The sequence below is a fragment of the Pan paniscus genome, chromosome 17, assembly GCF_029289425.2.
Source record: "Pan paniscus chromosome 17, NHGRI_mPanPan1-v2.0_pri, whole genome shotgun sequence".
Lineage (NCBI taxonomy): Eukaryota > Metazoa > Chordata > Mammalia > Primates > Hominidae > Pan > Pan paniscus.
This window is the reverse complement of record NC_073266.2, coordinates 35,144,147-35,419,799: the sequence shown is the minus strand read 5'-3', so window position 1 is coordinate 35,419,799 and position 275,653 is coordinate 35,144,147. Positions and strand designations below refer to the sequence as shown.

Genomic DNA, 275,653 nt, shown 5'->3' with positions numbered 1-275,653 from the left:
CACAAATTTGAATGGAATGTTGGAACTATTGCGAACTGTCCTTAAGAAGATGCTCCCAGGGTACGTCTGGTCTCCTTAAACCTTTCAAAAAAGCACGTTTAAACCCCTCCTTTCTTTCTCCTCAGTTTTTGGGTGTGTGCTCTGCACAATGATCCCTGATAAGGGATGCTCCTTAAACATTAGCGTCAAAAGACACATTTTCAACAAATGTAGTTTAAAGATCTCAATTGCCCTTGCTGTGATGAGAATCGGGCAGCACTTCATTCCATAAAATAGAGTAAGTGTTCCGGAGCTGAGCAGAAGGGGTTGTCTTTATAGACAGGGAAGGGCTGAAGACAGCAGAAGCCAAGAACAAAGGCCAGCATTAGTTTCAAAGCTATTTTTCTTGTAAGGGGGAGACAGGGAGACAGAACAATAGAAAAATAACTGATTAGTTAATATTAGGTCAGTCTGCTTCTTTTTTACATAAGAATTAAAGCAGGGGGAACTCCGTTATCCTGCAGACTGAAGATTTACACTGGCCTGTTTGGGAAATTGGCTGTTATCTCTCTCGTGATTGCGTGGAAGGTCAAATAACAATTTAGTTTGGGTTTGGTGATGTGAAACTGTAGCATGGATGACTCCATTTTAATTTTTAGTCTGGTCTATTGGGGCCTAGTGCAGGAGCTTAGTCTGAAACAACGACCTCCCATGATTTTTTTTTCTTTTTTCTTTTTCTTTTTTTTTTTGAGACAGAGTCTTGCTCTGTCACCCAGGCTGGAGTGCAGTGGCACAATCATGGCTCACTGCAGCCTCCACTTCCCGGGCTCAAGTGATCCTCCCACCTCAGCCTCCCTAATAGCTGAGACTATAGGGATGCACCACCACACCTGAACATAATTTTTATTTAACATCAGGAAAGTGAAATCTTGTTAGGGAAGTGACTCTATTTCAGCAAAAAAGAGTGGTTGTCTCTCACACTTCACTCTTCTTTTTCCTCTTCCAATTTTCTCCTACATGAAAGTTCTTCTAATTCAATAAATTTTTGTTGACAGCACAAAGTTTTTTGTTTTCCTTCTCCTTATTTATCTAAATGGCTTATTAATGTTAGACAAATTTTTCCCAATGTTAGAAAAATTAAGGGGAAGGTGTATGGCTTTGCAGACTATTTTCTACTCTGGTAGAAACAGAATTTCAGTGTTCTCACTAGGAGATTCTTCCGTCATTAAGTAAAAATCCCCAGAAGTGATGAAATAAATGCTCAGTAATTTTAGAGCAGTATGTAGTTATTAAAATTAGCTAATCTAGCCAGGCGTGGTGGCTCACACCTGTAATCCGAGCACTCTGGGAGGGCGATGCGGGCCGACTGCTTTAGCCCAGGAATTCGAGACCAACCTGGGCAAGGTGGTGAGACCTTGTCTCTACAAAAATACAAAAATTAACTAGGTGTGGTGGCTCATGCCTGTAGTTCCAGCTACTCAGGAGGCTGAGGTGGGAGGATTGCTTGAGCCTGGGAGGCAGAGGTTGCAGTGAGCTGAGATTCCACCACTGCACTCTAGTCTGGGTGACAGACCCTTCCTCAAAACAAAACAAAAAAACTTTTATAAGGAGACTACTTTTGAACCCAGGGATGGCCTAGTTTGTGACCACTAACTTCTAGGAGGACAAGAAAGCATCACCACATGTCTCAAAGAATACAGGAAGAAAGAACAAGGACAGATTTTCCAATGTTTCCTCGTTGGAATTTCTGCCGTCCCCAACCCTCCCTCACCCTCAGATAACACATCCCACTCCGGCTCCAACCTCCCCTCAAAACACAACACACACAGTACTGAGACCTTCTGTGTCAGCCCAGGAGGGAAGCAATAAAAGAAAGGCACAAACAGGGGAGTGGCAAGGAGGAGGCTGACAAGGAGGAACCCCAGGCATCTGCATGCAATCGGCAATCAGCCATCAGCTTTAGTAACCCACTGCCCTGTGGACAAGAAACAAGAGCAGTGTGGGGGCGAAGGTAGGGCACTGTGAAGAAAACCTTCCTCATAGCTGATGTTGTCACAGTCAAATAATGACCTTCCTTTCCAAGTTGCACGGGTTCTCAACTTTTGAGAAGTTTTCTGGAATCTTCCTGTGTTCCTGTACCCCAAAACACAGCTCTGTGTGTCTACCGTCTGGAAGCAGATGCGGCCTGGGATGGGAGTTTTTGAAATGACTCCACAAGATTCTAAAGGAAATTCAAACCGGGAAAGTAGAATTTACAATGGAAACAAACAGTCTGTCTCCTGCTTTCAGATTGGAGTCTAAATTTAGATCACCATATAGAAGAGCATGCCGGGGCCTGGAAAGCTTTTCCTGCAGAGCTGACATCTCTTTACCTCTTCCCTTTTTAGCCTCCTAGAGGACATGTTGTTTTGTTTTTATTATTGTTTTGGAGATAGAAGCCTCCTGAAAGCCAGCCCCCCGGCGTCAGAGAGTCTTATCAATGAGTGGCACTCAAAAACCTCCTAATAATGTTCAATAAAACTTTCTTTCATATCACTGTTAGAAAGTGGGATCAGGGACGAGACACAGTGGCTCATGCCTGTAATCCCAGCACTTTGGGAGGCCAAAGCAGGAGGATCACTTGAAGCCAGGAGTTCAAGACTAGCCTGGGCAACAAAGTGAGACCCTATCTCTACAAAAAGTAAAAATAAAAAAGAGGCCGGGCACGGTGGCTCACGCCTGTAATCCCAGCACTTTGGGAGGCCAAGGCGGGCGGATCACAATGTCAGGAGATCAAGACAATCCTGGCCAACATGGTGAAATTCTGTCTCCACTAAAAATACGAAAAATTAGCCGGGTGTCATGGCGGGCACCTGTAGTCCCAGCTACTCGGGAGGCTGAGGCAGGAGAATGGCATGAACCCGGGAGGCGGAGCTTGCAGTGAGCCAAGATCGTGCCACTGCACTCCAGCCTGGATGACAGAGTGAGACTCCGTCTCAAAAAAAAGATAAATAAAATTAAAAAAAAATTTAAAAATTAAAAATAAAAATAAAAACAATAAAAAAGAGGCCAGGCGCGGTTGCTCATACCTGTAATCCCAGCACTTTGGGAGGCTGAGGTGGGCGAATCACCTGAGGTCAGGAGTTCGAAACCAACCTGGCCAGTATGGTGAAACCCTGTCTCTACTAAAAATACAAAAATTAGCCGGGCATGGTGGCGCATGCCTGTAATCTCGGCTACTTGGGAGGCTGAGGCAGGAGAATCGCTTGAACCTGGGAGGCGGAGGTTGCAGTGAGCCAAGATCACGCCACTGCCCTCCAGCCTGGGAGACAGAGCAAGACTCTGTCTCAAAAACAAATAAATAAATAAGAAAGTGGGACCTGAAGGATGTTTGCTTGGTGTAACTGACACAATTGTTAGGAGCCAACTATTTCCAATTTAAAAAGTCGCCTTTGGGCCAGGTGTGGTGGCTCACACCTGTAATCCCAGCACTTTGGGAGGCCAAGGCAGGCAGATCGTTTGAGCCCAGAAGTTTGAGACCAGCCTGGGCAGGATGGCAAAACCCCGTCTCTCAAAAAACAAAAATAAAAATTAGCTGCGCCTATAGTCTCAGCTACTCAGGAGGCTGAAGAGGGAGGATAGCTTGAGCCTGGGAGGTTGAGGCTGCCATGAGCCTTGATCACACCATTGCACTCCAGCCTGGGAGACACAGTGAGCCTTTGAATGCCTGGACCAGTTATATGAGGAAAACCGAGCAACCTGGAGATATTCACAATGGCAGTGCCACCCTATAGTTCCTCTTCAGCCAATGAGCCCCCAAAGGGATTGGTTTGGTGACATGCACCACTCACTCTGATCCTCTCTATTGCCTTCACGCGTCCTCCAATCCTGTCTGTTAACTAGATGCGCTCCCTGCCCCTCACCCAACTTTACTGAAGTTGCTCCCTCCTGCAGTGTTGCCCTGCTCCTTGATTCCACCAATTCTTCCAGGTTCTGTGCAAGTGCTGCCTCTCCTGAAAAGTTTTCCTTCATCTCACCAACTAGACATCATTTTTCCTTTCATTTTATTGAATGGCAAGGCAGCTTGTTTGTATCTGAAATAGATCACATGTGTACCTTGTATACAGGCCCTGCATGTGATTATTTAGGTGTAAATCCAATCTCCCTTTCCAGATTATTAGATACTTGCCTGCCTGATGCATGGCTAATTTGTGTCATTTCCTCAAGAGTATTCAGCCCTGTGTCTTACACTGCAGAACCTCTATAAGCACATGATGCACACATGGATGAATGTGGCCTTACCAGCAAAAACAGATCTACTCAGTGGGTGGACAGCGTCCTACAGCTATGTCCAATGGCAAGAAAGTTGTGTGACAGTGAGCAGTGTCCTGGCCCTGTTTCCAGACAGCTAGAGTCCACGGCGTTTACCTCCACCAACTTCCAACCTTGCTTTCCCTTTCTTCTCTCTCCGTTCCAACCAAACCCATCTCCTCATTACTGTGGGAAAACATCATACTCATTCCCAGGTCTACAGCTTTTATTATGACATTCGGCCGACTTGAAACACTCTACTTCTCTGCTTCTGATTGTCTAATTCTTGCCCTGCCTTCAAGGCTCCGCTTAAAGTCCATCTCCACCAGGAAGCCTTCCTTGAATAGTTTAGTCCTTGATAGCAGTGTGCCATGAAGAAAGGGAATGGATTAAAATACTCTATCTCTGGGTCCTAGTTTCTGCTTAGCTACTTGACCTCTGATTCCTCATTCATAAAATGAGTTCTTGAATTACCTGATCTCCAAAGCCCTCAGTGGTTAATATAGTCTCTAATGCTAATCTCTCCATGCTTGGAACTTCTAGCGCTTATATTGTTGCAACCATTTGCTTGGTACCAAACCTATGCTTATCTGCTTACGTGCATTGTTGTTTATCTTTTTTTTTTTTTTTTTTTTTTTTTGAGACAGAGTCTTGCTCTGTCGCCCAGGCTGGAGTGCAATGGTGCCATCCCGGCTCACTGCAACCTCCACCTCCCAGGTTCAAGTGATTCTCCCTGCCTCAGCCTCCCGAGTAGCTGGGATTACAGGCACCTGCCACCACACCCAGCTAATTTTTGTATTTTTAGTAGAGATGAGGTTTCACCATATTGGTCAGGCTGGTCTCCAACTCCCGTCCTCAGGTGATCTGCCCACCTCAGCCTCCCAAAGTGCTGGGATTACAGGCATGAGCCACTACGTGTCTGGTTCATCCAACTAACTTGTAACTCCCTCAAGGACTAAAAATGTCCTTTAATTATTTGCAGCCCTGTCATTTAGGATAGAAGTTTTGGTAATAAATATTTTTGGTAATGGTGACAATGACTGATAATTATGAATGCTTGTGCCACTTTTCCTAATGCTGCTTTGAGGATGTTGTTGCTGCCACAAACATCCTTTGTATTTCTGGAACGCTGTAAGTAATAGAAGGGTTGTCTGCTGACATAGGCAGTGGTTAAAACCATGGAATCCATCCCTTGTTTGCTTGTGACTTTGTGTCTTAGTGTAACTCCTTTAAAACTCAGTTTATAAAGGCTGGGAACGGTGGCTTATGCCTGTAATCCCAGCACTTTGGGAGGCCAAGGTGGGTGGATCACATGAGATCAGGAGTTCGAGACCAGCCTGGCCAACGTGGCAAAACCCCATCTCTACTACAAATACAAAAAATTAGCCAGACGTGGTTGTGCATGCCTGTAGTCCCAGCTGCTGGGGAGGCTGAGGCAGGAGAATTGCTTGAGCCTGGGAGGTGGAGGTTTGCAGTGAGCTGAGATTGTGCCACTGCACTCCAGCCTGGGCGACAGAGGAAGACTCCATCTCAAAAAAAAAAAAAAAAAAAAAAGAAAGAAAGAAACAACAACAACAAAACCCTCAGTTTTTTCTTTGTTTGTTTGAGATGGAGTCTTGCAGTGTCATCCAGGCTGGAGTGCAATGGCGCGATCTCAGCTCACTGCGATCTCTGCCTTCCACCTGGTTTCATGCGATTCTCCTACCTCAGCCTCCCAAGTAGCTGGGATTACAGGCGTACACCACCACACCTGGCTAATTTTTTGTATTTTTAGTAGAGACGGAGTGTCACTATGTTAGCCAGACTGGTCTTGAACTCCTGACCTCATGATCTGCCCGCCTCGGCCTCCCAAAGTGCTGGGATTACAGGCGTGAGCCACCGCATCTGGTCAAAAACCTCAGTTTTTAAATTTGATTTTTACATGGAAAGATGTCCCAATGTTGGCAGGTACTACTGACTGGCAAACCTGATCTTCAGTCTAACTCCCTCCTCCCTTATCTACCTCTACCTTACGGGCTATAAAAAGTAGAATGTGGCCAGGCGCAGTGGCTCACACCTGCAATCCCAGCACTTTGGGAGGCCGAGGCAGGCGGATCATGAGGTCAGGAGTTCAAGACCATCCTGGCCAACATGGTGAAACCCCATCTCTACTAAAAATACAAAAATTAGCAGGGCATGGTGGTGTGCGCCTGTAGTCCCAGCTATTCGGGAGGCTGAGGCAGGAGAATCACTTGAACTTGGGAGGCAGAGGTTGCAGTGAGCCGAGATCGCACCACTGCACCCCAGCCTGGGCAACACAGTGAGACTCCATCTCAGGAAAAAAAAAAAAAAAGGAGAATGTGTGTTCCAGCTTCTCTTGCAGACAGAATTGTCAGTGTGGTTCAGTTATCACCAGTAAGACATAAATGAAGTCTGAGGTATTGTTCCTTCTCCTCTGTGTATTCTTTTATTCTGCCTGTAACACACATGCAATGGCTAGAGCTGTAGCAGCTATCTTGTAACTGTAAGGGGATAAGCAGAAAACAAAAACCAACATTTTAAGGCTGGAGGGGCAGAAATATGGAGGGATCCTGAGTCCATGACAGCATCATTGAGCAGCTCATCTAGCCTTGGACTGTACACCTTGGAAGTCCTTGCTATATGAGAAAAAATCCTCCCATTTACCATTGATTTAAGCTACTGTCATTGAGGTCTTCTATTACTTGCAGCTGAGTGCATCTCTAATGAGTACCTCATTTCATAGTCTGGTTATGAGGGTAAATGAGATTAATGTAAATCTCTTAGAATCTCCCAGAGTAAGTCCTCAACAGAAGGTTACTGTTATTATTGAAAGAATGCCTCCACTGGCCGGGTGCAGTGGCTCACGCCTGTAATCCCAGCACTTTGGGAGGCCGAGGCGGGCAGATCACAAGGTCAGGAGATCAAGACCATCCTGGCTAACATGGTGAAACCCCGTCTCTACTAAAAATACAAAAAAAAAATTAGCCAGGCATGGTGGCGGGCGCCGGTAGTCCCAGCTACTTGGGAGGCTGAGGAGGAGAATGGCGTGAACCCGGGAGGCGGAGCTTGCAGTGAGCGAGATCGCACCACTGCACTCCAGCCTGGGCTACACAGCGAGACTCCGTCTCAAAAAAAAAAAAAAAAAAAAAAAGAAAGTATGCCTCCATTACCATCTATTTTCCCCCAGCCCTGGTCCTGTGGCATCTGAGCTTTAAAAGGGAAGAAACACAGGTGCTTACCTGTTTTTTTCATCAACCTATGCATTCCTGAGGAAATACTATCATATTCCAAAGATGCCATCATAGGCAACATCTTTCAAAAAAGCAAGAGAACTAGAGCACTGAGCCAAGGTATTGGTCTCTCCTATCTCCAGTCTTCTCCTCTATGTATACTGGATAAACACAACTCCAACAAAAAGCCTTCCCTGGGGCCTTTCTTTGCCCCTGCACTTATGAAGTTTCCCCCAAGTTAATACCTGAATGCCCTTCCTTGGCTCTTCACAAGCTGCTTTTCTCTCCGTCTTCAAGCCTCAGCTCCCAAGACCCCTCCTCATAGAGACCTTCCCTGGTGACCTTTTCTTTTCTTCTTCTTTTTTTTTAGACAGAGTCTCACTCTGTCGCCCAGGCTGGAGTGCAGTGGCGCGATCTCGACTCACTGCAACTTCCGCCTCCGGGGTTCAAGCGATTCTCCTGCCTCAGCCTCCAGAGTAGCTGGGACTATAGGCACCCGCCACCACGCCCGGCTAATTTTTTGTATTTTTAGTAGAGCGGGGGTTTCACCGTGTTAGATAGTCTCAAACTCCTGATCTCATGATCCACCGGCTTCAGCCTCGCAAAGTGCTGGGATTACAGGCATGAGCCACTGCGCCCAGCCCCTGGTGATCTTTTCTAAGGCTGCTTTCTCCACTATTCTCCATTTCCTTTTATTTTTAAATTTTTCTGTAGAGATGAGGTCTCCCTTTGTTCCCCAGGCTGGAGTGCTGTGGTGCAATCATAGTTCACTGAAGACTCAAACTCCTAGGCACAAGCAATCCCCACCTCAACCCCCAAGTAGCTGGGACTACAGGTACACACCATCATGCATGGCTAATTTTTAAATTTTTTGTAGAGACGGGGTCTTGCCATGTTTATCAGGCTGGTTTTGAACTCCTGGCCTCTAGCAATAAGCCTGCCTCAGCCTCCCAAAATGCTGGGATGACAGGTGTGAGCCATTGCACCCAGCCTACTCTCCCATCTTACCATCCTGCTTATTTTCTCTTGTAATTATCTCATTTATTTGTTTGCTTGTTGCTTGTCTTGCCTTTTAGGCTGCACACTTCATTTGAGCAGGATCTTATCTGTTTTGTTCACCAATACACCTGGGCACATAGCATAGTGCCTGACACTTAGTAAATGCTCAATTAATATTTGTAAATTCTTTTTTTTTTTTCCTTGAGATAGTCTCACTCCGTCACCCAGCCTGGAGCACAGTGATGCAATGTTGGCTCACTGCAACCTCTACCTCCTGGGATCAAGGGATCCTCCCACCTCAGCCTGTGGAGTAGCTGAGACTACAGGCATGTAGTCCCACACCTGGCTAATTTTCGTATTTTTTGCAGAGATGGGATTTTACCATGTTGCCCAGGCTGGTCTCAAACTCCTGAACTCAAGTGATCTGCCCACCTTGGCCTCCCTAAGTGCTGGGATTACAGGTATGAGCACCATCATGCCTAGCCAATATTTGTTAATTCGTTAACCAAACCTGTAAAAGCTCAATGAAGTTTTAGTTCTAGCCTAAAATCTATGCTGGTAAAACAGGATAAATTGGTGGCTTATTGCTCACATGTCAGAAGGCTCTTTTGTTTTATAAAAAGATTCAAGGCAGATTTCAAAAAGAATTAAGCTTCACTTTCAAAAATTCCTTTTATGTTCAGATTTTCAGGAACATGGAAACAGTATTACAGGAAGTGATCTACATCTTATTGCTCCCACATGTGCAGCATTTAATATGTAAAGATTGCTAAAGATGCTATGTCTCCCAAACTGTATGTACTTCTCATTAAATGTTTTTCTGTCTCATTTTATTGGGAAAAGCCATAAAATGGCAAGACAGGTCAATAAACAGCAGTTATAATTCTTTTTTTTTTTTTTTTTTTTTTTGAGACGGAGTCTCGCTCTGTCGCCCAGGCTAGATAGAGTGCAGTGGTGCGATCTCGGCTCACTGCAAGCTCCGCCTTCCGGGTTCATGCCATTCTCCTGCCTCCGAGTAGCTGGGACTACAGGCGCCCGCCACCAAGCCCAGCTAATTTTTTGTATTTTTAGTAGGGGCGGGGTTTCACCATGTTAGCCAGGATGGTCTCGATCTCCTGACCTCGTGATCCGCCCGCCTGGGCCTCCCAAAGTCCTGGGATTACAGGCGTGAGCCACCACGCCTGGCTGATAGTTCTTTTAAGCTTATATCCTAAATCACCTTGGCTTTAGCGAGACACACACATGTGTGGGGGAGTTTCAGTCTATTGTATTTTGTGGCTATGATTTACGATTTGCAAAAATATCAGAGGTTGATGAAGGTGGTAGGGAAAACAAAGCAAAGGTGCCCAGGTATGGATGTGTGTGTTCTGAACAGGATGTATACTAGTGTGTTAAAGTTGGTGGCTGGGTGTGGTGGCTTATACCTGTAATCCCAGCACTTTGCCAGGCTGAGGTGGGAGGATCATTTGGACCCAGGAGTTCAAGACCAGCCTGAGCAACATAGCAATATCCCATCTCCACAAAAAAAAAAAAAAAAAAAAACAGAAAAATTAGCCGGTGTGGTGGCGCATGACTGTGGTCCTGGCTACTTGGGAGGCAAAGGTGGGAGGATTGCTTCAGCCCCAGGAGTCTGAGGCTGCAGAGAGCCGTGATCACACCACTGCACTTCAGCCTGGACAACAGAGTAAGACCCTGTCTCAAAGGAAAAAAAAAAAAAGGAAACTGAATTTATAGAAGCCCTTAAAGAAGGTGAGAACAAAGAATAAGGAATAATACAGTAAGAAATATACAATTTAATTAAGACTAAAAAAGTTGTTAACTATTAAATTTCCAATTAAATAAAAGATTTTATTTAATTAAGTACAAGAAGAAAGATTCCCTAAATGTGCAGAAACTGGAAGTTTGGAATTTGGACACATGATTTAAAAAAATTTTCTTTCTTCTTCTTTTTTTTTTTGAGACAGGATCTCACTCTGTCACCCAGGCTAGAGTATATTGGCACAATCTTGGATCACTGCCCCGGACTCAAGTGATCCTCCCATCTCAGCTTCCTGAGTAGCTGGGATTACAGGCACACACTGCCACACCAGGGTAATTAAAAAAAAAAATTTGTTTTGTAGAGACAAGGTCTTACCATGTTGTCCAGGCTGTTCTCAAACTCCTGGCCTCAAGCAATCTGCCCACCTTGGCCTCCCAAAGTGCTAGGATAACAGGTGTAAGCCACTGCACCCAACCTAAAACGTTTTGTTTTACTTTTATTTTATTTATTTATTTATTTTATTATTATTTTTTTAAGATGGAGTCTTGCTCTGTCGCCCAGGCTGGAGTGCAGTGGTGCCATCTCGGCTCACTGCAAGCTCCACCTCCGGGGTTCACGCCATTCTCCTGCCTCGGCCTCCCAAGTAGCTGGGACTACAGGCGCCCGCCACCACGCCAGGCTAATTTTTTGTATTTTTAGTAGAGATGGGGTTTCACCGTGTTAGCCAGGATGGTCTTGATCTCCTGACCTCGTGATCCGCCTGCCTCGGCCTCCCAAAGTGCTGGGATTACAGGCGTGAGCCACCGTGCCCGGCCTGTTTTATTTTATAATTGTATGAAGAATAAAATAAATTAACGTTTATAATAACATATGGTATAGAAATTCCTAGGAGCTGAACTAAAGCAAACTAAGAAAAAAACAAAAAACAAACAAAAAACTTATAATGAGTATTTGCGAGTTAGGCATATTTTATCTTTTAGTATAAAATACAAATATAATTTTGTATGGATATCTCCAGTTAATTTTCATTCATTGATTACTCCTGACATCACTTAAGTCAGCAGGTTCATTTCCTTTTGAAATATGCTGATGCAGAAAATAGCAACTAACTGAGCCAGTGTTGTGACCAAAGATAGCTAGTCGCAGTGGAGCTAGTTGGGAACAGAGCACAAAGCCCTGACTCACTGTGTAGCCTTTCCTCGTTGTGAAACCTTTCTCCTTCCTGTTTACATTTTCAGTTCAGCCAACATATATTGTGTACCTAGAAGGGGGCTAGATATAGCACAAGGTAGAAACCAATAAGGCCTGGGCTGTTTGGCTTTCCCTCCCAAGACTCATATAGTAGGATCTTCCCTCTAACACAATAAAGGAATTTGGATTTTGTGCAGCTGCGAAAGGACAAATGCCCACTCCAGGGCTAAAACTCCAAGCAGAAGTTATCAAGTGGAGGCAAACATTTTGCTTCTTGGAAGTTGCTCTTTATTAGACTTTGGTGGTAAAGATATGTTAGTTCCAACTACAGATTAAGATGTTTATGGTCTCTTACAACCATATTGTTTAGCATTTCGTGTTTAGACTTTTTGCAAGTAACTTACAGAAGAAATTGATTTTTTTACACAATAGCAAAGAGAATTTGTTCGTTTATTTATTTATTTATTGAGACGGAATCATTCTGTCGCCCAGGCTGGAGTACAGTGGAGTGATCCTGCCTCACTGCAACCTCTGCCTCCTCGGTTTAAGCGATTCTCCTGCCTCAGCCTCCCAAGTAGCTGGAATTACGGGCACCCGCCACCACACTCGGCTATTTTTTGTATTTTTAGTAGAGACGAGGTTTCACCATGTTGGCCAGGCTGGTCTCAAACTCCTGACCTCAGGTGATCCACCCGTCTCGGCCTCCTGAAGTGCTGGGATTACAGGCGTGAGCCACTGTGCCCCGCCTGTTTATTTATTTATTTTTTGAGATAGGATCTCTTCGGCTGGGCGCGGGCTTACGCCTGTAATCCCAGCACTTTGGGGGGCCGAGGCAGGCGGATCACGAGGTCAGCAGATTGAGACCATCCTGGCTAACAGGGTGAAACCCCGTCTCTGCTAAAAATAGAAAAAATTAGACGGGCATCATGGTGGGCGCCTGTAGTCCCAGCTACTCGGGAGGCTGAGGCAGGAGAATGGCGTGAACCCGGGAGGCGGAGCTTGCAGTGAGCCGAGATCGCACCACTGCACTCCAGCCTGGGCGACAATGCGAGACTCCGTGTCAAAAAATAAAAAAGAGAGATAGGATCTCGCTCTATCACCCAGGCTAGAGTGCACTGGGGTGATAATGGCTCTCTGCAGTCTTGACCTCCCAGGCTCAAGCGATCCTCCACCTCAGCCCGCCTCAGCCTCCTGAATAATTGGGACTACAGGCGTACGCCACCATGCTTGGCTAATTTTTAATTTTTTTGTAGAGATGGAGGTCTCACTTTTTTGCCTAAGCTGGTCTCAAACTCCTGGGCTTAAGGGATCCTTTTGCCTTGGCCTCCCAAAGTGCTGGGATTACAGATGTGAGCCACTGCACTCTTCCAAGAGCATTTAAACATACATTAAATCATACTGCTACCCAAAAGATTTCTTCTAAGTATTCAAATTTTCCTAACCTCTAATTTCTGTGGCTTCTCTGAGTGTGGCTGTAATTCACTGGATAATAACAACAAACACATAGGCTTAATAAGTGCTTTACATGTATATTAACTCAATCCTCCCAACGACTGTAAGTGTTAGACTTTATTATTATCTCCATGTTACAGATGAAAAACTAATGCCCTTGAGATCAACTACTTTGCTTAAGGCCACACAGCTCAGAATGGCAATTGGACCCCAGTAGGCCCCAGAGCCTGTATCATCAGCCACCACAATATACAAGCCTAATTAGCTCACGTGAGAAACTTTGCATAATGCCTTTGAAAAATTTAGTTTTTCCCTTACATTGTTTTCTGTTCTGATCTATTCACATGTTTAAGCCAGAAAAACAACGTTATCTCAATCATTAGGAATACAGAACTAGGAAACATTTAATATCTATTATGCAGTATAACCAAAAGAAATCTTGAAAAAAAGCACAAGAGAGGAACCTTTTTTAGGCCTCAGAAGGACTTAGGGAAAGGGAAAATGTCCTTTCCCTTTCAATTATAAAGGTGATGTTTAATTTCTTGGGAGAGGGTAGTCTTGTCATTTTTTTTAGTCATTTTTTTTAAAGAGCAGCTTCTCACCTTTTTTTTTTTTTTTTAGACAGAGTTTCACTCTTGTTGCCCAGGTTGGAGTGCAATGGCGTGACCTCGGCTCACTGCAACCTCCACCTCCCAGATTCAAGTGATTCTCCTGCCTCAGCCTCCCGAACAGCTGGGATTACAGGCATGCGCCACCACCCCTGGCTAATTTTCTATTTTTAGTAGAGACGGAGTTTCTCCATGTAGGTCAGGCTGGTCTCGAACTCCCGACTCCAGGTGATCCACCTGCCTCAGCCTCCCAAAGTGCTGGGATTACAGGCATGAGCCACTGCGCCCAGCCCTTCTCATCTGTTTTTTACAGCTCACAATACTATAAAGAAACAAACTGACATTAAAAAATGAACATGAAAGGATCCACCCAATCTGAATTTAAAAGAAGACAAAAAACATAGGGTTTTTCAAAGGTAAACAGTAACCACATCACTCCTGAGCTTTTATTCCTGCATTATGTAAATCAGAAACTCTAGACAGTCTAATCAAGTCAAATTATGCTCATCACACCCGAAAGCAACCATTCTGAAGTATCTCATTTTTTCTTCTTGCTCTCAATTCTACCTGACATTCATTGTCTGGTGTTTCCTTCCATGTCTGTAAACTCTATTTCTGCACCTTTCCGTATAGTCTCCTTTTATTGCTTGTCATTACAGATCTTTTTCTTACTCTTAATCTTTCACTTAATTTCCCCCCAGGCCTTTGCTACTCAGTTCTTGCTTTATTGAATTTTAGTCATTCATGATGTATTGCATTTTCCCCTGGAGATTCTAGTTTGAGTCATTTGGAAAGATGCTCTTTCTTTAAAACTACCTATTGGGTACCATACTAGCTACTTGGGTGATGGAGTCATTTATACTCCAAACCGCAGCATCACAAAATATACCTCTATAACAAACCTACACAATCCTGCAGTAAAATTTGAAAAAAAGAAAAAAAAAAGTAGGATAGTCTGGAAAATTATCACTGATGAGCTGATTCTTGAATAGAAATATGAAATCATTCAAAATGTTTTAAATTTATCATTTAAAAAATAATTTTGGCTGGGCACAGTGGCTTGTACCTATAATCCCAGCACTTTGGGAGGCTGAAGTGGGAGGATGGCTTGAGCCCAGGAGTTTGAGACCAGCTTGAGCAACATAGGTAGACCCTGTCTTTACAAAAAAATTAAAAATTAGCCAGGTGTGGTGGTGAACGTCTGTAGTCTCAACTACTTGGGAGGCTGAGGCAGGAGGATTGCTTGAGCCTGGGAGGTCGAGGCTGTAATGAGCCATGACTGTGCCACTGCACTCCAGCCTAAGCAACTGAATGAAACTCTATCTCAATAATAATAATAATTGGCAGGCGTGGTGGCTCATGCCTGTAAGCCCAACATTTTGGGAGGCCGAGATGGGTGGCCCACTTGAGGTCAGGAGTTCCAGACCAGCCTGGCCAACATGGTGAGACCCCCCCCGCAGTGTCTACTAAAAAAATACGAAAATTAGCCAGGTGTGATGGCGCATACCCGTAATCCCAGCTACTCAGGAGGCTGGGGCAGTAGAATCACTTGAACGCAGGAGGCAGAGGTTGCAGAGAGCCAATATCGCACCACTGCACACTCCAGCCTAGGCCACAGAGTGAGACCCCGTCTCCAAAAATAATAATAATAATCCTGACAATCATATTTTTATTAAAATGAGTAAGTGGATTAGATGGGGAGAAAAGGTGCTCTTTCTTGATAACTGGCAGACCGAGGTGACCTCTATGTCAGGAGATGATTGTGGCATTGTCCTCACCACTGTTCGCCAGCGATCTTTGTCTCTGCAGGGGCAGCACAGCTGGAATTCTGAAAGAACCTGCTCCTCTAAAACATAGATCCCAGATCTGAGCTTTAAGGGCCTTTGTTAAAATAAAATGTGTTTTTCCAAAGGGATTAGCATTTTACACTAGTAATCCTCTCACTCAGCTTGGAGGGCACAGAGGAAATGCAGCACAAACATGAACATCTTGAGGAGGCTCGTTTTTGGGATGGGTGGGTTGTCGTGGGAGGCGTATCTAAAACAGGTATCAGAACCCGAGGGGCTGGAGATTTGATCAACCAGGAACCAGTATCAGGTGAGTAGGCTCCAGGCAGAATGCACAAAAGGAAAGTGTGGAGTACAAACAGAAGAAGAATGAAGCTGGAACAACTGCTCTGGGGCTCACTTATTAGTTACATATATTGGGAGCTGTTTCTGTGGGAGAGATGGATCCTAACATTCCCCACCTGTCCCGCCACCTCCGTCAAACCTCAGGAAAGCAGCGTAAAACCTGCTTTGTAGAAAGAATATTTCTTCCATAAAGTGAGGCATCCCGTTGCTTTAATTATCCCAATACTCAGAGTGAAAATATGATCTTATATCTTTATTTGCCTAAAACTTAACTCCAGTTGTCACAACAAAGCAAAGTGAAGGAGGAAGTAAGACCCAAAAACATATTTTATAGACAGCTGCCATCTGTCTTGATGAAACTATTAAAGCCTCCTCAAGAACAAGCCTCTTGTCCTGATTCTTATCTTCTGTTCTATCCTCTCCCACTTTTCATCTGTCCCTCGGCTCAAATGACAGTGATTACAGCCATACTAGTAAACTCTGAGGAGAAGGAGACTAATGGGAATTTCCTTTTTCCAAGGCAGCACAATAGAGGAAATCCTTAGGTTTTTTGGGGGGCAGCTGTCATTTCCACCAGCCATCCTAGTCAAGGACATGTGTTCTCTGAATACTCTAGCAGCAGGTCACAGATTCATTGAACAAAGGTGGGTTCCCACCTGTGGGCTCCTGAGCTGTTGGAAAGAAAATAACAATGGTGGAAGTGTTGAGAGACTTGGTTTCATTCTTCCCTCCCTTACATATCACTTGACCCTGATGGCTTGATTGACTTCACCTCCCTTAACATTAGTTTGCTTATCTATAAAATGAGGTCAGTAACCTGAGCACAAACTGCCTCACTGGGGTGACGTATTACTTGATGCACATGAAAGTACTTAGAAATATATTTCATACACAAAATAGTTTCAGTAAATTTTGTAAGGCAACCCCAGTAAGAAAATCCCACAAATAGGAATTCCTGATTTTGTATACTGCAGTGATTTCTGTATTCCAGAGGGGAACAGAGGCCTTTCTTATTTCTTTTTTTTTTTTCTTTTTTTTTGAGATGGAGTCTCGCTCTGTCGCCCAGGCTGGAGTGCAGTGGTGCGATCTCGGCTCACTGCAAGCTCCGCCTCCCGGGTTCACACCATTCTCCTGCCTCAGCCTCCCGAGTAGCTGGGACCACAGGCGCCCGCCACCACGCCCACCTAATTTTTTTGTATTTTTAGTAGAGACAGGGTTTCACCGTGTTAGCCAGGATGGTCTCGATCTCCTGACCTTGTGATCCGCCCACCTCGGCCTACCAAAGTGCTGGGATTACAGGTGTGAGCCACTACGTCTGGCCTCTCATTTCGATAATATGGTTTTTTTGCCCTTTGGAAAATTACCCTTGGAAAAATGAGGCAGGAAGCACAGGGAGGGGGAAAGCCCCTTCCTGAAGGCCTACTATGTGCCACGTGCTCTCCTAGGCACTGTTAAAAATGAATAAACCCCTTTAATCCTGGCAAAATCTCCATGTGGGAGACAGTGTAGTGTCCTTATCCCCACTTTAGAGGAGGACTTGAGGGAAGGGGGTCTAACTTTCCCACAGTGAGAAAGGGGTGGAGGTGAAGCCAATCTGCCTAACCCCAGGATTCTGCCGCTGGACTGTGCTTAACTTGCTTGCTGATCTACTAGGGAAAGGTGATAACAGAGTTACCAGGGGAGCAAAATTTACACACAAAGGACCTATTTATTTTTCCCCAAGTGACCTTTAATTAGTCATGCTTTTAGCACAAGATAACCTTTGATTGCGCGTAGCAAGGTTCATTTTGAATAGGTTCAGCTTAATAACGTCAATACTGCTCCACCTTCATTGAGATATTTAACAAAATATAATCTGAGGCTGGGTGCGGTGGCTCATACCTGAAACCCTAGCCCTTTGGGAGGCTAATGTGGGAGGATCACTTGGGCCCAGGAGTTCAAGACCAGCCTGGGCAACATAGTGGGATCCCTGTCTCTTATAAAAATTTTTTTAAAATTAGCTGGTGTGGGCTTACATTCCTGTAGTCCCAGCTACTTGGGAGGCTGAGGTGGGAGAATCATTTGAGCCCAGGAGGTCAAGGCTGCAGTGAGCCATGTTTTCTCCACTGCACTCTAGCCTGGGCAACAGAGAAAGACACTGTCTCAGAAAAAATGAAAAGATATAATCTGATGTGAGAAATCCTATAGGTGACCTTCTGTTACAGTTGGGAGCTGTGGGTTCAGATTTTTGGTCCTGCCTCATGTCTACTCTATACATTATTTTCTATGCTTATTTTCCTCATTGGCAAGAGCTGGCATTCTTAGGAAATAAAAAGAAGTTACGGCACTATTCACCCTTCTTGGAGAGTTTTTAAATACAGTCAACCCTCCATATCTGTGGGTTCCACATCGGAGGATTCAACCAACCTCGGATTGAAAATATGCAGAAAAAAATATGGATAGTTGCATCCGTACCGAAAAGGTACAGGCTTTTTTCTTGTCATTATTCCTTCAACAATATAATATAACAACAATTTACACAGCATTTACATTGCATAACGAATTATAAGTAATCTAGAGAGGATTTAAAATATACAGAAGCACGGCTCACGCCTGTAATCCCAGCAATTTGGGAGGCCGAGGCAGGTGGATCACCTGAGGTCAGGAGTTTGAGATCAGCTTGGCCAACATGGTGAAACCCCATCTCTACTAAAAATACAAAAATTAGCTGGGTGTGGTGTTGCACACCTGTAATCCCAGCTACTTGGGAGGCTGTGGCAGGAGAGTCACTTGAAACTGGGAGGCGGAGGTTGCAGTGAGCCAAGATCAAGCCACTGCACTCCAGCCTGGGCAACAGAGTAAGACTCTGTCTCAAAAATAAATTAATTAAATCAATCAATAAATAATATATACGGAAGGATGTGCATAGGTTATCTGAAAATACTATGCCCTTTTATATAAGGGACTTGACCATCTGTAGATTTTGGTATCTTTGGGGCAGTCTTGGAACCAATTCCCTGTGGATATGGAGAGACGACTGTATATCTATATCGCAGAGGCAATGGCTTCTGTCCTGCCTTCCCTTACACGGCTGCCATAGCTCTAGTAACTTCCCCTAGATTTTCTCATGCCCCCAAACTAGCATCTTAGAAAGACTTCATTGTGGGAAAATAGTCAGTGAATTCCAGAATTATAGATTTAAATGGTTTGAGGATAAGCAACAAGTCTGGTCTAGTTTCTGCTTGCTGAAAAGGGTAAACTGTGCAGATGGGCCACCCACAGATGGCCCAGATTTGGATTCAGCAGGGAGAAGTATTTACTCAAGATCGTCTGGGCAAGAACTGTATCTGGTGGAATGTAGCCAAGACGTAGGAAAGCTGCACTGAGCACCCTGAGAGGGTGCCCGGAGTGGGCAGGGGATCCATCTGTGAGGACACGGTGGGAAATGCCATGCCAGATTAGGCTGGGCAGCCCCCATGCTGAATACTCTTAGGGGTGCTTATCTCAAGGCCAGCTGAGGGTGGAAGGAATGGAGGCTTGCAGGGGACTGTACTGAGGCTGCGCAGGTAGTTGTAAAATGAACAAGATAGATTGCATAGTGAAATCAAGGGAGGGTGGCAGGAAACAAAAGCAGCAAAAGCAGCAATTCCTATATGCAGCAGGCTTTACGCTCACCATTCATCAACAATCAAGCAAACAAAAACGCCACCAAATACCAATCATGGCACGGTTTGCATTAAGTTCTGTGAGTGTGCATTGAGTGTTTACCCTGTGCAAGACACTGTGCTAGATGCAAAAACAAGTTTAAAAAATCTAATAAAGTAAGCAAATAAAGGGCAGAAAGGCTAACAGCCCCACTGCGGGCAACAAGCCAAGAGGAAGTTTTTGTGCATAGCATTCCCTCAACTGACCTGACTGCCTGGGCCAGAGATGCCCTGTCTTTGTCCTGCGTCTGTCTGGGTTACTCAGTAGGCACTTTCTTCGTGTTTTGCATCTTATACTCAGCTCATTAGTGTATAATAAAATACTTACAGAGAAGCTCCTATGTGACAGGGAGTTGGAAGATATAATGAGGTAAGTGTGTATTGAAACATATCTAGGCATAGAAAAAGTACAGTAAGTCTGGGCATGGTGGCTCATGCTTGTAATCCCAGCACTTTGTAAAGCCTAGGCGGACGGATCTTTTGAGGTCAGGAGCTCAAGACCAGCGTGGCCAACATGGTGAAACCCTGTCTCTACTAAAAACACAAAAATTAGCCGGGCGTGGTGGTGCGTGCCTGTAATCCCAGCTACTCGGGAGGCTGAGGCAGGAGAATTGCTTGAATCCAGGAGGCAGAGGGTGCAGTGAGCCGAGATTGCACCACTAAACTCCAGCCTGGGTGACAGAGTGAGACTCAGTCTCAATTAACAACAACAACAACAAAAAAGATACAGTAAAAAATACGCTATTATAATTTTACGGGACTGCTGTCATATATGTGGTCCATTGTTGACCAAAAGGTCATTATGCAGCACACGACTGTATTTTGTTGTGGATCTGCATCAGTACAGGATGTTTCAGGTCCTGGGCCCTCCCTTTCTACCTTGATCACAGACTACAGGGATGGTCTCAAGATTAGCAGGAGGAAGGTTTGTTTGTCTCATAGACTGTCCAGTCTGAAGAATGTGTGAGGCCTAGGCCCACCAGGGGCCCACAGCTGCTCTGGTGCAGGAGGGCCCGGGACAATGCCTGGTGTCTGCAGGAGGAGGGCAGAGGGGCAGAAAAGGCCCCTGGAAACATAAAGGAAGAAAAGTGGGAGGGAGACCAGAAGTCGATGGAACTTATAGTAAGCATCTGAATGGAAAGAGTTCTGTGTGATCTGTGCGAGTGGCAGGGGGGTTGGATGTGAAAATTAAGACTCATTTCTGTCCTCTCTAGACATAGGGTGTGTTTAAGCTGGGTTACCACTAAGACTGTGTGTTCTCTCAGGTGATTAAGTGATACCCACACAGCCTCCAGATACTGCCAAGCAAAACGTATGGGTAACACGCTTATTTTGCTCCATTGAGACAATTGAGCTTCTCATGTGTGGGGTCCATGTTTCATTCATGATTTCACCCTATACATGTTACCTAGTTTATAGTTCATAGAGATGCTAAATAGATGTTTGTTATTCTTGTTGTATTAGTGTGAGGAACCCACAAGACCTACCTTACAAACTGAATAGAAAATGCCCACAAATAAAGAATAATGTTATTCTAACATGTAAGTCTAGTGCTCATTATTAATGAAATTGGAGTTCAATGAAATACCCACATGGCTTAGAAGAAATAGTTAAAGATGACTCTGTGGAACAGATAAGCAGCAGAGAATAATCAGAATTTGGCTAGGCAACATGGAGGAAAAAGTGATTCCAGGGGCTGGAAAATCATGAGCCAAGTTTATTAAGCATGTTCGTGAGCCAAGGTCATAAAGTTTTGTGTAGAGGAATAACAAAAAATATATTCTACTCACGTCTGCAATCCCAGCACTTTGGGAGGTTGAGATGGGAAGCTCGCCTGAACCCAGAAGTTCAAGATCCACCCTGGCAACATAGAAAGACCCCATCTCTACAAAAAAATTATTTTAATTAATTAATTTATTTATTTTTAGTGTTTATTTATTTATTTTGAGACGAAGTTTTGCTCTTGTTGCCCAGGCTGGAGTGCAATGGCGCAATCTCAGCTCACCGCAACCTTCGCCTCCCTGGTTCAAGCGATTCTCCTGCCTCAGCCTCCTGAGTAGCTGGGATTACAGGCATGCGCCACCACACCCGGATAATTTTGTATTTTTAGTAGAGACGGGGTTTCTCCATGTTGATCAGGCTGGTCTTGAACTCCCGACCTGAGGTGATCCGCCCATCTCGGCCTCCCAAAGTGCTGAGATTATAGGCATGAGCCACCGCGCTCAGCCCAATTAATTTATTTTTATAGAGACGGGGTCTTGCTTTGTTGCCCAGGCTGGTCTCAAACTCCTGTCTTCCAGTGATTCTCCTGCCTTGGCCTCCCAAAGTGTTGAGATTACAGGCGTGAGCCACCGTGCTCAACCCAAAACATTTAAACAGTAGGCAGCTGGGTGATGCTTACCTGTAGTCCCAGCTATTCGGAGGCTGAGGTAGGAGCATTGCTTGAGCTCCGGAGTTGAAGGCTACAATGAGCCATCATGGTGCCACTGCACTGCAGCCTGGGCAACAAACTGAGTCTCTGTCTTTAAAAAAAGTACATCTGGAAGACTGGTCTATTGTGTTCACCTGGATGGAAAGATGGTTTTCTTTCCTGTCATAACCTAGGGTCTGGGCTATTGTGGGAGCCTGGTTTGTGTTTGTTGAGAGAATGAATGAATATATGATTGTCTTATTGAATAATAAATGTATCACCCGTCCTCTTTCATTCCAAAGAACAAGTGACATGGGCCTCTCTCTTCTGCCCCTCCGTCTTTCCTTTTTAAATCTTCTCTGCTTTTCCATCTTTGGATTCATTGCCCTCCGTCCTCTCCCTCCCGTCCCTCTTGCTCTGTTTGGAGTCTAAAGTAGAAGCATAGGAAGTGGGCTAGAAGGCAGCACATCCCAGGGCCGTCTGCGACTTCTCTGCATGCAGAGACGGATGGCAGTCTCTGCAATTACTCCCCATCATTTCCTTCAGCGATGCTCCCAGTCAGACTCCAGGAAGATGCCAGAACTGTTTTTGCCTTACAATACTGCTGGTCTCCAGGCTCAAGCTACTGCACTAACTACATTTTCCAAAGTAGGATAATTTTGTTATCAGAAAAAAATATATATTAGAAAAAGAATGCTGTACCTTCTTGTCTGTTCATGGGCATCATTATTTTCTGGCAAGAATTTCTTTTATATTTTCAAGTAATTTAGTTTGAATCAACTGTTTTTTTTTGTGATGGATGCTATCAGAATAAGTATTGCCAATGAAAAGCTTTATTTGTTAGAGTTAATTAAGTCTTATGGCAGAATTTTGAGGCTGGTTGATGAATACATTTTGTACAGCTAGAGAATAAAATCAAATTGGATGTTTTTCTTCATGATTAAATACACTTACATTTAGTTGGCTTTTCCACAAAAACAGTAAAGCACAAAAAAATCCCAAAATAAACTAAAAATCACACATAATCTCACCCTACAGCCATAACAATTTGGTTTATGCCCCTTTCATCTTTCTTCCTCCACATTTATTTATGTGGTTTTTTTTTTTTAATGTTTTGAGACAGAGTCTTGCTCTATTGCCCAGGCTGGAGTGCAGTGATGCAATCTCTGCCCACCGCAACCTCTACCTCCTAGGTTCAAGTGATTCTCCTTCCTCAGCCTCCCGAGTAGCCGAGATTACAGGTGTGCACCACCATGCCTGGCTAATTTTTTGTATTTTTAGTAGAGACAGGGTTTTGCTATATTGGCCAGGCTTGTCTCAAATTCTCGGCCTCAGTGATCCTCCCTCTCTGGCCTCCCAAAGTTCTGGGATTGCAGGCATGAGCCACTGTGCCTGGCCCATTTGTGTGATTTTAAGTTGAAGAAAAGAAAATAAACTTTCTTTACCAGTTAAGCAATATATCAATTAACATTTTGTCAGCTACATAGCATTTCCTCTGTGGATTACCACAGGTTTTTTGTTTTTTTTTAAATCTCCTATTTTTTAGCATTAACTTTTTAAAAAATAGAGATGAGGTCTCATTCTTTAGCATTGAAATGCTTTGAGTGTGATTTGATGTGTAAATAATATTGTGGTGAACATTCTTATTCAAACATCTTAGTCCATTATCTATTTTCTTATGGTAAAATTATTTAATGCAGAATTTCTGTGTCTAAGGATATATAATTTTAAGATTTTTGTTACATATTTCTGCTTTTTATTCCCTTTTATAAAACTTGCAGTTTTGCTCTACCTTTAGAAAAACAATGTCAGCACAAAGCAAATTGTGAAGGCCCAAACCTTCTCTGCTCTTTATTTTGTATTATTTAATTATTTTTAACAGACAGGATTTAGCTCTGTTGCCCCGGATGGAGTGCAGTGATGCGATCATAGCTCACTATAACCTCAAAATCCGGGGCTCTCCTGGAGGTGGGGGGCATCCCCTGCCCGGCCAGCCGCCCCGTCTGGGAGGTGGGGGGCGCCTCTGCCTGGCCGCCCCGTCTGGGAAGTGAGGAGCCCCTCTGCCCAGCCACCACCCCGTCTGGGAGGTGTACCCAACAGCTCATTGAGAACGGGCCATGATGACGATGGCGGTTTTGTCGAATAGAAAAGGGGGAAATGTGGGGAAAAGAAAGAGAGATCAGATTGTTACTGTGTCTGTGTAGAAAGAAGTAGACATAAGAGACTCCATTTTGTTCTGTACTAAGAAAAATTCTTCTGCCTTGGGATGCTGTTAATCTATAACCTTACCCCCAACCCCGTGCTCTCTGAAACATGTGCTGTGTCCACTCAGGGTTAAATGGATTAAGGGAGGTGCAAGATGTGCTTTGTTAAACAGATGCTTGAAGGCAGCACGCTCGTTAAGAGTCATCACCACTCCCTAATCTCAAGTACCCAGGGACACAAACACTGCGGAAGACGGCAGGGCCCTCTGCCTAGGAAAACCAGAGAACTTTGTTCACTTGTTTATCTGCTGACCTTCCCTCCACTGTTGTCCTATGACCCTGCCAAATCCCCCTCTCCGAGAAACACCCAAGAATGAACAATAAATACTAAAAAAATTAAAAAAAGAAAGAAAGAAAGAAATTTTTAAAATATATATGTATTAGGCCCTGGAAACTGCAAATACTTTCCTGGTCCCATTCATGAAAGGGCTCCACTTTGAAGTCAGTAATGTAATCAAGAAACGAACTAAGTATCTAACAAGATTAGTCTCCAAAATACAACTTTCTAGCACTTAGCGGGCTACTTTGAAACTCTATATAAAATAAATTTACTTCTATAAAGGAAATCTCCATTTGTAAGGACATCCCCCTATACCCAAGCAGCTAGAAATTTTTACAATGGGAAAGACACTGGCTTAAAGTTTACATAACAAACCTTACCTATGTTTAAAGATACTTTTCCTGGCAATCTTATCTTGACTGATTCTTTTTGTTTCAGCAAATAATGGTATATAGATATAAGTTCTATGCCTCTGGGGGTATCAATTTTCACCTAAGAGTAATGTGTGCAATTTAGGGTTACCTAGCTAAACAACTGTTTAGGGCAATGAAATAAGTAATCAAGGAACTGGTAGTCTAAACAGGAAGAGATTATCTGCAAACTGGCAAATGAAGAATCTTATAAAGCTATAAGATCTGTTTCTGTCAAAAAACAAAACAAAACAAAACAAAATCCGGGGCTCAAGTGATCCTCCTGCCTCAGCCTCCAGAGTAGCTGGGGCCATAGGTGCATGCCAACATGCCCAGCTAATTTTAAAATTTTTTGTAGAGATAAGGTCTTGTTTTGTTGTCAGTGCTGGTCTCTTGAACTCCTGGGGTCAAGCAGTCCTCCCGACTTGACCTCCCCAGGTGCTGGGATTACAGGTGCCTTCTCTTCTCTTTATCACATAAAACCTCATTCTCTGGAAGTAATCTGATAAATTAATTCTCACAGAAAGGTGAAGCAGGGAAGATGCTCACTGCGTGAAGTTGGGAGCAGCATCGGTCCTGCCCAGTGCTGTGCATGGGTGACTTGATCGCATGAGACTTTGGGCCGAGAGGGGCTTTATTCATACTCGCTAGCAGAAGGAGTAGATGCAGTGCCCTGTTGGCATAAGTCATAGGAAGTAACTTGATGAAGGGCGAATGGCTTTCTTATTATGCAGTTTCAGCCCACTGAGAGGAAATAAGGGGATATATATTTTGGGTGAGGTAAGGACAATGCACCTTTTTTTTCTATTTCTGGAATCTCATTTCATGGGTTATTAACTACTCTGCCTACTAATAAAGAGAGGTTAGTGGGGAAAATAGTCTTTGAAATCTCAAACTTAAGCATTCCACTGTCTGACCATAATATCCTCTGGCCTGCTTACCCAAAAGCTTAAATTCCAAATATTCCTCTCTCATCGGGACTACCAGTTTATTGAGCATCATTTATCAAATGTTCTTCTCATTCTTCTTACCCAGCCTTAGACTCCAAGGTCCAACACTATAATCACTTCCTTGAGAACCACCCTTGGCCAGACACAGTGACTCATACCTATAATCCCAGCACTTTGGGAGGCCAAGCTGGGCAGATCACTTGAGATCAGGAGTTTAAGACCAGCCTGGCCAACAGGCGAAACCCCATGTCTTCTAAAAAAATACAAAGATTAGCTGGTTTTGGTGACGTGTGCCTGTAGTCCAGCTACTTGGGAGGTTGAGGCACAAGAATTGCTTGAATCCCGGAGGTGGAGGTTGCAACGAGCCAAGATCCTGCCACTGCACTCCAGCCTGGGTGACAGGGCAAGACTCTGTCTCAAAAAAAAAAAAAAAAAAGAACCACCCCGACTTTGTTCCTTTGTTCTCTCTCCATTTGTTTACCTACCTGACACAGCCCCGTCCTTCAGCATAACCACACTTGTGCAAATGAATGTTGCAGATAATTGCACAATGGTGCCACTAATGTGAAACACAGATTTCAAATGGACTCTGGCACTTCCTGGAAACCTCTCACATCCCCCTGCTCTCTAAGATATTTATATCATGCCTTTTCCTCTCTCCACTTACCTCATTTTCCATCTTCCTCTTAATTATTCTATCTCAACTGATGACGTGGCCTCATAATTCCTTAAGAATATGGAAACAGAAAGGAACGTCCTCATCATCTCACCATTAACCACCTGTGTCTGTGCTCATGTTCTTGCCTCCTGTCCTATGAAGGTAGAGGGCAAGGGTCCTCATCCAAGCACAGATGAACCCCCACCTGTCCTCTGAATGTCACCCTTTCTTGTCTCCTGAGATCTGTCTGCATTGTCCCCTCCTCCCTCTTCCTCAGTCAGTCTCATCAGCATCTTCTAATCTATCACCTGTCATCCTAAAGTCCCCCACCCTACACTGAGTTCTCTTCAGCTACCATCTCATTTCTTTACTCCCCAGTCAAAAAAACTACTGGAAATCATTATCTGTGCTCTGTGTCCCATTTTTCCTTTCTTTCTTTCTTTTCTTTTTTTTTTTTTTGAGATGGAGTTTTGCTCTTGTTGCCCAGGCTGGAGTGCAATGGTGCGACCTCGGCTCACTGAAACCTCTGTGTCCCGGGTTCAAGTGATTCTCCTGCCTCAGCCTCCCAAGTAGCTGGGGTTACAGGTGCTCACCACCAAAGCCGGCTAATTTCTGTATTTTTAGTAGAGACAGGGTTTGGCCATGTTGGCCAGACTAGGTTGTGAACTTCTGACCTCAGGCGACCCACTTGCCTCGGCCTCCCAAAGTGCTGAGATTACAGGCGTGAGCCACCACGCCCAGCCTTGTGTCCCATTTTTTTCAACCTCCATTTTCTTTCAAATTCACTCCAAGGCTTCTGTCACAAAAACTAAACTCTATGACAACTTCATCCTTACTGGACACAGCTGACCATTCTATCTGGGGGATACATGCTCTTCTCTTTCACCTCCCTGACACTCCCTGGTCCTTCTTCTGCCTCCCAAGTTTCTTCTTCTCAGTTGTCTTTGCTGGTTCCTGTCCTCTTCTAGAACTCTAAATGTTGGCGTGCACCAGGGCTCTCTTTTCCTTCCTTCCCTCTTTCCAGAAGTGGTCCTGTCTTGGAAACCCATGGATTTCAGGAGCATCTGTAGTCCAGTGACTCTTAAATCTCCATCTCTCCCATGATCTCTCGCCTGAACCACAGACTTACTTATCCAGCTTCTTCCTTGTCATATCCATCTGTAGGTCTAACAGGTGTCTCAAAATTAACATGCCCAATATGTGAGGCTTGATTTTCCTCCAAAACTCTTTCTCCGCATTTTTTCATATCTCAAGTAGTGGTGCCCAGCCCCTTCCAGCCGATAGGCTAAAAGTCTCCAGGTTATCTGTGGCTTTTCCTTCTCTTCCTCGTTCCCTATATCCAGGGCATCAACAGAACTTTACCCTGAAGTTATATCTCGAATCTGTCAGCCTCTCTGCATCTCTACTGCTAGCTTTAGTCTAAGCTGTCCTCAATTTTATTCTGAACAGTGGAAGAGCAACTTGACCGTTTCCCCTTTCATTTTTGTCCTTCTTCAATCCATTCTCCAACTAAGCACCCAGAGTGATCCTTTCTTTTTTTTTTTTTTGAGACGGAATCTCGCTGTCTCCCAGGCTGGAGTGCAGTGGCGCGATCTTGGCTCACTGCAAGCTCCGCCTCCCGGGTTCACGCCATTCTCCTGCCTCAGCCTCCTGGGTAGCTGGGACTACAGGCGCCCACCACCACGCCCGGCTATTTTTTTGTATTTTTAGTAGAGACGGGGTTTCACCATGTTAGCCAGGATGGTCTCGATTTCCTGACCTCGTGATCTGCCCGCCTCGGCCTCCCAAAGTGCTGGGATTACAGGCATGAGCCACCGCGCCTGGCCCAGAGTGATCTTTTAAAAAAGTTATTGAACCCATGTTCCTCGCTTAAAACCCTCCAGTGGATTCCCACTGGATTTAGAATAAAGTCAAAATTCCTTACCTCACTCTACGTGGCCCCACAAGATCTGACCCCTGCTTCCCTTTCTGACCTTGTGCCTACATTCCAGGCATACTGACCAACTTGCTGTTATTCAAACATGTGAAGGGCAGATATGCCCCTGGGCCTTTGCACTTGCTGCGCCCTCTGCCTGGATCATCGTATGTAAACCAGTTCAAGCCTACCATTCATCATCTGTACCATTCATCATCTGTACCATTCATCGTCTCTACCACTCATTGTCAGGTCACGTCTTCACAGCTCTTCACTCTAACATATTCAACACAGTACCCTACTCTCAGTAGGCACTCAAAAAAAAAATTTTTTTTTTTTTGAGACAAGGTTTCCCTCTGTCACCCAGGCTGGAGTGCAGTGGCACGATCTTGGCTCATTGCAACCTCTGCCTCCTGGATTTAAGTGATTCTCCTGCCTCAGCTTCCCAAGTAGCTGGGACTATAGGCACATGCCACCACGTCTGGCTAATTTTTTTTTTTTTTTTTGTATTTTTAGTAGAGACGGGGTTTCATCATGTTGTCCAGGCTGGTCTTGAACTCCTGAACTCAGGTGATCCACCCATCTCCAGCCTCCCAAAGTGCTAGGATTACAAGTGTGAGCCACCTCGCCCAGCCAATACATATTTTTTGAAGAAATAAGTGATGCTGTGCAATGAAGACTGTTTGTTGGTTGACTCATGATTTAATTATTTTCCAGTACAGAATATGTTTGGCTCAGGTATGCTGGCTCACACCTATAATCTCAGCACTTTGAGAAGGCAAGGTGGGAGGATTGCTTGAGGCCAGGAGTGCAAGACCAGCTTGGGGAACATAGCGAGACCCTGTCTTTACAAAAATAAGAAAAGAAAAAATTACTTGGGCATGGAGGTGCATGCTTGTAGTCCCAGCTACTCTGGAGGCTAAGGCAGGAGGATTTCTCAAGCCCAGGAGTTTGAGGCTGCAGTGAGCTATGATTACACCACTGCACTCCAGCCTGGGTGACAGAGAAAAACCCTGACTTATTTTTATTTTTTCTCGAAGTCAGGGAATAAAAACCCTGTCTCAAAAAATAAATAAATAAAAGCATATTCTTGGGCATCTATCCAAAACTGAAGCAGGATTAAAGTTGAGAGGAACAGGAATAGAGTTACAAATAGTATGTTGACATCATTTCATAGCCAGCTGTTTTAAATGCTCCTTTTGAGATAGTTCCTGACACTGTAATAAAATGATAATCTAGCCACCATCCCCTAATCTATCCACCTCCCACGGTTGACAGGGTAGACCTCTGATACCCCTGCCAAAGAAGCACTCTTCTGGCCCATTGAAGTCCAACTTTGTGAAGAGTGGGCAAGAATGAAGGGCAGATTGCTCCCGTACCATCCATTAAATTAAAAAAAATTAATTCATATATTTTTCAGTGTAGGATTTCTATACATTATTTTCCAGTCATTTAGCTTTTTCCCCCTAATAATATACTGTTCCCGCCCTATAGGTTATATTTCTTCCTTCAATATTTTAAACACGATTATTTTTGGGAGCTAAGCTATGAGGATGCAAAGGCATAAGAATGACATAATGGACTTTGGGGACTCCGGAGGAGTCCATGAGTTAACGGATCATTCCCATTCATTAACTCTAGTTCTTGGATGGGAATGATCTCTTTTGTGATTCTTCCTTGTGCTACTTCCTTTCCCAGATGGTTTTAAATTTTTACCTATGAGCTCATCTGTAGTAGGTATTTTCCACCAATTTTCTCTCAGGAGCCACATTCCTCAGGTTGTATAGTTACAAGAAGTTACAGGAGGAGCTGGTCAGCTGGCTGAGGCTTCTCAGGACTGCTTGTCCAGTTAGAATGTTCTGGTCTCAGTTTCACAGATAGGACAATTCTTTGGCTTTATACAGGGAACTCTCCTCACACAGGTTTGTGGCTTCATCTTTTTCTTCTTTTTTTCTTTTTTTTTTGAGATGGAGTCTCACTCTGTCGCCCAGGCTGGAGTGCAGTGGTGCTGTCTCGGCTCACTGCAAGCTCCGCCTCCCGGATTCACGCCATTCTCCTGCCTCAGCCTCCTGAGCAGCTGGGACTACAGGTGCCCGCTACCACACCCGGCTAATTTTTTTTTGTTGTTTTTTTTTAAAATAGAGACAGGATTCCACCGTGTTAGCCAGGATGGTCTCGATCTCCTGACCTTGTGATCCGCCTGCCTTGGCTCCCCAAAGTGCTGGAATTACAGACTTGAGCCACCGCGCCCGGCCAGCTTCATCTTTTAACATGAGTGAACACTATGTATTTGATCTATGATCATTTGATGTATGAACAAGACCCCAGCTCCACACTCCTGAAGTTTGAGTTCCAACACCCTCTTTATCCATTCACTTTTACACTTGCACACTACTTGCACACTATTTTGTTCATTTCTACCCCGAATTTTTTTCATTCAATAGATATTTATCAAATGCTTACTAATGTGCCAGGCATGATTCTAAGCCCTAGACCATCAGCAGTGAAGTAAATAATGTCTTTTCCCTGAACAATTGTACATTCAAGAGGTTTCTCTTTCTCCTTCCATGCTCTAAATGTACTAAAGACAGTCCTGTTATATTTGATCTTGCATGGTTGCGTGTTTGGAGCGTGTGGGTTTGTGGAGGTCCTATGACGGAGGTAGCTCAACCTGCAGTAATACCCAGAGGTCACCCCTCCCTTACATGTGGCCCTGCGAAGTATGCTCCTGGCATATCTTAAAGACTGTGAAAATATTTCTATCCAGAGGCAGCTGGGTATAATTAACTGTTAAGAAAATGAAGTCTGGAGCCGAAATGCCGAGGCTCAAATCCCAGACCACTTACTAGCTGTGTGGTCTTGGACAAAAGGAACCCTCTTGGTTCCTTAGATTCCTCATGTGGAAAAGCAGCCCAATAATAGTATCTCCCCTACATGCTTATAGAAAGGATGCAGTGAGTAAACGGCTTAGGACAGGAGCTGGCACATTGTAAGTACTTATGAATAGAGGCAGCGTAAACATCAATGACCCAGTGCCAATCACAAGGCTCTAGGACTAGTAGGTGTTGGAGAGGTGTTTCTTGTTGCCTTATTTGTTGTATTTGGTTTCTGCTACCTGCACACCTTGTGGGTCAGGACCTGCTGGTGAGATGGCCCATCACAGCAGTCCACCAGCCTTGCTGGGCTGAGTTGTAAGCTGGAGCAAGGTGGGGGGCCCGGAAACCAAACCAAGTTCAAACCAGGAGAATGTCTGAAGCCTCCATGGGGACTGTGTTAGTTTGCTGGTGCTGCCACATAACGAAGGATCACAGACTATGTGGCTTAAGCAACAGACATGTATTACCTTATAGTTCTGGAGCTGGAAGTCTGAGATCAAGATGTTCGTGGGGTTGGCTTCTCCCAGGGCCTCCCTCCTTGGCTTGCACTTGGCCACATTTTCCCTGCTTCTCCACGTGGTCTTCCCTTTGAGTCTGTGTCCTAAACTCCTCACAAGGACAGCAGTCATTTTGGGTTAGAGCTCACTCCAGTGACCTCATTGAAACTCAATTACCTCTTTAAAGACATAACCTCCAAATACAGTCACATATTAAGGTACTGGGGGTTGGGGCTTCAACATATGAATTTTGAAGGACACAATTCAGCCCGTAATAAGGACAGAATGAGTTTGGCCAATGCCTTCTTTGTCTGGGAGTCGATATTGAAGCTCACACCTGTGTATACCTGTCTGCTCTGGGGATGCCTTCATGGTACCGAGGGATTTTTTTTTTTCTTTTTTGGAGATGGAGTTTTGCTCTTGTCTCCCAGGCTGGAGTGTAGTGGCGCGATCTCGGCTCACTGCAACCTCTGCCTCCCAGGTTCAAGCAAGTCTCCTGCCTCAGTCTCTCAAATAACTGGGACTACAGTTGTGTGCACCACACCTGGCTAATTTTTGTATTTTTAGTAGAGATGTGGTTTCACCATGTTGGCCAGGCTGGTCTGGAACTCCTGACCTCAAGTGATCTGCCTACCTTGGCTTCCCAAAGTGCTGGGATTATAGGTGTGAGCCACTGCGCCCAGCCAGCCGAGGGATTTCTTTAACATAAATACTCTTCCCTTCAGTCTTGAAACTGGCTAAAACCCTCCTGCTCATCAAAACACAGATTAAATGCTTCTGTGTCCACAAAACCTTTTCTGATTCCTGTAATCTACCTTCCCCTGTACCCTAACCTCACTGCACAGCAAGCATCGCACTCTCCTTGAACTCAGAGGATAGCATGCTGTCTGTCTCTTCCCTATGAACACGTTGCTTATATTGTGGTTGTTCACATTCTGGTACTGCTAACACATCAGTTAGCAGTAAACATCCTGAGGGCGAATCTCCATCTGATTCATCTTTGTTTTCTCACAGACATTGCTCAGTAAACATTTGTTGAAGGAATAAGTGAATGATAACAATAGCAGCAAAACTGGCATATATTTTACACCTAAAGTCAAGTATCGAGAAGTTCCCCAAATCTATGATCAATACTTGACTAATTTTAAGACATAATGTGCTTAGCAGAATTTTTTCAGCTCCCCAGAGTAAATGCTTCAAGGCCAGGCATAGTGGGGCACACCTGTAATCTCAGCACTTTCAAGGCCAAGGCAGGTGAATCACCTGAGCCCAGGAGTTCGAGATTAATCTGGGCAACACAGCAAAACCCTATCTCTACAAAAAATACAAAAATTAGACAGGTGTGGTGGCCTGCACCTGTAGTCCCAGCTACTTGGGAGGCTGAGTTGGGAGGATCAATTGAGCCCAGGAGTTCAAGGCTGCAGTGAGCCACTGCACTCCAGCCTGGGTGACACAGGGAGACCTTGTCTCAAAATAACAACAACAACACCCCCACCCCACAAAAGAGAAAAACAACAAAAATGTTAATGCTTCAAAAGCCTGCCTTGTGGGGCAGAGGAGGCACGTAACTAATGCATACCTTTATACAGGCCAATGAATACCTCCGGCAAAAGAAAATATCTTGCTCTAAGGGTGTGTAATTTTCAAGGACTCATGCAAGCAGTCCATAGAAGAAGTGAATTGAATTAGAATTTATTTATTTATTTATTTTGCAGTGACTAGCCTAATCTCTACAAAAAGTACTTTAAAGGCTATAAAAGTAAATGCTTTCTGATTTTTTTTCCCTTTTCATTTTAAAGGGAGTTCCCAGAATTTGACTCTTGTTTTGAATGATGTCTTTGTAACAAACTTCCTGTGTTGACAAAGGACACACTGAATTTCTGTTACTGTGGCCACCACAGAAATGAGAGCAGTTCCAATCGTCTCACTGCATTAAGGCCTTTATACAATTTCTTTCAAGTTTTCTAATTTTTATTATGTTTGTAGCTCTATAATATACAACCATAAAACAAGATAATATTACTATAACAATAATATACAACTGTATCTCTATATATCTCTATATAATACACAAATAACACAGTAACAATACTTTACAACAATATCTCTACAGCATACCACTATAATAAACATTTGAAGTGACATGTGGGTTTTTTTTTTTTTTAACTTCCCCTAGCCTTTGGACTTATTTTGCTTTAAATTATTTATCAACAAAGGTCTGAACACTTAATAACCTCTGCCTTATGGTGATACATTTCCTCATTATTTTAGTTTTGTATTATCAAAATAGAGTGAAAATGAGACAAATTGTCTCTGAACCTTAGCTATGCAGACGATCAATCTGCTTCTACTTCATAAAAGTTGTTCAAATGTCACTGACAGGTTCTAGTAGAACCAGGGACATCAAAGTGTCTATTTAAAAGCTAAAGTGATTTCAGCATGACCATATTTTAAAAGGCAAATGAATTTTTTCTATTACTCTAGCTAAAATGGCTTCTCATTATCATTATGTTTTTATATTTTTATGTTTTCTTTGAGAAGGAATCTCGCTCTGTTGCCCAGGCTGGAGTGCAGTGGTGCAATCTCAGCTCACTGCAACCTCCACCTCCTGGATTCAAGCAATTCTCCTGCCTCAGCCTCCCGAGTAGCTGGGATTACAGGCGTGCACCACCACGCCCAGACGATTTTTGTATTTTTAGTAGAGATAAAGTTTCCCCATGTTAGCCAGGCTGGTCTCAAACTCCTGACCTCAGGTGATCCACCCACCTCGGCTTCCCAAAGTGCTGGGATTATAGGCGTGAGCCACGGTGCCTGGCCTATATTTTTACTTACAGCTTTTCTTTTTCTTTGCTGCCTTGTATTTAAAGGCAACAACCTTTTTTTACACAGCGTTAGAAATGCTCAACCACTTTTTGAAATGTTAACCACCATAATGCAGCCCAGATAAGAAACAAAATTAAGAGCCTCAAGAAATACAAAATTGAGAAACATTCCAACTAAAAACGTTTAAACAAAATAGTCTCATTCTTTATAGATACGAAGTTTATGTGTAGAAGCCAATACACATTTCCTGCCTCTTCTCCCTCACTTCCTGGCCGCCGGTGCTACAGAGCAACTGTCCTGCCACACTTGAGTGAGATGGAAAAAACCAATTCTTCACCCCAGTTCACTTCCATGACTTCCGGCAGTGTCTGTTCAGAGGTCAAAGCTGTTGGTGATTTTCCACTTGTGCTGGACATAAATCTGGCAAAAAGGCAGGAATTTTAGGGACAGAGGGCTTTCTACCATGGCAGGTCAGAAGGGCCTGGGGGAACAGGGCCTGACCCACACCAGGTAAATATTTGTTGAATGAATGAATGAATGGAAGAAATGGTATCTTATGGTTTGTCTTTTTTGGAGACAGAGTCTTGCTGTTGCCCTGCCTGGAGAGTGGTGGCACAATCATGGCTCTCTGCAGCCTCGAGCTCCTGGGCTCAAGCATCCACCCATCTCAGCCTCCCAAGTAGCTAGGACTACAGTCATGTGCCACCATGCTCAGCTAATTTATTTTTATTTTTTGTTTTTGGTAGAGACAGGGACTCTCTGTGTTGCCCAGGCTGGTCTCAAATTCCTGGCCTCCTGAAGTGCTGGGATTATAGGTGTGAGCCACCGTGCCCAGGCAATGCCCCGTGTTTTTAATAGAATGACGTAGAGGTAATTGTTTTTTCCTTCTGTTTTGAGATGAAAACAAGGAATTGGTTTCATTTTCATTATTTTTTCATCCGTACTTCAGTGCTGCTGAAACTTTCACCTGAGAGGAGGATTTCAGATTTCTCGATTCTGCCCCCGCAACGAGTTGCTTCTCTTCTTTCTCTGCACAGTCTTCACTTTCATGAAGCCAAATGCCTCCTTGCAATTCAGCTCCTGGTTTTGAGTGTGTAAGGAAGACACACGCTTCTCGTGAAATTCTGGAGAATGTGTCCGGACTGCGTGGGAAGCTTATGAACCAGAGGTGCCTGTACTGACAGAAGCCTGTGAGCAAAGAGGGTTCCGAGAACTGGTTAGCTCTTTCTAGCCGGGAATATTAAGCTGTAAAGAACAAGGAAATGGAGGGAGCATTCACATATGTACTGCAGTTGGCATGGGGGTCTCCTTGGAGGGGCTTCCTGTGGGCAACTATGGGTGCATTCAGTAGGGACATTTAGATAACTAAGATGAGCCCTGGAACAACCAAAATAGAGTCAATGTAATAAAACACTCTCTGATTCTGGGACACGTCCCCTCGTCTCTGAAAGGAAACACTTTGCTTCAGTTTGGCCCAGCAATGTAACACCTTTTCTCCCGGCTTAGAACCAGCTCTTAGCAAGCAGAGTGGGTGGCTTTTGTGTGATACCATGGGCACTAGTAACGCCTCAGGCTGAAGTCCCGGCCTGATAGGTTATGCCCTTAACCTTCTAAAACCAGAAACGAGAGGAAAGAAACCACAGAAGGAAACTGTAGAAACTCAACACCAGGGGAGGGGAGCACTACCTTCATAATTTATTGCAAACAGTGCCTATTTTGTTTCCAAAGTGTTTTAAATTAAACTTAGTTGTGTATCATTTGGAATGTAAATATTCATCCTCAAAAGTGGGTAGCAGGGAGTATGGACTGTCTGAGTAACCACAGTGTGTGTGTCTGAGCTTTGTGACAAGTCTACTATGCCTTCTTGATGCTGGGCTACAATTAAAGCATGTTCTAAAAAAAGTAAAAAATGCACTTAGATGTTAGTAAGTATGAGCTAAGTAATTTTGGAAACTTTTGTGTGCATTTTAGAGATAGAGATTTTCATTTACATATATCAGTTGATTCTTCAGAAGCAATTTAAATAACTTAAGACTGTTTTTTAAACATAATCTTATCTCTAAAGCCCAAGGTAGAGGTCAAAATGCAAATATTTGAGGCTGTGATGTGATGGTCACTATGTATCCAGCTTGTAATCCTCCATATAACTGATGTATTAGTATTTTCTCTAAACATCTTGCTGTGGGTATGTGAAGCAGGCCCACAGAACAGAACTAATGAACACCTGAGACCGTGCCAGTGTGTTCATTTAAAATGCGCTGCACCTTGTTCTGACACACGGTTTGTTGTAGATATTTGATCCTCTTGAGGCTTGCTTTTAAGCTCTGTTAGGGTGGGGCCGGAGGAGTTTTTAACCCAGGATTAATTTCTCACCTTAGTAGTGCCCCACTATGGAGGTGAGAAACTTCTGAGGACTCTACCCGAGGCCCACGTATTACAAAGTCTTTTCTTTCCGGCTGGTGGACATGGACTCCGTTTCCAGCCCGCGTGAGCTCCAAGAATTGCTTGGCCTGAGGCTTTCCAGATTTCTTTCTCCCGTGCATTTGCTGAATAGTACTCAGCCAAAGAGCATGTGCAGCCTCCAGCACCCTGTCTTCGTGCAACTCTCCTCTCTCTATTATTCTTTCTCATACATTTTAGACGACCCCGCCTCATTGAACCTCAGTCTCTGTCCCCTCAATTCAATGAGACTGACTGGCTCCCCCTGCTGGGCTGCGGCCTGAGCACTCTGTCTAGGCAAGAAGCAGCTGGAGCAATCAGAGGTGTCTCATCACTTTTTCCCCTTCTCAGGCATCCTGGGCCTGCACGTCTGCTGGCCAATGCCCTAAACGGTTATTTTTCCATATGTTTTGATATTTTGCCTGTTTTTCTAGTTGTTCATGGTGGGAGGACAATTTCCATAACGGTAATCCTTTGCGGGCAGACAGAGAAGCCCCGTCTAACGTAGTTTTGCATTTGCTTCCCTGAGGCCCCGATCTCGACCATTTTTATGGGAATTCTTGGCTTGAGATTGTTACCATGTGGTGCTGTAAATTTGCACCCCACAAACATGCAGTACTGGTTTGAGGAATCCATTAAATTTTCTTCTATCCAGAACCGCCCCCAGGCAGATGGAAAGCTTCTGTATAGCTTCTCTATGTCAGTTGGTGATATTTTTACTATTCCCATTTTTGTTTTGACTAAGCCACTCTTTGTGCATCTCAGATTTGTGCAGGGATCTTGGTACCAACTCACTACCTTGAACAATCCAGGTCTACATCTCTCATTCTGGCATGTGTATTAAAACTCCAGTCCCAGATCTTAGAGGCTATAACTAGGCAAAAATTAGTATTTCTGCATTATGTAGGCTGTGCATATTTGATTTTCATGTACTTGAAATGTCTTAGCCTAGTGACTAAGTCCAATTTTTTTTTTTTGACAGAGTATCACTCTGTCTTCCAGGCTGGAGTGCAGTGGTACAATCACAGCTCACTGCAGCCTTGACCTCCCAGGCTCAAGCGATCCTCCTGCTTCAGCCTCCTGAGTAGCTGGAACAACAGGCTCGTGCCACCACCCCCAGCTAATTTTGGATTTTTTTGTAGAGATGGGCTTTCACCATGTTCTCCAGGCTAGTCTCAAACTCCTGGGCTCGAGTGATCCTCCTGCCTGGGCTTCCCAAAGTGCTGGGATTACAGGTGTAAGCCACTGCACCCAGCCTCCAGCTTTGTGATTCCAATGTAAAATGTTTAATTGACTGTGATTTTATGTTCATCTTACTAGGTTTATATACAATATGAGAATATTTATGAAAACTCCAAATTTTCTGTATTTATATACTTAGTTTAGTAGATAGTTATTTAAGTTCTTGAGACAGTTTTGTTTAAGTCAGACAATAGTAGTCCTTAAAGTGGACAGAAAATATATTAATTTATAAATAAAGCTTAACAAATTAAAGGGAATTAAGTTATGCTATAAAAAGCAGCCTTAATGTTCTTCAATGGTCAGATTTTTAAATGGAAAAATAATGTTTTAAAGTTGAACTTCAAGAATTTAGGAAGATCTAGGTTTTAAAATGTGTCACTTGACTATATATATATATATATATATTTATTTATTTATTTATTTATTTATTTATTTGAGATGGAGTTTCGCTCTTGTTGCCCAGGCTGGAGTGCAATGGTGAGATCTTAGCTCACCACAACCTCCGCCTCCTGGGTTCAAGCAATTCTCCTGCCTCAGCCTCCTGAGTAGCTGGGATTACAGGCATGTGCCAACACGCCCGGCTAGTTTTGTATTTTTAGTAGAGACGGAGTTTCTCCATGCTGGCCAGGCTGGTCTCAAACTCCCGACCTCAGGTGATCCGCCCACCTCGGTCTCCCAAAGTGCTGGGATTACAGGCGTGGGCCACCGCACCCCAGCCTATATATTAATTTTATAAAACTGAAGTAAACTCTGAATGGTCTTTTCTGTGTTCCAAGTTGATCCTTTAAGTACCACTACTTCACATTTACCAGGTCACAGATTCATACATTTTTATGTGTTACAAAGTACCTTCGGCACCATTAAAGTGATGGATCTATAGTTTCAGTTCTATTTTCCCCTGTAGAAATAGCAGCTTTTTACCTAAGCTATTAAATCTTGCGGTCACTGGTTTAGTTTGGTCATAATAATGGCTGAAATAATTCTTATAGCTGTTTTGTTGAGAAATCTCAGCGTATGGAGCTCCGAACACAAAAGCCATCTCCCCAACTCACTGCTGCTGTGTCCCATGAAGCCCCTCTGCTGGGCGCAGGGGTCTTAGGGCACACTTTGATTTCATACATTTTTGCACAATTTCAGAATTTGGAATACACTGTTTTAAAATTTTGTTTCCACCTGATTCAACACCCGTCTTGCTTTCTCCCCTAGTCTGGGCTCCAGCAGGTGGAAATTAGGGAAGGGGTGGGAGGTGCTGCTTGCAGAAACCTCACCTCTCTGGTACTGGGAGCTCTGTTGCTGGCTTTTTGAGGGGTGTGGTGGGGGCTTTTTGGAGAGTCTTAGGGGCCTCTTGCTTGCACAGCCCTTGGCCCTTGGCATGGGAGGTCTGCCGCCGCTTGAACCTTTCCCACCCCCACCCCCACCCCGCCACCCTCCCATCTTTAGCTCCCCAGCAGGTGTCCACCCACTGGCAGTTTCCTTCTGGGTCAGCTTGTTCAGATGTAGCCCTCTTACTGAGGCAGGCAGAACCGCAGACTGCTCATGGCCAGCCACCTTCCATGGGGTCCGCTTGACCCTTGGGAAGCTCATCTCCTTGCCGTATCTGGGAGTGAGAACACAGCATCTGGCTCCTGCCTGGTGTTCAGTGTCACAGCAGCAGCATCCAGCACTTGTCTGGACAAGTGGATTGGCCACAGTCAGATGAGAAGCAATTTCCAGCCTTAAACTTGTAAAGGAGAGGGTGTGTAGGAGCCCCTGCCAACTGTATAAGGAAATTTCTTGTCTCATCCGCTACCTTTGGCAGGAGAAAGAAGGGGAAAAAATTGTTTTTACGAGATGGTCTTGTTCTGTTGCCCAGGCTGGAGTGCAGTGGCGCCATCATGGCTCATTGCAGGCTTGACCTCCCAGGCTCAAATGATCCTCCCACCTCAGCTTCCCAAGTAGCTGTGACTATAGGTGGGCACCACCACACCCAGCTGATTTTTAAAATTTGTTGTAGAGAGGGGTCTCGCTGTGTTGCCCAGGCTGATCTTGAACTCCTAGACTCAAGCAATCCTCCCGCCTCAGCCTTCCAAAGTGCTGGGATTACAGGTGTGAGATACTGCACCCAACAGAAAAAAACACCATGACGATTTTCCTAGAATGGTGTGTGTTGTGTGTGTGTGTGTGTGTGTGTGTGTGTGTGTGTGGTGCTGGGGTTGGGGAGGACAAAACTTTCTACAACAGCTGCTGCTGGGATGCTGACCCTCAGCAAACCCCTCAGGGAGTGGCAATTTCCACAGCTGGCAGTTCTCTGAGCTCAGAATGAGGCTTCTTATGTACCTTTTATTCTTAGCTGTGGGCCCTTAGTCTCCAATTCTGGCAGGAGGCACCTCACACCATCTTATCACATGTAATTGTCACATTACATTCAATTGCCTTGTGTATCTTATTAATGGAATTGGCTTGATTGTATGGTAAGCCACCAGATGTGCAGTGGCAGTGTAATTTCACACCCCTGAACCTCGTTGAGCTCAAACGACTTATCTGATCATGTTGCAAGGTACTGCTTTCACCAAAAGGAATTTAAATCAGAAGATGTGGCACAAGACGCGTTGAGAAAGAAGCACCAAGAAGCCACCCAACCTAGCAGCAAAACAGCAGGAATTTGAGAAACAGTGTCGGGGAAGAGGACAGATGTGAAAACTGTTTATTCATACAGAGGAGGTTCCAAGCCACAAGGCGCCCGTCGAAAAGCACATCACCTCTGTAACAGCACACGAGACTTGGCCATGGCTTCACAGCTGCAGCAAATCCCAACTCGCCCCACAACACATTCGCCTGCCCTCTGACCATCATTCAATGTCCCTCCAACTTCATTCAAGTCTTCTCCTTAAAACTGTTTCCTAATCTTCATGCTATGAATGGTATTTTCTTAACACATAATTTTGTAGATAAAGAAAAACAATTAAAGTGTCATTAGTTGGTGCTTTTTTATATGAGTGAAAGATCTGACATTATTTTCCCCTCAAGCCAGAAAATAATAGGGAGGAGAAAGCATGAAGACATCTCATCCTTAACCCAAACCATTCACACCCAAGTCACACAGGCCGGCTGGCTCTCCTCGCACCTCCGGTCACTTGGCCTTCTTGCCGCCTTTCAGGGACTCCAAGGCGGCCATCCTCGCCTCCTCCTCTGGGATGAACACGCTGACGGTGAAGTCGCTGGTCTCCGAGCCATACTTGTTCTTCACAACCAGCCCGTATTTGCCCGAGTCAGCGGTGCTCACGCCGTTGATGGTGAAGTACGCGGTCTTCCCAGCCTCGAACTTGAGGTTGCAGTGGTCATCTGAGGCCAGGGCCTTCTCGTTCTTCAACCATGAGACCTCCGGAGGCGGGTCTCCCCACACGTTGCAGGTGAGATTAAGGGCCTGCAAGACAGGTTTTATGGGAGAGAAGAAGATAAATTAGATATAATAGACACACTGTCAACAATCTTGCCGGCTGGTGGCTTGGCATGACCAAAGGGAGGATAAGTAAAAGCCTCCCGGACCAGGGTTTAAAGTAGTTCTGTGTATGCACCTGTGTGAGTTACAGTTTGAAATAACATCTGAGGGGATCTCCCCAAGGCCTTTATACGCTTTCTGGCTTCTGGAATGCTTATTATCAAAAACACACGAAAGAGTTTATGTCTATTCCCCATTTTCACTTTCTCTTTCATAAACATGTAGATGCCTTTTGCTCTATTGTGGCATTTTGGGTTCTGTCTCGGTACAGGAATCTCATTGCTGTAATTGCCACCTGCTCACTTTTGCCTTTCATTTGCATCAAAGAGCCGGGCAGCAGAATCACGGCAGCTGCTTCAGATAATGTTACTGATTTTCAAATTCCACCACCCTTATTTTACTTCTCTCCTCAAACCCCATCCAATCTGCTGCAGTTGCAGTGGTACCCTACCAAAATGTATTCCTAAAGAAAATATTCCCATCTGTGCTGAAACCTTATTCTAAAAGATCGATATTCTAGATATGTATGTAGACACAAGGTCTACAGTTTTACTTTACCTTACTTTTTTTAATTGAAAAAGATTTAGATAATTGTAAATTCACATGTAGTTGTAAGAAATAATAAAGAAATCCATAAGAAATAATAAAGAGATCTGGTATGCTGTCTACCCAGCTTCCCAGTGGTAACATTTTACAAAACTATAGTAGAATGTCATAACCAGTATATTGACATTGATGCGATCCACTGACCTTATTTAGATTTCTCTAATTTTACTGGTGCTTATTTGTGTTTGTGTGTGTTTCATTCTATTCAATTTACAGAATATTTTCATCACCACAAGAACCCCTTGCGTTGTCCTTTTATAACCACACCCACCTCTCTCCTCCAACTTCCAAACTCTGTTCCTAATCTCTGGCAACCACTCATCTGTTTCCCGTTTCTAAAATTTTGTCAGGTCAAAGATATTATATAAATAGAATCATGCACTATATAACCTTTCAGAATAATCTTTGTAACTCAGCATAATTACTTCCAGATTCATCCAAGGTGCTGCATGTATCGATAGTTTATCCCTTGTTATTGCTGACTAGAATGTCATACTATGTTTATGCCCGTAAGGGTCATCTGAGCTTTTTCCAGTTTTAACTATGATGCAGTAAGTTGCTATGAACATTTGTGTACAGGTTTTTATGTGAGCATAAGCTGTCATTTCTCTGGGATAAATGCCCAGGGATACAATTGCTGGAATGTATGATAAATGCATGTTTCATTTTTTTCTTTATATTTTTTTAATTAAAAAAATAGAGAATAGAGATGGGGTCTCATTATGTTGACCAGGCTGGTCTTGAACTCCTGGTCTCAAGCAATCTTCCCATCGTGGCCTCCCAAAGTGCTGAGATTACAGGCATGAGCCACCACACCCAGCCCATGTTTTCTTTTTTTTCCCAGAAATTGCCAAACGGTTTTTCTGAGTGGCTATACAATTTTGGCTTACATTCCCACCAGAATATACAAGTGATTCAGTTTCTCCACAGCCTCCCCACCATTTGTTGTTGTACACCAGCCCACCCAGCTACTATTCTTTATTACAGCAATTCTGATAGGTGTGGTGTGATATTTCATTGTGGTTTTAATGTTCACTTGCCTGGTGGTTAATGATGTTGAATTTACTTCACATTTTAAAATTCCATTCTTGTATTTTTCTCTTACAAAAATCCAGATGTGATAAGGAAAGAACTAGGTCTCACAATGTACAGAGAAAGAACATCTGTCTACATATCTTTCTAAAGGGTCTTACATGATTATTTGTTACCCCTTTTGCAGGTGTATCATTTAAAATTGGATAGATTAAGAAATCTGTTTTTCTCCCATCACTAATTAATATTTCTTACTGAATTATCCTACAAATACATTTCAGTCAAAAAAAGGAGTCCAATTATTATCCTTAAACTTCATGAGCAGATTAGGTATATGCTTTTGGAAACTGTGATTACTTGTAGTTAAAACTTTTAACAAAATGAAACAAAGAGTCCCAAACACCCCCTGACAGTCTAGTGGTTAGGAAAAAAAAATGCGAAAAAGAAAAAACAAAACTCCCAAACACCTTAGGCATCATGGAAAACTCTTATTCACACTTCAGATTTGGGTTCTGCATTACAAAGTACTTTCATATACATTCTCTTTCTTAATTCTCAGTACGACCTAGAGAGTTGTATATTTTTAACCTTATTAGGTGAGGAAAATGGAAAAGAGAGTTGAAGAACAAAAGAATCCCTGCAGTGGCTGAGCTTAAAATCAACCGTGATCATATTTTCCAACCATGAGGAAACGCAGTTGAATGAAACCTACCTCTTGCTAAAGCATTTCCACATGCCTTGCTTTGTTACCCGAATTCCAGTCACCCACTGTATGTCTTCACTGCCCTTTGAAGTGGAAAATTTGTTCCACTACAAATATCTCTACCCCTAGGACTGGTATGTTAAACTTGTTTTAATTTATTTTCCATTTATTTTTTATAGACAGTGTCTCGCTGTGTTGTCCAAGCTGAAGTGAAGTGGTATGGTGTCATGACTCACTGCAGCTTTGACCTCCTGGGCTCAGGCGATCCTCCCATCTCAGCCTCCAGAGTAGCTAAGACTACAGGTGTGCACCACCATACCCAGCTGACTTTTAAAAATTGTTTTTGTAGAGACGGGGTCTCATTATGTTGCCCAGGCTAGTTTGAACTCCTGGGCATAAGCAATCCTCCTGCCTTGGCCTCCCAAAGTGCTGGTTTACAGGCATGAGCCACTGCACCCAGTGGCTGTAAACTTTTTAATGAAACATAAAGATAAAAAAAGCGAATCCAGGTTAGAAATTATGTTGGTTCACTCAGACTGTATCTAGTTAAATGAAAGTAAGGAAGGCCTTATTTGGCATCTTTATCTTACAGGGGCTCTTCGGAAAATGCACAGTACTTGTTGGGGACAAGTTTCAGTGATTTACCTGATGCCAAATTTACAACGTTTAATCTCTTGGAGAGATTATTATAGAAACAGGTTACATCAGTTTAAAATGAAATGGAAAGAAACCAGAGGTGCATGTTCTTTGTGTGTGTGTGTGTGTGTGTGTGTGTGTGTGCGTGCGTGTGTGTGTTTGTATGACAGGGTGTCTGTCACCCGGGCTGGAGTGATCTTGGCTCACTGCAAACTCCGCCTCCTGGGCTCAAGCGGTCCTCCCACTCAGACTCCCGAGTAGCTGGGACTACAGGTGTGCACCACTACATTTGGCTAATTTTTGTATTTTTTGTAGAGATGGGGTTTCGTCGTGTTGCCCAGGCTGGTCTCAAACTCCTGGGCTCAAGTGATCTGCGTGCCTTGGCCTCCCAAAGTGTTGAGATTACAGGCATGAGCCACTGTGCCCGGCCTAGGGGCACATGCTCTCAGGAGCCCCTGGAGTTCTGTCACAGGGGAAAAAAATTATTAAAAAAAGAAAGAAAGAAGCCTGTTTTCAACAGAACTAGAGCCTATAGAAATTTTCATATTCCACTCTGTTGGAGGTAATTTCTTTCTTCAATTTTATTTGTCATAGAGTTAACACAGAACATGTTCAGTTTCTCATAATTTTAAAGGGTGACTCTTCAAAGATACTAAGTGGTCTACATATGTCTATTAGAGACAAACTTTTATCCCGATGCTTGACCTATGAAACGTTAAGATGATTGGAAAACCGACTGGTTTTTTTGAGATGGAGTCTCACTCTGTTGCCTGGGCTGGAGTGCAGTGGCATGATCTTGGCTCACTGTAACCTCCACCTCCCAGGTTCAAGCAACTCTCCTGCCTCAGCCTACCAAATAGCTGGGATTACAGGCACCTGCCACCACACCCAGCTAATTTTTGTATTTTTAATAGAGACGGGGTTTCACCATGTTGGCCAGGCTGGTCTTGAACTGCTGACCTCAGGTGATCCGCCCGCCTCAGCCTCCCAGTGTTGGGATTACAGGCGTGAGCCATCGTGTCTGGCCAGAAAACTGACTGATTTTTAACCTTGTGTTTGGTTACTCTGGTCAAGTATAAGCAGCTATGGAATAAGACGAAGGTGGTGGGCTGTTAAGTGTACCTTAAAAGAAGGAACAAAATCTGGGGTGCTGGAACCCGTTCATAGTGCAGAAGGAGCAGGCACAGGCAGGCTCCATGCTTACCTTCCCCTCCTGGATGGTGACCACGTCTGGGAGACCTCCCAACACCCGGGCACGATCTGCAAGCATAGGCATTTTGGGTTAATCACTGCAGTGGCAAGGCCAGCGGTCATACTCACAAAACCACCCAGGAAGCTACATTTCCAATTTAGTTTCCTTCTCCTGATAGTTCTTTTATACAGTTTTCAACATGCAAAAGAAGAAAATGATCCAGGGATTCAGGATTTTTTTTTTTTTTTTTTTTTTTGAGACAGAGTCTCACTCTGTCACCCAGGCTGGAGTGCAATGGTGGGATCTCGGCTCACTGCAACCTCTGCCCACTAGGTTCAAGCGATTCTCCTGCCTCAGCCTCCTGAGTATCTGGAATTACAGGCCTGTACCACCACGCCTGGCTAATTTTTGTATTCTTAGTAGAGACAGGATTTCACCATGTTGGCCAGGCTGGTCTTGAGCTCCGGACCTCAAGTGATCTGCCCGCCTCTGCCTCCCAAATTGCTGGGATTACAGGTGTGAGCCACCATGCCTGGCTGGATTCAGGATTTTAATCCTTCTTCACCGTCATATTGTGTGTGTGTGTGGGGCGGTGGGGGAGTGCCTGTATCTGTATCTAAAATACCAGTGTGTGATAGCTTTGCCATATCAAGACCCGCTCTATCATTTTCATGGCTATTTTCAGCCCTGACCCTTCTGCAGCTTAGTAGGGCTAAGCTCAAGGAAGTAGAACAGATCTCTATGGACAGCCTCCAAGCGTAGCTTGGCCTCTTTTATGGGTTTCCATATGATGACAAAAGGTTGCATAATGGAAGGGCTATATGCTAGGGAGATTGGAGGCTCATGAAGATGTAAGCTTTTTTTTTTTTTTTTTTTTTTTTTTTTAAGAGACAGGGTCTTATGTTACCCAGGCTGGTCTTGAACTCCTGGGCTCCAGCCATCATCCTGCCTTGGCTTCCCAAAGTGTTAGGATTACAGGCACAAGCCACCAGGCCTGGCCATAAGCTTTCCTTGAAGCCTTCTCTAGAGAGTGTCCCTTTCTTGTCTCTTGGTAGTTCTTGGTAGTGCTGTGCAGGCCACTGTCTATGGCTAGGAGTATAAAGGCCTGCAGGTGAGGGGACGAGGCACAGGATGGGTGCTGGGATCCTGGGTGCCCTCAGCCAAGCTATATGCCCTGGGCATGACTGCCTCAGCCCCTGGAAAGGGCACCTTCCTGTCATTCACTCAAAGGTGTTCTCTCTGGCATGAACACAGCAGCCACCTCCCTCTCATTTTTCGGCCTGCTTCAATTAATGTGTGACTCTTGACTTCCCTGTCTACAATTCCCTTCTCCACTAAGTGAGGCTAAAGCTTTGCTTTTGGTGAAACATGACAGCATTCTACTGCCAATTCCATCATGCCACCTGTAAGCCTAACCCTTCTTCTGGTTTCCTGTGTGACATGCTGTGTGATACTGGGCCAGTCACTTCATCGTGTTGGCCTCAGTCTCCTAATTTGTAGAATGGGGGCCAGGGGTTGCATTAGACCTGGGGATACTATGATTATTTCTGAATAATGCCTTTTAACCAATCGAATGTTGCCTTTTCCGATACTACCTATGGCTTGCCTGGGCATGCCCACATGTGCATTGGGGGAATGGGGGGATCCACCAGGAATTTGCACCTTATGCAGGGGAGGGGCCTGGCCTCTTCAGCTCATCCACGGTAGACCTGGTATTCAATTGTGAGAGGGAAACCTGCTTGGAGAACCCCTCTCTTTGCCGAGAGTTTTCCTTTCGCTTAATAAATTCTGCCTGCCTCACCCTTCAATGTGTCCGCGTGTCTAATTTTTCCTGGCTGTGAGACAAGAACCTGGATTTAGCTGAACTAAGGAGCAAAAATCCTGCATCAATTTGAAGTAAGTGTTCCATGGCTTACAAAAGTTTACAAACATGGAGCTAGAAAAGCTCTAAGGTTGCATCCAGTTCTAAAGAGTTCATGAACTCCTTGCCCACAGAAGAGTTCAAGAATCTGGAAAGACAGAAAACTGCTTGTGGATGTAGGCTTTGCTCAGTACCAAACAAGAACAGCTCTCTCTTGCTCAACACCCCAACTTCCCCCTTGACCTCTGGTGCCCCAGTACCAGCCTCTGTCCCTTACCCCCAGCTGCAGTCCACATACATAGGGCCTGAGCAGGAGGGGGAAAGTGGAGAAGGGAGTGGAGGGGAGCAGTGCAAGTTTCAGGTTCAAAGTTCAAAGTTGCACCCAGAAGCACATGGAGCCCTGTGGGGAAGGATGACTTCCCTTCTTGCTCCTTCTCCCTGTCCCCTTCACATCCAGCTCAGGTGGACTCTACCATTTTAGCCTGTAACAATTTTAAAATTCTGGCTCCCACGCGGACAAAGGAGCTGAATTAGTATTATGGATTAGTCTAGTCAGTGACTCCTAAGATCCTGTAAGACTGAGTTCTTCTAAAAATCTGTGTGTGTGAAACAAACAGCTCACAGAAATACTGCAGTGTGTGTGTTTCTGGGTACATATGCAGACTTGACAGATTGGTGTTGCTTTGCTTGGACTGTGTCTAGTTATATGAAAGTAAGGAAGGCCTTATTTGGTAGCTTTTATCTCGCAGGGGCTCCCAGGAAAATGTACAGTATTTGTTGGGGCCAAGTTACAGTGAATTACTTGATATCAAATTTACAATTTTCTGTTTTCTTTTGTTGTTGTTGTTTTGTTTTGTTTTTGAGACGGAGTCTCGCTCTGTTGCCCAGGCTGGAGTGCAGTGGCGTGACCTTGGCTCACGGGTTCAAGCGATTCTCCTGCCTCAGCCTCCCAAGTAGCTGGGATTACAGGCACCCGCCACTATGCCTGGCTAATTTTTGTATTTTTTAGTAGAGACGGGGTTTTGCCATGTTGGCCAGACTGGTCTTGAACTCCTGACCTCAGGTGATCCGCCCACCTCGGCCTCCCAAAGTGCTAGGATTGCAGGCGTGAGCCACCATGCCTGGCCCTTACAATGTTTCTTGTTGCTTCTTTTCTCCAATATATACATATTTTTATGAAACACTGTACCTGCAAGTGACTAACAACCTACTGTATGATTTGCAGCCAAGAGGTTTCTCAGGATGTCTGGGTTGTAGCTCAAGTCAAGGGTAGGGTCTTTACAATGTAACCTGAGACCTTCTTTTCCTAGATATTCTTACTCAAAAGACTAAAATGAAAACATATGTAGAACACCTAAGATTTAAAAAAGAAAAAAACCACTTCCATTCTCCTCCATCTGTAGTTACAATAGCAAAATAAAATTATCTTTTGAATCTATCCCAGGAGTACTTGTGAAAAGTAAAAAAAAAAGTTTACTTACTTTTCTCGGCAATGGCAGCTTGTCTGTGGTTGAGAGAAACGAACAAACAGACAAAGAAGAATTTTGTGTTAGTGTTACTTCAAAGTAGCTAAACTTGACGACATTTTCATTGCCTCAGAAACATTTTGCTGTTCAATATAACAGTGGGAAGTGCTGCTTCTACTGTACTTTCTGAAATAAAAGGCTCTTTCTAACACTCAGAGGGGCGAGCAGCATGCAAGCTTCCCGGGAAATTAGTGCATGCAAGTGGCGTTTGCTAGGACAAGGGACTTACTTCAACCTCTGGAATTCAGCATAGGCCTCGTCGTATGCTTTAAAAGAAAAAAGAAAAGTTAGAATTTTCTCACCCAGAATTGATGACACACAGGGGCGATTAAAATTCACAACTGGAGATCGCTGTGATCGGTCCAGACATGACTAAACCGACTTTGATTAAGACTGTGCTTATGTGTTCACTCCACAGCTTAATGTACTTAACAAGGCCAGGAAATACTTTGTAGGCACAAAATATGAAATAGTAGATTTTAGAAGCTTTCAACTCAGCAAGAGGGCTTCAGCCCCTCAAACAGAAAGGCAAAGATTAACTCCAACAAAGAAAAAATGGGAATAGAAGTCTGTTTCTTTTCCTTTTTTGAGACAGAGTCTTGCTGTGCCCAGGCTGGAGTGCAGTGGTGCAATCTCGGCTCACTGCAACCTCCACCTGCCAGGTACAAGCGATTCTCCTGCCTCGGCTTCTCAAGTAGCTGGGGCCACTCAAGTAGCATGCGCCACCACACCCAGTTAATTTTTGTGTTTTTAGTAGATACGGGGTTTCACCATTTTGGGCAGGCTGGTCTCAAACTCCTGACCTTAAGTGATCTGCCCGCCTCGGCCTCCCAAAGTGCTGGGATTACAGGCATGAGCCACTGCCCCCAGCCATAAAAGTCTGTTTCAAAGAAAAGCTGGTTGTTGAGTAAACATCCTGAGTGTCAAACAAAAACGAAAACAAAAACTTTGTCTTATTAAACTATCCCAGACATCAGAGCCTCCTAGATAGGCAGTTAACTCTCTTTCTGTTATGCTGTCTGGTCTGTTTGGGCAAAAAAGCACAATGAGTTACTTTAATCACAGAGGGTGCTGGTGCTTGCCTGAAGCAATGTTTCTTATGCCATGATGGAGAGGTGATGAAAGGCAAGTGGGACAAGAAAATGAGATCTATATAGTTCTCAAATAATTTTTTTCTGTGCCTGCAGAGTAAGCCACTTTGATTAAAGATTCAAGCAAAATGGCAGCTTTTTTTTTTTTTTTTTGAGACGGAGTTCTGTCACCAGGCTGGAGTGCAGTGGCGAGATCTCGGCTCACTGCAACCTCCGCCTCCCCAGTTCAAGTGATTCTTCTGCCTCAGCCTCCTGAGTAGCTGGGACTTCAGGCGCCCACCACCATGCCCAGCTAATTTTTGTATTTTTTGTAGAGACGGGGTTTCACCACGTTGGCCAGGATGGTCTCGATCTCCCGACCTCGTGATCCACCCGCTTTGGCCTCCCAAACTGCTGGGATTACAGGTGTGAGCCACAGCTCCCAGCCTTATTTTTTTTTTTTTTTTTTTTTTTCAAGAGACAGGGTCTTGCCGTTGCCCAGGCTGGAGGGCAGTAGTGCAATCATAGCTTGAGGTAGCCTCGAACTCCTGGGCTCACATGATCCTCTTACCTCTGCTTCTCGAGTAGCTGGGACTATAGGTGTGTGCCACCACACCTAGCTATTTTTACATTTTTTTTATTTTGTAGAGACAGGGTCTTGCTGTGTTGTCCAGGCTGGTCTTGAACTCCTGGGCTCAATTGATCCCCCTGCCTCAGTCTCTCAAAATGTTGGGATGACAGCTGTGAGCCACCATGTCTGGCAGGTCGCTTCATTTTGAAATCCCTCTCACTTCATTTTTAATCTCCTCAGTGGTCTAGGAATCATATTTTAAGCCTAGAGAATGCTTAGATAATACTAGTTTATTCCCTCATGTTACAGATGGGAAAAGTAAGTATAAAGCTAGGCTTCAAGTTGCTAGTCCTGATTTTTTCTCATCTGTAAAATGAAGGGTAGACCAGTTAGGCGGACCCAGGCTGAGGTTAGTGCTTCCTCTTGTCCCCACACCACTCTGACAGAGAGGTGGGAATGGCCGAGCCAATCTGTGCTTGGTGGCAGTGGCAATGCTGGTAGGACAATCTACAGCCTTTTCCTTAAAAGGGATTTCAGAGTGGTGTAGTTAAATAAGCTTTGGTGGACCAGAGAGTAAAAATAAAATTTAAAAAAATTAAAAATTTTCCACCCACTGACTGCCTCCCTTTTTCCCTCGTGTTTCACATTGTCAGATGGAGTGTGGAATGAATCCCCTGTCACTGTGCACTTGTGATGCAGGCAAAGTGTGTCCTAGAAAGTCTGCGTCCCTCTGGAGCAGCTGCTCCCATTACTGAAAGGTCCTGCAGCGAGTCTTTCTAGTCGCCGTGAATGGGTGAGGTGAAGACAAGGGGATTCAGCACCAAAAACACTCAAAGCAGGGCTGAAGGGCTACGCTCTAAATGATGAATCTGCTCTCTGAGGTTGAGAAAACCTGAGTTACTGCATATTGAGGTTGTATTTTTTTTTTTTTGAGACAGAGTCTCGTTCTGTAGCCCAGGCTGGAGTACAGTGGCGTGATCTCAAATCACTGCAACCTCCGCCACATGGGTTCAAATGATTCTCCTGCCTCAGCCTCCCAAGAAGCTGGGATTACAGGCATGTGCCACCACAGCCAGCTAATTTTTGTATTTTTAGTAGAGACGGGGTTTCACCATGTTGGCCAGGCTGGTGTCGAACTCCTGACCTCAGGTGATCCACCCGCCTCAGCCTCCCAAAGCGCTAGGATTACAGGCATGAGCCACCATGCCCACCTGAGATTGTATTTTAAAATGAAGTGGAGGAAAAGTTAGTCCACAGTTGTCTTTATTAACTTTAATACAGTATAGACTATTTTATTTTATTTATTTTTTATTTTTTTAGAGACAGAATCTTGCTCTGTTGCCCAGGCTGGAGTGCAGTAGTGTGATCTTGGCTCACAGCAGCCTCAACCTCCAGGGCCCAAGTGATCATCCTAGCTCAGCCTCCTGAGTAGTAGGGATTATAGGCATATGCTACCACACTTGGCTAATTTCTTAAAATTTTATATTTGAAGAGCTGGGGCCTCACTATGTTGCCCAGACTGGTCTTAAATTCCTGGCCTCAAGTGATCCTCCCACCTTGGCCTCCCAAAGTGCTAGGATTAAAGGCCACCATGCCGGCAGACTATTTTATTTTTGTAAGAAAGAATAAGATGAAGAGTATAGTTCTGGGAAAGGGATAAATGGTCCAGTATTTTTTTAAACTTTTTGCTTATAAGTGAGCATTTTTTATATTTATTTATTTTTATAGAGATGGGGTTTCACTATGTTGCTCCAGGCTGGCTGGTCTTGAACTCCTGGGCTCAACTGATTCTCCTGCCTCCCACAGTAGCTGGGACTACAGGTGTGTGCCACTTTACCCAGCTCCATTTTTTTTTTTTTTTTTTAGAGATGAGATTTTACTCTGTTGCCCAGGCTGGTCTTGAACTCCTGACTTCAAGTCATCCTCCTTCCTTGGCCTCTCAAGGTGTTGGGATTACAGGCATAAGCCACCATGCCCAACTCCCTTCATTCCTTTTAAAAGGCTCATTCATCTAGAGTAAATTTGAATCTGCAAAATATCTGTTTACCTTGTCCAGAGAGATCCACTGTCTTCTGATGTCCAGTTTTGCCATCAAAGAGCTCCATGACGTACTTCCCTTTGTCATTCGGGGTGGGCTCATTGATTTGTAGCCAGATCTGCTCTCCAGTGACCCCGGTCTTAACTCTGTCTGAGTACCTAATGGCGGACCCACTGTGAAAATCGAAGAAAACTTCCTTAGCATTTGCTTCCATCCAGGGCTGATCTTTACTTTGTCTCTTATTGAAGCTCTTGCCATAAAGTTTTGTAGGCTTTCAAAAAACAAGGGATCTGCATATGTTATTCTTCTGCTTCAGAAAAATTATGGGCCATGACACACAGAACCGGGATTCCAAGGCCCAAGGTGTGACAGTCTGAATATTTATTTGTTAATAACTCCTCATAGCAGTCTGAGGCCCAGTGCAAATCACAATACTAATACTTCTCAGTGGTATTAATTATCTTTGTTTTTGTTTGGGTTTATTTGTAGGACTAGGGTAATCTATAAAGCTAAAAGGCCAAACTACATACTATTTTACTGCATATTTCATCTAGATAATCTATGGCTATAAATCAGATTCTACAAGCTAGTCCAAAAACACACTTATGGAGGCTCATCTGTGCCTGACATCTATTGACATATGTTGTTAGAAAGCTATTTAAAACAGATAAATATGCACTTGGTAGTAGAGCCAAGAGTGAATGAAAAGCAGAGTTGCCGCCAACACGAATGAGGCACGTTCTCTGTCCCGGGATGTGAGTTTCTCAGAATTCTACAGTAGGTCATGAGCAGACCCATGCAATATATTCTCTGCAAGAGAATATTAGGAAATACAGCCTTTTTTGTGATCTTGGTGTAGAAATACTACAGATATAGACGAACTAAGAGAAAGCTAGGTAGATGTACTTTTAATTATGTTAAAAGAAACTTTATGAAGAAGTTATTAAAACTGAGGAAATGTTTAAAAAGTGGTATACAAAATGACATTAAAAAGTGGTATATAAAATGACGTTATTATAGTAACCATCATGCATAGAAAAAAGGCTAGCAGGAAGTACCCTAAAATGTTCATATTATGGCTGGTAAAACTATGGATACTATTATATTATAGTTTTTTCTAATTTATATTATTATAAATGTATTTTCTGAAACAAGCATGTCTTACGTCTGTTGTAATAAACAAAATGAACTTTGGAAAACATAGAAAACCAAATTTTCTGGCTGGTCACGGTGGCTCACACCTGTAATCCCAGCACTTTGGGAAGCTGAGGCAGGCGGATCACCTGAGGTCAGGAGTTCCAGACCAGCCTGGCCAACATGGTGAAACCCTGTCTCTACTAAAAACACAAATATTAGCTGGGCATGGTGGCATGTGCCTGTAGTCCCAGCTACTCGGGAGGCTGAGGCAGGAGAATCGCTTGAACCCGGGAGGCGGAGGTTGCAATGAACCGAGATCACGCCATTGCACTCCAGCCTGGGTGACAAAGTGAGGCTCCATCTCAAAAAAAAAAAATTTCCTACCTAAAAGCTTTTAGCTTTCTAATATTTAGCATTTTTAATAATATTACATTTTTTAAATAACATTATTTATCTAAAAAGATATTAAAAATAAAGATGCCATAAAATGTAAAGAAATCCATCTGTACCCCACAGATTTTAGCATGAGCAATAGATGTGTCTTAGAGAGTTAAACAGGGCTGGGCGCGGTGGCTCATGCCTGTAATCCCAGTACTTTGGGAGGCCGAGGCAGGTGGATCACGAAGTCAGGAGTTTGAAACCAGCCTGGCCAGCATGGTGAAACCTCGTCTTTACTAAAAATACAAAAATTAGCCAGGCATGGTGGCACACGCTTGTAATCCCAGCTATTTGGGAAGCTGAGGCAGGAGAATTGCTTGACCCTGGAGGCAGAGGTTGCAGTGAGCCGGGATCACGCCACTGCACTCCAGCCTGGGTGACAGAGTGAGACTCCGTCTCAAAAAAAAAAAAGAGAGAGAGAGTTAAACAGAAAGATTGTCCTCTGCTTTGCTATAATAAATCTGTTTTAAATCTTTAATCTCTGGGTAACATGAATAAGGGTACCTTACATCTGTAATGTGCTTCCGATGGAATAGGTACTATTGGTCCTATTTTATATAAGAGAAAACTGAGATTCAGAAAATTAAATGACCTGTCTAAGATCATAAGGCAAGATAGGAACAAAGTGAAGACTAAAATCCATTTCAAGGGTTTTTTTCCCTCTATGCCACATACAGACAGCAAAGACCATCCTTATCCCCGAATGTCATAGGTACACGGAAACACAAGAGACACAATTGGTTGACTAGACCATATAATTAAGATACTTATGCTTTGCTGGCCTAATAGCAATTTCCTCAAAACATACTTTCAGTGTTCTCATTTTTGAACAAGTAATTCTTTTAGAGAAGATATAAAGCTTTTTGATTGATGATTCAATGAATTTTAGTTCTCTCATTCTTCAGACTGATATATTAGAATGTCCTAGATGCCACAGAGGAATTTCCTGGAATCTGATCTATTTTAGCTTATAATTACTTTCCTAAAATGTATTCTGAAAGAAACAGAACAAAGGAATAAGCCCCAAGCATTCTACATTGGAATTTTACTAATTCTCATTTTTATGACTCAGGAAATAATAAATCATAATACTAACGAAAACACTGTTTTATATAACAGTAAAGTCATCTTAAAGAAAACACAAATGGCTGCTTTGTGGGACCTGGCTCTGGCTAACTGTTCAATCTAGCCCAGTGGTCCCCAACCTTTTTGGCACCAGGGACCGGTTTCATGGAAGACAATTTTTCCACAGACCAGGTCGGGGGAGGGTTTGGGGATGACTCAAGCACATAATATTTATCATCAGATTCTTATAAGGAGCGCACAACCTAGATCCCTCGCATGCGCAGTTCACAATAGGGTTCGCACTCCTATGAGAATCTAATGCCGCAGCTGATCTGACAGGAGGCGGAGCTCAGGTGGTCATGCTCGCTCCCTCGCCCACCACTCACCTCCTGTTACACGGCCCAGCTCCTAGTAGGCCACGGACTGGTACCGGTCCATGGCCTGGGGTTTGGGGATCTCTAATCTAGACTTCACACGGCTGGAATCCAGTGGCAGGTAGTACCATGATGAACCGGGCTCTGGAGCCAGGCTGCCTAGGCTCAGCCTTGACCCACCTCTTAGCTGTGTGACCTTAGGTCGGTCACCTCCCCGAGCCCTAGCTCCCTCATCCCTCAAGTGAGGAGCACCTACCATGTAGAATGGTGAATGTGAAATGAATTCACATATGTAAAGGGCTTTGAGCAGTGCCCCCAATATTGTCAATGCCACTGAGGGTACAGCGTAAGGAAACTTATTATCTGCACCCTCCTGGGGATGCCATGTGACCTTCTTCTCAGTGGGGCTCCTAGGAACATTTGCAGTTTGGAACATTTGCATCCTGAAGTTGGACTGAATGTGGCTACATTCCATCGGATTATCTATGCCAGGCCTCCGTTCTCTTTCAGCTCAGGATATTTCAAGGAAACACAGAGGTTAAGAACACTGTCAAGAGTGTAAATGGGAAGCCTGGTTTGATTTGGAAACTGATTTCAGCTCTTGGAATCCCAGAAGTGAACTTGAATAGAGTCCCTGTATAACTGCACAGAGGTTCAAACTCACCTTCCCCAAAGTCACCTTGAGATCTCCAAAGCCTTCTGAGAGTGGACCAGAAACATGCTAATATCTCACTCTGCCAGATGCTATAACAACAACAATAATCTTGGGCACTCGTTGGATTAGGCTTCTTTGGTGAATGCCCATTCATTCATATCATGGGAAATTTGGTGCCTCCTGGTGCACACTGCTTCATTTCTGTTCCAGACCACAGATGTGTTAACCGTGTGTATAGAGAGAAAGGTAAGAATGTGGCTCCAGATGCCTGGCACAGCAGAGAGAGCCCAAGCATGACTGTCTGGAGGTGGAGGCTGCATTATAGAGATGTCTATGAATTATGGTACTTCTTAAATCACAAAGAAAGATGTACTGTAACTATGACTGGCCTCAGCATGTACATGTTGAGGGAAAGAGCTAACCTCACAGTAACAGAATGCCTTGGATGTTTATCTCCTGGGCTCACCAATGTCAGACTTGAGAATTAAGAAGACTCCTTACTTGAGAAGAACAGAAAATTTTTTTCCCTATCCTCCCCTCTTCCAGTGGGGAAAGAATTTCTTTTTCTTTCTTTCTTTTCTTTTTTCTTTTTCTTTTTTTTTTTTTTGAGACAGTGTCTCACTCTGACACCCAGGCTGAAGTACAGTGGTGCAATCTCGGCTCACTGCAACATCCGCCTCCTGGGTTCAAGCAATTCTCATGCCTCAGCCTCCCCAGTAGCTCAGATTACAGGTGTCCGCCACCGCGCCCAGCTCTTTTTTTTTTTTTTTTTTTTTTGTATTTTTAGTATAGACAGGGTTTCACCATGTTGGCCAGGCTGGTCTCGAACTCCTGACCTCAAATGATCCACCTGCCTCGGCCTCCCAAAGTGCTGGGATTACAGGTGTGAGCCGCTGCGCCTGGCAGGGAAAGAATTTCTACACAGCAAGTAAGTTCTCATTTACTTACTTGTGGGACCAGTTAACTTTCAAATCCTCCACATAGTAAGTTACAAAAGAGTACAGTCGGATGCCCTCGGCTGTGCTCTGGATTTTCAGGTCTGTAGCAGACAAAGCTGAAAGAAGAAAATAGCATATTTCATGCATCTGCATGCCCCTCCTGGCAGGAGGATCATAAAGCATTGTTGTGGTGTGAAATGTTTGACTCACCTATTTTTTTGCATACTTCCGTCATCAGTTCCTTAAAGGCTGTGGAGAGAGATTCAGAGCCAAAACTTTAGCATAAAAATTCTCAATGTAAGGTTAAATCTCAAATTCTTAGCTCTCAAAAATTCCCTTTCTGGTTGAAAGGAAATGGAAACAAGGTGAATTTGTTGACCCACTGATGAGTATTCTTTGAGGAAATAGTTCAATTTTATCAGGTTTTAAAAGATCCCTGCTTATTTTGATTTTTTTTCCCTTGAATTCTTTGTAACAATCGCCATATTTACATTCTAGAGAAAGGGCCACAAGAGATTTCTAGGAAGGTTCTTGGCTTTGGGATTCTCTTTCTTCTTAATTCCCAAGAAGCCTTAGTTTACATTAGAGGACATTTTCTTAGCCGTGTCATCGATTCATAATGAATTAACCATGTAGGTCTCCTGGCCTTCATCAGCCTGATAATGCTTTTTGCCAATAAACACATTTAGCCCCACTTCCACCCAAAGTAGGAAGGTGAAATTAGTCAGACTTCTGCCGTTTGTTAGCAATATTGTTTTAAAAATCTTGTTCAGGAACAAAATTGTAAGTTTGGAGGTCCCATGTAGATTTTCATCATCATGATGTATTTGTCCTTAGTAGTCTCTGAAAAATGGAATTTGCTTTCTTGCTGTGCTAAAAACTGCAAGGCTTCACATTTCATATATAAATCTTGCTTGCTACCTTTAGAGTGGACTATTTTTTGTCATGCTTCTCACAGAAGTTTTTGAGCCTGGAACATTTTTATAGAGTTGAAACAAAAATGATTTAAATTGAAAACAGATCCCTTGTGGACTCTGGACTATAAATTCTCTAAGGATCAAAAATACACTTCTGATTTCGAAGATGACTAGAAGTGAGGTATTTTTGAATAAAACAGTTCACTCTGTTGGAATTTCAATTAAGCCAAAATCTGTGGACCAAAAAAATCAGCATGATTTCAATCCTCAGCTCGGCCTCAATCATCATTCTGGTAAGCTGTATGCAGAAACACACAAGACAGACCCCAGCAGTTGGTGGACTGACCTTCATCCACAAGCTTCAGTCTGCTCTTATCTTTTCCTCGGTCATCTTTCAGGATAACTTCATAAATCCCAGCATCTTTCTTGGAAAACTAAGGGGGAATAGATATACCACATTGCACCTTACGTAGCCCCAGGGCATGGTATCTGTGATTTTTTTTTTCTTCTGCTTCTTCTGCTGCTGCTTCTTTTTTTTTTTTTTTTTTTTTTTTTTTTTTGAGACAAGGGTCTCACTCTATCAGCCAGGCTGGAGTGCAGATGTGTGATTATAGCTCACTGTATCCTTGAACGCCTGGCCTCAAGCCTTGACCTACCAAAAGCACTGGGATTACAGGTGTGAGCCACTGCACCTCACCTGCTATCTGCATTTTTAAAGGCCCTTGATTTACAGAATTGCCATCAAAACACTCTTTGAACAAGCATCTAACTTGTGAGTGGTGAACCGTTCACAGATGCAGAGATGCACCTCTCCAAAATAATTTGACCAGCAAGCTAGCAGTCCTGACTTTTTACCTTCCAAGGCTGTAATTGATATGAGGCTTAATGTCCTTACTTTTTACTCTGCCTTCATTTATTAAAAACTAGTGATCACTAGTTTTATAGTGATATATTTAAATGCTGTGCTCTTTTAGACAAGAAGTAGATAAAAATCTGTCCTTAAATGAATACCATGTCTGATGTCTCTGTACTTTTAGGACCACGAGGCTTAAGCACAAATGAAGAATGATCCACTTCACTGCCCATATATGGATAAAAGCAACTCAGAAAAGCAAGAGTTGTGGCATTCAGCTCATACTGGTTTGCTACCTAACAAATCCACACACATCACAAGGTTAGAGAAGCTTTTGTGTTCCTACAGCAGTTGGAAGTAAGCTAATATAAATCCCCTGGTCATGAAAGGAATACAGAATCTAGTCACTGTTTTGGGGTAAGATAGAGGGTAGAGAGCTAATATATTACATTTTACATTTATAATCGCCTACCTCTGTTATAAGCAGGGTACATATACCATCCTTAAAGTCGTGCTTTTCATCCACTGATATCTCCCTCTCATCTTTGTACCACACAATATGAGTCTCCTTCTTAATATTTGCCACCTAGGAGAAAAACCATAATTACTTTTCTTAAAATAAGAAAGTGTACTCTTGTGAAGTTGAATAGCTCTTAATGCAGCAAGATATAAAAGAAAAAGCACTGAACGTGGAGTGAGAAGACACAGATTTCTAAAGGAATGAATTGAAAGCTATTTTAATTGAGAAAAGAGTTTAGAATCAAGTGGACACCAATGAATAAACCTAAATCAATAGCATCTCTATTTCCAGCAGTGAAAATTGACTCTAAAATCATGTGGTAGGAAAGAAAAGAGAGAATAGATACATTCATACTGACATACAAACTTAAATGAAAATAGAAGTCACAAAACCAAAGGGAGAAAAATCCCATCAGATTAAAATACAGGCTGTGTTACAAAAACAAATGGCTTTATTAAAGGAACAGAATGAGTAAGCGCCAATCTATATCTAAAAATTTAATAAAAGATAAATGAAGCATTGCAAATATATGTGGAGGGGAGGCATGCTAAGTAAATTAATTACTTAGCAATTTTGAGGAGACTCACTTAGATACACTAATCTTCTCATCATATCATCTATTTCAAATGGACTAAACAACTGCATATGGTTAAAGGGATCTTGAGTTTCATCTACAATGCTTGAATTTTTTTTACAAAGGAGAATATACTCATGTATTTCTTGTAGAATTCAAATTGTATGAAAAAGTAAAGACTTCCTACAGATCAAGAAAACCATCTCAAAGACCCCACTGAATAATGGGTGAAAACTACATACCATTCCCCAAAGAGAAAATACAACCATAAAACCAACAAAGACAATGTTGTCTCATTATACGTGACAATATACAGGTTTTAAAATGTGAAACAATTTCAGCTAATAAATAAACATAGGAACCACCCTGGCAACTGTAGTGAAACCACTACACACAATCATTCTTTATGACCCTGGAAACTGGTTCCTGAATTGTAGAAAGTGTGTTACCAGCTGACATTGCTTACGATAAAAATGACCTCGATTGGAAAGCTGTGTCTGGACCCAGAGGACTAGAAATGCACTCCGCAGCTTTGGGCTTTGCTGAGTACATTGCTCATGAAATTTGGACACATCCCTTGTGTGGATCCCAGAAGCTCTGTTTAGGCAGTTGTCAGAAAAGATACTAGTTCCTCGGGGCATGAAGTTTTTTTGGGCTTTTTTTTTTTTAAAGCCGTGGTGCCTTCCTGCACCTGCCCAAAGTGGATCTTGTCTCCTTGCATCTGAGCTTTCTGTTGTCCGGGATGGCAAAGGTCATAGCTCCACATGTGGACTCCTGAGGGAGAGGAAGGTCCCAGTGTGCAAGCTAGGGTTCCTCCTACGTTCTTTTTTTTTTTTTTTTTTTTTTTTTGAGACAGAGTCTCACTCTATCACCCAGGCTCCAGCCTGGCATGATCTCGGCTCACTGCAACCTCAGCCTCCCGGGTTCAAGTGATTCTCCTGCCTCAGCCTGCCAACTAGCTGGGACCACAGGTGCCTGCCACCATGCCCAGCTAATTTTTGTATTTTTAGTAGAGACGGGGTTTCACCATGTTGGCCAGGCTGGTCTTGAAGTCCTGACCTCAAGTGATCTGCCTGCTTTGGTCTCCCAAAGTGCTGGGATTACAGGCGTGAGCCACCGCTCCCTGCCCCTCCTACTTTTTATTTATTTATTTATTTATTTATTTATTTATTTATTTTTTGAGTAGACTAGCGCCAAGCAAGACCCACGATACTCCAATGAGTCTGAATGATTCGCTGCGCATACTCCATGAACTGTAATGCGACATGTGAGTGGCTAAATTTACAGGAATTGCCACAGTAATGGAACAAAGAGCTATGCGAAGACAGAGGAAGCGGGAGGCCTTCTAGAGATGACTGAGCTGGGCCTGGGAAAGGATTTTGTCAGAGAAGCTGAAAGAACGTCATTCCAGGCATTGGAACGACAGCATAAGCACGAACTGTGTGAATATTCACAATCCATTTCCAGGCTGCCCTTGGTTGCTCGGAATCTGGGTATGGGGCTGATTGTCCTGAGGAAGGCCATCACAGGACACCAGAGCTCCTCTGCAGAGGGAAACAGCAAGCGCAGAAGGCAAGGGATGTGTGGGCTTTTGAAAAAGGATAGCTTATAGGGAGGGGCCATGCAAATGAAGAAGTGAGTGGGGGACAGCACGACAGAGCAGCTGGGATGAGAGAGAAGGTGAGGGCTTCAGCTGCTGCCAGAGAAAGAGTTTTTCAAGCAGCGTTGCCATTTCCTGTGAGGCTAAAACCTAGAACTGATTTTCCTTATATGTATTTCTGATAGACTGCTGTTTCTTTGAGTTTATCACATCTAGTAGACACTGGGGCACTTGGGTTCTGGCTTTTATCATGACAATTGTGAAATCCAGACCAAATGCCACACCTATGCTTCCACCTGTCCTTGTCAGCCAGCAGGACCTTCACGCTCCAACCTCACCCACCGGTTCCTTACCCAAAACATTTCTGATGACTCAGCTACACACCACATGCTAAAGTACAAACTTGTTTAGAATGCTGTATAGAATTTTTTTTTCCTGAATCTTTCCAAAGTCCTAATAAGACAATTGGTTGTGAGCTGCCAACTCTTTTCCACATGTCTCCCTTGGAGTCAGTGGCACAGCTGGGGAATACCCAGGGGTATTGTTGCACCAGCCTCACAATTTACATAGCAAGGTTCACGAAACGTTGCAGCTGGAGTGATTCTGGAATAGGTCTATGACTTAGAATACAGATTTGGCTTAAAACAAAAACAACGTGAGAGTCTTTGGAGATTACTAATTAGATAAAAGTCTAGGGTGTTACTAACTAGATCATGAGTAGTGACTAGGAATGATCACCTTGCCTTCTCATATTTTATGTCATTTTATTTTAAATCTTTCTTATCAACAAATGGTTACAGTAACATTGAACAGTAAATATGTGTCCCACTTATCATTTTGGCTCAGATGGAAGAGATGAAAAATTGAGCTTCCTCTTCTCTACATTCTATTTTATTTCCCTTGAATCAAATATTAAAAATTTATCTACCTCTTACCTTGCATTTCAATAGTACATTACATTCACCAGTCACTTCCCAGCTCAAATACTCAACAAAGTGAGGACCTATAAAATTTTAATGACATTAGCAATTACTCTATTAATCACAAATGCAAAATCAAAGCTCATACTTAAGTCCTAAGGTGATTTACATCTGAAGTCAGATTTTTAAAATTCTAGATTTAGCTTTTAAATATTTTAATGTCTACATATTTAACAGTAAATATTTTTAATTATTTTAATTTACTAGGCATTATTAACATAATCAATAATATTCATTTTAATTTGTTATGGAAATAACCTTGGAATCTTTTGTACAAAAAAATTAAAAATTTTCTCTTTATCCACTGCCTATTTTTACCTTGTTTCCTGATCCATTCTTGCCGCTGGAATTCAGCTTCTTTCTGGAGCTTTTTGAAAACTACAAATTGAAAAACAAGGAAGTGTGAAATTGAGTTGGGTGGTACAAATGCACATGTCAGCCACTGCACTAAGTGATTTATATTCATTATTGTAACACTCATACATTGTGACAACCCTGCTCATTTTTTATCTTTATAGATGAAGAAATAGGCTTAGGAAGGTTAAATAAATTGTACAAGGTCATAAAGCTAGGAAACAGTGAAATAATATTGGATGTTGCAAATACAGAGATCTGGCCAGCCTTTCCATTGCCTTCGTAACTGCCACATTTTAAATCTGGGTGGTAGTAAGTGAGCAGCTGATTTACTACAATCCAGTTACAATGTATGATTAGTAGATTTGGCAGGCACTACTTTTGCATATTTTTCTTCTCAATTTTAGTAATTTACAGTAAGTACACATGGCAAAACAGTCTCATGGTTTGTTTCTGAGACACATACAGTCTTTGTTGTATTGCAATCTCCCTCACTGGAGAATTTTAGCAATAAACATTTGTTTATATATGAAAGTATTTAAATGCAGTCTTGCCTGTGAGCTAGGGATAAATTTGGTGTTCCTTTAAATTCATTTTCATTTCCATGAAATACAATACCATGTAAAGTATTAACTGAAAACTGTATTTTTTTTTTTTTTTTTTTTGAGACAGGGTCTCACTCTGTCCCCCAGGCTGGAGTGCAGTGGTGCGATCTTGGCTCACTGCAATCTCTGCTTCCCGGGTTCAAATGATTCTCATGCCTCAGCCTCCCAAGTAGCTGGGACTACAGGTGCACACCACCATGCCTGGCTAATTTTTGTATTTTTAATAGAGGCGGGGTTTCACCATGTTGGCCAGGCTGGTCTTAAACTCTTGACCTTAGGTGATCCACCCGCCTCGGCCTCTCAAAGTGCTGGGATTATAGGCATGAGCCACCGCACCCAGCTGAAAATTGTATTTTGAACATTAGAAGTCAATTAAGAAAAAATTCCTACTACCTTTCAAATAACAACTTTTGTGCCATGGGGTATTTAGATTGAAGGGAGTAGCAAAGCCTGCTGGTTAATGTTCCACGGAATTCTTACCATCTCCAACGAGAACAACAGTAGAATGGTTAGTTGCTTTTCCATCTTGAAGCTGGAAAGTGTACGTTCCCTCATCCTCATCCTGTAGCTTTTCCATGAACATTTCAATGATGCCAGTGTTTCGGTCAATATGCATTTTATATTTCTTCAGTGTGAAAAGAAAATGACAGAGAAATCACTGAGGCATATATTTTACTTGGAATGACAACAAGCTTGATGAAATAAAAATAAACCCCAAAGGCTAGATGCAGTGCCTGTTCATGCCTGTAATCCCAGTACTTTGGGAGGTCGAGGTGGGAGGATTACTTGAGGCCAGAAGTTTGAGAACAGCCTGAGCAGCAAAGCGAGACCTTGTCTATATAAAAATAGAAAAATAGGCTAGACACAGTGGCTCACGCCTGTAATCCCAGCACTTTGGGAGGCTGAGGTGGGCAGATCACCTGAGGTCAGGAGTTCGAGACCAGCCTGACCAATATGATGAAACCCCGTCTCTACTAAAAACACAAAAATTAGCCTGGTGTGGTGGGATGCGCCTGTAATCCCAGCTACCTGGGAGGCTGAGACAGGAGAATTGCTTGAACCTAGGTGGCAGAGGTTGCAGTGAGCCGAGATCGCACCATTGCACTCCAGCCTGGGCAACAAGAGCAAAACTCTGTCTAAAAAAAAAAAAAACATTGAAAAATTGGTTGGGCATGGTGGTGTGCACCTTTAATCCCAGCTACTCAGATGGGAGGATCTCTTGAACCCAGGAGGTCAAGGCTACAGTGAGCCATGATTGTGCCACTGCACTCCAGCCTGAGCAACAGAAGGAGACCATGTCTAAAAAAAAAATTAAAACATTAAAAATTAGAATAATAATTTAAATAAAATCTCTTCATAACTGAACAAGTGCTTTATATTCTTATACCCAGGTAAAGGGAAATATTATGTGGAGTTTATGACCTAGACCAGAATAGATTACTAAAAAGTCTGAAATTTAGTTTCTTAAATCTAAATAAAGTTTTGTTACCCCAAGTCACAAAATGTCAAAAAGTTGTCTTTAGACTCTCACATTACCTTCCAGATTACATTATTTATTTATTTATTTAGAGACGGATTCTTGTTCTGTCACCCAGGCTGGAGTGCAGTGGTGCAATCTTGGCTCATTGCAACCTCGGCCTCCCAGGTTCAAGTGATTCTGCTGCCTCAGCCTCCTGAGTAGCTGGGACTACAGGCGTGTGCCACCATACCCAGCTGATTTTTGTATTTTTAGTAGAGACGGAGTTTTACCATGATGGCCAGGCTGGTCTTGAAGTCCTGACCTCAAGTGATCTGCCCACCTCGGCCTCCCAAAGTGCTGGGATTACAGGCATAAGCCACTGCTCCCGGCCTACATTATTTTTAATGAGTAGAATAATGTAAAACTATAGGCAGCAGAGGCAGGTATCTTGCTCATTCATCGCTATCTCCTTGGCATCTTGCACATACATGGTATATAGTAGTCAATTAATAAATATCTGCTGAACTAATACATGAAAAAAATGCTTCTAAATGTGTTTACTCTCTCTTTTTTTCTCTTTTTAGAGATAGGGTCTCGCTCTGGTGCCCAGGCTGGAGTGCAGTGGTGCAATCATAGCTCACTGCAGCCTCGAACTCCTGGACTGAAGCCTCAGGCCTCAGGATCTTGAGGCTAGGACTACAGGCACACACCACTATGCCTCACCAATTTTTAAAAATTTTTTGTAGAGATGAGGTTTCACTATGTTGCCCAAGCTGGTTTCAAACTCTGAGCCTCAAGTAATTCCCCTGCCTTGGCCTCCCAAAGTGCTGGGATTACACGTGTGAGCCACCATGACTGGCCCTATTTGCTCTTAATGAATGGAAATAGCCCTATTAGACTATACTTATTTTATCATATTGTTTAGACAACTTTTTTTTTTTCCCAGAATGTAAAGATAAGTTTTAGTTGCTAGGCATGCAAGCACAAATTCCATGATGGATTTGAATTGGTTAACTTTTGCTATATATAAAATGTCACAGAATGAAGGCTCAGGTCTGGGATGAACTCCGTGATGCAATTCATGCTCCCGAGCCTCCCCTGCAGGAAGTCAGTCTCCAACTGAGACCACGTTTTTGCTTAGCATCCCCCCATCCTATCCTGCTCCCCAACAATAAATCACTTGAACGAGAAACTACTTCAGACTCTCTTTCTAAGAAACTTAAGAGAGCAGCTGCATACCCTCAAGGCAACATGTATGCACACTTGAACATGTGAAGGGGAGTACATCTATATGCACATATGCATGAATGTTCACTCAATGGCTGTGGGGTGATGAGTGAGGCCAACAACACTTTTCCTTCCTCTCCCCTGACCAGGTGGTGATCACAGCACTCGAGGGAACATTTTGAAAGTGGAGAGGAGACGGGTCGCAGTGGACACAGGAGTCAGGAGTGACTTGTTCCGGCCCCACAGCAAGTCACTCTATGCACTGGAAAGGACTATACTGCATACTCTCCTAATATTCATGGTACTCGTTTCCCTCTCACTAACAAGTCCTCAAATGTTTTAAAAATACATCTCAGTGAAAAGGGAAAGGGTTGCTACTAATGGCCACAAACCACACCTCCTCTGCCCTTTCAGTTTCCCATTTACACCCATGATAGCACAGGTCAGTGCCCCTGAACCCCCAGTTCTTCAGTACTACTGGGCACTGGCCTGATCTTGACTTGACTGACATCTGTGGGGAGGACAAATAAAACTTAGATGTTGTAACTCTATCTACAAAAACTATGTTTATGTTAAAAGGGAAGGAAAGAGTATTTTATATATATATAAAATTACCTATGTAAATATGACTCAAACAGACGTACACACAGAGAAGCATAGAAAAAAGTCTAAAAAGGTATATACCAATATGTACATCAAAAAGCCATAAGAAGTGTTACAGCTCTTTTAGAATTTGTCTAGCAGGCTTTCCAGTTTTTGCTGGAAAGACTCCCCACCACCACCACCAAATTCAGAAAAGCCATAAGAATGTGTGATTAGTCCTTTCTGAGTCTTTAATGCTTTTTACAATACGGATGTATTGTGTTTTTAACCAGAAAAGCAATGAAAGGTATTTTTATTGCATTTTTCAGAGCCATTGGGACAAGAGGCCTATTCTTCATATAATGAATCAAGTCCATGCTGGGGTGTCCAGTGTGAGTATGATGTGAATTCAGGGTAGGGTATGGGCTCCTCTGCCTCCCAGGAGAGCCTCTCTATTTTCATGGGTGATCATACATCTTGGTTTGCCTGAGACCGTTTTGGTTTATGACTGTTTATGACTGTTGTCCTTTCATTCTCAAAGTGTCCCAGTTTGCATAATATGATATAGTCAATCTGTATTTTCATTTCACAGTTTTCACTTGTGAGAAGGATTTAAACTCTCCCACTCCACCACCCAGCGGTTTTTATAACAACATATCCACATCCACATAAGGCTTCCTCAGTGTATTCTACAATGATACATTAAAAAGTCTAAACAGTGTAAAACCTACCGGGCCTTCAAAAATTTCCTTCTCGTTAAATATGTAGTTGACTTTGGCATTGCCAGACAGTTTCTCAGCCTGCATCCAAAACCGGACTTGGCCTTTCTCCAAAATTTCAACTGCCAACTCTGATTTAACTGGGACAGCTATGAAAAGTAAAAATAAACACAGTAATGATATTGGTAACCAATTATATTGGTACTCATTTTCCAACAAGTGAAAAAAAAAAAAAAAAAACCACACAATGGAAATGACAATGTAGCACCTGCTTCTTGCAAAGCCCAGAGGCAGTGAGAGTTGCAGGGAAAGGCTTAGATTAAAGACAGAGGGACTCAGCTCTGATGCTGGGACTGTCACTTAGAGCAAGTTGTTCATTCTCTTTGAATCATAGTTGTCTCAACTGTAAAAATGAGGAAGATGAACTTACCTCTAGGGGCATAGGGGCACTTGTAGCTAATATCTGTAACTTTCTACTGTGGCTTTTGGTTGGTGTTTTTTCTTTTTCTTTTTCTTTTTCTTTGCAACAGGTTCTCGCTCTGTTGCCCAGGCTGGAGTGCAGTGGCGTGATCTCGGCTCACTGCAACCTCTGCCTCCTGGGTTCAGGCGATCCTCTTACCTCCGCCTCCTGAGTAGCTCACACAACAGTCACGCACCACCACATTCGGCTAGTTTTTTATTTTTCTTTTATTAGAAAGAGACTCACTATGTTGCCCAGGTGGTCTTGAACTCCTAACCTCAAGTGATCCTCCTTGGCCTCCCAAGGTGTTGGGATTACAGGTGTGAGCCACCTCATCTGGTTGGCATGTGCTGTATTTTAAATTAGAAGCTTCCTAAACTTATGTCAAATGTAAGTTAATATTTCTTTGTATTTATTTTAAAACTACCCTTTTCAAGTTTCAAGGGATGATTTTCTTTGCATTATTCCATATTCACTACCAAGTTCAGTGTGATACATTCATTCCAATGCAGGACTGAGAGGGGGCTCAGATGTCATCTATTGAGGGGGTTTCAAGGTGGAGAGAAGGTGGGCTTTGGAGTCCTACCAAGATCTGGACCAGTTACTCTCCTCCTTTAGACCTTGTGTCCCTCACCTGCTAACATGGATGTGCTATGAAGAGTAAATATAAGGCCGGGCATGGTGGCTCACGCCTGTAATCCTAATACTTGGGGAGGCCGAGGGGGGAAAATCCCTTGAGGTCAGAAGTTCGAGACCAGCCTGGCCAACATGGTGAAACCCCATCTCTACTAAAATTACAAAAATTAGCCAGGCGTGGTGGTGGGCGCCTATATCCCAGCTACTCAAGAGGCAGAGGCAGGAGAACTGCTTGAACCTGGGAGGCGGAGGTTGCAGTGAGCCGAGATCGTGCCACTGCACTCCAGCCTGGGCAACAAAGTGAGACTCTGTCTCAAATGAATAAACAAACAAACAAATGTAAATATAGTAAGAGAACACATTAAGGTACTGTGAATAGTGGTCTGTGTTCAAGAAGGTTGGTTATCTTCCTCCCCTCACTTTACTGATCTCTTTACAAAATCTCAACTGCATCCCAGGAGACAGTGGTACACGTCTGGGTGGTGGAGCTGAGAGCAGGGTCACTCCCTCTCTTCTGTATTCCTCTTGGTCCTCGTTGTCCACATAGTGGTTTTCCAGTGTGAGCAGGATGTCTGAGTGCACCAGGGCAGCAAGGGCAGAGGCTAAGCTTCTCCCTTACAGGATGCTCATGCTTGCTACAACTAAGTCTTGAGGAGAGTAGAAAGCACAATTTCTTCTAAAAATATCTGGAGACCTCATTCTAGGAAACTTACTATGTGAGTGAGGAGGTTACCTAAGAGGCCCAGAGTGATGAGGGAGAAGGAGGAACAGGCCCTCCTGGAAGCCTCCAGCTCCCTTAATGTTCACTGTCCTCCCTGAGTCCTGAGAACATCGTCTGGGGAATGCTGGCCGCCTTGAATGTCCACAGTGGGCACGGAGCAAATGTGGCTGTGCCTATATAGAGATAGCCCACGTCACAGTCAGGGGAGCAGGCTCCAGAGGCAGACCACCTGGGTTTAACCAGCTGTTTGCAAATGATCTAGTTACTTAACCTCTCTGGGCCTCATGTTCTTCCCCTCTAAAATCAAATCGCCACAATACCAACCCTTTTAAGGTCATTGTGGAATTCAAATAATATATCCTGCTTAAATACTCTATAAAGAGCCTGGCATATAATAAATGCTCTATTAATGTTGGCTGTTAATATTTTGTTATCTCTCTCCTCCTCTAGTTGCTTCTACAACACCCTAGAAACACCATTTTTTTTTTTTTGAGATGGAGTCTCACTCTGTCACCTAGGCAATGGCATGATCTCGGCTCACTGCAACCTCCACCTCCCAGGTTCAAGAGATTCTTGTGCCTTAGCCTCTAGAGTAGCTGGGATTACAGGCGAGAGCCACCACACCTGGTTAATTTTTACAACCACTAATTTTAGAATATAATATGTTGACACCTAAGAGGACACACCAACATATCTATATTTATGTATACGTGCTTGTGCTTGCCTCCCCACATATAGTGCATGTATACAAGAGGGGTAACAACCCGTGTCTGCAAATAAAGGGCTATTATGCAGCATGCTGATAATACCAAAGTGTACCCTCCCCCCACCCCCCAAAATACCTTGAATTCTTGGTGTATGGATATATATTCGAATAAGCTATCTTTCCACACTGCAATTTAGTATCAATACTGGCAAGATAGACTAAGTCGATTTCTATTTTTAGCTTTGTACATTTCTATTTTTTTCCATTTACTCAGCTCCAAATTTCCTTAGGCTCTTTTCTCTGGCAGTTAATGTGCCTCAGCGAAATATGTTATTTGTAGGTTTAAGGCACATGTTTAGTGGTTTTCAAAATAATTTTGAAAACAGCTTAAAATAGGAGAATTTACTGTGCCAAAGGATAAAGGAATACTATACTCTTTATTACATTCTCTAAGAAATAAGACAGTTTAAAACTTTACAAAATCTCAAGAAAACGACTTCATCAACATGCCAGCATTTACCAACAGGAAGTGGGTATGAATCAAGAAATTGCATGTGCTACTTTGATCCTACCACCAGACCTCTGAAAATATTCACCTTGTGACCTCATTGGTCTGATAGTGGTAGGGGAAAGAAAAGAGCTGGAGCTTTAGTATTGAAAAATGTTGCTTCCTTGGGTTAACCAAAGCACCCTTGGGTTGGGGGCTCTGATACTTGCATGTCAGAGTTTGTTATTTTGTGATTTTTATATTTATTTTTTGTGACAGATTCTCACTCTGTCACCCAGGCTGAAGTGCAGTGGCATGATCACGGCTCACTGCAGCCTCCAACTGCTGGGCTCAAGTGATCCTCCCGCCTCAGTCTCTCGAGGAGCTGCGGCCACACCTGGCTAATTTTTGTAGTTTTGTAGAGATAGGGTTTCACCATGTTGACCAGGCTGGACTTGAACTCCTGGGCTCAAGTGTTCCTCCCGCCTTGGCTTTCCTAAGTGCTGGGATTACAGGCATGAGCCACCTTGCCCAGCCGCATGGCAGAGTTTTAATCACATTCTCAGGTTCTCTCTACCAAAATGCGACACTGGGTTTCTAATAAAAGGATAACTGAGTTTGCTGCTACCCTCTCTCGTAGCACCAATAATCAGAGTTCTTGGGTTTATGCAAGATAAAATATCTCAGCATAAATGACAATGACATCAGGCAATGCCTACTGCCTGGACTAATTCTCTCTCCAAGGCCATATGAACACTAAACTCCAGGGAGGCCTGGGCATCTTGAGCTCAAAAGTGACACCCCATCTTCTCTCATCTCCACCCTTTAAGCTGAATGTAAATGTTGTTTGGACTAGTTGTTGTCTAGACACTTAATCAATGTTTATTATCTGACTAGATTAGTAGGTGCTGCTGTTTCTCCCCATTTCTGTCAATGTTCGAGAGTAGAAAGTACAACCATCTTATGTAGCTTGGAGACTCCTGCTTTGGGCAGCAGGTTCAGGGATCACTGGTCTGTTTCAATTAATGTTTATATTTTTCCCAAATAGTTCATGGATTCATCAATACCATATTTATTATCTCTTACAGCATTTATTTTATTTTATTTTTATTTATTTTTATTTTTTGAGATGGAGTCTTGCTCTGTCACCCAGGCTGGAATGCAGTGGCACGATCTCGGCTCACTGCAACCTCCGCCTCCCGGGTTCAAGCAATTATCCTGCCTCAGCCTCCTGAGTAGCTGGGATTACAGGCGCCCACCACCACACTCAGCTAATTTTTTGTATTTTTAGTAGAGATGGGGTTTCACTATGTTGGTCAGGCTGGTCTTGAACTCCTGACCTCGTGATCCACCCACCTTGGCCAAGGTGCCGGGATTACAGGTGTGAGCCACCGCACCCCGCATTTCTATATGGGAGGTGCTATAAACCACTGTGATACCCATTCCTGGAAAAGAAACCAAGGCACAGAGAAATAAAAGTGAGCTGCCCAGGCGCACAGCTTGAGTCAAAAGTCCAGAACAAAGAGAGTCCAGGCCAAACACTTTGCAATACACTTCAGTACTTTCCATAAACTTTTTCAAAATTAACCTTTAAAACCTCACTCATGATATTACTTTTCCAGTTTTATGGTGAATAAGCATACAGATGAGAAATGGCTTGCCTAATGCCACATGGTGGCATAGAGGGTTCTTCCCTAGAATTTAGAAGTCTGCGCCCTACAGTCGTGTCTCATGGACACTCCACTCTGCTACTTTGCTGAACAAAGTTGGGTTAGTTTTTGTTTTTAGAGATACGGACTTGCTCTGTTGCCCAGGGTGGAGTGCAGTAGCGTGATCATGGCTCACTGCAGCCTTGAACTCCTGGCCTCAAATGGTCCTCCTGCTCCAGCCTCCCAAACTGCTGGGAGTACAGGTGTGAACCGCTGTGCCCAGCCAAAGTTGGTTTTGAGAACATTACAGCTGAGGCCAATATCACCAGCACTCAGCCTCACTATCAAACAAGTCACTCCTTGCAGATGTAAGAGAAGGTCCGCAATTCATTCTAGAGCAGTGGTGTGTGTTTTTAAATTACAGTCTCCATTGGGGAATTTACTAAAAGTGAAGGATACTCTTCCTAGAAAAATGCACATATATCAATATACAAAGGCTGTTTGTCCATAGTCTGGAATAGGAATATAGTTTTCTGGATTCCTGAAACTCCTTTATTAGTGGAGGATTTATATTTTAAGTATTAAAATTTCTGATTTAAAAAGAATGGCTGTATACTATCACTTTCTACTTGTTTTCTCAAACTCCAGGGTGTAACTTTCTGGATGCTTCACTACCTTGGCCAGTGGGTACTAATGGCAAGAGATCCCCCTATCTGGCCAGTGGAACCTTCCAAGGGTCATTTCTGACTTCCTTCTCTTCTCTTAGTGTCAAGTGTGGAATTTAATCTTTTATGTAGAAGGTGCTTTATTGAAGGGTTGTACATCGTTCAGAGGGATTCTTTTTCTGACGAAGGCATGTTTGCCCAATTTTCCAGGAGTTGAAAATGGTAGGCACTGTCTTTATATTGTCTTTATTTAGAGGTATGATTCTGCTTTTAAGTGCCAATCTTACTTAGGAAAAGATTAGTTTGCATAAAGACATATAAGTGAATATATCCAGAAAATATATATGTGATTCCAACATATGCGGGCAAAAAGTGAAGAACTTAATTACTCAGATGTTACACCTGTGTAGCCTGACACTTCGCCACGTAATGGAGCATGCGATATATTTTCTATGTTAGTATCCTTGGTATCTCTGGAGAACAATGGCAAAGGAAAAGGCATCACTTCTAGAAAGCACATCTGTAGCTACTGATGTGTGTTCCATTATATGTTCTCAAGAGTCTCTCTCTTAATCCCATCAGAGCTGTCATCTGATCTATTCCAAAAGTTGCTGCCTAGTAAGACTGCTAAAATCTGTGAATGTATTGTGGATACTTACTTGGGAACTTGTGTTCATGGCTGAGAGCAAGTAAACGTTTCAATTCTGTAGGGGGAAAAAGAAAGCAGTTAAACCTTAAACTACTAAAATAAAAGTCACTTAAGAATAATTGAGAAATCAAAGCAACATTCGATGTGTGAATGCACTGATTTTAAACTTACCTTCCTCATCTATTAAGTAGCTTGATGCTATTCCATCAGTGTCTGTAACATCGCAAGAGTAAATACCCAAGTCATCCATCCCAAGGTCTTTGAAGGTCATTTTCGTCCTTCGGAACAAAATATTTTTCTTAGAAATGAGGCTGTGTGGGATCTGTGGGCCTGTGTTTCCCCTGAATCTGGGCATTTGTGTATACTACTCCTTTCATCTGGACACCTCCTCTCATCTTGCTGAGCTACAGCCTATGTGTTCTTGGTGTGTCAGATTCAATGTCATTTACTCTGGGAGGACTTTCCTTACCTCCTTCCAGGGGGTGATGGTGACGGGAGAGTGGAACTGGCACAAATCCCACATGCCCAAGCTATGTTGCTTATCAGTGCATATCCTGCAGAAAAATATCCAGCTGATCAGTCCCTGCTGGGAGCCAGACACTTCCCCCGCCAAGGGCAGAACCTGCTGTTGGTAACTCTGGGTGCCTCTCCTATGCCATCTCCTGCTCTTCCCTTTTCTGAACTTATTATAAGCATCTTGAGCTCAAAGCATCTGTATTCTCCTCACTGTGTAATCCCTGTGCCTTCAGAGACAGGAACTGCTTTGTTTACTGTGTCATCCCCAGCACCCTGTACCTTGTCTGGCACATAATATGTGTAATAAGTAAATGAATGGCTCAGTGGCCAAGTTCACTGTGTTTTCTAACTTTGGTAAGCTATATTGCTAGGCAGTGTCTAAGATCAACCAAACATTGAAATGTTAAGCGTATAAACTGGGAGAAAAATTTATCGTTCAATTATCTTTTCTTGGGGCAAACGTGTTTTATGTCAAGAAATTTACAGCATAGTGGCAGAAAAACATCCTTTAATTATATTTGGTATTTCCTTGTCATTCTGCAACAAAATTGCTAGTTTTTTCTTTGATTTCTGAGATACACTGGGCTTCATTGTAATAGAAAAAAGTACTTAGAAATACTGTGCTTTATCAAATACTTTGCTTTATCATATCAATCCAATGTGGTTGACACTATGAAAATATAAAGCTTGGTAAGCTTTTATTATAAAGCAAAGTAAAAAGAACACTCAAAATCTTGGCATTGAAAGGAAATGATAGATCATACAATTCCTCCATTCTCCCCACACTCATTTTATAGAAAAATAAATCCGAGGTTTATGGAAGTTAAATAGCTGCCCAAGGTTATATAGCCAGCTCCTGGTAGAGATGGGCCTAGAGCTTGTTCATCTTATACTTCCACATAGAGCTTTCTTCCCATGTACTACTGTGTCACGCATGAGTGATGATCAAAAAAGCAGAAAAGATTATCCTCAATCCATTTAATTTACCATAACTTGAACCAGCAAGTTCTTCCTAGCCCCCATAAGTATCCTTATCGTTACTTTAAGATTTCAAAATTTCATAGATAATGAGAATCATTATTAAAGCTGATCTTTATGTTAATTGAATGTTTCTAATAGCATAAATGAGATAATAAATAAGAAAGCACTTTAAATGGAATAATGTAAAAAGTATTTCATAAGAGTTGTTAGTATTTATTTTATTAGAGTCAGGGACTCACTATGTTGCCCAGGCTGGTCTTGAACCCCTAGGCTCAAGTGATCTTTCTGCCTCAGCCTCCTGAGTTGCTAGGATTTCAGGTGTGAGCCAGTCTAGGATTTTTTTTTTTTTTTTTTTTGAGACAGAGTCTGGCTCTGTCGCCCAGGCTGGAGTGCGGTGGCGCGATCTCGGCTTGCTGCAAGCTCCGCCTCCCGGGTTCACGCCATTCTCCTGCCTCAGCCTCCCGAGTAGCTGGGACTACAGGCACCCACCACCACGCCCGGCTAATTTTTTTTTGTATTTTTAGCAGAGACGGGGTTTCACCATGTTAGCCAGGATGGTTTCGATCTCCTGACCTCGTGATCCACCTGCCTCGGCCTCCCAAAGTGCTGGGATTAGAGGTGTGAGCCACCCCGCTCGGCCTAGGATGATTATTTTTAAGGTTTAAATTGGTTATTATTTTCTACAATACCAGATATAAAATATAAGTGAGTTCATCCTCTTATTCCAAGCAATTTAAGTGGAAATCAGAGCTCACCTCATTCTCCTACAGTGAAAAGGAAACCCATGATTGTGATTGACATAGTCCTTACTTGTTGCCCTTGCTTTCGACTTCTAATCGTGGAGAGTCCTCAGTGGATACATAATCTTTGGTCCAGGAGAACTCGGACTTTGGAGTCATCTTATCACATTCGAAGTTCAATGAAATGACTCCATCATCATCCACATTTACAACAACCTCTTTGGTTCCTACAAGATCAAAAAGAAGGCACTGATACTTCGTGGAGGAAAGCAACCAAGTAAGAATTTGTTACCTTGAGATTCTTTCCTTTAACCCTAAAGTAGGGCCCTGAGCCTAGGTCAGGGAAAAGCTTCACTACTCATGCAGGTGGACAGTCCTACTCCACAATTCAACTTTTATGCCGTAACATGAAATTAGATGGTTGCACCACATTTCTTAGGTAGAGTCAACACCATGGACAGTATTGTTTGTGATGTGACTGCAGTACAGTTATGGGAGCGGATTGATTGCAATAAGGAAACAAGGCAGCTTTGGGAAAAGGGAAAGTCAATTGATTTTTATCAGACCCTAATTCATGACTTTTGTTTCAATAATATCGACATGCAATCAGTCATCAGGAAAGGGTAGAGATGAAGAACCCAAAAGGAAATTGAATGGGAGAAAGTAGAGAGACTAAGAATCGCCTATATTCACATATTCAAAGTCTTTAAGTCATTTAAGAGTGGAGAAATATATGGATGCCTGCTCTGTGGATCACATAACCATAAATCAATGTAAAGATGCCCCTCTAGATTAGAGTGATAGCAACTGAGAAATGACTATCATTGAACTGCATGGAAATTTAAATGGAAATGAGTTTCAAGAGATTCAGCTCTTTCAGGAATATTGGTTTTTGGATTAAAAAAAATTCAGTTAGTGTTTTGAGTTATTCTATTTTTGAGAGTTATAATAAATTGCACCTGCACCTAATAGAGAATTCAAGGAGAATTTGTACAGCATATGAAACATTCACATCTATGCCTAAATCCAGTTGAAAGGAGTAAAATGCTCTACTCAGATTTATACTCATTCAATTGCCAGTCTAAACTTGGTTTGTTTCAGTACATTAGGAAAAATATATATAAAATATATTACATTTAATCCCAGAAAAGCACAGCTGTATTTTTTTAAAAAGCATAAAAAAACCTTCCAAAAGAATTGAATGTTTTCTGTCTGGATTGTATTATAAGAGGCCAACATCCTGGCCTACCGTCCAATAAAACTTGTTAGTGGAAAAAAAATTGCAAACGTTTTCCCAAGGGAAGGCCAAGAGGAAACCAGTGCCCAAATGGTGCCTGGCAGGATGATCTTGGTTCCTGAGCCTGATAGTTGATCTAACTTGTGTCCGTACAGATGGCAGTGTATGCTTCAACTATAAACTTCCAAAAAGTGATTGTTAGCACATGCAAAGCTTAGAGAAGACTGGTTCTAGAAAATTTTTTAAAATTCCTTTTTCTTAAATGAAGGGCTACTTTCATATTTGGTTACATAAAGTGAAATAACAATCAATTAAAGGCTTAAGTATTCCTTAATTGTACACCATATGTTACTTTTAAAGGGCTATATGTATTCCATTATAAGTTGCAGCCCACATTTTATTTCTATTCCTGATAACACGTGACTAATCTTCACACTCTATTTTCGTATAATAAATGTTGAACAAATGCTCTTATTAAAACTTAAGAAAAGGCTAACACTGAAGAGTATTGAGGTTTAGACTGTATTATAATATACAGTTTGTATGACTGAGTCACAGAAAGAATGTAAACAGAAATTTTTGTATATCTGTATTGTTACGGAGAGAAAAGAAGTGAGGTAATCTTGCTTTTTGCATAATCTCTATTTTGGAAGCATGACAGATTGCTTATATTAATCATTCATTGTTCTATCTGTAATCCCTTTTGAAAAGGAAGTGAATCATCCATATGCTTGTTGTTTATTACATTAGAGGTATGACAAGTGTACAACAAAAATATTGGTTAGGTTAAGAATCGATTGTGAAAGATTTGACTTTTCTGAAAACAAAGTAGCCACAAAACAGAAAGAATATGAACAATTTAATCAGCCTCGCCATTCTCTCAATGCTGTAGATAACTTCTGTAGTGTAACACCTCACCCATTTGGAACACTGCCCAAAACCAAGAAATAAGGAAAATAAGCCTCTAATACCAGTTCTGATGTGACAAAGTCTACACACTAGTATGTTGCACACTCACCAGGGAATTGGAATCTTTTTTTTTTTTTGAGACAGGGTCTCACTCTGTCACCCAGGCTGGAGTACAGTGGTGTGATCTTACCTCGCTGTGGCCTTGGCCTCCCAGGTCATCCTCCCACCTCTGCCTCCCAAGTAGCTGGGATCACAGGTGCATGGCACCACATCCGGCCAATTTTTTTGCATTTTTTGTAGGGACAGGCTTTTGCCATGTTGGCCAGGCTGGTCTCAAACTCCTGAGCTCAAGTGATCCACCCGCCTTGGCCGCCCAAAGTGCTGGGATTAATGAGCCACTGCGCCCAGACTTGGAGTCTTTTTATACTTTGCTTGAGACAATTCTAACAAGTCTACTTGGTTGGTTTCTCTCAGTAGATTAAAAAAAGACAGGGAGGTAAGAAGCTACTATGAGCAGGAGCATTGAGAATAAAGAAAATGACAGCAAGAAAGGAGGGAGAAAAACTAAAAAGCAGGCACAAAAACATTATTTGCTATAGGGGCAGATAGCTTCTCCACCCCATAACAACATTGCTGTATCACAACACTGTGTATTAAATAAAGGTGATACTTACGGCTCTGAGTCACAGAAAAAGGTAAATAAGATTCAGTATACTGCATCCAAGAAGGATGAAAAGCTCTTATTGAATTGCATACTTTATTTTAAAACGATTTTCATCAGAAAGTCTTAAATTAAATTTTAAAGTATTAATGCTTTAGCGGTAAACCCTCAGGCAAATGGAACAAATGATCATCTAAAACAATAATTTGTTCAGGTTTTTGAATGGCCAAATTTGGTCCCAAACCCATGAAACTTGGAGAATAAGAAAATCCTGGCCAGGCATGGTGGCTCATGCCTGTAATCACAGCACTTTAGGAGGCCGTGGCAGGGGGATCACTTGAGGCCAGGAGTTCAAAACCAGCCTGGCCAACAAGGTGAAACCCTGTCTCTATTAAAAATATAAAAATTAGCCAGGCGTGGTGGCGCATGTCTGTAATCCCAGCTACTTGAGAGGCTGAGGCACAAGAATCGCTTGGACCTGAGAGACGGAGGTTGCAGTGAGCTGAGATCACACCACTGCAGTCCAGCCTGGGCAACAGAGCAAGACTCTGTCTCAAAAAAAAGAAAGAAAATCCCGTTTAGTTTTTGTCTCAATTGCCTCAGTTACTGAGCAAAGAATATAGAGCTGAATCACTGAAGTACATTGGTCCTTCATATCTATGGGTTCTGCAACCGTGGATTCAACCAACTGTGGATTGAAAATACTTGGGGGAAAAACAATAAAAGTAACAACACATCAATAAAAACAATGCAAATTAAAAAACAATACAGTATCCCAACTCTTTACATAGCGTTTACATCACATTAGGTATTGTAAGTAAGCTAGAGATGGTTTAAAGTATACAGGAGGATGTCTGTAGACTATGTGCATATGCTATGCCATTTTATGAAGGGTCTTGAGTGTTCCTGGATTTTGGTATCCACAGGGGGTCCTGGAACTGATCCCCCAGGATAAAGAGGGATAACTGTATTCTGAAAAATAAACTTTGTAAAGCATTTCGAGATCTTTTGTGAAAATATGAAATGAAACAAAAGATGTTGCTTATTTGCCTTTTTAAATAAAAGATGTTATTTTTAGGTTCCAAGCCACATCTGTGTTTCAACTTCAACCTATGAGTCTTACATCATTACCTTATAGTTGAGTTGTAACATAAGAAATGGGATCATGTATACTTTTAGAAAAGAATGTGGAAATTTTTTCAAAGTCTTACATTAAAAATTGTAATTTAAAATTAGGTAATTGGCTGGGCTCACTGGCTCACACCTGTAATCCCAGCACTTTGGGAGGCCAAGGTAGCAGGATTGCTTGAGCCCAGGAGTTTGAGACCAGCCTGGGCAACAAAATGAGACTCTGTATCTACAAAAAAAAAATTTAATTAGTGGGATGTGGTGGCTGACACCTGTAGCACCAGCTACTAGGGAAGCTGAGGTAGGAGGATCACTTGAGCCTGGGAGATGGAGGCTGTGGTGAGCAATGATCATGCCACTGCACTCCAGCCTGGGTGACAAAATCAGATCCTGTCGCAAAACAAAAACAAACAAACTTAAGTAATTGCTAGGAGAGAGCCAAAGAGGTAAGGATTAGCTGTAATATCAATCAGTATCTAAGAGTTTCCCTTATCTGTGAAGCTTTTCTTGATTAATTATGTCAAATCAGTATATCATAAGCAATATCTGTAGTGGGTAGAAAAGAGAGGCATGAACATTTCTTCAATTCATGCACATATAATTGCAGGTGCTACTGGTGGATTTATTAAATAAATGAACAATAAAGGAAACAAATAAAAACTATTAAAACTATATTTGGCACTTAAGGTTTAAAAATTTCTTTCTTTTTTTTTTGAGATGAAGTCTCACTCTGTTGCCCAGGCTGGAGTGCAGTGGCACGATCTCGGCTCACTGCAACCTCTGTCTCCTGGGTTCAAGTGATTCTCCTGCCTCAGCCTCCCGAGTAGGTGGGACTACAGGCGTGTGCCACCACGCTGGGCTAATTTTTTGTATTTTTAGTAGAGAGGGGGTTTCACCATGTTAGCCAAGATGGTCTCAATCTCCTGATCTCATGATCCGCCCACCTCGGCCTCCCAAAGTGCTGGGATTACAGGCGTGAGCCACCGCACCCGGCCAGGTTTAAAAATCAAAACTGGCTAAGAGGATTATTTGATTGGATATTCATTTTTCAAAAAGTTGCACTGGTTGTTTAGTTTATTGAGAATAGGGTTAAATTCCACAAATGGCTTATATTTCCCTTACCTATTTACACATGCCAGGGACTGGATTGAGATTTAAAAAAACCATCTTTAAAAGATAAATGCCAGTTTAAGATTATGACATTTATTTTATTGGAACCTGTCTTGTTAAAGCTAAAGTATAACACCAATATTTTGATAAAGAGGTGAGAGGAAACAAAATTACCAATGAAACCACCTTTGCAAAATTATGACATAGTTGACTTCATCCTGTTTCTGACCTCCAAGCTGCCCTTGGTCATTCCTGAGCACAGGCTAAGCTAACTTTGGGAGAAGGTTAGTTTATAGTTTAACTTGAAAGCAAGAATGATAATAGTCCTCTCTGTTCAGGGGCTGAAACCACTAATGGGAGGTTACAAGACAGGTGTAGTTTCTATTATCCCTTACTGCTTAGATGTTATGTGGCCAGAGGTCACAAGATCTGTGAGCTTCCCAGTTGCTCCTATAGATAACATCAGTATTGTAGAACCTAAGATTGTTTTCTTTTAGATGTTTTTAAGACTGACCCCACCCAGACTCCTGACTTGTGACTCAATTTACTTTCCCCATTATAGGCATCTTGGTCTTCTAAGTCACTCTTAAAAAAATGCCCTTACTCAAAGAACCTCTGAGCCTTCAGGGAGACTGATTTGACTGATAACTCTAGGTCTCTCGCTTCAGCTGGCCTCAGGTCAATTAAACTCTCAACTGCAATGCTGCAGTCGCAGTGGATTGATTTTGTCTATGCAGTGGGAAGGGAGAACCTAACGGGTGATTACACTAACAAAGAAAATATTCTAGTGGCAGTGGGTTTCCTACTAAATTTTATACTCAGAATTTGAAGCTGGATCTCCTCCTTGATAAATTTGATGAGGAATTAAATAATTATTTAAATAAGGGTCCTGTACATAGTAGACAAAAAATTCTATTGCAATTTAACAAAAGGTACATGATACTCAAATGGATGATTCTTTTTATAGATGCCCTAGCAAAACCAAAGCCCATGTATTAGCCTATAAAGCAATGACAGCATTTTTTTTTTTTTCGAGATGGAGTCTTGCTCTGTCACCCAGGCTGGAGTGCAGTGGCGTGATCTCAGCTCACTGCAACCTCCACCTCCTGGGTCCAAGCAATTCTGCCTCAGTCTCCCAAGTAGCTGGGATTACAGGTGCGGACCACCACACCCAGCTAATTTTTGTATTTTCAGTAGAAACAGGGTTTCACCATGTTGGCCAGGCTGATCTCGAACTCCTGACCTTGTGATCCGCCTGCCTTGGCCTCCCAAAGTGCTGGGATAATAGGCGTGAGGCACCGTGTCCGGCCAACGACAGCATTTCAGAATTTCTAACATGCCCCAGGCTAACCCACCAGATAGTGCCTTGTGGAGATTAACTTGGTACAATATCACAGAAAAAGCCTGAGAGAAAAGTCTACCTATAACGTCCTCCTCAAATTTTCCTTTTTCTTTTTCCTTTTTTTTGAGATGGAGTCTTGCTCTGTTGCCCAGGCTGGAGGCAGTGACGTGATCTTGGCTCACTGTGACCTCTGCCTCCCAGGTTCAAGTGATTCTCCTGCCTTATCCTCCTGAGAAGCTGGGATTACAGATGCCCGCCACATGCCCAGCTAATTTTTTTTGTATTTTTAGTAGAGATGGGGTTTCATCATGTTGGCCAGGCTGGTCTCGAACCCCTAACCTCAGGTAATCTGCCCGCCTTGGCCTCCCAAAGTGCTGGGATTACAGGCGTGAATCACCGTACCTAGCCAAATTTTCTCTTTAGAATATCCCACAACTTAGCTGAGGTTTTCCAGAGCTGAGCTCCTATCAATTAATTAATGGTTGAACTCTGAGAAATGCCTAAAGAGGCATATTCTCTCAAGTTGATTGAGGGATGTGGTTCTGATAATTAATGGGCAGGAAGCAAGTTTGATGTTCTGCTATCAAAGTAAAGTGGTCTTTGTGGGTATTCTTATCCAGATGAGAGGCCATCCCACTTTCCCACAAAGTTGGGCTGGAAAAGTGGACCAAAATTTGGCATAACTTAGATTTTCTCAGAAACAACCTCTTAACCTGTTCATGAATGTGAAGAACTTAATTAAGATCTCAGGAGGTTTATGTATAGAACATGAGAGAGTTGTTGTTGTTGCCTAAAAAGGATTTAAGAAGAGTTGTCACTAGTCAACTCCTCAACCTATGCGAATCCTTAATACAGACACAGAGATAACTGATTTTAACAGATCTCATTTTACATTACTATTATTATTATTTTTTCTTTCCTATTCTTTTCTAATAGAGACAGGTCCCACTATGTTGCTCAGGGTGGTCTCCAACTCCTGGGCTCAAGTGATCCTCCTATCTGGACTCCCAAAGTGTTGGGATTACAGGGCCAAGACAGCATTCCAATGATCCCTCCAAGGCTTGCCCAGAACTCCTGGTATCCTAATGGGTTCAAGTGTGGCTCAGGACTAAAATGAACTATTTGGAAATTAACTCATTTCATCCCACTTTTCTTTCTCTTCCCCAAAAAAATGATAATAAAGGATAAAATTTAAAAGCTTAAATAAAATCACAGTAAACTGTTCACGTTCCTATACATTTTGTAATCTGATATTTCTTTCTCATATAAAGTGTTTTACATGAGCATGAATATATCACTTTTATAAGCTTTAATTATTTGTTCTCCATGCTGTGGGTGTGCGTGGGGGTGTGCGTGTGTGTGTGGTGATGTTTAAAAAACTGAAGCATGGGACAGAATAGAAGCAGAGGAAAGTGAGTTAATGTAATGGGTCACGTGTAGTACTGAGCTGCCCTGGGTTTCAGATGAGGACTGGCGGCTGACCATTCAGCCTCATGCCCACCTTGGAGCCTCCACCAGACATTTCTTTCCCAGCTCACCCATCATAACCAGGGCAGGCAGTACAAGACGACTGGGGTGAAGTGCACACACTGAGGCTTCAAGACAGCGTCACACTCACTGGCAAACATGCTAGTCATTCATTATTTTTTCATTTAATAAATTAGCTATTATATACCTGGTACTATGTTAGACTCTCAGCACATGTACAGAAAAGACACAGTTCCTATTTTGAGGAGCTATGGTCTAATGTACAGTTCACAAGCCTGTTTTCACACTGGAATTACCCAAATTGCTAAGTAAACGAACAAACAGCAATAAGCCTATGTTCAGGTACCCAGCCTAAGAGATTCTTTTTTTTTTCTTTTTTTCTTTTTTTTTTAGAATATCTGATCTTCTGTCATCATCCCATCAGCCCTAAAGATCCTGATTTAATTGGTCTGGAGTTGAGTCCAGATAGCAGTATTTTCAAAACAGTCCTCGTATGATTCTAATGTACAGGCAAGATTGAAAACTACGGTTCTAGCAGATGAAAGAGATCAGTTAGCAAGCAAATACAAGTGCAGTTTTCTTTTTTAAATTTTCTTTCTTTCTTTTTTTGAGATGGAGTCTCTCACTGTTGCCTGGGATGGAGTGCAATGGCACAATCTCAGCTCACTGCAACCTCTGCCTCCTGGGTTCACGCGATTTTCCTGCCTCAGCCTCCCGAGCAGCTAGGATTACAGGTGCACACCACCACACCCCGCTAATTTTTTTGTATTTTTAGTAGAGATGGGGTTTCACCATCTTGGCCAGGCTGGTCTTGAACTCCTGACCTTGTGATCCACCCGCCTCGGCCTCCCAAAGTGTTGGGATTACAGGCATGAGCCACTATACGTGGCCAGGTGCAGTTCTCCAAATGAGCCAGCTGAGCTCATCTTTTAAAGTTAGTCTGGCTTCCTGTTTTAGAATCCACTTCATGACTCCATCACTTGGCCACTGAGCACACATTTGCCTTCTCATTCCTGCCAGACTCTGGAACCAACCAGTGTTTAGACACTGGGATTGTAATGAGCTCTTGCTTAGTAGGTTATCAACTCAATCTCAACTCATCATTCCTTCTGGTAATGCTTTCTCCTAACCTGCCTTGCTCCTTGTGACCAAGCTAACTTCTATAATCCAGTTTTTGCTTGGGACCCAGCCCATCAACTGATTCTCCTGCCCACTGCTCGGTTTCTCTGGTAAGAATACCTGTGGTCTGTACTGCCAGCTATGGTCCCCTCCAGATCACCCGCCAGGCTTTGGCAGGTCTCTCTCTTGTCTTCCATCTGATCTGGCTCACCTGGCCTTCACCTCCACCCTAGGCCTGATGCAATCAGCCACAGCTACTGTTTTAAAAATATCCAATATCAAGGAGAGACCAGCCTTTTTTATGTGCCAACTCATCCACATTAAGTATGTTTTACTCCATTCTTTTATAGGCTTCTTTAGCTAATGGATTTCTTGGTAAAGCATGACACACTCAGTCCATTATCTGGATTCCTACTCCCAGCACAATTAGACAAGAATACATCCACTTGCAACGTATTCTTTGACTTCAAAGGGAGACCAGTGATCCTATCAACCCCGGAAGATTAAGTTAACTTTTAAAGTGGAATTCAAATTACACTTGAAGTATCTTGTTAGATGTATTTGTGGTTTGCTATTATGAGATAAGCTTTGTTTTCTAACTGAAATTTTAATAATGCATCCCCCCAAAAGTTGTTCTTCTGAAATAGCAATCCAAGTTTCATACCCCAAATCTTGAAGTTGATAACATGCTCCTCTGACATGTATTCTAACATAAAATAAATAAAATGGGTAAAAGTAATATGTTGATATCTAATAGAATGAATACAAAATTTTAGGCTACATATAAAGCTTTCATAGAGACTTATAAAACCTTGCTACCTAGTTTATAGCCTATTCGGCTATAAGAAACCTTTTATGAACAGCTCTCCTAGCTCTCGTCATCCTATGCTGTAAATACTGTCTTTTCCATTAGATTGCAAGCCCAGTGTGCAGTGATGATGTCATATTATTCCTGGGGCCCAAACGGCACCTGACACACAGTAGGAGCTCAAGAAATACATGTGGCAATAACGAGTGTGTTTCTACTGCATATAAAACAGGCTCAGATGTCACGGGGTTTTGGTGCTCTTTCACAGGAAAGCATTTGCACTTTGTGTATCCAGGGTTCTTCTCCAGGCTGCGAGCCAGTGGTTTGTCCATGGGTTAACAGGGGGCTGCTTAGCGTATCAGTGTCGCAGCTGTCTGCAGTTCGAGTCTGGGAATGGAATGGCATGCAAATGACTTTTGATTCCTTAATCCAAGTCAGTGAAACAAAACTCTCACCCAGGGGGTCACCAGCAGATCCTCTTCTGGTGGCAAAATTTCCCTAGTGATGGCTCTGTTAATGTCATGCCCATCACCTGCCTTTCTGAGGCTACAGATGAGAAAATAAGACATTGATTTAAGCTCTTTTAACAATCATATTTGGAACCCATGGCTTCCAGGGTGCTTTTGATGTAGCACTGACTAGATTAAGAGTTCACTTGTGTAGCAATCTATGTTGTTCTGAGAGCAAACTCTGCCCTTGGGTCCTTGGAGATGTCCATTTGGCACCTTTACTATCCACGTAATTGTCAGCTGAAGGGTTTGATTTCTATAGGAATATGTGTTCTGGTGTCTTTGTGTGTTACCTTTTACCTGGTGTATACGTTCCTAGCATTTTTCTGTTTTCTCATGAAGTTTTGCAAAGGTTATTTATACGCAGTGTGGTACTTCTTACAGACACCTACCACGCTTTTGTCTAAGAAGGCCAATTTTGTCAGACCCATGTCCAGAGAGTAGTTCTAAGACTAGCTGAAAACAGGTTATGAAGAAATAGGATGAAAGGGAAAGATATTTTCTCAAAGGGTTCATTTTATATTCTTTTCAAGTAACATGCAGTGAAAGTAGTTTTCTATATTTACATTCTTTTCTCATCAGAAAAATAAATATTACATTCTGTATCTGTTCTTTGTTTATCTCAGCCTGAAAATAGGGACAGATTAAAGCAAAAGTGCTTGTACTGTAATGCCTAACCTTGTTTTTTCACTAACCCTTTTTTAAAATTTTCCCTTTTTGTCTTTTTAATTACCTAGCCTTGTTTCCCATATGAATAGACTCTCCCTTAGCTGGGAAAGCCGGACGAACTCTATCTGGCCCCTTGATTTATGAGACATTAAGGGCTCCTTACCCAACCCCCTTCCTCAAGGAGTTAACCTGTGTAAGCAGATCCTCAGCATTTCAAAGAAGCCCAATTAACTGATAAGGTACTGGAACAAACAATGTATGAAGTTCCCAGGATTTTGCTCAAAAAGATAACAACATAAAGCCTTGAGTCTGTGTCCTGCATAGCATCCATATCTAACTCTTATGAAAGATTTAGAGCTTAAATGCAATAATTCTACAGAAGTAAAAACATGCAAGAATCAAAAAACAAATGGTTACAGAGAAATAAACAATTTAAAAGACAAATGGTTACAAAAAAAGCAACGGGGCTTTTGTAACCATTTGTCTTTTAAATTGTTTATTTCTCTGTAACCATTTGTTTTTTGATTCTTGCATGTTTTTACTTCTGTAGAATTATTGCATTTAAGCTCCCCTCCCCTTCCTTAACCAAGGTATAAAAGTAAATCAAGCCCCTTCCTCGGGGCTGAGAAAATTCTGGAGCATCAAGCCCTCTCTTGGCTGCTGGCTTAAATAAAGGACTCTTAATTCGTCTCAAAGTGTGGTGTTTTCTCTAACTCGCTTGCGTATAACAGTACTAGAATGAATATAAATTTAATATAATTGGGTGATTTTAAAAACTTGTACAGGCCGGGCATGGTGGCTCATGCCTCTAATCCCAGCACTTTGGGAGGCCGAGGCGGGCGGATCATGAGGTCAGGAGATCGAGACCATCCTGGCCAACATAGTGAAACCCCATCTCTACTAAAAATACAAAAAGTAGCCGGGCATGGTGGCGCATGCCTGTAATCCCAGTTACTTGGGAGGCGGAGGCAGGAGAATCCCTTGAACCAGGGAGTTGGAGGTTGCAGTGATCTAAGATTGCACCACAGCACTCTAGCCTGGCGACAGAGCGAGACTCCGTCTCAATAAAATAAAATAAAATAAAATAAATAAAAACTTGTACAAATTTATAGAGTATATATGCAATTCCATTACATGCCCAGATGGCATAGTGGTTAAGTCATGACTTTTAGCATATCCATCACCCCCCAATAATGCACATGGTACCCAGTAAGTAATTTTTCATCATCCACACCACCCTCAGCCCTCACCCTTCCGAGTCTTCAAAGTGATATACTTTATCATCTCTCATTTCCAGTGCTGTTTTCGTTTTTGTTTTGTTTTTTGAGACAGGGTCTCACTCTGTCGCCCATGCTAGAATGCAGCGGTGAAAACACAGCTCCCTGCAGTCTTGACCTCCTAGGTGCAAGTGATCCTCCCACCTCAGCCTCCCAAGTAGCTGGGACTACAGGCACTCACCACCACATCTAGCTAATTTAAAAATTTGGTAGAGGTGGGGTTCTGCCGAGTTGCCCAGGCTGCTCTCGAATTCCTAGGTTCCTCCCGCCTCAGCTGCCCAAAGTGTTGGGATTACAGACATGAGCCACAGTGCCTGGCCTCCAGTGCTTTCCTTTATGTAACTTTAATGAACTGAAATATATGATAACGTTGAAAAATAATACAGGTTAAATGATAAAAGAAATTATTATGTAATGATCTGAAACTCGTTGGACAATGAACACAGTAAACTTTGTTCTCATAAGAAACGGCAAGTCTGTCTTCTCTAGTAATCACGGCATCTTTGAAACTGGGAAATGAGGGCTGCCTCGAATCTATAAACCATTCAGTTGGGACCACTGTTAGTTTAGCCCAGGGGTCCGCAAACTATGGCCTGTGGGCTAAATCTGGCCCATTACCTCTTTTTGCAAGGGCTGCAAGCTAAGAATGGTTTTTATATTTTTAAATAGTTGAAAAAATTGAAAGAAGATTACTATTTCAAAACACAGGAAAATTATACAAGATTGAAATTTTATAATGCATATAACGCATCACATTATATAATACATATAATGTGCATGATAAAGTTTTATTAGAACACAGCCATGCTCATTAGTTTATGTATCCTCAATGGCTTCTTTTGTGTCATGGCAGAGTTAAGAAGTTGTGACAGAGACCACAGGACTGTTGAGTGATAAATATTATCTGGCCCTCCACAGAAAAAGTTTGCTGACCTCTGGTTTAAACATAATAGCTACAATTACATAAATCCTACTTTTGTTTAAGGATTGTGCCCACTAGCTGGGCTGTTCTAGCTTCCCCTATGATTGGGAAAATATTCTTATGAGACTTAATGGCCAGGGTGTAATAGGAATAACATTCCAGGAATGAATGCTTGGAACAGTTGGTCCGGGAAGCTTAACTTGATCAAGAACTTCCGTGTTTTTAGGTATGCATCAGAACAGCCCCTAGACCACTTCAAACCTGGCTCAACCCTGTCCCGAGGTGCCTGTGATGGGACCAATGACTGTCATGTTCTAAGATCATTACTTATCAATTATATTCAGATAGCACACATTGATTGTTTTGAAAATTAGAGGAAAGCACAGAAACGCCGAACCTTAGTTCAGTATCTTACACAGATAGGATTAGTTTTAATGAAAAGGTGAAAGCCCACCTGGACGGGTCTCTGCCACAACAGGGCCAGCAAGGTCAGACGGCTTCCCAACTCCCGCCTGGTTTATGGCTCGAACACGGAACACGTAGCTGACGCCCTCCTTGAGGCCTCGAACCTGGTAGAAGCAGGTGTAGAAGCAATGGGTGTTTGATGAAGCAGTGGCTGTTTTATGTCATTTAAACAGACGGGGCTCTTCCTCTGTAGTAATGATTTAGTGACCTAGCACCAGGGATACAAGACTTGTGGTCTAGATTTGATTCTGTCAAACACTAAGCAGGTGACTTTAGCTGTAGATGGTCTTCTCTCTAGACCATCTGTAGATAGAGAGGAGTTTCCAATATCCATTCTCACTTTGATGTTTCTCCTTTTTAGTTAATTTAGTGGCCACCAACATCAGAAACAGAGACTAGTGTACGTAGGTGTCACATGCGTTAGCCACTGTATTCTTTGGTCAAAAGGACAAAATACAAAGTGCTCATTATAGCATATATGTCGCTTTTCCCCCCAATCCTTTTGAGACATTCCATGAATAATTTCAGATGAAATTCTTGGCAAAAGAGGAGAATTAAAAGCATGAATCATGAACACTTTCCATTTCTTTAAAAGCATGTTAAACTACTAACACCAAAACAAACAATAATTGTTCCTGTAAATTTAATATAGCTATTTCTTACTAAATAGACATGACATTAACACAATTGTGAGTTTGAATAATTTGTGAATAATCAAAGTGTATTAAAATTCTAAATCCTCAAGTTTTTAATAATCAAGATGTGTGCTGAGAATCCACTACATATGTGCCACTAAGCTAGAATTACAAAGAGCTGTAAAAAAAAGCATTTATAATTTATTTTTGTATGACAGTCCCACTTCGTGTATATATACACACATACATATATACACACGTATATATATACACACATGTATATATATACACACACGTATATATATACACACATGTATATACACACACGTATATATATACACACACACATCTATGTGTGTATATGTGTATGTATATATGTATATATATGTGTGTATGTGTATGTGTATATATATATATACACATATGTATTTCTGAGACAGAGTTTCACTCTGTTGCTCAGGCGGAGTACAGTGGCACAATCTCAGCTCACTGTAGCCTGGACCTCCTGGGATCAAGCAATCCTCCTGCCTCAGCCTCTTGAATAGTTGGGACCACAGACATGTGCCAGCACACCAGGCTAACTAAAAACAATTTTTTTTATAGATACGGGATTTCACCATGTTGCCCAGGCTGGTCTCAAATTCCTGGGCTCAAGCAATTGTCCCACCTCAGCCTCCCACAGTGTTGGGATTACGGGAGTGAGCCACCATGCCTGGTTTCCTACTTAATTTTTTGTAACTTTCTTTGGGTTTTGAACAATCTCATTACTATTATCAATACTGTTAATGTTTTATCAGCATTTTTATTTTAAAAACGTGACTTTTAAAAGCTATGTTATGTTTTAAGAAGGAATTTATTACACAGAGGGCATAATTTTTCCCCAAGATGTGATAGAGACCAATATCCAAAATGTGATTTAAATCAAACAATGTTAGAATAAAGTTATTCAGTTATGTGAAGTGTTTGTGACCATGTATTTAAATGAGGCACGTATTAAATTGTTAGGTTTTTAATCTAACTAATTGTATTTGTTTACAGCAGAATGTCACTATTTATGTAGTAATAGCCTTCACTGGCACTAACGGATTTTTGAAATGGATTTTATTCTGTAAATGAACTTTAACTTAGTTATAGGTTAAATGCATAGAGTCTGACATATTTAAATTCTATGTTTAGGAATAATGCCAGGAAACTGTGGATTTCCAGAAGGACACAGAAACATTTCCGTGTAATAAAAATAGAGTAATCGCCAGGTACCTGACACATCTGCACCTGCCACCTAGGTGATGATGTATGGTTGTGAGTCAGATTTCTGCAACATGTACAGGAAGTCTGTTCACATTCCAGTGTCTGGTCCCTGGGGTGACAGGGGCACTCTCTGCTCTTCCATCACCACAGGGGCAATGACCACTGGCCTCAACGGTACCACAAATATGTAATCGAGATAATCGATGCAGATCTATTTTCCCTTTTTTTTTTTTTCAAGACAGCGTCTCGCTCTGTTGCCCAGGCTGGAGTGCAGTGGTGCAATCACAGCTCACTGCAGCTTCCGCCTCCCTGGTTCAAGCAATCCTCCCATCTCAGCCTCCTGAGTAGCTGGGAATACAGGCACATGCCACCATGGTCAGCTAATTTTTTTTTTTTTTTTTAGAGACAGGGTTTTGCCATGTTTCCCATGGTCTTGAACTCCTGGGCTCAAGCGATTTGCCTGCCTTGGCCTCCCAAAGCCCTGGGATTATAGGCATGAGTCACCGTGCCTGGCCTACTTTCTTCTTTGTGCTTCTTATGTTTGAATTTTTCATTTAAATTGTTAGTTTTATCATCAGAAAAATAAAAAAAAGATTATTTTCACTTTATAAAAACTGTTGATAAAATGTAAGAACTCTCCTTATGAAAGTTCACTTCCAGGTTTGTTAGGTATGTATACTTAACCTCAGTCTCTCTTTCTCTCTCTGTCTCTCTCTTAAAACTCCCGTTATTCTTTTTCTTTTTAAAAATGAGTGACATTAACCATTCTTTCACACATTTAAACTCTACTTTTTTTTTCTTTTTGTTTGCTTTTTCACCTTTGTTTTGCTTCACCTGAGTCAGCTCAAACCTCAGGCCCTTGGCATCCTCTACAGTGGCAGACTGAAGACTTGGAAATCTTCATCCCAGCCATATACACCCACCACCATCATCTAGGATGTTCCTGACCTTTATTTTACACTGTACTTTGGGGGTTTCTCGGAATCCAGGGGCCTCTGGACTCATCTTGACAGCAAACAACATCATAGGCTTCAGTCCTTTCTTGAACTTTTCTCTTCCTCATGAAAAGATGACCTGTCTTATTTCTTCAGAGTTTTGCAAGAAGCTGGAGAGCTGATTGGCATGTGCTAAGTTGAGTTAATGGCAAGTTGGGTATAATGGTTTATGGGCTGTAACTCCTGGAGGATATATTTACATAGTTTAGAGTGGCTGGAAATACCCTAACCCTGGAGAGTGGCTGACAGATGGAAGGGACTTAAGTTCATGAGGCAGGTCAGGGAGAGATCTTTTTGGCCAGGTATACTTTGAGTATCTTCCAAAGCCCACCTTATAGGCAATGACCTCTTCTGCCAAAAGATAGGACTGTGCAAACGCAGTGTGTAACTTCCTGAGTGACTGTGGTGAAGTCAGTCACATTTCATTCTAAGTAGTAAGTAATGCAATCATATTCCCTACAGTTTCTGAGGCCCCGCTGGGGCGTCAGGGTCTCCAGGTGCCACTGCTAACACTAGGGGAAAATATTCTTTCAAAATTTCCTTTTGCTACAAATGAGAGATTTGGTGGCTATGGCAGAACAGTCTTTGGCCGACAGAGTTAGGAAATGGTTCAATGAGCACACTCTAGAGGAACCTGAAAGGCAGTGACATGGATAAGGGGGTTGAGTGAACCCGTTCCACTAATCTCTGAAAGTTCATGTGAGAACCGGCTTGAGGGAGGAGGTAACGTGAGACAGGAGTGACTCGAGAGGATCAGTAGTCACAGGCTTCCTGGTGTGAACTTTATAAAAACAGCACCCTCAAATCAACCATCCCCCTAGAAAAAAGAGGAATGAAAAAATCACCTTTTGGGGATGGTAAGCAGTAAGGTTTTAAGACTATGAGTAACAAAAATGTGTAGTGGGTAAGTTGAGGCAAGGAGAGAAAGGAGAGAGGAAGGAGCTGCTGGGTGCATTTCAAAGCTATGCTCAGGAATTCAGGTTAAATATAACCAAACTCTTTCAAGCATCAGAAACTTCTCCCAGCCCCAACCTCTGCCAGTGGAATCTTACCAGGAGCCCAATATATGAAACAGATCAAAGCGGAGATATTCTGTTTTATCTTGCTAACTTTAAAGTTCGTATTAGTAGAGCAGTTAGTAGAGGAAGCTCTAGAACTGAGCATCCTCTTACCTTCAGGTATACGTTTTTAATAGCCGCCTCATTGAGCCCTCGCCACTGGTCTTCTTTGGCCTTGGCCTCCTTCAAGTCCACGAAGTAACCAGTGACCGGAGTCCGCCCGGAGTGGACTGGGGGCTTCCACTGGAGAACCAGTGAGTCTTTCCTGACTTCACTACACTTGAGACTGTGCGGTGGTCCTGAGAGAGAGAGAAGCCAATGAGTAGAAATCATAACATAGAAAACTCGTCTCCACACGTTTAGAACCACTTGTAAGTCTTCAAGCTAATCTAACGCTGATGTTCTTTTTTCAAAATCTAGCAATCCCATGAAAAATAAGTATTCTGTGGTCATTTCACAACGTTTTCATACTGCTCTACATTAGCCCACTGAGTCCCTTTAAGGGTGGCAGGTAGGTAAGGCCACTCTGAGGTGCCTCTCAAAGGGTGGACCCAAAACTTCCCTTCAGGCCATTCTCGGCCTGCATTAGTCTTAAAGACCTTTTATTGGAACAGTTTGATTTAGCTGCAGATTCATATTTTTGATTTTTATTTTTAGACACAGGGTTTTGCCCTGTTACCCAGGCTGGAGTGCAGTGGTGTGATGGAAGCTCACTGTAACCTCGAGCTCCTGGGCTCAAGGGATCCTCTCACCTTAGCCTTCTGAGCAGCTGGACCTACAAGTGTGCACCACCACACCCGGCTAATTTTTTAAAGTTTTTATAGAGATACGGTCTCGCTGTGTTGACCAGGCTGGTCTTGAACTCTTGGGTTCAAGTGGTTCTTCTGCCTCAGCCTCCCAAAGTGTTGGGATTACAGGTGGGAGCCACCATATCTGGCACCCAGTTTCAGATAATTTTTGAGTGACAGCCTAAAATTTCCCCTTAATCTCAAATAGTATAAAGAAAGCAGCTCTATTTGATGGCAGATGAATATAGAGAGTAATAGCTCTTTCAAAGGAAAAAGCATCACTCCCAATTGGAGGAAAATCTTCCCCGTAAAGAGTATGCGCAGCCCACAAATGGGTAAAAACAAACGATAGGTTATGGTTTACAAAATCCTTTTACCAAATTAAATATAATCAATCCTATGGGCCCTGCATCTGCACTAAATACTGCCAGGTACCTTACATTCATTTATCTCCCTCTTCCTTAAGACAACTAACAGAAAGCTCAGAGAAGCCAAGACACTTCATAACCCTCTGCAGGGAGAAAGCCAAAATGTGGCCTGTATGAATGCTATTCACATTCTTGGCAAAGTCCAAACTACTAAGTGATTGCCTGTATCTTTGCATGACCACCAGCTGCTACGCAGGTGAAAAAATTTATTTTTTCCTTTCCTTTTTTTTTTTTTAAATAACAACTGACATCTAGCCAACCAATCAAAATCACCTGAAGTGACTCACAGTAGCCTGAAAGCCAAGTTGTAGAAGGACATACTCTGTTATGCCATGCTTTGGTGTTGTGTAATTGATAGTTCAATATTTGTTTGGCCCTTTACCTTGGCTTCATGGCTACAAATATGCGTCATGCTTGCCTTCCGATGTTTTGTATAAAGCTATATTTAAATATTAATACCAAATACCTCACACGAATGTGGCATGTTCTGTTTTGCAAAGGGCTTTTATAACCATGATCTTGTGTCATCCTGAGAACCCAGGGAGGCATCTAGATTGGGAGCAGTATCCCTGCCCTACAGATGAGGAACTATGCTCTGCTGTTTCCTAGGAGCTCTAGTCTAGGGAAAAGCAGACCTAGTTTCCTACCCTAATTATGCTACTTGTTACCTCTGTGACCCTCTGGGCATCATTTAACCTGAGTGTCAATTTTTTCATCTGTAAAACAGGATGACAAAACATTCTTATTGCTTTCTTCCATAAGGGATTTCTTGAAGTGAGACTTGCTTTACACTACTCAGTAAGTCAAGGATGGGACTGAGAAGCCAGGATGTCAGGAGGGTGGAGGGCTGCCCCCTTCATTTCTTCTCTAAGTTGACAGCGCTCACCTGCAACCTTTCTTTGTCAACTGCATCACTTTTTTTTTAAAGACAGACAGAGCCTCACTCTTATCCAGGCTGGAGCACAGTGGTGTGATCACAGCTCACTGCAGCCTTGACCTCGTGAGCTCAAGCAATCCTCCTGAGTAGCTGGGACTACAGGCATGCACCATCATGCCCAGCTAATTAAAAAACATTTTTTAAGAGATGAGGCCTCACCACGTTGCCCAGCCTGGTCTTGAACCCCTGGGCTCAGGCAATCCCCCTGCCTCAGCCTCCCAAAGCACTGGGATTACAGGAATGAGCCACCGCACCCAGCCAACGACATCACTTTTGATCAAAAAAAATTTCTACAGGCCTGCTAGGAATTTCTTAGTCTCTAGTCGATTGCATTTCACTTTACTCAGGAATTGCAAGAATTTGAAAATAGACCCACTTTTATGCAGGTGGCAGAAAGGACTTAAGAAATACCAACTGGCCTCAAGGAACTGCAAGGAAAGAGCAATGTGTTTGTCTCTCTCTATTTGCTGAAGTCAAGAGAGCACTTGAACTGCTCTTGAGTTTCTCTTGGAATCTTGTTATTCACACCTGACAGAGAAGTTCAGCAAAGGCAACGTGATGGTCTTCAAGGGCAAAGGGTTTCAAACAGAGGAAGCAAGTGGCACCAGGGACATAAAATCACCCACCGCATACCTTACTATTGCTAGTTTAAATCTTAACGGCTTAGTAAATTTGCATTCAATTTTTATTTTATTTTATTTTGTCTTTATAACTCTGTAAGAGTTATAAGCAAGGTAAGTTTCCCCCACCCCCATCCTCGCCCCACTTCCCACTTTCTTCCCTGCCCACCCAACCACTCCCTATGATGACCTCTGAAGAACAGTATTTGCCAGGTTCCAGGAACTTTCTTTTGGCTCAGAGTTTGGAAAATGCATAGAGAGAAAGGGCTGGAAAAGTCAGTGCAGAGAGGCAAGCGGAGAGAGGTCAGCCTTAAACCCTAGACAGGTGTACGAAATCCATCCATGTGATATGATGAAGAGCTGGGAGGAGGGAGAAGGAGAGCCTAAGAAGCCACATAGCTTGGGTATGGAGGGAGAGATTTTGGGGGGCTAATAAATGAGAACCTTCCCAGCAGCATAACAATATATGAGAACAAAGAAGTGCAGGGAGAAGTGTTTGAGAAATTTTGCTGTGGGATATAAATTGGATAACCTTTAAGTGGCCTTTCAGAAGCAAAAGCAAAGGTTGGAATTCCTTTTAAACATTCATTTGCACTCAAGCCGGCTGCCTGTGCTAATCCTACTCCTCGCACAGGCTGAGCGATGAGGGCTCTAGGATTCACTGGGAACACAAGCATAAGGAATTTATACTCAGTTTTACATTGCTACCTATTATTTAATATTATCATTAAAATATTTTAGGTAAACACAAGGGGCCAAGAGAATTCTTTTCCCTTAAGTATTGACCATATAGTACTTTGAATTTCATTCCAGGTTGTAGGTTCTCTTGGAGGAAATTCCGAGGTGCGGTGTGGAGGCAGGTGTCTGTGGTTTACCTGGGACGGCGATGGTCCACTCTTCACATTTGAAGCATTCGCTTACTGCGGAGGGCGCGCCCAGCCCAGCCATGTTCATGGCTGCCACTTGGAACTGATACACCATGTTTTCCTTCAAGTTGCTAATCTGCAACATTGACAACATCACAGATACTGAATGTTCCAGGTTTTTTTTTTTCTACTTGTTGAACATTTTATTTATTTACTTTCCATGTCAGACACACCCTAGGGTGACCCTCAATGAGTCACACCCCTTTTGTAATCTCCTGGGTGTGGATGAAACCGTGACCTCCTTGTAGCCTACAATAGAATGTGGCAAAGGGATTGGGAGATCAAGTCCTGTGATTGTGTCACCCCATATGGCAAAGGAGAAAAGATATTACAGATTAGGGTCCCTAGTCAGCTGATTTGAGGTTAATTAAAAGGGAAATTATCCTGGATGGGCCTGATGTTATCAGGTAAGCACTCTTACAATGGGGTTCGGGCCCCTCCTAAAGAAAAACATGGTGCCAATGGCCTTGAGGAGGTAAATGTCACACTGAGAGCTGCCTACCCACTCACATTTGGAGAAAGGCAGCACCTAGGAGTGGAAGCCTCAGCCCTACATCTGCAAGGAACTGAATTCTGCCAACAACCTGAGTGGGCTTGGAAGAGGAACTCAACATGAATGTGGCCCAGCTGATAACCGGATTGCAGCCCTGTGAGATCCTGAACAGACGACCCTGCGACGCCGTGCGCAGACCCCTGACTCAAGGACACTGTGATACAACAAATGTGCATTGTTTTCAGCCACCGAGTCTGTGGTAATTTGTTATGTAGCAATAGAAAGCTAGGGCATGTACAGGTGAAATTTAAACGAGTTCTAAGCTAGGAATCAAAATGCTCAAGTTCTCATAATGTTTCTGCTCTTTACTGAGTGACCTAATATTTTCTGTATCACTCAGTAGGAATTGGGTTGTTGTGAGGGTAAATATACATGATAAAATAATAAATGTTAAAACATTTACAAAATAGAAGTGATGGAATATATTAGTGTGAAAAACATTTGTAGGAAGCAGCAAACTATAAAATATGTAAAATGTGACCGACAAGAGATGGAAAATACAGTAAGAAAAAAATAACAGACATTTTCAAAAGAGTATCAGATGCAAAAGAAGAGAGAGATTGTAAACTGACAGAAAGTCAGAAGAAATTACACAGAACATGATGTGGAAAGACTCAAAAATGGGAAAGAGAGAAAAGTTGATTAATAGACATGGAAGATAGAATGAGAACATCAAACATATGTTTAATTAGTTTTGGGAGAAGTGCAGAGAGAGAGAAAATGAGGGAGAAACAATATTTTAGGAGATACAGAATTTTCTAGAAAGATCTTCTGAAAAATCCAACCCACAGATGAAAAATCCTCTTCCCCCTAAAATCCCGGGTAGATACATCTTTTTTAAAAACCCGCATCTAGACCTATAGTATTTTAAGTATAGCACACCAAAGATAAAGTGAACATATCAAAAGCTGTCCAAGAAAAAAGGCAAATTACCCTCAAACAAGCAAGCAGACCAAGAGTTGAATGTCAGCGGCAACAATGGGCCAGAAGATGGTGCAATTACATCTTCAAAGCACTTAATTAAAAGCAAATAAAATGGTAAATATATTGGTAAGTTGAATCTATAAAACAATAATCACATTGCTGTTTGGATTTTAAAAAGAATTAAAACACAGACACATACATACACAATAGCATACAAGTTGGGAAAAAGGTAAAGGGGTAAAGTTTTAAGGCCCTTCTGTTTCTGAGACAAGTAAAACAAATGAAATAACTTCAGACTTTAAGTTGCACAGTCACCAAAACCAAAGAAACTCGGAATCTATAACTTTTAAGGTAGAATAGAAGGAAAAATTGAATAATTTTTAAAAACAATTCAAAAATAATCAAAAAAGGACAGAAAATGAAACACAGAACAGGCCAGGTGTGGTGGCTGACGCCTGTAATCCCAGCACTTTGGGAGGCCGAGGCGGGCGGATCACTTGAGGTCAGGAGTTTGAGACCAGCCTGGCCAACATGGTGAAACCCTGTTTCTTCTAAAAATACAAAAATTAGCCAGGCGTGGTGGCACGTGCCTGTAATTCCAGCTACTTGGGAAGCTGAGGCGCGGGAATTGTTTGAACCCAGGAGGCGGAGGTTGCAGTGAGTCAAGATCATGCCACTGTACTCCAGCCTCAGGGACAGAGCGAGACTTTGTCTCAAAAAAAAGAGAAAGAAACACAGAACAGAAAGGACAAATAGAAAGCACAAAATAAGGTATTAGTTGTTGTTGTTTTTTAAGTAATCAGTAATAGCAAACAAATGACAAAGACTGTCAGGGAGGAAAAACACAAAATTTAACTCCGTGCTATTTTTAAGAGACACCTGTAAAGCAGAAAGTTTCAGAAAGATAGAAAGTTAAAGGATGAAAAGTTACATACCATGCAAACATCACCCCACCCCAAAACCCTAGTGTATCTATAGTAATAACAGGCAATATAGACTTTAAGGTAAAATATATTCATAATGGTAAAGAGTCACTTTGTATCCATTTAAAAATATCACTTCAAAATTCATAAGGCAACATTTTAAATGAGTGAAATTTATGATGTGTGAATTATATCTTAATAAAGGGAGACTATCCTGCATTTTTTTCCTTCCTGTACTATCCTTGTCAGATATTAGTATTAAATTAATTCTAGTCTCAGAATAATCTCACTCATGAACATAGAAGCAAAAATCCTACACGATAATTGGCAAACAAAATCCAGGTGATATAAACAGAGTATATATAGTATCCAAGTTGAATTTATTCCAGGAATGCAAGGTAGTTTTAACATTAGACAATTACTAGAATATACCAAATTAAAATAAAAGGGAAAAAATCATATAATCTTCTCAATAGACCCAAAAAATGTTTTTGATAATTTTAATTAACTGTTGGCAAACGGGGAATAGAAGGAAACTTCCTTTAACCGATAATAGATGTCTACAAAACACCTGTAACACACAACACAGTATTTAATGGTGAAATGTTGTAAAATTTCCCTTTAAGATAACTATCAAGCCTAGAATGACCAACATCACCACTTTAAAAAAAAAGAAGAAAATTTGAGACGGTGTCGTGCTGTGTTGCCCAGGCTGGTCTTGAACTCCTGGGTTGAAGCAATCCACCGCCTCAGGCTCCCAAAGTGCTGGGATTACAGGTGTGAGCCACCATGCCCCCAGCACCACCACTTTTATTCAATATAGTGCTAAAGTCACTATGCAGAAAGTAAGGTAAGAAAATGAAGTAAAAGTTATAAAATTTGGAAATGAAGAAGTAAATTGCCACTATTTGCAGATGATATGAATATACATAGACTCCAAAAGAACTTCAAGGTAACATTCAAATTATTTAAAAAATTTAACAAAAGACTACATATAATAATTATATGTGAAATCAATATATAAAAGTTATATTTCTCTTTACTAGCAATAAAAACTGATATAAAAATACACTGAAAATATATCATCTCTATTAATAAATAACAAATGATATACAAACCTCTGTAGAGAATCTTAAAACTTTAATAAGAGGCTTTAAAAAGACCAAAATGAATGAAGAAAAATAACATGTTCATGGATTAGAAGGTTCAATATTTTTTAAATGTCACTTATTCCTTAATTTTTTTATAGATTCAATGCATCCTCAATCAGAATTCTAATGGGTTTAGTTGGGTTGAATGTAAGTTTTTTTATTGTTGTTTTGTTTTGTCTTACTTATTATTATTACTATTTTTTTTTTTGGTAGAACTTGGGACCCTAATACTTAAATTTATATCAAGTGCAAAGGGCTAAGAGTAGCTCTGGAAAAAGAATAAACCAGGAGAACCTGATCTATCAGTCATCAACTTTACTATAAAGCTATAATTTTTTTTTTTTTTTTGAGACAGGGTCTCGCTCTGTCACCAAGCCTGGAGTGCGGTGGTGTGATCTCAGCTCACTGCAACCTCCACCTCCCAGGTTCAAGTGATTCTCATGCCTCATGCCTCAGCCTCCTGAGTAAAAGGTATAAAAGTAGCTGGGATTACACACGAGAGCCACCACTCCTGGCTAATTTTTGTATTTTTAGTAGAGACAGGGTTTCACCATGTTGGCCAGGCTGGTCTCAAACTCCTGGCCTCAAGCGATCCCCCCACCTCGGCCTCCCAAAGTGCTGAGACTACGGGTGTGAACCACCATGCCCGGCCTATAAAGCTATAATATTTAAATCAGTGTGGTAGTCACCCGCTGTTACACAAACAGACCAGTGGAACAGCATGGGAAGCACAAACACAGACTCACGCATATAAGGAAACGATATATGATACAGATACCCCTGCAGAATAGCAGGCAGACGACAAACTTTTCTTTTTTTTTTTCTTTTTTTTTTTTTTGAGACGGAGTCTCACTCTGTCGCCCAGGCTGGAGTGCAGTGGCGTGCGATCTTGGCTCACTGCAAGCTCCGCCTCCCGGGTTCACGCCATTCTCCTGCCTCAGCCTCCTGAGGAGCTGGGACTCCACCACTCCTGGGACTCCCGAGGAGCTGAGTGCCTGCCACCAGGCCCGGCTAATTTTTTTGTATTTTTAGTAGAGACGGGGTTTCACCGTGTTAGCCAGGATGGTCTTGATCTCCTGACCTCATGATCCGCCTGCCTCGGCCTCCCAAAGTGCTGGGATTACAGGCGTGAGCCACCACGCCCGGCCCCAAACTTTTCAATAGATAATGCTGGGACAACTATGTCTCTGTGGGGGGGATTAATTTTGATGCTTAACTCACAGCATATAAAAATATAAAGGTGAATTAATGACAGAAATGTAAGTGGCAAAATAGTATAGCTTTTAGAATATAATCAACTACAGTACCTCCATGATCTTGGAATAGAGAAGGCATTTCACCACAAAGGCACTAAAATCACTAAGGACAAAGCATATGTTAGTAAATATGACTACAATGAATTTGACATTAAAATTAAAGTCAGAGAAGATGTATGCGACTTACAGACCTGCAAAGGATTTCTACTCATAACATGTAAAGAACTTTGCAAGTCAACAAGAATGCATTAGAAAAATGGGCAAAAACCTTGAACAGGTATAAAAGAGGATATCAAAATGGACTGTGTACATAGGAAAGGATGTTCAAACTCATTTGACACTCAGATTGTCACAGCTGAAAATGTGTGAATAGACCAAGTGTTGGCAAGGATGCAGAGTGATGGGAATTCTCACACACTCTTCAGAAGACAGTATGGAATTATCTAGTAAAGTGGAAGATAAACAGACCCCCTGACCCAGCCATTCTACATTTAGGTGATCACCCAGAGAAACTGGTGCACATATGTAGCAGCAGATAGATGTATACAAAAATGTTCATAGCTACTTTGCTTGATGTAGCTAAAAATGCAAAAATACCCAAATAGCAATAAGAATTGAATGAAAGAATATATTGTGATATGACCACATAATGGAATACCATACCATATAGTAATGAAAAAGAATGAGTTATAGCCACATGCACTAACAGGGAAGAATCTTAAAAATACAATTTTGTATAAGCGCAGTGGCTCACGCTTGTAATCCCAGCACTTTGGGAGGCTGAGGTGGGCAGATCACTTGAGGCCAGGAGCGAAACTCCATCTCAAAAAAAAAAAAAAAGCAACTTTGTTTTACGTATTCTCAGCATGTGTGTGATATTTCATAAATTTCAAATGTTAAATCAAAAGAGCATGGTGTTGAGTTGGGGCAGCTGTCATCCCTGGCCTTACCCTGCTCTGAACCCTCGTGGCAGAGGATTCTGTGAGTGTTAAGAGGTGGTAGCTTGGATGTAGCTGATGAAGCTCTAGAGAAGAAAGTCATCAGCAAAGGCAACAGTGAGACTGTTCTGGTTCCCTTATGTGACCTGAGCAGTGGAGGCCCCCATGTAGAGGAGAACACGTGTGAGGCCACCCTTTGTGGCCATCAAGCGACTATAATAAGCACCACTTCACAGTTGGTGAGCTGAGTCTGGCCATCAAGCCCATGTCCCTTCATCCGCTGTAATTTGGACATTGAAAGTTAAAAACCCAGCCGGCCGCGGTGGCTTATGCCTATAATCCCAGCACTTTGGGAGGCTGAGGTGAGCGGATCACTTGAGGCCAGGAGTTTGAGACCAGCCTGGCCAACATGGTGAAACCCTCTACTAAAAATAGAAAAATTAGCTGAGCATGGTGGCTTTCACTTGCAATCCCAGCTACTCAGGAGGCTGAGGCAGGAGAATCACTTTAACCTGGGAGGTGGAGTTTGCAGTGAGTTGAGATCACACTCCTGCACTCCAGCCTGGGGGACAGAGCAAGACTTCATCTCAAAAAAAAAAAAAAAAGAAAGTTAAAAATCCAGAGTGTCATTAAATCCTGGGAATCTTTTTTTTTTTTTTTTCCCTCAACTTGAGGGCTGCAGAAGGATCCTGGGACTCTTGAGGCTAGTGGCATATTAATTGTAGATATTTTGTAAGTTTTGAAAAAAAAATTAGTTTGTACAGTAAGCGCACATTTCATAGTAAATATTCTAGGAATTTATTATGCTTATGTGTATGAATCAGAAAATATAAATCCTGCCTGGTTAGCCAAACTACTTGTATTCACCACAGTATATTTTTCACAAGACTCACGCCACTGCAGACAATGGACTCTGGAGAAATGACGTGACTCTCTTACAAGGTGCTGGGTGTGTGCTTGCCCGGGCGTGCAAGCATAGCGTCATATATAGGACACGCCACACTACAGAAAGTCACGTGCTTACCTTGTATGCCTCCTCACTGACAGCCTTGACATTGGCTTCTCTCCATTTTCCTGGTACCCCATCAATGACCTCGCGATAGTTCACATAATAGCCAGTAATTTCTGCCCCTCCAATCTTATCTGGTTGCTTCCATCCAAGAACCATTGAGTCACGAAAACTTTCAAGACAGGTGATATCACAGGGTGGAGATGGTGGTGCTGTAGCAATATGAATAGCTTGTGAGTAGGCAGAAATGCATTTATGATTCTATATATAAACATTTCCATGCATGCCACATATGAGGGCACTAGATCTTGCAGTATAAAACTAAAATGCGAGGCTGATGATGAACTTGGCATTGAACTTGGTGAATGCAATGGACACAGTAAAAAATACACTACAATTATTATTCCAAAGATAAAATGAACCTGTCCTAGCAAAATGGTACAATACCCTGAAAGAAAATGATTCTTTTCCCCATAAGAAGAAATATTTTTCCCAAGGTATAATTTTTGTTTCTTTATGTGGTTTAGTTTTCATTTGTTCCCTGAGGAAAACGGAATGTGTATATCAATTTCTGCTGCAATTTGCTTATTCAGAATTTCCATATATATATATATATTTTGTTGTTGTTGTTGTTTTTTTTTTTTGAGATGGGGTTTTGCTCTTGTCACCCAGGCTTGAGTGCAATGGCACCATCTTGGCTCAATGCAACTTCCGTCTTCTGGGTTCAAGCAATTCTCCTGCCTCAGCCTCCCAAGTAGTTGGGATTATAGGTGTGCACCACCATGCCCGGCTAATTTTTGTATTATTAGGAGAGACAGGGTTTCACCATGTTGGCTAGGCTGGTCTCGAACTCCTGACCTTAGGTGATCCACCCACCTCAGCCTCCCAAACTGCTGGGATTACAGGTTTGAGTCACCACACCTGGCCCAGAATTTCCATATATTTCTCAAATGGTTAGCCTTTCACCATTCAGGCACACTTACCCTTGTGAGACCTTACAACTACACAGCTCTGTCTGCACACAAGAAAAAAATTTACTCTAGAGCTCAGCTAAATGACAGCTTTAGAAAACATTTTTAAAAAACAGGCACAATCTGCTATGTGACTTTCTCTTAGTGTATAATACTTTTATCACATTATTTTTAATCTGATGTTGGAATATTTTTCATGTGGTACAATACTATACAGCTGTCACCATGTTTATCAGTGCTTAGCTAGAAAAATATTTGGAGGATATTTCAAAAGTCCTCCTTCATTTATGTGGCTTTGCTGATCAGCTTTTCACTCAACTACTGAAATTACAGTTTTCAATGAAGAGAGGGGGTGAAGTGGTGGAAAGAAATACATCTAGATATGCAATAACATCAAAGAGAATTTTCTGAATGTTTATTTGGATTATAGGAGATAAAGAAACTATCTCATTCTTACACAAAAAAAGTATCAGAAGAATGAAGGCTTTTAAAATGAAATACATTTATCTCTTCTCCACTTACCAACCTCCTTTATTCCTCACATTTTAAAAAAGCTTTCTCTCTCTCCCTCTATTTCAGAGCATTGTTGAATATGTGCTCTCAAATGAATATCTCCTCTCGAGTTGAGGGACAAAGAAAGGTGTCATAAAACAGAGGCGGTTATAGAAGTTGGGGTGGGGTAGAAAAAAGAACTGGATGAGAGGCATTTAAAAATTTATCAGCAAATGCGCATCAGTTCATTGTTGTTTGATGGGAAAAACAATGTCTCCTAGGATATATTAGCCACAGGTACCAAATATCCTAATCAGATCATTCTTAGCCTACTGATAAATCATCTTAAATAAATCACTTCTGGGAATGAGGATCATATCTCATACAATATAGCTATATGTGATTATAATTTTAACTTTTAAACTTTTCATGGTAACTCAAAGATATATTTATAGCTGTTTTTTTCTTTTCTTTTTTCATTTCAAAAAGTAGTAGGTAAGTAGCTATTTAGATTATTATTATTTTAGAAATTTTTAATCTTTTTATATATTTTTTTACTTAAAATATTTAATTTTCCAGTGTTGATTTTTCTTGCAAACTATTTAAATTAAATGTGAATAATCGCTTAATAATCTGAGGATCAGCAAGAAGGTAACAACTATGACCCTGGTACGATGTCACTTTCTTTGTGAGATCTTTCTCCTCTACATGTTCCAAACATGACTATTTCAAAGGACCTCACACAGGCTAGCAGTACCAAGTCCTGCTCTCATATCGAATTCTCTTAGCAAAATGAGGCCAGAGGTGTATCTGCCTGACAAACCAAGAAAGGCTCTATAACCAAATTACTTGAAACATTCTAGCATCATTAAGCACCCAAAATGATGTGTACAAGCCAAACCTATAGAAAATTACTTTTCCAAGTCATCAGATGGAAGTACACATTTCAGATGGCTAGCTGAAAACACATACAATAAGAATGGACACTGATGAAAGCAAACATGGATGAAGGATGTGATGTAGACGATGAGAGGTGAGGACATTGATGGAGACGGATGGAACAGCTTCCCTTTCTCAACTCTCACCTCTGTCTGTCTTCTTTTTCAGGGGGTCAGACTTACTTTTCCCCTGAGGAGCCGCTTTCTGTGGTGGCGGGGTAAGCTCTTCCTGAACTGTTTCACTTACTTTACTCACTTCTGTTTGGCCCAGGTTTTGAGAGCTACTGGGTAGTGAAGGTTTGTTAGGTTTGCTGCCAAGCAAAGCATCTTTCTGGAAGGTTGGCGGGGAGGCTTCATGCACGCGCCCCCTGGAGGCGGTTAGTCCACCAGGCTCATCGCTCAGTGCGGGACACACATCTGGAGACACTCCTCCCCCTACAGTTGCCAGACAACAACAGAAACGCATTGAGCCCGGACAGAGTATCAGCTGCTCTTATAGAACAAAGAGAACAACATTAGGACCACAAGCAGAACAAAAACAATCTTGGCTTAAAGAAAATCGCTCACATTTGCAAGAAATATGGAAAGACTACATTTCACACAATATACGCCAAGGAACATTTCAACTTCCCCGTATTCTGGAAAAAGAAGAAACGAGAACAAAGAAGCCAAAGATAGAATAGGAACCATTTCGATTTGCAGAACCCAAAGGGCTTTTAGTATATATAAGGAAAAGCAAATCTTAGACACAAATATTGAGAGATGTAAGCCCTATTATTCAACAGAATGAAAAAAGGACGATAAAGTGCACAAGAGACATAATATTAAAGATCCTGATTTTATAACACCTCGAATTATGTGCAGTACTACAATAGTAATGGTCTGTACCTCTCAACCTCAAAGAGACATGTTTAGAATGGTTCACATTATAAGGAATCTTCCTTCCTTCGTTTTCTTTCTTCTTTTTTTTTTTTTTTTTTTTGGAGTCTCACTCTGTCCCCCAGGCTGGAGTGCACTGGCGCAATCTCGGCTCACTGCAACCTCCACCTTCTGGGTTCAAACAATTCTCGTGCCTCAGCCTCCTAAGTAGCTGGGATTATAGGCATGCACCACCATACCCGGCTAATTTTTGTATTTTCAGTAGAGACAGGGTTTAGCCATGTAGGCCAGGTTGATCTCAAACTCCTGACCTCAAGTGATCCACCCGCCTTAGCCTCCCAAAGTGCTGGGATTACAGGCGTGAGCCACTGTGCCCGATCCCTATGTTATAAGGAATATGAAAAAGCAATATGAGATGCTAACTGAAGACAATCAATATTAAATCAGCTTTTTAAAAAACATGTGTTACTATATAATAAATTTTATTTTATTTATTTCAGACACAGGATCTTGCTTTGTTGTCCAGGGTGGAGTGCAGTGGTGAGATTATAGTTCACTGCAGCCTTGAACTCTTGGACTCAAGTGATCCACGTGCCTCAGCCTTCTGAATAGCTGGGACTACAGACATGCACCACCATGCCTGGCTAATTTTTTTTATTGTTATTTTTAGAAATGGGATTTCACTATGTTGCCCAAGTTGGTCTCAAACTCCTGGACTCAAGCAATCTGCCTGCCTCTCCCTCCCAAAGTGCTGGGATTACAGGTGTAAGCCCCCGTGCTCAGCCCACAAATATTATTTGTATTGTTTCTAACCACCTGGGTCCCTTTTCTACTTTATCCAAGATTGGGAGGTACATCACATACGCACATATAATTACTTTATTACTGGTTTTATTCTGTTGGTTACTTTGCAAGCAAAGATGAAACATATGATTAAGCAATTACTTGTGCCTTGCATGAATTTTAGAGGGGTTTATAAGAAGCATGTTAATGTTCTGTTAGCAAAAACAAGCCAGGCTCTGGCTTAGACCAAATGGCTTTTAGGGACAAGATGATCTGTGTTATGGGTGATATACCACTTCATGGAATTGGAATGGCCCTTCACAGTCCCAGGATGAGCATGAAGTTAGAATGGAGTTTCACACAATGTGAAATATCTGAGGAAACTTGGGTTCGTGAAGATGAAAAGGCTATGGATGCACAGAATCTGGATAAGTGATGAAGGTCTGTAAAATGGCAGCTATGGAAGGTTAGACATCACCTAGAGTCAGAGAAAATGATCATCTAAGGATGCAATCATCCAGCAATATTGGAAGCTAAATAATTTCTGGAGAGGATGGTATCTTCCTTTCTAACAGAAAAATCCATTTTTCCCCCATACAGTTATGCATAAGGAACTTACCAATAGCAGCTTTGACTTCAATAGCTTCTGAATCCTGGGAATATTCACTAAGTCCAGCTGCATTGACTGCTCTGACCCGGAAAATATAACTCTGACCAGTCACTAATCCATGACAAGTAAATCTAAAAGGAAAACAAGTTTAAAAAAATTTTCCTAGGAGGAAGATTAAGGAAGATGATTGTTAGCTTAATGGAGTGGATCTGGCTTTATGAAAACAATTCTTTTTTTTTTTTTTTGTAATTTATTTTGAACAGAAATGGGGTCTTGCTGTGTTTCCCAGGCTAGTCTTGAACTCCTGGCCTCAAGCCATCCTCTCTCCCACCTCAGCCTCCTAAAGTGCTGGGATTACAGTTGTAAGCAGCATGCCCAGCTAATAATTCATTTTTTAAAGGAAGAAAAAGATGTAGAAAGATTCAGGTAATATATATACTTTAGACAAGAAGGTAACTAAGGCACTTTTCTAAACCCACTCTGTCAAAAAATGAGGAGCCCTGGTCTTCCCCAAATGCTCACCAGTAAAATAGGGATAATGATGCTTACATGATAATTTTCATGTAGAGGTTAGTTATAAAGTATATAAAGTACCTATATAGGGCCTGGCATATATGAGGTACTTAATAAATAATAATTAGTATTAAAATTATTAGTATTAATATTATTATATATGTATATAATAATTATATATACATATATAATAATATATATGAGTTATACTCTAAAATTATTATTATATATGTGTGTATATATATATATATGAGTTATACTCTAAAATATATATATATATATATATTTTGAGACGGAGTCTCGCTCTGTTGCCCAGGCTGGAGTGCAGTAGCGCAATCTCAGCTCACTGCAACCTCCAACTCCCAGGTTCAAGCAATTCTCTGCCTCAGCCTCCTGAGTAGCTGGGACTACAGGCACCCACCACCACGCCTGGCTAATTTTTTTGTATTTTTACTAGAGATGGAGTTTCACCATCTTGGCCAGGCTGGTCTTGAACTCCTGACCTCGTGATCCACCCACCTCGGCCTCCCAAAGTTCTGGGATTACAGGCAAGAGCCACCAAGCCCAGCCAACTCATATATATTTTTTAACTTTTCTTTTAGGCTCAGGGATACATGTGAAGGTTTGTTATATTGGTAAACTCGTGTCACAGGGGTTTGTTGACGGATTATTTCATCACCCAGGTATTAAGCCTAATACCCAATTAATAATATGATCAATGACTATTTTAGGTATATAACTATGGCTGTAAGGCATTGGTGGCTCCTTGTCATAGAGGCCTAGTCACTGTCTCGCTGCATGCCAAGGAAGGTACTTAATTGGGAAATTACTATAGAATCTGAAGATAAGGTGAACAATGGATTCTAGAATTACCATTTAGATATGAAGATTCAATAATGAGGTGTGAATCCATGGGAAGTTTCATCCATAAAAACAACCTAACTCTTTTCATAGCTATTATGGCTATAAATAGCTGTTTCATGAATCACTGTAACATTTGAATCCATCCTAAGGACTGCAGCCAGAGGAAATAACAGGTCTGCTAACGAATCTATGACTATTCGCATGTTCAAGTATTTAACAAAGGAGCCATAATCTAGGCCAGTCCTTCGGTCCTTAGAGTCAGCTTGCTTCAGCAAAGATTTATTGAGGTCTCGGTGTTCCAGACACTGAGTTAGGTACTGTGGACAAAAGATGAACAAAAAATGGTGTCTGCCCTCTAGCAGCTCCTGCCTACGCACCACCAGCATTTCTAAATAGTCCCAGGAAAATGCTGGGTAACTCCAAGGAAAAATCAAATACACCAACAGGCTAAATGAATCTCTTGCAAAACATATTGCCTTCCCTAATTAATCATTTATCTCTACTCTCTCACGTTCTGCAAAACCAACTCATTCTATTGGGGTCCTCGGACTGAGAAGTGGTCCAAGCCAGAAGCTGCCGAATGAGTCTATTTGACAATTTCTGGGAGGGCAGCATCCCCCTCTCATATTGGTCTCTGGTCTGGGTGCAGATCAGAATTCACCATCAATGTGCAAAGCTGACTGATAAAATAGTTGAAAGCAAGGAAGAAACCAACCCTCTCCCCATTAGAAACAAATACAAAGAGGCAGCAAATTATTCTGAATGTCTTTGTTTTGGTGTAACTATGTCTGCTTAGCACTGGGTTTAATCATGTTGATGTCCAGAATTTGTAAAATTTCGATACTTTTTTCTCTTCATTTAAAATTCCTGGGTAATTTATGTTAAGTAGAGTATATTATATCCTCAGAATCTAATATCACGTGGCATATTAGATATAAAATCAGAGGGGTAAAAAAGGAAGAAGCAGCAAAAGCACTATGAAATGAACTCTTACAATAGTTGGCATTATGTGTTGCTAAGTGTTTAACATCATAAGTGAACCTTTTTAAAAAAGATGTATTCCATCTAATGTGTTCAATTTTAAATTCATTTAAATATCTAAAGTGTAATTGTTTTGTTTTGCTTGTTTGTTTTTTGAGACAGGGTCTTGCTCTGTTGCCCAGGCCAGAGTACAGTGTTGTGATCATAGCTCACTGCAGCCTTGATCTCCCAGGCTCAAGGAATTCTCCCACTTCAACCTCTTGAGTAGCTGGGACTACAGCACACCACCATGCTGGGCTGATTTTTGTATTTTTTGTAGAGGCAGGTTTTCGCCAGGTTGCCCAGGCTGGTCTCAAACTCCTGGGCTCAAGCAGGTCTCAAACTCCTGGGCTCAAGCAATCCGCCCACCTTGGCCTCCCAAAGTGTTGAGATTACAGGCATGAGCCACCACACCCAGCCTTGTTCTGTTTTGTTTTTTAGAGATGGGGTCTCCCTATGTTGCCCAGGCTGGCAGTGGCTATTTACAGGCCTGGTCATTGTATCCTACAACTTCAAACTCAAGCTGTAGTTGAACTCAAGTTGAACTCAAGCTCAAGGGATCCTCCCTCCTCAGCCTCCTGAGTAGCTAGGACTACAGGCCTGCCACTGCCTTGGCTTATTTAAAGTATAATGTTTTCTTGTTTTTTTTTCAGTTTGTAAAGATAGGGTCTCACTATGTTGGCCAGGTTGGTCTTGAAATCCTGGCTTCAAGCAATCTTCCCACCTCGGCCTCCGAAAGTGCTAGGATTACAGGTGTAAGCCACCACATCCAGCCAAAAAGTAAAATTTTTTAAAAAAATCTCCTCCATTGGATGTCTGTGTGCCGTATGTGTCTATGGCAGCTCCAGAGGCCATTGCCCGCCCTGCACACCCGGTTGAGTTACCGTGAGCCCTTCACGGGGTTGTTGTTACAGGGCTCCCACTTGCCAGAGCCAGCAACGCTCGCCTCTATGTAGTACCCGACCAGCTCTTTGGCATCTTTGGACTCCTCCCACGAAACTACCACTGAGGTGTCTGTGTTTCTGCTTGGGATGATTTTGCCAGGAGCCTTGGGGATATCTGAGAAAGAGGAAAATGGTGATCAAACTCAAGTGGTTTTAAAAATTCATCCTTATCATCTACGCACAAACACACACCTAGGTATTTTACACACTTCGTCATGTCAAAAGAACAGCTGCTTTATTTTACGATTTTTTTTTTTTTGAGACTGAGTCTCGCTCTGTCACCCAGGCTGGAGAGCAGTGGCGGGATCTCGGCTCACTGCAGCCCCCACCTCCTGGGTTCAGGCAATTTTCCCACCTCAGCCTCCTGAGTAGCTGCAATTACCAGGCATGCGCCACAACGCCTGGCTAATTTTTGTATTTTCAGTAGAGATGGGGTTTCACCATGTTGGCCAGGCTGGTCTCAAACTCTTGGACTCAGGTGATCTGCCTGCCTCGGCCTCCCAAAGTGCTCAGATTACAGGTATGAGCCACCACGCCTGGCCTACATTATATTTTTTAAAGCAAAAAATTTTAAAACAGTTAGGGAGCATGGGTAAACTAAATGTCCATGAACTTCAGAAAAAACACATTATCAATATTGTTGAAACTCCCAAAGAAGTTTACTTTTCATAAACAAAAATAATGAATTTTTGTTTAATGTATAGGTTAAGTACAGCCATCGAGTAAATTTATAATATGAAAGAAGGATGTCACCATTTTTACTCCTGGCCAAATATACATATACTAGATCCTTGCTTTGAAATTTTCTCTTGAAGTAAAAGAAGTTTACAGTTGCTTACCAAGTTTGTCCCCTACCACAGTCACCTCCGTTGCCTCTGAGGGCTCACCAACTCCTGCAGAATTAGAACAGCGGACACGGAAACAGTAGGATTTCCCCTCGGCCAAGTCAAACAGAGCAAAGCGGGGAGACTTCACAGGGAGCTCCGTGTTCACTCGCTGCCAGTTTTCTGTTCCTGCCTCACACTGCAGCAAGAACAGGGAAACCCATTGAAAGCACAGCAAACACAAGCGAGAATCCAGGCCAGGCAACTCCAAGTTTCATTCATCTGCAACAAACCACTCCCTGTAATGCAAGCTGGACTGGAGGAGAGATGAGGAGGAAATAGGGGATGAGGCATCTGAAGTTCGTAGGATTCTCTAAATCAAACTTGGCTTTTGATATGGTTTGGCTGTGTCCCTGCCCAAATCTCATCTACAATTGTAGCTCCCATAATTCCCATGTGTGTGGGAGGGACCTGGTGGGAGATAATTGAATCATGGGGGCGGTTTCCCCCATACTGTTCTCGTGGTAGTGAATAAGTCTCATGAGAGCTGATGGTTTTATAAGGAGAAACCTCTTTCACTTGGCTCTTATTCTGTCTCTTCCCTGCCACCGTGTAAGACATGCCTTTCGCCTTCCACCATGATTGTGAGGCCTCCCCAGCCACATGGAACTGTGAGTCCATTAAACCTCTTTTTCTTTATAAATTACCCAGTCTCTCGTATGTTGATCAACAACATGAAAATGGACTAATACAGCGTTGTATTGTTTGAAAAATATGCTACTTTAATATTTCGCTTCCTTTGTTAACTAAATACAATAATCTGCTTACAAAAGTCTTATTTTGAGGATAGTTTGGGGTCAGGTAATTTTCTAATTTTAATTAAATTAAATTAAATTTTATTTTATTTTTGAGACAGGGTCTTACCCTGTCACCTGGGTTGGAGTACAGTGGCACAATCACGGCTCACTGCAGCCTTGACCTCTTTGGGTTCAAGTGATCCTCCCACCTCAGCCTCCCAAGTAGTTGGGACTACAGGCACATGCCACCACACCTGGCTAATTTTTGTATTTTTTTGGTAGAGACAAGGTTTCCCCATGTTGCCTAGGCTGGTCTCGAACTCCTGGGCTCAAGCGATTCACCCACTTCAGCCTCCCACAGGCATGAGCCACTGCACCTGGCCTGCCCATTACCTATTTAAAAGAATTCTTGGTCCTTTTCTTATCACTCTCTGTTTCTTAGCCTGCTTTATTCTTCTTCAATCATGTATCACTATTTGAAATTAAGTTATTTGTTGTCTCCTCCACTGAAGAGCAAATCACATAAGCTCAAGGAGCTTTGTTCACTGCTTTATGACAGAGCATAGAATTCCATCTGGCAAATAGTACATAATCAACTACAGTATTTTTTTTCTTTCTTTTTTCTTTTTTTTTTTTGAGACGGAGTCTCGCTGGGTCGCCCAGGCTGGAGTGCAGTGGCACAATCTCGGCTCACTGCAAGCTCCGCCTCCTGGGTTCACGCCATTCTCCTGCCTCAGCCTCCCGAGTAGCTGGGACTACAGGCGCCCCCCATCACACCTGGCTAATTTTTTGTATTTTTAGTAGAGGGGGGTTTCACCGTGTTAGCAAGGATGGTCTCAATCTCCTGACCTCGTGATCCGCCCACCTCAGCCTCCCAAAGTGCTGGGATTACAGGCGTGAGCCACCATGCCCGGCCCAGTATTTTTTTTCTAAATGACTGAAAGATGAAGATGTTTTTCTACTATATGATCCAGCAATCCCACTGCTGGGTATCTATCCAAAAGAAAGAAAATCAGTATGTCAAGGAGATATCTGTACTCCCATGTTTATTGCTGCACTCACAAAAGCCAAAATATGGAATCAACCCAAGTGCCCATCAGTGGATGAATGGATAAAGAAAATGTGGTAAATATGCACAATGTAATGTTATTCAGCCACAAAAAAGAATGAAGTACTGTCATTTGCAGCAATATGAATATAATTGGAGGTCGCTAAGTGAAATAAGTCAGGCACATAAAGACAAATATCTCATGTTCTCATTCATATATGGGAGCTAAAAAATTTGATCTCATGGAGGTAGAGAGTGGAATGGTGGTTACCAGAGGCTGGGAAGGGTTGGGGGTGGTGGTGAAGAGAGGTTTGTTAGTGGGCACAAAAATACAATTAGAAGAAATAAGTTCTAGTGTTCAATAGCACAGTAGGGTGACTATAGTTATCAGTAATTTATTATATATTTCAAAATACCTAAAAGATAAGATTTGGAATTTTCTCCACAAAAATGACAAATGTTTGAGGTGATGGGTACCCCAATTACTCTGATTTGATCATTACACATTGCAAAGATGTATCAAAATATTCAGTGTACCCTGTAAATATGTGCAATGATTGTGTATCAATAAAAACCAGATTAAAAAAAAATGTTCTCTTTTTCTGCCCAAGTCTTAGAATAATTAATGGGAAAATTAATTTTTAATGAGACTCTATTCTTAAAATTAAAATGATTTAGAGTGACTTGGAAATCCTCGAATGAAGGACGTGGTGTATATTTGAGCTCTGGTAGAAGATACAGTAACAAAACTGTCAGAAGTCTTTGGTAATCCTTATTCCCTCCTATTTTAATTTCCAACTTTGCCCATGGTTGGTAAGAGAAGAAATTTAGAAACTCTTGCCTGATTTCACTACAGAATTTTGTAACGTTTTCAAAAGACTTTTCTGAAGTCCAGATCTCGTGACAGGTTGACCAGCTGTCAGGATGGTACATTTTTGGGACTTTAAGTTTATCAGTCCACCACACAGGATGATCTTCGTTGACTTGACAGACAGGCAACATGGCATGGCATAGAGGAGACAAAGGGATGGGATCTGGTCCCTTTGTGTTAATAACAAGCCACGTGACCTTGGAAAGCCACACGCATGCTCTTGGCCTTGGTTTCGTCTTCTATGAAACGAGCAAATTTGACAAGGTAACCTCTAAAGTTCCTTGCAGTGTTTTTTATGATAACGTTATCTTTTGTGTGTCTGCTGTCTCCTGAGGGACGAAACTCTCTCAGACCTTTAATCTTTTCATTTATGGCTTTGATTTCTTTTAACATATTCCACCCTGGCAAATTCTTAAGCTGTTATCAGTTGTTTATACTCTCATAAAAAAATAGCTGCCTTTCACTGTGCCGAAAACTTTATAAGCCATTATTACTCTTTACTCCTCTCAACTATGCCATGGAGTAGGTATTGTGGAGGTAGTATTGTATGATTGTCAACGTTTTCCAGAGGAGAAGACAAACCTGGGAAGATTGAAAGGTGGCCCAGTGTAATAGTTGGATTTACGCACCTGAACCAGACTGCTGGGGTTCAAATCTCAGTTCTGTGTTTTACCAGCTCTGTGACCTCGGGCAAATTATATACCTTTCTATGCCTCAGTTTCCTCATCTACAAAATAGGCATGATCTGCCAGGCACAGTGGCTCACAACTATAATCCCAGCACTTTAGGAGGCTAACAGGGGAGGATCGCTTGAGCCCAGGAGTTCGAGATCAGCCTGGGCAACATAGGGAGACCCCATCTCTACAAAACACTTAAAAATATACAGGCATGATGAAAACAAAGATATTTACCTCATAGGACTACTCTAAGAATTAAGTGGGTTAACTCATGTAAGGTGCTTAGAACAGTGCAAATCTTGGCTATGTTCGTTCCTGCTGTTAACGAGTGATACAGTCCTTGTCTCTGACACGACCAGATTTTTGATAGGGGAGTGAGAAAAAGAGCTCAAGACGTAAGACACCTGAGGAAAAAGTTTGGGTCTAAAAAGAACACGGTAGGATGGGGAGGCTGGAAGTGCCAAGGACTGATTTATCTGAGTCCCTTGCTATAAACCCTTCAATTTCACCCATTCCAGGGATCAAGGACATGCCGTGAAGAAGAACAAGCACAGCGGTGGCCCAAGAGGCAGCATGCTGGGTGCAGGGCATCCTGGAACAGACGCGGCAGGGACAGGAGCACACAAACCTTTTCCCTTTAGAAAGGTTAGCATATCACAACAGCTACATCAGAAATAATTTTAGCCTCAGCTCAGAACAGTTTGACATTTGGATGGTTCTGCAAATGTACCCCAGGTCCCTGGACGTGCTCTGTGTCCTCAATACCCAACATCCTGGGTGTTCTATGCCCTGTGCAGGCCTCCCTACATAGTACTGTGTTCATAAACGTCCCCTTCTGTTCCATGCCAATAGGTGTGCTGGGGGAAGAATATTTAAATTTTTAATCACAAACTCACAGGTATTTAGGTCGAGGGAAGTTATAGACTTCCACAGAGAAATTAGAGTTTATATGACCAGAGGAAAAGTTCAACTGAAGCCAGAGTTGACTCATCTGCAGAAAACGCCTCCAAATAGTTGTTATGTGCCCTTATTATAGGAAAGACGGTAATTACTGTCACAGAGGTTATTCAGAACCTTCTTCCTGTGGAGTGTTTCAAAGAGATTCAGTGGGGGTGTGTATTAAACACACTAGGAAATGAATTTTGATCCACCACTCTATTTTTGCCATCTATTTTCTTTTAAAAAGCTTAGAATGCAGCCAGGCGTGGTGGGTCATGCCTGTAATCCCAGCACTTTGGGAGGCTGAGGCAGGAGGATTACTTGAGGTCAGGAGTTTGAGATCACCCTGGCTAACATGGTGAAACCCTGTCTCTACTAAAAATACAAAATTTAGCCGGGCGTGGTGGCTCACGCCTGTAATCCCAGCTACTAGGGAGGCTGAGGCAGGAGAATTGCTTAAACCAGGGAGGCAGAGGTTGCAGTGAGCTGAGATTGTGCCATTGCACTCCAGCCTGGGCAACAGAGTGAGACTGTCTCAAAAAAAAAAAAAAGGCTTAGAATGCTACTCAAGTTATATTATATTTGAAGCTGATATCTGGAAAGCATATAAAAATTAAATATTGTTTTTGTAAAACAAGACTCTCTTGGAAGATATCCATATTGCATGTAGAGGAGATAAGGCATTCATTGTTACTGATTTGCTAGGAATAAAAAGGAAGTAAAGAATGCAGCTCAAAGATATTTGCATATTGTCTTTATGTTGTTACCTAATTTGCAGAAGTTTGCATACACCTACATACCTATGAAATGTATTCTCTTGCAATAATTATCAGGGAAGGTGACCTAATAGGTGTTACAAAATTGAATGATCAAAACAGTATTAAGGATAAAAGAGAAAGACCTTTAGGAAAATTAACTGAGCACCATATTTTTATAAAAAAAATTTCTACGATTTTGCTATGAAACTAAAATGTAAAGTAAACGATACCTTTTCATGCTATCACACAATTTTATAAAAATAAAATTTAAAAGTACAAACACTTGTTTCATTTATTGTTCTAAAAAATGGTGCATCACTACCAATAAATGTTCTTACATATGGGCTGAAATAAACTTATTTTCTTTCATTTTCTCAATTATATCCTAATCAGAACCTTTTTAACAAATGGATTTTGAACCTCATTTTAAGCAAATTCTCTTTAAATGTCGTTTTCCAGTAGCAATGATCCTGTTAGCCAAGGACTTCTTACCCCCGCTAAGACCTGTGCCTTGCGTGGCCGGCTCTCCTATTTCTACACTTGTGGCTGAGTCAGTTCTGCCGAAATAATGTTCTGTACAGGTCTTGGCTCTTCTCCATTTGTTGGGCATAAATCCTTATCAGAACTACCCTCAAATACGGATATGTGTTTGATTCACATACCGTTCTCCTTCATTCCACCCATTCTGGGCCTTCATTGCATGCTGTCCTCTCTAATGTTCTAATTCCTGACATAATTGTAAGATATCTGGGAAAGAACTTGCCAATATTTATTGTTTTGTGATCCCTGACCTCATTCCGCTACCTGTACTCAGAGTGGAGCTAGCCAAGTGCAGTGGCATGAGGTTGCTGTCTTCCACACTCCCGGCCATTTGAGAGTATTGCCCCTTCTCCGTTACCCCCTCCCTTCTAGCCTCACGATGTTCATGTCCTACTACAGAAGGAGGAGTGGTAGAGAGATGAAAAGCCATTACCAAAGCAAGGGAGACAGGAAGGTCTCTAGAAAACATTGTCATACAGGCAATCTACCATTTCAGGAACATTTCTCTTCTTGTAGGTGCTATGATATCGGGTCTGGATCTCTTAGGAGTCTATGGGTGAGTCTTGGGGATCCATAAACCCCTTGATTTTCAGGCACAGTTCTGTGTGATATACTTTGTTCTATGGAGACAGTTCACAGTTTGTAACAATCTAGTGAGATCAGGACATGCTCCCTCCTCCTCCCTCACTCCATTGTCCCTGGGAATTTAGCCTCCACTTTTCTAAAGAAATCCTTAGGAGGTAGTATGAGGTCATGTTGATTCTAGAGTCTTACCTTTTCCACAAAGTACATAATGCCCTCATGACCACGCTGGCCAGGGGGCTTCCAGCTGAGCACCACATAGCTCCGGGTGGCCTCAGTGACAGAGAGGTCTGTCGGGGGGCCAGGCACAATACCCTCTGAAAAACAACAAGGAAAAATGAGAAGCACACATTCTGGGTAGCCCAGGATACTCAGAGAGCCAAAGACGCTGCTCTCCTCCTGGAGGAAGAGTTAATTATGTCTCCACAGTTTAAAGAAGTACCTTCTCTCTAAAATTCCCCCAAAACATCATTCATTCATTCATTCTTCAAATGCCATTGAGCAGTTGCTGTTGTTTTGGTTTTTTTTGGAGGGGGGGAAGGGTTTCACTCTATCACCCACGCTGGCATGCAGTGGTGCAATTATGGCTCACTGCAGCCCTGACCTTCTGGGCCCAAGTGATCCTCCCACCTCAGCCTTCCAAACAGCTGGGACCACAGGTGCACACCACCACATAATTCAAAACCTACATAATTAAAAAAAAAATTTTTTTTTTTTTTGTAGAGTTGAGGACTCCCTATGTTGCCCAGGCTGGTCTTGAACTCCTGAGCTGAAGTGATCCTCCTGCCTTGGCCTCCCAAATTGCTGGGATTACAGGCGTGAGCCACTGCAGCCAGCCCCATTGCTCATTTAGAATATAGAGCTAAGGAATCTAGGATACTCTTCTTATCTTTAAATAGTTCTGAGGCCAGGTCAGGAGTGTTAGGGTGAAAGCAAGGACAAACTTCCAGAAGCACCCAGATCCCAGAAGTCCCAGAGCATCTAGAGTTTAGAGCCACATGAACCCTCCACAAGCAGGATTTACCCTGGCTCAGATATGAAAATAAGCAGGGCACAGAATCCTATAAGCAGATAGGCAGGAGCCAAGGTCCCAGTGGAGTTGAGTTTATAGTTTTAGTAAAGTTTAGGACAGTTTTAGTTTACAGTTACAGTAAAGTTGGTCTTATCAGGCAGGGAGGGAGGAGACTGGAAATACATAGACTCCAGAGGTCAAGAAAAATAATGGGGTATAGAAAAAATATTTAAAGAAATAATGATGAAAAATTTCCAAATCTGATGAAAACTACGAACTCACAGATTAGAGAAACTTGCAAACCTTATAAGCACAAGATATATGAAGAAAGCTACACAATGCATATCATAATCAAATGCTGAAAAAACAGTGATAAAGAGAATATATTAAAAGCAGATAGAGAAGACACATTATATATTGAGGAACAAAAATAAGAATAAAAGCAATCATTCTTGTAGTGTAGATCTGCACTATGCTGGACAAAGCTCTTAAAGTACTGAGAGAAAAAACTGTCAACCTAGAATTCTATACTCAGTGAAGATATATTTCAAGAATGAAGGTAAAATAGAGGTTTTTTTTTACATAACAAAAGATAAAATACTTGCACTACAAGAAATGTTCAAGGAAGTGCTTCAGGTGAAAAGAAAGTCATATCAGATGGAAATCTGGATTTATACAAATAAATGAAAAGCAATGGAAATGATAAAAATGTGAGTCAATAAAGCCTTTTTTCTTACATTTTGTATCTCTGAAAGATAATTGACCACAGTCAAAATAATAATATCATATTGTGTAGTTTACAATAAATATGCAAATAAAATGTATGACAATAACAGCACCAAGGCTAAGAGTGGGAAATGGAATAATACTGTTGCAGGACAGGCACGATGGCTCATGCCTGTAATCCAGACACTTTGAGAGGCCAAGGCAGGTGAATCGCTTGAGCTCAGGAGTTTGAGATGAGCCTGGGCAACATGGTGAAAACCCATCTCTACAAAAAATACAAAAATTAGCCAGGTATGGTGGTGTGTACCTATAGCCCCAGCTACTTGGGAGGCTGAGGTGAGAGAATTGCTTGAGCCCAAGAGGTCGAGGCTGCAGTGAGCCATGATCATGCCACTGCACTCCAGCTTGGGCAACAGAGTGAGACCCTGTCTCAAAAAAAAAAAAAAAAAAAAGGCCAGGCAAGGTGGCTCACATCTGTAATCCCAGCACTTTGGGAGGCTGAGGAGGGTGGATCACAAGGTCAGGAGATCAAGACCATCCTGACTAACACAGTGAAACCCCATCTCTACTAAAAATACAAAAAATTAGCCGGGCATTGTGGCGGGCATCTGTAGTCCCAGCTACTCAGGAGCCTGAGGCAGGAGAATAGCATGAACCTGGGAGGCGGAGCTTACAGTGAGCCGAGATTGCAGCACTACACTCCAGACTGGGCGACAGAGCAAGACTCCATCTCAAAAAACAAACAAAAAAAGGCACTGTTGTAAATTCTTACACTACATGTGAAGTAATATAATATTACTGGAAGGTAGACTGTGAAAAGATGTATATTATAAATTCTAAACTACTAAAAAGCAAAATAAAAAATCATAGCCAACAAGAGAATACAGATAAAATGGAATAATAAAAAATAATCCAAAAAAAGTAGAAAAAGAGAAAAAATGAAACAAATAAATGGAATAGATGGAAACCAAATAGCAAGATGATTGATTTAAATCCAACCATATCAATGATCACATGAAATGTAAATGGTTAAAACACCCCAATTAAAAGGCAAAGATTACCAATTTAGATTTTTAAAAAGCAAGACCCAACTATATGCTGCCTATGAGAAACACATTGTATTAATATAAAGGCACACATAGGCTAAGTGTAAAAGGATGGAAATAACATACCATGCTAACACTAATCAAAAGAAAGCTGGAATAGCTATATTAAAAGTAGATTTCCAAGCAAAAAACATTACCATGGGTAAAAGAAGTCGTTATAACAATAAAGTGGTCAATTCATAAGAGGATATAATAATAAAAATGTTAATACATCTAATAACATCCCAAAATACACAAAGAAACTGGTAGAACTGCAAGAAGAAATAGATAAATGCACCATTTGGTTGGCTATTTCATCACTACTCTCTCAATAATTGATAGAACATGTAGATATTAGCAATAGTAAATAATTATGGATCTAAAAGACTTGAGCAATGCTATCAACTAACTTGACCTAATTAATATTTATAAAACTCAACAATAGCAGAATACTATGCTTTTTGGCTGGGTGTGTGGCTAACGCCTGTAATCCCAGCACTTTGGGAGGCTGAGGCAGGCAGGTAACCTGAGGTCAGGAGTTCGAGACCAGCCTGGCCAACATGGTGAAACCCCATCTCTACTAAAAATACAAAAATTAGCCTGGCATGGTGGTATGTGCCTATAATCCCAGCTACTCATGGGGGCTGAAGCAGGAGAATCACTTGAACCTGGGAGACGGAGGTTGCAGTGAGCCAACATTGAGCTGCTGCACTCCAGCCTGGGAAACAGAGTGAGACTCCATCTCAAAAAAAAAAACAAAAAAACAAAAAACAATGCTTTTCAAGCGCACACTAAATATTCACCAAGATAGATCTTTTTCTGGACCATAAAACAAGTTCGAGAAAATCTACAAGGATTCAAATAACACAAAATATGTTCTATTTAATTTTCATAATATAATTAAATTAAAAACAAATAAGAGAAATATACTTGGGAAATCTGCAAATATTTAGTAACTAAATAACATACTCCAAATAATCCATGTATCAAAGAAGGTATCAAAAAATTGGAAAGTATTTTGCACAAAATAAAAATGAAAACACAACAGATCAAAATGTGTGAAATACAGCTAAAGGAGTACTTAGAAAAAAATATTTAGCACTAAATGCATGCGTTATAAAAGAATACTTCAAATTAAGGACCTCAGCTTCTACCTTAAGAAACAAGAAAAAAACCCAGCAAATTAAACTCAAATAAACAGAAAAAAGGAAATAATAAAGATAAGAACAGAAATAAATAAAACTGGAAACAGAAGAAAAATATAGAAAAATCAATGAAACCAAAAGCTGTTTCTTTGGGAACATCAATAAAGTTGATAAACTTCTAGTCAGGTCAGGACAAAGGAAGTAAAACACGAATATTAGGAATGAGAGAGGTGACACCACTACAGATTCTGCAGGTATTAAAAGGATAATAAGAAAATATGAACAACTTTATGAATGAAAAAGTTTCTTGAAAGATGAAAACTATTAACTTTTACTCAAGAAAAAGTAAATAACCTGAATAGTCCTAAATTTATTTTAAAAATTGAATTTGCAGTATAAAAGCTTCCCACAACAAAACAAAACAAACAAACCAAAAAACAAACCTCCAGGCCTAGATGGCTCTGCTGGTAAATTATACTGAATGTTTAATTAAAAAAAATAATAAAAGTTAACACAAGCTCTTTCAAAAAATTAAAATAATGGTAATACTTTCCACTCAGTACCCCAATACCAAAACCAAACCAAGACTTTACTGGGAAAAACCACAGACCAATATCTTTTATGAATATAGACACAAAAATTCCTTTAAAAATTTTTAGCAAATAAACTCCAGCAATGTATAAGAAGGATAACACAGCATAATATAGTGACATTCAACCCAGGACTGTGAGGTTTAGTTTGCGTTATTTATTTTATTTCGGTTTAATAATCTAAAATTAATCAATGTAATTCAACATGTTAATGGAAAAATAAAAATCATACGATCGTCTCAATAGATACAGGAAAAGCATTTGACAAAATCCAACACTTTTTCCTAATATAAACTCTCAGAAAACCAGGAGTAGAAGAAATTTTCCTCAACTTGATAAAGGATAGCTATACAAAACCTACACTTAATGTTAGACTTAATGGTGAAAGACTGAATGCTTTCCCCCTGACATCAGGAAAAGGCAAAGATGACCAGTCTACCACTTCTATTCAACATTGTACTAAAGGTTCTAGATGGAGCAATAAGGAAAGAAAAAGAAATAAAAGGTATCCAGATTGAAAAGGAAGAAGTTAATTTATCTTTACTTATAGATGGCATAATCCTGTAATAGAAAATCCATAATAAATTTCATAAAAAACCCTAATGTTTGTGAGAATTAATAAATTAGTTCAGCAAGGATGCAGGACACAAAATCAATATACAAAAATCAATTGTGTTTCTTTATACTAGCATAAAAACAAATTAAAATAAAAAACAATACCATTTACAGCATCATCAGAAATATTATATAAAAATATTATATATTATATATAAATATATATTATATAAAAATATTATATATTGTATATAATATATATTATATAAAAATATTATATATTGTATATTATATATTATATAAAAATATTATATATTATATATAATATATATTATATAAAAATATATATTATATATAAATATATATATTATATATAAATATATATATATAAAAAGTCAGATACTCTTTTTGTCAGAGTTTGTGCAAAAACAGAAAGGCAGTAAAGAAGGTAACTTATTTTCAATTCAAACAAATCTTATTTTGATCGGAATTGATAAAAGAGGAGCAAACAAATGTATGAGATTAAATCTATAAAAATGTGCAGGACCTGCTCACTAAAACTACTACTAAGGTGAGAGAAATGAAAGCAAAGCTAAATGAATGGAGATACAGGCTATGTTCATAAATCAAAGGACTCAATGCTGTTCAGCTGAAATCCCAGCATGTTTTTTGTAGAAGTTGATAAGCTGATTTTAAAATTTTTATAGAAATGTAAAGACAGAATAGCTGAAACAACTTTGGGGGGAAAAAAACCAACACAAGATTAGAAGACTTATACTGATTTGAAGATGCTAAAATTTATATATGAAAAAATGAAGCTCAGAAAAGCTATAGTAATAAAGACAGTATGGTATTGATGGAAGGGAAAAAAAATTGACCAATAGAGATTCCAGAAATTGATCCACACATATGTAATCAATTGAATTTGACAATGGTGCCAAGACAAATTCGTTGGGTAAAGAACACTCTTTTCAATAGATATTGCTGAAATAATTTAATAGCCATATGCAAGTATGAACGATAGTAATAACTGAGGCCCTTACTTCTTGTAATGTAGAAAAAATTAATTTTAAATGCATCACAGAGTGAAAAGTAAAAACTAATGCTATAACATTTCCAGGGGGAAAAAAACAGGAAAAACACCTGGATTTGACAAAGATGCCCAATGTCACAAAAACTGGCAAATAAACACATGAAAAGATGCTCGACATTATGAGTAGAATGCAAATCAAAGCCACAAAGAAATACCACTATGAACCCACTAGAATGGCTAAAATTGAAAAGACTGGCCACACTAAGTGCTAGTGACAATGCGGGAGCAACTGGAACTCTCACGTAGGGCTGGAGGGGAAGGGAACATGGTACAATCATTTCAGAAAACAGCTGGCAGTTCCTTTAAAAATTAAGCATACACCTACCACAGAACACATCCATTCAACTCCTAGGTATTTACACAAGATATAAATGAAAGCATATGTCCACAGAAACAGTTAAGAATGTTCATAGAAGCTTTCAACAGTGAATGGATAAATACTTTGGAATGAATTGATACACACACCAACGTAGATAAGTCTCAAAATAATTATGCTGAGTAAAGAAAAACAGACAAAAATGAACATGATTCAACTGATCTACAATTGTGGACAATGTAAACTACAGTGGCAGAAAGCAGATCAGTGATGGCTGGAGATGGGGAGACATGAAAAGGAGGAATTATGAATGGGCAGGGGGAAATTTTAGGGGTGACAAATATGTTCATTATTTTGAAAATGGTGATGGTTTCATGGGTATATACATGTGTAAAATTTATCAAATTGTACATGTTACATATTTGCAGTATACCGTATGACAATTACACCTCAAGAAAGCTTTAAAAATAAAATGGGATTCTCTGACATAAGTTATTTACAATCTCCAGATATTTTAGAATGTTCTTACCCAAACTAAGCAATACACACTGCACCCTCCACAACAAAAGGCAAACTGCTTAGCAAAACATCAGCAATAGTATCTGGGGCAACCAGACTTCTTACCTGAAGGTTCTTCTTCAGTAACAATGATCTGTCCAGTCCAGGGTGCTGAGGGGCGACCTGAATAAAGACAAATATAAGATCACAAACGTTTACAAGTGTGCAATTTATCAGCTGCACTGATGAATTGGGAAAGTGGCCAGATTAGTCACAACTGGGTTTGTTACTAATAGACTTATGTGTTTTCCCATGAATGGTATCAATCATGTAGAGGGCACTGTGGGAAGCACAGCCCCGGTCCTCAAGGGACTCATAATCTGCTGGAGCCTAGAATCTGCCTGGACTGGCTGAGTAGATGTTTCTGGAACTGTACTTGCACAAGCTAGGTAAGTAACCTGTGTTCATTTAACTGTTCAATATGAATCTCCTGGAACAGGTAGGCTTGCTCATCCCCTCTGAAGGATAGCATGCATTTGGGAGAAACATTTCCAGAACAATTGTAAGTCCAGTAGTTATTTATTGTCATAATAAGATGAAAGAGGAAAGGGGGTGCTGATCCTGCGGTAAAGCTCAGCAAAGCAAATTTTTCCCATTACATTTTGAAAAACATTATCTCCAAAGGAAATCAGTTGAGATCCTGAGCAAGGAAAATGAATGATAGGGGTACAAAGTTAAAGAAGAAATTCACTTGTATGATCCCATAAACATCAGAAAGACAGAGTGGTTCTACTCTTGCACTAACCAGGGGACTTTTTGTCAGGGTTTGTGAAAAACAGAAAGGCAGTAAAGAAGGTAACTTATTTTTAGTTCAAACAAATCTTATTTTGATTGGAATTGATAAAAGAGGAGCAAACGAAAGTATGAGATGGAATTTGCAAGTTTAGAAAGGAGGGCAGGAAGTTGGAGGGTTGGTGAAAAGTGACTGAAGAGCAATCAAGGAGCCTGATGAGACACGGTTGCCAGGGAAATGGTAACATTATTATTATTATTATTATTTTCAGATGGAGTCTCGCTCTGTCGCCTAGGCTGGAGTGCAGTGGCGCGATCTCGGCTCACTGCAACCTCTGCCTCCTGGGTTCAAATGATTCTCCTGCCTCAGCCTCCCGAGTAGCTGGGATTACAGGTGCCCGCCACCACGCCTGGCTAATTTTTTGTAATTTTTAGTAGAGACGGGGTTTCGCCATGTTGGCCCGGCTGGTCACGAACTCCTGACCTCAGGTGATCCACCCGCCTCGACCTCCCAGAGTGCTGGGATTACAGGTGTGAGCCACCATGCCCAGCCAGTGACATTATTTTATTTAGACTTTTACGATGCCACTACACGTACTGAAGGTAAAGAATAACATTGTGAATGTAGCACAGACCAGCAGTCCTCTACAAAGGTGATTTTGCCCTTTAGGTGACATTTGGTAGTGTCTCCATGACACTGCTGGCATCTAGTGGGTAGAGACAAGGGATGTTGCTCAGCCTCCTGCAATGAACAGGACACCCCTAGCCACCTCCCACAACAACAAAGAATTACTGGCCTAAAATGCCAGTAGGCCCAAGGTTGAGAAGCCTGGCATAAGCCTGAAATGTTACTATCCAATTCTTCTCATAATGTCATTTTACGTTCCCTATTGTTGGAGATGCCATATGGGTTTCCATGAAACAAATACAAGGCATGATTACAGGGCATGATTCATGTACCATGGTTTTGACATTAAGACTTGGAGACTACATATATTAAAAGATTATTATTATTGTTATTATTGAGACAGGGTCTTGCTCTGTTGCCCAGGCTAGAGTGCAATGCTGTAATCACAGCTCACTGCAGCCTTGACCTCCTGGGCTCCAGCGATCCTCCCACCTCAGCCTCCTGAGTAGCTGGGACTTACAGCTGTGTGCTACCATGCCTGGCTTTTTTTTTTTTTTTTCATTTTTTTCATTTTTTTTTTTTTAAAGATGGGGTCTCTCTATGTTGCCCAGGTTGGTCTCAGAACTCCTAGGCTCAAGCAATCCTCCCACCTTAGCCTCCCCAAGTGCTGGGATTACAGGCGTGAGCCACCGCGCCAGGCCTGAAAAAATGATTTTTGACAGTCTAATATGAGAACTCAGACATAGATTAGATATAACGTTGTCTATCTGTTTTTCCTTTGATATAGAGAGACGCACTGTGCTGAGATATTAATGCTCTAAGGGTGGACTCCAAGGTAAAGAAATAGACCTTGAGCCAGAAAGAAAATTATTTTTATTATTTTTGGAATGTATAATAACAGGAATAAAAATGCTCTCCAGCCTCTTTGCTTTCATACTTCATTCCACACACAATGCCTGGAACTCAGTTTAACAACATAAATGTTTCTGAATAAAATAAAATAAAATAAAACCCTTAAGAGAATGGCTAAGGCAATGTTTGCGAAGGATTCTCCCCCTCGGATTTTCTGATGAAAAAAGGATTTCTTGTTCTTGTCTCCCTCTAGTGGAAGGGAGAGAAACAACCTTGCAATGAAGCTGATTCTTGCAGTCATTTTAAAAAGGTTTAGGGAAGGTCCTGAAAAACGAAAAGTGCTTACTTTTAAGTCTAGCTTTCTCAGCTGGATCCAGAGCAGCCACGGGCTCGGAAACTCGAGATGGGAAACCTATTCCCGTTTTATTCACAGCTCGAACTCGGAAGATATAGGAACGACCTTCGATCAATCCAGTGACAGGAAAACGAGCAAACTTCACAGGTGTGTCATTGCACTGCGACCAGCTATCTGTGCCCACCTCACACCTAAAGGAATGAGCGTGATTGACAAAAATATGAAAAGAAGTATGGCTTAATGAATATCTCCAGAGCTGCAGAATCACCCAGTTGTTTCAGATCTTCTCCCTATAAAATATCCAAGTCGGGTGTGGCTCGCTAGCTGGTGAACTGCATGCAGGCACTCCGTTTCATTCAAATGCACTGTGTCTTCTTTACCAAGAGGAAAGAAGCCTCAGGTCCTTCCTGAACTCGCAAAAAGCAGGCATCTGAGGGGCCTTGTGTAGAAAGCAGAGGGGTTTGGGGGTTGCTGGGATAAGCAGATAAATATCTCCAATCTTAGCATTGGAGAAGATCCCCAAACATCTCCCCGGCTGATGCCTTCAATTCTACCATTAGTGACTTCTTTGTCTTCTTTAGGTATTTTCTTTGAAAAACAGAGGCATTATTGAGAAAATTGGCGTCTTAAAACCTAACTATTTGCACTGTAGTTTGGAAAAGAGTTCACCATATTTTCTCACTTCATGGTCATTCCATCCTGTGTAGAGGGTAAGAAGGTTATTGTGAAGATGTTTGTTTCTTTAACAGAAGAGACTGATGACAGGTGGGGAAATGCCCAGTCCTGGCAGGGGCAGATTGAGTGGGTACTTGGAAACACTGATTTCTAATTGAGTGCTTTTACAGCAGTTGGTACCTGGGGATGGAGTGGGTCATTCCCAGCAGACAAATATGACAGCTCATATCATGCTGTTGGCCTGATCAACAAAGCTTTAGGGGTTCAACATGTGATTAAATTTTACAGCATTAGGATTAAGCAGCTCTTACTTTTTTTATGAGCAGAGTGCTGTACTTTTAGTTCATATCATTTCCCCAACATGGGCTCTATGTCCAAAATGTGTAATTCCCAAATGATTCTCAGGGGCGTGGGGGTTGCCAGTGGCAGGACAGAGGTGGCTGGTGTGGGGGGTTTATCTCCCCTCCTCACAATCACCTTCCTCTCTTTGATATGGACAATAGACAATTTCCTTATGTAAAGTGGAATAGACAACTTCCTCACTTTCCTTATGTAAAGTGCTGTCAAATGTGGCTTCAATCCCTGCCTTCCATCATTTCCCCTAATCCTCCTTGGTAGAAATTCTGGAGCTGCTAGGGGTTTGGCGAGGTGGGGCTGTGGCAGAAGCTGATAGGGCCAGGACAATTCTTCAATCTACACCTGTCTCCAGAGATTCTGCCAGGACTCAGCCTCTTCTCTGTGCAGATACTGCTATGGTGACCCAGTGACACTAGAGCATCCTTCCTAACCTCATGTGGGCAGAAAGAAAGGTGGAACTCACTGCTCCTGACACTTTCCGCAGCACGTTGGAGCAGAAAGAACACAAACCTACAGCCAGGCTCACATCTGAATTCTAGTTCTGTTACTTATTACCCGCGTGATCTTAGGTGAGTTAGTGCTTCCTCACTGATATGTGGTCTTGGGCCTCATTTCCTACTTGAAATAATAGCAACGACCTTAAAGGGTGGTTATGGGTTAGTGGTTAATATATGCAAAGTGTTTAGAACAGTGCCATGCACACAGTAAATGCTTAATAAATAATAGCCACAAGGTGGGTATTTTCACTATGACTAAGGCCAGAGGAGAACAAAATGTACTTATTGTCCCTGGCCTTTCACTGGTCAAAGTTTAAAAATCCCCTGGAAATGTGCCAAAGACAATAAAGCACAAAAAAGAATATATCCAAACCTTCACAATTCATCACTACTAAATGATGAAATGTTGTGGAAGCATTAGTTCACATGGATGGTTAAATAGTATATAATTCATTAGAAATATTTCTTACAAATAGTTCTGAGCACAATTGCATGTATTTATGTACTGCGAAGTTCAACATACGCTTGGTGCAAACCCATTGTGCTAATATGACACAGATTATCCATCTCTAGTGATTTCTACAATGAGATTTCATTGCTCAAAAATGAAAAGAGAATTGGAACAATGATCTGAATAGAAACCAAGTCAGAGAACAATGTTATTTAGGCCAAATCTAAATTTGCTGTCTGTATTGTCCAAACTCATGTCATAATTAATGTGTAAAGCCCAGTTACTATAAATATCAGAGCCTCTAAGTTTTGGAGAATATAGACAAGAACTTATAGATAGTGAATAATTTGCTTCTATTGATTTTTTGTTGTTACTTCTTTGTATAACTTGAAAACACACCCTGAGGTAGAAATAAGACTTTGGTAGTATTACCAAAGTAAATATTCTTAAATTATTGACATATTAGGAATATGGACATTATGCTGAATTCCAATGATTTCATTTCCAAGGTGGCCTCTATGAGGTCTACAAATTCATAGCATTCTTGCCAAATTAGTGACATAAGCTGGTAGCCAAATTAAAAAAAATTCATCTTTGGAATTTAGGTAAATATTTAATTCATTTTTGGAACTTTTACCTAAATTCCAAAGAAGAATTTTTTGAATTTGACTACCAGCTCATGTTACTAATTTGGCAAGAATGCTATGAATTCGTAGACCTAATAGAGACCTAACAGAGGCCATCTTGGAAATGAAATATATATATATATATGTATATATATCTACCTACCTATTTACCTAAGTTCCAAAGATGAATTTTGTGACACTATGATATGAGCTGTCACATTTGTCTGCTGGGGAGTGACCCACTCCATCTGCAGGTACTAACTGCTGTAAAAGCACTCAATTAGAAATCAGCGTTTCTAAGTACCTACTCAATACACACACACACACACACACACACACACATATTTATAATGGGTATATATACCCATTTTATATATATATGTAGGTACCATTATATGTATGTGTATATATGCATGTATGTATATGTGTGTGTAGATATATACATACAGAGAGAAAGAGAGAGCGAGAGACTGAGACAGAGACAAATAGAGAAAAAGAAAGATGAAGAGAGATACAGAAATAGAAAGAGGAGGAGAGGAAAGCCAGAAAAGAAAATATTTCCACTAGAAATGATGGGAGAAATCAAGCACGCATCTCTATGACCAAATAACTGTAATTGATGTTAGCCTAAGCACTAACTTATCAATAAAATATCCGAGAATAGGACTCCCTCCATCGACAGCTGGCTGTTTCCAGGAGATGATGATATAATCTTTGTTGGCCTCCAAGCACTTCACATCCAAGGGAGCAGCTGGGGCTCCTTCAATCTCTGCATCAGCATCTGTGGAGACAGAGAAGGATCCCATTAACCCTCTCAGACATGCTGTCAGTCGGCAGGCAGGTCTCAGCGCACACGCTTCTTACCACATCATCACAGTGGCTCAATCTTTGGCCCCAACGCAGCAAGCATCAAATCTTGCTATTTTTTTTTTGAGACGGAGTCTCACTCTGTCACCCAGGCTGGAGGGCAGAGGTGTGATCTCAGCTCACTGCAAGCGCCACCTCCCGGGTTCACGCCATTCTCCTGCCTCAGCCTCCTGAGTAGCTGGGACTACAGGCACCCGCCACCACGCCCAGCTAATTTCTTTTTGTATTTTTGGTAGAGATGGGGTTTCACCGTGTTAGCCAGGATGGTCTTGATCTCCTGACCTTGTGATCCGCCCGCCTCGGCCTCCCAAAGTGCTGGGATCACAGGCGTGAGCCACCGCACCCGGCCAAATCTTGCTATTTGTTGACCAACATAACAATGTGTGTTTTTCACCTTCAGCAGGAAGAACATTGTGTCAGAAAATAGAAAGTGCTCTGAAAAGAACCCATGACCTTTGCCTCATGGTCCTTGCGGCCCAAAATGTTCCAAAAGAAAATTAATATAGAGATGCTGAAGATTGCATTCAGACAAGTCAGTTGTGCCAGAAAGTCTGTTCTCATGACATTGATTGTGCAACGTTGCTAAGAAAAACTAAGAAAGGCTCCCAAGGGAGACAAATACCCCTTCTGGAGGCATCCACAAGAAAATACGAGTCATAGAGCTTTGCCAGTCCCTAGGCAAGACACTACCATTTTGAAAGAGAAAACATTCGTTTTAATCAAATGATTGTTACCAAACTGAAGACACTTAGGAAAAGAACTCCAATGCAATACTCACATCTGAGCTTAGTTTATCTGAGTTTAGTAAAAGTCCGGGATAATACAAGAAACACTACAATCCCTTTTTATGAAATGGGATCCCCTGACCACACGGCCCCTCAGGCACAGCTAAATTAGTGAATCAGGGCTGTTTATAGGAGGGAGAAAAGGGGGAATGAAAATATTCAGTTAGTAACCTTTTAAGTGAGAATAATTAAGACAAGAGGCAGGGTCCCTGGGGGTGGAGGCCCACATTTGCCAATTCCTCCTGGCATTTGACCAACGCTTTCATAAACGGAGTTAGTAGAAGAGGCCGAGACATGCAGGAGCCACTCACTCAAGGGAAAGCACCCACGTCGACCAAACGAACACTTTCTTTCCCTATGATCTACATTCTGTAACTCTTATGAGTTACAAGAACATTTGATAACATAGCAGAAATATTTGTCTACTTCTGCATTTAATAGATTTGCATTATCTGTGAAGAGCTCAGGCCACTTGGGTTTTGAACATTCTGTTTCTTGCTCTGTGAACCAGCAGGAAAGCATCTAGGCAAATATCTCCTGCAGAAGTGCTATAGGAGAATGTAACTAACTCATTGTGCCTAAAACTTAATGCAGAATCTCTGCGTGCCACTCAGTGGGAAATGAGCATTTTGATGAGGAGACACTTCTTTCTTTCTTTTTTTTTTGAGACGGAGTCTCGCTCTGTCTCCCAGGCTGGAGTGCAGTGGCACGATCTCGGCTCACTGCAATCTCCGCCTCCCGGGTTCACGCCATTCTCCTGCCTCAGCCTCCTGAGTAGCTGGGACTACAGGCGTGCACCACCTATGCCCGGCTAATTTTTTTTTGTATTTTTAGTAGAGATGGGGATTCACCGTATTAGCCAGGATGGTCTCGAACTCCTGACCTTGTGATCCGCCCGCCTCGGCCTCCCAAAGTGCTGGGATTACAGGCGTGAGCCACCGCGCCCGGCGAGACACTTCTTTCCTTCCAGGCTTTCAGAGCACTGGATGGCGGAGAGTGGGGCTGCTGATGGCAAAGGCAGAGCAGAGCTGCAGAGGAGGTGGGGATGCTGAGGCTGACATGCTTGGGCTGCAAAAGAGGCATTGCTAGAAAGCCATCAGCTACAAGAGAGATAGCTGGCAACCTCTAGCCATGTCCTTTTGCTAACAGCCTATACCACAACAACCAGGAGCCCCTGCATTGATAGAGCAGAGCTCAGTGAGCTGGGCATCCATGGCATAGATGCACGATGGCAGGAATACGCTGTACTGGAGCCTGGCAGACAGCAGGCATTCAGGGAGCCATTGTTCAGCATTTGTATAGCATTGCTTGGAACTGAGGTGGGCTTGACAATCTTCCAAGTTACTCAGGCATTCATTCTTTCATTCATTCATTCTCTCATTAATTCATTCAGTACTCTTCTAGGTGTTAACTGCAAAAGTTAAAAAATAAGGATCCTAGCTGGGTGCAGTGGGTCACGCCTGTAATCCTAGCACTTTGGGTAGATCACTTGAGCCTAGGAATTCAAGAGCAGCCTGGGCAACATGGTGAGACTCTGTCTCTATGCATTTTTAAAAAAATAGCCAGGTGTGGTAGTGCGGGCGTATGTTTCCAGTTACTTGAGAGGCTGAGGGAAGAGGATTGCTTGAGCCTGGGAGGTAGAGGCTGCAGTAAGCTATGATTGCGCCACTACACTCCAGCCTGGGTGACAGAGCAAGACCTTGTCTCCAAAAATAATAACAATAATAATAATAATCCTTCTTTTTCTCAAGAAGCTACGATATAGTGTGAGAAACAAAACATACTTGGGATGACAAGAGGCAGCTGTGAAGCAAGGAAACATAGTATTTGGCTTCTAGCAGCTGCTACACAGTGTGGGGCCCACAGCACCCTTCAGACAACATTAATCCTCTTCTACGCCTCTGCCCTTCCCTCTCCCAGCCCTCCAAATAGCCAAACTTTTTGTAAGTTTGATTATTAGAGCAAAGATTAGCCTACTACTCTTTATATTTTGACCTCTGACACAGACTATTAATAACTTTTTGCAAAATGTAATTCTATTGTCTTTATTTTAAAAGTATTATATATATTTTATATGAACTATATGATAATCAAAAAATATGTTAAAATCCCTTTTTTACAACCCAGAGATAACTACTATTAACATACTGGCCTAAATCTTTCTAGACTTTTATTCTATATTTATAAACTCAGAAATGATTATTTTTGAAACAAAGTGATTGTACTATATAGTTTCATGTAAGCTGTTTTTTCTTGATATATTTCCATATCAATACATGTGGGTAGACATTGGTTTTCATTGCTGTGTGGTATGTCATCGTTTCATGGAGCATCTATTATACTTTACTCTACAACTTGCATATTGGTGAATATCTATATGTCTTCCAATTTTCCCCCAAACATTTTTTTCACCTCTGTCCCCTTAGTTCTTAGAACTAGAATTGTTGGAAATGTGTGTTTTTGATATTTAATGGCAAAGAGCCTGAGAAAAGTTGAACCAATTTATACTCACCAGCCACTGCAGCAGTGCCTGTTCCTCCATTCCTTTACCCCAGTGGATTTCAAAAAACTTTACATCTTTTCAATATGATAGGAAAAACAATCTCATTTCAATTTTTTTCTTTCTTTCTTTCTTTCTTTTTTTGAGATAGGGTCTCACTCTGTGGCCCAGGCTGGAGTGCAGTGAGGCAATCATAGTTCCCGGTGGCTTTGACCTCCCAGACTCAAGCTCTCCTCCCTCTTCAGCCTCCCAAGTAGCTAGGATTATAGGCATACTCCACTATGCCCAGCTAATTTTTTTATTTTTTGTAGAGACAGGGTCTCACTGTGTTGCCCAGGCTGGTCTTAAACTCCTGGGCTCAAGTGATCCTCCCACCTGGGCCTCCCAAAGTGCTGGGATTACCGGCATAAGCCACTGTGCCCAGCCTCATTTCAATTTTCATTGTTTTGATTGCTAATGAAAATTTTTTCATATACTTATTTGCCATTTTCAATTCTTCTTTCATGACATTTTAATGACATCCTTTATCACTTTATTATTTCTCTGTCTCTTTCTCTCTGCATGAGAGAGAGCGAGAGAAACAGACAGTGTGAAAAAAAAGAAAAGAGAAAGAGAAGGAAAGAATACATCAAAGCCTCAAGGAATATGTAATAAAATGATAACACTGGATACCTGTGGGTGGCAGACTTATGGATGGCTTTACTTTTTATTTGTTAAATTTATATTATCTATTTTTTTCACAATGAACACATATTATCTATGTAATAAAATCTTGGCCAAATGTGTACAGCTCTTTACAATGTGTTTCTGCAGACATATGGTGCTTTATACACTGATCGTTCTGGTGTGGAAGCTGTTTTCTAAGCTGTAAGAATATCAGAGCTCCAAAACAATGCCCTGAAGTGACCTCGTGCAGCTCAATGAATACAAAGTTTTTTTAAAAATAAAATATTATTTAAGCAATGGCAGTTTCTTACAAAGTTAAACACAAATTTACCATATGACCTAGCAATTCCACTTGTAGGTAGATACCCAAGAGAAATGAAGATATAGGCCTATAAATATGAACACACATGATTATAATAACCAAAGAGTGAAAACAATCGCACTGTCCATCAGCGGGTGAACGTATAGGCAAAAGGATGCATATCCATGTATTGGAATGCAATTTAATAGAAAAAGGAACAATATGTCTTACAACATGAATGAACCTCAAAACATGTAAAGCCAAAGAAGGCTGACATAAAAAACCATAGAGATCCAGAAATGTCCAGAAAGACAAATCTATAGAGATAGAAAGTGAATTAGTAGTTGCGGGAGACTAGACTGGCTATGGGAGAGGGAAATAGGGAGGAGAAATCTTTTTGGGGTGATGTAAATTTTCTTTCTTTTCCTTCCTTCCTTCCTTCCTTCCTTCCTTCTCTCCTTCCCTCCTTCCTTCCCTGCCTGCCTGCCTTCTCTCTCTCCCTCTCTTCTTCTCTTTTCTTCTTCTCCTACTTCTTCTTCTTCTCCTTCTCCTCCTCCTCCTTCTTCTTCTCCTCCTCCTCCTTCTTCTTCTTCTCTTCCTCCTCCTCCTCCTTCTTCTTCTCCTCCTCCTCCTCCTTCTTCTTCTCTTCCTCCTCCTCCTCCTTCTCCTCCTTCCTTTCCCTTCCCTTCCTTTCCTTTTCTTCTTCTCTCTCTCTTTTTTTCTTTCTTTTTTTTGAGACAGGATCTCGTTCTGTCACCCAAGCTGGACTGCAGTGGTGCAATCACCAGTCATTGCAGCCTCGACCTCTTGGGCTCAAGCAATCCTTTCACCTCAGCCTCCTGAGTAGCTGGGACTACAGGCATGCACCACACCCAGCTAATTGTTTTCAGTTTTTGTAGAGATGGGGTCTTGCTATGTTGCCCAGGCTGGTCTCACACTCCTGGGCTCCTATCTTGGCCTCCCAAAGTGCTGGGATTACAGGCGTGAGCCATTGTACCTGGTCAACATTTTCTAAAAGTGGAGTGTGGGTAATGGTTGCCCAACTCTGTAAATATACTAAAAAGCACCAAATTGTATACTTAACATGAGTGAACTTTAGGGTATGCAAATTATATCTCAAAAATATGCTTTTAAAAACCTAATATATATCATTTAAAATGCATTTATAAGTGAAATCTTTTTCTAAAGATTGTAAAATTCACAATGCAATTGCTGAAATTTACCTTTCCAATTTTGCCTTTTCCATTTATCTTTTCAATGCTCTCACATCAACCTCTGATAAACTGAGAATCTTTCCATTTCCTTAATTTGTGGATTTGAAAGCTGGCTTAAGTATAAATTTTAAATTGGAACACCTTCGCCCCATCCATAGTTAGTAACGTGGAGTCTGGCCTAAACCTGGCAAAGAGGCACCATTCGGGGTGTGGGCGCTGAGAAATGTTGAGGAACCCTAGACTGGGTCAGGGTTCCTAGAAAAAGTTCATGAAGGAAGGACCATAGCATGACAAAGGTTTTTGGAATAGCCAGCGATGTTCTCTGGCTCTGGTAAAACAACGGAAAGTGGAAGCAAAGACTTAGCTTAGTTCATCCTCATCTAGCCAGGTTGATCCTGGTGATTTGGCTAAATGAACGCACTTGCTATATGCAGTGTGTCGGTTCTCACTGCAATTTCCCCAGAAGGCCAGCTCCTGTCTTCCCTGACGATATAGACTTTTTCATGATGCCTTTGTGGTGGAGAAAGCCTTATATGCTTTTCAGATGTTTAGATATTCAGGTATCTATACCAGTTGCCGGTCTGGGACAGAATTCAGTGGTCATTTTTACTGTTCAATGCTGATGTGGTGTGGCCTGCTAACTGTCCCCAGCAATCATTCTTCCTGCTTCCTTTTAGTACTAGGACCCCTGAGCGTTAGCAGGAAACATGGCTGGCTAACAAGAGACAGTACATGCTAGCTCCCCTCACTGTGAAGTGTCTGCATGTGCTAAGTGTGCACTAAGCAGAAGCGATGAGGGCAATTCGGCCTCTGCCCCTCCACTCCCTTTCTTTCTCCTCCCCATAGGCTGGGATGAGAACCTGGGACAGTACCCCAGGGCACAGTGCAATAACAACATAGAGGGGACCTAGGAAGAGGCATCTGGATCATACCCAACTTTCACATACAGGAGAGAAACAAATCTTTTGTTATTTCATTTCAGCAGCTTAGTCTAGATCCTAATTAAAATCCTGGGTTAGCCACTGGAAGACCTATAACCTAGTTCCACTTCTGCTTCTAATTAACTGAAGATTTTGGTAAATTACTGTACTTTTTTGAACCTCAGTTTCTGCATCATAAAATTAAGGGGTTGTACTAGGATGAGAATTCTAACATTTTTTGAGCCATCGACCCCTTTGACAAGCCGGTAAAGCCTAGAGGTCCTTCTGAGAGTAATGCATTTACACACATAAAATAAAACTCATGTGATTACCAGAAAACCTAAATATATTGAAATACAGTTCTAATCATAGACCTTTTGGAAGTCTGTGGATCCCAGTTGAGTACTCAAAATGTTTATGAGTTTATGACTCTATTTAGTGTAAGAGAGATAAAAATGAGCTAGTCTACCTGCATTGTTTATATTTTAAATTTTCTCTATATTATGATGCTTTAACATCTTAGACACCTTTCTGGCTAAGGAGGGCCTGCCTTCCTGAGGCGAGCCAATTCTTAGGGCCCAGAGGGGAGCATGACTGATATGCAAACTAGCCACTTCAGCCACACCTCCTTTATCTGGCCTGTAGAACCCAGGAAACAATATTGTTCTGCCTTAATCATCCCCGGGGCCAGATACCAGGCAAGTAGGTACCACACCTGTAACTTACAGCCTACTGAAATTATTTGAACTAGCTGATCCTAACTTGTTTACTTGCCCTGCTTTCCCTACCCAAGGAAACTCCAATAAAGGGCTTGGTCTAGGCACTCCTTTGCTCCTCCTGCCCCTTCTGACTCATGACTGACACTGGCACTTTCCCACGTGTCCCAGCTGTTCCTGTTCTAGGACCTGTGAGTATTATAAACATTGTTTTCTTGTGCCTCTCCTGGATCTCTTCTTATGACTGCACCTGACTAATCATGCCATAAAAAAACACAGAACACTACCCTGGTAGCCTAAAAGTGCTAATGGTCTTCCCAAGTGCTAGGATCCCGTGGAGGAATAATATTCCACATGTGCATATCCAATCCATTTAAGACACCACTGAAAAGGCCGGGCGCGGTGGCTCACGCCTGTAATCCCAGCACTTTGGGAGACCGAGACCGGTGGATCACGAGGTCAGGAGATCGAGACATCCTGGCTAACACGGTGAAACCCCATCTCTACTAAAAATACAAAAAAATTAGCCGGGCATGGTGGTGGCCGCCTGTAGTCCCAGCTACTCGGGAGGTTGAGGCAGGAGAATGGTGTGAACCCAGGAGGCGGAGCTTGCAGTGAGCCGAGATCAAGCCACTGCACTCCAGCCTGGGTGACTGAGACTCCCACTCAAAAAAAACAAAAAACAAAAAACCACACACCACTGAAAAAAAGAAAGACTCCTAAAGTCAACAATTTTGGTTTGTCTCAAGAATTAAGCTGAAACCCCTTGCTTCCTAGTTCATCAAAACAGAGGCTATAAAGTTCAGTTATGGGCCAAGGGACCTGAAATGAAATAATAAATTTACTCTCTGAAATACACATTAAAGACTTACACCCAAAATAACAGATCCCTCTTTTGCAGCAGCTTCCTTAAACTGAGATGGCTGGTATCATTAGGATTTAGCATCTCCACTGGAACAGTCATAGGGAACTGTACTAGCGGCTCCCTGAAGACGAAGAAAGTCCTGATATTAATGATGGAAACATGGTCTGGAAAATGGTGACTTTTGAGTTGGTGCCCTCAGGGCTCACCTTTTACACTAGGTCTACTTTTTTTTTTGTTTTTCTTTTGAGACAGGGTCTCACTCTGTCACCCAGGCTGGAGTGCAGTGGCATAATCTCAGCCAACTTGAACTTCTGCCTGCCAGGCCCAAGCCATCCTCCCACTCCAGCCTCCCAAGTAGCTGAGACTACAAGCGCGCACCACCATGCCCAGCTAATTTTTTGTATTTTTTGTAGAGATGGGATTTTACCATGTTGCCCAGGCTGGTCTTGAACTCCTGAGCTCAAGTGATCCACACATCTCAGCTTCCTAAAGTGCTGGGATTACAGGCATGAGCCACCGGGCCTAGGTCTATTTTATTGGAAACGAATATATTCTTATTCAATGTAATCTGCAAGAATTTCCTTTTTCTTTTCTTTCTTTTGTTTTGTTTTGTTTCATTTTGTTTTGTTTTTTGAGACGGGGTCTTGTTCTATCACCCAGGCTGGAGTGCAGTGGTGCAATCACAGCTCACTGCAGCCTTGACTTCTCGGGCTTGAGTGATCCTCCCTCTTCAGCCTCCCAAGTAGCTGGGACCACAGGTGCATGCCGCCATGCCCAGCTAATCAAAAAAAATTTTTTTTTTGTAGAAATGGGTTCTTGCCTACGTTACTAGGCTGGTCTTGAATCCCTGGGTTCAAGAGATCCTCCCACCTTGGCCTCCCAAAGTGCTGGGATTACAGGCGTGAGACATCGCACCCTGCCAGAATTTTGAAATGACTCTTCCATCATTATGAAACACGTTTGAACTGTTTTGTAATCAAAAACTGCTTTGGCTTCAGTGTACTAAATATTGTTAGGTGTTTTGTTTTTTGCTAGGACTTACCTCGAACAAAGACGTAAGCACTATATTGTTCATAATATTCTCCCATCCGTACACGGATTGTATAGAGGCCTTCATCTTCTTTGTTGAGATGGGAAAATGTCAGCGTTGCCCGCTCTCCACTCCAAAGTGTTTGCACCCATTTTGATGGAGAAAGAGGTACTCCTACAAATATTTTAAAAGTAAGCAAATTAACTTATTTTTGTTTTATAACTTCCTTCTTATCTCCCCTCCATTCCTCTCCTTAGCCTTTTCTATAATGAAAGTAATTTAACTACTAGAGGAAGTCTCTAGGACTTTGAGCCATCCTGATATGTTTACATTGGTAAAAATACTGGACCAAAAGTAAGGGGATAAGGGGCAGACACATAATCCGCAGGGGCCTCGTGTAAAATTACATTACAAGGCCCCTTGTTCAAAAAGCAGAGAAAAAGTGCAATTAAAGGTGCTAAAATATGTCTTCTTCCTTTAAAAATATTTTATTACTTATAGTAATGTAATAGGGGTAATACAAGTTGCAAAAAATTGTATTTTGGTGCCATAATTGTATATGCAATCAATAATAATACATTACTAGTAGGAGACCTTGATTGATAATAAGATATTGCTGTCTGCTTTTCTGCAAATTCATTTATTAGTCATCAAAATTTATACTTTTAGCAACTTCATTTTAAATCAATATAATCAAAAGCAACATCAGTAACTATTTATAAATGCAAGCTCATGAATTAATTCCCATAATTTTTTAGAAGGACCTTTCTGCTGATGTAACTGTTACTGAAGCTGTTAAGAAAGTTATATAGGCTATGACAACATTGGGTTAACTTTCTGAGAAACTATTTCAAAATATAAATTTTAGTAATCTAGAACTGATGACTCCAGATTCTAGAACCTAGAATAAAGGGACAATCTAGAATCTAGAATAAAGGGACAATTATTCTAAAAAGATTTAACTCTTCATACAAATCAGTTTCATGTAAATCTCTATTTAATTTTAAGTGTGAATTTATACAGTTTCATTTTAATGCTTTGTCCAATATGGCTTTAACCTGTGGAGGTGATACTACAAGCCGAACATGATTTCATGATTTGTATAAAATTCAGGATGCCTGTTTATGTATTCTATTACTGTATCTTCAATTATAAGTGGTAATTTTAAAACGGTCTTCCTTGTTAATAATAGGCTTATCCAAAGTTTCATATGAAAATGTTCTTTTCCATCAAATGCTACAATCTTTAAATGTAACTTCTAATTCTAAGCCTCAAAACCAGAGATTCAAACCTCCTTGAAGAATTCTAATAACTGCCTTATGTGCTTTATTGAAGTGTCTACATGTACACTTTTATTTTATAATATTTTAGTGACAAAATTTACTGTCCTATTGCCAGCAGTTCCTGTCCCCATGCTCAGGCCAGGAGTTAATATTTGTGCAGATCCCACAGAGCTGAGTTCTGGGGAAGGCCAGGCAATCTGTCCCCACACTGTGTGTCCCTATGCTGCCTCCATGCCGAGCCCCTTCTCTCCTCTGCAGCCATGGGACCCATCACCACTGCTACTGCTGCTGGTGCCACCACCATTGCTAATTCCAGTCTGGCCTTAGGTCCTGGTCTCTTTCATCACCTTGGAATGCCATGGTGCCACAGACTGCCCCAAGTGCTCATGTGCACAACCGAAGACCACACCTGCAGCTTGGTGCTCACACTGCCTACTACCCACTGCCCACTGTGCCCAGGAGCCTGCACCTATATTTGTCTGCACTGCCATTCCCGTATTTCCTCCGATCATGTGCATGTGCCATAGTCCCACTGGACTCCATGTATAAAACACAAGATCAAAGATAAAGTGATTATGAACTTCAAGGGGTGACAGCAGAGCATTAAATGAAGCCCAGATCTCTCGGTCCTGTAAAATGGCACCGTTCACAGGCCCAAAAAGTCAGCTCTGGAGAGGAGCTATATTTCAGTCTGATCTCTTTCTATCTCAAGTCTTTTTTTTTTTTTATTTTTTTTATTTGAGGCGGCATCTCAGTCTGTCATCCAGGCTAGAGTGCAGCGGTGTGATCTCAGCTCATTGCAACCTCCGCCTCCCGGGTTCAAGCGATTATAGTGCCTCAGCCTCCTGAGTAGCTGGGATTACAGGCATGCACCACCACGCCTGGCTAATTCTTTTTTTGTTTCGTTTTGTTTTTTTAGTAGATATGGGGTTTTACCAGGTTGCCCAGGCTGGTCTCAAACTCCAGACCTCAAGTGATCTGCCCACCTCAGCCTCCCAAAGTGCTGGGATCACAGGCCTGAGCCACCGTGCCCAGCTCAGTCTGATCTCTTTCACTAACTAATTATGTAACTTTCAGGGAAATTACTTAACCTCTCCGTGCCTTTGTTTTTTTACCTGAACAAAATGGAGTTTGAATAATAAATAGTCATACAAATAATAGTAATAAAGTACCTTATAGGACAATACCACAAGGCATTATCATTTACTATTTTTTCTTTCATTTTTCTGTATTTTTCCAAAATTTATTTTCTAAAACAACTAAACAGAAAAATTATATGATAATCTTACTAGTACACTACTAAATATGTCTGAAATTTTAAAGTTTTTAAGAGCTTTAAAACATAATCGTCTCTATAAATAAACCTAGAGAAAACTTTAAGATAAATTAAAAGGGATGATGAAAGTCCCTAGGCCTTATTCATTGCTCTCTCCACGACACATCTTCTATTAGCTAGGAGCTAGCATGGGCCTCGCAGATATGTATGTACAGGCAAATTCAATTTCTTAAATTTCAATGCTTTTTTCAATACCTAGGCATAAAGGGAGGCAGACAAGTCAGAGAGGCTTTTTGTCTGTGTTAGACCTAATACAGACAATATAAAAGGAGGCACATGGTAGTGAAAAGATCTCCAGGCTTAGAGTAAACACCAGCAGGTCTGGAGGTCTCCCGTGGCAAGAATTTGACTGTGTGATTTGGGGCAATCCCTTATTCTCTTCAGACAGTTTCTATATCTTGGTCTATTCTATGAGATACTCTAGTATAGAAACTTAGTGTATTTGGACCTGAGATTTATTGTTATTTTATTTTATGTTTTTTGTTTTGTTTTGTTTTGAGATGGAGTCCCGCTCTGTAGCCCAGGCTGGAGTGCAATGGCGCAATCTTGGCTCACTGCAACTTCTGCCTTCTGAGTTCAAGCGATTCCCCTGCCTCAGCCACGCAAGTAGCTGGGACTACAGGTGTGCGCCATCACGCCCGGCTAATTTTTGTATTTTTTGGTAGAGACAGGGTTTCACCATGTTGGCCAGGCTGGTCTCAAACTCCTGACCTCAGGTGATCTGCCCACTTCAGCCTCCCAAAGTGCTGGGATTACAGGTGTGAGCCGCTGTGCCCGGCCTATTGTTATTTTAGAAATAGCATTATTTTTCAAGTCCAATGCTTCAACTCATCAACTTGTTTTGATAGCTTTTTCGTTTTGTTTTGCTTTGACTGGGTTTTATCTGGAGTGTTACTTTAAATATACTTTAACCCAAATGGAGTTTAAAAAGGGGAAATTAAATCCTTATTTCTTTCTCACACCAAACTATCATGGCTCTAGGCCCTTTTGAAGCAAAGTGAGATTGAATTGTGATTTAAAGCCAGAGTCAGAGGAACTGACAATGGAAGGATTTTCTTTCTGTTCTACCAGCCTGTTATAATATGATGTAAAACAAAAGGATCATTTTATCTATTTTTGTGTCCTTCAGGGACATCAGTAGAACTTGGATATATTGCATGCAGAATACACTTATCAAAAATTTCAAAATTATAAAAAGCCTTTAATACGTTAAAACAAAAGTGCCAGAGTCTGAAATTCTTCTGAATGTACTCTTCTGGTTAATTAATAATAGTATCAGGATTTTATTGTTTCCTAAGGTTATGTTTTTTAAAGTTACATACCATTTTTATGGTATAAATAAGTCTATGAGGATGGGTACTTTACCAAATGGATTAACTTACAAAATGAATATACTTTTTTTTTTTTGAGACAGTCTCTCCGTCGCCCAGGCGGAGTGCAATGGCGCCATCTCCACTCACTGCAACCTCTGCCTCCTGGGTTCAAGTGATTCTCCTGCTTCAGCCTCCTGAGTAGCTGGGATTACAGGCGCACACCACCCCGCCTGGCTAATTTTCGTATTTTTAGTAGAGACAGGGTTTCGTCATATTGGCCAATCTGGTCTCAAACTCCTGACCTCAGGTTATCTGCCCATCTCAGCCTCCCAAAGTGCTGAGATTACAGGCATGAGCCACCACGCCCAGCAGAATATACATTCTTTATGATTCTTTCCACATCTTACTTGTTAAAAGGAAAATATCATCTCCACAAATATGAAAGTGTTGCTACTTTGCTACACATGTGAAAACCTTTTAATCGTGTAAAGGTAGTCCCTTCTAACTTCCAGATTCCACCAGCTCCGATAAACAGATCTGCAATCTGGTCTACAACCTTCGAATAAGAACCTAAGTGAGCATTCATTGTAAAGACTCACCATTTCTGTACCACTGGATCTCTGGCTGGAAATGTTTAATTTCAGGAGTGATGACAACACGACAGCCTAGACTCATTGTCTCTCCCTCTCTCCCAAAAGACACATCAAATTTGTCATCAAAGTGGATCTCAAACCTGGATGCATAACCATATGGGGTCACACCAACTGGGTACAAAAATAACAAATATCAGTAATTTTTTTCTTCATCAAAGAGACACAAGCATTTTAATAAGCACAGGCAGAAAGCAGTCACTGCAAAAAAAAAAAAAATGAACAAATGAGCAAATGATTTAACTGGGTCAAAATGAAACCGTATATAAGAAGTATTAAGAACATATGCATATATCATTTGTATGGAAATTCTTACTTCATTGGTTATATAAGCTAAATGCTTATTTTTATTATTGTAATGAATAGAATTTAAAGGGTCAGGTTCAATGTCTTCAATGCAAATTAATACCACATTTAGCCTAGACTTAAATCTTTAGCTGCAACATATGCACTTTGTAATTTTAGATGTTGAGTTAAACTCTACTGCTTGTACTCTTGGGACAAAATAGCCATATCCATTATTCATAAAAATGGCGTTTTTCATCTGACAAGGGATTAATAACCAGAATTTATAAGAAGCTCAAAGTACTCAATAGCAAAAAATTCAAGTAATCCAATTTAAAAATGAGCAAAAGATCTGAATAGACGTTTCTAAAAAGACATACAAATGGCCAAGCGGTATACAGAAAAATGCTCAACATCACTAATCATTGAGAGAAATGCAAATCAAAATGACAATGAGATATCATTTCACCCCAATTAAAACGTATCCAAAAGACAGGCAATAATGCTGACAAAGATGTGGAGAAAAGGAAACCCTCTTACGCTGTTGGTGGGAACGTAAATTAGTACAACCACTATGGAGAACAGTATGGAGGTTCCTCAAAAAAATAAAAAATTTCCATATAATCCAGCAATCCCATTGCTGGGTTTATATCTTAAAGAAAGGAAAACAATATATAGCAGAGACATCTGCACTCCGATGTTTATTGCAGCCCTTTTCACAATAGGCCAGGATGTGAAATTAACCTAAGTGTTCAACCATGGCGGAATGAATAAAGAAAACGTGGTACATATACTCAATGGAATGTTATTCAGCAAAAAAAAAGATTGAAATCCTGTCATTTGCAACAACATAGATGGAACTAGAGGACATTATGTTAAGGGAAGTAAGCCAGGCACAGAAGAACCGATATCATGTGTTCTCACTCAAATGTGAGAGCTAAAAAGAATTGAACCCATGGAGATAGAGAGTAGAATGATGGTTACCAGAGGCTGGGAACTGTAGTGCAAGGGGAAATAAAGAAGGGTTAGTTAATGGGTACAAAAATACAATTAGATGCAAGGAATAAGATCTAGTCTACAGTTAATAATTTATTGCATATTTTCAAACAATGGGAAGAGTAGAATTGAAACGTCCCTAATACAAAGAAATAAGACATGTTTGAGACGATGGATGCTCCAATTACCCTGATTTGATCATTGCACATTGTATGCTTGTATCTAAATATCACATGTACCCCATCAATATGTACAACTACTATGTATCCATAAAAATAAAAATAATTTTAAATTAAATAATTTTAATGTAGTTTTAAAATAAGTTGCTTCAGTTTCTTTAATGATCTGAGTGATAAATATTATAAGAAATGTCCACAGGAGAAAATGGAAAAGTTTAAAATATTCTAACTTTTAAAAATATTATTCTCAGAAATATCTTATTTACAGATTGAGTAAATGCAGCCTGCGTAATCAACTCTCCTAGGCTTTATTTCCTCTTTTCACCAAAGAAAGGACTTGGGAAAGAAACGACTGTTTATTGATGGGTTATTACATGCCAGACACTTTCACATTTGACATATCATCAATTCCTTGCAACAAATCTATGCCGTAGATACTATTTTCTTCCTCTCTTTCAGGTGGGTATATGGAAGTTCACAAAAGTAACACACACCTAATGCCAGAATTTCACAGGTAGCATGTGTGAAATTGAAATTCACACTCATAACTTCTCGACCCCAAAACTTAGGCCCTTTCTCACATCTTTTGTCCCTCTTCCTAAGACTTCTTTCATTACACTTGAAAATGCAAGCTGACATTTATTGAGTTCAACTTTGACCAGGTATTGGTCCAAGCATTTAATACCCCATATTAACAGAAATCCCATAATAATGCTATTAGGTAAGTACCACTAATATCTGCATTTTATAGAAGAAGAAACTGATGCATAGGAAGGCAAAATAACTGACCACATTCCCCTGCAGAGCCAGATTTGCACCGGCTGGCCGTTTCTGTGCTCTTGGCCAATACATTGTACTGTCTTGATTTTGTGTGTTCCCAGGTAACCCTAATCAACAGTGAAATAACCTCTTTAGAAGCACATCTCCCATCTGCCTCACTTTAATGTGTTGATGTTCACTGAGACCAGAGAGAGAAACAACTTGACAGATCTTGCACAGCGCTGGGAGGCTGGGCTGGTTCCAGAGCTGCCTTAGGGGGTAGAGGTGAGGGCTACTGCCAGATGTTCCAGACTCAGCTGGAAAGGCAAGTAGGTCCCCTAGAAACGGACCTAACTTCTAGGTTCTCTTCTGTATCTGAGATTGGACTGCACTGTCTGTGATAACTTTGGGGTTCAGTAGGAGGCACCCCAGTTTAACAACCAGAAGACAACACATCATTTCGTTGTCACGTCCTCAATCTTTCATCACATGTACTTACTATCCTGGGAAAAATGGTTTAGGGCAGGGGTTGGCAAGTCTGTGGGGCAAATCTAGGATGTCTCTTGTTTAGACCATTAAGAATGGTTTTTGCATGTTTTAGTGGTTGAAAAAAATAAAAAGAAGTACAGTATTTTGCGATGTGAAAAGTCACAGGAAATTTAAATTTCAACGTTCATAAAGAAGGTTTTATTGGAACACAGCCATGCTCATTCATTCTCCTACTGTTACGGCTGCTTTTGTGTTACAGAGGCAGAGTTGAGTGGCTGTGACAGAGACCATATGGCCCACAAAGCCTACAATATTTACAGTCTAGTCCTTTACAGAAAATGTTTGGTGACTCCTTGTTTGAAATAATGGTTTAGAATTAAAAAGACCAGGTTACACATCCCTATTCTACCACTCTGTGTTCTTCTCTAAACTGTTTCCTCATTGGCATGGCACAGATAGAAATGTAACTACTTCATAAGCTTCTGGGAAACATTAAATGAATCAATGTGTATAAAAAAGTCTTAGTACATTGTCTGGCAGAACTGATCAATAAATGTTAACTATTAGAAAAAAAGAGCAGAGAGCTTTGTCTGTGATATTTACCAACATTCCAAGCACCTAAACCCCTACCTAGCACATAACAGGTGCTTAGTAAATATTAACCAAATATGTGAATATAAGCACTCTGTTTTCTGTTAGGAACAACTGCATTCAATTCAGGGGTCATCAGAGAGGAGGCTCTGTAAGATTTAGCAATAAGAGAAGTGAGAGTGAGTTAGGCTTTCAGTCCCCGCCTTGACAGAGAAGAGGGGAAAGGGAGAAACATGGATGATGATACGGTTGTGGAGATGGGCAAGCTACATTCAGAGGATTGTGACGTGATCAATAGGCCACTCCTGGGGACACTGGGAGACAAGTCATAGGTTCAGAATTTCCAACTATTCTTTTTTTTTTGAGATGGAGTCTCACTCTGTTGCCCAGGCTGGAATGCAGTGGCGTGATCTCAGCTTACTGCAACCTCTGCCTCCCCAGTTCAAGCAATTCTCCTGCCTCAGCCTCCTGAGTAGCTGGGATTACAGATGCCCACCACCATGCCTGGCTAATTTTTGTATTTTTAGTAGAGATAGGGTTTCATGATGTTGCACCAGGCTGGTCTCGAACTCCTGACCTCAGGTGATCCACCCACCTCGGCCTCGCAAAGTGTTGGGATTACAGGTGTGAGCCACCGTGCCTGGCCCCAACTATTCTATCTCAACATAAATCAAGAGATGGGAGAAGAACATGATTCGGGATGTGCTTCTCTGTTGCTCTACCAGTCATCCCTTGTCACCCATGGGGCTGATGCCAATGATCACAACTTGGGATATTAAATGAGAAGCCATTCCATGAAATCAGTGGAGCAGGTCAGCCACAGACATCAAGCTAACCAGCCAGGTGAAAAACTGCTATCAGCCATTTTCAAAACTACCACTAATTTTTTAATGTTTGAAAACCAAGTTAGGGCTTGACTACCTTTTTCAGTCTGACCACTGTAAGTATATAATTATTTCAACAACCATAAAGATTTTACTTTTATTGCTTCTCATAAATAGAAGTTCTGATGTAAATGAAATGACTGACATTCACAAATTTGCAAATTACCACTGACCAGAATATTTTTAATAGGTTTTTATTTAATCATATTTAGACTTCATTTTAGATTGTACTTTATAACTTAATGCATTTATTCATTCATTATTGAATACCCACTCTGTGGCAGGCCCAACCTTGCCTTCAAGTGGCTCATGGACCAGTGAGAGAGACTGACACACAACAGGTAACAGTGTACAGCCTCATTGACGCTCCGATGAGGTGCCGTGGCCTCACCCAGGACACCTAACCCTGACTGGGTAGGGTGTAGGGGCGGCAGTGGGGGTCAGACCTGCTTTCTCAAGGAAGTGATGCCCATCTGGATATTTAAGGGTGAGAAAGAGTGCTTTGATATAGTCCAGACTCTGTGTGTGTGTGTGTGTGTGTGTGTGTGTGTGTTTGGTTAAGTCATTCTGCCCAGGTTTGCATAATGATCTTTCTCAGTTTAACCCAGAAAGATGTAAAAACATTTGCTATTTTTAGCCCATCATATCTGGGCTTTCATAAAACCAGCACAAAGCAATTCGATTCAGAAAGAGAACAGTAACCAAAAAATCTAAAAAAATAAGTAAATAAAATAACCACAGGTACCTACTATATCCAACCTAGCATATACCATGTTATATATAGTATGCATTTATTTCAGCATTATGGACTAACTTATTATGCCATATTTTACATAAAGGTGACACTTAGTAAATGTGTTTTTAAACTTACAGCTGAGGGGCATGGTGGAAGCCCCAGCATGGAAGCGAGTCTCATCAAACTCTCCCTTATACCCTAGAGAAGAAAATAGAAACGCATGTGAACTGCTTTGTGATCGATTTATTTTAAAACAATGGGAAGAAATTTAAAAAAACACACACACACTTTGAAGAAAACAAATCTAGCAAACCTACTTTTTACCACAACTGAAGCATACGCCGAAAGCTCTCCTTTAACATTCATCGCCGAGGCCCGGTACTGAGCTGTATCTTCAAAATCACATCTGAAAGAACAGATGGAAATGAATATCCATCGTAGTGACAATCCTTGTAATTACTAGCTGTTCTATCAGGGAACTCTTTGCTATCACAGCCCCCTGCAAATCAGTGGCTAACACATGGCTCTTTGGTTCTCCTGGTACAGCTATTTGTCTCTGATCTAGCTACCTGTGGGATATTACCTAGTCCAAGTGATCTACTGCAGTTTCATGCCAGCAGCATAGACTGGGGAGAGAACACCTATAGTTCACTGTGACCCTAGCCTAGGTTCATTTAAAATGTCAAAAAAAAAAGAGTCAACCAAGTGCTAGGCACATAAATTATAGAGTGAACAGCATTGTGATCTGCTTACTTGTCTAAAGTTGCATTGGGAGGAGAAAATGTGCAGGCGTGTACCTTTGTAGCAAGTAACTACCCAGAGGCACACTGGAGGGCGTGTCTTTCCTGCTGTCCTACCCTTGTGGTGGGTTTCAGTCTGGGGGCAACCAGGAAATAGGGAAGAGAAAGAAGCAGTCCCTCCGTGTAGATTCCCACAACCTCCCTGAGCCAGGTTGGTCTATGTGTTCTAGCTTCAAACTCATCTAAGTTATTTACACTTCATTTCCACTAAGGTTCAGGCCATACTTGGAATTTCAGCTCACAGCACAACACAAGAAGCGCCATTTGGATGTTCTTCTAAGTTATAATACAGAAATTGGAATTCTTATAAAAATGGACCACTAGGGAGAGAATGGTTTCATGGAGAGATGAAGAGGCTAAGGTTTCAAAGCAGGTTGTTTTATGTCTTATCATTACCAGTTTCTCGTGTTCTTCATTGTTTCTCGGGGTTTAGTTTCATTTGTGTAAATTTTTTTTCTTGCTGAAATTTTACAGACATCAATAGAACCCCAGCAAGGCAAATACAGCTGCCCTTCTCATAACTACTTAATTTTGAAAGTAACCACATAGCTCACTGCTGCTTTAGCAGAACCACCCACTGGCAGAACTGACCTGACTCTGGGCCAGGGTCAGTGCCTGGCAAATGGCACAGGGTCCTAGCATCATTTGGCCAACTCCTCTGATCTGAGGAGAAGGCTATAAGTCTCCTGAGAATGAATGGTATAAATTTCACCTTGACACTTATGCACATCATGGTTTTATCTAAACTGAAAATTCTGGGAACTTGTTTAGCTTTTCATTGACCTAATTAGGTTTGAATTTCAAAATCATCTTGGGAGGCATAATAAACATTTGGGAACTTAGGAATTTTGATGTAGGTTTCATTTTCAAATTTTGCTTTGGATTTTACTTTAAGCTCAAACATCTCAATGTCTAGCCTGCTTCACATACACAGATTGACAGAGTGCATACTTTCCCATGGTTCCTGGCAAGCTGAAGGAAAGAACATTATCTCCAAGTTTAGCCCACATTCAATGCCACCTACCCGGATCTCCATGGCCTTTAGTTATTAAAAACAAGAGACTGTGATGATGATATTGATTTGGGACTCTGAAATGATTACTGAATATAAATGCCTCTTTATGCAACATATTTTTCTTACTTACATCTAAGAAAAATTCCCAAGTATATAAAAAGATAAATAAAAACATGCAAATTGGTTTTTTTCTCATCATCTTTGACCGAATCCAAATATAAAATCACTTTGGGAGGTAGTGTGGGTATGGTAAGGATCAGTCATACATATCACTTTCAGGTGTGCACCCAGAGAAGCACCGTATACGAATGTCCCTCATTGTGATCACACAGCATTGGGAGGAAGTGGGGAGAGTGGCTGTTAACTGCAGGGGTGAGAAGCCTCCCTGAGCAATGGTGAGCAACACATGGACACTAATGTTCTCTTACGCATTAATCTCCAGAGTGTGCATTCCATATCGACTCTCAATAATATACTTTCCAGGGTTTGCATGGACATTTATTGGCACCTGGTTTTTATACCTATAACAGAATGGAAACAAAATGAAGTAAGTTGAAGTGTAAACAACTTCATGATTAAACACACACATACAATTCTTGTTCTTGCAGGAACACCTGTAAACAGGGCACTGAGGGTAGCACCAGCATCGATTAAATAAATGTAAATCATATTAGCTTACGTGAAGTGCACCAGCAATACATCACACTTCTTGATGAAGTGCTTTCCCCTCCTCTATAAACTTACATGAAAAATGTTGACGATTCACAACAATATGGCTGAATATCATGTAACATAATGTTACCGAAAAAAGCCAGTTACAAAACAGTGCACAGCAGAATGATTGCTTTTATATAGAATACAAAAACAAAAAGACTAATTAATGCTACTATAAATCAGTAGTGTGTTGGGACGCAAGAAGGAGGCTTCTTGGGTGTCAATAATGTTTATTGATTTGGGTGTCAGTTACATGGGTGTGTGCAATCTACAAAAATTCACTAAAGCAATTCATTTGTAAAAGTGTGCAGTCTTTGGGAAGCCGAGTGGGCAAATCACTTGAGGTCAGGAGTCTGAGACCAGCCTGGCCACCGTGGTGAAATACCATCTCTACTAGTAATACTAAAAATTAGCCAGGCATGGTAGCACACACCCGTAATCCCAGCTACTCAGGAGGCTCAGGCACAAGAATTGTTTGAACCCAGGAGACGGAGGTTGCAGTGAGCTGAGATTGTGCCACTGCACTCCAGCCTGGGCGACGGAGTGAGACTCCATCTAAAAAAAAAAAAAAATTTGCAGTATATAATATGCACACTTTTTGTGTGCATGTTATATTATAATTTAAAAGGTTTTAGGCCAGGCATGGTGGCTTATGCATGTAATTCCTGTAATCCCAGCACTTTGGGAGGCTGAAGTGGAAGAATCACTTGAGGCCAGGAGTTTGTGACCAGCCTGGGCAATAAGCAAGACCCTGAATCTACAAAAACTACAAAAAATTAGCTGAGTGTAAACCTGTAGTCCCAACTACTTTGGAGGCTGCAGTGGGAGAATAGCTTGAGCCTGAGAGGTTGAGGCTGCAGTGAGCTATGATCGCACCACTGCACTCCAGCCTGGGCAACAGAGTGAGACCGTGTCTTAAAATAAATAAAACAAACAAACAAATAAGCTTTTAAAAAATAAATAAAACAAATAAATACATAAATAAGCTTTTTAAAAAGTTGACCACTATTGATGTAACAGAGAGGAAGGCTTTGTGTTGGGGGTTTTATTGCTGGCTATCTGTGTAGGATGAGAGCAAAACATTCTTCCTGCTAACATTCTTGCATGTTGTTAGAAGCAATATCATTATTATTATTATTATTATTATTTTTTTTTGAGACAGAGTTTCACTCTTGTTGCCCAGGCTGGAGTGCAATGGCATCATCTTGGCTCACTGCAAACTCCACCTCCCGGGTTCAAGCGATTCTCCTGCCTCAGCCTCCCCAGTAGCTGGGATTACAGGCACCGGCCACCACACCCGGCTAGTTTTTTGTATTTTTAGTACAGATGGGGTTTCACCATGTTGGTCAGGCTGGTCTCGAACTCCTGACCTCAGGTCATCCACCTGCCTTGACCTCCCAAAGTGCTGGGATTACAGGTGTGAGCCACTATGCCCGGCCTGCAATATCATTGTATTGAACGATCATTATATTTAAGTGTTTTATTCAATGTCATAAACAAACATGGCTCTTGCCTTGGAAGAATTTATAATATAAATCATGAAAGGAAACTTCTGACAAATAAGAGCTGAAAGCCTCCCTTTTTCTGACTGTTCCATATCTGGTTAAGCCTCACAGACCTCAGAGAGTGGACTACGCAGGCGGGCCTCTCCCTGGGACCCTGTCTTCTGGGTCTGTACATGGCGCCTGGATTCTTCACCACTTCCTCATGTTCTCAGTAGCCAGTGGCTATGGTGCTGGACCAGGCTTTTCTACTTAAACCATTTTCTGCCCAAAAGAGGAACTGGGTTTCACTTGTTTCCCTTTCAGACAGCCCACTTCGCACGCACAGATGACGTCAATAACCCTGATTAACATAGCTGACACAGAGAATTGACTATGAGCCAGGCAATGCTCTAAGCGCTTTATGCATACATTGGTAAGTTCAGTTCTCACAACCACCGTATGAGATAGTGCTGTTTTTAACCTCATTTTCCAGATGAAGAAACCAAGGCATGAGGGTTTCAGGAACTTGCCCAGTCACACAGCCAGGAACAGCAGAGGAGGGATTTGAACCGGCAGCCTGGCTGCTGACCCATATGATGCTTCCATTTTCCAATTATTCTGTCTGCATTTCATTTCTTCAGACTTGTGGACGTGATCATAAGGAGGTTTGGGAGTAGGGAACATGATGGAAAGGGAGAGGAAGGAAGAATACTGGCTTCAGTCAGCTCCTTCCTTTCCCCAACTCTCTCTCTCACACACACATACACCCCTCTGTCCCTAAAGCACATTATTCATTTTCTACACTTAAAACAAACAAACACTCTCCTCCATATAACAAAACCCGAACTCATCCTTCAAGATTCAGATCAAATGCAACTTCTTCAATAAACTCTTCCCTAAAATATGATACAATATGAATCGTTCCTGCCTCTCTGCATCAGGGTTACTTGCTTCAAATTACTAAATATAACATTTATCAAAATTATGGTTGGATATGTGTGTCTTCTATTAAGTTGCCAAACCTTTGAGGTTGGGATTGTGTCTGATCCACATTTACTTTTTTTTTTGAGACAGGGTCTCGCTCTGTCTCCCATGCTGGAGTGCAATGGTGTGATTATAGCTCTCTGCAACCTCCACCTCCCAGGCTCGAGCAATCTTCCCACCTCAGACTACCAAGTAGCTGGGACTACAAGTGTGCACCACCACACTCAGCTAATTTTTTCTATTTTTTTGTAGAGACAGGCTCTTGCTATGTTGCCTATGCTGGTCTTAAACTCCTGGGCTCAAGCAATCCTCCCACCTCGGCCTCCCAAAATGCTAGGATTACAGCCATGAGCCACTGTGCCTGGCCTGATCCACATTTACTTCTATTCCTACTCCTGAGGAAGAATGAGTCATGGGCAAACAGCAGGCGCTCAGAATTGGTTAAATTTGGTTGAACAGAATTAGCACGTAATGCAATAGATTAATTGTAGCTTCATAATTTTTTGTCTGAGAGAACAGAGTTCTGACAAGCATATATGTCATGATATGGATGATTTTATTTTAAATAAATAGCGATGAGGTCTCACTATGTTGCAAGAGTTGGTCTCAAATTCCTGGGCTCAAGCGATCCCCCTGCCTCAGCCTCCCAAAGTTGGATGATTTTAAATAAATGCACACGAAGAAAGTAAGTTGACAGTCTCAGTTCCCTCAGATGTGAAATGGAGAGGGTGGGACTGGCTTAAGAATCGCAGCTGTGTGGCAGGTGCAGCAACATAACCTTCTCCAAACACAGAAGACCCTGCAAGTTGATGCAGTGCTATTTCCTGCCAGCAGCTTCAGACAGCTGTCTCAACATGGCTCGAGCAGACAGGACTATCTGTCAGAGATGGCCTGGAAAAAGAAATCTACTGGCCACTTCTAATCTCCCGCATTCCCCGTTTAGATGAAGTACAGGGTAGAACATGTTAATTGGCATGCTCTTCTTCTATAATTGGTTTAGGTAATTTCACACTGGACTCAAGCTCACTCTGGCTCTGCTCTTTCTTGTGCTGGAGGGTTTTCAGTGGTTCCTCTTTGCCTAAGAAAAGCGCTGTGATACCAACGGCTGTGACGTGCTGTTTGACCAAATGACTCAGTGACACTCAATTCGGCTTCTGATCAAAAGTATTGCTCATATCTCTATAAAATTTTCATTACAAAGTATTCTGCAGGTCAGCAGTGGCAGTTCATGCCTGTAATCCCAGAACTTTGGGAGGCTGAAGCAGGAGGATCGTTTGAGGCCAGGAGTTCGAGACCAGCTGCGTAACATGGCAAGACTCCATGACTGTAAAAAATGAATTTTAAAAAATAAAATAAAAAACTATTTTGCAGCTCCCATAGTTGCTTCACCATCCTTTCTTTCCATTACTACTCAATTTAGCACCCTAATACCTTTTCCCCAGCTAACAACTTTACTATTATCACCACATGGCAAGAGAAATGGGTTTAAAATACACACACACCACACATCACTTTGACTGCAGAGCTTGTAGTCTTTTCTCTGGAGCTCCAGATACCAATGTGAGAAATTCTTCATTTAAAGCGGTGGTCAAGGATTAAGTCAGAAAGGTATTTGATTCTATTCTCCAAAGAATTCCACCCAGTGAGGCATTTAGGTTTGCAGTCACTTGAGACTGGCTATTTTTAGCTTTAAGTCAGGGAAGAAAGGAAGGATTTGGGGCCTGTCCTGTATATACTTCACAGCTTGTTATTTCTAGAACATGAAATTCCAAGCTGAGTAGTCATCGGCTAATTTTGGAGGTTAATCCACACCCTGGGATTACATATCAAAAGCTTTCTTAAATCCCTGTGAATATTCAGATGTATACTATCTCCCTTATCATTTTTATGTAATGTCTATGAATTGTTAATGAGCTTTCAGTATACTATAAGTTTTTCCAGTGACATTTCCTTTATGTGTGTGAAACACACAATTCTTCCAGACAAATGTCAGTTTGGATGTTGGGCCGAGTTTATAGTATGGGGTCACAGTAAAAGCTCTTTGGCAGTGTAAAGCATGATCAAGCAAAAGACTTCACAAAAATTATTTTCTACCCACAAATAATGCACACCGAGATGATCTTTTTTTTTTTGAGACGGAGTCTTACTCTGTCACCCAGGCTGGAGAGCAGTGGCGCGATCTGTGCTCACTGCAACCTCCGCCTTCCGGGTTCAAGTGGTTCCCCTGCCTCAGCCTCCCAAGTAGCTGGGACTATAGGAGCGTGCCACCACGTCCAGCTACTTTTTGTATTTTTAGTAGACATGGGCTTTCACCATGTTGGCCAGGCTGGTCTCAAACTCCTGACCTCAGGTGATCTGCCTGCTTCGGCCCCCAAAGTGCTGGGATTACAGGTGTGAACCACCACGCCCGGCCAAAGATGATCTTTAATATACTGAATCTCACCACAAATGAGATTGCTGCTTATAATCCAACCTGTTTTGAATAAATCACTCTAGACCCACTTTAAAAACTAATTATCTGAGAGAGATTGAGAGAGAGAGAGATCCCATTGGGATAGATTTTGGAATTAAGTAAATAAGAAAAATCCAAAGTAAAACTCCAAATCCTTATGTTGGAAAACTGTTGCAAATTGTAAATAATTTGTGTTAACCATTTTAAATATAAGCTGTTTTTTCTATGATAATATGGTAGTAACTGCTAAATTTGAATATGTGATTAATAATTCTAATCTTGAAAATAAACTCAATGCATGATTCTATTACGAAATTTACAAACCCTCATAATTTGTGAGAATAGAAGAGTTTTCTGAATCTCTGCCTTTGTAACTATTTTATTCCTAGGTTTTGAATTATTATAATGGGCTTAATGACACATTTCTTTAAGTATCTATTTGACAACGACCTTTGGGTGAAACTGAATAATTTTTTTTTGAGACAGGGTCTTGCTCTGTCCCCCAGGCTGTAGCGCAGTGGTGCGATCTCACTCACTGCAACTTCCACCTCCCAGATTCAAGCAATTCTCCTGCCTCAGCCTCCTGTGTAGCTGGTACTACAGGTTCCTGCCACCACACCCGGCTAATTTTTGTACTTTTAGTACAGATGGAGTTTCACCATGTTGGCCAGGCTGGTCTCGAACTCTGGACCTCAGGTAATCCGCCCGACTCGGCCTCCTAAAGAGCTGGGATTACAGGCGTGAGCCCTTGCGCCTGGCTGAAACTGAAGAATTTTAAACATGTATTATAAATGTTTTGCTTGAGGATCTAGTCCAGTGTCCAACATATAGATATGAAAACATGAGTGCCGAGTGAGTGAATGACAGGTACACACTGATACCAACACATTGCTCCAATGAGTTTTCCTGATCTTCCTGCAGGCTACAATCAAGATTTCCATGGACAAATTCAATCTAGGCTTCAGGCCAGAAACCCAAATGAATCCTGCTCTTTAAAAAGTATACCTGTCATGAGGTGAGGGGAGCGGGAGGGACAGCATTGGGAGATATACCTAATGTAAATGACGAGTTGATGGGTGAAGCACACCAACATGGCACATGTATACATATGTAACAAACCTGCACGTTGTGCACATGTACCCTAGAACTTAAAGTATTATAATAATAATAAAAAGTATACAATTAACACTATTCTCTCCTTTTAAAGAAAACTTTTTCCTTCTCCACTATTTCACATAATGTTTAAAATCTGACTAGGTAATACGTTTATATGGTTCAAGAACCAGAAAGAACTAAGGGTGCACAGTGAACCCTTCCTGGTAACTTCCTAGAACTTTTGTCCCTTTGACAAGGCTCCCCCTCAGGGTCAATAGCTTTTCTTAGGTTCTTACATATCCTTCCAGAATTTCATTATGCAGATAAAACAAAAACAAACATAAATGCTTTTTTCTTCCCCCTTTAAACAGAAAGACTCTTATTATACAAGTTATTACATAAATGTACCCTATTAAATTTTAAAACTTTAATTTTTTTCACTACATATGTATTTTCCCTTCTATGTTGACAGAGTCCTCCTGCAGGATGGCCAGCTTCACGGTAGGGGTGCAGCAGCATCCTCTGCAACTAACTTTTCTTTATTCTTCTTTTCTTTTTTTTTTTTGAGACAGAGTTTCGCTCTTGTTGCCCAGGCTGCCTGGAGTGCAGTGGCGTGATCTCAGCTCACCGCAACCTCCGCCTTCCACGTTCCATCAATTCTCCTGCCTCAGCCTCCCCAGTAGCTGGGATTACAGGCATGCTCCACCACACCCGGCTAATTTTGTATTTTTAGTAGAGACAGGGTCTCTCCATGTTGGTTAGGCTGGTCTCGGACTCCCGACCTCAGGTAATCCACCCGACTCGGCCTCCCAAAGTGCTGGGATTACAAGCGTGGGCCACCGCGCCCGGCTTGTAACTAACTTTTCTACCGAGGCCAGTGCTTAGACAGGTTCCCTGCTGCTGTCAGAGTGAGTTGGGAATAGGACGGTACTGCATCCTGTCTCTGCACCTGACCTTAATGAGAGATGTGTGTGCCCTCATTCAGTGCTCTCTGGTAACCTCTAGGTTCCACATGAATAGATTTGGTTAGTAATGTGGGATTGGTTGGAGAGCGGCTGCTGAGTGCTTGTATCATTTGTTAGGCCTCAGGAACTCCCATGAGTGAAGGTGTCCAGTGGAAACTTGGAGCCAAACCCTCTTTGGAAAGGGCTCTGCCAGAGCCAGGCCCGCCACACGTGCCTTTGAAAGATGTGGCTAAGGACGTAACTGCTATGAGTGGAGGCAGTGTGATTATATGAAGCATCATCACAAATTTACTCCTTTAATAAACCTGCTGATATTCAGGAAGGGCATTCTCAATATTCCCTTTGTACTTCTCCTCAGTGTCAGGCCCAGGAAGCTGCAATCGGATACCAAAAAGGTATAAATGCCAGCAATGTCATCACCAACAATCTTGGTTGTTGCTTGGGCTGCGGGTTCCCAGGTCTTCAAGGGGAAGGCTGCTTATTGAAGATTTCATGCTCTGTACCAGTGATGCAAAGTCAATTAGCACTCCAGTGAATGATTTTTTTCGTTCTTTTTTTTTTTTTTTTTTTTTTTGAGACAGGGTCACACTCTATTGCTCAGGCTGGAGTGCAGTAGTGCCATCTCAGCTCACTGCAACCTCTGCTTCCTGGATTCAAGTGATTCTTGTGCCTCAGCCTCCCGAGTAGCTGGGATTACAGGTATGCACCAACACACCTGGCTAATTTTTGTATTTTTAGTAGAGACACGTTTTCTCCATGTTGGCCAGGCTGGTCTCAAACTCCTGGCCTCAAGTGATCTGCCCACCTCGGCCTCCCAAAGTGCTGGGATTACAGGTGTGAGCCAGCTCGCCCAGCCCAGTTAATGACTTTTTAAAAACATGCCCAGGAATATATACTAATCCTATCCAGAAGTCAACTCCCAGAGGTGGATTTAACTTGAAGCAAATGAAGCTTAAATTTCAGGGTCTCTCACTACCCAAATCCCTGCAAGACCTTATGTCCTAACTTATACTGCTAATTTATTTATTTAGTTTGTAAAGAGTGCCCTCCAAGTTGTATCAGCTTCATGCCAACAAAACCTGACCCTGACCCTGTTTACTGCCATTTCCAGTCATCAGTTATCTGCTAACTGATTGTCCAAGTTTCAGCTTTACCCAGGGCAACTCTTGTTCTCAGAAGTATAGTTAACTATTTTCCTAGTTGTCTCCCAGTTCTTTTTGTTTGTTTTTTTGTTTTTTTAGCTCAGTTACCCAGGCTGGGATGCAGTGGCGAGATCAGAGCTCACTGAAGCCTTGTTGTTTGTTTGTTTTAATATTTATTTTCCACTTAGCTTGCAAGGCAAGGAGACTGTCTGTGAAATGCTCTGGTCTGTCCCTCGTGGGAGAATGTACGATAAAGAATGAAGTCACTAGGACTGATGCTTTGCACGGGGCTCAAGGGAGTTGTTCTCTCCAAGAGCACTAACGGAGGTGCAGGGACCAGAGGAGCCTCATCCAGTACTTCTGGAGAGGAAGCTTGTCTCTGTGTCTTCCCTTTTGTTTGAAATGAGCCCCTAGGACATAAACTTCACATGTAAAGGATGCAAATATTTCAAAGCCACCTGTAAGGGTTTGGGGATCAACTCTACTGCTTCTCAGCTCTGTTAGTGAGGATCACTGGAAATGGACAGTATTTCTATTTTTGAATTTAACTGGAATTTGAAGGGTTGACAGTTTGGTCATCTCCTATTTTTCCGGAGAGTTTCCATTCTTTTTGTTTTTGTTTTTAATTACTTTTTTTCCAGATCAACAGAGCACAATGTAAGGAGTCTAATCTCTGAAGTTCAGCTCTGCTTTCGTGAAATCACATCACTTTTGCTTAATAACACCATCAGCGGTATGTGGCCGGGTTTTTATTCCAGTTGCTGTGTACTTAACAGAATAAATAAATGCTTAGGAATTGAATGATTATCTCCCAGAAGCTACTTTGTATCCTTTTGATAATCATCTTAAATTCTAATTTTTTTAAAGTGGGAAAACACAGATAGGAAACTGTGTAATAAACACATTTATTCAACAAAGGCCTCTAATTATTCATTTATTATTGATACATTTTAATTCATGAAAGAAGAAATATTTTTACTAATATTTCTTGCAGCTGAAAATTTGTTATTGTTTGTGCATTTCTATAGGAAAGTTTGGAATTTTTTTTTTGAGGTGGGAAGTAATTGGTTTTTTAAGAAGAAATGTCCCTTTAACAGGCCACATTGTGCAACTCTATAGTCACAGAGAAGGGCAGGCAAAGGCAGAGTGATTGCTAACTTACTTTTCCATTTTAAAGCTTGTAAATTGATTTTTTTAAACTTCATTTTTATAGAAATATGTTTCCACAGTTCTCATCTATAAATTATTTGCCCTGATAATTCATAGCCAGCTTTGATTTTTATTCTTTGGTTTTCAAACTCAGAAGCCCTGAAAAGAGTTTACATACATAGAAAAATTGTAAGTAAATCCAAAATCATCAAAGACAGATTAAGATTACAAGTAAAAACTCACCATGTGCTCCTTAAGAACAACCTTAGAAGCCAGGAGCGCTGGCTCACTCCGGTAGTCCCAGCACTTTGGGAGGCCGAGGTGGGCAAATCACCTGAGGTCAGGAGTTCGAGACCAGCCTGGCCAACACGGCAAAACCCCGTCTCTACTGAAAATACAAAAATTAGCCAGGTGTGGTGGTATGCACCTGTATTCCCAGCTACTTGGGAGGCTGAGGCAGGAGAATTGCTTGAACCCAGGAGGCGGAGGTTGCAGTGAGCTGAGATTACATCACTGCATTCCAGCCTGGGTAACAAGGCGGGACTCTGTCTCAAAAAAGAAAAAAAAAAAAGAATAACCTTAGAGAGTTAATTGGATTTATCTTGTCAGCTACCTCCACAGTGCTAGGCAGGCATCTGATCAACATTAGAAATAACAGAAAAGAAAGGAGAAGGACGCAGACACTCTGGGTGACAGTGACATTCATGTAGTGTTTATATTGCAACCTAAGGTGCATTTACCACCATTCCTGAAAATAAGAAAAAAGCATGCAAATACCTGCACCAGAGAGTAAAACTGAAATATCTTTTTTAATTGGCTCAATTATTTTCATACTTCTGCCGTCTATGGCACATATTTGTGACATGTGACAGGAAAGTTCTCAGGTTAGGGATCACAAAGTCATTGACAATTGCAATAGGATATATTATGAAGGAGGAAAAAGAGTGCTTATTCTTTATGGAAAGAAAATATCTCATGCCCCATGTTGGGTAATATCTGCCTTCCAATTCTTTCTTTTGTTTGGTGTCAGAAAACACATTGATGCAACTTGCTTATGCTCTCTGGTAAAAAAAATAAATAAATAAGAAAGGAAGAAAGAAAGAAAGAAGGAAGGAAGGAAAGGAAGGAAGGAAGGAAGGAGAGAGAGAGAGAGAAAGGAAAGAAAGAAAGAAAGGAGAAAAGAAAGAAAGGGAAAGGAAGGAAGGAAGGGAGAGAGAGAAAGAAAGAGAAAGAAGGAAGGAAAGAAAGAGGAAGATAAAAAGAAAGAAAAAAAGAAGGAAAAGAGAGAAAGAAAGAAAAAGAAAAGAAAGAAGAAAGAAAAAAGAAAGGAAGAAAGGAAGAAAGGCACATTGAGGCCTCAGCTCACATGAGGGGTAGAGATGGGAGTTTTAGTTAAAGGGAGTTTTGTAAAAGGCAGCGTTGCTTCTGATCACAAAATCCTGCCATGTTGTGTAAAGTTCATTGTTGGAAGCTAATTTTTACCTAACTTTTATCATCCGTAAGAGTTATAGACATACATTTGGTATGTTGGTACATATGTTGACTAAAATGCAATACTTCATATAAAATAAAGATCCATTTGTATAATAGGATTATAGAGTATTATCATGTAGTGTATATATGCAAGACTGTTTTTTCTTCCCATGCATACAAATTCATCTCAATACCCTTCTTCACTCTTTTAAAAACCTATACAATCTTGTAGATGTCTTCATTGACTCTTGCATATGGTTGTTCTGTGTGTTTCCACTAGAGGTGAACTTAACTTTGTGTAATGAATTCTGTTAGCTTTCATAAAGATAACATACCACGTGACACGAGGTTCTGGCCAGCCTGCTATGGAGCAATGCAATTTTACATTCTCCTTCTCCCAAACCGTGTGGGAGCGAGGTTTAATGATAAACTCAGGAGCATGGAGAAGATGGTCTTCATTCAACTTGGCATGATATGTCTCGGTTTCTTCTAACTGAAAAAACAAATATGCAAACAAACATATTACCAAAATACCAATAAATCAAAGTGAATTTTGGTGCTAAAATAACAAGTAGAAGGCAAAAGTTTTATTTTTCCATTTGGAAGCTTAATTTTGTGTAGAGAAAATGCACTCCCTTCTCCCTTTTAAGAACAGAGGTAGTTATTTGACATTTAACATTCTAAGCTTAAGCAACATCTTTGATTTCTTTTTCTTTCTTTCTTTTTTTTTGGCCCGGACTGGAGTGCACTGGTGCAACCTGGATCACTGCAGCCTCTGCCTCCCAGGTTCATGCGATTCTTGTGCCTCAGCCTCCCGAGTAGCTGGGATTACAGGCATGCACCACCATGCCTGGCTAATTTTTGTATTTTTAGTAGAGATTTTAGGGGTTTCACCATGTTGGCTAGGCTGGTCTCGAACTCCTGTCCTCAAGTAATTCTCCTGCCTTGGCCTCCCAAAATTGGGATTACAGGTGTGAGCCACCACACCTGATCATATTTTACTTCTCCAAGGTGGATTTCTTAAGGCTCTTTAAAATCTTTAATTTCCTTAAAACCTAAAATTCCATGGAGTTTAAAACTATTGTTTGCTTTCTTTGACCTACATATTAATATTTTAATGTCTTTCTCCTTGTTTTCTTATGTTTTGTTTCTCCAAAAGACCACATATTCTTCATTTGAAACAAATCAGCTGGGTGCAGTGGCTCACACCTATAATCCCAACATTTGGGGAGGCCGAGGTGGGTGGATCACTTGAGGTCAGGAGTTCGAGACCAGCCTTGCCAACATGGTGAAACCCCATCTCTACTAAAAAAAAAAAAAAAAAAAAAAAAAAAACGAAAATTAGCCGGGTGTGGTGGCACGTGCCTGTAATCCCAGCTACTTGGGAGGCTGAGGCAGAAGAATCGCTTGAATCCGGGAGGCGGAGGCTGCAGTGAGCTGACACTGCGCCATTGCACTCCAACCTGGGGGACAGAGCGAGACTCATCTCAAAAAAAAAAAAAAAAGAAACAAATCAATCTATATCTACACACACACACACACACACACACACACACACCCCTTATGACATGCATTTCCACCTTTGTAAGTTACTTTAAACTGTCTTTTCTTACTGTTTTCCTCAGGGACAGGTGTTCTGCCTTTTCTCGAATCACAACTTTCCTTGACTTCTTTTCAGAAGTTACTTCCTGTTGAAGAGCGGATGTGGCCTGTTTGGAAACCACGGACTGCCTGGATGCCGTGGACTGCCTGGATGCCGTGGACTGCTTGGATGCTGTGGACTGCTTGGATGCCATGGACTGCTTAGATGCCGTGGTCTGCTTGGATGCCGTGGACTGTTTAGATGTTGTGATTCCTTCCTCACTAGCAAGAAGATTCCTCTGGGCTATATAAGCAGCAGCTTCTTTAATTCTTTCTTCTTCCGTATCAGTAATTCCACTGACATGCTTTTGACTAAAACACAACAATGGCAAAATGTAGATGTTGTGGATGGCAGTGATAAGATTGAGTAATTTTACTAAGTTCAAGGTACCACACCTCAGACACTGTATCCTGCACCAAAAGAAAACCCGACATAGAAAAAGCAGGTGAATCAGAAGCTGACACTTCATGTACAGAAGTATTCCTCACCTTAACAAATAACAACAATAATAACACCTATGATGGCCCTGGTGATTTTCACATACACTATCTTGTTTCATCCCCATACAAACCCTATGAGATAAACTTTTTTTTTTTTTTTTGATATGGAGTCTCGCTCTTGTTGCCCAGGCTGGAGTGCAGTGGTGCGATCTCAGCTCACTGCAACCTTGGCCTCCTTGTTCAAGCAATTCTCCTGCCTCAGCCTCTCAAGAAGCTGGGATTACAGGCTCCTGCTACCATGCCTGGCTAATATTTTGTAATTTTAGTAGAGACAGGATTTCACCATGTTGGCCAGGCTGGTCTCGAATTCCTGACCTGAGGTGATCCACCAGCCTTGGCCTCCCAAAGTGCTGGGATTACAGGCGTGAGCCACCGTGCCCGGCCAAGATAAATTATTATTTCTGTTTTAAATATATGGTAACGAAGTTCAGATAAGTTAGATAACTTGGCCAAGGTCGTCTCACTGGTTGTCTTAGTGTGTTTAAACATGATTTTGTTTAAAATAAAAGATTATGGTTCCTTTCCAGAAAAGCCATATTGTTAAATGAGATCTAGTTTGTGTGCCTGTGACCCTGATACATGAGTAGGAGCTTGATCTGGGTTCTGTCACTTTGCTGATGTAATGCATTACCTGGAGTTGTTACAGGTATGAATAAGTTCTGAATTTACATGAGGTTCCTTATGCCTACTGGGTTTCTTTCTAAGATAATACATGTTGTGTGTGCATATACTATGTGTGTACCTATACTATATACTAAGAAATTATCAAACTTGTGATGGAAGTGGTGACGTTTATAAATGTGACTCGTTATTATTCATAATTGATGACAATAGTAAGGGAGTGGCAACATCCCAAGTGCAATGCCTACTGTGGCAGTTTATGATAGAATCTGTGCTGTGATTTATTCATGCCGTTTAAAAATATTTGAATTATTTTAACGTATTTCAATGCCTTTTGTTGTAAACCCCCTCAAATGTTTCGTGAGACAGTGTATTGATTACATCGAAGATTCTCTTGACATTGAGTCTCCTTAGACCTCTTAAGTCAGAATCGTGCATTCCAAGAATGATTACTTCAGAATGTAAGCAAATGCTGCCATTGTGTTAGCAAGTTCCTAGCATCTAAATCTATGCCGCTTGCTGAGGAATGAGATTCCACATTTGCCAAGATTGGGGTTTCTCATGGACTATTCCTAAAACATCTGGCAGACGAGATGAGTCCACGTTGTTTCTGACTAAATGTAGTGAGTAAATTTTAAGTTTTTTTCTCTCTCTGTAAATATTAATAAGCTAATCCCTACTATGGATGTTAGTAATATGTCCATTATTATTTGGGGGAGAGGAGGAAGATGAAAGATTTTTAGCTTAGTGTCCTCACATAATGACCTCTCATTCTTTTTTGAACAAGATAGGAAGTGAATGAATTACTAACTGAATACAAAACAAACCATCAGGAGAATTTGCTTGGAATTCTCTACGGAAGTCAATATGCAATAGGGAGATGTGAAATGAGCTTTGTGAGCTGTTTCAATTCATGTAATGATGGATCATATTCAGTGCTAGTCTTGCCCCAGGCTCCAAGTAAGAGAACTTTATGTTTAAGTTCTCATTACTACTGATACTGGATATGTTGGCACAGCTCTAGAGGGCCAAATGAAGTGATAGTCTCCTTGCCTTTTCCATTTACAAAGAAGCAAAACTTCGAAAAAAAACTAATTATTTCACACGAGAACTCAACTACAGTTAAAAAGTATGTTAGACCCAGGCAATAGGGATATTCTCCTTTAAGTAAAAGTCAGGATTTATCAGTGATAACCCTTCTATAATCTGGACACAAAAGCAAAACTGTGAGGCTAACATGTTGACAAAAGTATACTACTACAAAGTAAAAATAAATTTAAAATCTCCCAGTACTCTGTGAATCTCTGACAGTCTCAATTCAAAAATCTCTTGTTGACACAAAGTTTACTCGATTTATTGGAATATAAGTGGAAATTTCAGGTGCCATGCAGAGGAAATGGTATTTTCCAGAAGCACACTGTGAGTGCAGAGGGCATGTCCACTGCATTCGCCAGGCCTACGCGGGACTTTCAATTCTTTACCTCCCAGGCATGCAGCTTTCAGCAAGTCACTCTGCCATGATTTCCTTGTCCAAAACGTTGATATATTAATATCTCTGCAGGGTTGTATGGAGAATTTAGTAAGATGGTTTATATAAAGCATCTTGCGTGAGTCCCAGCAAATAATAATAGACACTCAACAAATGTTCATTTCTTTTCCATCCTCTCCTCAGATTGTTAATACTGCCAAAACCACTGTGAAATGTTATTTTCGACACAGTAACAGAGTATAGGTGATGACACCATGTAAGATATAATGGAGAACTAGAAATAAAGCCTAGAAGATCAATTTTTCTTCACATCTTTTTTTTTTTTTTTTTTGAGATGGAGTCTCACTCTGTGGCCCAGGCTGGAGTGCAGTGGCGTGATCTCAGCTCACTGCAACCTCTGCCTCCCAGGTTTAAGCGATTCTCCTGCCTCAGCTGGAGTGCAGTGGCGTGATCTCAGCTCACTGCAACCTCTGCCTCCCAGGTTTAAGCGATTCTCCTGCCTCAGCCTCCCCAGTAGCTGGGACTACAGGTGCCCGCCACCACACCCGGCTAATTTTTTTGTATTTTTAGTAGAGACTGGGTTTCACTGTGTTAGCCAGGATGGTCTCAATCTCCTGACGTTGTGATCCGCCCGCCTTGGCCTCCCAAAGTGCTGGAATTACAGGCATGAGCCACCGTGCCTGGCCTCACATCTTCTTTTATCACAGTTTATTTGTAAATGATCACTTCTTGAGATTGGTCCGGAAGAGAAAAATAGTTTGGTGTGGACAGAACAGGGAGAAGATGTTAGAAGTAAGAAGCTTCATTTTGTGCCCTGCCAAGTGGAGTCATGTCACGTAGGCTGGTGTTAAGCTGATGTGGTTTTTAAATGATTTTTTGAAACAGAGTGGGAAAAATACTGGAGACAAAAGATTTTACTGCTCTAGCCTACCATCTCTTATAAGGAATGCGAGTTACATTAAGCTACTGTGAAGAGGTCAAAAGGCTGGGCATCCATACTTAGCAGTGAAAGCATGTTTGTCTGGAAAGTTCACTTAAAAAAATCAGAGATAGCAAAGATATCAAATAAAAAGCTAAAAATAGAATGTTATTTATCCCTTTACCTTCCTAATTGGTTCAGAGCAATTATGACATTAGCCTCTGACACAAGTCAGAAAGGAACTGTCAGAGGGCAATGGAAAGAAAAACACAGGCAACAGAAGTAGGTCACCATCAATCACAACCAAATTATTTCCTGACTTCCAAGAGGATCTACTTTTCCATGACATTTGCTCTTAGAGGATGGCCTCACTTTGAGTGTCACCTGAGCTATGGGAATAACTCTGTTCAAAGAGAAATAAATAGGAGATGAACCAGAAAGTTCCTGTTGAGCTTTAATCTTGGTGTCCAGGACAAGTTTCCTTTCAAGATTCCTTTGAATATTATTACTGCTCAAAAATAATGTTTATGTAATAAAGATAGAAAATTGGCATCACACAGACTTGTGATTTAGTGATTATTTTGTCTGAAGTTTACCTCAAAGTAAATAGCAATCTATTTCCCATTGAACAAGGCATTCAAATTATGATGAGATTTTTTCCCCCAATGAATAATAATTAAAACCACACTGATAACCAAGATATTTTTCAGCTACCTAAATGTGTCATCTTGGGTTTTTTAAAAGTTCACCCAGGCCAGGTGTGGTGGCTCATGCCTGTAATTCCAGCACTTTGGGAGGCCAAGCAGGGAAGATCACTTGAGCCCAGGAGTTCAAGACCAACCTGGGCAATATAGTGAGACCCCATCACTACAAATAATTTTTTTAAAAAATTAGCTGTGTGTGGTGGCTCGTGCCTGTGGACCCAGCTACTTGGGAGGCTGAGGTAGGAGGATTGCCTGAGTCTGGGAGGTTGAGGCTGCAGTGAGCTATGTTTGTGCCACTGCACTCCAGCCTGGGTAACAGAGTGAGACCCTATCTCAAATACATAAATATATATACATATACATACATATATATGTATATATACATATACGTATATATGTATATATACATATACATATATATGTATATATACATATACATATATATGTATATATACATATACATACATATATATGTATATATACGTATATATGTATATATACACATATATATACACACACACACAAAATAATAAAAATTCACCCAACATTTTATAGTTTTTGAAGCTTTCTTTTTACTCTGGCTGTCCTGTCCAATCACTAGCATCCCAGGATCCACTTCCCATTCCAGCTAGTTTTATAAGCAGCATTAAGTTCTGATCATTCTTGTCATGTAGCCATCCTACGTGACGGCAAAATTTCTGAAGAGGAAGTCCCTTTTAACACAATTAACACATCTCTCTCAGTGCAGGGTTCCCAGCTTCCTCAGATCTTAATCAGTATATAGTAAGTGCTTAATAAAAGGTTAGCTGCTTTTACTATAATCTAACAAGTGCTCAATAAATGTTAGCTGCTATTTCTATAATCTGTTCACAACAATTATGACTATAATCTGCCATTCCTATAGCACTTACTATATACTTCTTAAAAATTAAAGCCAGGAAGAAAAAGCACACTCACCGTCCTGAGAAAATGGGTACCATGTAGTCACTGGGCAAATTTTCTTTCTCTTCTCCAGACAGTAGGCTGTGCTTGGCTCTCTTTGGTTTGGGGCTCAACTTGGATGAATAATCATCTAACAGCAGACTGGAATCTGTAAGTCTGAAATAAACCACCTAACATCAGACAGTAACAAAAAAAGGCATTTACAATATTCAAAATACGATAGAGGAAGTTTTAACTTGGGAGAAATTTTACCAAATCTTAGATCTCTAATGTTACAATTATCTCTTATCTTTAGAATTAAAGTAGAGTTAGAAAGATTTCAAATAATGGATTCTATATAGACAGAAAAGAAAAATAGTGATAATAATTTTATGGCTACAGTAATTGCATGGCTTTTTCCCCCACTTAAAGTTTCAAGAGAAAAGAGTGATGTTTTTATGATAGTTCTAAATGCCCTTTTGTGTTAATGTCATGTTGGAAATTTAGGCAGTCTATATAAATGGTTTGATACATGGTGCATCCAAATTCTTTTGGGAGCTTATTTAAAATGCATACTTTTCTAGATAGGTCCAGCCTGATGTAGGACCCTTGGTTTACACTGAGACCTTTATGTATTATAGGCAACTCCTGCCTTTGAAGGGACGTGGGGCTTATTAAATAATAGAGTTAACATATTTTATGGGAACACACGATGCCAATTGACTCAGTGATTCACAAGGGTGTGATAAAGAAGCCTTTGGTCAATTCTGTCTTCCTATGCACACTGGTACAAATGTGCACTTGGAGGTAGTTAGTGTTCTAATAAACCAAAAAATTGACTAGGGAAGTGGAAAACATGAGAGCAGAGATAGCAGAGAAAAAGGACTGATGAAATGAAAAGAATAGTCTTAATTTATATAGCTCTTGAATGAAATGAAATGCATTTTCATACAAACATAAACAATTTGGCATAAACTTCAGGAGTTCATGAACTCCCTGAAGTCAATCCATGAACTTGGGGCTAAAAGTCCCTGATCTACACATTAAGAAAAGATGTTAACAATAGGGATCTGTATGGGAACTCTCTGCACTATCCTTGTAATCATTTTGTAAATTTGAAACTATTCTTAAAAAAAAAAAAGTTAATATATTTTTTAAGAGCCCCCATCTAGAGAATCTCTAAAGACAAGGTGAATAGGGGTATTGTGGCATGGGAAAAGCCAAGCTGCCCAGTTGAAATAGAAAAACCTTCCAAACCATCCAAACCTTGACCATTTCCTAATCTTGGAAAATCATTTGAAAAAGCAAAAGGGATTACCTAATCAAAAGCAGAAGAGAGGCCAAGCACATACATGGTACAAAATGGATATATGACGATGCGAGAAAACAAGTAGCACAGGACTTTGACATGCAGGGCAGGCAGCGGCCCCTTGAATCCTCCGGGGAGGTCGCATGGAAATGGCCAAACTCTTCCTTCCCCACTATCTACCACCTCCCCCAGTGGGGAATATCCATCTCTTTTTATATGATGAGCATTAAAACTAAAGGTTAGAACTTTGAATTTAAGCTTGTGGATTGGTTACAAACTGGAAGCCAGGGTGACATTTGTTCCTGGCCAGCTGTCCTGGGCAGCAGCAAAACGACTGTATTCTATACCCCGGCAGGTCACAAAGTACAGGCTGTGCTTATACAGGTCTAAGTTTAAAGTGGTATTTTCCCTCACCTCTTTATTCCATTAGCATCCAAAATAACATACTTATGGGGCTTAAGAGTTTCATTTTTTCCCCCGTTTCCAGAACAGTTGGATTTCTAATTTCTCTCCTGTTTTTCTGCTTTTGCTTTTCTCTCTTTACTTCCATTCTGGTGGCCACAGTCATAGTCTCATGAGCTCATTATTTTTTGACATTTATTTACATCAAAATAGCTATGATTTGTTATTCTTTTCATTGCATTGCTCCTTTTTCTGTCATTTATCCTTTAAGACAAATTCTTAAAATAATGCATTTATTACATAGAATGTGCCATAATATGAGTATTCCATTCTCACAAGTAAATCACAGGAGCTGTTTTTTTTTTCTTTATGTCCTTCCAATGTAAGAGCTGATTTTTAATAGTTGAATTTTATGCTAAAGACTCATGGCACTTTCATCAGCTTCCACTTCATATTTCATTTGGAACAGAAGAATTTTTAAAAAGCATTATGATGTTATGTGTTATATAGTACTGCTTAGAAAACGCAAGATTTCCACTTTTATTATGCTAATATTTCTTCAAGCCTTTGATTTCTAATAAAGAGTATTGAAGAATTAGGTGTTAAAATACAATGCAAACTGATGATTTAGTAATGCTAAGACATTTATGTATTGAGGCTACCAAACAAAACTAAATCAGAGAGACGCAAACTTTAAAGAAAGTGACTATGTTATAATAAGCATAATTATCTTAAGAAAAACCATCCATAGTCTATTTTGTCATGATCCATGAACTCTGAAGTCCAACATCTTACTCTATCAAATTTTAAAGTTGAATAATGTTTCTAAAGGAGTTACATCGAATATGTAGATTTTAAATTTCTTTGATCTTAAATCAAAGAGCTAAATAAGGGCTTGCTAACCCCTTGGGCTTTTATGTATTTAAATTTTGAAAATAAGCCAACAACTCAGTTTCTGAGTAGATACCAAACTTAATATGTATGGACTGGTGTCAGTCTTTACCTATTAAAACTACATGTAGTGTTTTTTAATGTACTTAGCTTAAATCTTGAAGCTTTCTGAATTTTGATGAAAGCAATCAAATTAAGCAAAAGGCAAGGGTTAATTGTGTGTGTGTGTGCAGGTATCTATAAGCCTGTAACTGTATCTATATCTAGGTACATCTTTTTGTACTCCCCCACCAATTATGTTAGTCCTTGTTAATATGTCTACAGTTAACAGATTTTAAATACATATCCTGGTGTGTAGGACATTATCACATACATCTATGACTGGTAGCACCACAGGGAAGAGATGTAGCCAAGGTACAAAATGCACTCTCCGGAAATATTCCAGGAACTCAGAAGTAGACTTACACCTGCATCTAATTCAAATACTGAACAGAAAATATCATAACCACCTACTTGTTCAACTTCGTAACAGGAAAAGCAAGAACAAAACCATTTATAGAATCTCAGAGCTGAAAGAGGACTCGGGGATATTTATATCAGGCCCTTGATTTGACAGATGTGGAAAGCAAAGCCTGGAGAGTGTTTGTAACTCACCCATGCTCACACAGTGAGTTGGTGGTGAACTGGGACTAGCATTCATCTCTTCCTGATTTTCAGGTTAGTGTTCTTTACACTATACCAGTCATCTCCAACTTCCTTTTTTTTTTTTTTTCTGAGACGGAGTCTCACTCTGTCGCCCAGGCTGGAGTGCAATGGCGCGATCTCGGCTCACTGCAACCTCTGCCTCCCGAGTTCAAACAATTCTCCTGCCTCAGCCTCCTGAATAGCTGGGATTACAGGCGCACGCCACCGTGGCCGGCTAATTTTTGTACTTTTTAGTAGAGACGGAGTTTCGCCATGTTGGACAGGCTGGTCTCAAACTCCTGATCTCAGGTGATCTGCCTGCCTCGGCCTCCCAAAGTGCTGGGATCTCCAACTTTTATGATCAAGTACTCTCAATTTAAAAAAATTGGGGGCGTACTACCTATATATGTTTATTTATAAGTTCTATCCATATACTACTGTATAAATAGTCTAATTTTATGAAACATTCAATCAATAGAAAAATACTAAAGGCCACACTTGATTTTTTTTAAAAAAAGAAGTGTTAAGGCTGGGCGCGGTGGCTCACGCCTGTAATCCCAGCACTTTGGGAGGCCAAGGGGGGCGGATCACGAGGTCAGGAGATCTAGACCATCCTGGCTAACATGGTGAAACCCCATCTTTACTAAAAATACAAAAAATTAGCTGGGCATGGTGGCGGGCGCCTGTGGTCCCAGCTACTCGGGAGGCTGAGGCAGGAGAATGGCGTGAACCTGGGAGGCAGAGCTTTCAGTGAGCCGAGATCACGCCACTGCACTCCGGCCTGAATGACAGAGCGAGACTCCATCTCAAAAAAAAAAAAAAAAAAAAAAAAAGAAATGTTACTATTTCGTTCTTTCAGTTTGCAGACCATAAAACCATGTCATACTGCCCATGATGACTTTGATGTTGATTTGCTCTCCCTGAATTTATTCACCTAAATTGAAGTTATGAAATTATCAGTTACAGCTAAAAATAAAGCACAAAAAAACTCATTAAACTGAACATAAAGTAAAATGCTGGCCCCTTAAAGTTATGTTTATAATCACTATATAATTTGGGGAAATTTTTCCAGGTTCACTAGGATGAATAAATGTATTCATGCTTATGGGAAGTATAGATCTGCTTAATGGCTATGTTATTTTCTGAAAACAATCTGACAGCCTATCAGCACATTTCAGAGAAGGGATGAACTGTGGGCATTGTCTCCGCTGACTGTGCCACCAAAGCCAGCATCACCCATCCTTATGTGTTCAGGGTTAGGCTGCATTATTGGTTTCTCTGTCTTTCCCACTGCCTGTGACTACTCCAGAAGAGGGATGGTCTCAGTGATTTTTATATTCTCAGCACTGTGCCCAGTGCCTGACATAACTCAATAAATGTTTATTGAATGAAGTGAAATAAAGATTTATGGCCAGGCGCAGTGGCTTACACCTGTAATCTCAGCACTTTGGGAGGCCGAGGTGGGTGGATCACGAGGTCAGGAGTTCATGACCAGCCTGGCCAAGATGGTGAAACCCCGTCTCTACTAAAAATACAAAACTTAGCTGGGCGTGGTGGCGGGCGCCTGTAATCCCAGCTACTAAGGAGGCTGTGGGAGAGAACTGCTTCAACCCGGAAGAGGGAGGTTGCAGTGAGCCAAGATCGCACCACTGCCCTCCAGCCTGGGTGACAGAGGGAGACTCTGTCTCAAAAAAAGAAAAAAAAAAAAAGATTTATTCTCCTGTAGTAAAACCCTAGCTCAAGGATTCTCAACCCTGGTTTCACATCAGAATCAGCTGAGGAATGATTAAAAATGACTGATGCAGAGGTGGGACTTCCAGTATGGTGGAAGGAGTAGTTCCTCAGTTCCTGTCCCCAAAGCAGTGATGATATATAACACATTGTCAAAAATAACCAATCAGGGCTCTGAAAATCAATCAAAGGCATACACTACACTGAGAATTGGCTATTCATAGAACAAACAAACAACTGAACTTCACGTATGAGCAGCGGGAGTCTGTGTGTCATTCCTGCCTAGGCTTCTCCCATCCCTTACCCCCAGCTTAGTCCATAAGGTAGTTCAACAAAGATGAGAAAAGGCATGAAAAGGAGCAGCCAGGGAAGACTGACTTGATTTGGGGCACAATGTGATAAAACCCCACATCCAGCAGCACTGTGAATAACAGTAGCAATAATCTAGGTGGCAAACAAACAAGGGAAAACCAGCAGCTCAGCTAGCCTGAGGTTACAGTCAGGCTTGGGGCAAGAGCAGATTGGTAGATCAGCCAGAAATTTACCAGGAAGATCTGGAAAATAAGGTAGTCACAGGGTCCTTCATAAGCTCTCCATACATATATGTGTGGGAAAAATTGGAGAGGGCCAAGTTTTCCACACATCATTGGTTGACTGTAAGCCTGTGCACATGTGCAGAGGACAGGCAAGAGAGCCTGGAATTAAGCAAAACCAGACTTACGTAAAAATTACCTGCACACAGGCTGGGCACGGTGGCTCACACCTGTAATCCCAGCACTTTGGGAGGCCAAGGTGGGTGGATCATGAGGTCAAGAAATCAAGAGCATCCTGGCCAACATGGTGAAACCCTGTCTCTACTAAAAATACAAAAATTAGCTAGGCATGGTGGCACATGCCTATAGTCCCAGCTACTCCAGAGGCTGAGGCAGGAGAATCACTTGAACCTGGGAGGTGGAGGTTGCAGTGAGCTGAGATCGTGCCACTGCACTCCAGCCTGGGTGACAGAGTGAGACTCCGTCTCAAAAAAAAAAAAAAAATTACCTGCACACTTTAGCTGTGCTCCCTAACACACACTCAGATCTACTGCCAGAGGGTGGAAGATTTACTGTCTTGAGCTGTTTGGGCACAATGTCTGACCACTCATTGGCCATTAATCTATGCAAACACAGTGTGATTCCTAGGAATTCCGGCTTAAAAATGAGAACAAGAATTTAAAAAACAAAACAAAGCTGAGCAGAGACACCTGCAGCCACACAGCAGTTAAAGAGATTCTACAAGTATGTCCAGCCAAATTATTATTAAACAAAACTGAGATCACACCACTGCACTCCAGACTGGGCAACAGAGTGAGACTCCAGCTGAAAACAAAAACAAAAACAAAAAACCCAAAAAACAAAAAACAAAACCAAAATACAGCAACAACACACTCTGAGGAAAATTCAGAATTCAGAATAGTAACAATATATTATCTGACATGTCCCATTTTTAACAACAATAAAAGTTATGAGACATGCCAAGAAATAGGAAAATGTAACCCACACCAATGGGAAAATAGTAGTAAACAAAAATTGTCTCTGGGTTGTCCTTGATGTTGGGTTTAGCAGACAAAGACTTCAAAGCAGCAATTATAAATATGTTCAAAAACTGAAGGAAACCATGTTTAAAGAGTTAAAGGAATGTATTACAACAATGACTCAACAAATAGAGAACGTCAACAAAGAAATATAAAATAAAATCAAAGGACACTCTGGAGTTAAAAAGTACGATAACATGAAAATTTCTTAGAGGGACTCAACAGCAGATGTTAGATAAGGGAAGAAATAATCAATAAAGTTGAAAATAGAAATTACCCATTCTAAAGCAAAGAGAGATAAAAGAATAAAGAAAAATTAAAAGAGCCTCAGAAACCTGTGAGACAATGTCAAACATACTAACATATGAGTAATGGCAGTGCCAGAAAGGGAAGAGAGAGAGAAAGGGCAGGAAAATATATTTGAAGAAATAATAGACTAAAACTTCCAAAATTTGATGAAAATATTAATCTATGGATCCAAGATGCTCAAAAAACCCAAGTAGAATAACACAGAAAAAGATACTTAGACCTGGAAATATCGAAGTCAAACTGTTGAAAGTCAAAGCCAGAGAGAAACCTTGAAAGCATCAAGAGTAAAATGATTCTTTACACACAGGGGAACAATAATACTGTTAATGGTAGACTTCTCATCAGGAAAAATGGCACCGACATGACATATTTAAGTGCTGAAAAACAATGTTAATCAAGAATTCTATATCTGGCCGGGCGCAGTGGCTCATGCCTGTAATCCTAGCACTTTGGGAGGCCGAAGGGGGTGCATCACTTGAGGTCAGGAGTTTGAGACCAGCCTGTCCAACATGGTGGAACCCTGTCTCTACTAAAAATACAAAAATTAGCCGGGCATGGTGGTGCACTCCTGTAATCCCAGCTACTCAGGAGGCTGAGGCAGGAGAATCGCTTGAACCTGGGAGGCAGAGCTTGTAGTGAGCCAAGATCGTGCCACTGCACTCCAGCCCTGGTGACAGAGTGAGACTCCGTCTCAAAAAAAAAAAAGAAAAAAAAGACTAAAGGTAATTTAATTGTAATTTAAACCCACATGAAAAGATGGAGAACAACCAGACAGTAAATAATTGGGTAAATACAAAAGACAGTGTGTGTACATACACACATACACACGTATATGAACATATATGTATATAAGTTTATACATACATATGTATATAAATTTATATGTATATAAGCTTATACACATATATGTATGTAAATTTTTACATATATATTCTATTAAATTCTTTTTTTTTTTTTTTTGAGACAGAGTCTTGCTCTGTCACCCAGGCTGGAGTGCAATGGCGTGGTCATAACTATAACCTCGATCTCCCGGGCTCAAGCCATCCTCCCACCTCAGCCTCTCAAGTAGTTGGGACTACAGGCACACATCACCATGCCCAGCTAATTTCTGTATTTTTTGTAGAACTGAGATTTCACCATGCTGCCCAGGCTGGTCTCAAACTCTTGAGCTCAAGTGAGTCACCCACCTCGGCCTCTGAAAGTGCTGGAATTGCACATGTAAGCCACTGCACCCAGCCTTCTCTTAAGTTCTTTAAAAGATATAATATTGTATAAAATACTTATTGCATTGTGTTGTTGGGTTTACAACATTCATAGTTGTAATATACTTGACAACAGTGCAAAGGAGGGAGAAGGAAATGAAGCTATATTAGAGGAAAGTTTCTATGTTTACTGGTATTCAGTGAGTATATATTATCCGAAGTAGATAGAAATAAGTTAATATGTATATTGTAATTCCTAAGGCAATCCCTAGGAAAATAGCTCAAAGAATACAGTCAAGAAACAAAAGAATTAAAACAATACACTAAAAAGGTCCATTTAATACAAAATAAGGCAATAAAGGAGTAATTAAAGAGATAATGAGATATACTTTAAAAAGTGGCAGACATAAATACAACCATATCAGTAATTTTAGTAAACGTAAATGGAATAAAAAACTCCAAGGAACAGGCAGAGGCTGTCAGACTGAATGGAAAAATAAAGATTCAACTAATCCACTTATATGCTGCCACAAGAGGCACACCCTAAATTTAAAGACACATTTGTTAAAGTAAAAGGATAAAAAAGATATACCATGCAAATGGTAAGCTATAGTAATATAAAACATAATATACTTTACATCAAGAAATATTATTAGAGACAAAGAGGAATATTTCATATGATAAAATGGTCAATTTCTAAGAAAAACATAATTGTAAATGTATATACACCTAACAACAGATCCCCAAAATACATAAAGCAAAAATGACAGAATTGAAAGAAATATAAAACTGAAAAATAATAGTTGGAGACTTCAATATTCCACTCTCAATAACTGATAGAACAACTAGATTTAAAAAATCATCAGGAACATAGAATACTTGCAAAACACTATCAATCACCTTGACGTGACTGATCTTTCTTGAGTACTTTACCCAAGGACGACAGAATACTTACTCTTTTCAACATTCTCAAGGAGGGTTCATATGGTAGTCCACAAAACAATCTCAATCAATTTAAAAGAGCTAGAATCATGGGAAATATATCCCCAGATAACAGAAGAATTAAACAAGAATCTACAATAGAAAAAAATTTAGAAAATTCTCAAATATAAGGAAATTAACAACATACTTTTAAATAACCTATTGGTCAAGAAGAAATCACAAAGGAAATTAGAAAATACTTCGAACTATATAAAAACAAAAACACAACTTATTAAAATATACGGGATACAGCTAAAGCAGTACTTAGAGGGACATATATAGCTTTAAGTGTTTATATTAGAAAAGAAGGTCTCAAACTAATAATTTAAGCTTCCATCATAAGAAGCTAGAAAAAGATAAAAGTAAACACAAAACAAGCAGAAGGGCAATATAATAAAGATTAGAGGGGAAATAAATGAAAAAGAAAACAGAAAAACAATAAAATTAATGAAACAAAAGTTGGTTCTTTGAAAAGATCATGACAATTAGTAAGGCTTTTGCTAAATTGACTACAAATAATAGAAGACACAAATTATTAAAATCAAGAATGAAAGAGGAGACATCACTAACAACCTTATAGGAATTAAGAGGCTCACAAAGAAATAATGTAGATGCCTTTATGCCAACAAATTAGACAACTTAGACAAAATAGGAAAATTCCTATAAAGACTCAAATTACTAAAGCTAACTCGAGAAAAAATTACAAAATCTGAAGAGATCAATAACAAGTAAAGAACTCAAATTGGTAATTTAAAATTTTCCTACAACAAAAAGTCCATGCCCAAATAGCTTCGCTAATGAAGTCTATCAAATACTTAAAGAAATAATACCAATCATTTCTCTTTTTTTTTTTCCAAAAATAGAGAAGGGAACACTTTCCAACTCATTCTACAAGGTCAGTATTACATGATATCAAAGCAAACAAAGACGTTATAATAAAAGGAAACTACAGACCAATATCCATCATAGAGATGCAAAAATCCTTCATAAAATATTAAGAAATGGAATCCAGCAACATATAAAACCAAGTGAAGATTACCCCAGAAATGCAAGGTTGATTTAACATATGAAAATCAGTCAGTGTAATATACCATATTAATAGAATAAAAAGCAAAAACCATATTATCATCTCAATAGATGCAGAAAAAGCATTTGACAAAAGTCAGCATTCTTATTAATAACTCTCAATAGAATAGAAACAGAAGGGAACTTCCTTAAACTGATAAAGGCCATCTACGAAAAATCTACACCTAATGTCATACTTAATGGTAAAAACCAAATGCTTTCCTCTTAAGACTGAAACAAGGCAATGATCTGCTCTTGCCACTTTTGTTCAACATTGTAGTGGAGGTTCTAGTCAGGGTAATTAATTTTTTAAAAATTGAAAAGATGTAAATCTACCTTTTGTTACAGATGATATAATCCTATGTGTAGAAAATCCTAAAAAATACACACAAAAATTGTTGGTACTAATAAATGAGTTCAGCAAGGTCATAGGATATAAAATCAAAACACAAAAATCAATTATATTTCCATATACTAGCAACGAATAATCCAAAAATTAAATTAAGACAACTCCATTCACAATAGCATCAAAGAGAATAAAATACTAAGGAATAACTTTAACAAAGAAGTATAACACTTGTACATTGACAATTACAAAACATTATTATGAGAAGTGAAAGAACAACTAAATAAATAAGTATTTCATGTTCATGGAATGGAAAACTCAACATTATTAAAATGATACTTTTTTTCAAAATTGATCTACAGATTCAACATGATCCTAATCAAAATCCCAGTAGACTTTGTTCTTTGTAGAAATTGACAAGGTGATTCTAAAATTTATATGGAAATACGAAGGAACTACATAGGCAAACAATATTGTAAAAGAAGAACTAAGAGGACTTACATTCACCAGTTTCAAACTTTTTATAAAGCAACAGTAGCACTATGGTACTGGTATAAGAACAAGCATATAGATTAAGGGAACAGAATTGATAGTCCAGAAATAAACCTCTACATTTATGGTCAAGTGATTTTTGATAAAGGTATCAAGAAATTTAATGGGGGAAGGGATAATCTTTATAACAAATGGTGCTGGGGCAATCAGTTGTACTGTACACCCATATGTGAAAAGACGAATTTAGAGCTTTACTCAATATTATACACAAAAAGTTACTTCAAAATGCATCACAGTTCTAAATATAAGTGCTGAAATGATAAAACTCTTAGAAGAAAAGATCAGAGAAACTCCCTAAGGTGTTGACTTAATCAAAGAGTTCTTAGATAAAATATCAAAAGCATGATTTGAAAGGAACAAAATTGTTGAACTGAACTTCATCAAAATTAAAAACTTCTGGTTTTGGAAAGACACTGCGGTAAAGAGAAGGAAAAGACAAGGCACAGAATATGAGAAAATATTTGCAAACATATCTAATAAAGGACTTGTATCCAAACCATTTAAATAACTATGACAACTCAATAAGAAAAAAATCCAATTAAAAAATGGGCAAAACATTTGAATAGGCATTTCACTAAAGAAGATACAGAAATGGCTACTAAATGCAAAAAAGATGGTTAACAAAATTGGTCATTAAGCAAATGCAAATCAAAACCACAACAAAATTCTATTACACACACATTATAATGGCTATAATAAATAAGACAGAAAACAATAAATGTTGGCAAGGATGTGGATAAACTAGAATCCCCATACCTTTTTGTGGGAAGGTAAAACAGTACAACCACTTTGGAAAACCATTGGGTAGTTTCTTATAGAGTTAAATGTAAACTTAGCATACAACCCAGCTGGTATTTCAGAAAGTGCACAAGAAAGTTTATTTCAAACATTATTGAACAATCTCCTTGTTCAATCGTTCACAATGTATATATATATAACACATTATAATACCACTGAAATCCTCACGGGTTTATTTCTTAACATTCTGTAGTAATTTCATTTATTCGACAAAAAAAATTACTGAGTATCTACTGTGTGCAAAATACTGTGTTTGGCACTGGGGTAGGAGTAGGATACAAGGATAAATGTAAAACCCTTGTCTTCTGAGAGCTTTACGGTCTAGTAAGGGAGTAAATATATTACGTCAATCAAGGAAGAAAGGATGGAAGAACACAAAGAAGGAAGGCCAGTAACCACAAAGGTCAGTGCAAACAAAATGTGAATTCACACACTCGAGAGTGAGTTTCTGTCTGGGGTTATCAGGGAATCCTTCGTGGAAGAGCTGGACATTGAAAGATGGGTAGGACATCCCAGGATGAAAAGCTCTGTTTTTAATGCTGACTTATCTATATGTTTTCATTAGGCTTTACTGAAAGGCCACAAAAGAGCTGAATTCATTTTTTCTATTCTAAAAATGTTCCTTTAAAAACTTCATCTTTACACATATTTACAGCTCCGTACTGTTCACATATATGCGAAATGCTCAGCCGTTTACTGGAAGAGAGAAAGAGGCCATGTTTTTAAACTGTGGGTCAGCTTTTTCTGGGCCTCTTCTGGGCTGTCTTTGCTCCAGTTAGCTGCTCCTCCGCAGGGCTTCAGCATCTGAATTACATCTCTCATCTTTAGGACCCTGTGCAGAGTCACTGGGAATTTGCATTCTCTTTTCTACTCTCCAATTTTCTGTTGGCCACAATTTCCTCTTTGCAAAACCTGAAAAATGATACTTTTCTTTGGACTTTTGTGAAAACGTTGTTTTGGATCTACTTTTGATTGAGAGCAGCTTGGTTTTGTGTTCCTCCTTTGATACAGGCAATCCCGGTGGCCTAACACCTACTGATTCTTGATTCTCCCATTTCCCAATCTTGACACACATGGAGGTTTCAGGAGAACATCAAAGTTCGCGGACAAGTAGAAAGCTGAAGAGTCCTCTTTTTGCTAATACACTTTTCAGAAAAAGTTTCTTATGGTACAAACATGAATTTAGTTAGATCGACATGATGCTTGAAATTTACTGACAGGTAGCGTCATAATAAATATTATGATGTCAAAATAAATAGCCTTCCCTTGGATTTTAATTTTTTTCTTGCATTATTTATCTTACACTAATCTCTTCTCTTCATTTTACTCTTAGCCATATCTCACTTTTAGTTTTTTTAAAAAAACTATTTAAATAGGAATATAACCGCAATTTTTTCATTTAATTTATTGCTTTATTTTTTCCATGATTTAAATTTCCATTGATATGTAACATTTTACTTGCTTTTTCAGTAACTTTACACAGTTAGTGTATAGCCATGATATAAAAACAAATGCCCTAGGAATGTAGAATATTCGTGTGTTCTAGAAAAGGTGGATGTGTAAAACTCTGAGAGAATTAAATCTCTTATGGTTCTTGTCTATATACATCCTTCAGTTGTTATTCACTTCTGACTATTCCATAAGTGAATTTAATCAGACTACATTATGGTGTTTAAGCAAGAGTAAAAGAGTTTAACCCCATATTTCCTAGACATTATAGTATAAAGACACTTGACAATAGTATCAGGAGATGCCTTACTAAGTCTAAGGTTGTTTCTTTGTGAACTGAGGTGTCCAGGGTTTGTCAAAGCAGGTCTTATTAACTTATTTATAAAGCAGCCCAGACACCAATATCCACTCTACTTTGGGATGGTCACTGGGATTGACTAGACATTGCATGAAAGTTATCTTACTCTTGCTTTCTTGTTTCATCTAAAAGATGGCTGTGGGAAACCTCAAGCCTGTTGCAAAGGCACCCTTGGGCTTCCAAAGTCCAGAGGTCTCTCTGTGGAAGCTCAGTTACACCCCACTACCTGGCCAGTGCCGACAGTATGGAGGCCAAGGGCCTGCAGGGACAGAGCAAATGTTTCACCTCTGAGCCCAGGGAGGTAGCAGCTTTGCCCTTCCTCCACCTCTGGCTGACTCATTCTACTCCACTCTAGGAAAAGGACATGCCTTCCTTCTCACAGCATGATTCACCTGCCTAGGGAAGACTATGCCATTCTGGGTATATCTGGTGCCATCTCAACTTGATTTAGGCTGCATGAGAGCCTGGTAAAAGAGTCAAGCACAGCAGGCAAAGAAGGAACCATGTCTTTCTGGGCCTCAGTCTACGTATCTATGAAAGGAGGGGCTTAAATTATATGAACTTTTGGTCCTTTCTTGCTTTAACATTCCACAGTTCTATGGATCTATAAATTGCCAATTATGTGAACCTGTTGTTACCAGGAGTGAGAATCCGCTCTCTCTCTCCCTGTGTTTACAGCTGAGGGAGTTGGAGTAGGAGGCTGATACACAGAAAGGACCATTCTCCTTGGATTTAGGGTTGGTCTTTGGGATTCAGAACATAATGCAACAGGCCGGGCACAGTGGCACACACCTGTAATCCCAGCACTTTGGAATGCCAAGGTGGGTGGATTGCCCGAGCTAGCTCGGGAGTTTGAGACAAGCCTGAGCAACATGGTGAAACCCCGTCTCTACAAAAAATACAAAAATTAACTAGGCATGGTGGCGCACGCCTGTAGTTCCAGCTACTTGCGGGCTGAGAGGACTGAGCCAAGAGGATCTGCCTGAGCCCAGGAGGTGGAGGTTGCAGTGAGCTGAGATCGCACCACTGCACTCCAGCCTGGGCAACAGGGCAAGATCCCATCTATTAAAAAAAAAAAACATAATGCAACAGCCTTTTAAACAAAGTAACTCTCTGGCTTTTCTGCTTTCATAGATATTTCCCTCTGAACTTCTACCATACAGGAAATAATGTGGCTCATCATTTTGTTGGTATTTAAATACTGGAAGACAAACCCTAGAATATTGTACTGATTTTTGTTACCCATGAACTATGATGCTTTTTTCTTATATATAATAATTAAAATTTTATTTAGAGAAGAAGCAATAAAATCATTTCTAAAGGAAAAAAAGTAAAACCTTGATATATCAGCAACAATAGAGACAAGGTTTCACTATTTTGCCCAGGCTGGTCTGAAACTCCTGGGCTCCAGCAATCCTCCTGCCTTGGCCTCCTCAAGTGTTGGGATTACAGGCATGAGCCACTGTGCCCAGACTATCAGCAGCTTCCTAAGCAAATTTCATTTCTGGTAACAGTCAATTGGCTCAATATTTTTTATTATTCAGATTCTGTCACTTCAGTCTCCAGATGGATTTGAGTCTCCATACAACTATGGTTATTTTAAGGTGCTTTTCCTATTAAATACCAGAAAAACACTAACAAAAGAATAAGGCATTTCTTTGACACGATGTAGATGGAATCTGGGAAAATGGGGAACAAGTGAATGGTTTTACTATCATACCACCTAAAGAGAGTCTCAGAAGATTCATTGTATGCGCAAAATCTCCACAGACCATTTCACAGCCTCAAAACTCCCTGGCTGAGGAGCCCTGGGAGAAATCTGACGGAATTCAGAACTCAGCCATGACCAGAAGATCCTCACATCTGGCCACTGCTCGCACATCCGCTCTTACTGCACATCTGGCCCTGGCTGGACTACAGCATTAGCCTCCTAACAAGGGAACTTGCTTCTGCAACAGTCACAGTGATGCTGTTACCACTGAGTCAGAGCATGTCGCTATTCTGCTCAAAACTGTCATGGATTCCTTCTTTAACTCAGAATATCAACTCCCTTCAATGGCCCACAGGCCCTCCATGATCAGTCCTGCCCAACCCATCACCTTTCTGACATCCTCTCCACCTGCACTATCCATCACTCCCCCATTCCCTTGCATGGGCCTCGATGCTGTTCTGTGCTGGAAGGCCTTGCAGTGGCTGTCCCTGATGCCTGGTGCACCTTTACCCAGATAACCTCATGGCTACCTCTCTGAGCTACTTCATTTCTTTGCTCAGATATCACCTTCTCAACAAGGCCTGACTGCCCTCTTGAAAATTCTAACCTGCACTCCTGGCCCATGTCCCTGATCTCTCTTACCCTGCTCTGTTTCTTATTGTTTCTATAACACGTATTACCTTCTGGTATAAAATATAATTCTACTTAATATAATAGATTCAATACAATGTGCTTGGTAATTTATCCCAAGCACCTAGAGCAGTGCTTAGCGCTCAGTAAATATTTATTGAATGAATGACTCATAATGCCTAAACCTCACTGAGTGTTCCCCCTGTGCCAGCCACCACACTCAACATCTTACATGATTATCTCTTTTCGACCTCACAACATGAGGGACAGTCATTTTCCTCATTTTACAGAAATAGATATGTAGAAAATGACATGAATCTACAGCTCATAGCTGAGGTTAGGACACAAAAGTGTCCACAAGGCAGATTTCTTTGGTAACACATTTTGAAAGGATATTGGGGTAGGAGATGGAACAAGCTTTCAAGTTCTCTGCACTCTCTGCTGTGTTTGGTTGTCTCTATTTTTAGCATTGGTATCTTTTGTCTGAATTATAACAGCTTTGAATGTTAGTGTGGTCTTCACCAACTCTAGTAGTTTCAAGAGGCTATAATCTGGGTGACACGTGGGAGTGGGGGTGGTTGATCAATGTGACATAGGGGTAGGTGAGGGGCATGGTTTAAAGTTAGGGTGCCCAGGGAAAGTCACTCAAGCCTCAGTGTTTTCATCTCCAAACTGCTCTCTTAGAGTCCTTTGCAAATATCTATGTCTGATTCTAAATAGTGGGTTAAAGTGTCTGTAAGGTCCCAGGCTTGGCATTCATGGACACTCCTTGGGTTTTCTTTGTTAGAATTTGTGTCCTTCCATCTGCTGTTCCCTGCTGTAAATCTTGGTTATTTTGGTATTCAATAGCTTCTCTAGAAGAAGGCTAAATAAAAGGAAGCACAATGCAAAAACTACATATTGATGCTTCAAGGAAAACCCGGTGGTGTATGATCAAGGGGAGTTGCTGATTGTAACTGGCATTGGGTGCCCGTGGAAAGGGTGGGGACCTGGGTATGACGAGCATTCAAATAACTACTCTGCTACTTTCTAGTGTAATGAAGAAAAGTCATTTAATCTCCTTGGTTTCCAATTTTCTCATTTATAAAATGATAAAAATTTCTACTGCTCAGGGTTGTTGTAAAGACTCAGTGGTATAGAGAATGCAATGCTGAATTATGTCATATTGGCTGAATTTTAATCTGTTTAGAATAAGACAACTAAATGTCTACTGTCACCATGGAAGGTTGAGGAACAACTCTAAATCATCCCACAACCTAAGAAACCTGCTGTGCTGTTCTCTGGTTTTTGTAAGCTATTCATTCTTGTAAGTTATTCATTCTACTTAGAAGAATAAGAAAACATTCTTTTTAAATTACTTTCATCCTAATGTATGATCCAGCTTACTTGCAAGAATGGAAGTTCTCTGCTTTCCATAATACCACCTTTTCTGTAAACATCTGCCTTATTTCATCCCAAGTCCTTATAACATTGGCATTAGGAAAGAGGTCCTCAGGTCATACACTAGACTTTCTGTTATTCATTTTTAGACTTTCTAGAGCAACGGTTCTGACCTTTGTTGAGTCACGGAGCTCCTTGAAAATCCGATGAAAACTACAGTCCCTCTCTCCAGAAAAATTCTCATCTGTGCATAATTTTGCATATAATTTCAGATCATCCAAGACTCTACTGAAACCATTCATGGACAGAGGTTAAGAACCCTTGCCTAATGGTTGCAACATGGTCATAAGTAATACTGCTCCTTTAATCCTGATGATATTTTGTTATTATTAGCATGAAACAGTAATCTGTCATTTTAAGAGTTTGTTTTCCTAAATTATTTTCTTTATTTTTCCCACTGTGACCAAGAACAAAGGCATTTAGAGTAAGCCATCCAGAATTTACTTTATAGCCCGTGGCTCAGAACACAATTGGTAACTGATCTGTACTGCAAGCGCACTGACAGTAAACTAGTCATTGTTCCTAAGACTCACTAAGGTCAGCCAAGCCCTGAGCACATGTAACTCTCCATAGTTTCCACTTTAACCCTGGACATCTAACTACAAAGCAGAGCTAAAAATAGACCAAGCCGAGCACTTACACTCCACAGAGATGCATTTCCAACCCCAGGGGTTTTAATCAACAACACTGTTCACAATCCAAAGAGAATGCTTTCATTTAGCAGGAAAAAGTTGCTTCATTTTGAGCAAGCTAAAATACAACCTAAAGGAATTATGAAGACTTTGAAGTGTTCAAAAAATATTATCTGCACCTGTGTTCTAGGTCTAAAAAAAGAAAGACTAAAATACCTTCAGGATTGAGTTGGCTTTCTTTGCCTTTCACATTGAATTATTCAAAGGAAAACATTGGCATTTTCCCTCCTCTTGTTTCTAGGTCAGCACGCTTCTACCAAAAAGTTTAAGTTGTTCAAACATAGCAAGCCATAATAAATACCTACCTACAAAAATATATACATAGTAGGAAGGAAAAAGTAATGAGTTTGAACACAGAAAAATAATTACAGTTCCATTCCCTAGAGAAAGTTTATTATCTAAGGCTCTTTATGGCCAAAATGGATAAGTCTTCCGAGGATTATATAGAGCAAATGTTTTCACAATAAAATTTGCTCAAAGTTTTAATTATTAATGATATATCAGATTATGAATAAATATAAAGATTGCATATGTGGCTAAAAGAAGGATTTGTATAAAATTAAGATAATTTTAATATAAAATTTTGCAATAGAGTTGAGAAAATAAAGATCCTTTAAAAATACAAATTCATAAAACTCTAGATTCTACAGCACTGGGGAAATGAAATAAGTACACAAGGAGTTACATTGACAACTGCCTTATAATGAAAATGCCCATCTTCTATAAACCTAGCACAAACAGTCCAGGAAAATGGATATTTAAAATGTAATCTTTCTCTATTACATGTGCTTTCCTAAATGAGGTTCTTAAGCATATCTGCAGAACGTTTTTCAGGGAAACAAATTGAGGCTGTCATATACATACGGTATTAATTCCTCCCAGCTTTTATTTGGAAGGCAGTTCGTCTGAGGCAAGTGCTAAAAGAAATGAATTCACCTCAGTGACAGTATTTCCCTATCTGCAGCCAATGTGTGATCCTTATGAATATCCCACGGCAGAATATGACCTATGAAATTGAGACTGCGAAGTGATCCTGTTCCATTTTAATGGAATTTCAGAGTGTTGCCATCATACACTCCAGGTAAACTCCAGCAGAGTCTGGCTCTGTTACTCAACCCAGCAGAAGCTCCCAGGAGGCCACCATCACTGATAAAATGATAGCTGTAGATCAGGTGCTGCTCAAACCCAACAGGGATTTAGGAATTTCTGCCTTTGGAAGCATGCCTCACTTCTAGTTAAACCGACCACTCTATTATTTTCTCAATAACTTTTTAGATTCTCAGAGAAAACAGCTTTTCTAGTTGCCCTACCAGATATTTTGTGGGCTTAAATTTTGTAAGACTGAAAAGTATGTTATGTTTATAGCAAAAAATGCAACCTATGCCAGGTACTTTGGAGAAGAGGAAAAGAGGCAGCAGGTGGTTATCGACCACAGAGCCCAGAAATGTCCATGTTTTGAAGATCAGCAATTTTTTTCTGTGGACTATAGATAGATTTTAAATAAAAGTCACGTGTATCTTGCAAGTGTTTTTTAATCTCCATGAAATATTTCATTCTGAATATGAAGAAAATAAAACTTGCCTTGGGTTGAGAAAGTAAATATCTGCCCAACATTCATCAGGCTGAAACAGCAGACACAGATAAGCCAACTGCAAAGTGAACAGGAAATGACATTTCTCCCAGGGACGTTGCTGTTGGAAAGTGTCATGGTAACCTCCTTCTTTGAGTGACTATAGATTCACTGAGAAACTTTCTTCTCTAATATCAAAGACAATCAGTGAGCTTGCTGTTTAAAATTGTATCAGTAAGAATAAAACATCTCACTCTTGCCTGCAGGATCTTAGTTGCTTCATTGAAGCAGAGAAGCAACCTCAATTCCCACTTCTGGTGAGAAGTCCCAGATAAGGGGCTTGGGGATGCAACAGTCCACATTTATCTTAACTTTATTGTTTCCAAAGAAATAGCACCCTGGGTTCACTTTGCAGACCAGACCTGCGTCTAAGCTCCACTCTTCCTAGAAACTTAAAATAACCTTTTTTCCTCTAGTGTTTAGTCTCCTTCATTCCATTGGGTCAATAAACCTAATTTTGTTGGAATACAGGTTGGTTCCTATTATTCTTAGACTGGCTGAGATAGGGCCATGTTTTTATCAAATGGTCGAGCTAAAGAAAATATCTGCTGCATAAATAGTAGTTCCGAATTTTAAGTATTTGCTATTAGATATTGAAAAAATATTTGATAGAATATATCTTCGCAGTAGTTCAGTCTCCTGTGCCCTGTGAATTTTAAATTGTATATATCAACTTCTCATCTAGGCAGAAACATTCTGAGCGCAAGGAAACCCGCTGTGAATACTGAAATGATCTTTTCTGGCCCTGCTGCTGCTAAAGTAACCTGTGGCAAAATTTCCCTGCTCTTAGAAATAGCAAATTGGCAACACAAGCAAGACTCGCCCGTGAGAACACCAAGCTCTCAGCGAAGCTAAAAGAGACAATAAAGGGAAATAGGTAGGCACGGGTCCCAGGTCTCCCAAACAAGGTCTGTCTGCACACTTGGTTGAAATGCAGGGCTGCCGTATTTAAGAAGTAACTGGGAGAAGCTGGGCACGGTGGCTCACGCCTGTAATCCTAGCACTTTGAGAGGCCCAGGCGGGTGGAACACCTGAGGTCAGGGGCTCAAAACCAGCCTAGCCAACATGGTGAAACCCTGTCTCCACTAAAAATACAAAATTAGCCGGGCGTGGTGGTGCATGCCTGTAATCCCAGTTACTCGGGAGGCTGAGGCAGGAGAATCGATTGAACCCAGGAGGCAGCAGAGGTTGCAGTGAGCCGAGATCACGCCATTGCACTCCAGCCTGGGCAACAAGAGCGAAACTCTGTCTCAAAAAACCAAAACCGAACCAAAACAAAGCAAGAAGTAACTGGGAGGGTTACTCAGAGCACACGCCTCTTCCCTGAGGTTGGAAGGTTGGAAGAGTGCTTCCGACATACCCATGGGAGGAGCCATAATCGTAGGCTGAGGCTGCCTTCCGACTGACTTCAGAGCTCAGGGCGTACTGCGAGGCCTGCTGCTGGAAGGAGGAGGCGGACGCCTGACGGAAGGCCTCGGATTCCTGGCGGTGCGCGGCGGAGGAGCGGCTGCTGTAGGCCGTGGAGCCCTGGGTGTAGATGGCAGAGTGTTTCTTCGCCCGCTGGTAGTGACTCACGGTGGTGCGGAGGTCCTTGTTGCGGTAGCTGAGATCATAGTGCTGGTGGGACCTCTGATAAAAAGGCAAAGACATCCTGTGCCCCTTGAAGGAACCGGGCCACCTGAAGGAAAACAACACTTTTTGAGTGACTTATTACGGAACAAATTCCATAGAACAAGTCATCTAAATCAATGTGTAAAAATCAATACTCTTGGCTGGGTGCGGTGGTTCATGCTTGAAATCCCAACGAGGATCTCTCGAGGCCGGGAGCTCAAAATCAACCTGGCCAACACAGTGAGACCCTATCTCTACAAAAAGAAAAAATTAGCCGGGTGTGGTGTGTGTGTCTGTAGTCCCAGCTACTCTGGAGGCTGAGGCAGGAGGATTGCTTGAGCCCAAGACTTCGAGGCTGCAGTGAGCTATGATTGACCATTGCACTCAGCTTGGGTGACAGAGCAAGACACTGTCTAAAAAAAAATAAAATAAAAATTAATATTCTTATCTTTTCCAAAGAGTAAACCAAAAAGGGTATGAAGTTTAACATAACTGGATATTCAAAAAACTCTCCACTTCATAGCCCAGATATGCCCCTCCTGTCATTGTACCTTTTTTTAAAAAAATTGTATCTAGGAGGTTTTCCTAGAAAAACAAAGTTTTTCTACGCTGGCTATTGTGCTTTTTCCTCAGACTCTTCATAATACATATTTCTAATTTTCTGCCATTTCATTCTTCATTTGGGACTTCATTTGGGAGAATGTGGAAGGATAGAGAGTCATGTGGTGTTCATTCAACAAATAATTAGCAGCACCTACTGTGTGCCTGGCACCATCCAGCCCATGAAATCCAGTAGTGAGGCTGGGCGCAGTGGGTCATGCCTGTAATCCCAGCACTTTGGGAGGCCGAGGCAGGTGGATCACTTGAGGTCAGGAGTTCAAGACCAGCCTGGCCAACATGGCGAAACCCCATCTCTACTAAAAATACAAAAATTAGCCTGGCATGGTGGTGGGCACCTGTAGTCCCAGCTACTCCGGTGGCTGAGGCAGGAGAATCACTTGAACTCAGAGGCGGAGTTTGCAGTGAGCCGAGGTTGCGCCACTGCACTCCATACTGGGCAACAGAGCAAGACTCTGTCTCAAAACGAAACAAAACAAAAAAGAAATACAGTGGTAAACAAAACAGACAAAATGCCTACTCTAATTACCTTGCACAGAACTGTACAATCTACTGCAGGAGAAAGACAATAGACAAAACAAGTAAGTCAAGTATGAGATGGGTTAATGTGCCAAGAACCAGAGAAAAACAAAGCAGGTAAGAGGGATGGATGCAATTTTCAACAGCCTCAGCAGGGATGGCTTCTCTAGACGGTAACATCTGAGCATGAGACTTTCTGGGGAAGAGTATTCCAGAAGGAAGACCAGAGCAAAGGCACTGAGGAATGAACATGACTATTGTGCTCCAGAAACCACTGATTGGCAGGGGTTCTGGGATGGGAGAGGTATAGAAGATGATGTCAAAGAGGTGAGCTATGTGCCTGGTGGAAGGGCCAGTAGTGTAGGGTCCTGTAGGTAGCAGTAAGGACTTCAGCTAATACTGTGAAAGGGCTGAGAGGCCATTGGAAGACTCTGAGCTGAGACTCATTCTCGCCGATGTCTGAAGATGGACTGTGGAGGGATGAGAGTGAAAGCCAGAAGACCTATGAAAGGGCTGAGTTGTATCCTCTCAAAATTCCTGTGTTGAAGCCCTAACCTCCAGTACCTCAAAATGAGACCATATATGGAGATAGGGTCCTTAAAGAGGAAGTTAAGTTAAAATTAGGCCATTAGGATGGGCCCTAATTCTATATGATGGTGTCTCTATAGGAAAAGAAAACCAAGATCCAAATATGTATATAACAGAGGGAAGGCCACGTGGAGACACAGGAAGAAGACAGCCATCCATGAGCCGAGAAGAGACCTGAGAAGAAACCACCCAGCTGACACCTTGATCTTGGACTTCCAGCCCCCAGAGTTGTAAGGTAATAAGTTTCTGTTGTTTAAGCCACCCAGTCCATGGCACTTAGCTATGATAGCCCTGGCAAAAGAATACAAAGTCCACTGCAATGGTCCAGGCTAGAGGTGACAGGGGTAGCAGCGAAAGTGTGAGAGGTGGTCAAGCTCTGCACGGGTTTTGAAGTTAGAACCAATGGCATTTGCTGAAAGTTCTGAATTAGGATGTGAAAGAAAGAGATGACTCCAAGGTTTTTGCCTGAGCAATTGAAAGACAAGTTGCTATTAACTGAGATGGGGAGGAATGTGGGAAAGTATCAGTTTGGGGTGGAAGAACAGGAGATTGGTTTCAATGCTCTACATCTGAGACGCCTGTTAGACCTCCCAGAGGAGATATTTTAAGTGGGAAGCTGGATACGTGACTCTGGAGTGCGGGAGAGAGGTCCAGGATGCAGATTTACATTTGGGAGTCAACAGCATATAGGTGGTATCGAAAGCCAAGAAAATAGGTGAGAACCATTGTACACGGAAAAGAAAGTCCTAAAAGAAAACAGATGAGGACCATTATACACAGAAAAGGAAATTACAGGCATGGTGGCTCATGCTTGTAATTCCAGCACTTTGAGAGGCCAAGGCAGGAGGATTTCCTGAGCCCAGGAGTTTGAGACCAGCCTGGGCAACGTGGTGAGACCTTGTCTCTATTATAAAAATTTAAGATAAAATAAAATAAGTAAAATAAAGTCCTAGAACTGAACCCTGGAGTATGCTAATCTTATATATAAGCTCTCTCAAATCTCACAAACATTTCAAGCAAAGGTATAGTCTCAAACCAGAAAAAAAAAAACAAAACAAACAAAAAAACCTGTTTGCTCTATAAGGAACATGCAGGCTTCTAGTCTCCCTACTTAAAGAGGTAAGAGAGTCGATTCCCAGGGTGGCAGCTGGCATTGTGAACTTGAGCTAGCAGTTCTACTAAAAGTCAAAGGTACGTTTGTTTAGCATAGGGTGGGGAGATGTCACATGGCCTTAGCATTCTTGAATAGTTTATCCACTGAAGCAGGCCTATCAGCCAGTTGACAACCCTGGATGAAGTAATAGTTTTATAAAATCTCCACCCCCAAGTGTTTTAATGCTGTAGAATTAGTTTTAAAGTGATCTGTTTTCTCCAAATGTCATTTTTTAAAAAATTCAAAATGAAGAATGAATCCTTCTAAACTCAGCATATTGTCAAGTTTAAAACTACTTTCTGTTTGAAAAGTCAGCATGTATTCCCCAGAGAAGAAAATTGAGCAAACTTCACTCCAGAAATATTTATCTTAGGGTTCATGGAAGATATCAGTCTACAGGGCATTTCCTAAGGGAAAAAAAATAGCTACTAGCAAGCAACTTTGCTTCAACCCTTAAATAGATGGCTATTTTCTGTTACAAAATATGGAGGGTAATTACCATGTATAATTAATAACTACTAGATGAATTTTGATAAAACAAAGGGGTTAGAAAATGTTAATATAGAATTACGTTAGGCAGTTATAAAGATATTAGAGAAGTTTCTGTTATGATACTACATTGTAACATGGCACATGTTATTTGAATGATTTTTCAAATAAATAATAAAGAACCTTGTTATGTTATAAACTAAATTCATTCCCCAGATGACTTGAAATGCTGTTATTTTCACAAAATAAAATCTTTAAATATCTTGCCCCAATACTATTTTTTACTCTCTTTATTTCTATTTCTCCCAAATACATTTATTTTTAATAATACTTAATATTCCTCTCACATAGATAGTAAGTTACAAGTAAACAGGGTTTGACTGGAAGCCCACATTGCTGATTGTCACAGCCCTGACCTCTGGAACAAAGGTACAACCACCTCCTCTTCTTCAAGTGAGCCCTTGAAGTTAACTAAAGTCAGGATTAGCTCCAACACATGACAGCTGGAGTACGTTGGAAGGACAGATGGTTTTAGTGTCTTTTGTTTCTTTAAGACTTAAATTTTCTTTCTGAAAATAATTTGAGAATTTAGGAAGAAATACAAATTCCATAGCTGTAATTTATGATACTTTTGTGCAGGCATTAGAGGGCAAAAGCTGATGAAAACGATTCCCAGAAAAATCACTATGTGGGGCTCTATGTTGCCTCTGAAATATTACTTAACCATTTGAGGCCATATCATTGTGTGCGCTCACATTTATCCACATTGCATCGTCACAGCAAGATCCCTGAATTATAAACTAGTGACTTCAGAGTTAATTTTCCTTCTTTCGGTCTAATTTGTAACCAGGGAGCATTGTATGGCACACGCAGGATTGAAAATGCAGGGCCTCCTGTCTCTCATCCATTTCAGATTTCAACCAAACCGTACTTGGAAATAGCATTAAACACACGCTTACAGTTCAATCCGAGGCAAATATGACCTCCTTACAGTTCCAGGAACAGCAGCTTAATTTCAGAAGAATACAGTGATGTGAGAGAAGAGCTGTGCCAGCCCGACTGGCACCTGGCTGTTCTGGTTTCCCTCCCTGGAGCTTCACTTTCCTATTTCTCTGTTATTCTGACATCTCTTTGAGAAAACTGCTGAGTTCAGAAGACAGAAAGAAAGCACTTACACTGCAGTGCTGCTAAGCTCATAAGCTATCAAGTGCATTCTTCTGCTTCAGTGTCACACTTACCAGTTTCCAAAGGAGTAATGGTGGTGGAAATGTTCCGATGAGGCCGAGGAGCTGGATGAGAGAATGAAAACTCCACCTAGGTTGAATCCAAGACAATGTTAAGAGGCAGGGCTAAAGACAGGACCCTGGGGGCCAGTTCAAAAATAATGCATGTGGTCAGGCAGTCGAATGTCAGGCCACACAACCAGCCTTTTATGGCCAAGAAGGCAGATAAATATAGCAGCAGATGGGGAGGGTAGTTCCAAACCAGGAGGAGGAGAGGGGCATGGGCAGGTAGCAGCCTTAGTAATATAATTGCATAATGCCGGTCAATGGGTCTGGCCCGATTAAACCAAATATAGGATTTTTATTTGGCAACAAGAGTTATTTTCAATGTCACTTTATCAGTAGATAATTTAAAAGTGTAATGGAAAGAGTGGTTTGTGTTAACAGCTAAAAATAGGTGTAGTAATATGATTCTCAAAATGGACTTCGTGGAATTTTAATGCCAAGATATGATTCTGGGTGTGCTGTTAATAACACACGTACAGTACATTTAAAAGATACAATGTGAAAAAAGAACTTGAAGCTAACTAAAGGCAAAACAAGGAAGAAATGGGTTACACGTGGTGGCAATTTTTGCCTGACATCACAGTCACTATTTCTCTCATTTCAGGAAAATTTACAAGGTTAAGTCTTAGCTTCAAGCCTGAATATTTGATTTCCTGTTCATTAACTAAAGCCTTTTGAGATGCAACTCAATGTTTTATCTTTCCTAACTCAGAGTAGGGTCAGTCCATCTAATAAGAGATTCTCTCTTTGTTCTTTAAATGGTGTGACCAATTAAGAGGAGTTGTAACCCGGTTGTGAGAGCCTGTGTTGTGGATTCAGACCAGATCTAGATCCCACTATATTGATAGCACTTAGTAGCCATGTAATCTCTAGCAATTTATTTCTCCTTACTAAGCTTCAGGTTTTTTGTCTATAAAATGGGGATAATCGTATCCAAATTATAGGGTTGCTGTGGTGATTAAATGTGATACTGCAGACAGAGCACTTGACCTAGTGACAGTCACATAATATAGACTCAGTAAATATCAGCTATTATTACTGATACCAACAATATAAAAGCTCATTGTTAGATTATAATGTATGCAGCAGGTTGGTATTTTGATCTACTGGCCTTATGTTCTGACAGTGATATTACATCAACTGAATAAAAGTCACTTGTGTCTATCAAAATTGTTTTTCTTTTTGAGACAGGGTCTCACTCTGTTGCCCAGGCTGGAGTGCAGTGGTGCAGTCTTGGCTCACTGCAACCTCTGCCTCCCAGGCTCAAGCAATCCTCCCACCTCAGCCTCCCGAGTAGCTACAGGCGCATGCCACCACACCTGGCTAATTTTTTTTTTAACTCTTGGTAGAAATGGAGTTTCACCATGTTGCCCAGGCTGGTCTCAAACTCCTGGACTCGAGTAATCCACCTGCCTCAGTCTCACAAAGTGCTGGAATTACAGGCGTGAGCCACTGCACCCAGTCTCTATCAAGATATTGACTGAGGCAGGAGAATGGCGTGAACCCAGGAGGCGGAGCTTGCAGTGAGCTGAGATCGGGCCACTGCACTCCAGCCTGGGCGAAAGAGCAAGACTCCGTCTCAAAAAAAAAAAAAAAAAAAAAAAAAGATATTGAACAGACTCAATATTATAGTATACTTCATCATGACTTTCTTGATGATAACTACAGTTAACACTGTTGAGGACCTATCCAGTGCCAGACACTGGGATAGGCAGTTTATATACATGATCCCACTGACTTATCATACCTTGCAAGGTACAGCTTCATTAACCCGTTGAGGAAAGCAAAGCTTCCAGAAGGGAAGGCATTTGCCAAAGATCACACAGCAGGTAGATGACAGAAACGCAACTTCATTCAGAGACATTTGATTCCAAAGCCCGTGTACTTGTAGTCATGTATTGCTGGCTCCTCCAGTGGCACTTTGATAGTAAGAAACTAGATATTTTGAAATGGCAATACGGGTCTTCACTTGTAATAGACGGTTAGCTTCTGAGCTACTCAAAGTATGTAAAAGAATCTATTCCACCTAGTTCTGATCCAGGTACCTGTGAAATTCAACCTGGAATTTCTTCATATACATACCTCTGCTATTAGTAAGCATGTGGACATTTTAGCTATCTGGAAGCCATAGGCGAGTTTTCCAAGTGTTATGTTCCCCAAGCATCCATTTGTTCTCTAAATATCCAATACAGAATGCAGTGATTCTTCTCAAGTCTTATCCACCAGCCATTAGGATGATTCCTGGTGAGCTGTTTCTCCAGAGAACATTGGTCAATTGCCCCAAATCTTCTCAAAGCAGAAAAGAGGAAAAATAAACTTATATGCTTTTTAAAAAGTGTTTTACATTAGATGATTTTCTGGGAAATTTGAAATTAACAGCTGGCTAACCACTCCATTAAGTTTTCAGGATAATCACATATCTGTAAGGGTATCATGAGTAAGTGTAATTGACCAGAGTCCACATATATAAAGGAATCATAACTAAGTTACAATAATTGATTCATATGAGCCCAAGTTTTTCTTCTTTAGTTTTATTATCCAGTACATCACCATATGTAATTTATTATGTAGCTAGTTGTAATTCAGATAAATTTGCTGTTAGAAAAACCTGAATCTAGATGATGCCACAGCAGAAAGATCACTTAGGAGATTCTGCTGGGTCTAGCTCATGCTTCTTTTGTCTAAACTTACTGTATATTTGTTTGGAATAAACTCTTGCTTTCACAGGGATCTTGAGTATCAATGAATCAATGATAATATTTTAGTTTTTCTATAGTGTGTGTGCACTTCTCTCATTTTTGTATTTTTAACAAGGATGAAAGTTCAGTAAATATTTAAATGTATTGATACTTGTAGCCAGTACATTTTGACCTAATAAATTATTGTCTGTTAATAAGATACATAAATGAAACTCTTCTTCTGTAACATTTCTTCCTTCTAATGGACAGTATTGGCACATGGTGCTCTCTATCAACATAAATGTGTACGTGTGCACATACACACATACACACACAAACAGGCATACACACACAGTTAAATGGTTGAGAGGCAGCATAGTATGATATATAGGAGGCTATGCTCTGTGTGGAACAGTCCTGGGTTCCATCCTCTGTCACCTTCTGGTTGTGACTTTAAGGATATTAATCTCTCTAAATCTCAATTTTTTTTTTCTTTTTGAGACAGGGTCTCTCGCTCTGTTGCTCAGGCTGGAATGCAGTGGTGCAATCTTGGCTCACTGCAACCTCGACCTCCTCAGCCTCAAGCAATTCTCCCACCTCAGCCTCCCGAGTAGGTGGGACTACAGGCACATGCCACAACACCTGGCTAATGTTTGTACTTTTGTAGAGATGGGGTTTCACCATGTTGCCCAGGATGGTCTCGAACTCCTGAGTTCAAGCAATCTGCCTGCCTTGGCCTCCCAAAGTGCTGGGATTACAGGTGTGAGCCACCATGTCTGGCTGTAAATCTCAATTTCTTAATCCATAAAATGTTTTCATGATAATCATGCATAAGATAATCAAATAAGATATTGTAAAACAGTATTACTTCCTGGCATATAGCAAATAGTCATTAAATATTAGCTACCATTATGAGGACTTATATCTCCTATTTTTGTTCATTTTTTCTTCAATGCGGATGTTTTCCACGGAAGGAAAAGCTTAAATAAATTGTTCAGTGAGCTCTTTTGAAAGCCGTAAATTTGCTGTATCCTTCCTACTTCAGTGTTGACTAATTTATAGGCAACACTAAAATAAGAAAGGTATCATATTTGGCATCTAGTCCTGTGGTTTACTGAGTAACTTTGAAAAATCATTTCACCTCTCTGAAGCTCCATTTTCTCATCTGTAAACTAAAGGGCTTAGAGCTAGATGATCACTAAGGTGCTTTCCAGCTCTAATAACCTGTGCTATCAATCCACAAAGTAACTATTCTATTCTTGCCTTGCTCATAAGCAGATTAGCAACATTCTGTGTGGAGCAATTTGTGGGAAGAATAAAACAAATCATCCCTGATCCAAAAACTCTGCTTCTACCTGCTGGCTCACATCTGAAATACTCCTCCCTGAGAGTGTCATTTTATGACTTTAATCCCTACTATGCTGAAAATAACCCAGAAAGGTATTTCAATATGTTATTGTTTCTTTTAAGTCTTTGTGTATAATGAGTAGCGGAGAGGGAGGGAAGCAGAGCCAGCGGTGAGGGTGGGAGTGGCTGGAGAGTGGGGCCTAGGACTCTTATCAGAAGCCAAATTTCATCTAGTTATTAAATGACCTAGATCTAAACTAGGTGAACTAAATCTAACATTAGATTTTTTTTTTTTGAGACACAGGCTCACTGTGTCACCCAGGCTGGAGTGCAATGGCATGATCTCAGCTCACTGCAACCTCCACCTCCCAGGTTCAAGAGATTCTCCTGCTTCAGCCTCCCGAGTAGCTGGGACTACAGGCGCCCGCCTTGTCACCCGGCTAATTTTTGTATTTTTAGTAGGTTTCGCCATGTTGGCCAGGCTGGCCTCGAACTTCTGACCTCAAGTGATCTGCCTGCCTCAGCCTCCCAAAGTTCTGGGATTACAGGCATGAGCTACTGCACCTGACATAAAATTAGATCTAGTTTGAATGTTGAGTGTATCTGGGCAATGGCAAAATTAAGGCCAATGCTGTTGACATCTTGCATCAGAATCCACAGACTGGGAGGGGCCCCTGTGAGCTCCTTTCCCAGTTTTGGAAAGGGGAAGAAGTACTGGGCTGAAAGCCCAGCCTTGGAAGAGGGCATGCCTGCCATGGTGCAGAACTGGCAGGTAAGTGGGATAGGGCCCAAGCCTTAGTCAGATCCTTGCCTATTACCCTGTCCTCTAGACTAGACTCCAGGCCATTAGGAAGCACAAACATAATTTGTTGTGAAATGCTCCACTCATGGTTATGGAAATTGAATTATTATTATTATTATTATTATTATTATTGAAATGGAGTCTCACTCTGTCGCCCAGGCTGGAATGCAGTGGCATAATCTTGGCTCACTGCAACCTCCGCCTCTTGGGTTCAAGCAATTCTCTGCCTCAGCCTCCTAAATAGCTGGGATTGCAGGCGCCCACCACCATGCCCGGCTAATTTTTTTTGTGTTTTTAGTAGAGACAGGGTTTCACCATCTTGGCCAGGTTGGTATTGAACTCCTGACCTCGTGATCCACCCAACTCGGCCTCCCAAAGTGCTGGGATTACAGGCGTGAGCCACCGTGCCCGGCCTATTATTAGTATTATTCTTTATTTTATTTTATTTTATTTTATTTTGAGACGGAGTCTCGCTCTTTCACCCAGGCTGGAGTGCAGTGGCGCCATCTCAGCTCACTGCAAGCTCCACCTCCCGGGTTCACACCGTTCTTCTGCCTCAGCCTCCTGAGTAGCTGGGACTACAGGCGCCTGCCACCAGGCCCAACTAATTTTTTGTATTTTTTTTTAGTAGAGACTTTCACCGTGTTAGCCAGGATGGTCTCGATCTCCTGACCTCGTGATCTGCCCGCCTTGGCCTCCCAAAGTGCTGGGATTACAGGCGTGAGCCACCGTGCCAGGCCTGGGATTACTTTTTATTCTTCATTAGTCGCCCATACTTCTCTCTCTTCTCAATTCCTTCCTGCATCAAAGAAGCTCATTTTGCCCATCTGAACCTTCTTCCCCTGTTCACAGGAGAAGGGAGGGAAGCCCTTTATTTGTTAAGGTGCACCTGCCCCTTGAATTGTTGGATAATTGAATAGAAGCTGATAAAATACTTCCCTATAAGCCAAAGGAGGGGGGTAGCAAGTGGCCTTTGTTGAAGCTCCCAATACAGAGGGGGAGGAGTGATCTTGGCCTCTTCCAGAGCCCCAGACTCCAGAACAAAGGCTTGGCACCTCTCTTCCTAGACTACTCCTTTTGGAGGTGAAGGAGGGCAGACTCAGTATGAATGGGCAGCGTCTTAAATGCCGAACATGTCCAAAGTCCAGCTGAGCCTTAGCCACATTTAATATGTCCCAAGGCCATGGAAAGTTGACTGTGGTTATGCTGATCCACACCCTCCTCCCAGCACGCCCCTTCTTCCCCCTCTCTGGTTAATGAAGAATTGTCTGCATGCTGTATTATGGCTGAGGACAAAGAACAGGTCAGGCAGCCAAGGCTGATTAATCTTTTTGCTTTCCTGTGGTCTGTCAGGAATTGGGTTGACTTAGACTGAAGTATTGCCCTTTCATCATTCACCAGTGATTGTCAGTAAATGATGTGTTTGAATTTCCAGAAATATGACACAATTTCAAAATCTTGCACTTCGAGAAGAGAGATGGCCCCATCAGTATTTTCACATAATGGCATTCGCAACTAGAACTAGAACCAAACTACTGGAGAATCAAAATTCCATTTCATGAATCTGTTCATTTGTAACCCTAATGCATACATTATGTGGCGTTTGCTGAAGACCTAAGGAACATTGTGTTCCATTCATTCGTCAGCATGAAGGGTGCACGGGTTGGAGAGTAGAAGTGCTGCAGTAAACCAGGCACTGGGATTGAGGACAGAATGTGAGCTGACGCTATGACAAAGGGAGAATGCATTCAGACAGAGCTCACTATGTCCTCTTCTGCTTCAAACCTTCCAATGGCTCCTCACTGCCTGTTCTTCCCCAGGTGGCCTCCTCAGCATGGCACGAGGGCATCTTCACCCTATGAGCCTCCATAATTGTCCAGCTCCGCCCCTCTCCATTCCCCTGCCTGCCTCCTGAGTTTCAATCACGGGTAATTCCTTGCAAGCCCTCAAACTCCAGGACTCCAGCGCCCCGGTTCCCTCACACCTGGTGCTCCTCTCAGCCCTGCCAACACACGCACACTTCCTCACTTCCTTCACCCCGCTCCTTCAACACCCCGTGCCATCTCCTTCCGGGAGACTTCCCTACTTCCACTAGGATGGGAAGTTTTTCGTGCGGTATTTACGTGTTTACTTTTCTGTCTCTGCACAATGAGTACTCACTGGTAGGAGCGGGATCTCTATGGCTAGGTGCTCCCAGTACCCAGCAAAGCTCCTGACCCACAACAGGCATTTAATAAAGAATTACTGAATGAGGAAAACTGGGAAATGTGGCAAAGGACAACTCCTCAGGACATAGGGACTCCTCAGAGATGGGGAAAAAACAAGGGCTAGGAGTCAGTGTGGCCAGGGATCAGCTGTTCAGCTGCGGGGAGGACAACTGCTGTGAGCCCCTCTTAACCTGCGTGTGAGGCTCAGGAGCTGGTGGGTAGATTCTGGGAGAGGGACAAGCCCCTAAGCCAGAAAGCTGCCTGCACGCATAGTCCAGGCCAGGGAGCTGGAGGTGAGTATTAGAAAGCAAGACCCCAAAGCCCATTTTCTAACATTTTTTGTCTCTACCTGTTTTTCTGTCTATTCATAAATAGATATCTGGAATGATAATGACTTCCAAATGATGAGATGCTTTCTCTTTCTTTCGTTTTTTTTTTTTTAACTTTCTTGTTTGTATTTTTTTTACTTGATTTTAAGATATAATTAGCATCAAGAACTGTGAAGGTATATACATACAATGGAATATTATTCAGCCTTAAAAAGGAATGAAATCCTGACACACACTACAACATGGATGAACCCTGAAGACATAATGCAAACTGAAATAAGCCAGTCACACAAGGACAAATAGTGTATGATTCCACTTATATGAGGTACCTAGAGTAGTCGAGTTTATAGAGAAAGTAGAACAGTGGTTGCCAGGGGCTGGGGAAAGGGGGTAATGAGGAGTATAGCTTAATGGGTAGAGTTTCAACATGGGGTGATTAAAAAGCTCTACAGCAATGTGAGCCGGGCGCGGTGGCTCACACCTGTAATCCCAACACTTTGGGAGACCAAGGTGGGCGAGTCACAAGGTCAGGAGTTTGAGACCAGCCTGGCCAACATGGTGAAACCCTGTTTTTACTAAAAATACAAAACAATTAGCTGGGCATGGTGGCAGGCACCTGTAATCCCAGCTACTTGGGAGGCTGAGGCAGGAGAATCGCTTGAACCCAGCAGGCGGAGGTTGCAGTGAGCCATCGAGCCACTGCACTCTAGGCCAGGGGGCCGTACGAGACTCCATCTCAAAAAAAAATTAATTAATTTTTAAAAAGCTGTAGAGATGTGTAATGGTGATAGTTATACAACAGTGTAAATGTACTTACTGCCACTAAACTGTATCCCTAAAATGGCTAAAATGGTAAATTTAATGTTGTGTATATTTTACCACAATTTTTTAAAAAAAGAACGCAGGAGTCAGAGATTTTACCCTACTTGCAAACTAAAAAGTGAGCCTGCTACAGTTTCATGGGTGTTGACAGAAGACACAAGAAGACAAAAAGCTTTACTCCTGACAGCAAGAGCAGTGGCCGAGTGTCAGCATATTCTTCACTGGTTTGCCAGCCCCCAATCCCCATGTTCCCAAAGGACAACGTGATGAAGACCAGGTGACACCTGCAGTCACAGTGGGCTGCACTACAGAAGAAGAATCTTGACTTTAGAGCACCTGAATATTTCATCATGAGCATTCAGCATACCTGCCCTTTGCTGCAGAGGGAGATATTCTTGTTACACTGGATAGTAAGCGTGTCTGCCTTTTGCTGTGGCTGGAGACACTTACTCTGTCTTCAAAGGCTGTTCACCATATGAACAGTCCTGCAGAAACAGGCTGGAACAACGGACAGCCAGATCTTCACTTGCAACATGTGCCGAAACACAAGAAACCCGCGGAGAATTGTCTCCCGACAATGACTGTGTGTTATTTTTACAAAAATCATATGGTTTTTTTTTTTCCTTTAAAAGTAAGAACCAGAATAAAGATCAGCAGATCTGAGTTTTCAGTTTCAATTCATGTCGAATTTCCTTTTAACAGTTTATAGCAATAAAATTGACACACCATAAATTAATCCATTTTAAGAGTAAAGTTCAGGGAGTTTTAGTCAATTTTTACATTGTGCAACCATCACCAAAATCCAGTTTTAAAACACTTCCATCACCCAGAAAAGTTCCTCAGGCTTGTCTGCAGTTAATCCTGGGTCTCGCGCGTGACCGAGGCCACCACTGACCTCTGTCTCTACAGTTCAGCTTTTTCTAGAAATTTCACACAAATGGAATCCTACCATATGTAGTCTTTTGTGTCTGATTTCTTTCACTTGGCAAGATGTTTTTGAGTTTCATCTGTGGTGTTGTGTGATTCAGCAGCTTGTTTCTTTTTATTGCTAAGAAGTATTTCATTGAAAGATAGACCACATTGTGTTTCTCCATTCATCAACTAATGGACATTTGCATTATGCCTAGTTTGAGGCTATTATGAATAATGCTAACTTAAATCTTAAAACTTAAACTCTATTTTTCCTTATTTAACCAAATGAAACATCAAAGCACTGACCAGGATGGGCATGGTGGTTCATGCCTGTAATCCCAGCACTTTAGGAGGCCAAGGTGGGATAATTGCTTGAGTTCAGGAGTTTAAGACCAGCCTGGGCAACATGGCAAAACCCCATCTCTACAAGAAATACAAAAAATTAGTTGGGTGTGGCTGCATGTGCCTGTAGTCCCAGCTACTTAAGAGGCTGAGGCAAGAGGATTGCTTGAGCCCAGGAGGTTGAGGCTGCAGTGAGCTATGATCATGCCACTGCCCTCCAGCCTGGGTGACAGAGTGAGACCCTGTCTCAAAAAACAAAACAAAACAAAAACTAAGGTATAGAGAAATTCAGTAATTTTCTCTAGAACACACAACTAAGAAGTATTAGAGCTAGGATTCAAATTCAGATCATTCAGATCCAGAGTTAATATGCTTAAACAGTGTGCAATAATTCCTCATAAATAAAAACAAAGCATTCCTGATAAAATTCTACAACTTTTCCGATTTCTAAAATAACGTAGATACCAGTTTTTCATGTGAGACAGGTCTACGTTTCTGAGTGTAAATGTGATTATGTTCTGTTTCCCTCTTTCTCTCATACCCCAAGAGTCCCTTTTCTTCCCTCAGTCTACACTGAAACAGAAATGAAGATGCAAGAACAAAACAAAACCACCCTTCAGACTTTGCAGTCTCAAATGCAAGCTTACAGAGCTAGCGTTTCCTATCCTGCTCATTAGGTAACACTGAGCCTTAAAGAACGAGGAAAAAGGCAGAGTAGCCACTAGAATGGGAAAGCCAGGATCGATAGAAGGGATAGGTGATCCTCAACCTGGAAGGAAAAGGACATTTGGTGGAAAGAACAGGGGAGCAGAGAGAAAGAGGATAATTTAATTTTTAAATGGCCCTTTAAACTTGGAGACATTATGCTAAGTGAAATAAGCCAGACACAAAGAACAGATAGTCGAATTTATAGAGACAGAAAGTGGAGTAATAGCAACCAGGGTCTGAGGTGGCAGGGTGGAAGGAATTAGGAGTTAGTGTTTAATGGGTATGAAGTTTCAGTTGGGGAAGATTAAAAAGTTCTGGAGATGGGTAGTGGTGATGGATGCAAACAATGTGAATGTACTTAATGCCAGAGAAACCGTATACTTAAAAATGGTTAAAGTGGTAAATTTTATGCTATACATATTTCACCACAATTTTTAAAAATGAACTTTTGCTAGTAGTTCATCACTGCTCAGCACAGACAGCCCAGCATTCAGCAGTCCTGGACACTGATAACCTCACCCTCCACAACAGAGATGTTGGAGGAGGAGATAAGGGCACCCACGGGGATTCAACCCTTTCAGCTGGGAACAGTTGCTCTCTCTCTATGAGGGGCAGTAATGGATGCACCAGTATCGCACTTGGTTCTCACCAATGTCCTACCCTGTCCGCAGTTGTCCTTTCAATAACAATGAATGAATGTGTTGTATTGCTCTGCTATAATTTGTTACCTGGTCTCTAAGTGTTGAGCACCTGGAAATTTCCAGTCATTCACCAGGACTAGAAGCTGGAAGCAGGCATTTGGAGCATCTTTAGTTTCAACCCAACTCTTTTATCACCTCTCTGTGACTTCTTTTGAGAGGCCTTTTTTAGCCTCTCGGGCTCTTGTTTATTCATAGTTCCCCCAATAGAGTGGGATTGGAAGAGTGGTTCTCCTTCCTGGCTATACATTAGTATCACCTGAGGAGCTTTGAAACTGTACTCAGGCCTAGGCCATATTCTAGGACAATTAACTCCATATCTCTGGCATGAGACATGAACATCAGTATTTTTTAAAAGCTCCTAAATGATTCTAACATGCAACCCAAGAGAAAAAAAAAAAAAAAAAAAAACCTCTTAGGTCTCTTTCAGTTCGAAAAGGATAAAATCCTGAATTAAAAAGAAAACTATAAATATTTTGCACAAATAGAAGTATTCCTTTTTAACTACCTCCTTGGGAAGTATTTGCCCAGAAGGTACTATGAATTGGAGGGTATGTTTTATGAGATTGCTATTTGGAATAATTAGGCTAATGCATAATGTCATCAACCAAATATGAATGTACTCTTTCCTCATTGCCCCATCAATATTGGAATGGTTAATTTTAATTTATTTTAGCAAGTTTAACAGTAGTGAGATGTGGCCGGGTGCGGTGGCTCACGCCTGTAATCCCAGCACTTTGGGAGGTCAAGGCATGCGGATAACCTGAGGTCGAGAGTTCAAGACCAGCCTGACCAACATGGAGAAAACTTGTCTCTATTAAAAATACAAAATTAGCCAGGCGTGGTGGTGCATGCCTGTAATCCCAGCTACTCAGGAGGCTGAAGCAGGAGAATGGAGAATCAGTTGAACCCAGGAGGCGGAGGTTGCAGTGAGCCAAGATCACGCCATTGCACTCCATCCTAGGCAACAAGAGTGAAACTCCATCTCAAAAAAAAAAGAAGTGAGATATGTCTCATAGCTATCCTCAAATGCGTTTAAAAAATTATTTGTGAGGCTGAGCATGTCCTTAAATGTTATCCCACTATTTGGCTTTCCTCTTCTGTGAGGTATCTTTTTCCTGAGATCATTATTAATCTGTTAATGTGATAATAAAATAGCTACCATTAGTTGAGACCTATTGTGTGCTAGATACTATACCAGTGCTTTACAGATATTATTTTATATATTTGTTACAAAATCTCTTCAAGGCAGTTATTATTCCCAAGCCAAAATGAAAATGAGGCAGGAGAATAGGGTCTGGAGGCAGGGAACCTAAGGCCGAATTCATGCTGACTTCCCAGAACTAAATCGCAAGGAAAACCCCAACTTTCCATGCCCAGGTAACAAAAGGACCAGAGGCTAATACATTTGCAACCTCCCATTTTCTGAGTGGCAGATGAAAAATTGAAAGTGCCTCTGATTTGTCCCCTCTGGGAGACAATCAGGCTGGTTGCCGGCCAAGTTTTCATTTGCATAGTAGTATAACTTTGTAACTTCACTTCAGCCTCTGATTGGTCACTTTCTGCAACCAATCAGACCTTTGCTTAGGGTGTAACTTTGTAACCTTGCTTCAGCCTCTGATTGGCCCCCTCCTGCAATCAATCAGACTGATCTCAGGCCACTACTTCCTTTACCTAGGGTGTACACCAAGTAACCAATGGGGAACCTCTAAGAGGGTATTTAAACCCCAGAAAATTCCGTAACTGGGCTTTTGAGCCACTTACTTGGGCCGCTCCCACCATATGGAGTATACTTTCATTTTCAATAAATCTCTGCTTTTGTTGCTTCATTCTGTCCTTGCTTTGTTTGTGCATTTTGTCCAATTCTTTGTTCATGATGCCAAGAACTTGGACACCTTCCAACAGTAACAAAAAAACCAAGGCTCAGAGAGGTTAGGCAAGTACCCCAAAGTGACACAGCTACTAAATAATAGAGCTGGGATTTGAACCCAGTTCCAGCTGGCTCTCAAGCACCATTATCTTTGCTAGACAGGAAAGCACTCAATGCCTGCACTACTCATACCCCTTCCTGAGGAAAGCTGCCCTGCTGATGTTTAGAACTAGGTGACCTTGCTTTTTGATCCCAGGTGATGGGTCATTTCTGATCTAAAGGTAACAGTGAATGGCCTGGGCCAAAAAGGCGAGCCAAGCCAATCACAATCCTCCTGTGAGAATTTGAATTTGAAAAGACTGAGTGTCAATACACTTAATAGAAGGAATGAAAGTCAAAGAGGCTGAATCAAGGTATGCCACGGTTGTATTTGGAATCAGATGAGCCACAGCATGCTGAAATTATGAGGGACCGCAAACTAAAGTTAGCAGAGAAAGATGGGTGGCAGGGAGCAAACAAAACAGATGGGCTTAAAGAAGCAGAGGTGCAATTGGAGAACAAACATTTGGCCCATGAGACCCTTGAGAGAAAACCTGAAGAGCCAAGCCTTCAAACTACCTCTGTTTTCAGCAGTAATCCGGTCATGTGTATCCCTAAAATATGCATCCTTTTTATTTTAGACAGAATTTCACTCTTGTTGCCCAGGCTGGTGTGCATTGGCGCGATCTTGGCTCGCTGCAACTTTTGCCTCCCGGGTTCAAGCGATTCTCCTGCCTCAGCCTCCCCAGTAGCTGGAACTAACTACAGGTGCGTGCCACCACGCCCAGCTAATTTTTGTATTTTTAGTAGAGACGGGGTTTCACCATGTTGGCCAGGATGGTCTCGATTTCTTGACCTCATGATCTGCCAGCCTCGGCCTCCCAAAGTGCTGGGATTACAGGCATGAGCCACTGAGCCCAGCCGCATCCTTTTTTTTTTTTTTTTTTTTTAGTTAATCGGACTGTCCCTGTTCCTTGCAATCAAAAATCAAACAAGCCAAAATAAAATATTCTTTCTATTAAATGTTTGCTAGTGTGGATATTAAGCTTTTACTTGTCATTTACCACAAAAAGTTTCCATTTCAGTTATTTCCTTGCTTTTTTTCATTATATTTTGACTTTTTAAAAGTAGAACCCAGCCAGGAGCAGCGACTCACACCTGTAATCCCAGCACTTTGGGAGGCTGAGGCTGGAGGATCACCTAAGGTCAGGAGTTCAAGACCAGCCTGGCCAACATGGTAAAACCCCGTCTCAACTAAAAATACAAAAATTAGCGGGGCGTTGTGGCACACTCCTGTAATCCCAGCTACTCGAGAGGCTGAGGCACAAGAATTGCTTGAATCCTGGAGGCGGAGCTTGCAGTGAGCCGAGATGGTGCGTGCCATTGTACTCCAGCCTGGGCAACAGAGTAAGACTCCATCATGGAAAAAAAAAAAAAAAGAAAAAAAAAAAGAGTAGAACGATCCATCATATAATCAATAACCACTTTACCAGTCAAAAACTTAAATTCATGCAAATGATAGTAACAGAAAGCAGATCAGTGGTTGTGTGGGTCTGGGAGAGGGGACAGGTGGGAAGACTTGGGAGCAGTGGGTCACAGTGGAGCCCGAGAGCACTCTGGGGTGATGGGTATGTTACTATCTTGATTGTGATGATGGTTTCACAAGTGTATACATGTATTAAAATTTGTCACTTGGTACAGTTTAAATATGTGTAGTTTATTGTGTTCTAATAATACATTAGTTAAAGCCATTTTAAAAAATGTCTATTCTTCTTCCCAACAAGGATACTTATACAATTCTATTCAACTTATTATGCTTTATGTTCTATGCTTGCCTATAATTCACCTGCAATTGTGATATATGCTATAAGAAATTAATTATATGTTTATATTTTTCAGTTTTAATAATCTATTTTCCAACTGTATTTCACATAAATAATATGTTTCACCATTGGAAAATCATGTGTTGAGCACTGCAGTTTTAAATTTATTTCTATTAATATTTTTCATTCCTTGGCCAATTTTCCTATTTTTAAATGTAGTACAGTCTGATCTGGTTTGAAATTTTGTTCCTTTGTAGTGTTTTAAAGTCATGCTAAGGCATGCACCCTAATGAGCATTTTATAATGGAAAGAGCATATAATAGAAAGAATTACTGTAAGAACTAGTATAGATATATTAAAGATTTTATGCATTGTTCTCCCCTGCCTTGGACAATAGTTTTTATTGTGCCTTTATATGTAAACAAGATCTGTCTATGGCTAATCTGGCCACTTCTACTACCTATGTACCACAAAAATTTATTTTTGGACCTAGTGGACCATACAGAAGTTTGGTAACAACATTCATCTGGTTGAGTTTCAACACAGGATTACTTTCGTCATTTACCCACTTGCTAAAACTCCCTTACTTTTTCTACTACTTTTGTTCCAAAGTTCTTAAAGTTTATAGATTTAACTGAGGTTTTACTAAGCACACATGACATGGCTAGCACTCTGCAAGGTATTGAGAGTACAAACAGAGTAAGTTACTCTTGGGAAGCATGTCCCCTTACCCGCTTACTATCAGGGCTTGCTCTTTTTCCTCAAGCAAATAATGAACTGTGTAGCACATGGCAGGACACTGAATAATAGACCCTGGTAAAGCCCCTCCAAACTTAACCTATGGCTCTCTGGCCCTTCAGGGATTACTGGGTAGCACTGCCAGCCCACAGCTTTAATGCTTTACTGAATCAACACTCTGTGAGGTAATGCAAAAAGAGGTGTTATGTGTTCAATGCTGACAAATCATATGAATGGAAACTGTCCACAGATTCATCTACCATTCCTTCTCCAGAGGAAAGAAGAACTCAGTCAAAGGCCATAATACATCTACAAGTGGCTGGTAAAGTAGAGGCACTGATTTCAGTAGAATTAGGCCTTGCTGGAAATTCTGCAAGAGACCATAGAGACTCTTTTTCCGGGAAGGATAACAACAAAAAAGTCAACATTTCAAGTAAATATTCCCACTCCAAATTATTAACACAGTCATTCTTATCAATAGTTAGTATGTTTCACAGATCAATATAGCACAGAGGCTGAAAGGTCAGGCTTTGAAGTTATACAGACATGCGTCACATTCCTGCCTTTTCCTCTTACCCAGAATATGACAGGTCACTAACCTTGCTAAGCTTCAGCTCACTCATCTGTAAAATGGAGGTGACAGTCATTACCTTGCAGCTAATGTTAATGAGAGATAATGTGAATAAAACACTTTGCAGAGAGCTTGGCTCATAGGACGTGCTCAATAAAGAAGGAGAAGAAGAATATAATGTTTATTATTATTGTTAAAAGTATACGTTGAAAAACTTCTACTTAGCTAATGTAAAAGAAATACATGTTTACAAGCCAGTTTGGGAAGCAAGTCAAACATACAGGAAACAGTAGAGGAAAATCCCAAATTATGTAACATTGTTCACCGTACTAGGATGTTAAGCATGACATTCCCATTATTTTAGAATTGTGGGAGCTGTCCCAAAAGCTGGAAACGTTCATTGTCAAAACATCTATACAGGACATGTTACAAGATTGTGGAATTAATCTTGTGACCCCTAGTTAATTATCCACCTCCGGAATTATAGGAGGTAAGAAGATCAATCTTTAGACCCAAGAGATTCTAGGGACACCAGCATCCAGAGTCATCTGGGGAGAGTTGCCAGCATGCCACACCCAGCCCACACACAGTGAGGAGTGAGCGGCGATTCTCACAGCATTTTGAAGCTATTGCTGTGCCACCTTCAGCTTGCACGGTTGCTACAGGAAAGCAGGCTGCCAGCCTAATTATTGTTCCATTGAAGACACTCCCTTTTTTTCTGGCAGCTTTTACCATTTCCCTTTTACCCTGCATGTTCTGCAGCTTCATTGTGATAGAACTTACTATAGATTTTATATATTTTATTTTTCCTGCTTGATAGTCAGAGTACACTCTCCATTTGAATGAAAAATTTGGTCTCTCTTTCAGTTTCAGAAAACTCTGTCATTATCTCTTTTAATTTTTTTTTTTTTTAGAGATGGGGGTTCACGCTGGATTGCCCAGGCTGGTCTCGAACTCCTGGCCTCAAGCAGTTCTCCCTCCTCAGCCTCCCAAAGTACTGGGATTACAGGTGTAAGCCACTGCGCCTGGCCCGACATACTTTTGATATTGTTTTTTCCATCATTCTCACTTTATCTTGTTCTGGCTTTCCTATACACAAATTTATACCATGTCATCTCAATACATCCTCCATGATTCTTGACAGCACTTCTACATTTTTTCTTTTTGTCTCTTTGTACTGTGTTTGGGTTAAGGCCTCAGTACTTCTAATCCACTACCTCAAAATGTCCCAAATGATAACTGTCATTTCCTACCATTACCACACTCTGCCCTCCAAACTATTTCCTCCTTACTTTAGTGAGTGGCCTTACCATCTGTCAGAAATCCTGAGCTTCTCCCAGACTTACCCTCTGCTAATCCTCCATACTATTACTAGAGTGATTTTTAAATAATACGATTCTGAACATACTAATCCCATACTTAAAATGTATGCATGGCATCCCACTGACCTTTGAAACATGGCTTAGAAGTCACTGGGGACACAGTCCCTGCTTCCCTTGTTGGCCTCATGTTTCTAAATTTTCCCTTTATATTCTGCCTTCTAGCAATTCATTCATTCAAATATGCATCTTTATACATTGAATGCCTATAATGTGCCAACTACTCTTCTGGACCTTGGGATACTTTAGTAAACAAAGCAGCCAAAAGATCCTCTTCATGGAACTTAGTAGCGGAGACAGATGGTAAACAAAATGAGTAAAGTGTCTGGTGTGTTGGAAGTAATAAGTGCAATGGAAAAAATAAACCGAGAGAGGGGAACGCTGTGGGTAGAAGCTGGGTGATGGAGACTTAAAATGGAATGACCAGAGAAGGCTTTACTGAGACGGTAGTATCTTCTTGAAGATGCGAAAGAGTTGAGGGCATGAGTAGTGAAGAATCTGAAGAAAGAGCATTGAAATCAGGAACATCAAATGCAAAGGTCTTGAGGTGGAAAGTTACCTGACTTGTTCAAGAAACATTTAGGGTGTCAATATGACTGAGCAGACTGGGGAGGGCAGGAAGTAGGAGAAGAGGGTGGGGAAGTTCCCAGAACCTGAGTTATTGGGCCTTGCAGGCCATGGTAAAGCACTGGGCTTTTACTCTGAGTGAAGTAGGACACTTCACTCAGCATAGTGACGTAAGTAGAGGTGGTAGGACACTTCACTTCACCATGGAGGGTGTCAGGCAGAACAATGATGTGCTCTAGTTTATAGTTAAAGGATTACTCTGTCTGCTATGTGAAGAACAGACAATGGGAAGAAAAGGAAGAAAACTACTTAGACCTCTTTAGGAGGCTTTAACAAAAATCCAGGCTTGAGATGAAAATGACTTGCACTGGGATAGTGGCAGTAGAAGTGGCGAGACTTAATAAAATTCGGATATATTTTGAAGGACTTTGCTAATAGGCTTGTGCTAATTATGGTTTTAGGCCATGGAGATACATCTATGAACAAAGAAGACAGAAAATCCTACCAGAATTGACTGAAAAGTTGAGTGAGGGGCAGGAAAGAAAAAGAGGTGGCAAAGGTGAGTCAAAGTTTTCGGCCTGAGCAACTTAAAGGATGGAGAAGACAAACAGGATGGGCAGGTTTTGGAGGTAAAATTAGATCATTTGTGGAGTGTGAAGGTTTAGATGCCCAACAGACATCCTCATGGAGCTGTCAAGTGAGAGGTTAGATATGTGAGTCTGGAGTAAAGGTCAGAGGTCTTGGCTAGAGATACACACTTGGTGATCGGTGTATGAGTGGTATTTAAAGCTATGAGAGTGGATGAGGTCAGCTCAAAAGGACGGCTGACAGAAAAGAGAAGAGATCCAAGCACTGAATCCTAGGCTACTCCATGTGATTAGCGAAATTAGGAGGAATTGGCAAAGGAGACTGAAGAGTAACCACAAATGAAGGCAGAAACCAGGACAGTGTGGCATCCTGGAAGCCAGAGAAGAAGGTATTTCAAAGGTGAGGGAGTGAGCACCTTTTCTAATACTATTTGAGAACTGTGAATTGGCTATGAGGATGTAGAGGTCACTGGTGACCTTGATGAGCACACATTTGATGGAGTGGTCAGAAAAAAAAGATTTATTATAGCAGATTCAAGAGATAATTGGTCAGAAAAGGATCACTGAGAAAGAAAAAAAGTAAAAACTAAAATAAAGAGAGAATTGGGTTTGTATACCCATGTTCATAGCAGCACTACTCACAATAGCTAAAATGTAGAAGCAACCCAAGTGTCCATCAACAAATGAACAGATAAGGAAAATGTGGTGTATACATACCATGGAATATCATTCAGCCTTAAAAAGGAAAGACATGGCCGGGTGTGGTGGCTCACGCCTGTAATCCCAGCACGGTGGGAGGCTGAGGCAGGTGGATCACGAGGTCAGGAGATCAAGACCATCCTGGCTAACAAGGTGAAACACAGTCTCTACTAAAAATACAAAAATTAGCCGGGCGTGCTGGCAGGCACCTGGAATCCCAGCTACTTGGGAGGCTGAGGCAGGAGAATGGCGTGAACCTGGGAGGTGGAGCTTGCAGTGAGCCGAGATCACACCACTGCACTCCAGCCTGGGCAACAGTGCGAGACTCCATCTCAAAAAAAAAAAAAAAAAAAAGGGAATACATTCTGACATGTTACAACATCGGTGAACCTCAAGAACATTATGCTAAGTGAAATAAGCCAGTCACAAAAAGACAAATACTCTATGATTCCATAACTTACATGAAATACTTAGAGTGGCCAGAATTCTAGACAGAAAGTAGAATGGTGGTTACTAGGGGGAAGGGAGGAATGGGGAGTTATTGTTTAATGGTCATAGAATTTCAGTTTTACAAGATGCAAAGAGTTATGGAGCTGGATGGTGGTGACGCATAACACTACAAATATATTTAATCCACTAAGCTTTTAGTTCCCAACCTTTTTGGCACCAGGGATCAGTTTCGTGGAAGACGATATTTCCAGGGACTGGGGCAGGGGCGGCGGTCGGGGGGCAATGATTTCAGAATGATTCAACTCATTACATTTATAGTGCATCTTATTTCTATTATTATTACATTGTAATATATAATGAAATACATATACAACTCACCATAATGTAGAATCAGTGGGAGCCCTGGGCTTGTTCTCCTGCAACTAGACGGTCCCATCTTAGGGGTGATGGTAGACAGTGACAGATCATCAGGCATTAGATTCTCAAAAGGAGAACATGACCTAGATCCCTCACAATGCGCAGTTCACAATAGGGCTCAAGCTCCTAAGAGAATCTAAAGCCACTGCTGATCTGACAGTAGGCAGAGCTCACGCAGTAATGTGAGCGATGGGGAGCAGTTGTAAGTAAAGACAAAGCATCACTCCCTCCGACCTGGGGGAGGGGGGAGGCAGGGGGTGTTGGGGACCCCTGCACTGAGCTATACAATAAACATGGTGAAGATGGGAAATTTCATGTTATGTACATTTTACTAAATTGGTGGGGGGGTGGGGGCATTGAGAACCAGTGAGTACAGGTGACTTATTTAAAGGGTTTTCTATAAGGGAGCAAGAAAATAGGACAACAGCTGAAGCGAGTTTTTGTTGTTGTTGTTTGTTTGTGATACGGTAGATTAGTTTTTTATTGCTGCTGTAACAAATTACCACAAATTTAGTGGCTTAAAACAACACAACTTAGTCATCTTACAATCTTGTAGGTTGGAAGTCCAATGTGGATCTCACCAGGCTAAAATTAAGCTGTCAGGGAGACTGTGTTCCTTTCCTGGGGCTCTAGGGGAGAATCAGTTTCCTAGCCTGTTTCAGCTTCTAGAGGCTTCCTGCATTCCCTGGCTCCTGACCCCTTCTTCCATCTTTAAGGCCAGCAACACTGTATCTCTTTGACCCTTCTTCCACAGTCACATCTTTCTCTAACAGTCTTCTTCTGCCTCCCTCTTCTTCCTCCCGCTTCTTTTAAGACCTCTTGTGGCAACGCTGGGTATACCCAGATAATACAGGATAATCTCTGCATTTTAAGATCAGCTCATTAGCAACCTCATTCCATCTTCTCCCTTGATTCTCCTTTGCTGTGTAACCTAACACAATCACAGGTTCTGGGAATTAGGACAGGGGTATCTTTTCGGGGTCCTTAGTCTGCTTATACATATGGGGTACATTACAGCATTCATGTTGATGGGGATACTCCAACAGAGAGAGAGAACTTGATGATGCAGGAGAGGGCAGAATTGCTGGTGTGGCATGAGCAAGAAAACAGAAGAGCTGGCTTTCTGTAGGAGCAAGGAGAGTTCCTCTCTAGTTAGCAGGAGAGGAGGGGGAGGACAATGCATGAAGACAGATGTTGGCTGGTGGGTAAATGTGGTGGGGGCTCGTGAGAGCCATTATCTTCTCAGTGACTTAGCAGCAAGGTTGTCAACTGAGAGTGAGGATAGAATAGAATGTGTTAGAGGTGTGAAGAGACAAAAGTTATAAAACTGACATCAAATAGACAAGAGCATGGGCCGGGGGATGGTGCCTCATGCCTGTAATCTCAACACTTTTGAGGCCAACGCAGGCAGAGAGCTAGAGCTCAGGAGTTCAAGACCAAGCCTGAGCAACGTGGAGAAATCCTGTCTCTACAAATAATACAAAAATTAGCCAGGTGTAGTGGTGTACACCTGTAGTCCCAGCTACTCAGGAAGCTGAGGTGGGAGGACCGATTGACCCTTAGGAGGCCAAGGCTGCAGTGAGCCATGATGGTACCACTGCAGTCTGGCCTGGGTGACACAGCAACACCTTGTCTCAAAAAAAAAAAAAAAGAAAGAAAGAAATTGAGAGAGCGGAGCATGAAAAGACTAGAGAAATGTTGTGGGCATCGAGGGCCCACTTGAAGTCTGTGGTCATTAACTTAAAGTGCAACCACTTAGCTTGTTTCCTACACTCAAGTGGACAAAGAATTCATATATTTATTAGTCAGAGTAGTAAATTTCTCCCTAAGAAATTTACATGGATTATTGTGCTTTATCCTCACAACCGCTGAATAAAGTGGGCACTATTATTATGCCCATTTACAGATGAGGAAACTAAAAGATTGGCTGAAGTAAGCATCGACTATAATTTTTGTTTTAGGTATTAGTTTTATTTCAGGGATTCAAAAATAATATTTGTGTCATAAGATTAATTTAGTAAATGTAATTTAATCACTACGTTTATTCATTAACAAACTATTATAGTATCACTATGTTAGGCTATATACTTCAAAACAGCTTAGATATCAGGAATCTTTGTCTTTTAACAGTTGAAATAGCATTTCTCCAGTTAACTATCAGAGCCAGTGATATGGTTTGGCTGTGTCCCCACCCAAATCTCATCCTGAATTCCCACATGTTGTGGGAGGGATCCGGTGGGAGGTAACTGAATCATGGGGGCAGGTCTTTCCCGTGCTGTTCTCATGATAGTGAATAACTCTGATGAGATCTGATGGTTTTAAAAAGGAGAGTTTCCCTGCACAAGTTTTTCTTCTCTTGTCTGCCACCATGTAGACATGCCTTTCATCTTCTGCCATAATTGTGAGGCCTCCTCAGCCACATGGAAATGTAAGTCCACTAAACCTCATTCTTTTTTAAATTGCCCAGTATCAGGTATGTCTTTATCAGTAGCATAAAAATGGATTAATATAGCAAATTGGTACCAGTAGAGTGGGCGCTGCTGAAAAGATACCCAAAATTGTGGAAGTGACTTTGTAACTAGGTAACACACAGAGGCTGGAACAGTTTGGAGGGCTCAGAAGAAGAGAGGAAAATGTGGAAAAGTTTGGAACTTCCTAGAGACTAGTTGAATGGCTTTGCCCAAAATGCTGATACTGATAGTGACAATGAAATCCAGGTTGAGGTGGTCTCAGATGGAGATGAGGAACTTGTTGGGAACTGGAGTAAAGGTGACTCTTGCTATGCTTTAGCAAAGAGACTGGTGACATTTCGCCCCTGCCACAGAGATTTGTGGAACTCTGAACTTGAGAGAGATGATTTAGGGTATCTGGCAGAAGAAATTTCTAAGCAGCAAAGAATTTAGGAGATGACTTGGTGCTGTTAAAGGCATTCAGTTTTGTAAGGGAAGCAGAGCATGAAAGTCTGGAAAATTTGCAGCCTGAAAATGCAATAGAAAAGAAAATTCCATTTTCTGAGGAGAAATTTAAGCCGGTTGCAGAAATTTGAATAAGTAACGAGGAGGTGAATGTTAATCCCAAGACAATGGGGAAAATGTTTCCAGGGCATCTCAGAGGTCTTCATGGCAGCCCCTCCCATCACAGGACTGGAGGCCAAGGAGGAAAAAGTGATTTCATGGGCCAGGTCCAGGGTCCCTATGCTGCAGGCAGCCTAGGGACTTGGTGCCCTGCATCCCAGCTGCTCCAGCCATGGCTGAAAGGGGCCAAGGTACAGCTCAGGCCGTGGCCTCAAAGGGTGCAAGACCCAAGCCTTGACAGCTTCCACATGGTGTTGGGCCTGCAGTGCACAGAAGTCAAAAATTGGGGGTTGGGAAACTCCACCTAGATTTCAGAGGTTGTATGGAAACACCTGGATGCCCAAGCAGAAGTTTGCTGCAGGGGCAGGGCCCTCATGGAGAACCTCTGCTAGGGCAGTGCAGAAAGGAAATGTGGGGTGGGAGACCCAACACAGACTCCCTACTGGGGCCCCACTCAGTGAAGCTGTGAGAAGAGGACCACTGTCCTCCAGACCCCAGAGTGATGGATACACCGACAACTTGCACTGTGTGCCTGGAAAGCAACAGACACTCAGCATCAGCCTGGGAAAGCAGCCAGGAGGGAGGCTGTACCCTGCAAAGCCACAGGAGCAGAGCTTCCCAAGACCATGGGAACCCACCTCTTACATCAGCGTGACCTGGATGTGAGACATGGAGTCAAAGGAGATCATTTTGGAGCTTTAAGATTTGACTGTCCTGCTGGATTTTGGACTTGCTTGGAGCCTGTAGTCCCTTTGTTTTGGCCAATTTCTCCTATTTGGAATGGCTATATTTACCCAATGCCTGTACCCCCCTTGTATCTAGGAAGTAACTAACTTGCTTTTAATTTTACAGGCTCACAGGTGCAAGGGACTTGCCTTGACTCAGATGAGATTTTGGACGGTGGACTTCTGAGTTAATGCTGAAATAACACTTTGGGGGGCTGCTGGGAAGGCATGATTGGTTTTGAAAAGTGAGGACATGAGATTTAGGAGGGGCCAGGGTGGAATGATACGGCTTGGCTCTGTGTCCCCACCCAAATCTCATCTTAAATTCCCAGGTGTTGTGGCACGGACCCAGTGGGAGGTAATTGAATCATGGGGGCAGTTCTTTCCCGTGCTATTCTCATGATAGTTAATAAGTCTCATGAGATCTGATGGCTTTAAAAAGGAGAGTTTCCCTGCATAAGCTCTTCTCTGCCACCATGTGAGACGTGACTTTCATCTTCCGCAATGATTGTGAAGCCTCCCCAGCCACATGGAACTGTAAGTCCATTAAACCTCTTTCTTTTGTAAATTACCCAGTCTCAGGTATGTCTTTTTTTCTTTTCTGAGATGGAGTCTTGCTCTGTAGCCCAGGCTTGAGGGCAGTGGCATGATCTCGGCTCACTGCAACCTCCGCCTCTCAGGTTCAAGTGATTCTCCAACCTCAGCCTCCTGAGTAGCTGGAATTACAGGCACGCACCACCACGCCCAGTTAATTTTTGTATTTTTAGTAGAGATGGGGTTTCACCATGTTAGCCAGGCTAGTCTCGAACTCCTGACCTCAAGCGATCCAGTCACTTTGGCCTCCCAAAGTGCTGGGATTACAGGCATGAGCCTCTGCGCCTGACCTCGTGTATGTCTTTATCAGCAGAATGAAAACAGACTAATACTGCCAGATAATTTATTATCTATATAATCCTTATTCCTTTTTTGTTTGCTTTATTCATATTCTCTGTTCTTACATCTCATTTAGTATTTTAATTTTTCTAAGCATGTATCTATTTAACTTATTTTTTCAAATTTTCTAGTATGGAAGTAATAAGTATCCCCAAATACCCTTAATTCAATTTCACATAATTTTTTATCTCATTTATCATCCCTGACTTTAATGATAATTCTGACTAAAGTTTTTAAAAAAGCAATTCTTTATATATGTAGAATCTTCTATATCTTTGTAATATATTATTTGTAGTTTTGGTGCTCTAAAATTAATTATTATACAGATTTATGTAAACGCTTATTCATTTAAAAGAAAGGAGCTCCTCCTACTGTTTTCCTGAATTAAAGGATTAATGCTAATTGTTACATCATAAATATTTCATGTATGAAGAATTAGAATTCCATGTATGTAGGCAAAACCAGAATGTAAGCCATGTCTCTTAACATTCAATAGTTTCTTACATGCAATAAAAATTGCAAGTGATCCATATAAAATCATTGACTTAGGTTGTAAATATCAAGGATCCATTCTGCTATGCTTCCTTGCTGTTGTTTGGGTAACGAAATTTTCCTACTTTGGACCAAAGGAGAAAGCACAGTACAGTAAAATAAAATATGGGCTTCGGGCTGGGCCACTTACTAGCTATGTGCACTTGAACGATTGACCAGTTACCATGTATTTACCGGCACCTGTGGATATTAGGCATTGTATTAGGAGTTAGAGATATGTGGATAAATATCCACATATTTACTGTTTTCCTTTCTATTCTACCCCCGGACAATCAGAGACAGGATTTATAACCCAGGTTCTTTCATTACCTTTTGGGAAACCTGTGCAGATCATTCAAGTATTTGAGCTTGTGTCCCAATCAATGAAACGGAGGTAATAATATCTATCTCACAGGGTTGTTGTAAGAATTATATATTAGAAATGTTTATATAGAATACCTAGCACATAATAGGCACAGATAATAATAACTGTTCATTCCATTTTTTTCTCCCTTTAGATCTCACTTGGGGAAAAAAAACACCACCACCTTACTCTGAGGCAGGAGCAATGGATAGTGACCTTGTAGAAATTATAGTACTCCCAAAATAATTGATTACTATAAATATTGAGTTTCCAAATGATTAGTGCTGGGTTTTCTCAACCTAAGCACTACTGACTTTTTGGGCTGAATAACATTCTGTTGTCGAGGGCCGTCCCGTGCATAGTAGGATGTTTAGCAGCATCCCTGGCTTCTCCCCACTAGATGCAGTATCTGTCCCGTTTGTGAAAAGCAAAACTGTCTCTCCAGACATCGCCAAATGTTCCTTCAGGGCAAAACCCAACCACCACTCCTCCACTATTGAGAACCACTGCAAAAGTGGATCATAAGCTCACATTTAGTGGGCCTTGAGAGGTATTCTAGAAATTAAATGACATAGAATTTGCTATGGACTGAATTGTGTGTCCCCTCCCTGCCAAATTCATATGTTGAAGGCCTAACCCCCAGTGTGACTGTATCTGGAGATATAATTAAAATATAATTAAGGTTAAATGAAGTCATAACGGTCGGCCCTAATTCCATTAACACTGAAGGCTCATAAGAAGAGGAAGAGATCCCAGCCATTTGGGAGGCACAGACGGGCAGATCACTTGATGTCAGGAGTTTGAGACCAGCCTGGCCAACATGGTGAAACTCTGTCTCTACTAAAAGTACAAAAAAAGAGGCCAGGTGTGGCGTCTCATGCCTGTAATCCAAGCACTTTGGGAGGCTGAGGCGGGTGGATCACCTGAGGTCAGGAGTTGGCAACCAGCCTGGCCAACATGGTGAAACCCTGTCTCTACTAAAATACAAAAAAAAAAAAAAAAAAAAAAATTAGCCAGGCATGGTGGCACATGCCTGTAATCCCAGCTACTTGGGAGGCTGAGGCACAAGAATCACTTGAACCTAGGAGGCAGAGGTTGCAGTGAGCTGAGATCGTGCCACTGCACTCCAGCCTGGGCGACAGAGTGAGACTCCATCTCAAAAAAATAAGTAAATAAAAGTAAAAAAATAAAAATACAAAAAAAAAGATTTTAAAAAGGAAAAAAAAAAAAAGAGGAAGAGAGTGAGATCTCTCTGCCACATGAGAACACAGGGAGAAGGCGACTGACTATCTGCAAGTCAGGATGAGGGCCTTCAATCGAATTGGCCAGCACTTTGATCTTGGACTTCCCGGCCTCCAGAAGTATAAGAAATAAATTTCTGTTGTTTAAGCCACCCAGTGTGTAGTATTTTGTATGGCAGCTAAAGCAGACTAATAATAGAATTGAAAAGAACAGAATAGAAATCCTTGAAAAACATTATAGGTAGTCAAGTATTTCTTAGTGAAATAAATTTCTTACTATGAGTATTGGTCAAAAGATTGAGGGAGGATGGCTTGAACCTGGGAGATGGAGGCTGCAGTGAGCTGTGATCGAACACAGCACTCCAGCCTGGGCAATAGAGCAAGACCCTGTTTCACTCTATTTGGAGCAGAATTCAAGTCTCCAAACTTTTAGTAAAAACGTGAGAAGGAGATTATCACATGGAGGCAAAGATCTCCCATAGGGTCCAAAGGACAGAAATATCAGAGTCAGAGGCCTTTGATGGTGGGTCCAGTCATGAAAACTGAATATCAAAATACTAGGTGGACATTTGAAGAACATTTTATCGAGATGCTATTTTTCCACATTGGTTGACTAACCGTTTTTAAATCCATAGTTGTGGAATGAATAAATGAATGAATGAACACAGACTACACAATTCCTGTTCATCTTCAATCAGCCAGGCCCTCTGATCACCTCCAGACAATCAGGCATGCTGCTCCCTCTGCCTGGCATCTCCCTCTCCTTTTCTTTCCCCACTGAATTAATTCTAGAATTAGCTCTTTAACATCCCCTGGAGGACACCTTCCACTAGTTCCCAGACAAGTTTACTCTTCGTTTGTGCTCCTTCAATAGGCCCTAACTAACTGTACTGTAATTATTATATCTGTTCCACCCTTGTTCCCTGATACTCCGCTAACTCCGCATTCTTTCTATTCCCCCCGCCCCCATCCCCAAGGTAGCAACAACTATGTTCTGCTCCAGAAAGCATAAGCCACAGCCCCCACCACAGTGCTTGGCAATGCGGTTGCTGTTTAATACCTGCTGACTGAGTGGAAGGAAGACAAGACAATTACCTGACTCAAAGAGAAGCAAAAGAATGCTGCCTTCAAGCTGAGGGGAAGACTGAACTGTCCGTTTCTTTCTGCTCTAAAGTGTCCTCTGGAGAGGACGCTGGCGGAGCTGGTGCTCTCGTGGTGGCAGGCCACCACCCTGTGGAGGTGTCCATGCATTGCAAGTGCTCGCAAGCTCCAGGAACAAACGCATCCGCGCAGCCGTCTGGGGTTTGTCCCGTCGCTGCCAGCCGTCTCGCTGAGTCCCCGCCCTCGCCGATAAGAGCCCACTTAGGACCCCCATTACATGGATGACTTCCCAGGACCTGCCCTTAAAGACTCTGATTTAGTAGGTTGGAAATTACGCAATTATTTTTATTTTTAATTAGTACCCCAAGTCATTCTTTACCATCAAGGAAGTTTGGGAAACAAATCACGTTTGTTTCAATCACCTGTGGAACTGGAGCAGTTATTTTTTTCCCCAGTGACTTTACCACGAAGTTAACTTTGGAATATGTTAGTGGTTAATACACGGAACGTTCCCGAGATCCCTCAAGAAAGAAGCTACGAATACTTAGAAGACACTATTCCGCAGCGTTTACAGTAACACTGTCCGTTCCAGAAGGATTCAAGTGACGGCCTCCTTTGAAGGCGAAGACCACAGGGCAACCCAAACTTCAGAAGGGTTCTGGCCACGGGAGCCACACTGGTCACTGTCCCCTAGTGCTGGGATGACGGCTCGAGTGTTAGAGGATCCCACTCACTCCTCTGGTAGATGAGGTCAGAGAGCTGAGGGGGCCAGAACAAGTCTTCCTTATCGGATTCTGGGCGGAAAAAGATAAAGTCGGGGAGGACTTTCTCTTTTTAATAAGATTCATTGTTACGAATTGTTCTAGGCAAGCAGACCTCAGGAGAAACAGGCCCAAGTTTTGATTCCTGTTTTCACCAAGCCGCAAGTCCTAATCGTAGCAAGAGGTGCGGGGAAGAGTCGCCTTCCTTCCTGCACAGTGGGATCCAAGTCAGGCTGTCCTTGTTAGCCAGGGTCAAAGGGGCTCTGCCAGGGAAAAACGACGGCAAATGTTTTTCAAGAGGAAGTCTCCAGCCACTTGTGACCTGGGAAATCCGTCTGGGCCAAAAAGATAGTGGACGCTTGGCTGAGGGCCCCAGGGACATACGTTTCCTCCCGTATGGAGGGGGCGGGACTCTTCATAAAATTACACTGCACACAGAGCTAGCATCAAGATCCGCTCCCGGGATACGCGAACTGCTCCGGGGCCCTCAGGCGGAGACCCAGACCCCGTACGCGGCGTCAAGCGCAGGCGCACTACCGCCCACAAGCTGGAGCCCGGCTTCGGGGCGGGGCGAGGGTCAGTCACGTGGGCCCGCAGCCCTCTCCTCGATTTCCCTACAAGGACTTGGGCCGACGGGCCCCGCCCTTCGCCGTGCCTTGGAATGTGCGGCCAGGCAAAGCCACAGGACGGACGCAACCATCTGCGGAAAGGATGGGGGGAGGAAGACTTAACACTGCAACAACAGGTACAAAAAAGAAGGAAACTCAGTAACAGGACCCAGAGAACCATTATATATTGCTCTATATTCTAGGTCGCCCACTTTACACTTCCTTCTCATGCGCTTGGTCAATACCGCGCCCGCTGACCACACTGGCGACTTCCCTCTCTGTCGCCCCTCCGTGAAGCCAGACCCACTCTGCGGGCCAAGAAAGGTGACCGGGCTTCCTTCCGGCTTGCTAAGTAGAGGCCGGAAGCAGTGGTTTTTAGCGGCTCTCTGGGTAGCAGGGTGGTGTGATAGCGGCAGCGAGGGGCTCGCAGAGGTGCTCGGATTCTCGTAGCTGTGCCGGGTGAGTGGCGCTCGCGTTCGGGCGCGTGAGACCCATCCCGGGGACCCGTCTCCGCAGGGCAGCTGGAGGGCGGCGGGGCTCCTGGCGCCGGTAGCGCACCTGGGCAGGTGTGCCAGCCAGGTCCTCGGTTCTGGGATCCGAGGCCATGGCTTGGAGTGGCCCAGACCCGAACTTCGCTCCTGTGCCCAAACTTGGAACTCTGGAAATGTGGCTTCGCTCACTGGCGCCTTGAGCTTGGGCGACTGCCGGGCCAGCGAAACCCGACCCCTGCAGAGCTGACTCCGGGACTATTTTAGTTTCTAACGTCAACTTGCCCGATTCAAGAGGGTTTGCGCAAAAAACGTAGCCCATTGTCCCCCTGCTGCAGCTGTTGTTGCAGCTGTGTGGCTGCGTTTAGTAGGAATAACCAACTCAAATTGGGAAGTTCTTCAGCTCAGTATCCGCTCCTGTAATTAGAACTTTTTTTCTTTAAGCGATGAAATTTTGGACAGAGAGATCTGGAGTTTAGTTTGTGACTCGAAGAAAAACTCCAAAATGTAATACCTTGTCCCATTTGGGGGGAAAGTTTGGGCTAATTCAATTCGCCATGAAAGTGTCTTCTTTTTAAAGTAGTTTAGTAGGTATATGAATGTATCTGTCAGTTCTTGAGAGACCTATGGATTTAGCAGAGATTTTAACTTAAGTGCAAAAAGTTTTATATTTAAAGGCGAATAAAGCGAATATTTCTTAAAATTATTGGTATTTGTTTCATGTTCTGGAAGGGCTCTAATAAACGGTAATCAGAAAAGCACTCTGTTTTCAAAAGCGAGGCTTTACTGGCAAGTCAGCCCTCACAGCTAATTGTCTTTGTCCAGTGGTGAGAACTTTTGGGTGTGGCAGTCCAAGAGAACGAATCCTACCTTCAACCGGAAGTTTGCATAAGAAATGAAACTTGGTTTACTTGGAACGGAAGCACCAACTTGAAATACACTTTTTAAAAATTGTGGTTAGCACCAGAAAATAAGTTATACTTAGGCTTTTTTTTTAAAGTGCATTGATTAAATGAGGCGGTATATTTGGTCAGGGTTTAGAAAGCCCATTAAATACTAGGTGCTATCACAGTACGCAGTGTTTTGTAAGATGGTGGTTTTTTCTTGCAGAATATGTGATATTTCTCAGAATATTATCAATTTGAGTTCGTTTTGTAGAAAAAGTTTCTAGGTTATTTTACATTTATTGCCACTTTGTAAATGCTGGACTCTAGGATTCTAACCACAGAACTCTAATGTATATATTGGTATGGATTAATCCCATTTTATAAATGAACATAGTTTCTAGAGATTCTGAAAACTTCTTGTGTGCTTTGGTGTGTGGGGAAAGCCACTTTGAGAATCTCTTCTATTTCTCCCACCTATTAATCTAGTCTAACATTTTCCTTAATCATGTTGTGTATCTCTCCTTACAGCCCACAATGATTCTGAGCTAAAACACAAAATAAAAACCAGATTCATTGCCACCAGCGCTCACCTCGCCTGACTTAAAAAAAAGGTTATGCTCCTTTAGATCTGTAAACTCAGTCTCCTAACTGCCCTTCATCCACTTTCTCATGCATCTGAAATCCTCATATTTTGTAGAAGCCTGTTCTGTAAGTCTCTCTACTTTCCAGTTTCGTACAACAGACACTCCTTGACACCAAGGATCTTTCACTTAATCCCTCAAAAATAAAGACTCGAGCTGGGTGCGGTGGCTCACGCCTGTAATCCCAGCACTTTGGGAGGCCGAGGCAGGTGGATCACGAAGTCAGGAGTTCAAGACCAGCCTGCACAAGGTGGTGAAACCCCGTCTCTACTAAAAATACAAAAATTAGCTGGGCATGGTGGTGGGTGCCTGTAATCCCAGCTACTCCAGAGGCTGAGGCAGAGAATTGCTTGAACCCTGGAGGTGGAGGTTGAGATCGCGCCACTGCACTCCAGCCTGGGCGACAGAGCAAGACTCCGTCTCAAAAATAAATAAATAAATAAAAATAAATAAGTAAATAAAGACTCGACTTTATGATTGAGGAGCTTCGTAATTTGGAAACCTCAGGTCCTTACCTGGCGATCTTTGCATCCTAAAGAATAATTACATTGACATGAAATCTTTTCAATTTATTTTACCCTAGCTTGCTTTTTGTAAAAAGTAATTTCAGCGGGGAGGGGGGAGGGATAGCATTAGGAGATATACCTAATGTTAAATGATGAGTTAATGGGTGCAGCACACCAACATGGCACATGTATACATATGTAACCTGCACGTTGTGCACATGTACCCTAAAACTTAAAGTATAATAATAAAGCAATTTCAACTTTTTTAGATTAAGGGGTATACCCTAGTTTTCTAAACTTCGATGAGAGTTGTGCATTTGCTGAAGGCTTATTACATGAAGAGTGACAGTCTCAATCGTTTGAAGGAAAGCAAAATGAACAACAAACTAGAATCATAGCAAAGAGGACCCTGACAATATCAGAAATGATCTGCTCCTTGAGATCATAGCAGTGTTCCTGATTTGACTCCCTCCACCATTATTTATTCTCCCCACACTTTTAGTTTGGTAGGGAAAAAACCCCACAGTTTCTGTATTTTGGAACAGTGACTGTGAAGCCAAACTCCCTATCGCTGAAAGGTTTCTGGTGGAAAATAACTCATAGATCAGAATCCAGCCTCCTTGAAAAAGTAAAGGCCTAGGTAGTAACTTGCTCAACATTACACTGTCAGTTTTTGATAGAATTAACTACCTTAATTTGTTAGAATTGAGACTAACACCCGAATCTCTTCATTCTAACAATGCCTTGTAGCTTCTAAATGATCCCACACTGGGTTTTTCACGGTCTTCCTCCTCCCCAGTCCCTTAATTACTCAGAAACATCTTTTCTGAACTCACAGCATTTGATAATTATGTACCATGTTAGGAATTATTTTTCATTATTGTCACACGTTTTTAAGTTTAGAGTCATACTTCTGGAATGAAAACTATGACTCATTTCATAAGTTGAACCAATCATCTCATTTCTTTATAGTTGCCTCCCCAACTATATTAAGCTCCTTGAAGATAGGACACATGCCTTACATTTCTTAACTCTTAGCTAGTATTCAACATAATTAATATGACGTTTGATACATATTAGTTTAATTAACATAATAAAATTGATAAGATTAAGTATTGAATGTGCTGAAGAAGAGCTGTATATGAGGCCATTGTCAGTGCTGACCCAAAAAAAAAAAAAAAAAGCTTTTTTACTTTAAAAATCTATTTTATAATACATCTACAAATTCAAAAAAGTGCGTGATTAAAAGAATAGGAAATATATCAGAATTCAGAAAACATACTACTTTACAACCAAAACTAAGCATTTTGAAAATGTATCTAGAGGACCCTCGTAAATTTAGTAATATGAGATTTTATATAATAGATTAAAAAATCAGATGTGTCAGCCGTTTGACCTCATCAGTTTCTTTGTTCTTAAAATAGCTGACATTTCTGCATCATTAGGGAAAGACAATGTTGTCACACAAAGCAGACTATTTTTAAAGATGTGCTTTGGCTTGCAAAGGCGTGACATGCCTAAAATATTAAAGCGATATGGACTGGTAAACGTGTCACTCATTGGGTTTCAACCTCTTGCTCCAAGTCCTTGAGTACATTTAAGAATTGGAGGAATAATATACTCTATATCTCTTTGTAGTTTTTAAAGACAGCATTTATAACAGACGAGGAAAGTACATCCTCATGTAGTTTAGATATGAATGGGATTTACTACCCCCAAAGGTGTTATAGAATGAAAATATGCATTTATGAATAGTTTAAGTCGTGAAAGGCAGCATCCTAAAAGTTGATTAAAGAATTCTAGGAAATTTGGGAACAGCATATATCATAACTCCTGTGCTGTGTAGGATGTATCTTTTCAACAATATATTCCAGTTGCCATACGGTGCTATATTGGATGGGCTGGAATTTGTGACTATCCTTTGTGGAATTTCCTATTAAAATCTGAAAACAGTTGTAGCTTTAAAAAATTTGAGGCAGAGCTTTTCTAATCATCCCATAATTGTATTTAGTCTGGACGATGTGGTTATAATCAAGGAAAGAATGTAAGAAATTACTTTTTAAACACATCGGAAACACATTCTTAGGGTCACTTTGGAGTGCTGAGATCTAGGTGGTAGTTCATTCTTTGCAGTCCACAGACTTATTTTTAGACCAATGGCATAGTGTTTTGCCAGATCATAGCTAAATGTTGTTTTCAGAACGTAAGCTTTAAAATTGTTATCCTGGTCAGAGTGAAATCAGTAGTGCCTATTTTAGACCTGCTTGGAAGAATATAACTCAATGCAGTGTCTTACTTTTGCTGCTGAGCGGTTTTGCAGACTACCATCTTCCCTGCAACTCTGAAGGATGGTATGGTAGAATTTTGTTGTCTGATGACTATGAGATTTTTAACTTGAAACAAATTTTTGTAGTTTTTAAAAGATTGAGTATTGAAAATTGCCTTTTTATTTTAAGTATTATTAGACATTCTTTTTAATTTTAACTTAAATTTTACCGGGATAAATTTAGGTAAGAGAGCAAAGGTAGTTTCTACGTTTAAGATGTTTTCTAAAACTTTTAAAATTATTTTAAAAGCTTGTGCTCTGATTTCTGTTTAGAGATCTTAGATACTTCCAGTGATTTAGTGTGACTGTAATGCAAGAAACTGGTTTGGATAGAGTGCAATGTCTATAAAAACTATAGATGAATTCCCTTCAGTTTTTTTATACTTTACTGTTAGCCTTTCAACAAATAGTTTTTTTGAACTACTTTTGCCTAGAGGTGAGGGTACAATAAAAAATGTTAGTTGAAAGTGAAAGCTTTAACAATATTTGTCAATAGAGATTAGGAGATGAAGACCTGTTCCATCAGTTAGTCATTCTTACTATTCTTCACCTTTCTGTCCACCCTACTATGGAATAGCCAGTTTAGGCTAAGGCTGCAAAGGGGGGACCTACTGAAGATGAATTAGTATCCCTCAGCACCCCTATACTGCTGAAGTATAGAACTTGGGAGTTTCCTGGGTACCTAATTTTTTTTGCTTCTTGGTTTTTTATTGTTATCAAATCAGCAGATTTGGTTATCAGCTGTTGTTAGCTATATAGCAGTACAGGACATATGTAATCTTGTTGAGATGTGTCTTCTAAAGACCCATTTCTGAGTAGCTCAAACATATCAGGAAAGTTGGTTCTGTGTACTTTTGTTAATCATTGTTTTGATTCAAACTTAAGTAATCTTAGATGTTGATTTGGTTTTTATTGTATTTCGTTTCCTAATTAGGACTTAACCACCACCATGTCGAGCAAAAGAACAAAGACCAAGACCAAGAAGCGCCCTCAGCGTGCAACATCCAATGTGTTTGCTATGTTTGACCAGTCACAGATTCAGGAGTTCAAAGAGGCCTTCAACATGATTGATCAGAACAGAGATGGTTTCATCGACAAGGAAGATTTGCATGATATGCTTGCTTCATTGGGTAATGCTCAGTTTAAATATTAATCTATTGGATAGAATTTCCATGGTGCCTTTCATCTTGATTTCATGAGTCTTAAAGCTCTGTAAAGCCTGTCTAATGAGTCTACTAAGGTTTGAGTAAAGTGTGGAACAGTGTTTCCCACCGGATCACCAGCAGATTCGTGACCCTGTCTTAGGATTGGGTTGGGGTTCGTGTGTGTGTGTGTGTGTGTGTATAAAAACACTGATCTTGATTATGGAAGCAGTATTATTCCTTCTGACGTTCCAATGGACTATCATATACTTTCCAGACTCTTTAATAGGCCCTATTCATTAAGAAAACTTTCCCCCCAAATAGTTTCACTCTCATGAGTGCAAACAGTAAACTGTATGAATGATAATCTTTGTTACCAAAATGTTTACTGTCATTAATAGTTGATATGTATTGTAATGTAATTAAAATTATGACCCCTTTTAAAAATTTAGGGAAGAATCCAACTGATGAGTATCTAGATGCCATGATGAATGAGGCTCCAGGCCCCATCAATTTCACCATGTTCCTCACCATGTTTGGTGAGAAGTTAAATGGCACAGATCCTGAAGATGTCATCAGAAACGCCTTTGCTTGCTTTGATGAAGAAGCAACTGGTAAGTGAGAGGTAACCTTTAATTATAAAGTGATTTAATTTTTAGTTATGGTAACTAAAATATACAGTAACTTAAAATATGATAACGCTCTCAGGTTTGTACTACACCTATTTTTTTAGACAGAGTTCTCTTGGCATGTTTGTCACTCACTTTGCTGCTTCTGCCCTAAGTAGTAGTTTACAATGAATAGGTTGTATTTGAAACCTCATTGGGAAGCTTATATTACCCCTTTCCTACCATGTTAACTCCACAAGGGTTAGGCTCTCAGAAAATATGTATTGAATAAAAAACTTTTACCAGAATAATCTTGATGAAGTATAAATTGTTATAGGCCATGCACCACTACAATCCTGTATATGTTTACCAGGTATCTGTCAGCTCTCAAATTGTTTAAATCTGACATCTAACCTTTATTTTAAAATACACCCAGTAGAACTTAGGGTCTGGAATTAGACTATCTGGCTTCAAATTCCTCTTCCACATAATAGCTGTATAATTTGGGGCAAGTTGCTTAACTTTCTCTAAGCCTCTGTTTTCTTATTTGTAAAATGAGCAGTATTACCTACCTCCTAGGGTTGTTGTGAGAATTAAGTGAAGAAGTGAGATGTACATGAAGTACTTAGCATACTGTGTGGCACAGAGTTAACTCTCAGAAAAACAAAATGTTATCTATATAGGGGCCTGATCCTTTGGCAGAAATGTATGTAAGAGAAAACATAATGAGGGAATATTTTCCGTGATTCCCAACTCAACATGGCGTAGCCAAGTGTGTTTAGTGAAGGAACGCACAATCTTTGGTTGCCTCCATTAGTGGGACGAGTTTAAATACTGGGTGGTTGCCAGGGCCTGCTGATGGAAGCATGGTCTGTGGCTTTCAAGGCTCCCCACATGTGCATGCCAGTTATTTGGGAAATCTTAAAAATACCAATACCAGAAAATAAATCGGGTGACATCAGATTCTTGTAGGCAGGCAGGTTTTATGAGAACCCTGGTATCAAATTCCCAAAGTAAAGAGCACACACCTTTCAGCTTACCACTGCACATCCCCACTGCCCAGCACAGTGCCTGCCACATAGTTAGTGCTCAAATATTTATTCCATGTTTTTGCATGTGCTGGGACTGGCCATATTTATTACAATAATTAGATTTGTAAACAGTAAAAATCTCATTTTACATCTGAGAAAACCAAAGTCAGGGATAAAGTGAAATGCCTGAAATAAAATAGCTTGTTAAAACTGGGCCTCAAGTTTCCAGTATTCTTTCCACTGTACCACTTTATTGATGTGTATGATGTAGTGTTGATTTTAGCCTGGCAGGTAAATGTTACTTGCTTGTAGAATAAGATGTGACCATTCATGCCACTTTAAGGAACCGTAAGGCTTAGATTCTTTAACCATACTTTTTATTACTTTGTTTAGGCATAGGTTTAGTCTCTCTTATCAAGAGATCAGAAGCTGAATGTGGAGGCAGAATGATAGAGCAAATGATAGAGCGGAGCAGTGCTGCTAAGCAGCTAGGCATTTTTCTAGGCACTTCTCTGCTGAGGCTGTTTTAAGTAGGTGGACACCCTGTAGTTCATATATCTTTGCATGTTTATAGTTTGTAACATACAGAACATGCTTAGTTGAGTATAGATATTCTTTGTAATTAACCCTCAGAATAGTATGTATTCTGATCCCTTGTTCTTTATTCTCCAGGCACCATTCAGGAAGATTACTTGAGAGAGCTGCTGACAACCATGGGGGATCGGTTTACAGATGAGGAAGTGGATGAGCTGTACAGAGAAGCACCTATTGATAAAAAGGGGAATTTCAATTACATCGAGTTCACACGCATCCTGAAACATGGAGCCAAAGACAAAGATGACTGAAATAACTTCGAATTCCAGCCAAACGTTCCTTGTTGCCACTTTGGGTATTCTGAGATTTTCTCTTGCATGCCCTTAGCTTTACAGCTTTTGCATTTCCTGTTGTATTTATTCTCAGCCATTTTGGGCATATGTATCTTTATAATCAGACTGGAAACGGGACTTTCTATTAATATCATTTTCAGAATAGAAAATAGGGTAATTTAACCTACCAGCCCTTCTCCCCCAGTAACTGTGGTCTATACAGAGTCAATATATTTTTTCAGAGAAAGTTATTCGCTCGATTTTTTCTGAATCATAATTAAACTTTATGATAAAATACTTACTTGTTTAAACTTCTTATTTACCAAACTTGGCTTTTGTTGGTTTTAGTCGTATCTCCCAAAGAAAGGTAGATGAGGGAAATCCTAGAAAATGATACGGTTGTTAGCTTTCTCTTCCTCCAGTTTTCCTAACAATCCTATCTCCTCTACTATCCATTCCTCCTCCTCCCAAGGATATCCAATTTTAACTGCCCTAATCAGGTTTTCTGCACTTTGTCTTCCAATTTTTAAAATAATTTCCTGTAGAATTTGCATATATGATAGTTTCCATAGCTTTAAGTCCTTAAGTTGACGTACCTGCCAACATTTCCACTTTATTTAAACTTTTGTAATTTCTGGTCATTTAAAATTAGACCAGGTTACTGAGTATAATTTCAATTTGTCATATTTTTAAAAACCATTTTGGCTTAAAGGTTCTGTGGAATGCTACCAAAGAGAGATTTTTATGTTATGTTTTAAAGTGCTGGAAATATAATGCAGTATTTTTTTTATTATATGTAGTTTTTCTTTAACACAGCAATGTGTATTGAAAGATATTTGTTTATGCAGAGATTCACCATGAGTCCATGTTTGAGTTTTGGACATTCCTGACCTTCCCACAATCAAAACAGCTGAACCTGCATGCCTGGGAAAGTGAGGTCATTATTTCAGTCCTAAAAATAACTTCTACTATTTGCAGAAATGCAGAACTGTTTCATAGTTAATCAGGGAGTGGCAGACAGTTTCGTTCTTTTTCAGCTTTAAAAATCTGACTCTCAAAGGGCTTCAAGATTCTCCTTTTTTTCCAGACAGGGTCTCTCGCTCTATCACCCAGGCTGGAGTGCAATGGCACGATCACAGCTCACTGCAGCCTTGACCTCCTGGGCTCAAGTGATCCACAGCCACCTGAGTACTTGGGACTACAGGCAGGCACCACCATGCCTGGCTAATTTCTTAATTTGTTGTAGAGACAAGGTCTCATTATGTTGCCTAGGCTGGTCTCAAACTCCTGTACTCAAGTGATCTTCCCACCTCTGCCTCCTAAAGTGCTGGGATTACAGGTGTGAGCAACCATGCCCAGCCCAAAACTCTGACTCTCAAAGAGCAGCATGAGTTTTAAAAGATTTGAAATGGAGAAAAATTTGGTTGAAAAGAGTTGACAATTAGCCTATGAAGATGAGTAATTGACCATTACTATAATAACTTTAAGTTTTATGCTACGATTAACATGACTCTCCTTGGACAAAACCATTACCTCATTCAGTAAACAATTACTAAAAGCCTTCTGGGCAGCAGGTCTTTGCAGCCAATAAGATAGATCAGCTAGATCCTGTAACGTGGGAAGGCCAACGCTATAGGAATAGAAGGACTAGTCAAAGCTAGTCCTTGACCTCTTCAATATTAGAATCTTAGAACCTGCCTTCATTCTTTGTCTTTTGTTTCTGAATTTTATTCACTGGTTAAGCCAAAATACTTTTTCCAGGCTTGGCCATGGTGCTAAAATCTTGTTTTTTGAATTGAATTTCCATGTCAAGAGAAAAAATTATCATATGCTTTGTTATATCTCTAGTGAAGAACAGATAGCATTGTTTCCACTATATGAAAAACAAGGTGCTACTAAAAGGATCTCTTGCAGGGCCCCTGTTTCCCTTTCAGATAAGTGCTCAAAGAACCAACTTGCATTAAGAACAATGATGTACCCTGAATGAAATAATTCTCCTAATTTAGTAATAGCATTCTTTGCTTAAACAAGAGCGATTGCCAACAGAAAGGTAAAAGCATCCATTTCAATGGTGTGTTTGACTGAAAAATCAGTCTCAAAAGTTTCCATGATGAAAGTCATATTTAAACCATTTCAAGAGATCTGGCTAGGCACGTCGGCTCACATCTGTAATCCCAGCACTTTGGAAGGTCGAAGTAGGAAGACTGCTTGAAGCCAGAAGTTTGACATCAGCCTGGGCAACAAAGCAAAACCCCATCTCTACATAAAAATTAAAAAATAAAAATTAGCCGGACATGGTGGTGGGTGCCTATAGTCCCAGCTACTCTGGAAGCTAAGGTGGAAGGATTGCTTGAGCTCAGGACTTTGAGGCTGGAGTGAGCTGACTGTGCCACTGTACTCCAGCCTGGGGTGACAGCGAGACCCTGTCTTAGAAAAAGAAAAAAAAAAAATCGGACAAAACCAGCCTAATGGGGGTGGCATCCTTATCCACCTGCATATGATGATATGGTCATTTTGATTCCAGGCCCCAAATTTTACTTGATGAAAGAATCTATAACTTGATGAGAGCAGGAATTGAATGCTCCTGGGAAAGAAAGGAGGAAGGCCTGAGCATAAGAGACAAGTAACAGCAAATTGAGAAGGAAAGGAAACCATTTGCTACAAAGTGAAAAGAGGAAGGACAGCAAGAGGCTTAATACCTAGACTTGAGGATCAGATAAAAAATGATCAAAGAGTTTGGAGAGGTAAATAGAGCCACAAAAACAGTCTTAACGGAAACCTAGTTAATTTCAAGAGTAAGGAGGTTAGTAGTGTCCAACACAGAAAAGTGGAGTATGGGAAGGTTTAAATGAGACCCTCCCAGATGTGACAAGTTATTAGTCATGTTTGCTAGAGTTATTAAGAGTTCTGAGTGCAGAATCCATAATGCAACACAGGATAGTGAATAATGCCTAGGTGTGGGGTCAGGCAGACCTACACTTAATTCCCGTTTGTTGCTACGTCATGGCTCTATAACCTTAAGTAAGTTATTTAAACTTCCTTGGCCTATTTATTCATTTATAAAATGGAAATAATACTGTTGGTTCGTATTAGGAACATAATATATAAAGCAGCATTTGTGTGATTAAGAGCAGCACGGATTTGGAGCCATACTTAAGTGAATTGCACCTGCCTATTTGACTAGCTTTGTGTTCTTAATTGCCAGTTTCCTCATCTGTAAAATGGCCAATACCATCCAAGTTTCTTCTGAAAATTAGAAGCATGAAAGACAAATGGTCTGGGACACATTAGGTATCCAAATAGTAGTTATTTTGTTTACGAGTGGGCCAGTGAGAAGGGGCAAAGGGCATATCTTTAAATTCAAGCCTGTTTATAGGCAGAGTAGAAGACAACAAACTAGGAGGGAACAATTAGTGAAACAAAATGGATCATGTCTAAGAGCTAGGAAGTGACAGAACCTAGACCACGTAGGATTGCCCTTAGAAAAGTGGATGGATTTCAAAGTAGAATTTCATTAACAGGTTGTTAGGAAGATTTTATAAGACTATGCATACAAATGCCTGTCAGTTTGGTACTAGTGGATGCTGAAATAGTTCACTTTCGGTTTCCTGAGCAGGTCCAATATGCCAGACTTGTGTGTGTCGAATTAGGTCCTCTTCACGGGTACAGTTTATTTTTTCTGTCCATAAAGGTATTGTAGTAGCTAATCCCACATTGAAGAAATGCCCAGTTTTCCCATTGCTGCTTATTCGAATCATTTCCACTTGCTCTTCCATCTTCCAAGTCCCTATATCTTTTTAGTCTAGATTTCTCTGTGTCTGCTCAAATAGCAGGAAATGTGACTTTTCTCCAATATTTATCCACATACATTTTAGAGTTGTAATGAGTTTACAACTTGTTTTTTCGTTTACTACTTAAATTATATCTCATGTTTTGGCATAGCCACCATTGTTTTGAGTATATTGCTTTTTCAACCATTCTTAACTTCAGTTATCTTTGACGTGGGCATGCTATAATTAACAATTTCCCAATGATAGATATTTAGCTATCCAGCTATTTTTATTAGCGAATAAATTTTTATTCATGATTAAACAAAGCCTATTATAGGCTTTTCTTTTGCATCTAGAGAGAACAATATACCTTAGAATTATTTCTTCAGAATAGTGCTGTCAAATAGAAGCTTCTGTAATTAAGGAAATGCTCTCTGTGCCATACAATAAGGACACTAACCACATGTGGCTATTGAGCACTTAAAATGTGTCTATACTAGCCAGGCGCGGTGGCTCACGCCTGTAATCCCAGCACTTTTGGAGGCCCAGGCGGGCGGATCATGAGGACAAGAGATTGAGACCATCCTGGCCAACATGGTGAAACCCCGTCTCTACTAAAAATACAAAAATTAGCTGGGCGTCGTGGCACAGGCCTGTAGTCCCTGCTACTCGGGAGGCTAAGGCAGAAGAATCACATGAACCCGGGAGGCAGAGGTTGCAGTGAACCGAGATCAAACCACTGCACTCCAGCCTGGGCGACAGAGCAAGACTCCGTCTCAAAAAAAAAAAAAAAGTGTCTAATACTCCCAGACGCACTGGTGCGGTGTCTCTCACCTGTAGTCCCAACTACTTGGGAGGCTCAAGTGAGAGGATCGCTTGAGCCCAGGAGTTCCAGGTTGTAGTGCATTATGATCACGCCTGTGAATAGCCAGTGCATTCCAGGTTAGGCGACCCCATCTCTAAAAATAAAACGTATCAAATACAACTGAGGAACTAAATTTAAGTTTAGCTGCATGTGGTTAGTGACGATTGTATTGGACAGCACAATTCTAGAAACTTATTTTTTTATTATTATTTAGACTATCGAACCAAAACCTAAGAGTAAATATTGTAGAACCAGGTGTGACTTTTCAGCAATTGCTTTTCTAACACTATTGAGAAAATATACACAGTTATGAACCGCGTTTAGAGCTGTGCTGCTGGGATGACGACCACCCCATCAGCATCATGTGTGCTTACCAGAAATTCGAATTATCCTCCACCCCTTACTCACTGAATCCTGATACCCGGTTTTGAGGCTCAAAAATGTTTTTAAAAGCCCTGTTGTTATGCGTGCTACTGTTTAAGAACTGCTATAGAGTGCTGAACACAAGGTCCCTCTCTTCTAGGAATTTCTGACCAAAGATTTCTAGAATATAAACTCCCTAAAAGGCTTTGAATTCATCTCTCAGCATCCGGCACATGTTAAGGCAGTAAGAAGAATTCAATAAAGATTTGCTATTAGATTGCCGATCCTCCACCATCCTGAAGTAATGCTATTTTAGTAATGCTAGATGAAGTAATGCTAGATTACCTCAAGGTCAGGGAAAATATCCTGAAGAACACAGCCACAAACACGATCTAGAACAAAACCTGAAAAACATAGCTTTGTGTTTTTATTTGTGTGTGCATGTATGTGTGTGCGTTGCCATTTTCTTGATAAAGGAAAGCAAGTAGTTCGAATAAAACTTTCTTGTGGCTAAAAGGGGAATCAAACAGCCGTAGGCTGCGGCCGTAGCCTGATACGGCCGTAAACCTTATGAGGGTAAGCAGAGAGGAGTAGGTTAAAGAATTTAACACGGGCTGTAATGCGGTTTGAAAAGAAAGGGATTCTGGAACGGAGAAGAATCCGCCCAGGCGCCGCCCTCACCTTCTCAACATTACAGGAGACGAACCCTAAAACCTGTCTTGTCTGAAATTCAAATTTAGAAGAACTGTACTTTTACTTGCTAAATCTGGCAACTCAGGGTTCGGCGCCAGGGGACCCCAAATCCTAGGCGGATCGCGCCCCGCCTGGGTCAAAGAGTACCCCAAATCCTCGGCCGATCGCGGCCCACTCGGGTCAAATTCGAGCGGCCTGCCCAGCCGCGCCCAGCGGGCCCAGGAATGCGGAAGGGTGGCGGAGCTACCAAAGGAGCGGGGGACGAGGGCCGGGCTGCGGGCGACCGCCGCAGCGCAGGCCGCGATATCGCAGCGGATCGGAGCAGGCCGGAGGGGCAATTAAGACCCCGGCCGTGTGCGTCCGGCCTCAGCAGCCCCGCCGCTCGGCGGACAAGCAGACCCCGCCGGCCCGGGCGCGAACACTCAGCGCACCCCCGTTCCACTTGGTCCCGCCGAGCCTTCCGGTGCGCCTTCCGCTCCGCCCCTTCAGGCAGGAAGTGTCGGCGCCGCCACTGTCCGGCCACAGCCTAACGCTCTTCGCTGTCGTTTGTGGTCTCGCGCAGGGCGGCCCCGGTTCTGGTGTTTGGCGTTGGGTGAGTCGCGCTCGACTCTGCTCGCGAGACCCCTCAGGCCGCCATCTCCGTACCCCCGCGCCCCCTCCCGTCGCGCGCCTGCGGCCGGACCCCGCCCCAGGGCGGCCAGGCGGCGGCAGGACCTGTCAGACTGGCTGAGAAGGGGGCGCCGGACCGGAGGTGGAGGGAGGAGGGTTGGCGGCGGGAGGAGGGTTGGTGGCGAGGCCCTGGCCCGGACGTCCAGGGGCCGGGAGGCTGCAGGCGATGGAGCCGGTGGGGAGACGCCCTGCTGGAGAAGTGGCCGGGTCCCGGCTGTGCGTGGGCCGTCCCTGCGCCACCTGGGTGACTTCACACACCTGGGCCTTGGACGGCCCGGCTGCCCGGCGGCCAACGCCTGCCCTCCCTGCGCCGCCGCGGGTCCTGGCGGTGGATTAGGGCCGACCCGGGCGTGTTCGTGTGGAGCACCTGCCCTGTGCCCAACACTGTCCTAGATGCTTTGGAGGGTGGAGGAGCCTCCTATTGCACGGTCTTGCCTAAGGTGAAGCCTCCAAGGAAGCCATTAGCATGCCGGTAACCGAGTGTGTGGTTGATACAGGCTCAAATGTGATGATTTACATAGAGTTGTAATTCGCTCAGTGTGTCTTGCATCTTGTAAAGGTTTAGTTTATTCGTGTTGATTGAAGAAAGGACAATTAACAGAAATAGGGAAAGGTTACTTGGAAAAGAATCGTGACCTCACTGAAGGCCTTGGATTCAACCCTAAGCGGGAGAACTTAGCGTTTCCGGCTAGATGTGTGGGAGGTGGTAACAAGAGCAAAACTCAAAAGCTGGGAATTGTGTCCTGTGAAAAGCAGACCGTGGGGAGACCGGCGGGTATGGAACAGAACTATAATGACTAATAGTGGGAAATAAGGGTAGATAGGTAAGTAGGACCTTCTTATGGATGTCTTGAAAACTTAGGAGAAAGAAAAGATTATGTAAGAAGCCACAGAGAGTAATTTTGGAGTCTTCACTAACGGAGTAATAAGAAAGGGATGTTTAGAGGATTCGTTTGGCCGCTTTAGTTTAAGGTAGATTTGGAATGGTCTTTTGGTAAGAGAAGAATCAAAGCATTTAGAATTCAGTAGGACCTGATAGATTACCTTGTGAAGGCTTTGCGTTTTATAACTGAGGAAAATGAAACCCAGAGAGGTGAGGTAATTTGTCGAAGGTGGTGGACCCTCCTGGACTTTATAACTAAGAGCACTTTTGAGTGCTTTAGGCTCTTTTGAGTGAAACAGCTTTTATGATGGCTGACTCGATGTTCATTTATGCTTTGATGAAACTAAGCTTGGACAAGATGAACTGCAACTTCTGAAGGACAGATGCCCAGACAAGAGTTGCTAAGGTTAGGAAAGAACAGGATTTAGAGCCCCGACATGGGGCTAGTTTTCCCTTTCTCCCAAGATTCAAAGGCTCCAGGTATATCTGGGGATGAGTTTATCATACCCTTTTTGCCAGCATCTTTGTGATCTTCCTTCCTCATTCTACACATTAGCTTTGGGGTGTCATTGCTTGTTACGCCCAGGTATCCACATTTTCATGGTAGAGAATTTCAGCTGCCTGTATGTAGGATGTTACTGGCTAGTGGTTCAAGCTCTGGAGCTAGATTTCCTGAGTACAGATCCTGACTGAGCTCTGCCACTTTCTAGCTGTGTGGCAAGTTGTTTATTGTCTTTACCCTGATTTTCGTATCTGAGAGAAGAGGATGATAACAATACCTATATGATGAGTTGTCGTGAGGATTAAATGTGTTAACACATACAAAATGCTTAAATCAGTGCCTGGCACATCTTTAGCACCCAGTTGTCCCTGGTTACTACTGCTTCTTCCAGGTATGGAGCAGTGGGTAGCTACTAAGTTTCCTTAGGGATCTCTTGGGGAAGAGACTGGAACCATAGGTAGACCGTAGAGAAAAGCCTCATGTTGGAATTCAGATCCGGGACCTACCTTGTAATGAACATATATGTGTAATTCTGTTTGTGACAGGAAAGAACTATATATGTATATACACTATATACAACTGTATATACTATACATATATTTATATATATATATATGTATTTGCTTAACTAGGATTATTTGAGCACCTGCCGTGTGCAAGGCACACTGCTAAGTTCTGCAGTCCAAGGTGGAAAGGCAAAAGGCAATAAAAAGAATGAATATGGCCAGGCATGGTGGCTCATACCTGTAATCCTAATGCTTTGGGAAGCCAATGTGGGGGGATCATTTGAAGCCAGGGGTTCAAGACCAACCTGGGCAACATAGCGAGACCCTGTCTCTACCCTGCCACCCGCTCCTTGCAAAATAGCTGTGTTTGGTGACTCATGCCTGTAGTCCCAGCTGCTCGAGGCTGAGTCAGGAGGATCACTTGAGTCCAGGAGTTCAAGGCTACAGTGAACTATGATTGTGCCATAAACCCAATAAGAGAGGTGAATTTCAAAAACATTATATTGAATGAAAGAAGACAGGCATATATATGAATATATACTGTACAATTCCATTTATAAGAAGTTCAAAAACAAAACTAATCTATGGTGATAGAAATCTGAACAGTGGTTGCCTATGGGAGATGGTGATTAACTTGGAGAGAATTTTCTGGAACAGTGTTAACATTTGTAACTTAATGGGGGTGATGGTTACATGGGTATACACATTATAAAAACTTGTTAAGGTTTGTACATTTGACTATATAAATTTCACTGCAGTAAAACAAAATGATATAGGAGCTCAGAGAATAGAAAGTTTGCAGCCAACCGGAATGATCATAAAACCTATAATAGAGAAAGAAATGTCAGTGTTATAATGTGTATGTGGTAAGTGTTAAAATACATATAGAGTACTAGGGGAAATGCTTCCCTGGTGTTAAAAAAAAGTTGAAAAAATTGAGTTTGGCTCCCTAAAAAAAATACTTCTAATAATTTATGGAACTATTTTTTTTTGCCTAAATATGCAGCACAAAAACAATTATATGTCATTAGGTATATGAGGTTAATTTTGTGAAGTATTTTTAACTTGATATATACTAAATTCTGTTTATGACTGCTGTTTTCAGACTGTTGCTTATATATCCAGTCATTTGAGTCTTCCAGTTAGAACATTCAACTTGACTACAGTAATAACCATAAGAATCCATGAGAAATTTCTAAAGATTCTGATAGACCTTGGTGAAGATGAGGTGGAGTAAAAATGACCTTAGGTTTTAGCCCAAGAACTACTCTCTGCTTTTCTGTGTGAGTTCATCTACTCTGAGGGCTTTACCTTGTGCCTCTGCTCACGACTCAGCACTGCTGACAAGACCCCCTCAGAGTCCTGTCCTCTACTAGCATTCTACTGTGGCCCAGCTAAAATTTGAGTTATTTATCATCCTTTGCTGACAAAACCAGCTCCTCCCTCCCCTCCCCAATTACCTCATTTTTGAGTGGTACCTTTATACTACCAGGTTTTCAGTCAGCACTTAGGAAAAAGGACAGAGCTTTGAGACTCCAATTAGAAAGCAGGAATAACTAGCAAATCAGGAAGTGATTTGCTGGTCAGAGCCAGAGGAATTCAGCCAAAAGAATAGGATGGTGGTGGTGGGAATGTTGAGGAAGGGTGACTCGTGCAGTAAAAAGAAGAACCTACAGAACTTGGATGGAAACTGAGTAGAAGGACTTAAACTTTTCTGTTCAGAAATGGAAAATTCCCCGTGCTGTGCAAATTTGACTGTGGTCCCTTGGAACTTGGACTGTGGCTGTAATTCTGAAATAAAGGCATTGCCCTATTTTAACATTAAAGAGGTCAAGGAGAGACAGTGGCTTTATTACTTTTCTATTGGTGTATAACAGAATACTCCAAAACCTAGCACCTCAGAAACAATGAACAATTTTTGAGGGTCAGAGCCAGAGCAGCTTAGGTGGGTGGTTCTGGCACAGGGTCTCTCATGAGGTCACATGCGGAGGCTGCAGTCGTCTGAACGAAGATCAGCCTCCAAGATGGCTGACGCATAGCCGACAAGTTGGTGCTGGCTGTTGGCAAGAATCCTCAGTTCCCTGCCACATGGATCTCTTCACAGGGCTGTGTGTCTGCATGACCTGTCTCCTGCCGATTGAGTGATCCAAGACAGAGCAGGGCAAAAGCTGCAAGGTGTATTATGACAAAGCCAAACACCCTCATTTCACAATATCTTATTGTCACAATATCTTACTGGTTACACGGGTCAACACTTTTCATTGTTGGAGGGGACTGCACAAGGGCATGAGAATTGTTGAGGGCTTTCTTGGAACCTGGCTACCACCATGACCAGAGGAGCAAGTTAAAGTGTTCTGAGGGGTCAGACAGATAACAAACTAATACCAGCTGGGATAAGGAGATGTAGGGAGTAGAGGGGATTGCTTGTTGAACACTTACGACCTGCAGGAATTTCCAGGATGCTGGTCAAGTGATTCCTTATTGTACAGTTGTTTAAAATATCTGAAATTTAGGTTATGTAAAATGTTCAGTTTTTTTTAAATGTTGGCAAACTAATTCAGTTTTTAAAAGAGGCATTTTAAAGGTCATCCTGGGGATTACTAAATGAACCTCTGTGCAGGCTGTAGTTTGGTAGCTGCCAGGTTATGACTTCTGATCTACTTAACACTTATTTAATGGATGAGGAAAATGAGGCCTGGGGAAGCCGAAATGACCAGCAGTCATACAACTTGTGAATGATAGAACTGAAATTAGAATCCATGTCTCCAGCATCTCCATTAAACCATAATGACAACATTGAAAAACTAAGGGGAACTAGATGCATAAACAGCCAATGTGATCTAAGTGGTTAACTTAATAATCTAAGTGGTTCTCAACCTTCAATGTGCATCGAAATCACCTGGTGCGTTTTTGAAAATACAGATGCCTGGGCTCCACCCCCAGACATTCCATTACCTTGAGGCTATAGGCATCACTTTTTTGAAACTTCTGAGGTGATTCTGATGTGCAGCCAAGATTGAAACCAGAGGATTTAACTGCTTTAAGAGCCGTATTTACTTGCTCTAGCTGACTTGAGATACTTAAAGGAAGAAGCCTCAAAACAATGTTGAGGAAATCATAGGTAGCTGAGAATGTGCTCTGTGAGCATCTTCCCCAAGCTTTGATAAAGCAATATATGCTGAAGTATATAGACAATTTCTGCTTATTAATGATGATGGTGTCCATGTTTCTGTTTGCATATCAGTACTGCAGGTGACTTTACAAACATTTTTATTATCAACTAAGTATGTTGATACCACAGCCACCTATAATACATAATACAGTAGTCCTATATGATGCTTCTTTCCACGGTCCATGGTTTTGCTTCCTCGGTTTCAATTGCCTGTGGTCAACTGAGGTCTGAAAATAAGTGAGTACAGTACAGTGAGATATTTTCAGAGAGAGATCTCATTCACATAATTTTTATTACAGTATATTATAATTGTTCTATTTTATTGTTATTGTTAATCTCTTACTGTGCTTAATTTATAAATTAAACTTTATCGTAGGTATGTATGTATAAGAAAAAACAGTGTATATAGTCATTCATCTGTATCTGCAGAGGGTTGGTTCCAGGACCCTCCTGCAGATACTAGAATCTGCAGATGCTCAAGTTTCCCATATAAAATGGCATAGTATTTGCATATAACCTACACATATCCTCCTGAATACTTTAAATCATCTCTAGATTGCTTATAATACCTCATATAATGCAAATACTATATAAATAGTTGTTATAGTGTATTTTTTATTTGTATTTTTATTGTTGTATTTTTTGTTTGTATTTTTCCAAATAAACGAACAATTGATTCTCGGTTGAATCTGTGAGTGCGGAACCTGTGGATATGGAGGGCTAACTGTATGGGTTGGGTACTATCCCTGGTTTCAGGCATCCACTGGGGTCTTGGAATATATCCCCCTCAGATAAGGAGGGACTTCTGTATCACTTCCTACATGCCTGCCTTTGATGTAACCTCTGAGTACTACTTATATCCTGTAGTTCACTTTGTATTAGAAATTTATAGCAATATCAGAGTAACAGTGTTGCAGAGGAAGGAAGAAGTGTTTTTACTGCTATTGAGGGTTATTACATTCATTTTGTGCTGTGTTCTGTATGGCTGTTTTCTGTCTGTAAGGGTTGGATTAGTTTTTTGTGTTTTTGTTTGTTGTTTTTGAATGCTTCTTGGTTAAACATTAATAAATTGGACAGTCCTAGATCAAAGTTTCAAAGGAAAGCCATAACTGATAGTTGCCACCTGACTAAACCCAACCAGGGCTACTACACTGCACAATTCCAGGGAGTGCCATTCACATTTCATTTACTCACTGCAACTCTATTCTGTACCTTGGTTTTTCTGGTGTAGATTGACTTGATTTGAACACTCAATTTGTCTAGGATTTGAATTTAGAGGATTGTAGGTGCTCAGAAATCAGTGTTGAATTATATTGGTGGCATTGCAAGTTTTAAAAAATTTTGTGCTAAACTCAAAATAATTAGAAGAGTATTTAGTAGAAGTAGAAAACATACAAGGAGAAACAACCTGTAACAAATGGGATTTGAATCCTAGCTCTGCCACTAGGTGACCTTGGGCAAGATTATTTAATATCTTTGACCTTCAGTTTCTTCATTTGGCAGGTGGGCATGTTTCATTTAATGTACATAATGTTTCTAGCACATGAGTCACTTAATAAATGGTAGTAGCTGTAAGTTGAGTAGATCTTTAATTCTCTCTCTGTTCCTAAGGCAGAGAAGTAGATCAGGGCAACTGAGGCTGGAAAAATAGCAAGAACAAAGATATACAAGATAAGATGTGGCATGGTACCTTGGGGACATTTGCAGTTTGGTGTTGCTAAAGGAAAAGTACAAAGCAGGGAATGGCTAGAGAGGAGGCTGGAAAGGTCATTCTAGAGTAGGGAAAGGAAGACTCATGCACCATGTTTAGGAACTTGGTACTTTATCCTTTAGAAAGTGGAGAGCCAAAGAAGATTTTAAAAAGTGGAATGATGAGGTCATATTCATGTTTTAGACAGCCCTGGCTAGAAAACTAAGGGTAGTTTTGAGAGAGCCGAGAGGCAAGGGGGTAGTGAAGAGGCCATAGAAATATTTTACACAAGAGATAATGAGGATCCAGTTTAGGGTGATGACAGAGGAATGAGGAAGATGAGCAACTCTGAGAAGTATTTCTCAGAGGCAGGGCTTGGTTCATCAGGGAGAGGGATTGGGGAAGGTGACTCCTAGGTTTCTGGCTACTGGGTAGATGATTGGAAACAAAGATGGTAAAGTTCAGGAGGGGAGAGATAATTGAGTTTTCAGCATGTTGATTATGAGTGTCTGTGGCATATCCAGATGGGTGCCTTTCACAGGCATTTGGATGTTTGAGTCCAAGACTCCAAGGAAAGGTCAGGCCTGGAGGTTCGGATTTGGGAGGTGCAGGCGTTGTCATAACAGTGAAAGTTGATGAGATCATCCAAGGAATGAAGACTGAAAAGAACTTTAAACCATGTGCTGCTAGAATACTGGGAAACATGAATATTTAAACGGAGATAAACATCTAAGAGGAAAATGGAGGAGGAAGTCTTAGGAATAGGAGAACTGAGCTAGAGTAAGTCAAATACACCATTTTACATAATCAGTCTTTCCAATATAATGCTTAGCAGTCTTCCTGATTAGAGCGTAAGTTCTTCAAGGTTGGGACCCTTTCCACCTGGGAAAGTTCATTTCTACTGTTATGGAGCACCAGGCTAACAGTGGCTGTCTCTCCAAAGAAAAGAGGGATAAAATAGTGTGATGCAGTAGACTGATCCAAGAAGATTTAGACCAGATTTGGCAATTAAAGCAGTTGCAGTAGAGAACAGAAAGCCAGATTGTGGTGGGTTGAAAAGTGAGTGGGAAGTGAGAAGGTGGAGGAAGCCAAGATACTTATTTCAGAAGGGAAGGAGAGAGGGTGGTAATTTCTTTGGGGGCCAGAGTTCCCCTCAGATTGATTATTTTGATGCAACTTTGCCTCACTTTTCAGCTGATACTGTATGTGTAGTTTTTATAGGTACCATGTACATATACAAATGTACCACTGTTTTTAAATGAAGTATGAAAAAAATTTAAAATATGGTATTACTACATTGAGCCTATATCTGCTCTAACATATTTTGATTGGGACCAGTTAGTGAATTGTTTTTTGTTCTCTTCCATCAACTTGCCTTCTGTTTCCTTCTCTTGGGTGTCACCATCAGATGGTGATGGCTCTTCTAGTTATCAGGCTAACTAACTCCCTATTCTTTCTCACAGGCATTTCCCCTAATAAAATCCTTGGGTGTTTCATTCTGTCTTGGTATCAGCTTCTTAGAGAACTCGGACTAAACTTCAAAAATGTTTAAATATAGTATATTTTTGGGTTAACTGTAGAAGTAGCATGATACAATTGACTGATTTTGATTTGATTTGATTTGATTTTTTGAGACAGTGTCTCGTTTTGTCACCCAGGCTGAGGTTAGGGGCACCATTACGGTTCACTAGCCTCGACCTCCCAGGCTCAAATGATCCTTCCACCCCAGCCTCCCAAATAGTAGCTGGGACCACAGGCATGTGCCACCACACCTGGCTAATTTTTAAAATTTTTTGTAGGGACAGAGTATCACTTTGTTGCCCAGGCCTATCTCAAACTCCTGGGCTCAAGCAGTCTTCTGGCCTCAGCCTCCCAAAGTGTTGAGATTATAGGTGTGAGCCACCGTACCTGGCCTGATTCGTTTTTAAAAATAAATATTTAACTCTTTTGGAACGTTTTCTAAATAACTCGATTACAAAAATTACTTGCTGATACTGAGAGAGAAAGAACTAATAATTTTTGCCTTCAGACGTATTTGACTAATCTTGAAGAAATTGAGTCAAAATTTTTAGCATGAGAATGAACCTTAATCTAAGTTTTGGTATGTGAAGAAGAATGAAAACATCATCAAATGCCTTGTTAGTAGACTACGTTCTGTCTCTGATTTAACCTTCGATATAACTAAGGTCAAATAACAAACTAAGTTACAAGGAAGAGAAGAAAATTAACATTTATTTAGGACTTGTATATGGGGAGGGTAAGGAGTTGGAATGTTAGAGTAAGGACTGTAAGGCTGGTGTACTTCAAAACAACACCACTAAGCCAAGCTTCAAAACACCCTGTGGGATGTTCTTTAGCTTAAAGAAATAGAAGTAGACAATAAATTTATATAAAAAATCCCAATACCAGAAGTCCTAGAGACTTAGGTCCAAAATCCCCTTGCTCAGTCATTGACCTCTCTAGTCATTTGTTTTTCACATTGCGGGAAGTTACGGAAACAGTCTGCAAGACCATCATTTCTGACAGCAGTTTCAAGTTTGGATGTCCTAAGACCACCCTTGTGTTTGATTATTTGCTAAGACTCACAGAACTCACTGAAAGCTGTTAGGCTCACAGATACATAGGTTTTCAGAGGTTATATGTAGCTAGTAACCGTGGAGCTGAGATTTGAACTCAGGACTTCCTAACTCCAGAGCTGACGGTATTTTTGTGTTTTATTTATTATTTAAAACTGCAGATTAAAAATGAAATGACAAGTGTCTTTTCTGCTTGACATTTAAATTATTGGTGGCTTTCAGTAGAGTGTTGGAAGCTACTACCAAAACCATATTACGGAGAATGGAGGAATGATTGGGAAGAAGAGAAAAGGGGCTGGGCACGGTGGCTCATGTCTGTAATCCCAGCAGTTTGGGAGGATCTCGAGCCTCAGAGTTCAAGATCAGACTGGGCAATATAGTGAGAAACCCCCCATCTCTAAAATAAAAAACAGAAGGAAAAATGAAGATAGTTCAGCATTAGACTGGTATTCTGAAAGTCTTGTCAAGGGAAAAGGGAAATGCAGGGATAGCTAGAAAGATGAAAGGGTAGGTTTGATATTTATAAAGATGAGACCTTTTTTGAACATGACTAGTCTTTTTACATATGTTATCTCAATTAGTTCTTTGCATTGAAGTAGATATCATGTTTTACTGATGGAAAATTGAGGCTCAGAGAGGTTATGTTATACTGGTAGTAAAATGGGAATAAGAGTACCTACCATAGGCAACTGTTGTGAGGATTAAATGGGGACAGTCTTTGTCAGAGTAAGAAATCAACTTTGGAGACTTTCTCTTTGAGGAAGCCCTATGCCTTCATAACAGTGCTTGGCCAGAGTAAGTACTCCATAGATGCTAGCTATTGTTGTTAGATATTTTAAATTCTCACTTCATAAAAATTGATCCCCTGAAGTTTAGGAGAAGGTACATCAATAATTTCTATTGTGTTTCTTTCTTTTTTAGAGATAGGAGTCTCACTATGTTGCCCAGGCAAGTCTCGAACTCCTAGTCTCAAGTGAGCCTCCACCTTGGCCTCCCAAAGTGTTGGGATTATAGGCATGAGCCACTGGTGTCTGGCAAATTCTGTTCCTTAATGTTTCAAAACTGCTTTTTTTCCACTCATTTAATTGTCACATTGAAAATAAAGTTTAGGTGCCTACTTATTCCTACCCAATTGAAGTAATAATTCCTTATTGATATTTTAACCTACTAACTTTAGGTATTATGTATTCTGTTTTTGCTTTGTTTTATACTTTGTTTTATGTTTTTGTGTTTTTTTTTAAATCCAGAATTAAACAACCACCATGTCGAGCAAAAAGGCAAAGACCAAGACCACCAAGAAGCGCCCTCAGCGCGCAACATCCAATGTGTTTGCCATGTTTGACCAGTCACAGATTCAGGAGTTCAAAGAGGCCTTCAACATGATTGATCAGAACAGAGATGGCTTCATCGACAAGGAAGATTTGCATGATATGCTTGCTTCTCTAGGTAGACTTTATATTCTTTATTTGTATTTTCCCTAAAATAATAATTTGTCTCTTTATGAATCATTTTTTTGTGTGATGTACAAATATTTCTCTCCTTGTCTCAAAAGGCCTCTGGAGAGATTTCTGGGTATGGGAGGTGCTATTTTGGGGCTTGGCCAGTCATATGGAGATAAGCCTGCAAGGTTGGGGACCTGGCAGATGCTGTGCCCGGGTAGGCTAATGTTCCTGTTGGCTAAATTTTTTAGGTTTCTAGATGGAAAGCCAGGGCATGGCTAGGCAGCAAAATACCAGAGTTTCAAACAAGTGTAGTTAAATAATATACTTAATAAAGTTTGAGTACAGGTTATAAATAAGGAGTGACAGTAAGTGATGATGGTTATCTCTGGGAAGGAGGGGCAGTGCGACTGGAAAAGGGAACACAGTGAAGAAGACTTTCACAATATTTTGTATGATTTTTTTAATAACTAAATAAAATGTAAAGATACAGGATTTAAAGCACACATAAACAGCCATTTGTATGTTGGTATATGGGTGTTAATATTCCTTGTATGATTTTGTTATTGTTTCTTAACATGCATCCTACATGTTCTGCCCAGAGTCAGCAGTTAATTTACAGTTGGGAGTCAAGGAACTGCAGGCAAAGGAGACCTTGATAGGCCAAAGCGGAGGGGGTGAGGCAGGCTGGGAGTGGGTCAGGGATGGCCTACAGTGAGACTTTGCACTCTGTCCTCCTGCTTGGCTGACTGGCCAAAAAGGCAAAGAAAGAGGTGGGTTGTTTTTTTTTTTTTTTTTCTCTTTTAATGCCTACAAAATGATCAGCTAGCTTTTATTCTTCTAACTTTTGATTTTGATTATTTCTCCTAACACACTGAAAGTAAAGTTTAGGTGTGTACTTATTCCTATCCAACATATGATTTTGAAAACTTTTAAGCCTACCAAAAGTGGAAAGAACATTATAGTGAACACCTATACATCTTTAGCTATATTCACTGATTGTTAACATTTTGTAACTTTTCTTTAGGGTGAGAGTAGAATCAAAGATTTTTATCTGATTTGTTGACTTGTAGTTAGATTATAACCTAGTGTTTCTCACATTCAGAATGTCTGAGTATGTTCTTGGGCAAGTCAGTACTGAAGAAGGCCTCTGAGGAAAATTGAGGAATGTAGCCGTCTTCCAAAGATTGAACTCTCAAGTCTATACTCTGCTTATAATAGATGCTCAATAGATATTTGTTGAATGAACAAGTCATGGTAGAGTCAGAGGTTGTCTTTGAGACCTTCTGTTTTGCAGAAACCCATCCTTTTACAGATACGTGTTAAAAGAACAATTTCAGCCTAATTAAATTTAATGGAGTTTAATTGAGCAATGAACAATTTGCAAATCAGGTAACCCCCAGAATCACAGCAGATTCACAGAGACTCCAGTGCAGCCACGTGGTAGAAGAAGATTTATAGACAAAAAAAGGGAAATGACGTACAGAAATTGGAAGTGAGGTATGGAATGGCTTGATTGATTACAGCTCGGCATATGCCTTATTTGAACATGGTTTGAACACTCAGCAGTGTATGAATGGTTGAAGTATGGCTGCTGAGATTGGCCAAGGCTTAGCAATTGTTACAGGCTCATACTCCTAAGTTAGGTTTTCAATCTTGTCTGACTATTAAGCTAGGTTATAATTCATCCACAAGGACTCAACTGTAGAAGTACGGAGTCTTTCTCAGGCCATATTTAGTTTGCTTTAACATATGTATTTACCTTTTAGGGGAACCTTCATACATTATTGGTAGGAATGTAAATAAGTACAGCCACTGTGGAGGACATTATGGAGGTTCCTCAGAGAACTAAAAATAGGAGCTCTCCCATATGATCCAGCAATCCCACTGCTAGGTATATACCCCCCAAAAAGGAAATCAGTAGTATCATTGAAGAGGTATTTGCACTCCCATGTTTATTCCAGCACTATTCACAGCAGCCATGATTTGAAAACACCGTAAGTGTCCGTCACCAGATGAACGGATTTTAAAAATGTGGTACTTATGTACAATGGAATACTGTTCAGCCATAAAAAATGAGATCCTGTCATTGCAGCAACATGGATGGAATGGAAGACATTATGTTAAGTGAAATAAGCCAGGCACAGAAAGACAAACTTCACATGTTCTCACACACTTGTGGGAGCTAAAAGTTAAAATAATTGAACTCATGGAGATGGAAAGTAGAAGGATGGTTATCAGAGACTGGGAAGGGCAGGGAGAAGAGTGGGAATTGTTAATAGATACAAAAGTATAGATAGAATGAATAAGATCTAGTATTGGATAGAATAACAAGGTGACTGCAGTCAGCAGTAATTTGTTGTACATTTTAAAATAACTCAGTATAGTTGGAATGTTGGTAACACAAAGAAATGATAAATGCTTGAAGGGATGGCTATGCCATTTACCTTGATGTGATTATTATGCATTATATGCCTGTATCAAAGTATCTCATGTACCCCATAAATATATACACCTCCTGTGTACCCATAACAATTTAAATAAATATGAATTTTTAAAAGATACATATTTACCTTTCAAATCAACAGATTACATTGGATGTCTTGAGCAGGTCCATAAGTGCTTAGCCTAAACCAATTCATTTTAAATCCCTGTAACTTTTTGTACCCTAGCGTTCTCTTCACACCTTTTGGTTACAGTTTTTCTTCCCCCCAAAAAATGCTGCAAGTGAGTTGGGTTAAATCTGGAGTAGGAAAGTAGATCTTTTTAGCTACTTTAACTTATTCAGTGAATCTTGAGTTTAATTTTGGGCTAATTTTGATATTGGAACATTGAGTAAGTATAATCAGGTAGGACTGCAATGCAGTGAAATAGATGCCAACATGACGTTTACATTTCACCCAAATTCCCAGAATTAAAACTTACATATGAACTATGATTGTAGCTTTGATTGTCATTCTAGCTTTGACTTAGTTGGGTATAATTTTGAGATGGTTCCTTAGATATGAATATCTGACTAATAGATGTTCTTTTCATGTAAAATCATATAAACTTAATGTTGGAAGATACCTTTCAGATACCAACTTTAACCAGTCAATATTAGACTTTTTTAAAAAAAGAAGTAAATTCTACATAAGGCAGCACTGAACGAAGGATCTGGAATACTGGGTTTGAATGCCAGTTCTGCCACTTCCTCCTATATCACACAACCAGTGGTAGAACTGGAATTCAAACCCAGTATTCCAGATCCTTGGTTCAGTGCTGCTTTTCCCACACCATGGGGCCTCAGAAACACTCCCACCATGTCTGGCCATTCCAGGGAGATTTCTTGCAGCTCCTAGGGAAAGGTCAGGGGAGTTCCCTCACCACTGCACTAAAAGAAGTGTTCACACTTGGAATGGAGATTAAGATTTCCCATTACAAACAATACCAAAGAAGACCACAGTTCAATGACATGTGTAAACAGTGTTTGAAGATATCTAACATTGTTCAAAATAAGCTGCCAATTCAAAACCATGCTAATAGTTTAAACTTAAATGGCCAACTTATAAATACAACTTGGAAGCATATCAACTTATGGGCATCTGTACCACAACTGGAAGTGTGAATATTTAGATTTTTTTGTATGACTGGTATTGAACTGACTCCCCTGATGGACCGTTGATGTTATCAACATTCAGGATGTAGGCTGGGCGCGGTGATGGACGCCTGCAATCCCATCACTTTGGGAGGCCAAGGCAGGTGGATCACTTGAGCTCAGGAGTTCAAGACCAGCCTGGGCAACATAGTGAAACCCAGTCTTTACAAAAAACAAAAAATTAGCAGGGCATGGTGGCACATGCCTGTAGTCCAAAAAAAAAAAAAAAAAAATTAAGATGTAATAATGTGGCACTGCCTGGCTTCAGGTTTTTGTTTTGTTTTTAATGAAAAATAATGAAGAGAAAGTTCACATAAACGAATAAATAACCTTCAATATAAGCCTGGAATACATTTTTATAATGATGTATCAAATATTTTTTAAGTTGTCAAAAATAATCTTTTTAAAATGTTCTTAAAGTTAATTGAAAAATTAGTTTCAAATGATGTAAATTTTTAAAATATGTTGGGGAGCATAATAATAGTGAAATAACTATTGAAATTAAATGTTTTTGTCTTTAAATGTTAAAATGTGTATTCTTACAGGGAAGAATCCCACTGATGCATACCTTGATGCCATGATGAATGAGGCCCCAGGGCCCATCAATTTCACCATGTTCCTGACCATGTTTGGTGAGAAGTTAAATGGCACAGATCCTGAAGATGTCATCAGAAACGCCTTTGCTTGCTTTGATGAAGAAGCAACAGGTGAGTGCTATTTGTTTATGCCCAGCCTCATTCCACACTATATAAAGTACTTCTGTGAAATAGAAGGGGTTTTCTTTTTTTACCTCCAGAAAATATTTGCTTAAGAATAATTTTGTAAGCATATGATCTGTTTCTGAGCTTTTAAATGATTTGATCTAATATTAACACAGAACTCTTAAGAATAATTGGAAAACATAATGATATAGTTCATATAGCCTTAGTTCACTAACTTACTTTGTTCATAGATATGGATATTCTGAAATATTTTATACGATTGACTAGCTTAGGAATGAACCATCAAAGTGCCAGGAAGTATTGATGACTGCTTTCTTCTTTCTATTGCCTTCCAGGCACCATTCAGGAAGATTACCTAAGAGAGCTGCTGACAACCATGGGGGATCGGTTTACAGATGAGGAAGTGGATGAGCTGTACAGAGAAGCACCTATTGACAAAAAGGGGAATTTCAATTACATCGAGTTCACACGCATCCTGAAACATGGAGCCAAAGACAAAGATGACTGAAAGAACTTTAGCTAAAATCTTCCAGTTACATTGTCTTACTCTCTTTTATTTCTCAGACACTTCCCCCACCCTCATAGAACCTGTTGCATGCAACTTAGTTTCACAGCTTTGCCTCTTCTTTTTGATGTATTTATTCCAGACCTTTCTGCCACTTAGCACTTGTATAATCAGACTGGAAATGGGGATGAGGGTGTAAATTGTATTGAAAAAGAGATCGCGAATAAAAATCAACAAATGTGAAAGCCCAGAAAAATATATTCGTATTTCTGGTTTTGCTGGATTTTTACATTTTTATATAATAAAAATGTTATTTTGAAATAAAGATTATGCTGACTCAAATGCAATGTAATGGCAAGTTAAACAAATGATTGATAGGTGGGGGTAGTCCTTTTTTCAGGTTTTCAACTTCATATGATTCAGGTTTTATGGTAAAATTGATTTTTCACATATATGGGACAGTGTTCTTCAGAACTTTTAAGTACCCTTTAACATTATTATGCAGTAAAAACTAGTTATGCCATTGTTTCTTTCATGCTTCTAGTCAGATGCTTATTAAATGATAAATATAGAATGTATCTGGGAAAACATTAAACATTGCATTCATCTAAGATTCTGAGAAGAGGCAAAATTCCGAAGATTAGTTATTGTACATTTACTATATGTGGAGCGTTGTGCCTACGCAGTTTTTCTTGAATCTTCCCAACAACCTTGTGGGATTTTTATTAGCCCTGTATTTCAAGTGGGAGGACCTAGCATACTTGAGTAGTTGATTAGGGTAACTATTAGGACGTGAGAGTTGGAATTCCAACCTAGGGCACCTAACTTCAGAGCTCACAGTGCTGGAACCACGATACTGTCTCTGAAAAGCCCCAAATGTCTAAAAGAGTCAAGACATTTCTGTTCTATCATGATACAATTCTGTGGTCATTATTGAAATTTAAAATAATCTTGGGGTAATTGATGATTGGAACAGAATTTCAGAAAATTCTATCCCAGGTTAAAATAAACAATACTATTGTGTGTTTGAAGGCAGTTCATGTAATATATAGACTAGAAAAGAGCCGAAAGACAAGGTTGCTCTGAGCTCAGAATCCTCAAGGCCAAGCAATATGAGAATAAAGAGAAGAATCTATAAAAGGAAAAAATCCGTTTTAAAAAATTACCCAATGTTGTTCAACACCGATTTCCTCTCTTAAAAGTATTGTGATGGTATTTTGTCTGCTTAACACCAAAGCGTTTATATGTTGTTTAATATTGGTGCTTTACAACTTGGGGCAGTAGGCCGGTCTGTATTCACTTGCTAACAATTTGCCTGGGCTGCCTTTTATCATTAGAATGAGGGAGCAGCTCATATGAACTGTCACATTTATTACCTAATCCTCTTAGTCTCTGAGGTATCAGTTCTACTTTTTATTAATAGACCTGAGGTTTAGACTGAAACTCCTGCCCAAGATCTAACAAATATAAGAATCCCCATCTGGCTCTTTTTTCCACTTAGAAGCTTAAACTCACCACAACATGTCACAAAACCAGGTGGAGAATTGTGTGTTTCACAGGAAACAGAAAAATACGGTGGGATAATCTTGATGATTACTGAACCATTGTCAACCACCTGTTATGTACCCTACACTGTTGTAAGGGGTGGGGATAACTGGGGGGTGGGACAGACAAGGATGCTGCCCTCATGGGACTGCATTCTCTGCTGGCAGACAATCCATGTGCAATATCAGGTTAAGTGCTGTGCAGAGAACTGGGCATGCATGACAGGGTGGTCAGGAAAGGCCTCTGGGTGGTAAGCTGAGATCTGAATGACAGGAAGGAGGTCCGGACCCATGTGAGGATCAGGGCGAGGCTGTCCACTCCAAGGCGCACGTGTGGTAGGAGCATCGGGAGAGCACATGGATGATACGGGTCCAGGGAGGGTATTTGGAGCAGAGTCCTAATGTGAAATGCAGGGAAGAAAGGTGATTTATATTTTTAAAATCAGTGTTGGTGCTGTGTCTTGAATGGAGGGGCACGAAGAGAAGCAAGAAGGCCGGTATGGAAGCTGTTGCCGTCGTCCAGGCAAGAGGGAGCAGCATGGACTCAGGTAGCAGGGGAGATAGCTATAAAACGCCTCTCCGGGTCCTATCTGTTTCCTCCCCTCCAGCTCAGCCTTGTTTCCATCTCTGGCATAATCGTAACTGTGCTTATTTTATTGATCTGCTTAAAGCCAGATTTGAAAAATTGAGAGAAAAGTTTTGAAGATTAAAAACAAAAAAACTTAGTTGTTTCTCGACTGCCTTATGTTTACCTGACACACTGTTCTGTTTCATCTGTATTATTTGTGAAGAGTGTTGTGGAATCCAGTAGTGGAAGACACCTGGGCCAAGACTTTGTTTCTTTTTGGTGTCCAGTAAATATTATTAATGATGACGACGAAAACTTTGTCTACTTAATATCTCCTTTTGAGAACCACATAGTGACAATCTCCTAAGTTGATGGTTGATTCCGTGGCCACTGCAGTGAGAATGTGTGTGTATGTGTGTGTGTGGTCACATAGTGAAAATGCACTGAGTATTCACTATGTACGAAGCACGTTACACAACTGCCCTTTGAGGTAGGTTTTTTTGGGGTTTGGTTTTTTTTTGTTGTTGTTGAGACAGAGTCACTCAGGCTGGAGTACAGTGGCACAGTCTTGGCTCACTGCAACCTCCACTCGCAGGTTCAATCAAGCGATTCTCGTGCCTCGGCCTCCCAAGTAGTTGGAATTACAGGTGTGCACCACCACACCTGGCTAATTTTTGTATTTTTAGTAGAGATGGGGTTTCACTATGTTGGCCAAGCTGGACTCAAACTCCTGGCCTCAAGTGATCCGCCCGCCTCGGCCTCCCAAAGTGCTGGGATTACAGGCGTGAGCCACTGCGGCCGGCCTGAGGTAGGTATTTTTATTATCCCTGTTCTACAAATGAAATGTCAAGGGGCAAGGAAGTAACTTCCCAAAGTTACACAGGGAATAAGCAGTGGGGCAGTCACCTGAGCGCAGGCAGTTGTGCTCCTCCCAAGAAAATGATTATGGAAACACCATCGATAGTTTCATGAGCCAGTTTTACAAGTGTTTGTTAATTGTGCTTGATCCTCAGAACTCTAGGAAGTGGATAAAGTAGGAATTGTCATCCCATTTCACAGATGAGATTACTGAAGTTACCTGACCTGCTCAACTTTGTATAACTAAAGAAGCTAGAGAAATGTCGAGCTTCTAACCTTTTTGACCAAGATGGGTGCTTCTCATTAAACCTATAATTTCCTAATTACATAATTAGTACCTGTAGCCTGATCAGAATGTCTCACAATGTATATATTTAATACTGTCTGTCCTACGAGCAGCAATTATACAGATTTGCATCTCAAAATTGGTATGTGTTAAAATATAAGAAACAGAAATATAAAATAAATTTATATTTCTTAAATTATAAGAAACACAGTTTTTGAAATAGAAACATAAACTACTGAAAAATCGGGTATAAAAAGATCCCTTAGAAACATCATCTGGGAAATCTGAATGAGGATGTAAAGATTTATCACATACTAAAATTTCAGAAAAGGTTTCTTGTATAGAAAAATGATGAAGATGATGGATTGCACATATCACACAGTCTCTTAAGTGGATCTTTTTTTTTAGAATGGTTGTCACAGGCAATTTTAGAGACAATAACTAGAAGTGTCACTAGGTGGCACTATTGTTCCTAGTATAGTACTGTCTTAACCCATTCCCTAATGAATTTGAGGTAAAGCAGCCAAATCATGAGTATCTAGACAGCATTACTGTCAGTAATGCTGTGACTTTGTCAAAGTTGTTTCTTAAATAATTGATGAAAAGTCTTACAATTAAATTCATACTATTTCATGAACCCCAAATGTAGGGAATAATCTCTAGGACTCCTTTTTACAAATATCAATGGCAAATTCCCTTCCCCTTCTCCACCCCTTTTGCCTTTTCCTTCCCCTTCCCCTCCCCTCTTTTTTCCTCCCTCCCTTCCTTCCTTCCTTCCTTCCATCCTTCCATCCTTCCTTCCTTCCTCCCTCCCTCCTTCCCTCTCGCCCTCTCTCCCTCTCTCCCTTTTTCCTTCCTTCCTCCCTCCCTTCCTTCCTTCCTTCCTTCCTCCCTCCCTCCCTCTCTTCCTCTCAGCCTCTCTCCCTCTCTCCCTTCTTCCTTCCTCCCTTCCTTCCTTCCTTCCTCCTTCCTTCATTAATTTACAAGTATTTATTGAGTGCTTGGAAAGTGCCAGAATCTCAGCTTGGCTCCAGCGGCTTTTACACAGAAATAATGACCTTTGTTGAACATGAGATCATAGGCTTTGCACTGAAAAGACCAGACTTCCTCCACTTACTGACTTGAACAAGTCGTTCTTGTTACCATCACTTCAATTTTAGAGATGAGAAGGCTAAAGCACAGAGCTAGTGGTTATGTATGAAAATACTTTGTAAAATTATGCTTTATATAGGAATGCTATTATTACCACCTCAGGAATGTTGAGAACTGTATCTATTATAGTTCTAGATAATATACTCTAATAAGGCACCTAAGCTGATTAAAAACAGGTCTAGCACAAATGACTATGAGACAGCTTCTATTTTTTTTTTCTTTGAGATGGAGTCTTGCTCTGTCACCCAGGCTGGAGTGCAATGGCGTGATCTCGGCTCACTGCAACCTCCGCCTCCCAGGTTCAAGAGATTCTCCCACCTCAGCCTCCCAAGTAGCTGGGACTACAGGCGCCTGCCACCACGCCCAGCTAATTTTTGTATTTTTAGTAGAGACAGGGTTTTGCCATGTTGGCCAGGCTGGTCTCAAAAGGTACGAAAAGTATTTTGTGAGATGCGTATGAATGGGTGTGTTTAAATATAAAACATTGTTCTAACACGTCTCACAGGAGACCAGCCTAATCTTTTACCAGCCGCACTTAACTGCAGTTGATTGTATTGCCAGGACACAGGCTTCCTTTCAGACAGTCATTCTGAATGAACTTGATGATGATTCATATTTCCTCGTGGACACTGGTAACTAGCACAGCGAAAACCAATCTGAGGACCTTCGTCTACTCGCATTTTTTAATAATCCGAGTGTAAATTGCAATTGACTCATTTGGGAGGTTGTGCTTACTGTACTTTTCTCAAGTAATCTTTTATTCAATCTATTTATTCAGTTCTTTCTTACTGAAGTGTACATTACATCTGAGAGCCGAGGGTGATAGCGAAACTAGGAGCCTACTCTCTGGGAGTGTTTTAATGCCCAGCACTTTGGAAGCACGTAACGAATGTGAGTTCTTATCTGTTACCAGGGTGCCAAACAGCTGTTCAGGAGCTGCGACGGGTGTCTAACTGCTCACTGAAGAGGTCAAAGAGAGCTTTTAGAAATGCTTGCCCTGACGGTGATGTTTGTTCTCTCAGTGCTACCGCTGATCGCCTTCATACCAGCCTATCACATAGCTGAGAACTCAAGCAAACACGAAATAGAAAAACCTCAATTTGAAGAGTTTTATATTGAAAATATCCAGGATTTCCTGATTATTTTACAGACAAGCTAAAGAAATTCAGTAGATTATCTGCGTTTCATCGCTGCCAGATGATAAACATTTGGGAGCAGGGGCCACTTGCTGAAAGGCATCTTGAGAGATATACTCCCACTTCTCAGATTGGAAGACTAAGGCCCCAAAGCCTCCAGATCTAGCCTCTTAATCCAGGCTTCTTCTTAGCCACTGTGGTCTCACCCAGTTTATCAGGCAGTGGGATCTGTCTGCCCCACCCAACTCCAGAGCTTTTCCTTTTGTTTTTGAATTGCCCTTGAGTTCTGCACCACTCTTCTCCTCTTCCCCGTGGGTATGAAAACACCAAGGATGTCAATAGGAAAAGACAAGGGTCTGTAAATAGAGAAGCAAGCAGGAAACAAGGCCTGCATTCATGGGAATAAACTGAGCAATCCTAGAAAATTTGCCATTCATAACAGCAAATTTTAATCAGTGGTGCTGAGAAACTCTTCCCAAGCAAAAAAGGCTTGTGTCTCTCTGGGATGGGCCTCTCTCCTTGCTCCAAATCTGGTCTTAGTTCCCAGTCTAAGGTAGCTAGGGGATCTTCACAGCACACTCCTTGAACAATATCACATTTATATAACCTTGCCCCTCCCTTGTTTGTGAGTCTGGCTATTTCTTTCCCTGTTAAAAGACAAAACCCCAACCTCTTCACAGAACACCAACCAAACAAGAGCAGGAATCCCTCTTTATCTGATGGGCTTGCCACGCAGAGCTGCGGACCCTGAGTTGCCTGGCAGATGGGAAGCAAGCCCATCCTGCCCTGTGGAGGGGAGGGGCGGAGGAGAGCCCACTGCCAGTCCACAGCGGCCACACTGGAGAGACCTGCAAATCCGGGCTGGCTGTGCAAATCCGGGCTGGCCGTGCAAATCCAGGCTCATTGTCAGGCTGGCAGCATTGGCCAGGGCTGAGTAAATCAAGTGAAACAGAAGGCAGATGGATGTGACCAAGTTATTGCCAAGAGGAAACAGACAAGGTAATTTTAAAGAGATGAAAAATAAGCTTTTCTACTCTGCATAATCATGGAGATGGAAAAGGTTAGATTCTTGCTTACCTTTTCAGTGCATATCTGTGTTTTTATGCATATGATTTTTGTTGTGATTTTTTTCTTTTTGACCTCGTATGTTGCACCTATCTGTCATGTCACTGCTACCACTTTGCTACTTTACCTGAATATGTGAAAACAGACCTCAATTTTGAAACTCTTCCATGGCACATTTTTCTTTTATTTGAAAAGATGCGTTTGATTTAGAAAATACAAAGGCACTCTCCTACTTTCTTTGTACCTGGGCTAAATTGGACATAGGTATCAAAATTAGCTACCTCCTCACCTGTGAAAGAGACACTGATAACAGATTGAGGGTGGGATGGGCCGGCCGTGAGGACCTATGGTGCAGGCTGGGGTTGTCCAGGCCAGGGCAGTGTGAGTCAGGGACAAGTATGTGTTCCAGCTTTTGTGCTTGTGTCACAGAGGTCAGAAATGACAAGCAGATAGGGAAATCTGTGGCTTTGGTTTAAAATAGAGCCCAGGTAGGCCGGGCGCAGTGGCTCACACCTGTAATCCCAGCACTCTGGGAGGCCGAGGCGGGCGGATCACCTGAGGTTGGGAGTTTGAGACCGCCTGACCAACGTGGAGAAACCCCGTCTCTACTAAAAATACAAAATTAGCTGGGCATGGTGGCCTATGCCTGTAATCCCAGCTACTCGGGAGGCTGAGGCAGGAGAATCACTTGAACCCGGGAGGCGGAGGTTGCGGTGAGCCGAGATCACGCCACTGCACTGCAGCCTGGGCAACAAGAGCGAAACTCCCTCTCAAAAAACAACAAAAAAAATAGAGCCCAGGTATTGTATTTTGAAATCAATTTATATATAACATGTGTGTTCCATGCATATGTGCACATGTGTGTTCATGCAGCCATAAATCAAACATCTCTGGAAAGACACACCAGAAGCTAGTTGCTGTTGTGGTGGGAATTTGTAGCCACGGGCCAGGGGTGAGAGGAAAACTTAATTACATTGTAAACACTTTCTTTTTAAAATTTTAGAATGTGCACTTGCATTTCCCATTAAAACTAAAACATATGATAATCATCTTAACTAAAGGATATATTCTTTACAAGCATAGGAAAAATCTCAAAGTAGTCCCATTGAGCAATTTCTTCCTTGGCATAAGGGGAATAAAATCCTAGTTGTCACCTCAGCTTGAAGGGAGGTTAAAGTGGGTTATCTTTCCTTTATGACTTTACTACAGAGATGTTGAAGGGCCAAGCATATGTTCCCAAGTAAGCAAGTGGCTCTTGAGTACCATGGGTTCGGGGGCTCCTGATAGCAGTGCTACGGCAAAGACGGTGAGAACTTTGGTGTTTGTGTTGGTTGGGCCTGGATGCCACCTTCCTGGCCCTGTCATTGGTTCACCCGTATTCTTAGAAAGATCTGAGCTGGAGTGGTGGAGATTGAGAAAATGAATGAATTGGAAGAAGATTCTGAAGAAGTAGGAGTGACTGAAGAATCTCTGAGCTCCTCTATTGACAGGGAAGAGCTCCCTTCCCTGTGGCCCCTAATACAAATGTGAAAACCAATCCCAGAAAAAAACAACAACAAAGATCACTAATAGCAGTAGAAAAAAATACACTGGGGGTGGGAAATATTATATTCTAATATTAGAAGTAGGAGACTAGTTAAGGAGCTCCTGCAGCACTTCGGCCAAAAAGGAGTGAGATGGTGAAGAAGCGGGCAGTTGCAGAAATGACAGGAGTGACACCGTGCTTTCCCTCCCCTGGAAGACAGGGATCAGGATGTCGCTGCAGGTCTACTTGAAGGTATCAGTAGAAATGGACAGACAGCATCTGTATTAGTCAGTTCTTACACTGCTACAAAGACATACTTGAGACTGGGTAATTTATAAAGGAAATAGGTTTAACTGACTCACAGATCTGCAGGCTGTACAGGAGGCTTGGCTGGGAGGCCTCAAGAAACTTACAGTCATGGCTGAAGGGGAAGCCAGCACGTCTTACATGGCGGGAGGAGAAGGAAGAGAGAGAGCGGGAGGAGGGAAGAGAAAGAGCGAAAGGGGAAGTGCTACATACTTTCAAATGACCAGATCTTGTGAGAGCTCTATCACAGGAACGGCAAGGGGGACATCCACCCCAACCAGGCCTTTCCTCCAACACTAGGAATTACAATTCGACATGAGATTTGGGTGGGGACACAGAGCCAAACCATATCAACATCCAAGCCTATGTCAGATCAAGGCCTAGGGAACTCGTGCAAAGGCAGTATCAAATGCATCCAACTTCGCCAGGAGGAGGGAGCTAAAGGATCAGACCAGGTGGGATGGAGAGTGAAGGGAGAAAGTGCAAGTAGATGCCAGAGTGGCCTGATTCTGTGGGTCACTTGCAGCTGCTGGTGAGCATACCAGGAGCCCTGAAGGAGACACAGGGAACACATATATGGGGATGGATAGGAGTCTGGGATCACTCACTTTCAGGCTTACGGAGTAGCTGAGTGGGTGGAGGTATAGTCAAGAGAGACAGAGAGTTCAGGACAAAGTTTTGGGGGAGAAAATGACGAGTTCAGTTTTAAACATTTTTTTTTCAATTTTAATTTTTTATTTTTGTGGGTCCACAGTAGGCAAATATATTTATGGCATATATGAGATATTTTGATACAGGCATGCAATGCATAATAATCACATCCATGTAAATGGGGTTTCCATTACCTCAAGCATTTAGCATTTCTTTGTGTTACAAACATTCCAACTATACTCTTTCAACTACTTAAAGATGTACAATAAATTATCATTGACTGTAGTCACCCTGTTACGCTACCAAATACTAGATCTTATTCATTCTCTCTAACTTTATTTTTGTACCCGTTAACCATCCCCACTTTCCCCTGCCTCCGACTACCCTTCCCAGCCTCTGGTAACCATCCTTCTTCTATCTCCATGAGTTCAATTGTTTTAATTTTTATCTCCCACAAATGAGTGAGAACATGTGAAGTTTGTCTTTCTGTGCCTGGCTTATTTCACTTAATATAATGATCTCCAGTTCTATCCATGTTGTTGCAAATGACAGGAACTCTTTTTTCTTTTTTATGGCTGAATAGTTCTCCACCATGTATACATACCACATTTTCTTTATCCATTCATCTGTTGATGGACAGTTAGGTTGCTTTCAGATCTTGGCTATTGTGAATAGTGCTGCAATAAACATGGGAGTCAGACATTTCTCTGATATACTGATTCCCTTTCTTTTGGGCATATACCTAGCAGTGGGATTGCTGGATCTTATGGTAATTCTATGTTTAGTCTTTTGAGGAGCCTCCAAACTCTTCTCCATAGTGGTTGTACTAATACACATTTCTACCAAAAGTGTACAAGGGTTCCTTTTTCTCCATATCCTCTCCAGCATTCATTATTGCTTATCTTTTGGATAGAAGCCATTTTAGCTGGGTGATTGATATCTCATTGCTGTTTTGATTTGCATTTCTGTTGATCAGTGATGTAGAGCACCTTTTCATATACCTGTTGATTATTTGTATATCTTCTTTTTTTGTTTTTTCTGAGATAGAGTCTCATTCCGTCACCCAGGCTGGAGTGCAGTGGCATGATCTCGGCTCACTGCAACCTCTGCCTCCTAGGTTCAAGCAATTCTCCTTCCTTAGCCTCCCGAGTAGCTGGGATTACAGGCATGCGCCACCATGCCTGGATAACTTTTGTGTTTTTAGTAGAGATGGGGCTTCACCATGTTGATCAGGCCAGTCTCAAACTCCTGACCTCAAGTGATCCCCTCACCTCGGCCTCCCAAAGTGCTGGGATTACAGGCATGAGCCACTGCACCTGGCTTGTATATATTCTTTAAAGAAATGTCTATTCAGATATTTTGTCCATTTTTAAATTGAATAATTAGATTTTTTTCCTATTGAGTTGTGTGAGCTCCTTATATATTCTGGATATTAATCCCTTGTTAAATGGATAGTTTGCAAATACTTTCTCCCATTCTGTGGGTTGTCTCTTCACTTTGTTGTTTCCTTTGCTGTGCAGAAGCTTTTGAACTTGAAGTGATCCCATTTGTGTATTTTTGCTTTGGTTGCCTGTGCTTGTGGAGCATTACTCAAGAAATCTCTGCCCAGACCAATGTCCTGTAGAGTTTCCTCAATGTTTTCTTAAAGTGTTTTCATAATTTGAGGTCTTAAATTTAAGTGTTTACTCCATCTTGATTTGATTTTTGTATACGGTGAGAGATAAGAGTCTAGTTTCATTCTTCTGCATATGGATATCCAGTTTTCCCAGGACCATGTGTTGAAGAGACAGTCCTTTTCCCAATGTGTGTTCCCGGCACTTTTGTCAAAAACGAGTTCACTACAGATGCATGGATTTATTCCTGGATTCTCTATTCTTTTTTTTTTGAGATGGAGTCTCACTCTGTCGCCCAGGACAGGCTGGAGTGCAATGGCGCAATCTCGGCTCACTGCAACCTCTGCCTCCCAGGTTCAAGCGATTCTCCTGCCTCAGCCTCCTGAGTAGCTGGGATTATAGGTATGTACCACCACGCCCGGCTAATTTTTGTATTTTTTTTTTTTAGTAGAGACGGGATTTCACCATGTTGGTCAGGCTGGTCTCGAATCCCTAACCTCGTGGTCTGCCTGCCTCGGCCTCCCAAAGTGCTGAGATTACAGGTGTGAGCCACTGTGCCTGGCCTGGATTCTCTATTCTTTTCCATGGTCTATGTGTCTGTCATGCCATTACTGTGCTGTTTTGATTACTATAGCTCTGTAGTACAATTTGAAGTCAGGTAATGTGATTCCTCAAGTTTTATTCTTTTTGCTCAGGATAGCTTTGGCTACTCTGGTTCTTTTGTGGTTTCACGTAAATTTTAGGATTTTTTTTCTATTTTGGAGAACAACGTCATTGGTATTTTAATAGAGATTACATTGAATCTGTAGATTGCTTTGGGTAGTATGCACATTTTTAACAATATTGATTCTTCCAATCCGAGAACATGAAATATCTTTCCATTTTTTTGTGTGTCTTCAACTTCTTGCATCATTGCTTGATAGTTTTCATCGTAGAGCTCTTTCACTTCTTCTTCCTTTTTTTTTTTTTTTTTTTGAGACAAGGTGGTCTCTCTCTGTTGCCCAGGCTGAAGTATGGAGTGCAGTAGTATTATCATAGCTCACTGCAATCTGAAACTACTTTGCTCAAGCGATCCTTCTAACTCGGCCTCCTGAGTATCTGGGACTACAAGCATGCACCACCACACCCAGCTAACTTTTTTACTTTTAGTAGAGATGAGGTCTTGCTATGTTATCCAGGCTGGTCTTGAACTCCTGGGCTCAAGTGATCCTCCCACCTTGGTCTCTCAAATTGCTGGGATTATAGGGATGAGCCACCATGCCCATTTCACTTCTTTGGTTAAGTTCATTCCTAGGTATTTTATTTTATTTGTAGCTGATATAAATGGGATTACTTTCTTAATTTCTTTTTCAGATTGTTCAATATTGACATATAGAAATGCTACTGATTTTTGTATGTTGATTTTGTATCCTGCAACTTCACTGAATTTGTTCATCAGTTCTTTTTTCTTTTTTCTTTTTTTTTTTTGAGACAGTCTTACTCTGTCGTCTAAGCTAGAGTGCAGCAGCACGATCTCAGCTCACTGCAGCCTCCACCTCCCAGGTTCAAGCAATTCTCCTGCCTCAGCCTCCCAAGTAGGCGGGATTACAGGCACACACCACCACAGCCAGCTAATTTTTGTATTTTTAGTAGAGACAGTGTTTCACCATGTTGGCCAGGATGGTCTCAAACCTTAGGTGATCCACCTGCCTCGGCCTCCCAAAGTGCTGGGATTACAGGTGGGAGCCACTGTGTCTGGCTGTTCATCAGTTCTAATAGTTTTTTGGTAGAGTCTTTAGGTTTTTCCAAATATAGGATTCTATTATCTGCCAACAAGGATAATTTAACTCTTCCTTTCCAATTTGGATCCCCTTTTATTTCTGTGTTTTATCTGATTTTTCTAGCTAGGACTTCCAGTACTATGTAGAACAACAGTGGTGAAAGTGGGCATCCTTGTCTTGTTTCAGATCTTAGTGTAAAGGCTTTCCGTTTTTCCTCATTGCCTATGACACTAGCTGTGGGCCTGTCATATATGGCTTTTATTATCTTGAGGTATGTTACTTCTATACCCAGTTTTTTTTTAGGGTTTTATCATGAAGGGATGTTGAATTTTGTCAAATGCCTTTCTGCATCAATTGAAAGGATCATATGGTTTTTGTTTTTATTCTGTTGATATGATGCATCATATTGATTGATCTGCATGTTTTGAACCATCCTTGCATCTCTGGGGTAAATCCCACTTGGTCATGATGAATGAAGTTTCAATGTGTTGTTGAATTTGGTTTGTTAGTATTATTTTGAGGATTTCTGCATCAAGATTCATCAGGGATATTGGCCTGTGGTTTTCTTTATTTGATGTATCTTTGTCTAGTTTTGGTGTCAGGGTAATATTGGCCTTGTAGAATGAGTTTGGAGATATTTCCTCCCCTATTTTTCAGAATAGTTTGAGTAGGACTGGTATTAGTTCTTTAAATGTTTGGTAAAATTCAAGAGTGAAGCCATTAGGTCCTAGGCTTTTCTTTACTGGGAGACTTTTTATTATGGCTTTGATCTCATCACTTGTTATTGATCTGTTCAGCTGTTGGATTTCTTCACAGTTCAATCTTAGTAGGTTGTATGTGTCTAGGAATTTATCCATTTCTTCTAGGTTTTCCAATTTATTGGCAGAGAGTTTCTCATAGTAACCTCTAATGATCCTTTGCATTTCTGCAATATTAGTTGTAATATCTCTTTTTTTATCTCTACTCTTTTCTGGTTTCCATTTGCATAAAGTATCTTTTTCCATCTCTTCATTTTCAGTCCATGTGCGACTTTATATATGAAGTGTGTTTCTTGTAAGCAACAGATCATTGGGTTTTGTTTTTTAAGATCTATTAATATTCAGCCACTCGGTATCTTTTGATTGGAGAATTTAGTCCATTTACATTCCATGTTAAGAATGAATTTCTGCCATTTTGTTGTCTGTCTTCTGGTTGTTTCATAGTCTTCTCTTCCTTTTTCCTTTCTTCCTGTCTTTCTTTTAGTAAAGGTGATTTTCTCTGGTGGTATGTTTTAATTTTCTGCTTTTCATTTTTTGTGTGTTTTTTTATTTGAGGTTACCATGAGGCCTGCATATATAACTAGTCTTATAACTGATTATTTTAAGCTGATAATAGTGATTGCATAAACAAACTAATAAGCAAAGAGAAAACTAATAAAAACTCTACACTTTAACTCCATCCCCTACTTTTTAACTTTTTGTTGTTTCTATTTATGTCTTATTGTACTATGTCTTGAAAAGTTGTTGTGGCTATTTTTGATAGGCTCATCTTTTAGTCTTTCTACTCAAGATATGACTAGTTTACACACCACAATTACAGTGTTATAATATTCTGTTGTTTTCTGTGTTCTTACTATTACCAGTGAGTTTTGAACCTTCAGATGATTTCCTATTGCTCATTAATGTCCCTTTCTTTCAGACTGAAAAACTCCCTTTAGCATTCCTTGTAAGACAGGTCTAGCATTGATGAAATCCCTTGGCCTTTTTTTTTTTGGTCTGGGGTACAGTGGGGGAGTCTTTATTTCCCCTTCATGTTTAAGGTATATTTTTGTTGGACATACCATTTTAGGATAAAAGGTTTTTTTCTTTAGCACTTTAAATATGTCACACCACTCCTTCTTGGCCTGTAAGGTTTCCACTGAGAAGTCTGCTGCCAGATGTATTGGAGCTCCATTGTATGTTATTTGTTTCTTTCTCTTGCTGGTTTTAGGATCCTTTCTTCATCCTTGACCTTTGGAAGTCTGATTATTAAATGTCATGAGGTAGTCTTATTTGGATTAAATCTGCTTGGTGTTCTATAACTTTCTTGTACTTGAATATTGATATCTTCTCTAGGTTTGGGAAGTTCTCTGTTATTATTCCTTTGAATAAACTTTCTATTCTGATCTCTCTCTTTACCTCCCCTTTAAGGCCTATAACCCTTATTTGAACTTTTTGAATTACAGATGCTTGGCATCCAACTGGTCCACATTAAATCCAGAAAGCATCTAGGTAATGCAAGAGACGTGGTAGAACCTAAGAGAAAAGAATCTCAAGAAAGAAAATGTGACAAAAGTGTTAATTGCTTCAGTGAAATCAAATAAGTGTCCATTTGTTTTGACAATATGGAAGATAAGTGGTGCTCCCAGTGAAAACATTTTTGGTAGAATGCTGTCTTAGTTCATTTTGTACTGCTATAACAGAATATCTGAGATTGGATGATTTATAAAGAACAGAAATTTATTTCTTACAGTTCTGGAGGCTGGGGAGTCCAAGGTTGAAGGGCCTATATCTGAAGAGGGCCTTCTTGATGCATCATCCCATCATGGAAGGCAGAAGGGCAATAAAGCATGTGAGAGAGAGATGGGAAGAGGGCTGAACTTATCCTTTTATCAGAAATCCATTTCCACAATAATGGCATTAATCCATTCATGAGGACTGAGCTCTCATGACCTAATTACCTCTTAAAAGTCCCACCTCTCAACACTGTTGCATTGGGGATTAAGTTTACAACACATGAACTTTGGAGAACACATTCAACCCATAGCAATTTGTGTCAGTAGAAACCAGATTACAATAATTGAAGAAGAAAAGGAGAGGTAAGGGGACTGCTTCAGTGGGAAATGATCTTGATGTAATAATTACTTCCAAGTAGGGTGACCAATTGTCCCCATTTGCACAGAACTGAGGGGGTTTCTAGGATACTGGATTTGCGTGCAAAAGCTACAAATCAGGACAAGTTGGTCATGCTACCTCCAAGTACACTATCAGGCAGGCTGCTCTAGAGTTCACAAAAGAGACAGGGTGAGAGAAAATTGCAAAGACGCTGGAATCACAAGGTTTATTTATGTTTTCTTTTCTTTTTTGAGACAGGGTCTTGCTCTGTCACCCAGGCTGGAGTGCAGTGGTGTCATCATGGCTCATTGCAGCCTCATCCTCCTGGGCTTAAGCAATCCTCCCACCTCAAACTCCCTAGTAGCTAGGACTACAGGCACACACTAGCATGCTCAGCTAATTTTTTGTTTTTATTTTTGTTTTAGAGACAAGGTCTCGCTATGTTGCCCAGGCTGGTCTTGAACTCCTGGGCTCAAGCAGTCCTCCCACCTCAGCCTTCCAAAGTGCTAGAATTACAAGTTTGAGCCACCATGTCCAGCCTATGTGTAAATTTTAAACACAAAGCAAGAAGCAAGTGGAAACTGAGATAAGTTATCACACTAAGGATAGGATCCAAGTTGGATGTAAGAGCCATACAAACAAAATCCTGTGTCACACAATGTTCATATCCTATCTCTCTCACCTACAAAGACACATCAGAATTTCCTACTGATGGCATGGTCTGATGCAGGGACCAGAGTCAAGGGTGAGCAAGGAGACTCAGCAAATTGAAGGTGCCTGAAGCCAACACATGCTTCCTCTTTCAAAGAGATGGAGGACAAGGAGCCTGTGCACAACTGAAATTCACCAATGAAGTGCTGAGGAGCTGTGGATTTATCTGCATATCTTGGACAGAGGTCACCTGGGGCAAGAATAGCTGTCACGATTCAGCAGCTGATTTAAATGACATAGCTGTCATTCAGGAGGATACATGATCTGTGATTTTACTAATATTTTAGGTTTACTTGGTCCTTCTATCCTTTCCTATCTACAAGTAGCACACTTGGTATTTCCATTCTTTTAATCTATGCTTATCAAACATATGTTCTGTATATGCTATTTATGTTTAACTTAAAAGATTTCTAACTTAGTACATTTGCTATCATTCCTCAACATGTTTTATGAGTGTCACCTATTGTTCTACTTGTTTGTTTCTCTTGTTAATTTCAGAAGAATTGAATATTCTCAAATACTACAGAAAAATCACATTATAGAAGTAATGATAGCATGAATAGACTTTTTGTACTCAACACTTGGCTGTAACGGAAAAGAGAAAAAAAAGTTATTTGCTATAGGGATTTACAGAATCATGGGAAGCTTAAAAAAAAATAAGCTGAAGATAAAGAACAGCCAGAGACAGAAGTTAATTGATGAAGCATGATTACTGAGAGAGAATAAAAGTTGGAGGGAGAATTGGTGGGAGATCGTATTCTCTTACAGGAGAAGAGGGAAGGAATAATGGGTGGCAATGCAAATATGTATCCAGTGGTGGGTGGGATTCACCAGGTGTGTTTCAGTTTACTTTGTGAAATAATTTGGCTCTTAAATAAGTACTTCCAGGCACTGGTTGATTGATTTACAAATGTTTACTTTTTATTAGGTGTGGTGTGGTGGCCTTGTAATGTATTGACTTGGCTAAGCTGAACTACGTTTTCCACAATTTTGTTTCTTGTATGTTTCTGGTTATGGTGGGCCACAAGGGAGATTCTTGTGAGATTCAGAAAGCAGATGGGAAGCTGCAGTCATTTTGTAGCTCACACACATTGTCGCTGATCTGCTGACTCACCTCATCAGCATGAAGCGGCAGCTGGGCCTGCTCTACCTTCCACTGGGTTTTCCCTCAGCTTCCCTGACTCCTGGGCCTGGTGTGTGTGTGTTTAGTTCCATGAGGATGGGTCCCCACTATCAACACCAGAAGGAATATGAACTGACATGAGTTTCAATTTGTCCTGCTGGGTTCTAGTTCATGCTGTGGGCTCCAGTCTTTTCTTGATCTTCCTCACTTTATATCCATTGTCGCTTTCCAACTCTCTGCCCTCTGGACTTCAAGCTCCAGTACCAGATGAAAGGACTACAGTCTTACAGAGACTCTCTAACCAGTTCCAACGTTTGTAGAAGGCTGTATTTCTATGAAATAATATCCTCAGATCATGCCTGACTTTATGTTAATGATATCACTCAGGATAGGGGCTGGACATGCCACAAAAGCCATCCATGTGACTGGAGGGTTGGGGCTTTGAGCAATGTGGATATCAGCCTGACTTCTGACCTCTGACCCCCAGGAAGGAGCAGGGGGCTGGAGACTGAATTCGATCACACTGCCAATGATTCAACCAATCATGCCTACAAAATAAAACCCAAATAAAAACTCTGGACATGAAAGCTAGGGGAAACTTCCAGGTTGATAATCATACATCAGTGTGCCAGGAGGATGACAGGTCCTGAGCATAAAGAAGCTTTGAATTTGGGACCCTCCCAGACTTTGCTCCCTGCACCTTTTCATTTGGATGTCCCTGGTTTGTGTCTTTTATAATGAAACACTAAGCCTAAGTATAGTGCGTGCCTGCATTCTGTGAGTTGTTCTGGTCCATTATTAAACCTGAGGAGTTAGTGGGAATCCCTGCATTTGTGGTCAGTTGGTCAGAAGCACGGGTGGCTCAGGAACCCTGGAACATATAACAGCTGGTATCTGGGGTAAGAGGCATCCTGTGAGTGGCTGTTCCCTTAACCTGTGAAATTTGACCTTACTCCAGGTCAGGATTGTATTGCAAAGAGAAAATGATGTATGGATCCCCTTGTAGGCATCACCTAGCTTCAATAATAATCAGCTCATGGCCAAACTTGTTTCATCTATAACCCCTCCCATTTTCCTTTCATCATTATCCCTCAGCCCTCTTACCTGCGTCACTGGATTACTTTGAAGTAAATCACTGACAAATCATTTTGTCAGCAAATCACTGATATTTGTTCATACATATTAAAGCAGATATCTCTAAAACAAAAGACCGCTTCCCCTCCCACTTTTTTTTTTTTTTTTTTTTTGAGACAGAGTCTCACCCTGTCACCCAGGCTGGAGTGCAATGGCGCTATCTCTGTTCACTGCAACCTCCACCTCCCAGGTTCAAGCGATTCTCCTGCCTCAGCCTCCTGAGTAGCTGGGATCACAGGCGGGCGTCACCACGCCCGGCTAATTTTTTGTATCTTTAGTAGAGATGGGGTTTCACCATGTTGGCCAGGCTGGTCTCGAACTCCTGACCTCATGATCTGCCTGCCTTGGCCTCCCAAATGCTGGGATTACAGGCGTGAGCCACCGCGCCCGGCCTCCCCACCTTTTTTTTAAAAGACAAGTTCTCACTCTGTTGCTCCCAAGATGGCAGATTGGAGGCAGTGTTAGCATGCCTCTTCCACTTGGAAAGACAAGATAGTGTGTAGAGACTCACACTGTGAACTTTTCTCCTAGAAGCAACACAGGAACTTAACAGGAGAACTGAAAGAAGCCACTGACCCTTTGAAAGAAGCACTGGGCTGCAGCCTACACCATAAGCCAGTGGAAAACTAAGTTCCCCAGAGTGAAAGAGGAATAAATTGCCTCTGGAACATACACTCCCACTTGGGGATCTGGCAATAGAGGCCCATGAGGGAAGAACTTAACCCTATCCAGCAATGGAGCTGATTTTAGTGAGCAGTGGGG

General features: G+C 41.2%; 3 protein-coding genes, 1 long non-coding RNA gene and 1 other non-coding gene across 8 annotated transcripts; 3 read left to right on the top strand and 2 right to left on the bottom strand.

The window, feature by feature from the left end:
• Window positions 1–40,741: 40,741 nt before the first annotated feature.
• MYOM1 (myomesin 1) lies at window positions 40,742–224,808 on the bottom strand. Of its 2 annotated transcripts, none has more exons than XM_003817889.3 (40): window positions 224,746–224,808; window positions 198,880–199,083; window positions 196,747–196,822; window positions 191,891–192,208; window positions 170,814–170,954; window positions 165,595–165,934; window positions 164,317–164,474; window positions 152,952–153,044; window positions 151,026–151,114; window positions 150,844–150,906; window positions 145,739–145,903; window positions 141,220–141,381; window positions 131,983–132,124; window positions 128,729–128,928; window positions 126,237–126,293; window positions 119,283–119,407; window positions 112,894–113,077; window positions 111,995–112,169; window positions 108,723–108,844; window positions 106,589–106,876; window positions 104,056–104,252; window positions 97,236–97,362; window positions 93,702–93,886; window positions 89,641–89,755; window positions 76,078–76,234; window positions 73,942–74,048; window positions 73,781–73,825; window positions 67,810–67,946; window positions 64,291–64,435; window positions 63,170–63,229; window positions 62,807–62,874; window positions 59,650–59,763; window positions 58,671–58,758; window positions 57,618–57,656; window positions 57,418–57,523; window positions 52,810–52,973; window positions 49,351–49,387; window positions 49,077–49,099; window positions 45,747–45,802; window positions 40,742–41,490 (listed from the first exon to the last, which is right to left on the bottom strand). In XM_003817889.3, exons 2-40 carry the CDS (start codon window positions 198,896–198,898, stop codon window positions 41,197–41,199), a joined length of 5,181 nt encoding a protein of 1,726 aa, XP_003817937.3. In that variant the 5' UTR covers window positions 198,899–199,083; window positions 224,746–224,808; the 3' UTR covers window positions 40,742–41,196. The 2 variants fall into 2 exon arrangements, with proteins under 2 accessions (XP_003817937.3, XP_034799541.2); XM_034943650.2 differs by having other exon boundaries at window positions 106,625–106,876.
• LOC112437793 (U7 small nuclear RNA) lies at window positions 67,207–67,268 on the top strand. The gene has a single exon (XR_003026307.1). It is a non-coding gene; the product is annotated as a U7 small nuclear RNA (small nuclear RNA).
• Window positions 224,809–226,124: 1,316 nt separating the features above from the next.
• Window positions 226,125–234,912, top strand: LOC100978696 (myosin regulatory light chain 12A). Of its 2 annotated transcripts, none has more exons than XM_003817895.5 (4): window positions 226,125–226,257; window positions 231,903–232,098; window positions 232,563–232,724; window positions 234,422–234,912. In XM_003817895.5, the coding sequence occupies exons 1-4, from the start codon at window positions 226,174–226,176 to the stop codon at window positions 234,592–234,594; spliced, it is 615 nt and encodes a 204-aa protein (XP_003817943.1). In that variant the 5' UTR covers window positions 226,125–226,173; the 3' UTR covers window positions 234,595–234,912. The 2 variants fall into 2 exon arrangements, with proteins under 2 accessions (XP_003817943.1, XP_008969399.1); XM_008971151.3 differs by lacking the exon at window positions 226,125–226,257 and adding an exon at window positions 226,423–226,579.
• On the bottom strand, window positions 231,995–240,785 carry LOC134729245 (uncharacterized). The gene is made up of 2 exons (XR_010110138.1): window positions 240,295–240,785; window positions 231,995–234,998 (listed from the first exon to the last, which is right to left on the bottom strand). It is a non-coding gene; the product is annotated as an uncharacterized LOC134729245 (long non-coding RNA).
• On the top strand, window positions 240,718–256,932 carry MYL12B (myosin light chain 12B). Of its 2 annotated transcripts, none has more exons than XM_003817891.5 (4): window positions 240,718–240,898; window positions 251,552–251,750; window positions 255,926–256,087; window positions 256,438–256,932. In XM_003817891.5, exons 2-4 carry the CDS (start codon window positions 251,567–251,569, stop codon window positions 256,608–256,610), a joined length of 519 nt encoding a protein of 172 aa, XP_003817939.1. In that variant the 5' UTR covers window positions 240,718–240,898; window positions 251,552–251,566; the 3' UTR covers window positions 256,611–256,932. The 2 variants fall into 2 exon arrangements, with proteins under 2 accessions (XP_003817939.1, XP_034799542.1); XM_034943651.3 differs by lacking the exon at window positions 240,718–240,898 and adding an exon at window positions 241,233–241,415.
• Window positions 256,933–275,653: the final 18,721 nt, after the last annotated feature.

What these genes read in the sequence shown, in the direction of transcription:
- MYOM1 (XM_003817889.3), bottom strand. An exon ending in GTGGACCATCGCCGTCCCAG is followed by an intron (nt 93,887 to 97,235) that starts GTAAACCACAGA and finishes TCTCTCTCTCAG; the next exon opens with GACCACCGCACAGTCTCAAG. An exon ending in AGCTGCCATTGCCGAGAAAA is followed by an intron (nt 45,803 to 49,076) that starts GTAAGTAAACTT and finishes CTATGCTTGCAG; the next exon opens with ATCGTGCCCGGGTGTTGGGA.
- LOC100978696 (XM_003817895.5), top strand. Translation starts at nt 226,174, where the DNA reads ATGTGCGGCCAGGCAAAGCCACAGGACGGACGCAACCATCTGCGGAAA. An exon ending in TGATATGCTTGCTTCATTGG is followed by an intron (nt 232,099 to 232,562) that starts GTAATGCTCAGT and finishes TTAAAAATTTAG; the next exon opens with GGAAGAATCCAACTGATGAG. An exon ending in CTTTGATGAAGAAGCAACTG is followed by an intron (nt 232,725 to 234,421) that starts GTAAGTGAGAGG and finishes TTTATTCTCCAG; the next exon opens with GCACCATTCAGGAAGATTAC.
- MYL12B (XM_003817891.5), top strand. Translation starts at nt 251,567, where the DNA reads ATGTCGAGCAAAAAGGCAAAGACCAAGACCACCAAGAAGCGCCCTCAG. An exon ending in TGATATGCTTGCTTCTCTAG is followed by an intron (nt 251,751 to 255,925) that starts GTAGACTTTATA and finishes GTATTCTTACAG; the next exon opens with GGAAGAATCCCACTGATGCA. An exon ending in CTTTGATGAAGAAGCAACAG is followed by an intron (nt 256,088 to 256,437) that starts GTGAGTGCTATT and finishes ATTGCCTTCCAG; the next exon opens with GCACCATTCAGGAAGATTAC.